The sequence below is a fragment of the Manis javanica genome, chromosome 14 (assembly GCF_040802235.1).
Source record: "Manis javanica isolate MJ-LG chromosome 14, MJ_LKY, whole genome shotgun sequence".
NCBI lineage: Eukaryota > Metazoa > Chordata > Mammalia > Pholidota > Manidae > Manis > Manis javanica.
In genome coordinates, this window is record NC_133169.1 from 82192630 (window position 1) to 82444563 (window position 251934).

Here is a 251934-nt window from a genome sequence, read left to right on the forward strand (position 1 = left end):
CTTTAGCATCAGATCAAAGTGATTTCCATGAAAGGAAGATCTTGGCCATTGGACCATCTGACATACTCAGTGCCCAGCACTCACCACAGAGACAGCAATAACCAGTGTCCCTAAAGGATGCAGCTTACTGAGCAGCCCATTGTCCTGCCCATCCCGCCAATCCTACTCCGTAAATACATCCATCTCATCTCTTCCTCCACTGCCTTCTCCTTTTTGTCCTTCTGCTCTCATTTTCCCAGATGTACCCTCTTCTTATCATTCTCTCCTACGCCTCCACTTGTGCAGCCTGCTGGGGTGACCCACAGGCATGGTCTGGCTCCCTGTTGCATGCAGGACCAACCCGTTCCCTGAGCTACACCTTCCCACATTACCTTTTTGGGGAATGATTTCCTTCCCAACTCACAGGCTGAGTCCAGGTGGCCTAGGTAGCAATGAGAAGAAAAAAAAGACAATTTTAAAAATGAATTGCTGTGCTCTCTCCGCACGTCAGGGAAGATCAGGGTTGTCTTCGTGTGAGTGAAGTTAACACCACCATGTGGACAGCACCCTCCTCTCCAGGAACCAGCTATAGTGTAAGGAAAGGAGACCTGGACTCATCCCCACTTCTGCCCCCAGCAGTCCATATGACTGAGCACAGCCTTTCCTGTCAGTTTCCCCATCCAACAATGTATAGATTGGACTATACTGGGGAGTTCTCAAATTATGATTAATGGCTGGATTCAGGGGGATCCATTAACTCCCAAAGGACAATGTATAGGAATTTTTTTATTATTGAAATTTTTATTGAAATAATTGTAGATTCACATGAAGTTTTAAGAAATAATACAGAAGAGATCCCAGTTTCCTAGTGCTAATATCTTGTGGTACTATATAGTACAATATCACAACTGTGATATTGATATGAATGCATTCCACCTATCTTATTCAGATTTCCACAGTTTTATATGCACTCCCTTGTGAATGTGTTGGGTGTGTGTGTGTGTATTTACTGCTATATAACTGGGAATTTTCTTTTGCATGTACCTTTTTCTGGGAAAAGGTTCTTGGCTTCATCAGATTCTCTCAAATATCAGAGGTACAAAAAGGGATTTGATTCCCAGCTCTGGGAATTCTAGAAGACCACACCCCAAACTTCTATAGCAAGCTGTTCCAATAGCAAATTTAATTAGCACTTACCACATGGAAGGCATAGGGATGCATGTAGGGGACAGGTGATGGGAAGATGTGCAGGAAAGCAGAGAAAACCCAAATGGACATCAAACACAGTCCACTGAGTGTATGCTCCAGCAGGAAAAGACAGGAAGTCCAACAGGTGAATAAATCATTTATTAAACATGTACAGAAGAGGGATGACTTTGTTTCCTGCTTGAGGCAGCTTGGGAAGTTATTTCCATAGAAGCTGATGCCTGAACTACATCTTGAAGGATAATCCAGAATTCTTCAGCTGAAAAGAAAAGAACTTTTAAAATCATTCCTTCTTAAATCATATCTAGTCTAGATATTTTGAAGAAAACATAGGAAACCATGCCTACATTTGTTTATTCTACAATGTTAAGGTGTCAAATTCTTCAACTCCCATGTGCATATGTTAAGCGCAGGGGATTTTTTTCCCCCCTGACTATTTTCCATTGTCTTGTCCAAACTGGATACAAGATCCTGCCTGCTTAGCTTGAGAAAGGCATTTTATCTCTGGTGCCTTGATCACATCAGAGCTTATATTTAAAGCATGAGTGATGAGAAGAGACTGTAGCCAAGTCCCTGGCTCCGCCTCATCCGTACAGCACCCGCTCCTATCCACTGAACACTGGACGCCAATCCTACAGTGTCTGGTGGGAGTCAGAGCTGGCCAGAGCCATGACATCTGTGCTCTCCAATCAATTTTTCAGTCACTGGCATCTCCTCTTCCATGGGGCTCATCAGAAACCCTTAATGGCTGGGTGTGCCTCCACTTGTACAGCCTGCTGGGGTGACCCACAGGCATGGTCTGGCTCCCCGCTGCATGCAGGACCAACCCGTTCCCTGAGCTACACCTTCCCATGCTACCTTTTTTGGGAATGATTTCCTTCCCAACTCACAGGCTGAGCCCAGGTGGCCTAGGTAGCAATGAGAAGAAAAAAAAGACAATTTTAAAAATGAATTGCTGTGCTCTCTCCTCATGTCAGGGAAGATCAGGGTTGTGAGTGAAGTAAACACCACCATGTGGACAGCACCCTCCTCTCCAGGAACCAGCTATAGTGTAAGGAAAGGAGACCTGGACTCATCCCCACTTCTGCCCCCAGCAGTCCATATGACTGAGCACAGCCTTTCCTGTCCGTTTGTCCTCCCCACGTTTGTAGTTGGCTGCCTTGTGCTGGCTCTGGCTCAGACACCCCTTGGGGGCCTCTTTTTCTGTGTGGGTTGCAGATTCCACAGCAAGCTATTCAGTGCCCAGTACTGTTCTCAGGTACTGAGACAGTACAGGTACTGAGACAGGTACAGATGGACAGTAGTGTCCATCTCAGGGAGCGCCTTCTCTGTGAGGCAGCCATCACTGCATCAGGGAGACCGGGACCCCGCCATTAGGCCCACCCTTTAAAGGTCCACTTAGAAACACAATTCAAGGCACCATTTCTTATGACCTCTGTGTGCTTATGCAAGTTACTCAACCTCCCCTAAACCTCAGTATCCTCATCTATAAGATGAGGATCATAATAGTACCATCTTCATGGGTTACTTTAAGCATTAAATAAATTAACCTGTGTAGAGTTCTTAGCATGTAGCAAGTACTCCATCTACATTAGCTATTATTATCTTTATAATACAGTTACTTTTGATTGTAAAAAAATTAAAGATCACTATAAGAATTGTGACCTACCGATAAGTTTAAGGAAGAAACAATCATAACATCCAGAGATAAATCCTATAATCATTTTCATATATAATCTCCCCAGCCTTCTGTGTGTGTATGTATGTACATATTAGAAATAAAAAACTGGGTTCATATTGTGTATGTTCTGTAACCTGTTTTATTCAACTGATATACATCATGGTTATTTTCCCACATACTTAAATGCTCTTAGAAAATAATATTTTTTAAAAACTACCTAGTTTTCAGGCCTATCAGTGTAGCTCAATTTATATAACTAATTCCTTATCTTGGTATTTAGATTGTTTCCTTTTTTATATTTATAAATTAGATAAATATCTTTGTTCATAAATTTGTATGCACCTTTTGTTTATTACTTAAGATAAGTGCTTAGAAATGGAATGACTGTACCAAAAGCTATCATACTCTTTTTTTTTTTGAATGTCAGGTATACAGAATTAGAGAAAAATCATAATCGTTGGTTTATGACACTCTCATAATTTGTACTGGATGATCCAATTTAGTTAATTTAGTGGGTAAATTCATTAATTTTAATGATGTAAGCAGTTGCTGTGAATACCCAACCCTAAAATAAAAGCTAGGACCTCAATAATAACCGTATTTAACCATAAGGCCTTCCACCCCATTTCCCTGTGCTCCCCACCCAAGAGAACCACCCTGAATCATATGCTCGCTTCCCTGATCGTTTTATATGGTTTTCCTACATCAGTATATATTCTTAAGAAGTAGTTTTTAAAAGTTGTCAGCAGAACAAAAAGGCATCCTACAGTATGGTAGAATATATTTCTAAACGACATACTGACAAGGAGTTAACATCTTAAATATACAAAGAACTCACATGCAAATAATTCAATTAAAAAATGGGCAAAGGATATGAACAGACAATTCTTCAAAGAAGAAATTCAGATGGCCAACAGACACATGAAAAGATGCTCCACATCACTAATTATCAGGAAAATGCAAATAAAAACCACAATGAGATATCACCTCACACCAGTTAGGATAGCCAACAACGAAAAGACTAAGAACAAAAAATGCTGGTGAGGATCTGGAGAAAAGGGAACCCTCCTACACTGTTGGTGGGAATGTAAATTAGTTCAACCATTGTGGAAAGCAGTATGGAGGTTCCTCAAAAAACTAGAAATAGAAATACCATTTGACCCAGGAATTCTACTACTAGGAATTTATCCAAAGAATACAAGTTCTCAGATTCAAAAAGACATATGCACCCCTATGTTTATCACAGCACTATTTACATACAATAGCCAAGGTATGGAAGCAACCTAAGTGTCCATCAGTAGATGAATGGATAAAGAAGATGTGGTACATATACCCAATGGAATACTATTCAGCCATAAAAAAGAAACAAATCCTACCATTTGCAACAACATAGATGGAGCTGGAGGATATTATGCTCAGTGAAATAAGCCAGGCAGAGAAGAACAAGTATGAAATGATTTCCCTCATTTGTGGATTGTAAAAATGAAGCAAAACTGAAGGAACAAAGTAGCAGCAAACTCACAGACTCCAAGAAGGGACTAGCCGTTACCAAAGGGGAGGGGTGGGGGAGGGCAGATTGAGGGCATTATGATTGGCATGCATGGTGTGTAGGGGGTCACTGGGAAGACAGTGTAGCACAGAGAAGACAACTAGTGACTTTGTGGCATCTTACTACACTGATGGACAGTGACTGCAATGGGGTGTGGGGGTAGACTCGATAATATGGGTGAATGTAGTAAGCACAATGTTTTTCATGTGAAACCTTCATAAGAGTGTATATCAGTAATACCTTAATAAAAAAAAAGTTGTCCTTGAAGGATATCTTGCTGTATGTGATATTTCAGGTTTTTACACGTTCACGTTTTCAATATTTCAGTGTTTTACTCATTATTACTTTACTAAAATTCATCCATATCATTACATTTCATTATGTAATCACTTTGACTGGAGTGAAATACCCCAATGTGCAAATACTCCATTGTTTAGCCAGTGATGGACAAGTGCATTGTTTCTAGGATTTAGTTAGCTCTTGTTCACACTGCTGCTATGACCATTATGTGAATGTTCTTGTTGCACATATGCAAGAGTTTGTCGTGGGAGCCAGTTTGCACTCTCAGCAGCTGTAGATGAGAGCGCCTCTGGCCCCACATCCTCTGCTATACCATGCATCCATGTTGTCATGTTGCCCTCCAGGTGGTTGGAACCTCCAGCAATGTGACAGTACCAATTTTCCCCAACTCCTCCCAACCCTAGGGATCATTTAAAATTTTTGACCACTTGATGGGAAAAGATATATCTACCTGCTGCTTAACTTTATGCTAAGGTACTGACTTCTATAAAATCTTAGAGAGAAGGGGTTTGGCTCAGAGAACGACTTCAGTGGCATTTCTGGGCCTGATTCCCCAGTGGCTCAGCTGCTTTCCCATGTCCTAAAAGAGGTGGCATGTTGGAAGGAGGGAATGAGGGGGACTAGGATGGGAAATGAGCCCAGCTGACCACAGTGTAGGCTTGTCTCCTGGTCCCAGGCCATGCCAGTGCAGAGATTCCCTGATGAAGCAGGCATTATCTCTCCCCAAAACCCCTCCCAAGAAAAGCCACTACAATGCTACCCTTTGTTACTTGAATTGATAAATTTAAACCTTTTTCCTTGTTCTGCAGTAGAAGAACTTTCTATTTTGGGCTTAGTGATATAGCCAAAAACCAAGCAGAGAGCAGCAGGCTGTAGAATGAGTTAATAGTTTTTCTTCAAGGGAGAGAAGCCACAAGCAAACAGAAGGACCTTCCAAAATATGTCAGCTGCATAGCAACATGCAGCCTATTTGCCTGTCTGTCTGCTGACAGATATATTTCAAGGTTCAAAATTGAACACTACCTAACCGTTAGCATAAGCTGATGAATCAATCCTGAACAATCACGTTTCATAATTCAAATTAATTCGCCAGGGATTTATGGATGCCCCCTGTGTACCTAGTGTTGGACCAGGTAATGTCAGGGAAGAGAATTCTGTCTTCAAGAGGAATTCTAGCCACCAAAAACTATACTGATTTGAAGAGTACCTAAAACTTTTGCCAAATAATATGCTTTTCTCAGCTAGTCTGTTTCTCTTCCTGAAATCCTCACACTGAGTTAGGGTCCAGGGTCTCAAGAAGATTCCAAGGGTACACAGAGGTCATGTCTCTGTGTACCCTTGGGTGTAAGAGGACCAGTCTACTTAAACCACTGGCACCTGTTAGTGCAGAACCATGGCCTGGAAGAGTAGGACAGAGGACAAGTCAGTCCTCCCAACCCTCTCTTTTGTCACTTTTTCTTACAGGAAGTTTCAAATATGCACTAAAGTAGAGATAATAATATAATAAACCTTCATGTACCTATCACCTGGCTTCAACCATATTCAATCAACATGTGGTAATCTTGTTTATCTATACTCCCCCTCCCCATTGTCTCCATTCTAAAGCCAATTTAAAGCAAATCACAGATATATTCATATTTAAATACTTCTGTATGTAGCTATAAGAACTCTTTTTCCAATAACCAGTACATCATATCTTAAACATTTACAGTAATTCCTTAACATCATGTAGTATTCAGTCAGAAGTCAAATTGCCCTGCTTTTCATAAGTGTCTTTCTGTAATAGTTTATTTTAAGGAGCTAAACAACACCATTTATATTTGTTGATATATCTCTTCTGTCTCTTTTAGTTTATAATTTTTAAAACTTTAGCAATAGCTTCTCCTCCTTTTTTTTATTGATCTACTTCTTGGTGTTGAAGATAATGGGTCTTTTAGTTACTATTCCTGTGCAACAAACCATCCCAAACTTAGTGGCATAAAACAGGCATGAATTTATTGTGTTCATGGATTCCGAGTGTCAGGAGTTCAGAAAGGACACAGTGGGGATGGTTTCTCTCTGTGCTCCAGGCTGGGTGGAGCCTCAGCCGGGAAGATTCAAAGTCTGGTGATGCTTCCCAACTGGGAGCTAGGAACACTGAAGGCTTGTGGACTCATGTCTGCCGTCTGAGCCTAGGGCCCTCAAAACTAGGACTGCCGGTCAGAACGCCCACACACGGCCTCTCCGTGGAGCACGGATGGTGGTCACAGGAGTCAGACTTCTTACGTGGCTGCTCAGGGGTCCAAGTGCAAGTGTTCTGGCCAAAAAGGTGGATGCTGTATGACTCTTTATGAACTAACTTTGAAAAGTACATTGTGACTTTTTTTGTGTTCTGTTGATTGCAAGTCACAAACTCACCTAGACTCCAGGAGAGTAAAATCAGATTCTGCCTTCATAGGAGCAGGGGCAAAGTTCCAGCAAGTGTGTGGGATGGGAGACATTGTTGCTCGACTTAGCAATTAGGATGGTCAAGCAAGCCTGCCTTTCTTCCTACACCAACCAGGAAAGATGTTGCCAACAATGGAAATCTGGTGAAAGAGAGAAAGAGGGAGTTTGTTTGCAGGGCCACATCCTAGAGTTGTGTAAAATGTACCCTGAACAAGGGGGAGAGTGGGGCTGAAACCCAAGCTTTACTTGCCCAGATTTACTGTGACTGACCGTGTGGCTGTGTCGCCAAAGAAGCACCTTTTTTTTTTAATTGAAGTATCACTGATACACAATCTTATATAGGTTTCAAATATACAAGACAGTGGCTCAACAGTTTGCCACATTATTAAATCCTCACCCCACTAGTAGTTACTATCTGTCAACACAGGAAGATATTACAGAATCATTGGCTATATTCTCCATGCTGTGCAACCATCACTGTGATCAACTTAAATTATGATTGAGAATTTTTAAGAGGCACCTTTTCTAATATATGTAAGATACCAAATGGGGAAGAGGTGTCCCTGGATGGCAAAAGGTCATTCAGTGTAACTTATACTTACTGGGTACTTACTGAACACATGCTACTTTGGAGAATATTAGATATTTTTTTGTTTGTTTAAACTGTACACACAGTTGGATAAGAAATATCTCAGAAATGGTGCTGGGTATATTCAAATATATATATTTAAATGGTGCAAGTTTTTTCTACTTTTTGATTAAAGTGCTCTAGAATGTTCTAGACCTGTCTTTGAGGAAGCTGAGACACTGTGTCCCAGTGACTGAGGAACCAGCCTGCCCCATCTGCTTTCAGCCTTGGCTGGATGAAAGAAGTGGATGCAGGACTACAGGGAACCAGGTAAAAAAGAATTGATGTTTTCTTTTCTTTTTTTTCAGTCCCTATTCTTCATTAACAGATTGTATAGCTTGGTTAAGTCTCCAGAGGGGTAAATGCTTTCATTTCTGTGTATAGCTATCAGGAATATAAAATAATATAGCTAAGGCAATGTAATTTCCAAGGATTTTAAGGACTTGATAGCATCAGACATCCTTGAGTTTGATAAGGGCAGGTGTGTTATAAGACAGCTCACACAAGTCCAAATATAAATCTACCAATAAGATTATTCAAAAGCTGTGATCATGCTGATCAAGCCATGCTGACCAAAGAAACTTAATTAATTCATTTGTTTTTACTTATTAGGCCGCAGGTGTACAGCATTAAATTAATCACACTTTTCAATCCATGACACACTATACTACAATTGGTCCACAGAAGGCCGCTTTTCTGCTTCATGTGTGTACGCATGTATTTCCTCCTATTGCCACTCCTCGCTCCTGCCTTTCCCCTGCAAGCAACTAGTCTAATATACTAATTAGATTTTTTGGCTTATATGTGTTGATGTGGAGTGTGTGTTGTTGTCTGGTTGCATGTATTTTAATTTATACCAGTGGCATTGTGTGATTGATCTCTTGCTGTGTCTTACTTTTTCCACTCCATACTTGTAGTAACACCTATCCACGTTGCTATGTGTACATCCAGTCCACCTTTCCTGACAGCTGCAGAGTACCCCACATGTACACCCACTACATTTGGCCTCTCTGCTTGCAGTCATGGGCCTCAAGTGACCCATTTTGGACTCACGTGGCAATCTCTTTAGACAACCTCTCGCCTATATGGTATTTTATGTGCATTAGAAAAGTCACTTTTTCTTCCTGGAAGAAACAGCCCCACGTAAAGTGCAAGGCTTGGTAAGGTGGAGCTCAGGCAGGGTTTCAGCTCCTACTTACCCTTGGAGTCGGAGCCTTGTTCAAGGCATAATCCACACAACTGTAGCAAGAGGCCCTGCCAACAATTCCCACTTCTACCAGGATTCCACTGTTTGCAACATACTTCTGGTTGGTGCAGGAAAGGGGAGAGTGTCAGTGAAACCATAGAAATCTCATCATAGACATGTGTAAACTTAATTTGAGCAAGTAGTGCCACATTACTCAGCCACTTCATACTTGGCCTGATGCATTCTGTGCAAGCGCTGTGGCTTGGCTAGGAACTCCATAGGGACTGGGGAGTTAAGCATGGCTGCAACAGATGGGCAATAGAGCACATCTGCCTGAAGCCAAGGCAAAGAACCTAGGCACTTTGCTTGTTCACTTCGTCTTGGACATGGCAGAGAAACATGGTTTACCTGAACGCTGCTGTCACAGGACACAGGTGAAGGGCTGGGCTCATATCCACAGGGCAGAATAAGATTTGACAGTCCTCACTCAAGGTCACCTGGACAGGCTTGGATTCAAGCATCCAGGATAGCTCCTTTAAACAGGTCGGGTTTGAAATCCATCAGAAATTCTTAGTGATTATTTGGATACATACTAAACCCTCTTAAAATAACTGTGTGTGGAGGTAAATGAAACATCTGAGTTATAAAGAAAATTGTTATTTTTATGGTGAGGTTTTCTCAGTTCTCAAATGAGGGTAATCACAATGAGAACTCCTATGAGGAGGGAGAAGACTTAATTTGTGATTTTTCAGGAAAGACTCAATGGAATTTTCAGAAAATTTCTGGAAGAAAAGTGATCCTAGGAATCAAACTCTTACTATATTTCTGGATTGTGCTACTGAATTTAGAACTATAGTATTTATAATGAGCCTGGATAATAGCCAATCATGCAAGGATGTGACACTGAATACCATACTTATTACGGTCACTGTGTGCAATTGTAAATAAGCTTTGAAACAATGCAGGGGACCAGAAGTACAGATTGGTTATGTGCATTAACAAACATCAGGAAAATATTGACCACTAAGAGGGCCTGTGACATAAAATGCATGTATGTTTGGCATTCATAAAATGACGTAAGCTTGGCATTCAGAAAGAGGATCACAATTTAATACCTGGAGCTGGCTGCACATGATAAAAAAGATCCAGATATTCAAAAACGGCCTGGCTGGTTCACCCAGAACAAGGCATCCACCATCCAGTGGGGCCTGCCTTATCCTTGTCCAGTGGCTCCAACATGGCTTCATCCCCTCCCTTCTGTTCCTCACACCACAAATACATTGCCCCTTCAGCGTTCTGCAGCCTGCCTGTTCCCACAGTGTCTCTTAGTTAGATCCTAGGGTCACTAACTCATGTCATTGGCTTGATATTCCCTTTCAGGAGGTCTGGGGCCCTTCTCCTCCCTGTCAGTCCAGAGGCAGCATCTCTCCCTGCTGTGTCAGTCCAGGCTCCTGCTCTTCCATCAGTATGAATGATGGAGACCCAGAGTAAATTTTAAATGTTCTCATCATGAAAAAATACGGTAATTATGTGATGTGATACAGGTGTTAGCTAATGCTATGGTGGTACTCATTTTGCAATAGGTAAGTTTATCAAATCAAAACATTGTATACCTCAAACAACATTACATCTCAACTGTATCTCAATAAAACTGGTGTTGGGGGTAAATGGAGAATGATGGAGACCAGAACTGGCTCCTGTAGCTCCCTGCAAAGCCTCAGGTTGGTTTCGGTTCCTCAGGCTGCCCCTCCCAACCTCTCTCTTACTTGATTCCAAGTCTTAAGGTATGCTACGTTTGTTTGTTTATGTATTTGTTTATTGAATTTAAAAGTATCTTTCTTCTGTGAGGCCAAAGCTCATAAAAAATTTTCAAAGAGCAGCTAACTACTCAATAATGATCAAGAAGTTTCTGTGTCATTAGATCAAGAAGAAACAGGCCCAAATTAAGGCAAGGGAGATTTGAGCGGGCTCCTGATGAAGTATTTGACAAAAGAGGAAAACACAGGCTAGACTAGGCCATGGGCAGGAGCATGGGACTACATCTCGTAAGAGCTCCCTTCAAGGAACAGACAGACAAGGAGACCTGGCATAGTCTAGACTCGAGGCAGGCCTGCCTACAAGCAGAAAAAGGCCAAGATTCTCTTTAGACCTAGCAGCACTTCAAAAGAGTGGCTAGATGCTCTAGCAAGCTGAATTTATTATTTTTTAACTTTTTTTTAAATTAAGGTATCACTGATATACAATCTTATGAAGGTTTCACATGAACAACATAGTGGTTACTATATTCACGCATATTATCAAGTCCCCCACACACCCCACTGCAGTCACTATCCATCAGTGTATCAAAATGCCAAAGAGTCACTACTTGTCTTCTCTGGGCTACAATGTCTTCCCCATGACACCCCCACACCATGTGTGCCAATCATAATGCCCCTCAATCTCCTCCCTCCCATTCCACTGCCCTTCCCCACCACTCCCCTTTGGTAACCGCTAGTACCTTCTTGGAGTTTATAAATCTGCTTCTGTTTTGTTCCTTCAGTTTTGCTTTGTTGTTATACTCCACAAACGACTGAAATCATTTGGTATGTGTCTTTCTCCGCCTGGCTCATTTCACTGAGCATAATACCCTCTAGCTCCATCCATGTTGTTGTGAATGGTAGGATTTGTTTTCTTCTTATGGCTGAATAGTATTCCATTGTGTATCTGTACCACATTTTCTTTATCCATTCTTCTTTGTATTCCTGTTCTCTAATTTCTGTTTCATTTACCGTCTTCTCTACCTCATCTAATCTGCTTTTAAGTCCCTCCATTGTATGTTGCATTTTAGATACTGTATCTTTCAAAGTTTCAATCTCTTTTTCGAAGTCCTTTTTGAGGTCTTGAATATTTTTCTGTAGCTCCATGAGCATGTTCTTGATTTGTATTTTGAAATCTTTATCAGAAAGGCTGGTGATTTTAGTTTCACTTGGCCCTCTTTCTGGTGTTTTTTTGGATTTTGGTTTGTACCAGGTTCTTTTGCCATTTCATATTTGTAATGAATAATATGGAACAATAACTTTGTGCTGGTGGCGCTCTCTAGTGCCCAGAAGCTCTATTCTCTGGAGCTGCTCAGAACCTGGAGTGATGGGATGGGGGTTGCAGGTGAATGGCTGCCAGGGGGAAAGAGCTTTTCCCTGCTTCCTGGCCACAGTGCCTATCTCCAATTCCAGGGCCAGTGGGCCAGGTGCGCAGGGAGGATCCTCTATGCTAAGCCCCTATAGCTGCTATAGGCAGGGCCACCCTCTGGCTGGCCTGGCACAATGGTGGGGGCAGCAGTTTTGTGAGCCAGTGCCAGCTGGGAGGAAGTAGTGGCAGGCTGTGTATCATGGCGGTGGGGTGGGGCTCAGGTCTGCATCGCCAGCCAGGGGAATGGAGTACCTGAAGCTCCTGAAAGTTCCCAACCTGCCAGGCTGAGTGCTCCCGAATGATTTTGTCCACCTGTCCTTTCTCCTGAGCAGCAAGCTCTATGCAATCCTTGCCCCTTTAGCAGCCCTCTCGCTGTTGGGAAGCCTTTCAAAGTGCCTGCCTTTCTTTTGTCCCAGAGCAGCTGGTTGTGGGTACCTGTGCTCCTCTAGCAGCAGGAATCTCAGTCTCTCTGAGTATTGCACCTGTTTTAAGTTTCCAACCCCACTGATCTCCAGAGCACCAGGTAATGTAGGTTCATGCTGCCAAAGCAGATCTCAGGGCTGGGTGTTCAGCAGTCCTAGGCCTCCACCCTCCCTGTTCTATTTTTCTTCATCCTACTGGTGACCTGGGGTTGAGGGAGGGCTTGGGTCCCACCAGATCACGGTTTTGCTACTTTACCCTTTTCTGTGAGGTCTTCTCTTTTCCCCAGATGTAGGCAGTCAGTTGCAGTCTTCTTTCCTGTCACTCAGGATTAGTTGTATTTCCTGTGTTTTCATAGTATATGTGGTTTTAGGAGGAGGTTTCTGTTTCACTTCTCATGCCATTATATTTATGCCTGAGCTTTTTATTTTTAACTGAAGAAGAACATATTCCTACAGGAAAAAGGAGGCTAAGACCTGTCGTAGATTCCCAATGCTCAGGTGACATGCTATGTCTGCCCTTCTGCACCCAGGAATATGATCCTGTTCACTCTTCATTTTCTTAAACACTTTGAAATGGGCCAAAGGAAGAGGAATTTTAAATGTTAATGTCCAATTAGTGGAAAAAATTTTCGAGGAATCAAATTTTGCCTGTTGTATCAAAGCCATATCTGTCAATTACCCATGCACAACTACTATCAAAGGTTTCTCCAAGAGGTATTGAATACAGCCAAACAGAGAAGAAACAAGATCACTTTAGTGCCTGGTGAGCTCCTCAGAGCACACAGGTGGACAGGTCCATCCCAACATCCAGTAGCTCCCAGACCTTCTCAGCTGGGGCCCAGCATGGGTACTGGTATAAGTTTCCATCTGTTGCCCCAGCCAACAGCTAAGGAATCCTAGCTTGCATACCAGACTTCCTAAGCAATGATGAATCTGCTTCACTTCCTCCTTTATTTCCTAACTGAGAGCGTAGTTCCATTTTCAGCGTGGAGGCCAGAAAGGGCTAACAACATCATCACTTCCCCATAGTGGTTCACTCAGTCATCTTAGCAGGTTGCTTAACAGGTAAGGCCCTCTTCCCTAAACTTGCTTTTGAAAGACCAAATTAGAGATTATAGTTCTTAAATGGGGCACTCACCCTATTCCCTTGATTCCTACCAGTCTGACATTTTCAAAACAACCCTCCAAGGTATACATACCTCTAGGACTTGGGTGGAGGTGGGGAGGTGGCCTGTGGTACTGAGACCTGGCTTCTAGTCTGAGCCCTGCTGCATACCAGTATGACCTGGAGCAAGTCCTTGCATATTCAGGGCCATTGAATAACCTTTAAAATGATGCTCTGACCTTTCCAGCAATAAAATTTTCTAGAACTCTCTGCTTACAGAGGGAAAGGTGCTGCAGTTGCTGCAGAAAACTTCTGGTAGCAATTTCACTACTCAGAAGAATTAGAGCTATGTTGGAGCCACACCAATAAGACCTAGACCGAGGGTTATGGCACAGCCACCTACGAACAAATCCGTGGTCCCCACCACTTGGGAATGAATTCTGGCACAACTACTGGGTCACTGGGGAACATGGCTGCTACTCTCATCCCTGTTTCCCTCCTTTTTGCCTCCTTTTCCTTTCCACCCAGAGACTAGATTATCTGTTTTATGATGTAGCCCTCTAGCTTCAGAGAAAATCACTGTTGGTGACCAAATTGAATTCAGATGTTTCTGAAACATCTTTGCAAGCCTTTTGAAAAATATTGGCTTGTACTGTGTGATCTCCTCTCTTACTTAGACATTTTATCTTATTATTCTTGTGAAATCATAGTACACAGGGTCCTGGAGTGAAGGGCTGCTTACAGGGAAAGTCCTGCCATGAGGAGATTGCTATTCTGATGGCAGAGACAAGCCAGATGTGCAAAAGCTTTAGGAACACAGTTAAAGGGACAGGCAAATGCAGAGGAAACTGATCACAGTTCTACAGAGTTCGGGCCGGCTTGGAGACAGGTGACAGGCTGAATGGTGTACTGTGCCTTAAGAAAAGAAATTACCGGGCATGCACATTTTTTCTAGAAACAATTCATTAGTATTTCCCCTTTTTTACTGCAATACTCAACCCCAAATCTAAACATTGCTAATTCTATCCTCCACCCTAAGAGTGATTACTTTAAAATTATGTATAATTCCAAACGTATACAAATGTAGAACTTTTGTAAAGCTAATGATTACTTACTTATGTATCTAGTGAACAGTATCATGATCCTCTGCACCCATTTCCCAGTTTCAGTGATCATCAACTATTATTATTTTATTTGCAGCACCACTGACTTCCCCCACCCTGTGCTATTTTGAAGCAAATCTTAGGCATCAGATAATTTCTTCTACAATTATTCAACATGTATCTAAAAGATAAAAACTAATTTTAACCAGGATCACTCCTACATTTGAAATTAATAATTCCATAGTATCCAGGTAATCATGTTTCTGGCAGCAAATGAAAAATATTGACTAATGGAGAGATGCAAAGTTCTGCAATTCCCACAGGCTCTGCATTAAACTGGACATGTTTCTAGCTTTGCTGGTTAAGACCTCAGAAAATGTGTGATGAGATATCACAGTCAACCTTATTTTTATTATTTGTTTACTCTGCATTCAGGGTGGGGAATCATAGGATGAAATCCGCCTGAAAGGAGAATCAGAGAGCCTGCCTCTTCATGATCAGTGCCTTTTGGACAAGGGCAGGCTCCATGTAATAGGCCAATATCACGGGGTCACACATTGCCTCAGAGCTACACACATAGCTTAGGAATGTAAGGGAGCCCTGTGAGCAAGGGATTACTTGTAGATCTAGAGCACAGTCCAGAAAAAACAGTCTGAGAGTTTCCCAATGCCTAATTCTGTTGGCTTTTGTTTCTTCAGAAATGTTTTTAGGAAATTATTGGACATGTTATAACATTGAGAGGCATTCAAAAGGGTTAGGGGAGAAAGTAGAGTCATGTTAAAAAAAGGGTTTTCACTTTAAGGGATATTCACATATGCCCTATATTCCTTTGTACTGATTAATTGACCAATGTTCCTTTCAGAATGTTACAAAAACATAGGTTGGTTTATGCAGTTTCCAAAGATTAATGCATAAAAAGTTCTCTAAACCAAATCTTTTTAAAACTTACAAATACAGCACATTTTGTAAAGCTAACAATTATTTACTGATTTATGTTCTTTGTGAGTCTAGATTTTTTAACACGTTTTGTTTTCTTAAAAGTTTCAGGTTTCATTTTCAAACCCAACTAGGCTTATAGCAGAAAATCACATATTCTTGGAGCTATGCGTGCCTCTTCACTCCTGCACCATTACTGCAATAGCCACCTAACTGGTTTTTATGCCTCTCATCCCTCCCCTTCACACTGGGTTCCTTCCTGTAAGTCCGGGGAGAGGAAATCCTGGGGCAAAATACCTCTAAAACCAAAATCAGTCAAAGGGAGAAATAAAGTTTAAAATCAGTCTATTGCTGACAAACTGCAGTCCAGGGCCGTTTCTCTTTCCTGCTCCAGCAGAAGCAAGCAAGGACCTTCCCCCTCACTTCTCAGGTACAGATAAGCCCTCAGTTGCCCAGGTAATTACCCACTGATATGGAGATGAACTTCTCCCCACCCCTGAGGATATAAAAATGCACTAAAGCTATACTTCTCTACACCGCTGAATGCCTACTGATATGCAGATATACCAAAGCCAGGCGAGATATTCTGGAAATATTACAATTTTACCCACACTTCCTAAAGCATATATCTAGTGCTGCCACTTCACTAATAGGCATGTAATGCTTCCAGCACCTTCCAAAAACCCCCAATTCCTTAGTATAGAGTTCCAGATTCTCTGAGATCTGTCCCTGACTTTCTGGAGCAACGTTATTTCCCACTGCTCTCTACTCTCCACGCACTCCGTTCTCCAGCCACATCAACTAGTAAATGTTTTTAGAACATGGTCCGTGTTTTTCCAAACACCGAACCACTGAATTTACCTCCTAAAATAAAGGATAGTATAACCCAGTGCTTAAAAGCCCTTCGTGGTGGACTAAATCAAATCCTGGCTTTGTTTTCTATTTTATTCCTTGGATAAAATCCCTTAATCTGCCTGAGCCACAAGTTTCACCTGTAAAATGGGGATGATGATATACACCTTTCTCAGAGTCACTGGGAGGATTTGGATGGATTAAGCATGTAAAATGTTTAGCACATTCATGGCACATAATAAACATTCGATATATGATAGCTCTTAACTCAATCCATTAAGGTCCATCATCTGTCAGGAGACACCAGCCCTTAAGTCTTTCTAGTTCTCTGCAATGAAAGTCAAGTCTCCCTCCTCTAGGATACTGCACGTCACTCATACTTTTCTCAGCACTAACTGCTTTCTGCCTTGTATTACTATTATTATTTGATATACATCACCTCTCCGTTGAATTGCTGCCATGTATTAAATGCCATGGGGAATAAAAGATGAAGAAAACTTGATTCTTTGTCATACCAGTGCTCAGAATATAGTTAGCAAACAGACATTGGCAACTCAAATACAATTCACCAATGTTTGTTGAATAAACCTGTGGTTCATTTTAATTATTATGATATTCTGTTTCCCTGAAGTACTCTTTTACAGAATAATCTCAAAGGATGAGCTAGATTTTAACCCAGGGACCATTCCCCTACTGTTAGGCAGGAAAATAGATATGAGCAGGGTGGAAAGAGAAAAAGGCCAGGAAAGTTCACTAAAAAGACCCAGAGTTAATCCGTTAAAGCCCAAAAAACCAGGAGCAACTTGCCCTGGATGTTTGAATATTCCCCAGATAAAGGAGGGTACCTCAGCATAGCCCGTGTCTTTATTGTGTTAATCATGCAGGCCCAGCTTATTTTTAACTTTACCTATGTGCTGTTTTTTATTCCTTCTAGCCCTAATCAAGTAGTTTGTAACCTAAGTAACTAATTTAGCATGCAGGCCCAGCCATAAACAACATAGTAAAAGGCAGGAAGGATTCCATCTTAAAGATTGTATTTTAATACCCAGGAAGTTACGAAGTAAGATTCTTAACTTACTCTTTAGCGAACAGACAATAACTCAGCCCACCTTGGGGGCTGGGCAGGCGGTCTTGTTTGATATGCTCCCAGACCAAGCTGCCAGTTATCTCAGGGAGAAATCAGAGCAGTAAATTCCTTGTGTTAAATCTATTTTAAATATTTAGGGACCACTTACTGAGTCTGCACCCCCAGCCCTTTGTTACATTCCTGAAAAATCCTTAAAAGGGGGAACCCCTAATCTTTCAGGGGGCTCCTCTCTCTGAGTTTGCCCACACTTTCTAAGTGTGAAACTTCAACTTTTCTCAACCTTTCAAGGCACTCTCTCTGAATTTGCTCACACTTTCTAAGTGTGTAACCTTTTAATCTTAAACCTTCTCTCTCCATCCTTTCAGGGCATCTCTCCTTGCTGAGGTGGCCTGTACTTTTTCTCTCTTTAAGTAACTTTAAATAAAACTTCTACTCAGCTTCACTACTGTGTCCCTGCCCTTCAATTCTTTGTTGTGGCGGGGACAAGGACTGAGGAAAATACACAACGCTCCCCTAACACTACTACTAAACAGAATTTACCTCTTGAGAACAAATACAGTGATGGACAGTTGAACGTAGCTGACTGTAGGGGACTGCCAAGGGAAAAGTAATATCAGTGATGTCATCAGATTCAAATGATATGATCAAACTATGACTTCCTCTGCTCCCAAAACTTTTGCCAAAATAAATACATAAAATGTTGGACCTAAAATATAGCAAAGGGCTGGAAGCACTTGTAGCCTCCTTTTGCTGATGAGGCAGTAGTGATATGCATTCTTGCTGTATCTGTAATTCAAGGGCAGAACAGATGGTGAAGACTGCACGTCCTTGCTGCATCCTCTAATTCTGCCTGTGTATCTATAGGCCATGAGGTCAGTGACCACCACTGGGTTTCAGCTGCAGAAAGTTGGCAGTCCTAACTGCTGAAGGAGTCCTCTTTCTTGCACTAAACAATGCTTTATGTCAGTGCCAGGTTCTAAATGTCAACAGGACTTCAAGTGAGATTGCTCAGGTTCCTGCCTCACCCAAATACCAAAAAATGACACCTACAAAGCCTACTACAACAGGACACAATGCAGCTGGACAGCATATTTTAACCATGTGAACTGGGCATGTCATCAAGGTGGCTCCTTATGAAATGATTGCCAAAGAAAGAGGAGTAGCTTGTTCTCCTGGGCAGAGCTGACCACTCCCTTTCTTCTGATGCCCTCCACTCCCAGCTGGCTGAGCACTGCAGGTAGGCTGGTTTTCTCTTTCTCCAGAGTGCTAGTTCCAGGGTTAACTAAGGGAGAGGAAGTTTTCAACTGTGGGCAGTTTTGCATTTCTGAAGACGTATTAGAAAGTCAAATGTATGGTCAAACAATAGGCTTATAAGTCTTAAGGATAGTTCATTCCCAGAAAGATAAACACATTATAAAATCCCTAATTACAGCTCACATTTTAATCACACTATCAAACAACATATTTGCAGCATTTGTAGATGTCCCTTTTTTTCTTTTCTTCACAACTGAATATGTCATCTGGCATGTGACTAAGAGTCCAGATAAGGCTGATTCATTGCCCTGAGTACCCCTAAGGTGCTCATCTTTACCTTAATGGTACCACATTGAGAGAACAATGCTTCTAATCGCTAGCACCAGCAGCCTCGCTGTTCCACTTTGAATAAATTCTATGTTTTAAAAAAAGTAATATATTCAAATTGTCACATAAACACCACTGTGCTAACAATGAGAGCACTTTCATGACTGCACCATGGACCTGCCAGAGGATGCCAGACTGCAATAGCCCAAAAGATGGATGAGAGCCCAAATATAAGACAGGTGGACTAAGGAGAAGAGTAAGTAGGGTGTGTATTAAAGTAAAATGTGTGAGAGATGAGGGCTGCTCGTTCTATTAAAATGACCTTTGTGTAGCACCTTAGGGGCTACCATCTGCTTCCATATACCTATCTCCCTTGGTCATCACCTCACTTTTTTGTCTCATCCCACACCCTTCTTTAGGTTCAAGGAAGAGTGAGATGGTTAAGATGACAGAAATCAGTCTTTGCTTAGCATGAAATAAACACATTTATATCTTCCTTGATATGGTAAATACTGAGTAACTGCACAAGCATCTAATGGGGTGTTAAGAAAAATATGTTACAGGAGTACTACATACAAGTTACATAGAAAGGACAAAAAACATCAGAGTCAAATGGTTCTCAGTGGTGTGCAAACCAGCTGTCTGTGGAAATAGCTGCTATTTTCCACAAGCCACCTGAAGAGGCCTCGGTTCTCAGCCCATCGAGGGAGGGAGCAAGCTGCCCTTTACTCAGAGTGAGAGCTTCAGCCCCACACGTGTTCCAAAGAATTCACTCAGTGCCATGCATAGGGTAGTTCCTCAGCAATTAAAGAAATTAAGAAGGAGGCTTGATTCAAATAGAATGCAAAAATATGAGAAACATGGAAATTTGAACCTGATTGGATGTTTGATGATGTTGAGAAACTGTTAACTGTTACAAAGACATATAGCTGTGTCTTTGCAAAAAGAGGCCTTAGCTTTTAGAGATACATATTGAAATGTTTAGGGAAGAAATGTATGATGCCTGGGATTTGCTTCCAAATAGAACAAGAGGGGAGGAACAGATGAAACAAAAAATTGACCATGTGTTGATAACTGTTAAATCTGGGTGATGAGTACCTGGGGGATCATTATGATACTGTCTACTCATTTTTTTAAATTAAAGTATCATTGACATACAATCGTATGCTGGTTTCAAATATACAACACAGTGGTTCAACAGTTACCCATATTATTAAATCCTCACCCCTTCTAGTGCGGTTTCTATCAACATAGTAAAATGTTACAGAATCATTGACTATATTCTCCATGCTGTATTACTGTCCCTATAGATACTGTCTACTCTTGTATGTATTTGAAATTTCCTGTAACAAAATGTTTTATAAATTTTGGAGCATTGGAAATATAAGTTAAAACTGGATACAAAGAATCATTCCATATCAACATAAAAAAAGTCTGGGGAAAAAAGTTGCAAAAGGACATGTACTGAATGGTTCCATTCATATAAAATGCCAGACATGCCGGGCAATACAATATAAACTTTTAAGGGTACATGCATAAATTTAGGAAGATAAGCATGGGAATAACGGATACAAATTTCAGAACTGTGGTGACTGGGGTGCAGGAAGGGGAATGTAATTGGGGGCATTAGACAAGGGGTTTCAACTATTTCTGTAAAGTTTTACATAAGGTTGTGGACACATAGTGGTTATTATATCATTCTCTATACATTTTTTTATATTTCTGAAACACTTCACAATAAAAATACACATACAAATTAAAATTATAAATTAAATGGAAAGGGGATAATCACCTATAGGGATGTTCTGGAAGAGACCTGTACTTCTTGTATTGACTTCCAAGAACAATACCCATTGCCACCCCACCCTCAACTTATAAGAAGTGCCTTTTTTGTTAAAATGTTTCTTACTGTGAAAAAAATCATACTGTTAAAAATATAATTAGCATATGTAAGTAATAATAATAAAACAAACTCCCATGAACCCAAGTGACTCAAGAAACCTAACGTTACTAGTAATAGTACCTGAAGCTCTAGGTATACTCTCTCTGATCCCATCCCAGCTGTCAGAGCTGTTATCCTGAATTTTGTGTTTATTATTCCTTGCCTTTCTTTACAATCTAATTATATATTCTATATTTTAAGATACAGCTTTTCATGTTTTTAACTTATATATGTGGACACATACTGACTTGCTTTTTGATGAAAGATGTTTGTGAGATTTATTAATGTTGTATATAGTTGTCCAGTCATCTTCACTGTGTGTGTGTGTGTGTGTGTGTGTGTGTGTGTGTGTGTGTGTGTGTGTATTAAATAAATCATTAGTTATTTACCCATTCTGTTGTTGATGGACTTTTGGACTGGCTCCAGTTTTTGCAATGGCAAGCAACACTGATGGAAACATCTCTATACTTCACTCCTGAAGTCCATGTGCAAGACTTCCTCTGGGCTAGACACCAAGGAGAGGCAGAGCTGGGCAGAGGGTGTACCCATCTACAACGTTCCTAACCAATGCCATATTTTCCAGAGTAGCTGTTCAATGTAAACTCCCAGTGTATACAAGATCCATTACTCCATATCCTCACCAATACTCAGGGTTGACAATTAGTTTTGCCAATGGGATAAGAGTAAGAACTGGAAATCTGTGGTTTAACTTTCCATTTCCCTGCTTACTAATGAGGCTGAGGCTCTTGCCCTGTTATTGGCTATTCATTTACCTGCTTTTGTGAAATCTGATTTTGTCCTTTGCTCACTTGATAGGGTATGTTGTCTTTTTTCTTACTTATTTTTAAGGAATTCACTATGCATTCTAGATATAATATGTAAGTTATAGAAGTTCCTGGTTGTGACTTACCTTTTCATTTTTTAAAAAGGAGTCTGTGATGTAGAGTAGCCCTATATTTTAATATAGTTAACTTTGTTCATAATTTTTTTTTCTTCTATTTTCGTGTCTTAAGGAAAATGTATCTACCCTAAACTCTTAAAGATATCCTTCCATATTTTCTTCTGAAAGTTTTAAAGTTTTTCAATTTACATTTAAGTCCTAAATACTTCAGGAATTATTTTTTGTTTTGGTATGAGGCAAGAATCCAGTTTCTTTTTTTTCTGTATGGATTCCCAACTGCTCCAGTCCTATTTTTTTAATCCCAGTCTTTCCCCAGTGATCATCAATGCCATATCTATCATATACTGTTTCTATACATGTATGGGTTTCTTTTTAGGTTCTTTATCAGTTTCACTGGTCTGTTTTCCATCCTGACACCAATATATTGGTATCTTAAATACAAATTTATAGGGAGTTTTAATGTCTGGCTATACAAATGTTTCTTTGTTCTTTTTTTAAGATGTCTTAGTTCTCAGCCCTGTGCTATTCCACATGGATTTTAGAATGAATTTATCAATATCCACTTAAAAAAAGCACAAACATCACAGCTGAATTTTATCAGACACTTAAAGAAGAGCTAATACCCATCCTTCTTAAAGTATTCCAAAAACTAGAAAAGGAGGGAATACTCCCAAACTCATTCTGTTGGGCCAGATCACTCCAATACCAAAACCAGAAACCACAAAATAGGAAATTATAGACCAATATCCTTGATGAACAAAGATGCAAATATCCTAAACAAAATATTAGCAAACCAAATTCAAAAATACACAAAAAAGATCATCCATCATGAACAAGGATGGGATTTATTCCAGGGATGCAATGATGGTAAAATATATGTAAATCAATCAATACATTACATCACATGAACAAAAGGGATAAAAATCATGGTTCACCTTAATAGATGCTAAAAAAGCATTTGACAAAATTTAAGATCCATTTATGATGAAAAATCTTTTAACAAAACGGGCATAGAAGGTATGTTCCTCAACATAATAAAGGCCATATATGAAAAGCCCACAGCCAACATTATACTGAAAGCTTTTCATCTAAAATCAGGAAAAAGACAAGGATGCCCACTCTCATCACTTTTATTTAACATAGTACTGGAGCTCCTAGCCATGGCAATCAGACAAAGAGATAAAAGGCATCCAGATTGGTAAGGAAGAAGTTAACTGTCACTGTTTGCAGATGACATGATATTGTACAGAGAAAACCCTAAAGAATCCAGCCCAAAAACTACTAGAACTAATAACTGAATTCAGAAAAGTTGTAGGATACAAAATTAATACACAGAAATATGTTACATTCCTATATACTAACAATGAACTATCAGAAAGAGAAATCAGGAAAACAATTCCATTCACAATGGCATCAAGAACAATAAAATACCTAGGAATAAACCTAACCAAGGAGGTGAAAGATCTTTACTCTGAAAACTATAAGACACTCATAAGAAAAATAAAGACACCAATAAATGGAAATCTATCCTGTGCTCATAGATAGGAATTATTAATATTGTCAAAAGTATTAATACTGCCCAAACCAATTTACAGATTCAATGCAATCCTTATCAAAATATCAACCGCATTCTTCAATGAACTAGAAAAAATAGTTCTAAAATTCATATGGAACCACAAAAGACCTCTTAGAGCTGAAGCAATCCTGAGAAAGAAGAACAAAGCTGGGGGGATTATGCTTCCCAACTTCAAGGTCTACTACAAAGCCACAGTAATCAAAATAATTTGGTACTGGCACAAGAATAGACCCATAGATCAATGGAACAGAATAGAGAGCCCAGATATAAACCCACACATATATAGTCAATTAATATATGATAAAGGAACCATGGATATACAATGGGGAAATGAGAGCCTCTTCAACAACTGGTGTTGGCAGAACTGGACAACTACATGTAAGAGAATGAAACAAGATTATTATCTAACTCCATACACAAAAGTAAACTAGAAATAGATCAAAGACCTGAATGTAAGTCATGAAACCATAAAACTCTTAGAAGAACACATAGGCAAAAATCTCTTGAATATGGACATGAGCTGCTTTTTTCTGAACACATCTCCTTGGTCAAGGGAAACAAAAGCAAAAATGAACAAATGGGACTGTATCAAACTAAAAGCTTCTGTACAGCAAAGGACACCACCAGCAGAAAAAAAGGCATCCTACAGTATGAGAGAACATTCTCATAAATGACATATCCAACAAGGGGCTAATTAACATCCAAAATATATAAAGAACTCACATGCCTCAACACCCAAAAAACAAATAACCCAATTAAAAATGGGTGGAGTATATGAACAGACAATTCTCCAAAGAAGAAATTCAGATGGCTAACAGGCACATGAAAAAATGCTCCATATCACTAATTATCAGGGAAATGCAAATTAAAACCACAATGAGATATCACCTCACACCAGTTAGGATGGCCAACATCAAAAATACAAGGAAAAACAAATGCTGGTGAATATGCGGAGAAAGGGGAACCCTCCTACACTGCTGGTGGGACTATAAATTAGTTTAACTATTGTGGAAAGCAATATGGAGGTTCTTCAAAAAGCCAAAAATAGAAATACCATTTGACCCAGGAATTCCACTCCTAGGAATTTACCCAAAAAAAACAAAGTCCCTGATTCAAAAAGGCATATGTACTCCAATGTCTATCACTGCACTACTTATAATTATCAAGATATGGAAGCAACCTAAGTGTCCCTCAATAGATGAATAAAGATGTGGTACATATGCACAATGGAATATTATTCAGCCATAAAAAAGAAAGCCTGCCATTTGCAAGAACATGAATGGATCTAGAGGGTATTATGCTCAGTGAAATAAGCCAGGCAGAGAAAGACAAGTACCAAATGATTTCACTTATTTGTGGAATATAAAAACAAAACCAAACATAATGAACAAAATAGCAATATATTCCTATACACTGACAATTGACCAGTAGTTACCATGAGGGAAAGGTTGGAGTGGGTTGGTAGGGAGGGTGAGGGGGATAAAAGGGCACAAAAATTCTCAATCATAATAAAAGTTGGTCATGGGGATGGTAGTACAGCATGGAGAATATTGCCAATGATTCTGGAATATCTTCCTATGTTGACAGATACTGGTGCACTAGTGGTGGTGAGGATTTCATAATATGTGTAACTGTTGAACCACCGTGTTGTATACTCGAAACCAATGTAAGATTGTATATCAAGTACATGTCAATGAAAAAAAACAAAATGAAGTATCAACTCACACCCATTTGGATGGATACTATTTAATAAAACAAAACAATGGAAAATAACAACTATTGGTGAGATGTAGAGAAATGAGAACACTTGTGCACTGTTAGAGATTGTAAAGTGGTGTGACTGCTGTGGAAAATAGCATGAAGTTTCTTCATAAAATTAAAAAAAGAGCTACCATATGATCCAGCAATACCCCTTCTGGGCATATGTCTGGAGGATTTGAAAGCAGGATCATAAAGAGATATTTGCACAGCCATGTTCATAGCAGCACTATTCACAATAGCCAAGAGATGGAAGCAACCTCAAGGGCTGAATGAATAAACAAAGTGTGGTATATTCACACATGGAATATTATTAAGCCTTAAAAAGAAAGGACGTCTTGTCACATGCTGTAATAAGTTTGAACCTTGAGGACACTATGCTAAGTGAAGTAAGACAGTCACAAAAAGACAAACCCTATATGACTCCATTTATGTGAGGTATGTAAGTAGTTAATTCACAGAAACAGATAGAATGATGATTACAGGGGCCTAGGGTAGGGGCAGGGGGACTTGTTTAATGGGTATAAAGTTTCAGATTTGCCAGTGGGAAAAGTTCTAGAGATCTGCTTCACAATGTGAATATTCTTAATATTACTGCAGTATAAACTTAAAAATGTTTAAGATAGTAAATCTTATGTGGTTTTTTATTATACAAAAAAACAAAATATGTGTCATTACTTTTACCTTCACTTGAGATACAATGGTGAAAATAACCCAAACTTTGTGCCATTTTCCTACTGGTTTTAGATATCAAGCTAAAAGCCCACCAACCTTTACAACATATTCTTAATTGTTCCATTTATCAAATGCCTCATGTGCTCAGTGCTGTATAGAATACATGTATCATATGTTATCTGGCATTGCCACATAGCTATTTATGTTCTAAAAGACTATAAAGTAAGTTTACAACTAGAAAAAAATAACATCCCATTAAAGACAACTTAGAAATGTTCCAATGTACCCTGTTTTCCTAGTAGCCAGCCTGACTTCATCTGAAATAAGTGAAATAAAGGGGCAAGTTACACTGCTATTAAAAAGAAAAATATTGCCATTTGGAACATGTATGGACTTAATGTGAAATAAGTCAGACAGAGAAAGACAAATGCCATATGATTTCACTTATGTATGGAATCTAAAAATCAAAACAAATGAACAAACAAACAAAACAGAAAAAGACTCCTAAACATAGAGAACAGACTGGAGGTTGCCATAGGAGAGGGTGGGGAGGATGGGTGAAATAGGTGAAGGGAATAAAGAGGAAGAGGTGCAAACTTCCAATTATAAAATAAATGTTACAGGGATGAAAAGTACAGCATAGGGAATATTGTCAATAATAATGTAATAACTTCGTATGGCAAAAGATGGTAACTATACCTATCATGGTGAGCATTTTGCAATGTATGGAACTATTCAGTCACCATGTCATAGATCTGAAACTAATATAATATTGTATGTCAACTATACTTCAATAAAAAATATAAATAAATAAAATATAAAATTACCCTCCCAAAATACCCAAACAATTTCATGAAGTCCAAAAATAGACAAAACTAATTAATATTAGAAATCAGGGTGTTTGCATTAGGGTAAGTAGACAATTCAATGGAAAAGGGACTGAGATAAAGGAAATGTGGTGCTACAGGTGAAATGCAACTGCCAAAACTCTAACTTGTCTAGTTTATTACCATAAAGTTGTTCATATGCTCCTTTCAGTATCTGTAAGATATAAGATTATGTCTCTCATTCTTGATATTGGTAATTTATGGTTACTTATTTCTTAGCCAGTCTAGCAGGTTTATCAATTTTTTCACTCTTTTCAAAGAACCAGCTTTTAGTTGTATTGATTTTTTTGATTTAGTATTTTCTAATTTACTCAATTCTGTTTGTTATTTCCTTCCTGGTATTTACTGTGGGTTTCGTTTGTTCTTTTCTGGCTCCTTAAGGAGTAAAGGGTAGATCATTGATTTTTTTACCTTACTTCTTTTCTAATATAAGCATTTAAAGCTATAAATTTCCCGCTAACCACTGCTTTGGCTGCATTCTACAAATTTTGGTATGTTGTGATTTCATTATCATTCAAGTTAAAAATATTTCCTAGTTTCCATTATGACTTTTTCCTTAATCTATGGATTATTTGGAGTTAATTAATTTCCAAATATTTGGGGATTTTCCAAACATGTTATTGTTATTGAATTCTAATATGCTTGTATTGTGGTCAGAGGACATATTCTCTATGATTTCAATTATTATAAATTTACTGAGACTAACATAAGAGTCTGCTGGGATTGAAAAAAGATGACAGTGTGAGAAGTGAAGCACAAACCTCCTCCCAAAACCATATATATATATATAACTCAAAAAAGAGCAAATACAACTAATCCTGAAAGAGAGACCTGAAAGAAGATTGCAACAGATGGCCTACATTTGGGGAAAAGAGAAGACCTGATGGAAAAGGGTAAAGTAGCAAAGCTGTGATCTGGTGGGACCCAAGCCTTGCCCCACCACAGCTAACTAGTGGGAGGAAGAGAAATGGAGTGGGGAGGGAGTAGAAGCTCAGGACTGCTAATTATCCACCACTGGAGATTTGCCCCAGGAGCATGAACCAACAATACATGGTGCTCTGGAGATTAGTGGGGTTGGAAAGCTAAGGCAGGCAGGATACTTGGAGAGAATGAGATTCCAGCCACTTGTGGAGAACAGGTACCCACAACTGGCTGCTCCAGAACAAAAGAAAGGTGGGCACTTTGAAAGACTTCCCAATAGTGAGAGGGCTGCTAAAGGAGCAAGGATTACACAGAGCTTGCTGCTCAGAAGAAAGGACAGATCATCCAGCACACCCAGTCCAGCAAGCTGGGAACTTTCAGGAGCTTCAGGCACTCCATTCCTCTGGTTGGCAACACAGCACCAAGGCTACCCCACTGCAATTCCCAGTCTGCTGCTCCTTCCTCTCAGCAGGCACTGGTTCACAAACCTGCTGCCCCCACTATTGCACCAAGCCAGCCAAAGGGTGACCTTGGCTACAGCAGCTACAGGGGCATAATGCAGAGGCACCGCCTTGCATGCTCAGCCCACTGCCTCAGCAGTGAGGCAGGCACTGCAGCCGGGAAGCAGGAAATAGCTCTTTCATCCTGGCAGGCATCAGCACCTCTCACCTGCAGCCCTGCCATTGCTCCAGGTTCTGGGCAGCTCCAGAGAGTAGAGTTACTGGGTACTAGAGGGTACTGCCTACACAAGATTATTATTTCATAGTAATCATTAGAAATATGAAATGAAAAAATAACCTGGTACAAACAAAAATTCCTCAAACACCAGAAAGAGGGCTAAGTGAAACTGAAATCACCAATCATCTATGATAACGATTTCAAAAGAAAAATCATAGACATGCTCACTGAGCTACAGAAAAACATTCAAGATCTCAGGGATGACATCAAGAAAGAGATAGAAGCATTGAAAAATACAGTATCCAAAATGAAACATACAATGGAGGGATTTAAAAGCAGATTAGATGAGGTAGAGAAGATGGTAAATGAAACAGAAATTAGAGAATACGAATACAAAGAAGCTGAGGCACAGAGAGAAAAAAGGATCTCTAGGAGTGAAAGAATATTGAGAACAGTGTGACAAATCCAAACAGAACTGTAATGGGGTATGTGGTGGGGACTTGATAATGGGGGGAATCTAGTAACCACAGTGATGCTCATGTATATATTAATGATAACAAAATAAAAAATAATAGTAATAATAAAATAAAAAATAAATGAAAGCTCATCTGTACTACTTGTTACCTACATGACATGAGTGAGTCAGTTAACATCCCACTGAGAAAGCACATTGTAAGCTGCATCAGATCTGACGCAGATATACTGGGATGCTATTATGACTTCAAGAAATGCTTTTAGTACACTGGCCCGTGGATTGCCTGCACTCTTGTTAAAAGGTTGAATTGAGTTCCAAAATAAATATTATCATTTCAAATTCTAGACACTCTGGAAATCCCTATATCAATAAATAATCTGTTTTAATGGCCATGCAAAAGAATTTTTAAACAAATATTTCTTGCATTTTATATATACATGATTTTCTCCCTCTTCCTAAGCCACATGTAAAAAAAAAAGGAAAGAAGGAAGAAAGGAAGAATTCGTTTTGGTACAGGACTTTAGCTAAACTTCATGTTTTCCTCTGATAACAGAAAAATTGGGCTGACACCAAGCCTATTATGAAATCCTGGGGCTTCCTGATACTGGCCGACTCACTGAGATACAGCAGGGGAATACTTCACAACTTCGCATTTGGCATTCCATATTCCATATTCCAGGTCTGTCTGGAACTAGATATTTTTTATGGCTAATGATAAATGTTGATATACTGATTGAGATTAAATTATAGATTAATGGTTTTTGACAGTTTTCACAGTTTATGATACCTCACTGGTTACTGTACATACAATAATGATGGATGGGCAAAACAGAAAGGCTATAAATGCAAACATATGTGGAAAAAAAAAAGGGACTTTTACAGATGAAAGTGCTCCTAAGGCTAAATAGCTGTCACCAGAGAAAATAAAACCAAAGTGATGGAAGTAGACCAATTAATTAATAAGCAAATGCACAATTAAGTCAACTGCACACAAAGTCAGTCAAGGCAGAGGAAGACTTCACTGTCTGGCAGGCAGAGCGAGGCTTTCCAGTTTTCTCAGCCCAAATGGGGAGATGTCTGCAGGAGCCAGCTCCAAGAGCTCCTTCCTCCTTGCAGGTGGCCCAGACAGGGTACCGCACACCCTGCCAATTGCACAACCAAATGCCTCAATGCCATATGCCTGCCCCGACTACCCAGACCACCCTGTTAGCCCAGCAGCACCAACATTGCTGCAGGGCAGGCAAATGATGGACTCACCCACACTGATACCAGCAAAGTGCTTCTGCTCTGTTCACAAAGGTCTGGCTGAGGCAAACTGCCATCTGAGGAGGAATGAGATAGACCTCTGCAGGCAGACAGACAGAAAGGCAGCCCTGCCCACAGCCCACCAACAGCAATCAGGGCTCCACCACAAAGGAGAACCAGACACTGGAAAGTAAAGAGTCTGAGCTTCTGGACACCACAGGACGCCTTCTTCATAAAGCATTACTCTCTAGTCCAGGAAGCACAGCGGATCCATCTAATACAAGGAAGAAACACAGGAACCCTAGCAAAATGAGGAGCAAAGGAATATGTTCCAAACGAAACTACAGGGTAAGACATCAGAAAGAGGGTAAATGAAACAGAGATCTCCACTCTTCTTGATAAAGATTTCAGAGTAACAGTCATAAATATGCTCACTGATCTGTGGAAAAGTATTGATGATCTCAGGGAAGACTTCAACAAACAGAAAAGTTGAAAAAGAGCCACTCACAGATAAACACAGTAACTGAAATTAAATATACAAATGGAGGGAATGATTAATAGATTGCACAGGCAGAGGAGCCAACCAATGAGATGGAAATTAGAGAATAGGAAAACACTGAAGCTGAGGAACAGAGAGAAAAAGAATCTCTAGAAATAAAACGATGCTAAGAGAGCTGTGTGACCAATCAAAATGAAACAATATTTGCATAATAGGGATACCACAAGAAGAAGGGAGAGACAAAAGGTTAGAAAGTCTCTTTGAAGAAATGATTGTTGAAAACTTCCCCAATCTGGGAAAGGAGGAAGAAGGATAAAAAAAAAAAGTACTTTTGGATTGTGTTTGAAACAGAGTGATCATCAAGTTAATATAGCCTGTTATATAGTTAGGAAGCTATCCATGAAGCTTATGATAACTGCAAATCTAAAGCCCAAAGCTTATAATAGATACACAAAAAAATTAAAAAAGAGCAATCCAATCCCAACACTAAAGAAACCCCCCAAATGACAAGAAAAGAGTATAAGAGGAAGAAAGGAACAGAGAGGAACTACCAAACAACCAGGAAACGATTAACAGAATATCAGTAAGTACATACCAACCAATAATCACCCTAAATGTAAATAGACTGAACACACCAATCGAAAGACATAGTTACAGAATGGATAAAGACGCATCTATATGTTGCCTACAAGAAACTCATTTCAGACCCAAAGACATACATAGACTGAAAGTGAAGGGATGGAAAAAGATATTTCATGCAAACAATACTGAAAAAAAAAAAGCAGGAGTAGCAATACTTGTATCAGACAAAATTGATTTCAAAACGAAGTAACAAGAGACAAAGAAGGACATTACATAATGATAAAGGGGTCAGTCCAACAAGAGGATATAATCACTACAAATATATATGTACCCAACTTAGGAGCACCCACCCAAAGGGCAGAGGAAAAGATGGTGGAATAGGAAGGCAAGGTGGAAAAGTCCTCCCAAAAACACATAAAAGAAGAAAATGCAGCAAATACTACTAAACCTGAAGATGACCTGAAGACTGCAGAACAGACCCCCTACGCCTGGAGGTGAAGACCACACAGAAAAGGGTGAGGTGGCAGAGCCACGACTGGGCAGAACCCAAGCACCACCACCCTCCTCAACCACACTCCCGCAGCAAGCCTACAGGAGGAAGAGGAACAGAGCAGGGATGGAGTAGGAGCCCAGGAACACTGCACACCTGGCCCCAGAGATCTGCTCTGGGAGCAGGAGCCCACGGTACACTGGGTTCTGGAGATCAGCCGGGCTGGACACCAGGGGCAGGTGGCACACTCTGTGAGGCAGAGACTCCAGCCAGTGTGGAGGGCAGGCACGCTCCACCAGGCCTGAGACCCAAAGCAGAGGTGGCAGTTGGAAAGACTTGCCAGCAGTGGGAGGGGTACCAGAGGGGCAGTGTTGGATGGAGAAAGGGCAAGTCGAGGACACCTCCCCATCCCTTTCTCAGCCCAACAGATCGGGAACTCTCGGAGCCCCAGACTCCATCCCTCTCTCTGGCAACGCAGCCCGAGGGTGCTCCCTGCCCACACTGCCAGAAGCAAGCCCACCTGGCCCAGTGGCAGCATCAGACTCAGCTGCCTAGCAGGCAGAGGGAGACTCTCCCAGCTTCCATGACTCCATTTGAGCCCAGCCAGGCAGGTGCCTGCAGGAGCCAGCACCAGAGCCCCTTCTGCCCCGCGGGTGTCACAGTATCACAAAGAGAAAATTAAATCCAAAATAGAGGAAAGAAATAAAAAAGGTAAGCATAAATCAATAAAATAGGAAACAATATAACCAGTAAAACCCAAAGATGGCTCTTTAAAGGAGTTAGTAAAACTAATAACTCTCTAGTTAGACTTAGCAAGAAAAAAATGAGAAAACACAAATGACCAATACCAGAAATGATAAAAGGGGACATCACCATAGAGTTTACCAACTTTTAAATATATGAGGGATGATGATAATGTTATACCAATAAAATCGGCAACACTGATGGAATGGATAAATTCCTTAACAGAGGCAAATTACCAAAACTAACAAAGAGAAATAGAAAATCTGGATAACTCTACATTTATTAAATAATTTAAGGAAACTGAATCTGTATATTAAAATCTTTCCACAAAGAAAACTCTAGGCCCTGTTGGCCTCATTGGTAAATTCTAACAAACATTGAAGGAGGAAATAAAATCAATCCTACACAAATTCTTCAAGAAAACAAAGGAAGACAGAACACTTCCCAACTCATTTTATGAAGCAATATAACACTGATAACCAAAACCTGACAAGAACAATATAAGGAAAGGAAAGGACTAAAAATTTCTTACTAATGTAGGTGCCAAAATCCGTAATGAAATATTAACCAATCAGATCCAATACCATACATAAAAAGGAGTGAGTGCAGTTTAATCTAGGAATGTTGGGCTGATTTAACATGCACACATCAATTTTATTAACATGTAATTCATATTAACAGAAAAGAAGAAAATCTTAAGAACATCTTAGTTGATGTAGGAAAAACATTTAACAAAATTTAACACCTGTTTGTGGTAAGGACACTCAGCAGCAGAAACAGAATAAACCTTCCTCAATCTAATAAAAGTTATCTACATAAAGTCTACAACTAATATCATACTTAATGGGGAAGGCTGAATGTTTTCCCTCTTTTATAGGAAAAAAAGGCAAGGAAGCCCACTATTACTACTTCTGTTACTATTTACTACTTCTATTCAACATTATGACACACACAAAATAAGGCAAAATGAAGTAATAAAAGACATAAATATTAGAAATAAGAAAAATTGTATCTGCAGATGTTATAACTGCCTACCTAGGAAATCCTCAGGAATATATATATATAAAAAAAAAGGAAGGAAGGATACTGGAAGTAATAAGTAAATTTAGCAAGGTCTCAGAATATAAAATTATTTAGAAAAGTTAACTGTACCTCTGTATACTAGCAACAAACAACTGGAAGATGGTATTAAAAAATACCATTTATAATGGCGTGAAGAAACTAAACACATAGGAATAAATCTAAGGAATGATACACAAGACTACTATAAAATATTACAGAAAGAAATTAAAGATCTAAATAAATGGAGAGTTTATTCCATGCTTGTGGATTTGAAGACTCAGTATTATTAAGATATTCATTCTCCTCAAATTGATGTATAGATTTAATGCAATCCCAACCAAAATCCCAGCAGGAACTTTTGTAGAAATTGAAAAATAGAAAGACAGTCCTTTGATACTGATGTAAGGATCAGCAAATATATAAATGCAATAGGCAATGAGCAGACTTATGCCTCTTGAACCTACCACAGGAACAACTCTTAGTTTTCCTGGAGGAGATTAGTCACTAAAACTAACAGGGAGTCTGAAAGAAAGGTATATTATGTACAATAATCTCAGCTGTTAATTCTAATCTACCATTTAATGAGATGAAAAGAGATTACAATATTGTAATAAAGAAATTATGTTTTCCTTTGTTATGTCTATTTAGTAAATACAAAATCAGGTAGAGTCCTGGTAAAACACCGGATAATCCCATTTTATTGTTTTTTTGAAGAATAGGACAATCAAGAATTTTGGTAATACACCTCTTCTGGTTTGCACATAATTTTATGAAATAGAAAAGGTGTGCACCACATAAAAGTCACTATCATATAGAACTAGGAAACTGGGAGAGTGCTGATAACTATTTAAAAGGATAAAAGTATTTAACATTTGGATATCGTAATTTTCAGATACTTTACAAATATTATAAATGCTTTTACAGGTGACTAATAAAATATAATTTTAACCATACAATGATAATAAACAGTTTTTAAAACAATGTGTCAGATATTTAATTAAGAGCTCACTTCAGGAAGCCTGAGCATTCTAGGAAATAACTGACACTCTAAGGTTATGTGACTAGCAGAGGGCAGAGATCAGTCTAACTACAGTGTCTATCATATGACAGGATGTGTTACCTACTCAGTAATCATGGTAAACAAAGGACAGGCAGAGAGGAGATGGCTTTATAATTCCAAATTAAAGCATCATATCAACAGAATTCTTAGAAGAAAACAGTGAATGGTTTGTTAACAAAGTTTAAATGATGCTAATATAGACAAATGGCTATCTTAATAACAGCTCATGTCACATTTCTATTGTATATAAAATATAAAGAGAAGACTTGCCAATTTGTATTTTTAAGTTTAAGGAAAAGAACACTACCAGAAAAAATTTGTTCCTCTTCAAATATTTCCCCTTACAATGGCTATCTCCACCATAAAATTAGAAACCATGACAATAAGAACGAAGAATAAGAACATAAATATATGCTGCCAAAACCTTGAGTGTATTCATGTTAAATTATATGTAACATATATTCTACATGAATTACTAAATGATGAACAATACTGGTTTTAAGCCCAAAGATTAGTTTCAATGCTTTGCTCAATTTTCATCCTGAACAACCTTCATGATATGTTTAAATGCTGTTCCAGAATATTCAGTGTGGAACCAATTCCATGCTTCATGCTTATCAAGTGCATTTGTTTGCTCAGAAATGTTTGGTGCTCCCAGACATTGAGATCTCACACTATTACACACTTAGAGACTTTCCCTTTTATAATTTTTATGTTCTGAACCCAAACTAAGAATAACCATTTATTAAACATGACTGAGATGATAGATCATCAAATAAAATTATATGACTTAAAGTAAGCTGCAGTTTTATTAGGATGTACCAGCCAGGCAGTTTTTAGAAATTAATGTTCAGATCAAGAAAGCATGAAAAATTTAAAGACTGGTAAATTTAAAAACAAACTTAGGTGATTATACACACAACTACACAGGATTTATGATGTATCTACAGAATTCTCTAGCCGGCATTTTTGTGTATGCAATATTACATACACAAAATATTACATACACATATTTCTTTTTTTAACCATACAATGATTCTGGGATTCCCTGAATTTTCAGCTGCTGCGTTTTCTACTCTATATCTGGCAGGTTTGCCTTCCTTTCAGTTTGTACATTTCCTGTATTCTAAAAAGTAAATAGAAATGGAGCCTTAACTGAGGAAATGGTGAGTCTTTGGCTAAGGAAATAAAGCCACAAATAAGTACTTGTACTTTGCACCTAGGAGTTGTTTTATAAGGTACGGGAAGAGTGTTTGGCAAAGTATTCCTCATTATCATCACGAAACAGAACTGAAGGTGGCTTTTGTATAGATTCTTTTCCCTCTTGCTTACCTCACTCATGAGCAGTAATTTAGAGTTTCTAAGTCATACAGTCTATTCAGTGCATGTGTACACTATTTCAGTAGATCTTTAAGATGCCTGAAAGAATTTAATGTACAACTGAAAAATGCCTGGATTTAATGAAATAATTTAAACACAAGTCAATGGTGGAGCCAAGAATAGAACAAATAAATTGCTATTCCCTATCTTATGTTTTTAAAAACATGCATGTTCTCTAGTTCTCTAAAATAGAAAAGCTATCAACTCAAAGTTTAGGAAATTTTTAAAATTCTGACATTAATTTATTAATAGCATTTGGATTAGCTTTATATGCAATTTCAGTCCCTTGTCACAACTGCATTTGAATGAACAATACAAATAAACTACAACCATCACTGATGACTTATGGTTGTCTCTGCTAACTATAACTGTTTCAAGGTCACTCTTAAAAAGGTCATCTTTTCAGGAGTTCTACACCGTATGAGGAAGAAGGGATTTTTCCCTTCCTATTTACTTAGGTATTTTTTAAATGACAGAACTTTCTTCCTGCATTGGAATGTAATTTTAGTTCCAGGGGCTCTCACAGGACAGTGAGATAAACACATACAGTACATTACTAGTTTACTCAAACTCAAGAGCCCTAACTCACCCAGTCATTCAAAAAATGTACAGTAGTGTGCTGTTCAATATGCTGTGACAATAGTAAGTCACCAAAACTTAGTTTAAAGCCACCTTATTACTGTTTATGATGAACTAAAAGATGACCTTTAATGATCTTCTTGTTCTTAAAAGAAAAGAACACTACCAGAAAAAAAATCTGTTCCTCTTCAAATTCTATTTAGAAAATACAAAATCAGGTAGAGTCCTGGTAATACACCAGATAATCCCATTTTCTTGTTCTACCTAGAAAAAGCTCTCTTTTCTGCAAAGTGGATTGTGGAATTCTTAAAGTTCTAGGCCAAGAGTAAGGCATAAATGTCACTATGAAAATATTATCTAACAGTGTCAGATAATTTTTTTATCTGAATGCTATACAGATTGAATAGACATAGATGAAATGCCTCCTTATATATTCAGATCAGAGTTTCTCTATTTGTCAAATTTCTTCAAATTTCCTTGATTGGTATGTATTAATTTTATTACTAATAAAAATGTAATCAATTTTATTAAAAAATATAAGAAACTGAGATAGCAAGGTTGATGCCCTCACAAGTGTTCAGAGTAGAAGGCCATCTCTCTGATTTAATTCAGTGGGTGCTCAGCCCAATTCCCTTCCCTTAAAAGAGTACCTTTAGACAGTATTTATTCAGATGTTGAGGGTTTCAATATTTCCAAATAAAATTCAAGACTCTCTGGTGGGGAGAGGCTGGGACATTTCAATAAGCTTATCTGACAGCTAGCTGAGAGCAAATATTTGTGAAAATAGACAATAGGTGGACAGAAGAGATGGAGGAATAAATTGGAGAGAAAACAGTAAGCATGAGGCTAAAGATAAATAAATATGTGGCCAGTATAACCATATGTTTGAATCATTATTCATTTCTTCTCTCATGGTTTACTTACCCAATATTAGATAACACACATAACACACATACATAATCACTCAACATTCAAATGAGGACTGTATTCACTACCCCAAAAATAACTTTAAAAAACTTAGCAATCGGGTCTTCTAGGAAAACATATATCTGTTTCTTGATTTCAAAGATTACAGAATTTTGAATTTTTATATAACTTTCCAGTAGCAATAACTAAATTTACATACCTAATCAAGGGTTCTAAACAGCATTCCTTAGTAAAAGCTATAAACAAAAAAAAGTTTTACCTCTTGTTTTTCTTGATTTTGATCCACATTAAGTAAATTTGGTATTTTAGGTAAATCTGCTTTCTTTGATTCCCTCTTCAGCACTTTTCTCTGTTTAACTTTTGCAAGAATATATAGAATGACAATTTGTTGTTCATACCTTGAAATTTTACTTTCCTTTTCAAGAGTTTCAAATGGGAATTCTGATATCCACTAAAGTCAGTTTCTCAGTTTATTATAAAGGAACTGAACAAATCATGAGTTGTCCTAATAAGATGCTGCCAGTCACAAATTGTTTTATAACTTTACAAATAGCTTACCAGGTATTAAAAGAAGATACTTATTTTAAAATTCTGAGTGTAAACTGCTAAGTGGATCAGATAATTCTCCTGAGCTGTACAAGTACTATATTCTTGCTATTACATTAACTTTTCAGAAGGTGTCACTGTTCTTCAAAGAAACAACAGTTACTCTGCAAAAAGAAAAGTTTCATTTTACGAATTCGGTACATGAGTTTATTTAATCTTAATCACTAAATCCTTGGATGCCTGGAGCACATATATCATTCCTACTACTATATGGGCAAATAATCATGGAGAAACATAGGAAACTGATTCACTCCAGGTCATAGACTGAACCAAAACCATTCCTCAAGTACTGCTCTACCATTTCAATATTGAGCTAATGAAAAATTTACCTTTAAGGTTTTCTTAATCCCTCTTTAAAATTATCTCCTTTAAATCTGACCCCTTATTTAACTATAGCAAAATCAAAATTCTCACCAGCTGAAAATATTTTCATAGCAAATTACTATTTTTTACCTAAATCACATTATAAAATGTAAGTTTTATTACCAAAAAAAGGGTCTTGTAAAAGATAACCTCTAGATATTTGTAAAGCTATATAACAAATAAATACCTTCCATTCCTTTCACCTCCTTTGACTGTACTGTGAAAGGCAGTTCTGGGAAATGGAATTCCTTCCTGTCAGATCTGGAAAAATTCATCTTCCTTTTGTTTCCATTTGCCATTTGGTCACTTTGACCTGTTCGCTCATTAAATACACTCTTCTCCATTTGGCTCTGAACAAACAAATAAACAAGAGTTAATTTAAAGAATGGTGTGTAACTATTTATTGATTGATAAGCCTAGAATTGCTAGCCATTTGTTTAAGATAGGCATTGTTATACCTATATTTGCAAGGTTGTTTTAATAATTAAGAAGTATAATAGAATATCATTAAATATATAAACAGATCAAACTCCAATAAAAGTTTCATAAAGTGAACTTTTTTTCAGCATATTGAATATTCTGAGAATAATAGTCTTGATCATGAGAACCACAATCTTAACTTTTAATTATCAATCCTATTCACTGCACTTTGACTTTGGACAAATTGCTTCAGTTCATCTTATAAATAATTTATCTTTCTGTTTACAAAATGATGTGCTCTGGACACTAGGAAAACCTAAAGGAAAAAATTCCTTGTGAACACAGCATGCTGAAAAACTTTTGTTATCTGTTTTGGCTCATTGGACAACAGATGATAAAAATTTTCCCAAGGTTAATGATCACTCCTCCACAATGTAGTATATTAAGCATCCTACTGTGTGGATATATCCTAAGGCACACAACCAGTTACATGCTCAGACATATTTGTGTTCTCTTCAATATTTTATTATTATAAATAATAGTGCTTCAATTTTGAATAAGCGACTTTTCTACGTAAAAAGATGAGGGAATGAAATATACTGATTTTTTCCCTAGTGAAAAGTAAGATATGTCTCTTTGTCAATTCCTTCCAAACTGTAAAGATGTTCAAAGTACTTTGTAGAAGTGAAAAACCAAAATGTCTTGTGACTTTTAAAGGTGAAAATCGAAACTTTTTTTGTCCAACTCACACATTAAATACACTAAATTAAGTTACAAGAAATTAAAGTTAGAAAGCACATAGGAAATGATGGCCTCTTTTCATCTCAGACAAAAAAAGGGAAATTAAAAGCCCATTAAAAAATATATATTAGTACAAAAGCAAAGTACAAGGAAGGGGATAATGTTGAAAGAGGCTTTATTTTAATAACTAGTTTCTTGCCTTACTTGAGTGGGATCTGTATCCTCTTGCCTGCTATTAGACATAACTTGTCCAATAGATTGTGAAGAAGTACGTCTCTTTTTTGCTCTTTCAGTTAACCTATTATTTTAAAATGAATGCAAAGTTAGTAGAACTTCCCAGAAGTGCTTCTGCTTTAGCTTCAATAATGAATAAGCTTTACCGTGGAAGTCTACTATCTGAACACTGAGTGCTAAAATGCAATTGTCAGTCCTTAAGTGTCAATTACTCTAAGTAGAGAAGTGAAAACAGCGGAGCATAACTCACTCATGGTTAACATCAGTGTAAAAGCCATGCTGTGCAGTTACTCCAGCTGGTCTACTTGGTCCCTTTTATCTGTTGTGAACCTGGATCTCTTAAATACTAAGCTTTTGCATTTCTGAACTTGCTGTCCAAGGCGGATTTACAACCATGATTATTGCAACTATGGTTTTAGGAACGTAGGAACATTTCAAAGACAACTGGGCTCTTGCTATCTGAAGACCGCTATACCTTTTGAATTCTTGTTCACCTCTGCGGACCTCCAAGCTTCAGAACTTATAGCCCAACCAGTCTGCTAACATTGACTTGGGATACTGAATCATCTCCTTTCCTTCCTCACCTAGATTCATATAGTTTCCCTATATTTAGTACTGGCCCTGATGGCCTTGTTAGACCTTTGCTCTCCATCACTGTTCTGGATGAACTAGACTTATGGAACCAGCCTCTCAATCTGTATCAGTAGCAAAGTCTAAAACTGACCTAATATGTTGTTTTCCTCACAAAGTATTTTAACTTGAAAGGCTGATTATAAAAGATTATTTTCAGCTATCCTTTCTCTGTTCCTAGAATTTGCCGTGATACAGAAATAAAGCTTACTGTTATACCAAAGCGCGTCAATACCAGAACTTAGATCATATCACCCTTTTTTCTTCAAGCGGGAAGAAATTTTTCTGAAGGCCTTTTTAAAATATGAGGTTTTTCTAAAAGGCATTAGTAAAAACTGAATAACTATACAGCCAAGGAAGGTTAATTTCTTCTTTAAAATTCATAAGCATAATGACTCTATAACATCTTACTATGCGGATAGACAGTGACTGCAATAGAGGGGCTGAGGACTTGATAATATGGGTGAATGTTGAAATTACTGTGTTATGTGAAGCCATCATAAGATTGTATATCAATGATACTTTAATAAAAAGTATATATATAACACCAAAAAAATTCATAAGCAGCACTCAGTAATTACTATTATGATTATAATTTCAATAAATCTTCAAATCCAGTTTATATACAGACACCATGAGCGTAATTCTCTGAAATGTTACTATACAGGAATTACTATACAGGAACATTGTATTATTTAAGTCCATTTCCATCTGTCTCTTTTCTATTGCAACTCACCTTGAATTGGGGTGGAAGAGATTTGAATTGGGATTTGAAGCCATCGAATTACTGCTAGTCAGTTTAATGGGTGGCATCATTGTACTACCTCTAGCACGTGGATCATCTTTCATGCCATTAGAATCAGTGCTGGCATTGACAGAATTTGGGGGTTCATTGATTGTAGGTTTCATATCTTGAGATATAGTATGAGCATTTTCAGTTTTATCCTGTCGACAATGTGCACCTTCACAGTCTATCTTTTTTGGTTCTACAACATCTCCTTTTCCCCCTTTGACCTTAATAACTCTGACTTTGATCTTCTTGGGCTTTTTCTCTTTTCCCATTTCCTGGAACACATACACCCAAAAATATGAGTCAGGAAAACAGTTATTTTTATCATTAGAGTGCTAACTATAATACAGTTATACTAGCGAGAAAGAAAACCAGTTTTTACCTTTCCCAGAACTGATGTACTTAGGACTGTATTGGTATAAATTGTTTTTCTTTCACCTTTCATAAGTTCATTTTCTTTAGAATTCTCTTTTGGCTTTACAAATGAATTGACCTTTGCTTCTTGTAGTAATTTAGCCCTTAGTTCTGGTAAGAATCTGACAAAACAAGCAATATCAACCAACTATCTTTCTATTTATGTAGATAATCTTTAATTGAACATTTAATCAACTAATTTACATTTCAGCTATAGCATAAATAAGTCATCACTAATGCATGCCAAGAGATGGTACAATACTTAATATTAATTGCTTTCTGGTAAAGATACATCTTTCAAAAATTTTACCATTGGAATTTACTATATAAAATTTTTTTAAATAGTTCTATATGAATTAGATTACTCTTGTAATGCCAACTTTACTCAATAAAAATATTGCTTTTAATTTTGATAAATATACTATTTTTTCCAAAGAAGACTCAGGCCACTTTGTTCTTTCTGTGGTTCATTAATAACTTAAAAGATTAACTAGCTTCTGAAATCCTACTCTAGAGAAATATTTTCAGTACAAAAATGTAACAAAGTATATTAATATTGAAGGGAAGTTGTTCTAGTTTCAGTTTGACTTTCTATTTTTTTTAAATTTATTTTTGAATAGGAAATCCACTGACATGGCTAAAAAATCAAAAAGCTACACTGAGAGTTCCCCTTCCTGTCTCTGTCCCTGGTTACACAGTTCTATCCTCAAAGCAGCCATTGCTATCAGTTTGGGATATTTTAAAATACCAGTCCATGAATGAATTCCTACCTAGTTCAGCCCAGTGTTGCCAGTGCCAGGGCACATGTCTAGTAAAAGGTAGTGTGAGAAGAGGGAAGAAAATGGCCAGCGAGATTAGTTTGGCTCAGTGAGAAAATGTCACCCTCTGTCAAAACTCCCTTGCATTGCAAGTCTGCAAAAAGAAAAGTCCTCTTATCAAAGGAAGAGATCTTCCCCAAACATTTTCTGAGGGCTTGATAATTGGAATTCAAGAACTTTCACCTCATAATAGTAAAATCCTAGTACCTAAATGCCCAAGGGAAATCAATTAAGCCTGCATAGAACTGATACAAAGTAACTATTTTATTCAATAACTGGCACTTTTTATCAATGGCTCTTTCAATATATATTCTTCTCATTTTTTGTTGTAGATTAAAATTCTTGAAATACCTGAAGTTCTAGTTACTACCAAGGATGATTTTTTTCTTAGCCTTATTAAAATTTTTGTCTATCTTCAATGGCAGTTCTTGGACTTTTCCATGCCTGACCTTAATTCCATCACATTTTCAATTGTCATTCATGTTTCTGACCTCACAGTCAAAGGCCAACTGAATGATTTTGCGGTTAATGAGAAAATTTCCTGTTTCTTTCAAAGCCCAAATAGAAAACAGTGGAGTTTTTTTAAACATCTTTTATTTATGAATCCTTATTGTGATTACATATTACATATACCGTGTGGGACACAAAAGGTCCGCAAGAGGCATGGTCCCTCTCTTTAGGCAACTTCCAATTGGTAGAGAAAATAAAACATCAGGTACTGCAACAGAGAAAAAGTAAAGCAGAGAAAAAAATCATTTGGTAAATGAATGCTAATTATATAGATCAGAGATGCTATCCGAAGAGGAAAAACCAGAGCATTATGAGATAGATATCCAAATGGCAATCAAGCTAAGAAGTACTGATTGCTCAGTTAATGTTACCTCTCGCCTATCATGACCATTGAAAATATCTATAAAGCACTTAGCACATTGCCTAGAACATAGTAACTATGTAATGAATGTTAAATGCAATTATTTTTATTATTAGAATTTTCATTATGACACCTCTAAGTCTACAATATACCTAGTCAATACAGAAACTCAGTAAGTTTCTGCTAAATTGAATTTTTCTATTGTGTAATGTTAACCTATGACCAATCTGCATGCTAGTAACATTTCCTAATACAAACCCTAAAAAAGTCCACACTCACTCAAAATGCTTACTTTTCAATAAATCCATCTCTAGTAAAGTACTCATGGTGCAAAAGATCAGTAGACGATATCCTCTCAGTAGGTTCAATTTGTAAACAAGCCTAGAAAATGAAAAAAAATTCTAATGTTAAGTAAGCTCTTAACAGGGAGCCATAAAGTAAAAATTAAATTTATTTGACAAATGTAGAAGTAATATAATCTGAGCTAAAAGGATTCTTGAAAAGATGGAATTTCTGGCAGTAAGTCCTGACCATTTATTTCCCTAAGAAATTAGTATACGTAAAACATTATTACAGGTTAAATGTCCTATAATTCTAGCCAAAACGGAAGTCAGTATGTTTCTGCTGGAATTAGCAGAAATTACCTCATTTTGATCCTCTTATCAGCCTTACAAAGTGGAAAGTTCATGAATTATCATTTCCATTTTACTGAGAGAGAAGAATGATTAGCAATTTACTCAGCTAGAATTTTAAGTCTTTTGTCTGATTTCTAAACCAGTGCTTTATGGCATAATACTATTTCACAAATATTTAAGTCCCTAAACCTTTCAATAATACATTACGCGAACAGCTCTTTTCTGTTCCCCTACCTTCTGTTTAGTAGAGAAACAACAACAGCCCACAAAACAAAACAAATGTTGGAAGGAGGCGTTTTGGATGACTTGTGCATGATAAATATATATACAATAACTGATTATAAAGAGAATACATTTCTTTAATGAAAATATTAAAGATAGAACTTAAATAAAAGCCATCTGTTTTATAATTTTCATTCTTCCTCTAAAAGGCAAAACATAAGAATAATAGTTGACTTTCATGGATGCTCACAGTGTGTCACACAACACTGTCTATAGCCTTTTCCTGTTACCTGCTCCCAACACCACCCGACAAGTAGGTATTATTATTATTATCCTCATCATACAGATGAGGAGACCAAGGCCCAAGAGAGATCAAGTAATTTGTCTAAGATCTCACAAATAGAAGAGCTGGAATTAAAATCCAGACAATCCAAGGTAATTACATATAATATTGTACTTTATTTCAAAATGTATATGTTTAAATGGATTCACAGGAAAAGCTATAGAGATCTGCTATACAACAGTATGAATATAGTTAACGAACTATACTGCACATTTTAAGACTTGGTAAGAGGGTAATTTTATGTTATGTGATATTTTGCCACAATTTAAAAAATGTAGTCACAAGTGAAATTCAGTCTATTATCTACTTTATGATGTGGGAATACCCAGATCCTTAAGGCCAACATAACTAAAACATGTGCTTATTTTAGAACATGATAATAATCCATCAACAAAACTTAAGAAAAGTGCTAAAAAGTCTGCCCCAGTCATAGTCTATTAGAAACAGACAATTTAGTCCTTCTGTGAATAATAAAATTCAAAAATTTAAATATATGCTCTAGTTTGGAAACTGTAAAATATGATACTTTAGAAACATATCGGAAGTTTCTTTAAAAATTAGACATATTAAAATATGTGGTATTTTTAAACCCACCATTCCATTTGTAAGCATTTACCTGAGAAATAAAAATACACATCTACACAAAGACTTATACATGAATGTTGATACTAATATTATTTGTAATAGCCAAAAACAGGGAACAACATAAAACAGTGTAAAAACAAAAAATTGTGATGGAATTTTTGTTCAATGGACAAAATGTTTTGTACAATGGAATACTACTCAATAATAAAATGGGAAAAATTACTGATACACATAAAAACATGAAGGAAGCTCTAAACCATAATGCTGAACTAAAAAAGTCAGACATAAGAGAGTACATACTATGTGATTCCACTTATAGACTATTCTAGAAAATGTAAACTAACCTAGTAATGAAGGCAAATCAGTGGTTGTCTGAGGACAAGAATGGAGGGGAAGACAGATTGCAAAAGCACATGAGGACATTTTGTGGGGTGATGAAAATGTTGGTATCTTGATTGTGGTGGTGGAGGTTTCATAAGTATATACATCTATCAAAACTCATCAAATTGCATAAGCATGCGTGATTTACTATACATAAATTATACCAAGTTTAGAAAATTTAAATGTTGGAAAAAAATACATGTTCTACCCCAGAGATTAAGATGTATTTCAATAATCAATCAAAAGTACTTACACTAGAATAAAGAGAGAAATCAATGAAATAGAAACAGACTGAAGCATGTATAAGCATTTTGTCTATGATAAATATGGCATTCCAAATCAGTGGAATATTTACATTGAAAAAAGTATTCACAACATATATGACAAAAGGCTAATTTTATAAATCAGTGTGCAAATAGATATTCTAGTTGACAAATTGGTTAAGGATTCTTAAAATAAGAATAAAAATGACCAATCAATATCAGTAAAATATTCAACCTTTTCTGTAATGGTATAAGTGCAATTAAGAAAAGATAATATTTATAGCTTTGTAAATTGACAAATACTTTTTAAATTATAATACTCAACGCTAGATTGAGAGTGGGGATTTATACTAAATGCAACTTACAAGTACTTAAGTATAAGTCAGTGGAACCTTTCTGGAGGAAAAAATAGCAAAATATATTAAACATTCTAAAAAGTATAAACCCTTTGGCCCACTAATCACACTTCTAGGAAATTATCCTAAGCAAATAATAAAGCAAGTTCATAAAGACATATATAAAAGACATTCACTGTAGCTTCTTTGCCAATAGTGAAGGGAAAAACGTGAAAACAAATGTCCAAAATTGCAAGACCAATTAAATAAACTATAGTATAGTCATACAATGAAATACTACACAATTGAAAATTATGTAGTTCCATATTTATTGACACAATAGTAATGTTATACTGCTAAGTGAAAACAAATATATTACGTAACAGTGTGTAAAGTATGACACCTTTAAAAAAGCATACACTTCTATGAATATATTTGGTTGGGAAAAGTCTAGAAGTATATAAATTAAAATGTTAATAGTAATTTTTTCTGTATTTTGGGAGTTGGAAAAATCTTAACTTCTCCTTTTTGCTTATCATGTATTTTCCACTTTTTCTATAGTCACTTTGAATTCTTTGTATAATTAAAATAAATTAAACTCAAAACATAGTAAACAAATCTGATTCCTAATAAACTCTAGTTTTCTCTAGGTAGCAGTGAAATAATATTTTCCTTCAAGAATAGTATTTGGATGTTACATATCAGCCCAAAGCAATATACAGATTCGATGCAATTCCTATCAAATTACCAACAGCATTCTTCAACGAACTAAAACAAATAGTTCTAAAATTCATATGGAACCACCAAAGACCCTGAATAGCCAAAGCAATCCTGAGAAGGAAGAATAAAGTGGGGGGGATCTCGCTCCCCAACTTCAAGCTCTACTACAAAGCCACAGTAATCAAGACAATTTGGTACTGGCACAAGAACAGAGCCATAGACCAGTGGAACAGAATAGAGACTCCAAACATTAACCCAAACATATATGGCCAATTAATATACAATAAAGGAGCCATGGACACAGAATGGGGAAATGACAGTCTCTTCAACAGATGGTGCTGGCAAAACTGGACAGCTACATGTAAGAGAATGAAACTGGATCACTGTCTAACCCCATACAAAAAAGTAAACTCCAAATGGATCAAAGATCTGAATGTAAGTCATAAAACCATAAAACTCTTAGAAAAAAACATAGCCAAAAATCTCTTGGACATAAACATGAGCGACTTCTTCATGAACATATCTCCCTGGGCAAGGGAAACAAAATCAAAAATGAACAAGTGGGACTATATCAAACTGAAAAGCTTCTGTACAGCAAAGGACACCATCAATAGAACAAAAAGTTATCCTACAGTATGGGAGAATATATTCATAAATGACAGATCCAATAAAGGGCTGACATCCAAAATATATAAAGAGTTCATGTACCTCAACAAACAAAAAGCAAATAATCCAATTAAAAAGTGGGCAGAGGAGCTGAACAGACAGTTCTCCAAAAAAGAAATTCAAATGGCCAACAGACACATGAAAAGATGCTCCACATTGCTAATCATCAGAGAAATGCAAATTAAAACCACAATGAGATATCACCTCACACCAGTAAGGATGGCCAACATCCAAAAGACAAACAACAACAAATGTTGGCGAGGCTGTGGAGAAAGGGGAACACTCCTACACTGCTGGTGGGAATGTAAATTAGTTCAACCATTGTGGAAAGCAGTATGGAGATTCCTCAAAATGCTCAAAATAGAAATACCATTTGACCCAGGAATTCCACTTCTAGGAATTTACCCTAAGAATGCAGCAGCCCAGATTGAAAAAGACAGATGCACCCCTATGTTTATTGCAGCACTATTTACAATAGCCAAGAAATAGAAGCAACCTAAATGTCCATCAGCAGATGAATGGATAAAGAAGATGTGGTACATATACACAATGGAATATTATTCAGCCATAAGAAAACAAATCCTACCATTTGCAACAACATGGATGGACCTAGAGGGTATTATGCTCAGTGAAATAAGCCAGGCAGAGAAAGACAACTACCAAATGATTTCACTCATATGTGGAGTATAAGAACAAAGAAAAACTGAAGGAACAAAACAGCAGCACAATCACAGAACCCAAAAACGGACTAACACTTACCAAAGGGAAATGGATGTTACATATCATATATTTAGCCTTATCTAAGTAACAGTAACAACAACAATTAACATTTACATTTTTTGACATCTTATTCAAGGCCTGTGTTCAGAACATTTCTACCATTACCTCATTTAATCCTCTAGCCTCAGAAGATATATCCTGGGAATGTTGTTTTATAGCCCAGTAAACTGAGGCATAGAGACTGAGTTGTCCAAGGTTACAGAACTAATTAGTGATAAACTGGGTTTTAGTCTATGTGTTCCAGAGCCCTTCCTTATAAACACTACACTTGCTTTGAAATTTAGGTAACCACTTGTTTTAAGTGCTCAACATTAGAAGTAAGATATCTTAGTTGACATGGGAAAGTGACTGACTGGATAAAGAAAATAAATAGAAGCAGAATTATTTTTCACAGTAAACTCTCTTACTTTTTGATTGTGTACTAAGTATGTTGATACATTTATTAACTAGTTTAAAATGAAATTTAAATTTTAAAATAATTAAAAAGCACTATATAATGTTTTTGTTTTCTCCAATTCAAGGTGAATTTTGACACTGGTGTGTCTTCAAACAACATGCAGCTGCCAATACCTTGTAGATATCTTAGGATACCACTGCACAAGGAACATATCCCTAACTTGGGGAGACTAGCTGTTAGAAGGAGGTGATAAAACATGGTAAGTCCTTATAATTTTTCCAGTTATCCCTAATTATCATTAAAATTGGGATAAACTAAGATAATGGACTGGATTATCCTAGGGGGCTTTTAGTTCTAACATCTATGAATTTTAATTTTTCTGAATCAAAGACATAAAGACAGAGAAATATAGTTAGTAACTTTTAACAGATGGCATTACTTTATGAATCCTTTTCAAATTTCATTAAGGTAACATCCTAAAACCATATTACAATTTATGCAAATCTTCCAGAAGCAAGTTCTTAATTTCTTAACATACATGAACTATATCTGCCAATAATCCGTTTAGCTGTGGGTATTTTTTTCTTGCATTTTTGGGGTGCTGAACTTGAGGAAGAACCACCCCAGCAAAAATGGGACTCTTGGAAAAGATATTCTGCAAATGAGGTGTCAAATTGCCTGAAAAGAAAAGAAATGTGTACATAAGAAAACAGGAAAATTAGTCTACAATCAGAATAATCAAATTGCTATGTGGTGTGCATTAAATTACTAATAAGGAAGAATAACAATTATGTTCCCTTAATTTATTAAAGTTTAACAAGGAAGTATTTGAGTATAGTATAAAAAATTGAAGTTTTCCCAGTAATCTGTTGAGAGCACATAGGCAGTAGAGAATGTAAAACCACCAGGTTGATTTTCGTTCCCCAAAATATAAGACATAATATGTAATGCTAGCAGGAAAAGCACATTCAAACTTTTACATGTTTCCACATGAGTAGCTAAATGGTTTAATTAGCAAGTACTCATCAGCAAAACCTTATTTGGAACAGCTAAAATATCTATACTATTTAGAAACAGAAATATTGCAAAGAAGAAACAGGCTATAGAGTAGTAGCAGAATGATAGAACTATAAATAGGAGTGGAGAGAGCTGTTCTAGCACGTTTTGCTTAACTAGTTGTGTGACCTTAGACAAATCTCTTCCCTTTCTGTATCTCAGTTTCTTCTTGTGTAAAATGGCAGAACTAATCCCATCATCTCTAAGGTTCCTTCTAACATTAATCTCATAACCACACCTTCAAAGATGACACAAAAAAATGCTTAAAGGATACTTTAAGGCTCTGATTTATATCTTTAATTAATATTTATCCAGATTTTATGATTTTCATATATACCTTTTATCTATACCTTACTCATGCTACTGTAAATACATGTTTATTATAGATTCCCCACCACAAAAGAGCTACTTGAGCTCCTCATCCAGAAATAATTAAAAAAGAAATCACTGAAACTCTGTGAACAAGACTAACCGTCAAAATGTTGGTATAGTCAAAGCAGATCATCAAATAATTCAGGTGTCATCAAATACACTTTTCCTAAGTTACTTAGCTATCTGGTTATCTACTACAGTTAACAAAGTTTCTCAGACAATAATTGATTTTCTACTTCCAAATGCTTTAAAAAAGCATCTAAATCAACTCTATTGCTTAAAAGTTCTCTTTGAGAGATACAAATATTTGTAGAAGCCAAAATTTTAAAACATCTTTCAGACAAATTGAAGTAGGTCCCTATTGTACTGTTTTTCTTAGTATCAAACATCAACATATGGCTGAGCTATTTGCATGATGGCAATGAAAATATAATTTGCAAAAACAGATAATTTTCTACCGTCTTTATCAGGCCAAGGCATCCATCTGTTGCCATCTATCAAAACAATATGCTTCCCTGTTCTTATAAAGAAAAAACTAAATTTGAAAATCAAGCTGAATTGATCAGCCAATATTTATTCTAGGCATTTAACAGTATATTTTACTAATACCTACCTACTTTTAAAATGATTTTATGAAGTAAATCCAAATCAGAGCTGCCAGGAAGATAGGGATTTCCAGTGGCCATCTCAATTATCATACAGCCCAAAGCCCATATATCTACAGGTCTGAAACAGACAAGAATAAATCACTTCTTCATGGAGAAATATATAAAATACATTATCTAAAAAAACTTTTAAAATGAAGTTAAGGCCAAAGAAAAAAAATACTTAAGTGATATCATTTATAAATTTTCACTGTAATATCATATGCCAACTTTAGGACATATATTAAATATTATCACATTTTATTAATAATATTAAATAGCTTATATTTAATTTTGTTATCATTAATCTACAATTACATGAAGAACATTATGTTTACCAGGCTCCCCCCTTCACCAAGTCCCCCCCACAATCCCTATTACAGTCACTCTCCATCAGCATAGTAAGATGCTGTGGAATCACTACTTGTTTTCTCTGTGTTGTACAGCTCTCCCCATGCCCCCACCCCACATTATACATGCTAATTGTAATGCCCCCTTTCTTTTCCCCTGCCCTTATCCCTCCCTTCCCACCCAACCTCCCTAGTCCCTTTCCCTTTGGTAACTGTTAGTCCATTATCGGGTTCTGTGATTGTGCTGCTGTTTTGTTCCTTCAGTTTTTCTTTGTTCTTATACTCCACATATGAGTGACATCATTTGGTACTTGTCTTTCTCCGCCTGGCTTATTTCACTGAGCATAATACCCTCTAGGTCCATCCATGTTGTTGCAAATGGTAGGATTTGTTTTCTTCTTAAGGATGAATAATATTCCATGGTGTATATGTACCACATCTTCTTTATGCATTCATCTACAGAGGGACACTTAGGTTGCTTCCATTTCTTGGCTATTGTAAATAGTGCTGCAATAAACATAGGGGTGCATATATCTTTTTCAAACTGGGCTGTTGCATTCTTAGGGTAAATTCCTAGAAGTGGAATTCCTGGGTCAAATGGTATTTCTATTTTGAGCATTTTGAGGAATCTCCATACTGCTTTTCACAATGGTTGAACTAATTTACATCCCTACCAGCAGTGTAGGAGGGTTCTCCTTTCTCCACAACCTTGCCAACACTTGTTGTTGTTTGTCTTTTGGATGGTGGCAATCCTTACTGGTGTGAGGTGATATCTCATTGTGGTTTTAATTTGCATTTCTCTGATGACTAGCAATGTGGAGCATCTTTCCATGTGTCTGTTGGCCATCTGAATTTCTTCTTTGGAGAACTGTCTGTTCAGCTCCTCTGCCCACTTTTTAATTGGATTATTTGCTTTTTACTTGTTGAGGTGTGTGAGCTCATTATTTATTTTGGATGTCAATCCTTTATTGGATCTGTCATTTATGAATATATTCTCCCATACTGTAGGGTACCTTTTTATTCTATTGATGGTGTCCTTTGCTGTACAGAAGCTTTTCAGCTTGATATAGTCCCACTTTTTCATTTTTGCTTTTTTTTCCCTTGCCCAGGGAGATATGTTCATGAAGAAGTCGCTCATGTTTATGTCCAAGAGATTTTTGCCTATGTTTTTTTCTAAGAGTTTTATGGTTTTATGACTTACATTCAGGTCTTTGATCCATTTTGAATTTACTTTTGTGTATGGGGTTAGACAGTGATCCAGTTTCATTCTCTTACATGTAGCTGTCCAGTTTTGCCAGCACCATCTGTTGAAGAGACTGTCATTGCCCCATTCTATGTCCATGGCTCCTTTATTGTATATTAATTGACCATATATGTTTGGGTTATTTAATGTCTGGAGTCTCTATTCTGTTCCACTGGTCTGTGGCTCTGTTCTTGTGCCAGTACCAAATTGTCTTGATTACCGTGGCTTTGTAGTAGAGCTTGAAGTTGGGGAGTGAGATCCCCCCCACTTTATTCTTCCTTCTCAGGATTGCTTTGGCTATTCGGGGTCTTTGGTGTTTAAAATAGCTTACTTTTAATTGCATGAGAAGTCACAATGTAGTCCAGATAAAAAATAACTGTAATTCTAAAATTGATTCACATACTTATATAAGGATATTATGATAAATGGCTTATAAATTAGAATAACTGAATGCTAAAATCATCTTGTATTTAAATCTTAAATATTTTACCACTTACATTTCATTTGTTTATTTTAACATGCTATGAATCATCCATAATTCAACCTTTTTTCCACATAATCATTTTTTTTCTTCAATTCTAGATTTTATGTGAAACATAATCAGTTTTTTGAAAGATAGTCTATATTCCTGGATCTTTTAATGGATAAAATATGCCCTACCTCACATTCAGAAGAAATATAAATACATTACACTGAGATGTATTTTTTCACTAATTGCTATACTGATGAGGCTATAGAAAATGAATATTCCATGTACTGTTCTGGGAATATAAACTTACACTTCTTCAGAGGAAAAGTTGGTAAAAACTATAAAAATTTAAAATTCACATAGTTTTAACCAAACGACTTTATTCCTAGGAATTTATCCTAAGATCTACTCACACATGTGCACAAAGAGAAATTATATGAGAATTTCACTACAGAGCTGTTTATGGTAGAAAAACATTGAAAACAACTTAGACATTCATCACATAGGAATAGCTATGTAGATTTTTGTACAACCACATAATGAAATATTAATCAGCTGTTAAAGAAGATGAGGTAGGTCTTCTTATATGTGCTGGTATAAAGTGATCTCTAAGATAAACTCTCAAGTGAAAAATGGAAAATTCATTAAAGAAATCAAAGAAGATCTAAATAAATGGGGAGATATTTCATGTTCATAAATAGGAAGACTCAATATTGTCAAAATATCATTTATTCTCAACTTGATCTATAAATTCAACACAACCCCAATCAAAATCCATTTTGGATATCAACAAATTGATTCTAAAGTTTATAGTGTTAAAAAAGAGACAAGAGACCCAAAGTAGAGTTGCTTGTGCTAAGCCCACATCACGAAACTGAGACTTAATACCTAACTTAAATTACAGTTTCAACCTTTCCCAGGAATGGAATCTTAAACTAGCCAATCAAGAATTACCTGGTCAGCACTACTGAGGTAATCTGCCTGAAGGAACCCTGCTTTCCCTAAAGGAATATAAACACTCTACTCTTCACTAGTAACTTCCTTGTCCTACACACTTCCATCTACAAAAGTCTTTCATTTTGTACAGCTCTTCAGAGCTCCCTTCTATCTCCTGGATAAGATGCTTCCCAATTCATGAATCATTGAATAAAGCCAGTAAGATTCTTTAAATTTTATTCAGTTGAATTTTGTTTTTTAAAAATATGGAAAGGCAATAGACCCAGAATGGCCAACAGAATGTTGAGGAAGAACAAAGTTAGAGGAAAGACACTACCTGACTTCATGATGTACTATAAAGTTAAAGTAATGAAGACAGTAATCAAAACAAACAGATCAAGAATAGACTAGAGTCAAGAAACAGACTCACAGTAATGTACTCAACTGATCTCTGACAAAAAAGCAAAGGCAATTCAGTGGAGAGAGGAAAGTCTTTTCAACAAGTGATACTGGAACAACAGAATATACATATGCAAAAAAAAAACAACCAAGACATAGACCTTATGCATTTCACATATAGTTGATTGTCACTGCTACATGAATCTTAAAGGGCTCCCCACTATCTGTTATATAAGCAACTCCCGGTCTAATAGGCAGGGGTGAGAAGAGGATTACCCATTCAGTGACTCTATGTCTTTTGATTGGTGCATTCAGACCATTTATATTAAGGATGATTATTGATAGTTATGTACTTACAGCCATTGCAGGCTTTAGATTTGTGGTTACCAAAGGTTCAAGCGCAACCTCCTTACTATCTAAGAGTCTAAAATAACTTAGTATGCTATTATAAACACAATATAAAGGTTCTTTTTATTTTCTCCTCCTTTTTCCTCCTACTCCATTTGTTATTTATTAGGTGTCATATTCTGTACTCTTTGTCTATCCCTTGACTGACTTTGGGGGTAGTTGATTTAATTTTGCATTTGCTTAGTAATTAATTGTTCTACTTTCGTTACTGTGATTTTATTACCTCTGATGACAGCTACTTAGCCTTAGAAACATTTCCATCTATAGCAGTCCTTCCAAAATACACTGTAGAAGACAGTTTGTCAGAGGTAAATTCTCTCAGCTTTTGCTTATCTGGAAATTATTTAATTCCCCCTTCAAATTTAAATGATAACCTTGCCGGGTGGAGTATTCTTGGTTCGAGGCCCTTCCGCTTCATTGCACTAAATATATCATGCCACTCCTTTCTGGCCTGTAACGTTTCTGTTGAGAAGTCTGATGACAGCCTGATGGGTTTTCCTTTGTATGTGATCATTTTTCTCTCTCTGGCTGCTTTTAATAGTCTGTCCTTATCCTTGATCTTTGCCATTTTGATTATTATATATCTTGGTGTTGTCTTCCTTGGGTCCCTTGTGTTGGAAGATCTGTGCATTTCCATGGCATGAGAGACTATCTCCTTCCCCAAATTGGGAAAGTTTTCAGCAATACCTCCTCAAAGACACTTTCTATGCCTTTTTCTCTCCCTTCTACTTCTGGTACCCCTATAATGCAAATATTGTTCCATTTGGATTGGTCGCACAGTTCTCTCAATATTCTTTCATTTCTAGAGATCCTTTTTTCTCTCTGTGCCTCAGCTTCTTTGTATTCCTCTTCTCTAATTTCTATTTCATATATTGTGTTCTTCACTGTATCTAATCTGCTTTTAAACCCTCCATTGGGAGGAGCCAAGATGGCGGTGTGAGTAGGGCACCGAAAATCTCCTCCCAAAACCATATATATTTTTGAAAATACAACAAATACAACTATTCCTAAAAGAGAGGCCAGTGGATACAGTACAATAGCCAGGCTACATCTACATCTATGAGAACTCCGCACCTCACAAAGGGGGTAAGATACAAGCCACAGCCCGGCGGGACACAAGCGCTCCCCCGACCCCAGCTCCCCAGTGGGAGGAAAGGAGTCAGAGCAGGGAGGGTGTGAAAGTTGAGGACTGCTAAACAACCAGCTATAGTAATTCGCACCAGAAGCACAGACACACAGTGCACAGTGTGCTGGATATTAGAGAAATGGAAAAGCAATATCTGGGAGCGGGTCCCCGCAACCGGCTCCCCTGACACAAAAGAAAAGCGAGTGCTTTTTGAAAGTCTTAAAGGGACAGGGACCTCACAGCTGGATGGAATCGTCCCGGCACACTATGCCCAGCAGCTGGGAATCCTGGGGAGCTCCAGGCACCTTAACCCCCTGGGCAGCAGCACAGCTCTGAAGCCCCTCACAGTGATAAGCAGCCTGCCAGTCATTCCCCCGGCCGGCATGGCCCCCAACACAGTGGCCCAGTAGCCTGAGAGAGGCAGTGGTGGAGCGGCCTGGGAGCAGCCATGCCCCCAGCAGCCGCCCAGAATCTCCTCCCGGTGCACAGCCACCCAGGCCAGACCAAAAGACCACCGCCAGGGTGCAGCTGCCTGACACAGGCAGAAGAAACTGGGGCAAGGCAAGAAGGGGCGCCACTCTCACAGGAGAGCACACCTGGCATGCCTGCCACTCCCCACAGGGCTCTGGGCTACCCTGACAGCGACCCCGCCCACAGCAGCTTAGGGGATTAACCCAGAGGCTGCTCCAGGAGTGTGGGGAAACTGACACAGGCAGTGGAGAAGGGCAAGGCGACCAGCAAGCAGGAAAGAACTTTGCTTTCCCAGCTGACACACGTGCTACCTGCCTACAGCTACCTCTATTGCCATGAAAAGGCAGAAGAATTTGGTCCAGTCCAGAATCACCCAGACAACCTCTGAGAGAGGGCCTTAGGAGATAGATTTAACCAATCTTCCTGAAAAATAATCCAAAATAAAGGTCATAACCATGCTGATGGACCTGCAGAGAAATATGCAAGAGCTAAAGGAGCAAGTAGGGAGGGAGAACACAGAAATAAAACAATCTCTGGAAGGACTTAAGAGAAGACTGAATGAGGTGCAAGAGGCCATTAATGGAATAGAAATCAGACAACAGGAATACAGAGAAGCTGAGACAGAGAGAGACAAAAGGATCTCCAGGAATGAAAGAATATTAAGAGAACTCTGTGACCAATGCAAACGGAACAATATCCGCATTATAGGAGTACCAGAAGAAGAGAGAGAAAAAGGGATAGAACGTGTCTTTAAAGAAATAGTTGCTGAAAATTTCCCCAAACTGGGGAAGGAGATAGTCTCTCAGACCATGGAGGCCCAAAGAACTCCCAACACAAGGGACCCAAGGAGGACAACACCAAGACATATAATAATTAAAATGGCAAAGATTAAAGATAAGGACAAAGTATTAAAGGCAGCCAGAGAGAGAAAAAAGGTCACCTACAAAGGAAAACCCATCAGGCTATCATCAGACTTCTCAACAGAAACCTTACAGGCCAGAAGAGAATGTCATGATATATTTAATGCAATGAAACAGAAGGGCCTTGAACCAAGAATACTGTATCCAGCACAATTATAATTTAAATATGAAGGATGGATTAAACAATTCCCAGGCAAACAAAAGTTAAGGGAATTTGCCTCCCACAAACCACCTCTACAGGATATGTTAAAGGGACTGCTCTAGATGGAAGCACTCCTAAGGCTAAATAGATGTCACCAGAGAAAATAAAATCACACCAAAGAAAGCAGACCAACCAAATACTAACTAAAGGCAAAAAATAAAATCAACTACTCACAAAAGCAGTCAAAGGAAACACAAAAGAGTACAGAATAAAACACCCAACATATAAAGAATGGAGGAGCAGGAATAAGAAGGGAGAGAAATAAAGAATCATCAGATTGTGTTTATAATAGCTTAATAAGAGAGTTAAGTTAGATGCCTAGATAGTAAAGAAGCTACGCTTGAACCTTTGGTAACCACAAATCTAAAGCCTGCAACAGCAATAAGTACATAGCTTTCAATAATCACCCTAAACGTAAATGGACTGAATTCACCAATCAAAAGACACAGAGTAATAGAATGGATAAAAAAGCAGGACCCATCTATATGATGCTTACAAGAGACTCACCTCAAACCCAAAGACATACACAGACTAAAAGTCAGGGGATGGAAAAAGATATTTCATGCAAATAACAGGAAGAAAAAAGCAGGGGTTGCAGGACTTGTATCAGACAAAATAGACTTCAAAACAAAGAAAGTAACAAGAGATAAAGGACATTACATAATGATAAAAGGCTCAGTCCAACAAGAGGATATAACCATTACAAATATATATGCACCCAATACAGGAGCACCAGCATATGTGAAACAAATACTAACAGAATTAAAGGAGAGAACAGAATGCAATGCATTTGTTCTAGGAGACTTCAACACACCACTCACTCCAAAGGACAGATCCACCAGACAGAAAATAAGGACACAGAGGCACTGAACAACACACTAGAACAGATGGACTTAATAGACATCAACAGAACTCTACACCCAAAAGCAGCAGGATGCACATTCTTCTCAAGTGCACATGGAACATTTTCCAGAATAGACCACATACTAGGCCACAAAAAGAGCCTCAGTAAATTAAAAAAGACTGAAATTCTACCAAACAACTTCTCAGACCACAAAGGCATAAAACTAGAAAAAAATTGTACATAGAAAACAAAAAGGCTCACAAACACATAGAGGCTTAACAACATGCTTCTAAATAATCAATGGATCAATGACCAAATTAAAACAGAGATCAAGCAATATGTGGAGACAAATGACAATGGCAGCATAAAGCCCCAACTTCTGTGGGACGCAGCAAAGTCAGTTCTAAGAAGAAAGTATATAGCAATCCAGACCTACTTAAAGAAGGAAGAACAATCCCAAATAAGTAGTCTAAAGTCACAATTATTGAAACTGGAAAAAGAAGAACAAATGAGGCCCAAAGTCAGCAGAAGGAGGGATATAATAAAGATTAGAGAGGAAATAAATAAAATTGAGATGGATAAAACAATAGAAAAATATCAATGAAACCAAGAGCTGGTTCTTTGAAAAAATAAACAAAATATATAAGCCCCTAGCCAGACTTATTAAGAGAAAAAGGGAATCTACACACATCACCAGAATCAGAAAGGAGAAAGGACAATTCACAACAGACCCCACAGAAATACAAAAATTTATTAGAGAATACTATGAAAATCTATATGCTAACAAGCTGGAAAACCTAGAAGAAATGGACAACTTCCTAGAAAAATACAACCTTCCAAGACTGACCCAGAAAGAAACAGAAAATCTAAACAGACCAATTACCAGCAAAGAAATTGAATTGGTAATCAAAAAACTACCCAAGAACAAAATCCCTGGGCCAGATGAATTCACTGCTGAATTTTATCAGACATACAGAGAAGACATAATACCCATTCTCCTTAAAGTTTTCCAAAAAATAGAAGAGGAAGGAATACTTCCAAACTCATCCTATGAAGCCAGCATCACTCTAATACCAAAACTAGGCAAAGACCCCACCCAAAAAGAAAATTACAGACCAATATCCCTGATGAACATAGATGCAAAAATACTCAACAAAATATTAGCAAACCAAATTCAAAAATACATCAAGAGGATCACACATCATGATCAAGTGGGATTCATCTCAGAGATGCAAGGATGTTACAACATTTGAAAATCCATCAACATCATCCACCACATCAATAAAAAAAAGGACAGAAACCACATGATCATTTCCATAGATGCTGAAAAAGCATTCAACAAAATTCAACATCCATTCATGATAAAAACTCTCAACAAAATGGGTATACAGGGCAAGAACCTCAACATAATAAAGGCCATATATGACAAACCCACAGCTCACATCATACTGAACAGCGAGAAGCAGAAAGTTTTTTCTCTAAGATCGGGAACAAGACCAGGATTCCCACTCTCCCCACTGTTATTCAACATAGTACTGGAGGTCCTAGCCATGGCAATCAGGCAAAACAAAGAAATACAAGGCATCCAGATTGGTAAAGAAGTCAACTGTCACTATTTTCAGGTGACATAATATGGTACATAAAAAACCCTAAAGACTCCACTGCAAAACTACTAGAACTAATATCGGAATTCAGCAAAGTTGCAGGATACAAAATTAATATACAGAAATCTATTGCTTTCCTATACATTAATAATGAACTAACAGAAAGAGAAATCAAGAAAACGATTCCATTCACAATAGCATCAAAAAGAATAAAATACCTAGGAATAAACCTAACCAAGGAAGTGAAAGACCTATACCCTGAAAACTACAAGACACTCTTAAGAGAAATTAAAGAGGACACTAACAAATGGAAACTAATCCCATGCTCTTGGCTAGGAAGAATTAATATTGTCAAAATGGCCATCCTGCCTAAAGCAATCTACAGATTCAATGCAATGTTTATCAAAATACAGACAACATTCTTCAATGAACTGGAACAAATAGTTTTAAACTTCACATGGAACCACAAAAGACACCGAATAGCCAAAGCAATCCTGAGAAAGAAGAATAAAGTAGGGGGAATCTCACTCCCCAACTTCAAGCTCTACTACAAAGCCACGGTAATCAAGACAATTTGGTACTGACAGAAGAACAGAGCCACAGACCAGTGGAAAAGAATAGAGTGTCCAGATATTAACCCAAATATATATGGTCAATTAATATATGATAAAGGAGTCATGGACATACAATGGGGAAATTACAGTCTCTTCAACAGATGGTATTAGCAAAACTGGACAGCTACATGTACTGGATCACTGTCTAACCCCATACACAAAAGTAAATTCAAAATGGATCAAAGACCTGAATGTAAGTCATAAAACCATAAAACTCTTAGAAAAAACCATAGGCAAAAATCTCATGGACATAAATATGAGCGACTTCTTCATGAACATATCTCCCTGGGCAACAGAAACAAAAGCAAAAATGAACATGTGGGACTATATCAAGCTGTAAAGCTTCTGTACAGCAAAGGACACCACCAAGAGAACAAAAAGGCATCCTACAGTATGGGAGAATATATTCACAAATGACAGATCCAATAAAGGGTTGATATCCAAAAAATATAAAGAGCTCATGCACCTCAACAAACAAAAAGCAAATAATCCAATTAAAAAGTGGGCAGAGGAGCTGAACAGACAGTTCTCCAAAGAAGAAATTCAGATGGCCAACAGACACATGAAAAGATGCTCCACATCGCTAGTCATTAGAGAAATGCAAATTAAAACCACAATGAGATATCACCTCACACCAGTAAGGATCGCCACCATCCAAAAGACAAACAACAACAAATGTTGACAAGGTTGTGGAGAAAGGGGAACCCTCCTACACTGCTGGTGGGAATGTAAATTAGTTCAACCATTGTGGAAAGCAGTATGGAGGTTTCTCAAAAAGCTCAAAATAGAAATACCATTTGACCCAGGAATTCCACTTCGAGGAATTTACCCTATGAATGCAGCAGCCCAGTTTGAAAAAGATATATGCACCCCTATGTTTATCACAGCACTATTTGCAATAGCCAAGAAATGGAAGCAACCTAAGTGTCCATCAGTAGATGAATGCATAAAGAAGATGTGGTACATATACACAATGGAATATTATTCAGCCATAAGAAGAAAACAAATTCTACTATTTGCAAGAACATGGATGGAGCTAGAGGATATTATGCTCAGTGAAATAAGCCAGGCGGAGAAAGACAAGTACCAAATGATTTCACTGATATGTGAAGTATAAGAACAAAGAAAAAACTGAAGAAACAAAACAGCAGCAGACTCACAAAACCCAAGAAGGGACTAACAGTTATGAAAGGGAAAGGAACTGGGGAGGGTGAGGGGGAAGGGTGGGATAAGGGGATTAAGGGGCATTATGATTAGCACAGATAATGTGGGGGGTGCACGGGGAAGGAAGTACAGCACAGAGAAGACAAGTAGTGACTCTGTAGCATCTTACTATGCTGATGGACAGTGACTGTAATGGGGTGTGGGGGCAAACTTGATAATGGGGTGAGTCTAGTAACCACAGTGTTGCTCATGTGACTGTATATTAATGATACAATAATATAAATAAATAAATATATAAATAAATAAATAAACAGAGAGGAGTTAGAGTATAATTAGGACATATTCAGTTATTAACTGGCACAAAATTTACAGATAATATACAAAAGAGTTAAGAAAGGGATATGAATAGGGCTGAATGTAGTAACCACAATGTTGCTCATGTGCAACCTTTATAAGATTGTATATCAATGATACCTTAATAAAAAAAAAAAGAAAGGGATATGATTTGGAGTCAATGGGATAGGAATTAGTGCATCAGAAAAAGAATTTAAGCTACATCATGAAGAGAGGATAAAACTGCAGCACAGAGTGACCTTATGGAGGCTACATTTATTGAGCATTTAGTATGTTTTAATCTTTTTCATTCACTAAATCATTTAATCCTCACAACAAACCTATGAACAAACCTCAGGTCCTTTTATTGGTTCTATGATACAAAGAAACTAAGGCACAGAAATGGACTGTGTAGGGCATCAGTGGTAAGTACAGTTGAAAAGGTACTCTAGAGTGACATCGGTCAAATTAGTTTACCTTTCTGTCCCTGAGTGTCCTCTTATTTAAAGTGGGGATGATAACAGTTGTACCTTCATAACAGACTGTTGTGAAAATTAAATGATGTAATCAGTATAAAGCATTTAGAAGTTTCTGGCATAAAGTAAGTACTCTTTAATATATTATTACAAAAGCAGAATAATAGTTTCTAGGAAAAGCATGTGAGGATTTTCCAACCCCACCCACCCACCCACCCATTTCTTGTATTAAGCTGTACAACTTGGTTCCTTTGTGTTCTTCGAGATGCATTATTTGTATATCAGTTTTCTGTTTCATATGTTGTTTGCATTGTTTCATAATATACTTAGACCATGCTACTTTTTGAGGCATCTAAAACAGTACAATTTGAAAGTGATTATTTGCCAGTCTTCACAAAGAGAGTGCCATCTACCAGGATATAGGATACTTGATAGTTTCTGTGGTAACACTGGCACAATTTAAAATATTTGCAGAATGTAGACCCTAAACATAAGCACAGGAGGCAACTGGCAAAGGATGAGCCACAACTTAAAGCAAGCATAGATGCAGCCTGAAAGATGCCTGCATTGGCCACTTAGCCCCAGAGGGCAAGCATGCCAACATAAATAGCAAGCAGGGCCGGTGCCTATAGGGTCTCTGTCCTGTTTTAAAGTGTCCCTTTCTTAGCCCCAACCCAGACACAGAATTCAGAGGGCTTCAGTAGTAGGGGTGACAGATACACAAGAGAAAAAGACATGACCAAGAAAGGCCAGACAGGATCCCAAAATATACATACTTTCCGTAAGAGGTATCTTTTAGTACTAATTCTGGAGCTCTGTACCAGCGTGTAGCCACGTAGTCTGTATAAATGTCCCCAGGAGCTGCTAGTGTCCGTGCAAAACCAAAATCACAGAGCTTAATAATACCTGACTGGGAAACTAAAATATTTTCAGGTTTTATATCTCGATGAATGATCTAAAAAACAAACAGAAGATACATTAAAATGAGCCTTCATTATCAATAGAATCTCTAAAAACAATACAAAGAAAACCTAGCTAATTAAGACAGTAAAGCTATTTTCTTACCACAAGCAAACCATTAACTACATAATGGTTAATATTCTGTAGCTAAATAATTACGTATTTTCAGTCCTTGCTCCACCCATCATCTCTAAAAGAAATGAAGCCAAGAAAACAAATATAATAGTAAAGAGGTAATCGTATTTCTGAAAGTGAAAAGAATCAAAGGAACTTAATAAAATGAGGTAACTTTCCTTTAACCCTACGTCACACTCCAGTACTGCCCTTTCTCTCATCTCCTTCACAGCTGAACCTCTTGAAGACAGTATCCTTACTCAGACTCACTTTCTGATCATTCATTCACTCCTCAAGGTAATGTAATCTCTTCTGCTCCCAATTCTACTAAACTTCCCAAGCCAAAGTCAACAACTTCACTGTTGCTAAATCCAAGACACACCTTAATACATATCTTACTTGATATCTTAACATAAAAATGTTGCCAACCACCCCTCCATTTCTGAGTTTTGGGACCTAATATTCCCCCAATCTCCTTTTATGTCTGCAGAAGTCCCTCTTTCTCTATCTGTCCCTTAAATGTAGGGTTCTGGTCTTAGGCTTTCTCTTTTCCTACACCATGTTTTCTAGGTCATCTCACCCACACTTTTTGTTGTTGAAACTTTCTTCACTTAGTTATGAGAAAAACATACTCTCTTGGGCTTTTCCCACCTATTGGCTGCTCTATCTCAATCTCATCTATTCTTACAGTGTTACTAACTATCCATATACTAGTGATTTCCAATTTTCTATCTCTGACCAAGATCTCTCCTGTTTTCCACAAGGAATGGAATCCACAAGATGTCCCACAAGGCTAATCCACAAGCCACTAAAACTCAGAAATTCCAAACTAAATGCATCATCTTCTCCCCCAAGCCTATTTGTTCCCGACAGTCCTTTAGCTCAGAGAATGGAACCCACACTGACCCCATGGCTCAAGCCAGAAATAAAGGCATTTTTCTCCTTCATCTCCTATACAGTCCTTAGCTGTTCTCTACTCTCCTTAGTTCAAGTTCCCTGAGTTCTCTCACCAAAATTGCTACATAACCAACCGGTCTTCCTGAATACTGTCTAATTTCCTCCAATCCACTGTCCACAATGAAGTCACAGTACTATTTTAAGATCGCATGTGTGATCATGCTACTTCTCTGCTTAACATCCTTCAAGAATTCCCCCTCCTAAAGGACAAATTTAAAATTCCTTAAAATGGCTGAAGGGTTTCCTTGTCTTTGTTGTTCAAGCTATATCCCCAATGCCCAGTACAGTGTCAAAAACAAAGATGGCATTTAAAAACTTTATCAAATGAATGAAGCATATTCTCATCACTGACAAAGTATCATAGCACAGGTGAAAATATCTCAGTGACAGAAATTTGGGGATCTTTCTTTGTTTCTACAGTTTACTGCCATAAGTCTTTGGGATTGGCTTTTGTTCTATCTCAGTGTCTCCCTACATAAATGGCCAAAAAATTAACTTAGGATAACAATCCAACTTAAAAGTACCACCTATAAAACTATATTTACTGTTTCTTTTATTTCCATGACACTTATTTAGTGACTACTATATGCCAGGCACTATACCAAGATCTGAGGATATAATCTGAGCAAAAATAGACATGGAAAAGCACAATGAACGAACCACTTCAGACATTCTGCCCACCACACGTCCTTTGCCCTCCTCCTCCGTACCCTCAGCATAGGGCAGAAAGGTCCACCCAGTTGATATCCTAACATTTTCAGTCTTTTCAACAACTAACAACATGAGCACATTCATAATTTTGTTATCCTTGAGAACCAAACACTCTCTGAATCCCAACTTCTAAAATTCTATATTTTGATGACATCCTCCTTGGTCTACTACAACATTGAGGCCTCTATAAACACAGTATTTATTCCTATTTGTTTAGGTTTTCTTTAATATCTCTCATCAATGTTTCGTAGTTTTAAGTGTACAGTTCTTTTACATCTTTTGTAAGATTTCCATAAGTATTTGATGTTTTTAGACTATTTTGGTGGCTTTTAAAATTTTAATTTCTGCTTGTTTGTTGCTGATACATAGAAATACAATTTGTTTTGGCATATTGATCTTCTATCCCACAATCTTGATAAACTTATAAATTAGTTGTTAACTTTGTTGTAGATTCCATAGGATTTTCTACATATGATCATGTCATCTGTGAATACAGTTTTGCTTCTCAAAAAAAATATATATATATGTATATATATGTATACACACACACACACACACACACACACACACACACACCACTTCACACCCAATAGAAAAGCTATCAAAAGGTTAAAAAATATTGGGGAGGATGTGGAAAAACTGGTATACATTGTTGATAGGGATGTAAAATTGTAGTCACTTTGAAAAACAGTTGAGCTTTTTTTTTAAGTCAAAGCATAAACTAAGCATATGACCCAGTGGTACTCTTAACTTTCCCTGTATTTATTCCCCTCTTCCTTCTCCTGGTAGCTTTGTAAACCAGCAGCTCCCAAATTCATGGTGAAAACCAGCAGCCTAGAAGCTACCACTGGGAGTTGAACAGGGTTATATCTCCTCCAAAGGTCTTCGAAAGTTATGCAAAGTTATGCAAAGAAATAAATATGGCCTGTGCCCAAGAAATAAAAGTGAATAAGAAACTTTCCCTGAGGAGTCCCTGACATTGAATTTGCTAGGCAAAGACTATAATCAACTGTTTTAAATAAGGTCAAAACTAAAGGAAATCATGTCTAAGGAACTAAAGAAAAGTATGAACATATCTCACTAAATAAAGGATATCAATAAAGAGAAATTATAAAAAGTAACTAATAGAAAAGAACTCTGTCAAGAAAGCAAAGACAATCCACAGAAAGGGAGTAAATATTTGCAAATCATATATCTGATAAGCATCTAGTATCCAAAATACATAAACTTCAACTCAACAATAAAAACACAAATAACCCAATTTAAAAATGGGCAAAGGACTTGAACAGAAAGCCCCATTCTCAGGAACTATCATTATTTGACCTGCCCAGCAGGTCACTGGAAAATCTCACTAAAAGGCTTGTTTATATTTGACCTAACTCAGAGCTTACCCAATGCAAACAGCCTTTCTTCTGAGACTTTTGCCAGAAATAACTAGCAGCTACTATATAACATTATAGCCACCAGAGGCAGTTACAACAGAGGAAACAACAAGCTAACCAAAATATTTAAAAAGAAAGGCTGGAGTGAGATGTCCATAAAGGGTTTGAAAAGCTCCAACATATTCCTAAGAATCAAGAAGGCTACATGCAGAGCTGTGCACATGCTCAGGAAAGATCTGAATTGGCCTTAAGTTCTCACCTCTGGCTGACTTTGAGGCTCTGCACAAGCATGAAGGTAAGGCTAACGCAGAGTTATAAATTGCCTGCCTGAACATTGAAGGCATGTCTCAACACACAGAGCCCCTTGGTAAATAAGCCTGAGAGATTTATTGGCTTCAGGCACTTGAGGAAATCTCTGTCCAATCATTAGCTAACCATTAAGCTAAGTGAGCAGAGATTTCAGTAGTCACACATGATGAAGAATATAGACTTCACAGAATTATTTTAGGAAACTAAGTAAGTAAACAAACAGCCACAAAAAATTCTGAGAGATGGAAAACTTGAATTCCAGGGTTGCTCCATAATGTTATTTTAAATGTCCAGTTTTGAAACAAAAATCAAATTTCAAAAAAACCCAGAAAGTTATGCAAAGAAATAAATATGGCCTGTGCCCAAGAAATAAAAGTGAATAAGAAACTTTCCCTGAGGAGTCCCTGACATTGAATTTGCTAGGCAAAGACTATAATCAACTGTTTTAAATAGGGTCAAAACTAAAGGAAATCATGTCTAAGGAACTAAAGTATGAACATATCTCACCAAATAAAGGATATCAATAAAGAGAAATTATAATAGAAAAGAACTCTGTCAAGAAAGCAAAGACAACCCACAGAATGGAAGTAAATATTTGCAAGTCATATATCTGATAAGCATCTAGTATCCAAAATACATAAACTTCAACTCAACAATAATAACACAAATGACCCAATTTAAAAATGGGCAAAGGACTTGAACAGACATTTCTTCAAAGAAGATATACAAATATAAATTTTCTTGTTTTAGACTTCTAAATTTTTTCTATGTAGACTTTGCATGTTTTTTTCATTTAAAATAATGTTTTCAACATTCCTTCATGTTGTAGCATGAATCAGTATTTCATTCTAAATACATTTCATTGTATGAATTTTCCTCACTTTGTTTATCCATTTATCTGATATACATTGAGTTATTTCCACTTTTTGTCTATTATGAATATGCTGCTTTGAACATTCCTGTGCACGTTCTGATGTGAACAAATTTTTTCAGTTCTCTTGGGTGGATACCTAGAGTAGAATTGCTGGGTCATGTGGTAATTCTATATTTAACTTTTTGAGAAACTGCCAAACTGTTTTCCATACCAGGTGCATCATTTTACATTACCACGAGTGTATGTTACTTCCTCCTCAACATTCATTATTGTCTTTTTAAAATTACATCCAGCCTAGTGGGTGTGAAGTGATCTCATTGCCATTTTTATTTGTATTTCCATAATGACTAATATCATCGAGCATCATTTCATGTACCATTTGTGTATGTTCTTTGGAGAAATGTCTACTCAAGTCCTTTGCTCATTTTTAAATTGGATTGTCTTATTGTTGAGTTGTATTTTACATATCCTATATACTAGATGCTTATCAGCTATATGATTTGCAAATATTTTCTCCCATCCTGTGATCCTGTGAATTATTTTTACCTTCTTGATGATGTCCTTTTGACGCACAAGTTATTCATTTTGATGAAATCCAGTTTTTTCTTTGATTGCTTCTGCATTTGTTATCACATCTAAAGAACTATTGCCATGGTCATGTGGACTTTTACCTGTGTTTTCTTCTAAGAGTTTTATAGTTTTAGCTCTTACATTTAAGTCTTTCATCTATTTTGAGTTAATTTTTATATAAAGTGTGAACTATCAGACTGTGGATTCAAATGATGAGTGTGATTCTTCACTTTCAGTGGAATGCTCCAGTCTACATAAAACTCTGTACTACAATCTGATTTAAAATGCCTCTGTTCTACGTAGCCGTATGTGCTTGAAAATTTAAATACCCATCTAAGAAGAGAGTTCAAACTTCTATATCCTTTAAGAGCCTCAGAGGGCCTGGTACTAAATCAACTAGCTCTTCAATTTAATAAACTTTCCAATCAGATGCTATACAATTAAGTGTTAATGTGTGCATGAAAAAATATGCCAATAATTTCCGGAAAGAGGCTGAATAAGGATATCTGAAGTAGACTGCAAGACTGGAAATTCCCTGTATGGCCTAAATACCAAATGGAAACTGCAGTCCTTGATGGGTTCCTGATTTTAATAAACAAGCTGCAAAAGATATTTTAGGAACAAGTGAGTAAATTTTAATATAAATTCAGTACTACAATTCTGGGAAAAAGACAGCAGTGTAGGAAGGCAAGGCAAATATCTCCTCCCAAAATCACATAAGACGAAAATACAGCAAATACAACGAATCCTGAAAATGACCTAAAGACTGCAGAACAGACTACCTACACCTGGGAAAGAAGAGAAGACCCTATAAAAAAAGGTAAAGTGGCAAAGCCATGATCTGGTGGGACCCAAACCCTCCCCCCATCCCAGCCCACAGGCAGGAAGAAGAGGAACGGAGTGGGAAGGGAGTACAAGCCCAGGACCACTGAACAACTGGCCCTGGAGATCTGCTCTGGGAACACTAACTCACATTACATAGTGCCCTGGTGATTGGTGGGGCTGGACAACAGAGACAGGTGGAGCACTCGGGGAGGCTGAGATCCCAGCTGCTTGTAGAGAACAGGCATGCTCTACTGGCCCCCCCCTGAGAAAAAAGCAGAGCAGGCAATTTGAAAGACTTCCCAGAAGTGAGAGTGGTGCCAGAGGGGCAAGGATTGCACCGGGCTCTCTGCTTAGGAGAAAAGTCAGATGGAGAATACTTCCCCAATCATCTCTCATGCCAACAGGTTGGGAGCCCTCAGGAGCTCAGATGCTCCATCCCCTCCACTGGCATCATAGCCTGAGGCTCCCCACTGGAGTGTGCAGCCTACTGGCTGGCAGTGAAATCAGACTTTGTTCCCAGGTAGGCAGAGGGAGAAACCCCAGCTTTCTCTGCCTTACTTTGGGCCAGCCAGGGAGCTGTGTGCAGAGCCAGTTCTGGGAGCTCTTTCTTCCCAGCAGGCACCAGTCCTGCTTGCCATCAGCCCTAGCTATCAGAGCAGGTCAGATGGAAGGTGGCTCTGCCAACAGCAGCTCCAGCAGCGCAGCACCAAAGCTCCACCCTGCATATGGCCCACTTGACCCGGCAGTGGACGCAGGAGTAGCAACCAGGAAAGCAGAAGGAGACCCTTCTAGCTTTCTTGGCCCTATTTTGGCCCAGCCACACAAGTACTGTGGGAACCAGTCCTGGGAGTTCCTTCCTCATGGCAGGAACCTGTCCTATTTGCCTGTGGTACCCACAACTGCTGAAGGCCGGGGGTAGGGGCAGCTCTGTCCACAGCAACTTCAGCAGCACAGCTCTGAGTACTCTGCCTGCTTGCCTGATGGGCCAAAAGCCCACATAGCTCACTGGAAACCAGATCACTACAAGCCAGATGGAAAGGTGCCCTGCCCACTGCATGTCAGCAGCTGGGGCTCCTGCACAGGAAACTGAGCTTCCGGGTACTAGCGGGTGCCTCCTTCATAAAGCGATTATTCCATAAGAAACAGTGAGAAAATGAAGAGGCAGAAGAATTTTGTCCAAACAAAACTATAAGACAAAACAGCAGAACAAGGGCTGAGTGAAACTGAAATCACCAACCTTCTTGATAAAGACTTCAAAGTCATAAACATGATCACATACCTACAGAAAAATATTCAAGATGTCAGGAAGAACCTAAACAAAAAGATAGAAAACCTCTAAAAAGTCATGTAGCAGTATCTGAAATGAAAAATACAATGAAGGGAATTAATAGCAGCTTACACAGGTTAAAGAAGTTGTAGGTGATTAGAAAATAAGGGAGCAAGAAAACAATGAAGCCAAAAAATAGAGAGAAAAAAGGCACTCTAAGAATGAAAGAATGATAAGGGAGCCATGTGATCAATCCAAATGGAACAATATGGGCACCAGAAGAAGAAGAGAGAGACAAAGGGATAGAAAGTCTCTTTGAGGAAATAATTGTTGAAAAATTCCCCAATCTGGGGAAGGAAATAGACATTCAGGTCATGGAAGCACACCAATCCCCCAACAAAAGGAACCCAAGGAAGACAATACCAAGACACATAATAATTAAAATGACAAAGATCAAGGACAAGGAGAGAGCACTGAAAGCAGCCAAAAAGAGAAAAGATCAATTACAAAGGAAACCCTATCAGGTTACCGGCAAACTCCTCAGCAGAAACTTTACAGGCCAGAAGGGAGTGGCGTGTAATGTAATGAAACAGAAGGGCCTCGAACCAAGAATACTCTACCTAGCAAGATTATCATTTAAATTTGAAGCAGGGATTAAACAATTTTCAGATAAACAAAAGTTGAAGGATATCACCACCACTAAACCAGTCCTGCAGGATATATTAAAAGGACTTCTGTAGATGGAAATATTCCTAAGGCTAAACAGCAGTCACCAGAGAAAATAAACTCACAGTAAAGGTAGTAGACCAATTAATTACCCAGCAAGTACAATATTAAATCAACCATACAAAAACAGTCAAGGGACACACAAAAAGTGCAGAATATGACACCCAATATATAAAGTGTGGAGGAGGAAGAAGAAGAAGAAGTGGGGGAAGTATCTTTAGATAGAAAGAGTAATCAGTGATATAAGGCAGGCAGACTGTTAGATAACAAAGAAGCTATCCTTGAATCTTTGGTAACAGCAAATCTAAAGCCTACAATGGCACTAAGTACATATCTATAATAAGCACCTTAAATGTAAATGGACTGAATACAACAATCAAAACACATAGAGTGGGAGAATGGATAAGGAAACCAGACCCATCTATACACTGCCTACAAGAAACTCATTTCAGACCCAAAGACACACACAGACTAAAAGTGAAGGGATGGAAAAAGATATTCCAAGCAAATAGTAGGGAGAAAAAAGCAGGAGTAGTAGTAATTATATCAGACAAAATGGATTTTAAAACAAAGTAACAAGAGACAAAGAAGGACATTACATAATGATGAAGGGGTTAGTCCAACAAAGGATATAACCATTACAAATATCTATGCACCCAATATAGGAGCACCTAAATATGTAAAATAAATACTAATAGAATTAAAGGGGAAAATAGAGTGCAACACATTCATTTTAGACTATTAAGACACCACTCACAGCAATAGACAGATCAACCAGACAGAAAATAAGGAGACAGAGACACTGAACAATACACTAGATCAGGTGGACTTAACAGATACCTACAGAACATTCCACCCAAAAGCAGTAGGATACACATTTCCTCACATGTACGTGAATCGTTTTACAGATAGATCACACACTAGGCCACAAAAAGAGACTCAGTAAATTAAAAAACATTGAAATTGTATCAAGCAGCTTCTCAGACCACAATGGTATGAAACTAGAAATAAATTACACAAAGAAAACAAAAAGCCTACAAACAAGTGCAGGCTAAACTACATGCTTCTAAATATTAGTGGATCAGAAATCAAGCAAGACATGGAGACAAATGAAAACAAAAACTCAACAGCCCAAAACCTGTGGGACGCAGCAAAGGCAGTTCTAAGAGGAAAGTATAGAGCAATACAGACTTACCTCAAAAAACAAAACCAATCCCAAATAAACAGTGTAAACACACAATAAAAGAAACTAGAAAAAGAAGAACAAATGAAGCCCAAAGTCAGCAGAAGGAGGGACATAATAAAGATCAGAGCACAAATAAATATAATTGAGAAGAATAAAACAACAGAAAGAATCAATGAAACCAGGAGCTGGTTCTTTGAGAAAATATATGAAATAGATAAACCCCTAGCCAGACTTATCAAGAAAAAAAGAGTGTACACACACAAACAGGATCAGAAAGAAAAAAGGAACAATCACAATGAATACCACAGAAATACAAAGAATTATTACAAAATACTATGATAAATTATATGGCAATAAATTGGACAACCTAGAAGAAATGGACAACTTCCTAGAAAAATACAACCTTCCATGACTGACCCAGAAAGAAACAGAAAATTTGAACAGACCAATTAGCAGCAACGAAATTGAACTGGTAATCAAAAAACTACCTAAGAACAAAATTCCTGGACCAGATGGCTTCACTGCTGAATTTTATCAAACATTTAAAAAAGAGCTAATACCCATCCTCCTTAAAGTTTTCCAAAAGTAGAAGAGAATGGAATACTCCCAAACTCATTCTATGAGGCCAGCATCACTCTAATACCAATAAAGACACCACAAAAAAGAAAATCATAGACCATTATCTCTGATGAACATAAATACAAAAATCCTCTATAAAATATTAGCAAACCAAACCCAAAAATACATCAAAAATACCACCCATCATGACCAACTGGGATTTATTCCAGGGATGCAAGGATGGTACAATATTTATAAACCAATCAATACCACAGATCACATCAACAAAAAGAAGGACAAAATCACATGATCATCTCAATAGATGATGAAAAAGCATTTGATAAAATTCAACATCCATGCATGATGAAAACTCTTAACAAAATGGGTATAGAGGGTATGTACCTCAACATAATAAAGGCCATATATGACAAACCCAGAGCCAACATCATGCTTAATAGTGAAAATCACAAAACTTTTCCTCTAAGATTGGGAACAAGACAAGGATGCCCCACTCTCACCACTTTTATTCAATATAGTACTGGAAGTCCTAGCTACAGCAATCAGAAATCACAAACAGATAAAAGGCATCCAAATTGGTAAGGAAGAAGTTAAACTCTCACCATTTGCAGATGACATGATATTATACATAGAAAATCCTAAAGACTCCACCAAAGAACTATTAGAACTAATAACTGAATTCAGCAAGGTTGCAGGATACAAAATTAATACACAGAAATTTGTCACATTCTTATATACTAACAATGAACTAGCAGAAAGAGAAATCAGGAAAACAACTCCATTTACAATTGCATCAAAAAGAGTAAAATACCTAGGAATAAACCTAACCAAGAAGGTGAAAGGCCTTTACTCTGAAAACTCCAAGACACTCATGAGAGCAATTAAAGACACCAAAAATGGAAATCTACCCTTTGCTCATGGATAGGAAGAATCAATATTGTCAAAATGGCCATCCTCCCTATAGCAATCCACAGATTCAATGCAATCCCCATCAAAATACCAATAGCATTGTTCAATGAACTAGAACAAATAGTTCTAAAATTTATATGGAACCACAAAAGACTCCAAATAGCCAAAACAATCCCAATAAAAAAAGAATAAAGCTGGGGGCATTACACTCCCTGACTTCAAGCTCTACTACAAAGCCACAGCAATTAAAACAATAAAACAATTTGCTACTGGCACAAGAAAAGAGGCATAGATCAATGGAACAGAATAGAGAGCCCAGATACAAACTCACACATCTATGGTCAGTTCATACATGATAAAGGAGCCATGAATATATAATGGGTAAAAGACAGCCTATTTAACAACTGGTGTTGGGAAGACTGGACAACTACATGTAAGAGAATGAAACTGGATTATTGTCTAACTCTGTACACATAAATAAACTTGAAATGGATCAAAGACCTGAATGTAAGTCATCAAACCATAAAACTCTTAGAAGAAAACATAGGCAAAAAAACTCTTGAATATAAACATGAGCAACTTTTCCTGAACACATCTCCTTGGGCAAGGGAAACAAAAGTAAAAATGAACAAGTGGGACTACATCAAACTAAAAGGCTCTGTACAGGAAAGGACATCATCAGCAGAACAAAAATGGATCCTACAGTATAGGAGAATATATTCATAAATGACACATCCAATAAGGGAGTTAACATGCACAATATATAAAGAACTCATACTCCTCAACACCCAAAAAGCAAATAACCCATTTAAAAAATGGGTTGAGGGGAACCCTCCTACACTGCTGGTGGGAATGTAAATTAGTTCAGCCATTGTGGAAATCAGTATGGAGGTTCCTCAAAAAGCTCAACATAGAAATACCATTTGACCCAGGAATTGCACTCCTAGGAATTTACCCTAAGAATGCAGGATCCCAGTTTCAAAAAGACATATGCACCCCTATGTTTTTTTGCAGCACTATTTACAATAACCAAGAAATGGAAGCAACCCAAGTGTTCCTCTGTAGATGAATGGATAAAGAAGATGCGGTACACATACACAATAGAATATTATTCAGCCATAAGAAGAAAACAAATCCTACCATTTGCAACAACATGGATGGACCTAGAGGGTATTATGCTCAGTGAAATAAGCCAGGTGGAGAAAGACAAGTATCACATGATTTCACTCACCTGTGGAGTATAAGAACAAAGAAAAAACTGAAGGAACAAAACAGCAGCAGACTCACAGAACCCAAGAATGGACTAACAGTTACCAAAGGGAAAGGGACTGGGGAAGATGGGTGGGGAGGGATAAGGGGGAAAAAGGGGTATTATGATTAGCACACATAATGTAGCGGGGTGGGGGGACATGAGGAAGGCAGTATAACACAAAGAAGATAAGTAATGATTCTACAGCATCTTACTACACTGATGGACAGTGACTGTAATGGGGTATGTGGTGGGGACTTGATAATAGGAGGAGTCTAGTAACCACAATGTTGCACATGTAATTGTACATTAACAATACCAAAATAAAAAATAAATTTAAAAAATGGGTTGAGGACCTCAACAGACACTTCTCCAAAGAAAAAATATGAATGGCCAACAGGCACATGAAAAGATGCTTCACATCGTTAATCATCAGGGAAATGCAAATAACCACAATGAGGTATCACCTCACACCAGTTAGGATGGCCACTTTCCAAAAGACAAGAAACAACAAATGCTGGAGAGGATGCAGATAAAGAGGAGCCCTCCTATGCTGTTGGTAGGAATGTAAATTAGTTCAGCCACTGCAGAAAGCAATATGGAGGTTCCTCAAAAAACTAAGAACAGAAATACCATTTGACCCAGTAATTCCATTCCTAGGAATTTACCGCTCAAAAAAAAAACAAAATCCCTGAATTGAAAAGACATACACCCCTATGTTTATTGCTTCACTATTTACAATAGCCAAGATATGGAAGCAACCTAAATATCCATCAACAGATGAATGGATAAAGAAGAAGTAATACATGTATGGAATGGAATATCATTCAGCCATAAAAAGTAAAGAAATCCTGCTATTTACAACATGAATGGATCTAGAGGGTATTATGCTCAGTAAAATAAGCCAGGCAGAGAAAGACAAATACCAAGTGATTTCACTAATTTGTGGAGTATAAAAACAAAGTGAAACATACAATATAGATAGGTCACAGGGAAGGCAGTATAGCACAGGGAAGACAAATAATAACTCTATAGCATCTTACTACACTGATGGACAGTGATTGTAATGGAGTGGGGAGGCCTGATAATATGGGTGAATGTTGAAACCACAAAGTTGCTCATGTGAAACCTTCATAAGATTGCATATCAATACCTTAATTTAAAAAAATAAGGAAGAGGGGAATTAAAAAAAACCAAAGTCAAACAGAAGGAATAAAAAAAGTAGTGGACTCATAGATGAGAAGGAACTAGTCGTTACCAAAGGGGAGACGTTAGGAAGGTAGGTGGGGAGGGAGAACGGGATTAAGGGGCAGTATAATTTGCAATCACAACATAGGTAGGTCACTGGTACTGTAGTATGGCGCAGAGAATACAATTAATGACTCTATAACATCTTACTACATTGATAGATAAGTGACAGCAATGGAGGGGGTGAGGTCTTGATAGTATGGGTGTATGTTGAACCACTGTTTTGTCTATGTGAAACCATAAGATTGTATAACAATGATACTTTCATAACAAAAAAAGGTCAGAAGGGAAACATAGGGCAAACAGATTTGATTTAAACATGGCTTACAGATGGGAAAGTTGGTAGCACTGTGGGCAGATTTCAACTTCTAAGTGGAACTTATATATTTAGGATCTCTGACTCAGAATGTTTCCCATCAATAAAATTTTGTTGATTATGGCCTTAAAAAAATAAAAATAAATAAATTCACTACTAAATGATATTAAGGAACTATTACTTGTGCAGATGTAATAATGATTCTGCAGTTATAGAGGAAAATGTGTTTTTAAAAAATACATATAGTAAAGTATTAGGGATAAAATGTCAGGTTGACTATAATTTACTTAAAAATACTTCAGGGAACAAAACAGATGAAGGACATGTAACAAAATATTTGCAATATATTAAAACATATTAAGTAATATTAAAACATTAACAGTAATAGTGTTCAAATAATAATAATTACTTGTTTGGAAGACTATGATTTTAAAATCCAAAAGCAGAGTTAAAATATGCAAAGTGGCCTAAATTTAGGGAAGAAGGGCTTTGTGGAGTAGGGGGTGGGGTTAGGGCTAAGAAAGATTGACAGCCCTTAGGTATTATCAGAACTACCCATAATTCATAACATTTACTGAAAAATTCAATAAAGTTTAAGAAGCTCCATAAGGGTAGGAACCAAGTCTGTTACCCAAGGTGGCATCTTCCACACCTAGTTTCTTACTGGAACAATATTAATGTCTGTTACCAGAAGATCTCGATAAATATTTGTTGAATAAATGAATGAAGGAATAACCATTTCTCCTCAATGTGGTCAATATTTACATTTGCACTCAGACTGCTTCCAAATGGTTTTAAGGAGGCTTATATCTATCCAGTTTAAATTTTTTAATTATAAAAAGACAACCAGGACTTGCCATAGGAATGAGGAGGGAGATGTCTAGGCTGGCATGTGCATACAGTGAGACAACGAATTTGACCGGATCTGTACTGTTGGAACTCAACCAGGAGTTGGGAGGGGTGCAAGTTGTAGCACTCCAAAATCTCATGACTATAGACTATCTACGGTTAAAAGAACATATGGGATGTGAACAGATCCCAGAAATGGGCTGCTTTAATTTGTCTGATTTCTCTCAGACTGTTCAAGTACAGTTGGACAATATCCATCATATCATAGACAAATTTTCACAAATGCCTAGAGTGCCTAAATGGTTTTCTTGGCTTCACTGGAGATGGATGGTAATTATAGATTTGCTTTGTTTATGTCACCGTATTCCTATTATGTAAATATGTGAGCGCAAGTTAGTTGGTAGTTTAAAACCTATACATGCTTAAGGTACTCTACAAGAAGATATGTCAAAGAAATAATCAATCCTGCCATGTTTTCTTCCATATGCTACCTCTATAGCTTTTCTTCTTCCTTCCTAATTACAACCCTTAAATAGAATTCGTGCCTCATATCGAAGTTACCGAGTATCATAATTCCTCCAGGTGGTAAAGATACCTCGAGACAAGTGCTGGGCATAGAAGCCACAGGGCATAAATCTGCAAAGAAGTAAAAAGCTAACCTTTTCAAACAATATGGCTTCTCTCTCACTTACCAACTTTACATCTCCCTGTATGGCCCCGGAAGATGACTGGTTAGCCAGAGACGGGTAAGATTCCTCAAGGGAGGAACAACCTAAGACAGGCACAGTCGCAGGGGGGCCATCAGGTGAGAAATTGGGGATCAACAGAGGTGAGGCTCAGAACCTCACCCCCCCTGTTTTGAGAGAAATCTTCTGCATCCGTGGATGTTTTGCTGCCCTTGTCTAGCTTGGATTAATACTTAGTCCATAGGCACACACCTGATCATCTACATTTGCCCTCTTACAGCACTAAACTATGTTTTCTACCTTTATCTTGCATCTACCTAACACTTCAGCATTTTATTAAAAATAAAAATAATAATAATAATAAAGGGAGAAATGTGGGATCCACATATAAATCAAGTATAAAAATCAAACGAATATTCATATTTGACCTGAATGTTTATAGTTCATAATGCGTGATCAAAACCGAAAGTTTCTGTGATGAATGCCCTTGTACTGTTCACCATGTAAGAATTTATTCACTATGTAAGAATTGTTCACCATGTAAGAACTTGTTCGTTATGCTTCAGAAGATTGGAGACTGACGAGAATTAGGCTTGAGATGGATTAATGATTGTGCATTGAGCATTGACCCCCCTATACAGAATTTTATTGCTGTTAACAACCATTTGATCAATAAATATGAGAGATGCCCTCTCAAAAAAAAAAAAAAGACAACCAAAATGAAAAAATGAAAAGGATAAACTAGATTCCTATAATTACTAGTTACTGCAATTAAACATCAAATTTTTATTTGAGCTGCCTCGAAGCCAATATACAAAATAAAAAGGTAAGCAAATATTTCTGGAGATAAAAAGCTTTTTCTGGTACTGAACTGTATTTGAGTTCATGCATTCTCATTAAAAGGAACACGGGGTAGTGTGGGGGGTCACGGGGAAAACAGTGTAGCACAGAGAGGACAAATGGTGAATCTGTGGCATCTTAATACACTGATGGACAGTGACTGCAGTGGGGTATGGGTGGGGACTTGATAATATGGGTAAATGTAGTAACCACATTGTTTTTTCATGTGAAACCTTCATAAGAGTGTATATCAATAATACCTTAGTAAAAAAATTTTTAAAAAATAAAAGGAACGTGGGGTATCATGGTAGATAGGCTCTCCTATTTCAGTTATATAAAAACCCAATTATCTGAAATTTGGAGAAATGAGGAAAATAAAGTTTTCTTTCTTAACTTTTGACAACTTGAAGATGACCTTAAATCATTAAGGCCAGAACCCAGATATACAGAAAATAAGTCTAATAATATGTACTGTAATGAGCCACTTCATGGCTGCCTTAATTCTCAAAGGAATTAACTTTTCAACATTCAGTGAGGTGAGGGATAGGGATAATTTTACTCTAGATCTTAGATAAGCCTGAGAGAATAAAAGTGTGAGTGCTCCTGTCGGGGCCTCTTTCTCTGGTGTTCCCCACACCTCCAGACAGTCCTCTGTATTCGGTGCTGAGGACTCTTACTGCCTGTCCCTTGGAGAGGGGGCCATCCTTACCTCTTCAGCCAGTCTTGAGGAGGAAGTTTCCCGAATCTGTATGTCCAGTTCTGACAGCCCTCTAAAGCCATGTTATACAATTGGTTAGCCACTGTTTTTACTTGGAAATTCTCACTGTCCCTTAAAATATATATATATAAACAATTCTTCCTTTTAAAATCAGTTACTGCTAATGATACCGTACTTCTGATCTCAAATTTTAAATCTTGTATTTGTCACTGATTTCTCCCATTGTTCCCATTTCTCTCATATCTAGCTAGTTCTCAAATCCTGTCCTTTCTCTTGTGAAGTCTCTCCATCCTCCTGTACTGCCGTCTTTCCTTTCCTCTCCTGTGCCACTCTCCTAGTCCAAGCCCTCACTGCTCCCTAGCTGGACTGTCACAAGAGCCGCCCAACTGATTTCTCTGCCTCTTATACAGACTTACCCTTTACTCTTGCCAAAATAAGTTGAGGTTTTGTTTTCATCCTGTTACAGCAATGCTCAAAAACCTCCCATGGTCTTCCAAGATCCTCAGAAAAAAGTCCAAACTCCTCAACATGAATTTCAAGGCTCTGGAAAACCTCTCCCCAGGTCACCTGTGCAATCTTACCTCCCTTTTCCTGATCTCTAAACTGATTTAGCATCACTCTTTCAAGTCCCCTCCTCAGGTTACCTCTATTCTCCCAGTGGTACGCCTTCTGAATGTAGTTCCTCTTCTAGCAAAAGCTACAGTTCAAATACTTACTTTAGTTTTACCTCCTCTTTGAAGTCTTCCACTCTCAGTCTAGCATATACTGGTATCTCTCTTCATTTAAGAAATATTTTTAAAGTCTACTACAAACAAGGCACTATTACAGATAACACACCTATTCCTGATTCCTTACCAGAACTATTCATTGACCTCTTAAAATATGCCTGACCCAGTGCTAAATACTTTATACCTACTACCTAGTTTGATCTTTATAAAAAATCTGTGAGGTTCTATAGCATCATTTTACAGATAAGGAAAATAAGGCTCAGAGAGTTTATATAACCTTCCTGGGGCCACAGAGTAACGTGACTGCCATGTTCCTTGTGCAAGTTGTGAACTGTACAAGTTCTGTGGTTATCCATAGATAAGCTGGCAGGTGAAAAGCCAGGATAGTCTGATTCCAAAAACTGTGTGCTCTTAACAATCACATTATACTAACTCCGCATGGATCCACCCTGGAAAGAAAATTACAATCTAGATCCAAGTTGCTATTATGTTTTTTAAAAATATACACAAAATGAGATGCACTATTAGCAACACTGAAAATTAGTGATTACGATATCTGAGAAACACTGGGATATACAGATATTATGCATATACTATTTACTAATGAAACTATTTTTGAGACTTTTGTTGTTTCCTGAATATATAGCTAACATTCCAGAAAATAGAGCTCATATTAGGAACCAAATACCTCCCTCAAAATCTGCTGAGCTACACATTTACTGGGCAATGCTAAAGGCAACATTGAAAATCAGAACAGCTGATATTCTTTCCTTCCTTGATTTTTCGTAAGTTAAACAAGGCTCTACCCTCTCAGCGATTTTATTTCTCCTTTCTTTCCTTAAGGACATCCACATTGATTTGACATTCCTCTGTCCTAGTTTCCAGTTAATACCTCCAAACCTCCCTCCATTTGTGCTGGCCTGAGCTGCAATGCTTACAGTACTTTCTCTAATAAAAAAGTACAGCAGTTGGCTGTTGATTCCCCCATACCAAACTAGCGATACCTTCTTTAGCATCCCACACTAGGTCTGCCCTATAGTAAAAATATTGTGTGCTCGGTATGTTTTTTGGTTCTACAACTAAATTATAAGGTTTGACCTCATTTTCAGGATATCAATTAATATTGTACAGAAAAGTGATTTCAACCATTTTCACAAAAACAACAACTTTTAAAGGAACTTTACAATTCATATATATCTTATAGTCTGACTTACTCTGAAGCACTTACATTATTATTGTGAAGATACTCAATTGCTCGAAGGATCTGGAAGAGATATCTTCTAAGTCGTTTACTCTCTAGTCCATGACAATAATGTTGTAACTCATCTAATACTGTGTGGTCAATAAATTCAAACACCAAATGAATTTTCTTTTTCTGTCTAAAAACTTCAATCAGATTGACCAGGTTTTCATGATGAAATTGCTAGTGACAAAAGAAATGGATTTTTAATAAAATACTCCATGCACAATAATTTGTACATGTAACACATATATAATTTTTAAAAGCAGCAGAACTAGTCCCAGCTTTTCCTCCAGGTATTTTAACAGAAATTTCTCAACTGATATGCTTACATTCCCATTTTAAGAAAATGTTTATCTATTTCATAGTTAATGTTTCTAGATAAGGAGATGTACTGCTGTACTTAAGTTGGCATCTGATTGCTTATAAAAATAATTTAGAATGAATGCAACTTGGCATGTTGCTAAGAGATATATTTTCTATCATTTAACTTGGACTGTGGTTAAATTGAACAGCTGAAATTTAAAAGGTTCTTATGTTTAAAAAAGAGCTTGGATTTCAACACTACTGAGTATGTGATCTGAATTTAAAGAAATTAATTATTCTCTGAGTTCTCTGAGTTTGGTCCTAAACTCTCCAGAGTAAAGCATAAGTTCCAAGTGGACATTATAAATTCATCACACTGTCAAAAAGGAGTATCAAAATATCTAGAAACTTTTCAGATATGTGAAATAACCAATGCATAGCTGTAGAACTTGACATAACTATATAATTTTGTTCACTGTAATATTCTATTAAGCAATAAAACACCTTTATAGACTAGTAATAATCATTAAAATCACTTCAGAAATATCAGCTTAGAAAACAAATGAGGTTTAATATTTTATACTGCTTATTCTGTTAACACACTGACAATTAAAATCAATTCTCAAATATTTTATTTTTCAAATTACCAAAAATATTTATGCATTTGGCTAAAAATTAAGGATATATTTTCAATGTTGGATCCATTAGAAAACTATACTTGTATGAAAAAGATGTGCCTTTATCCCAATGGCACAATATCCATTTTTCCAATTACCTGTCCCAAATCATAGACCAAAGTTCTTTAAACATGACTAATAGAAAAACATGCCAAAATACAATGCCAGATTCCTTTCCTATTTTTGCTCCCAATTTCCCTGGTTGGCAAGACATCAGAGTGCTACAGTGACATGCTGGCAGTAATAAAAAGGACTGACTCCTCTTTGGACCCTACAATATTAATCCTTCAACTAAGGAAAATTACTGGTTTCCTGTCCAGTCTTTATTTTCAAAGCAACAGCAGTGAAGGGTTTACGTGAAATAATAAGCACTAGGGAAGATCCACCCAGGGTAAGGAAATCAAGTATTTTCTCAGATAAACCACGAAACCCCCTAGAAATCCTCCATTACCTCTTTTAGATTGTTTACTTTTTTCATTACTGGAGAACTTTACTACAGATATGCTAATTACTCTAGCTGTAATTTATTTAATGAAATTCTGGCAGATAAAAATATAACTCAAATTAAGTCATGGCAATCTCTTTAGACTAAGAATTTTAACTATTCTAAGAAATCTCTCTTGTGGAATTAGATTAGATCAAACTTAAAACTCTGTAAGAAATAAATCAATGAGAATAAATAGTTAAGTTTGTCTCAAAATAGTTTATATAATAACTGTAATAATAAGGTACATTTTAAAATTTATGTGTTCTTGCCACATATTAGTTATTTTTATGAAATGATTTAAGAAGAGAAAAATAATCAGCTTAAATGCAACAGAGTTGAAGAAAGAACAAAAGATACTGCCTGAGAAAAGATCTTTTTCTAATCAGATTTTAACTTACAGCATACAACAATTGCTTTGTTATAATAATTGCAATTATTATGTTTTAGGTCATCAGGATAAGGACTGGTATCTTTCACAAAATGATAGTATCTTTACTGACTTCAACTTTCCTTTTCATTGTCTAGAAATAGAGCAGTTCTAACAATCCACAGATGCCTAATATATTTCTTCTATTTAGAAAGCAAACAGATCCATCATATCTAATATAGACTTACAACAGAGATGATTACTTTTTTATTAAATAAAAATGAAACAGTATCTGTTTTCTTCACCACATAGAACACTTAGACCATGTTGTCAAAGTCATAAACCTTAAAGCATCTACATAAGTTTCAATAATAATTTAAAAATCCCTAATTTTCTACTCAATCCCCAAGGAATGTTAATGCTCTTTTCTTCATAATCCTGAGTTCTTTTCCCTGGGTGACCTGTCATACATACACAAAATTCTATCTTCTGCCCCAATCTGCCCTGACATTGTTTCCCATCTCTAAAAGCCTACTGGTCATCTTTACTTAAATGTATTCCTGTCACTTCAAGTTCAACGCTTCTAAAACTAAACTAACCATGTGTCTTTTAAATCTTTCACATTTCCACCAATGAACCTCAAATATATGTTTAACTCCTCCCCTTCTATTTCCTTCTACATTCTTTCATGTCTTCATTTGCAACACATCACTTTCTGACTTTACTTCCAAATTGCTGCATTCTAGCAAGCGCCCTCATGACATTTACCAAGTTTCCTGAATTAAACTCATAACAGACTTCTGTATTTTTACTCTCGCAGTCTCCCTATCTATTCTAAAAAATAGTGTTAGATTAAGACTGCTTTACTCTTAATTCAAAACCTTCCACCTTTTACAGAATCAAGTTTTGATTCCTTAGCCTAAAAGACAAGACTTTAAAACCTCCCTCCAGTTTATTTCTTTCATCTTAACTCTTTCTACTTCTGGATAGGACACAACAAGCAAATGTCTCTGCTCTTTGTCCTTAGTCCTGCTGTAGCCTCTCTGAGCTTATACTTGTTCTCCTAAACTGAAATACAACAGTTTCTTCTTCTGACCCAAATTCCACACATCCTTTAAGGCCAAATTCATGTCCCATTTCCTGCAAGAAACTTCCCCTACCCAACAGGATTCTGTGTTAATCACTTGGCATTTCTTTTGAGCCATTTTTATTATTTTTATATGCCTTCCTGTCTTTCTGATTAAATAATAAACGTCTAATAAGCAGGTACTGTCCCTTACCTCATTCCAGTCTCAGCACCTGGCCCAATGCCTTGCACAAAGCAAACATTTTTATTATCATACCTGGATATTTCTGAGAAAACAGTTCATAGTATTTGGCATAGCTTTTGCTACACTGTACATAAGCATATTTATCTTGAATCACTATAAAATTACAAAATGTATTAAAGAAGGTAGATTATTACACCTGCTTTTCCATTATGTCTTAATACATTTGTTAACTGAAATATTCCTTATACAGTCTTTATTGCATAACAATTTCTTTTGACTTACAAAGACCAATTAAGGCAAAAGAAGCAAACCTTTAGAAACATTATTTCTCTCGCTGCAATTTTGTTGACAGATTTTTCTGGTTTCTCATAAAATATCTTGATGGCCACTATCTGCCCAGTATCCTTATGTTTACCCTTCATGACTGCTCCGTAACTTCCCTCTCCCACTTTTCCAAGAGTTTCATACATCTCCATTTTCAAGCCCGGCTTCTTCAAAGAAATTAAAAGAGAGTTAAACATGCATACTTTCATTTTTTCCAGCTGGATAACGTATTTCCACACTAACCCGTGCTTTGAAAATAGATACATGGGAAAAGTAGGCATGTCTTCCACAGACCCTCCTTGTCTTTGGGCACTCCGCCGGCTCGGCGGCAGGATGTGGGGCTGCAGCCCTCTCCAGAACTTTGAAAAGCCCCCTGATGTCTTGGGCACTCCCATCAACAATAAGACTTAAGGTTCCTTCACTACGTGTCACCTATCCATCACAGGTTGGGTCCCCACACATGCTGCCTCCAAATGTGAGGTTCCCGCAACACCGCAGTAGCCCATAAATCAGGTCCTGGGACCCAAGAACACGTCGGTCCCGCTCGCTCCCCAAACCAGACGTCTTAGGGTCCCGGGCCAGCGTCTCGCGCCTCTCCCCACAGTCGACCTCCTCCGGCAGCCGCAGCCGCCGCCGTAGCCGCCTCAGCACATACTGTAGTCCCGCCGGCCTGGCTCTACGAAGTCCCAGTCAGGCAACCGGACACCGACCGACCCTGTTAGCGGGCTAGACCAGCTAACTCCCGGCGGCTCGCTACCATGGCAACGGTGCCGCGGCGCTCGCGTTCCGGGCCTAGCGCGCAAGACCGGAACATCGGCAGGACCGACCCGGAAGGGAAAATGACAAGCGGTGAAAAGGAGATCCTGCGGGGCATCGGAGGGCGGGTTGCCCTCGAGCGAATTCGGACTACCTCGTCAGGTTGGTTTTGAGCGTTATTGTGGGAGGATCCTTATTTTGACTGCAGCTCGAGTGACTGTAGGCTAAGGGAACCGAGGCAGCTCGTCCGACCTGCTTCGTAGATTCCCCAAGGCCAGAGGAAACCTGCGGGTTGTTCTGGATCCTAAAAGGATGGCTAATGTCATTAAGCAGACACCTTTCAAAACGACACCTCCAAGGACGTCTCGTGTAATTATGGTTTTCTACATTACCTAGTTACGTTAATATTCCATAGACTTGAGTTTGACCTCAGCTGTCGATATTCGTCCTTAAAACGGGGATAAGACGGTTCTTAAATCAAGAACATTTCTTGGTTACACGCTTTAAAATTTTTTCGAATTTGAAGTAATCGTTTTTAAAAACTCCCTTACTCCATGTCAAAACTCTCAAACTCCCTCTTCGGGAAAGCGGATAATTCAGAGGGTTCTACCATTCGCAGATTGATATACAAGGACATAGAGGGAAAAAGGAGGCTCTTATCTAATTGCTTAAGAACTAGACAAGGGGTTGGCTGACATGACGCCCTCCAGTAAATAAGGATAACACTGAAGGAAGTGCCCCGGGCCTGCCGTGTTTCTTAAGACTTTTATTTAGTTTTCTGTAAAATGTAAAAGACCAAATCTCACTACGCTTTCCCTAAATAAGAGAAATCATTATTATCTAATAAATTCTAGTTCATTCGGTGCCACCTTACTACCATGCACATTAAAATCACAACAGGAGAGCTTTTAAAAAGCCTCCTCACCCCAGATCCTAATCTAAATGAGAGAAAGTGGGTTATTTTTAAAGCTTCCCAAGAGTTTCTGTGATGCTAAAGTTTGTATTAGTAGTGGGAAAGGAAGGAGAGGTGGTGCTGGTTTTTGTTTACCACCACCAAAATATTCAGAATTGTCTTTTTGAAAAGTTGCTCAACCATGTTACAAAATACTTCATATGAATAAGAATGTCTTAATAAATCTTAGAGTAGGCTCAGACTTGCATATGCATATTTATTATTTGTTGTGGGCTGAAAATCTGCACGGGGAAAAAGCATGTCACTGCCCTCAGTGAACTCACAGTCCACAGAGAATCACTTTAACATAAAATCATAGCTTTAAAATTATTCTTTCTACAAATAGGTTGTGGCAGGCCTGGTAACCAGGACAGCCAATGATTCTTGCCTATATATTGCTCTAAGACTAATGAAACACCTTCACTGATTTTGTTGAAACTCTTAATTCATTTTGGGAAACAATTATGGGTTTCCAAAACAATTATAAATTGCTGGATAAATGATGTGACAAGGATATTTTTTTAAAGTTTGTCTTTAGCATTCCACTGCATCTAACCTTACCCGTGTGTGTCTTCCTTAGCGATGAGGAGGATTAGAATTGCTATGGCAGTAGGGCAAAAAAATAAAACTAAGAATATTCAGCTTTTAACTTACAGAATCACATATATGAATGTATAGCAGGACCCATCTAGAGTTAGCCCTGGCTAACTTGGTCACCAAGGCAGTTACTAGAAGCAAGAGAGAATTCTGGGTTTGAAGAAAGGGAGGTCAGGAAAGTGGAGAAAATTAACCCCTGATTCCATGGAACTATGGGCATCTCAGAGCAATATTAAAGTCCCCATTCCATCCTCCCATCTGCCTTGGGCTGAAAAATTACCCAAAAGTATATAAAAGTGCTCAGAGTCCTCCAGACCAGTGAAATCTTGAGGTCAGGAATTGGAGTCAATAGAGAGAGGGAACTGATGACTAAAGGAATGTCAGAATCCCCAAGGGTCAACACCTCTGAGACCCCTACTGGGAGGCATTTCAAACCAATTTGCACCTTATTTGCTAGTATAGAAAACCTGAAATGAGTTATCCAAGTTAGGAATATACTCCCACTCATGTCTGCATGATTTCTCTCCCATATATGAATAATTTTAGGTTTGACAACCAAGTACACATCTATATACTCTCTTGAGATCTCCCCACATTTCTTGTGTAAGTCTGAGGAAAGGAAATCCTGGGGCAAAATATGTCTAAAAACCGACATCAGTCAAAGGGAGAAATAAAGTTTAAAACCCGTTTATTGCCTACAAACTGCAGTCCTTCTCTCTTTCCTGCTCCAGCAGAAGCAAAACCGGCACTCCCTGTCACCTCTCAGGTACAGATAAAGCCCTCTGTTGCCCAGGTAATTACCCCCTGATACTGAGATGAACTCTCCACCCCTGAGGAATGATGCAAATGCACTAAAGCCACACTTCTTTCCACCTCTGAACGCCTATTGATATGCAGATATACTAAAGCCAGGCGAGATATTCTGTAAATATTACAATCTTACTCACACTTGACACACACAATGGTACTACATCCTAGCCAAAACCATGAGCTTTGATACAAATCCTCAAATGAGAGCTGACTTAGAAAGGAAAAATAAAGTACGTAATTACACAGGGATTGTGAACAAACCTTGGACAGCCATACACCGTTATTCCTTCTTTGCCCAGAATTTCCAACCCTGCGAACCCCACTGCAATGCACTATAGGCTATTTAGCGACCTTGAGGAAGCATTTCAGGGTATTTCTGTGGGCCTCAACATTCAAGCTGCACTTACTAGAAAAAATGGAGGTCCCTCAACTGTACCTTCCCTATATACCAGACTTGTTAAGCCATTGAACCAACCAGAGGGGGTTTTTTAATCCAAATTATTTTTGGCTCCGTTTGCTTCCACCAGGACTTCTTAGATTGCCGTCCCGGCTCAGCAGGAAAAACTAGGGTACATCCCCGCCCTCGGCCACGTAAATTTAACTACCTGCTTCACGGACCTGGCTGAGACTCAGACCCCGTGAGGCACTTTAAAGGTCCATTCTAAACGCGTCTGACGGACACGGGACACGTGGTTCTAGATAGTTCGCCCCCTCTCCCGCAGGGGTGGATTGTTGACAACGCCGCCGGCAGCCACGTGACCTTACGTCATTCCCACCTCCTTTCCCTGAAATCTCTGTTCCCGGATGCGTCCCTCTCTCCCCACCCCGCCGAGTCTAAACTGGTGAAAGGGGGAGAGGCAGGGTGGTGTTTAGGTTTCGGAGTCTCTTAATCCACAATATCCCTTCTGAGCACAGAGAACACTAATCTATCGATTAGTGCAAGAAGACAAGAGAGACAGAATCCTGCTGAAAGGCTCCCATAAGGAGCTCCCGGGTGTCCTGTCCCCTACCACGCCACCCCTCCCTTTGTGGTACCGGCGGAGGGCGGAGGGATCTGGAGGCGGCGGAGGGAGACGTCATTGCAGGGTTGTTTGTGAAGCCTCGGCGGCGGCGGTGACCCATAGTGATTCGACCGCCGCGGCGGGGGGTGGGGGGGCTGCGTGGGACTCATTTTTCCAGACTGACCGCGGGGCAGCTGGGGAGTATGTCGACTCCGGCCCGGAGGAGGCTCATGCGGGATTTCAAGCGGTAAGGGCCTTCACGTTCGCCTGGATGACGGCTCCTCTCCGAAGCTGCGGGGCTGCAGGGCGGGGATCCGGGATACCTTCCTCTTGTGACCCTAAGAAGGCTGGCTGTGGGCCCAGCCGGAGCCCAGTCCTAGCCCCAGATCGCACTCGTTCTTGCTTGTTTTCTCTAACGGCATCAGAAATTTCGATACCCCCTCCCCCACAAAAAGGTGAAGAGATGGTATAGGCTGTCCTAGGATCCCCCGCTGCCTCCCTGGCCCCACTACCCAACATCTCGCCCTAGCGCCGAAACCTCACCTCCCCCGCCGCTGAACCCTGGGATGCCCCCTCCCCCGCGGCTTTCTGCACCAGTCAGCTTTGTTCGGTGGCCCTGCGGTCTCCTGAGGGACAGGGTTGGGACGAAAAGCGCACCCCCGTCCTCCCCCATTCTTTCTGCAGTGAGGGTGGGATCTGCAGCGCGAGATCCGGAGGTTGTTAACCCATCTTCCGAAACCTGACTCTCCCCCGCCTGTCTGAAAAGACCTTGAGAACTGGCTTAGAGATTCGGAGCTGCGCTGGCAACCCTGGTTGCCAGTGACTTCTGGAACTCAGCTTGTGGCCTGGTGGATAAAGCCCTATCTATAACCTCCGAAGTCTGGAAAAATGCCTTCCTTGAGGCTGGCGTTAACCTGATACTCTCTGAGCCCCCTTTTGTAAAATTGGATTTGTTGGGAGGTGTTGGGGTTGGTGTGGAGGAAGTGACTTTTTTGGGTTACCTTTAATTCAGTACTTGGAGGTACGGGGGAAGAAATGAAAGAACTTAGCGTTTTCGATCCTCTGTACATTTTTAAGTGTTTTTTCCCTTTGTGGAGATCTGCCTTGTTGGAGACTTAAGTATGTAGTGTAAAAACTTAACATTATTAGTCTCTCGGGCAGTAACCTTTCAACTTCGCCATTATAAAGCCGTAGGTGAGGCATTTGGAAGCCATTGTTTTGGGTTTTGTCCAATTTGTCATCGAATATATTTATAAATTATTTTAGTAGTTTACCTTTGGTGGGTGGCAAGCAGCCTAATTCCTCTAAGGCTTCTGTTCATCGTGGCCTAATCTAATTGAGGATGAATAGAAAACCATTTTAATGTGGACTTATTTCGAAGTTTCATCTAGCCTTTATTTTTTACTGAGATAATACAAGTGAATGCTCTTATCAAATGCAGAAATCGTCTTATAAAGGTTGAAATCAGTACATAATCAGATAAGAAACTTCAGTTTGTGTCCAGTGTTATCCTGGTTTCTTACTGTTTAAGAACTTAAAATTACTTTCAATTTAATTCTGAGTTGAATAAATGGCCCCTTTGGTAGTTGCACAGGGGTCTGCAGATTACAAGAATTTGACGATGACAGATGTCGGAAGGTAGCTTTGCATTGAGTCTCCTGATCTGAGAGGTAGATTTAGCATTAGTGCAGCGCCTTTAAAATAGGGACTGATGGAAAACCCAACTGCAGCTTTGCTTTCTTTAAAAGCCATTGCTAATAGAAGCAAATGGTATAAAGTAATTCTCCTGCCTAAAACTAGTTTTCTAATTGTTTTCACTCGTTTAGTGTTCACACTGAGGGTTTTTTGTTGGGATGGCCATGTTGCACAAGTAGGTGTGGCTAGGACTCAGTCTTTACACATTTGTAGCAGCAAAATTGATGGTTCTATATAATTTTTTTTTTTTTTTTTGCACCTGAGTCTTTGAATTTTTGTTGTTGAGGAGAGTCTGTACATCAGCCCTTAAAGAGGTATCTTAACATTGATATTTGAATAGAAGTGACTCCCAGACCCTTGGGAATTGTAGAAAATTTGTAGAGGTTGTTTAATATGTATATACCTGGTCGATTTTTTTTTTTAAGTCATATGGTTTATTCTGGCTCAGCACAAGAACAATGGAAATGCATCTAGTTTGTGTCTCAAAATAGGTTGTAACTGAGTCCATAGGTGTTCTCTTTGGCTTTCTTAACGGCCTTAAGGTCAACTTTTTAAATCTAATACTATGGATTTCTAGGTTGCAAGAGGACCCACCTGTGGGTGTCAGCGGTGCACCATCTGAAAACAACATTATGCAGTGGAATGCAGTTATATTTGGGTAAGTTGAAAAATAAAACAAAAGATAGCTGTGGTGGTTCTTCAAGAAAAATGAATGTATAAACTAAGAAAAGAGGATGAGGTGGAATCAGGGGTCTTGCAGAAACTGCAAGGTGTAATAGAAAAACATTCTGAAAAGAATTTTGGCAGTTACATAAAATTTGTATTTTGGTGATATTACATATGAGTTTATAATCACTTTGGGTTTTACTTGGTAAAAATACCACTTGAAAGATGAAAAGACCAATTATTTTGTACAATATGTACCAAGCAATTGTCTAATGCTTGAATTCTACTGGAACTGAAAAGGTTAGGAACCAAATATAATGAGAATTTCCACTGTGGCAAGAATTTAAATGAAAAGTATTTCACAGTCCAGTGTGAAGTAACCAAATGGAGCCTTTTGAGACACACATGATCTTAGGTTTTACATATTTACATATATTGCATATGTGCTTTTTATTTAAAATTTCCTTATGCCTTTTCTTTAGTTTTCCTGGACTTGATCTTCTTTTCTTCCACTCTTCCTAAAGTAGGGTTTGGCACTAAAACTTCAAAGGAATACTTCCATAAACAGAATTCTGAGTTGCCACTGAATCAGTTATGAGTCCACATTAAAGACTGGTGGAAAAATGAGCCTAGTTCAGTCTTCTAAAGTAAAGTGATTATACCAAATCCATGATGTTAACTTGTTTCTTTGAGACTGTGAAGGTGCCTTACAAGTAATAGTTAAACTTCATGCTTCTTAAGAAAGATGAAATTGGGATATGGAAGCAAGGGAAAAAGTTGAACAAAAGAAACTGGCTTTCTTTGTGGTATCATTTGTGTCCAGTCATTTTGAACAAGAGCTGTTGCTTTTTGAAAAGTGGGACAGTTTGGTGGCATAGTTTTCTTAAACTACAGGGTATTGATTTCTATCTTGTTGATGTAAATTGAAATGTGACTTTTTTTCTCTTAAGAATAAAGACATACATACAAAATGATTGGTTATTTATGAACTGAATTCTTTTTGTTTTAAAATCATGACAAGTTCTTTTGGTTTTGTTTTTTTATAAAACAACCCAAAAAATGAAAAGTCAGAAAGTAAAAGTTAACCTTTATGCCTACATTTATAAAAATCCAGGGCTAAGATGATATTAAATGAACAATAGCTTTTAAATGCCACACATAATCATAATGAGCCCCTCTTTCTCAGTTGAGCTTATCTTGAAAATCAGGAAAAAGCAGAATGAAAATCTTCTTTTAATCAGAAATCTTCTTGTTTTCAGACCAGAAGGGACACCCTTTGAAGATGGTAAGTCATTCTCGTTATGTTTTCTATAGTTTTAAGAGGCTATTTTAAAGTAGGAAATTGTAACACTAATGTATCTACTTAAAACTGTTCTGTATTGTTAATAGGTCAGCTTAAAACTAAATAATGCTACTGAGAGTGTATAGTTAACAAAGGACTTTATTCCCACATCACCTTGGTCACTTCCATTGCCTATTCCTCTGTCACTTTGATACTTGGCTGTAAAACTGTTAGCCTAGATGGTATGGGTCTATGTCAAGAATAGTTTAAATTTAGATGTCCTTGCAACATGCATCTTATAGCATGCTAAAGGAGGGTAATTGTGCTTTTTTAACTTTGTTATCTGTATTGATAGGGTGTTAGGCTGAAATCGTACATAAACATAGCTGCCAATATTCCACATATAGGTAGTGTTTAACACTCATAAATAGTTAGCATTCTGCTTAATCTTACGCATCTTAAATTTCATATTTTCACCAAGAGCTAGGAAAATGGAAAACTAGTTCTAATATATTTGTAATTGAGCTTCTCAAATTGATTTTAACCAGGTATTTAGATTTTTCCTAAGTCATAACATGGAATTGTTAAACAGGTTTGTTATAATTATCAAAGTGGCTTCAGAATTAACCCATCAGGGGTATTGGTGCAAAGATATTAAGTGAAGCACTGTTTTTAAGGAAGTAACTTGAATGAATGTAGGGAAAGTGGTTAATTAAATTATGATATATCTAGACTGCAGTATTATGTACCTGTTAAAGAATGAGGTAGATCTGGACGTAAGTCTGAGGAGACAAAGTTGCAGAATAACGTATGGCATGGTATCACATTCTTACATGCAAAAGTGTATATGTGTTAAAGATTTAGTACCATGCTATTTTCGGTGGTTACCTCCAGTTGGGGGGGATAAGGCCTTGAGAGAGAGAACTTTAAGGAATTAAGCTTTTTATCCTATATACCAAGAGGTTCTCAGGGGTGGTCTATAAACCCCTGAGATTCCTGAGACACTGTAAGGGTTTCCACGTGATTAAAACTGTCTCCATAACATTATTTGCTTTTTTCACTGTATTTGCTCTGATAGTACATTTGCTCTGATGGTACAAAAGCATTACTGGTTAAAACAACCTAAGCAGTTTAGCAGCTTGACACAAATCAAAATGGGCACCAGACTGTATTAATAGTCATCAGATTCTATGCATTTTAAAAGAGGTAGAAATTACTAATATTATAAATTCTGATCCTTGAATACATCTTTTTAATATTGTGTGGTGAACTGGGAAGTATGTGTAAAGCACTTCTCCCACATTGAAAGTATGATGGTTGTCTGGAGGAAAAGCATTTCTGCAGTTGTTTGAATTGCAGCTTTACTGCTTTATTCATGAACACTTTACTTGAAAGAATGACTGACAAATGGTGGTATGTAGCAGACATATTCTCAAAAGTATCCAAAGTGAACTATTAGGTCAAAGAAAGTGACTGACAATATTTGTTGCTGCTAATAAAATGATGGTTTCCCTAGTACTTTAAGACTTCTCTGATAAGATTGGCAGGTGGTATTTACTTGTGATTTTTTTTATGATGGTATATAATGAATATGACAATGTTTGGAAGATTTGTATAAGTCAGTGAACCAATATTTTCCAAATGACCAATATATAATATTAGAAAATTATGGATAGAAAAAAGGTTTATGCATTGTGCAAAAAATTTTAATATAACTGATGCAAAAAGTTGATACGATTTCAGATTCTACATTGCAACTACCTTTAAAAACCTACTTTTTTTTTAGTGTAATAATAATAAAAACCTAAAATTACCTGAAAAGGCTATGAAAATACTCCTTCCTTTTTCATTTACATATGTGTGTGATGCCTGATTTTATGTACCTCAACCAAAGCAGGTCTTTGCAACCGATTGCAAAAGCAGCTAAGAAAATTTAGTTACATTAAGTCTGTCATTAAAGAGATTTACAAAAATCTAAAACAGTGCTACACTTCTCTCTTAACTTGGGGGGGAATACTTATTTTTCATAAAATGTTACATTGATGTGTAATATTTTAAGGTTTTTCTGAGTTACTTCTGATGTACATATCAAATAGTTACAGTCATTGCTGTGCTGGAAGCTGTTTGTACCAGTTTGTGAAAATAGATTGTTAAAATTTGGGGGAATTTTTGCAGGCAAGTTATTAGAGAGCCAATATTTTAAAATGAAAATGTTTTTCATTTGGTGAAAATACCATAAAATGCTATGTTATTTTGTGCATCTCTTCCCAGCTTCACGTTCAGTTGGCTTCATATTAGAAGCTTGGCAGTGGTTAGGATTAAGAAGATAAAGGGGTCCTGAAACCCCATAGTATGAAAAAAAAACTTAAAAATAGCTTTTCATATTTGTGTTTGCCTTAAATTTTTATAGTGTAGATTTTTGTTGCAGACTTTAAAAATATATAGGTATAAGGTCATCTTCACTAATTGTACATTTCATAGTGCCTCTATTAATATATCAAAATATGAAATAGATAGCACCTTTGGTTTTCCTTGTTTCTTTGGCTTCCCTAATTCCAACTTTCCAAACAACAAAAAAATGTAGAGGTAGAGGTTGTATATCATATATATGACCATTGAAGATAAAATGTAAAATATTTTACTAATATCTTACTCTAATGTTGGTTATCTGAAGCCAGCAGCTTAGAATTATGTTGAGAAAGGATTATTTTTTTTAACTGCATTGATGAAATAAGGAAAACCTTGTAGAGACATATAGAATAGCTCAAATTTTGACTTTGTTAGGAATAAGTCCCAACTTACTGAGTTTGTACAAAGGGTTGAAGTTAGAGGACCTCTCCAACCTTTAGGTAGGTTTCCTCAAAATAAAAGAAGTCTAGATAGTGCACAAACACAGACGAAGTCTAGAAGACCAACACAAAACCATTAATAATGGTTACTTCTGCGAGAAATAGTTTCGGAATTGGAGTAGAGAGTTAACTTCTTTGTACACTATAAACAGATTGACTTTATTACAAGTGCATAATTTTTTAAAATACCTATGTCTCTTGACCATAAAATACCGACTTAAAACTGACCAAAATGTACCATGTTGTTCCATATCCAACAATAGGCAGTTACACTAATTCTTACTGATTATTGGCATATTTAAGCAGAGAGATTGGTAAGGGGCTAGAATGGAATTCTTCAGATTAGCTTCCATGCCTCCAATCTGAGTCCTTTGTCATGTGGTAGTCACCCCTCCCAAAATCCTTTGGCACCCCCTTCTAAGCTATAATAAATTATCTGTTGTTCCCCAAATGTGCATTTTAAGTTTTGGTAGCTAGGACTGAATTGCCTTCCAAAAATATGACATTTAACATTCCCACCAATTGCACAAGCACTTGTTTCCAAGGGCTTGCCAATGCTGAATGTTATCAGGCTAACATAAATAGAAGTATATTTAGTGTGTTTTATGTGCTAAACCAAAATTGACATAATGATTTTTTTGTGGTGGTTCAAACACCAGCATGGGGTTGGGAATTCATTGAGGAAGAGATTAAACAGTTATGACTGTCTTTACTATAATTACTTTGGTTTGTTTTCTATCTAGGTACTTTTAAACTAGTAATAGAGTTTTCTGAAGAATATCCAAATAAACCACCAACTGTTAGGTTTTTGTCCAAAATGTTTCATCCAAATGGTAAGTAGCAATTTATTAGATTTTGTAAATGATGGGACAAAAAGCTCTTTGCTTCCTATTAGGCCTTGCCCTATTCTTCTCACCATTAGGACCCACTTACAGATGTTACTTCATGTCAATTTAAGCCATATTTTTGTAGTGTGAAATCTTACCAAGGTTCCAAATTTGAGATAAAGTTGTTTTAATGACTTCTCATTTTAAAATAATATCTGTAGAAATGTGAAAGATACAAAAAAAAATTGTTGCTTAAAATTTAGCCTTTAAAAAATACAAATAAATGCTTGTATAAAATTGAGATCATGTTCTATAAAAGGTTAAGTGATTTTTTATGGACTGTGGACATTCCCCATATTAAATATTCTTTTGCATCATTCTTAATGGATGCAAAATGTTCTATGAGGTTACCATAATTTATTTCACCAGTGTCCAATTGTAGGTGATTTTTAACTGTTTACAATTCTAAATGGTACCTTGAATATTCTTGAAAATAAATTTCCTCAAATACCCATGAATATTTCTTTAGAATAAGTATTTAGAAGTAGGATTATTAGGTCAAAGGTTTGTATGTCTTTAAAGCTTTTTTAAATACAGTTTTCCATTTTTTTCTCTCTTGTTCCTATTTCACTTCTAGAAGTTTATTTTACTCTTTTCTGTAAATGATTGCTGAATGGCTCCTCTTAGAATTACATTTGCACTTCCCTGACTTCCTGCTGCTTACTTCTAATACATTTATAGTCCTGTATTATAAATTACTATATCAAAGGCTTATTTTCCAAAATATTTAAGCTCTCTTCCTTTTTGCAGCCTTTGCTCATTTAATGTTGTCTTCCCCATCAATCCACCTGCCTTACAGAAGAACATTTTCAGAGGTCCTCCTGACTGTGCATGTAGTCCAGTACTTCAGCCTGCATGAGTTGGCTAAGATGGTTAGGCTCCCTACTCTGAGGATAGGTGTGTTTGTGGGTTGGAATCAAGGTGACTTGCCAAACGTAGACTTAACTTTTGTGCTTTATTGCTGTGAAGTTGCTTTTTCCTTCTAGCTGCCTTTTTTTATTTGTTTTGATTTTTTTTTTTTAAGCCAAGAAGGTTTACTTTTATTTGCGTTTTTCTTTGGGGAATTCCCAAGTCATTTACCATTTACCATTTATGCCACTGTAGCTTTTTCTAGCTTAGACTTAGTATTAAGTCAACCCAAATTGTAGCAAGGGGGCTCTATACATCATGGTAGGAAAAGGGTAGAATCTCCAGGGGTGTATGTGTACAGATGCAGGATTTTCAATCTTAATGAATTATTAGGGAAACATTGTGTTACATTGTTTTTCATCCCTTCATATTAATAGCATTGTTTCCTTTTTTTCTGCTATCCGTACTTTTTTATTAGTTAACTTTCTGGTTTACTTTTTTAAAAACATCTGTTAACATATAATTCATCCTCTTATACAATTCAGTGGCTTTTAGTAAATTCATGGAGTTGTGCAACCATCACCAAAATCAGTTTTAGAATAGTTCTATCACCCTCCCCCAAAAATCCCATGACTATTAGCAGTTATTCCCCATTTCTCCCAACCCTCCCAGCTCTAAACAACACTGGTTTTCTCTCTCTAGATTTGCCTATTTTGGACATTTCATATCAATGTATTCATATTATCTGGTCCTTTCTGACTGACTGCTTTTAGCTAGCATAGTTTTCAGGGTTCATCTCTTGTAACCATATCTGTACTTCCTTTTATTGCTGAATGGTATTCCATTGCATGGATATACTGTATTTTGGTTATCCATCAGTCGATGGATATTTGGTTTTTAGTTTACTTTTGGATTACCTCTCAGAAAGACTGAGTAGTTCAAAATTAATCATGCTATGCTTTTAAGGGTTTTACAGAGGTGGTGATTGTTCTTTGGGCCTGCTAAGTTTGATGTTTATCTCTAGGGTAGACAGCAGTTGACTATACTGCTTTAAAAATGAAAGTCTAATCTGGTCTAAAGTCAGCAGGGGGAAGTACCTAGCACATGGCTGGTAACTGAGGCCACGGGAGTGTATAACGTAGCCCAGAGAGGGTGTAAAGGATAAGAAGGAAGAGGATGGAGCCCAGAGGAATGAATCCTTACTGGTAATTTGCCACCTCTCCCCAAAAAAAGCCTCACTTATTCCTGTTTTTATGTAGAGTGATCTGTCTTGCTCCATGAAGCTTTTCACAATGTGGCAGTATCTATAATACATAAATGCATTTACCCTTTGTCAGCACAGCAGTTCCGGAAATTACACAGACATGCCATCACAGTGGATAAAAATATGTGTTGTTTGTACTTTCACATAATCAGTTCAAGAGGAGGGAAAAGCCTCCCACGTGTTAAAAGATTTCTAAAACATGTTAATCACTTGATTTTTATTTTTGATTATGAAAGGATTGTATGCTCATTGCAAAAATCATAAAATAGAAGAAAAGGTAAAGAAAATAAGATGCTTCATAATTCTATCTACAGATACCCACTACTTACATTTGGCATTTACTCTGAACGATTTACATATAATTCTTTACCAACAATGCAATTACCCTATGTAAATAATTGGAACATTATTAAGGTAATATATTGTTGTCTTTCTATGTCAGTTAACCAAGTAAATATCTATCATTGCTGGTGGCTACATTGCTGGTGTTATATGAACATAACCATTATTTAGCTGTTCCCTCTTTATGGGACCACAAGGTAGCTTCCAATTTTTCACATAGTGGTCATCCTGTAAATAAAACTTCATATGTCCATGATTATTTCTTTTAGAATAATTTCTGGGAGTGGAGTATTTTTTTTTCCCCAAGAGGTTTATTTAAGAATATTAACAGGGAATTCAAACAAATTTGCTACATGGTATGTCTTAAAAATTTAACTCTCAAATGTTAAATGATGAAAAGATACAAAATAAGTTTTAGTACTGATTTTTCTGTGAGACAGGAGGGTTTAGTGTGGCTAACATTCATAACTTCTGCCTGGGCCAAGCATTCTGTTTGCTTTAAGATTTCTCTGTGAGATATGAAATAGTATGTAATCAATTTCAGTGTTGTCTTTGCAGTGTATGCTGATGGTAGCATATGTTTAGATATCCTTCAGAATCGATGGAGTCCAACATATGATGTATCTTCTATCTTAACATCAATTCAGGTAAGTGCATGTTGGGATGCATCATAACTTGTAAAGATTCTGTGGGATACAGTCAGCTCCATTAGCAGTCTAAAGGTCCAAGTCAGCAAACTGACCTTCCCAGCACCCAGGTAACCAATGGCAGAGCTTGGACAAAAAACCATGATTTTCAGGTGACTGATCTGCTTTTTCTTCTGTGACCGCACTGGATCAGATCCACAGTCATTTTTCTGATTGTGTGTATGTAAGTACAGTGTTCTTACAGGTCAAGCATTATTGGTGCCCATGAAGCAAAGCTAGCGGTAGTGGAGAAGAATGAAAAACTTGAGAGACAAAGATGATTGCTTAGAAAAACATAAGCACCTCAAGAAATGGCCAAGTGCAGAGAAGCCTTCAGTATGTTGCCCTATCCTGTAAATTTTATTAAAAAAAAGAAAGTAGTGTAACTACCCAAGTGCTCTTGGGCAGACTATTGCAGAGTTGACCTTGAATAACAGTTTTGGGGAGGAGTAGAGTTGAGGGATGTTTTAGTTCTGTGGATTTGAGAGGAACGGAAGTAACATTTTGGTTTGTAACCTTTTTAAAGCTTTTTCTATCACACTTCTTTAATTCAGATTATTTTATAAACATTGCTTTCAGCATTCCAATCTTGTTCCCGTACTGCTAGATGGATATGTTTTGTTGACCAAAGGAAACAATACTGACTGCCTAGTTTACTTTCAGACATTTGCAGAGTAGCCACAACAGTAGTTTAACTTGGGAAAATGTTAATTGCAAAGTTATGTATGATATTTTGTATTAACCAAATAGCTGTTTTATTTCCTGCTAATTTCTCAGGATGCTGAAGAATAATTATTCTTTTCCAATTTCCTTGAAATGAGAGGTGTAGGTCTTAAGGCATTTAAGAAATATATGTTCTGTAGGCTAAAGTTCTCTAGCCCCAGGAAATGTATTTATCAAGCCATTTCTGAAAATATTTGGAACTAAAAACTTATGGCATACCATTTCTTTACAGAATAATTTGTTGTCTTGTATAACTTCTGTGCTTCATATCTGATCCATGTTAATGTAAAGAATAACCCTGAAAATCTGTTTTTTTCTCTCTCTCTTTTCTTCCAGTCTCTGCTGGATGAGCCAAATCCAAACAGTCCAGCCAATAGCCAGGCAGCACAGCTTTATCAGGAAAACAAACGAGAATATGAGAAAAGAGTTTCCGCCATTGTTGAACAAAGCTGGAATGATTCATAATAGACAACTGGTCTGTTAATCTTTTTCATCATTGTTGTGTATAATTTACCTCTCAGTAGAAAGGCTAACAAATTTTAAGTGCCACAGGTTTTAAGGATTCTGCAGAAAAAAAAAGTCCTTCAGTTTAGAACCTACAAAAGCTTGTGTATCTTGATTAATGTACTTTTTATTGCATGGTGTTAACTAAGTTATTGCTTACATAAATTTGTAATATATCCTGTTTGTATTTTTTTCCAAGTGTATAATGTTGGTGTGGAGTTTTCATGACAGAATAATACACATTTTGTAAATCTGTACTTTTTTCAAATATTGAATGCCTTATTTTTGAATTCTTTAGATTTTTAAATTGGAGAAAAGCACTTAAAAGTTTTTTATATATGAATATTACATGTAAAGCTGTTAAAATACATAACTTCAGTGCAAGAGACTTTGTCACTTATTTCCTTACTGTGCAGGAGGGGTTAACAAGTCTCTAGCTCTCCATCAATTGATAGTTTCATTTCCAATTTCAAAAGAGACAGATTTATATTTCAAGAAATTCTTCAGATTTGATCTAAACACCAATTATAATCTCAGGCTTTATTTTGAATGTACCTGTATCAGCTTCAAATGAGCAATTAAGAAACATAACTGTCTGATTCTATCCAGCTCCGTATTTAGGCCACTTGTGACTGTTCACGCACTACTTACTGTTACACTGTACCCTTTACAGTTTCACAGTTTGTACCTCTGCCATGAGAAATTGGCAGTCTGCCATGAGCAGAGAGCTGATGCAGCTTTGCTCCTTGATAGCACTTTAAACATTTTTTATAACAAAGAAAGTAAAACCACAAACATTTACCAAAAATCCATGCCCCACTATTGACAGTGGGTAAGAATTAGTTACATTGGTTTGAGCAAGGCAGATATTTGGAAGGAATCTTGTGATTTAAATATTTGAAACTGCCTTTTAATGCAGTTGCCTGTCTGTCTATTCTGGGAAAATGTTTTAATATCAGGGCCTGCTGAGTTGCTTTTTCTCTTGTGGAGATTTTTTTTTTAATCTCCTAAGTTGTATTAAAGTTGTGCTGCATCTTAGTTTACTGGATAAATTTAAAACACATATTGTAGAAAGCTAATAACAAAGCTATCCTATGCCTTCAAGTAGTATAGAAAATGGAAAATATACACGTAAATCCTGTTGAACCACCTGTGTAGTCTTTGTAGTAGTTAAAACAGCCATTTCAGTAACCCCAAGAGTTTCTTGCGATATTCACACCAGCTCTGGCAAGCTAACAGCTTCCTCTCTGTTGGAAGACTATAGAACAGCAGTATCTACAGCTTCTATTTATTAAGCAAAGTTTAGCACTAGAAGGGTAAGTGCTGATGTTTCCCTTTAAGTTTTTACTTGGCAAACTTTGGGCTAAGTGTATGATCTTAGGGAACTTATGATACAAGTGAAAATTCACTCACTGGAATTATGCCCCCCCCCAAAAAAAATGCTTTATTTAAGGGTACTTTTTGATCGTGTTAAACATGTGATCATATTAAATATATTCTATAAAAGAAATTAGTTTCTTTAGACATTTACTCCAGTGACTGACTTTGAGACTAAATATTCAGTAGCTACGAGAGTGTCCCCTCTTATTAAAATGCCTTTTGGATACTGCTTCAAAATCTACTTTTATTCTTAACCTCTTTTCCTTTCTATATTTAAAACTGAAACACTTCAAGGATTGATAGATAATTGTAAGGAAATTACATCTTACTTTGCAGGGAGTCAGCTCAAACTCCTAAGTTCATCACACATAAAACTCATACTCCATTTTCTCGTTGGAGAAAATCCTTAGGGACATTGCATCTCTCAGTTACTCCAGTTTCTTTCTTCAGCCTTGGGACAGACTGCTCTCTTTGAGTACCATATGTAAACCTTCAGTTTACAAGGTTATGTCACACAAAAAATATTTACTTTTAAAATCCAGGTAAAGTTTATAAATGTATGCTATAGCAAGAGGTTAAAACTAATTTGAATATTTATTTTGGTAGGAAGCTGAATTCATGCTAAAGTGTAAATGCATCTGTGATGCAGTTCCTCTGTAACAATACTTCTAATAATACTCTTGTGCAAGGCACTGTTCTAAGCACTTTAACATATTTTATTGCATTTCAAACTCATAGTACTCCTACAAAGTAGGAACTGTTATATTACAGATGCAGAAACTACATACAGAGGTATTAAGGGACTTGCCAGCTAGCAAGGGACAGAGCTGGGAGTGGAACCCAGTCTGGCTTTTCAGTCAGGAGCCGTACTAGCCCTTAAGAGATTTATTAAAGGATTGAGTTCAGTTTTAGAAATTCTACTGAACTTACCCAGTGTGAAAATACTTCAGTTGATTGAAAGTTACGTACATTTGTACCTATCCAATGAAGAGGTTTCTTGAGCACCATTCTCCCTTTTTATTTTAAATGCAGACAGTGTAGATAGACGAACTTCCTGGTCTCTGATGTAAAGGACTGTGACCACTCTACAGACCAAATTTTTTCCACTTCCTGGAGAGTAATCTGAGTCTGTGTACCCCACCCACCAAAAATTGAAAAGTTTCTATGAGTATAACTTCTGGAACTGATGTAAAAATTTTTACTCATGGAAGTGGAAGGTAGTGAAGAAATCTATTAAAGCCTTATTTAGTAAATAGTCTGTTTTGTGCTCTGTAAACAAGTACCTGTTACTTAGTTTATTATTTAGTACTCTTAAAAGAAACCCTAGGACTCATATGGCACAATTTAGACTTATGTGTCTAAGGTGTTTTGATCTCCCAATTTACCAAGGTTTTAAGGGATAGGGATCAAATTTTTAGATCTTAGTGTTTATTACAATTCCTTTCTGTTGCATTCAGCAATGCAAAGTTCCAAAGGAATCTGTTATGTGGGGAATATTTATATAATTAAAAAGTCAATAATTGGAAAGCTATTAAAGGTAAATGAAATTTGCCTGTTGGACCATGTGCCAAGATGGTACTTCAGTTTCTAGTTAGGAAAAAACTGCTACTTCCCTTTCACTTCAGTTTCCATCTAGTTAGGAAAAACTGACCTGTTATAAGGGGAAAGATTAGTTTTTATTTTCAGTTATTCTAACATATGACATAGAGCAGAGATACTAGAAACAAAATTTTATTGTTGAATTTTTTTCCTGTGTCCTTTGAAAAAGAATACACAAATATGTGTGCTATTCTTTTTCAGTGATTTCTCCCCATCATCACTATAGCCTTTTTTTTATTATTAAGGTATCATTGAAACACACTCTTAGGAAGGTTTCACAAGAAAAACAATGTGGTTATTACATTCACCCTTATTATCGAGCTCCCCCTATACTCCACTGCAGTCCTGTCCATCAGTGTAGTAAGATGCCAGAGTCTCTGTCTTCTCTGAGCTACACGGTCTTCCCCGTGACCCCACACACACCATGTGAACCAATCATGATACCCCACAATCCCCCACCCCTCCCCTTTGGTAACCACTAGTCCCTTCTTGGCATCTGTGAGTCTGCTGCTGTTTTGTTCCTTCAGTTTTGCTCCACAAATAAGGGAAATCATTCGGTATTTACCTTTCTCTGCCTGACTCATTTCATTGAACATAATACCCTCTAGCTCCATCCATGTTGTTACAAATGGTAAGATTTGTTTTTTTCTTATGGCTGAATAGTATTTCACTGTGTATATGCACATCTTTGTTCATCTACTGACGGACACTTAGGTTGCTTCCGTATCTTGGCTATTGTAAATAGTGCTGTGATAAACAGGGGTGCATCTGTCTTTTTGAATCTGAGAAGTTGTTTTCTTTGTGTAAATTCCTAGGAGTGGAATTCCCAGGTCATCACTAGCTTTTTTTTTTATCACTAGCTTTTTAAAACAATTTTGTTAGTGATGCCTTGATTTTTACACTTCCTGCTCATAGTATGGGCTAGGACTTTTTTTTTCAGTTGTACCAAAAAGGTAAATGAGATGTCTTACCTGGAAAACTGAGATCCTTAAAGTGCAGCTGAGTTGGGAACTTGTCTATAGGACCAGAACCTGTCCCTGAAAGGATCCCCTCAGGCTTTATCTACCTGAAATATTTGTCACTCTTTCAGGAATGCAGGAGGGGTTCTGTGGTGTCTTGAAGGCTACCAACATGCAAGCATAAGAGCACTTATGACAAAGCTTTTAATGCTGCTTCCTAATGGAAGCCCAAAGGATAAGGCTGCCCTTTTCCCTCCCCCTTGTGCAAAGCCTTTTGCCAAGAATACCACAGCCCCCAGCTGAGTTGGACTAGCAGCACTCCTGAACAGGAGACTGTCATATGCAGAGAGTCTTGGGGCTCTTTGGCTGGCTGTTGTAGGAAGTCATTTTATAAAACTGAGTTGGGGGGGTTTCCGGTTTTGTGTTGGCGGGGAACAGGAAGCTTCTTGGCCTGATAACCAGCCTGAGCCGAGAAGAGGAAAGAATCCAGACTCCAGCCCGTATCATCAGCTTTGGCTGAAGGCTTGAAAATCTAATTAGGAACTCTGCTGTGTTGTGGGCTTTGTTAAAGAACTGTACCTGTATGAGCACCTAATGCTGTGGTTTCAGGTAGAGACTCCCTGAAGTTCAGCTAGAAGGTTGCCTTTAGAGTGAAGACACTGTCAATCCCAGGAGTGGGTATCTGGGATCTGCCACAAGCCAGAAAGATCAGTGAGGGCAGTATGGGGCCTGGTGGTGGGAAGGTTAATGAAACCCCTCTTTTGTTAGGCTTAACCATTGGTTCTTTGAACCGGGGCTGGGTATTTTACGGCAAGCAGCTTGAGAACAGAGCACAGTCACCATGAAACCCTCTCAATACCACGTCTGAGGAGTCAGGCTGTAAGAGCTACAGTGCAAGTACAGTAGCAAAGATTGTAACTTAAGCCTAACACTGGGAATTGCTTTCCAGACAGCCTCTTGCAGTACATGTACAGACTGGGGCAGGAGGCCCGTAGGACAGCAGAGGACCTCCAGGGTCCAAGCTCTCCATCCTTGGGGACACGTTACTGAGCAGTTTTCTAGTTTTTGTTAAAAAGTAGAACACAGTCATAAAAGTTAATGGTACCTTGTGTACCTTGGTACACAAAGGCAGAAGGAAGCAATCAGTAATTGTCTCACCACCTGAGAAACTGAAAACAGCTGGTTTAAGAGGAAGTGGGAATGGTAGGTTATGGTCCAAGTCCAATCTTCCCAGTCACCTGAGGCCCACAATTCATTCTCGGAGTGATAAGGAATCTAGTCCCTTTACAGGGTGGGGCTCCAGGGCAGGCTTCTGCGATGCCACCTGTGCTGGAACAAAGGCCAGGCTCACAGGAGGAAACGCCTACAGCCTGGTAAGCCCCTGACTCCTACACCCAGGTGGAACGAGTTCCAAGCTGGCCGAGGCATACGTGTGCTGACTCCTGTCCCCCACCCTGGAGGTTTTGCTTCTGCCTCCCTCTCCAGACCAGCCTGGCATTTGATGGGTGCTGCACTCAGCCTGCTGCAGTTCATTTTGTGGTCATAGCTCCTGAGCACCTTACGGGTGCCGAATCAGGTACCTATTAGGCCCTGCTCCACAACTGGTACCGAAAAGGTCTGTCTTTTTGCAGCCCTAGGGTTGAAGCCTGGTGAGGTAGGATGATTGTGGGTGCTCATTTTCCTTCTGTGTAAATTTAAGTTAGTTGAAATATTTTGTATCTTCCTAGCTTGGCCTTAAAGGGAAAGGGCTGGAGTGAGCATTGAGAACTCACTAAATACTAGGTACTTAAAGACATTAGTTTTTCTACTGAGTCCTCCAACAAAGGTTAAAGTAGGAATCATCCCCTTTGCAGATCCCTGTGCTGAGGTGAATTAACTCAGAAGGAATTGCCAGTTCACATCTACTAGGTATGGAAAAACGTCAAAAGGAAAGAAAATGCAACCCTAACAGGGTTAGATTTTGGTGCTAGCATTCACAGTAAAGCAAGGGCTTTAGTCACCAGGCCCACACAGTTCAAGGTTAATGACCTTACTGCTGATGGCTCTTTCACTAAACTAGGGGACCTGCCTCGAGCCCCTAACAGCATCTTTCTCCCAGGCAAAGAGATTAGAGGGCTGTATTCAAGCCTATTTTTAGTTCATTAGCCTACTTTTCCTAAAGGAGGGTGGGACTTGGGCTGGGACCACTTGAGTTATGTACTAAAGAGACATCCTTGTCCGACAGTACTATCAAGGAAAAAAGCTCTGGTTCACATGCTAGAGTAGGTCTAGAATAGATAAAAATGAGCTCTATCTATTGGGAACTTGTCTCAATTATTTTCTATTTGATTCCCAAGGCAGTCTGTTCAGGTGATGTAGTTCGGTTACTTCACCACCTCGGCTGGTTCTTTTATCCATGGGCAAGGCTTTAGGCCCAGCTCATCTCTCATAGAAGCACAGATGCAAAGGACTCTGCCCTTACTGCTGACATTGTGAGAAAACCTTCCAAACCAAAATGAGGACAGCCAACACACTCTGACCTCTAGCCCTGGGCGTCATGACTGAAGAGAGTCAACTTTGGAGAAGAAATAACCTCACCTGGCTTGCTTTTCACTTGAAGCACTCTTGCTTGCTTTATTTCTTATTTAAATGAAAAGCCAGCCAAGTGGGATTGTTTCTTTCACAAAGTTTATGTATGTATATATGTATATATCCCATTCCATGAGGGCAGATTTTCTTAGTGTGCACTCAGTATTAAAGCAATTTCCACATGACCAAAAATCTAAGTTCTAAAACTTTTGCCGCAACATTGTGTTTACTCATTCCCACAGAACCAAAACGGGTGTCTGAACTAGTCAAGACTGAGAGCCTTGCCTAGATGCCATGATAATGAGATGATGGGCCTTAGACCCCAGAAGTTGACAGTCTCTTTCCAGACAAGGATACCCAGAGACTAAAGCGGACAGCTGGGAAACACCAAGTTAAGCACCACTGAGGGTAATACATATCCCATTTCAGAGCAACAGTGTATTTTCACAGCCGTTTAACTACAGATGGCAAAGCCTCAAATGATGGGTAGTGACCGAATGTGATTCCTCCCACTGCCCATGGAATAGGTGAGCCACAGGTCCAAATGGATCCTGGAAAAGTTCAGAGAGAATTCTTTCTCTGAGACTTTAGGGAGGCCACAGACTCTAAGGAGTATTTGAAAAAGCAATTTTCGACAACACAAAAAGGTATCACTGTTAGCTGAGCATGCTAAACTCTATGCTTGCTTCTCACAAGACCTTGAGATTTAGGTCTTTAACAGAAAAGATCCTCTCCCACCTTATTAATTGAAGGTAATACTTTACCATGTCCCTTCCTGTGATCTTACTTGATCCTCACCCTGTTTTGGACAGGACTTTATGTATGAAAAAGCCAGTATTTTGCAGGTGATACCTGGTGTGAGCTGTTTCAAAGCTAAGAGTGGGCCATTTCTCCTATCCACAAGGAGTGCTGCAACACAAAAATGGAGATTTCCATGCCATTTTCTATTCCAGAACAAAGGATGAGATCTCAAATACTGGTTAACTTTATAGGTGAGACAGCCCACAGAGGTTAGAAAGGTAAGGGGGGAAAGGCAGCTTAAGCTGAAGACGTGAGAACCCATTAGAAAACGGTATCCGAAAATCTGATTTTGACTAACTAGAGAAATCTTCAAAAATAAACTGAAGTTACTTTGGAATGGAGAGGGGATCGGTCCACAATTTAAGCTTTGCAATGGGTATATTCCTGACAGGACATTACTATTTCATTAGGTCATTATATCTTACAAAGAAAACAATCCATGAGAAACGTTTGGAAATGCATTTAAAAGTGAATACCCACACAGATTTTTTCTACTTTGTAATTTGTATTTTTTAAGCCTCACAGATTTGTAGAGCTAATCGGAATGAAAAGAGGCTAGGGTATATCTGTGGAAAAGAAGAGGGTAAGGCTCACTGAGCATTTAACACTGAGTACCTGGCCCTCTAACATCTTGATCTTTGCCATAGCGCTTTGTGGTAGGTATTTCTGTGATTTTCATCTTCCAGGGAAGGCTGGAGGTGAAAAGTTACAGACCAGACATCCTGACTTCTTCACTTGGTCCGCCCTTTGTGGTCACTATAGATCAGAGCCAGAGGCTGCACAGAGATGTGGCCATTCTAAGGTGTGCTGCCTGGCCGTGAGCCATGGGTAAGAGTCATCCCACTTCTCTGCCTCCAGACACCACACTTCCACAGTCAGTCCTCCTGTTCCACACTTCTGGTTGTTAAGTTACCTGAGTTGGCCATTAGATTAAGCTACAACAGGATCCACCGTGGTTCCCACTATTCCCAGCACCAAGCACAGGGGTGAGTTAATCTTGCTGGTTAACTGTTACACTGTTGCCCCCCTCAGTGCTGATGCCTTGAGATAAGTATCTAACAGTGGGCACTAAATAAAGAAGAGGAACAGGGAGGGGGTAAAGAACAGAAACATTAAAAATGGGGAAATTACCAGAATTTCAGAGCAAAGCAGCACTGAGCAAAAAACCAGTATTTCTCAAGGGGTATGTGCAAGGTAACTAACTACAAAATCTAGACGACCAAAGCCTCAGGTTTCCTCCAGAAAAACAGAAGGTGGGCTTTACTCAACAGAATAAGGGACCCTCTAGGGCATCTAAAAATCAGCTGGCTGCCTACAAAGCAGAAGAATCTTGTGTCAAGTTTTAAAATAAGGCGAGATGTTTTTTTGTATGTTTCATCTTTACATGAGCTGCTGGGTACCTGAGGCCTACAATTTGATTCTCACTCATCTGAAGATGAGTGTGTGTGGCAGTGGGGTACGTGGATGGGATAAACTTCAGATAGAAAAATCTGGTTTCCCTGGTGGGGATGGGTGAAGGAGGATCCAGAAAACAAAATCACACTTAGAAGATACATTGTTACAAAATCCAGATTGTAAGATTCATTACCTGCCATTTACATCAACGTAAAAAAAACAGGTATTTTAAACAAAAAGTTTGACATTCAAAAACAAAAAGCATGATTTATAAAGATATAAATATCCATGAATTTAGATAGCTACTGGAAGAATGAGACTTTTAAAAATGCCAGTGTTCACAAGACTCCCTTTCATTCTAACTGCCTCTTTCCTACGTGTTGGTAATACCAGGAGTCTTAAGAGAGCTGCTGTGGTCAATGTCACATTCACCTAAGCCTCTTTTCTAAGCCTGTATCTGATGAGGAAAATGTGATGAATCTTCTGCCTCAGCTTTGATGCTAGGGAAAAAAAAAAAAGGTTATGTAGCCATGTAGCCAGTGAATCAAATCCAAAAATTAAAATACAGCAGTGATGGAATATTTATAAACTACCCAGAGGCTCAGAAATTATTTTACTACATAGAGAAAATTCATCAAAACACTGACCATAACATCCATTTGGAAGCCAGAACTTAATTTCTTACCACCTGTGTTTTATATAAATGTTCACAATTTAAAGTGATAACAAATATTTAAAAGGTTTTAAAAACAGAATCATACAGACATTTTTATTGTTCTAAATTAAAAATAGTTGAATACAGGTAGTAATTTGTAACATTTCACCAAGTAAGGATATTTAGGAGATGTGATGATTGTATATTTTTGGATTTCACACTATTGCAAACTGTAAATGTAGGTCTTCAAATGGTAGCAAACTGAAGCAGACACATTCTTTCTGGGTACTTGAGCACTTTGGTAAATTTAAACTTGGCTTTAGACAACTTTTAAGGAGGGTGTGAAGAAATCGTTTTGGCTGTCACCTTGTGTTTTAATGGATTTCCTTAACATTTAGCAGTAGAAAATCAATCTGAGTCTTTTTAGTACTCAGTTTTCAAGGTAAGATCTATTTCCTGGCTAAGCCTGTTACTTCAGTCTTCATGAGAAATAAAAATGCAAAATTCCTCAGCAAAAGTGAAGTATAAGAAGTCTTACTCCTTTTAGAAGAATGTCGTATCACCTGAAGAAACTATCTTTAGTCCAAAGGGAAAAAGAGTCCACTAGGCCATCACAAATTTCTCCTAGGATAGACCAAGACTACAGCAGCACACAGCTGCCACTGGCTTTGCTACAGGCATGCTCTTTGACACAAGGTGTTGGCAGGTGAGTCACTCAGCAACAGACTGGCTGGTGGAGTGAGACAGCTTTTCTGGCCTCTATTTCGAAGGGATAAATGGGAAAAGAAAGGAAGCTCCGCTAATCTTATGGACTGATAATGCAAATACTTGCCACCTTAGAATCACACCTTCCAAGAGAGTAGTAGCTCCTCTCTTACCTTAGAGCTTGCCAAGACTGGGGCATAACACACAAAAAAGAACCTCATGAAATGCAACCACACTGGTTTTGTTAACTTCTCTTTGACATTTCATATATAGTCACTTTCCATACTGCCATTTTCCCTCTTGGACAAAAATGGGCCAAGCAAAATAAGTTGGCAAATTCTTTCTCTGATCCAATAATTACAGCTTCCTAGTCAGTCAATCCCCTCTCCTTAAGACAAGGCCTTGGAAATACTAACTTGGACAGTCACAGTAAAGACACCTTTCCTGAATGAGCTGTTGCTCTTTGTTAGTTATTGCTCATTAAACAATAAAGCTGCTAATAGGTGCCTAGGGATGGCTGTTAAATAATTGAGATTGTTTGCTCAATATATTTGTGTTTGAATCAAAAGAAAAATCATACACTGCTACTGTTTGACAAATACCACCTGTCAAAAACCAAAGCTCATTTCTTAGACAAAAAAAAAAAGTTGGACAGATCACAGAGATCTATTTGCCTCAAAAGTACAGAACAGAACAAATATTTTTTGTATCTTAACTTTAAAGAGCTTTGTCCCTAAGTCATCTTCACTGTCCAATCTGGAAATACTAGGTGATTCATTCCCACTTGCTGGCTATCTTTAAAACCCAACTAAACTCTCTTAATTTTAGAGCTAAGAATCAATTATGGGCAGAACTACAACAGATGTTTTCAGGTGCATGGCTCAACAGCAAGTTATTTTCTTGTCTCTGGGCTGGCAATGTTGCTTAATGTTTGCCACTATTACATGCAAACACTTCAGGCAAAAGACAAAGAACTGTGGTGAAGTCTCCAGGGCTCTACAGTAAGCTATCAGGGTGGCCTTCAATGGGGAAGGGACAGCCTTCAACACTAGACAGGTCTGTCACAGCACGAGACCAATGACTCATTCTCAGGACGGCCTGATCTAGAGGAGTCTCAGTAACTGGCAAAACTCCATACAACTTCTAAGTAACTCACTTCTCAAGATCAACGGAGTTTCACTTCCACTGGCACCCACAGTCTAAAATTAAACTTGGTTACTAAGAAAATCAGTTGTGTTTGAAGCAAGTTGAAACACGTAATCCAAAAGTGCTACAGACATACAGGCTCCCTGAAGGCTTCTTCCAGGTAGCTGGGTGCTAAGGATTACTCTGGTGGCGGAGCTGATTTCACGGGCCTCTTCTCCAGACGCTTACACTGTGCAATGACGGTGTCAAAAATAATGCCCACATTCTTGGGATTTAAGATCCCTTTACAATGTTTAACCATTTAGAGACATTCTTCCGTGCCAACACACACACTTCTTCACACTGGTGAACAATAAGGGTTAATGTTGGATGCTGCTAGGGACATGCATTCCGATTATAAAATCTTGGTCTTCCCTAGGGTTAGCAGCCTAAATACCATCAAGTGTTCTCTAATAGTCCAGCATGATTGGAGAGTACAGCTACGTACAAGACAGAAGTATAATAGAAAACTGATGTGATAAACCAGACCTTAGGGAGGACAGGATAAAAAGAAAGGAAGCTCCACTAATCTTATGGGCTGATTATTTTTTTAATGCAAATACTTGCCACTCAGGAGTGAAAAGCAAGGAAAGAAATCTTCCACAAGCAGGAAGTAAAGGCTCACGCATGAGGGGGCACTCAGGCAACCAGCACTGTCTAGGGGCCCTTTGGGCCCCAGCAACCTGAACACTCGGGAACACGGAATGTCATCAGCTCAAAGATGTTTAAAAGTTACATGAGAGCATCCAGAAAGTCACATATTCCCAATTCACATGGCTCCCTGGTTAATAGATGATTTCAAACACAAAATAGGCCCTTGAATATCAACCTGAAGCTTTTGATTTCAGGTTCAGGTTAAAAAAGGAAAACTGAAATCAAGGAGGGTGAGTGCTATTGGATTGGGGCTGAAGTACTTTCTAGTAGCTGAGGATTTGATTAGTTCCTTGATACCCTATGCAGAAGGGAATCTTCTTTTTAGACCCAACTGTGGTGATGCAAGTAAGGGCTTAACATGTTTCTGAGAGTAGAACCAAAAAAACAGGCCGGCAGCTCTGGGTGATTCTCTAGGTATGCCTATTCTAGTTAGAAGTACTAAAACTTTAGGCAGCATCTCTTCCCTCAAGAAGCTTACGATCCGCTCTAAAGAGGCCCAGGTAAAGTGCCAAAGAAGCAAAGAAACTTTGGGAGATAAAGGAGCTATTAATTCTGCTGCCTGAGGAGACCCATGCAAATGCAAAAAAAAAAGTCAGGGATTCTGAACAGCAGCTGGGATGCCACCTCCATCCTCTGAGCTTTTTTCTGACACACCCTCCATGGCCACAGCCCCAGGATGCACACGTAAGACTCTACAGGCAACAGATCACTGTGTAAAGTCCAAAGACTAAACCCTGAAGAACAGGGAAGAGCTATGATGTGGGGACATTACCCCCACCTACATGCCCATCAACAAGACAAAGGGGCCAAACAAGCCCGGTCTGGCCCTCATCCATTGGAGTAGAGAAGAGTTCGTGTTTCCAACAAGATTTTTTAATAAGTGGGAAACTTACTCTCTACCCCAGCGTTTTAAAAAGCAAGCAAAAACCTCAAAATATAATGTTCCCAGAGGAACTGTAAAGGTTGATTTTATGCATCATTTATCTTACTGTGTTGTTCTTACCTAGTTATGAAAAGGTTTCTACCAATTACAGAGAAATAGTGTTGGTGGTACAGTGGTGAGCATAGCTGCCTTCCAATTACAGAGAAATAAAAAAAGGCACTTAAATGTCCACTTATAGATGAATAGTTAAAGATGTGTATACACACACTGGAATATCAGCCATAAAAAGAATGAAATCTTGAGTTTTGTGATAACATGGACAGACCTACAGGGTATTATGTTAAGTGAACTAAATCATAGAAAGACAAATACTGTATGATTTCACTTATATGTGGGATCTAAAAAACAAAATAAATCAGCAAAACAGAAACACTCATAGATAACAGGTAAACTAAATTATCAGTGGGGTCACGTCAGAGAATGAAAAGTACAGTCTAGAGAATAGAGTCAACAAGACAACAACTATGTATGCTGGCAGACAGTAACTACACTTATTGTGGGTATCATTTTGTAATGTGTAAAATTACTGAATCACTAGGATGTACAACTGAAACTACCAGGATATTATACATCAATTATACTTCAATAACTAATTTTTAAAAAGAAAAGGCTTAGATATTTGGGATAATAAGAGCATTCAGAAAATAATATACTCTAATACAACATCATAAAGACAGGAGCCATTAACTCTATACCATTTCAAATGCACTTTTTACCTTTTTCATTAATTCACTTCTGGAAGTAAACTGTGGCAGGTCTTCTACTTCAATCCCGTCAGCCATTTCCATCACCTTGTCTAAAAGGTCTTTGTTGTAACTGCATAAAAAGTAGTTAAGATATAAACCTTGGAAGAATTACTTGTCACTGTGGGCTAACAAGAAAATGCAAGGAGCTGGACTTGTGAACTCAACTCTCAGAAGACTGATTTGATACTACAGGGTAAACTGATAAATGTGCAGCAGCAGGTAAGCTCTGGCTTTCAGATACAGAAGTGGCTCTGGGAATGCCAAAAGAACAGGTGTTTCAAGATTTGCAAAACAAAAAGATTTACAAAAAGAGAGGCACCGTACATCATGGATATGCTGTGAGGGCCAAATTCATTTTTTAAATATGTGGAATGCTGCTCTAATGAAAATATCATCTGTTCATTTGTCCAATTTTCTGATATTTGCCTAATACTGGATCCTGTGAACCAGGATTTCCCAGGGGTACCTGGAAGGCAGAAAAGATGGATGGATGCATCTGGCACTGCTTCCCCAAATGCTGTTCTAAAACTTCCAACATCTAAAAGCAAAACCAAGTGGCTTAGGACCGGAGGGTCCACGTGACCAATAAGACAGCCATAAAGGCACAGACACGGGAACAAAACCAGGTCATCTTATTATCCCAGCACAATTTCAGGTGGGGTAGAGGGGATGCCTTATCAGACACTTCAAAAACAGTCCCTTGAAAGCATCTGTTATTTTCATATGAGGAAAGGATGAAAGGAAAAAAGGCTGGTTCGTGCTAAGGGTCCAGCAGATTGGGGAGTAGGGAGAAAAAGCTAAAGGCCACACAAATTACATCCTGCATTAATGGTAAAACCCACTACTCTTGCCAGAAGCTGCGTGGCCCCATATATCCTTCCCCCATCTCAATTTCTTCAGTGTCAGTTGGGGATCTCATTTTATGTCTCTGCTCGTTTGCCACGTGGGTGAAAGGAGCTAATGGACTAAAAGTACACTCTACAAAAGTGACGGTTTGAGCTAATAATAATACAAACAACAATGGCAACTTTAGTGCCCACCGTGTATTGAGCTCTTGATGGCAACCGGTGCCACGTGTTTTCACCCTTTAATATTTCAGTCACCACAAAAACTCGTTTTACAAACATGGACACTGGGGCTCAAGGAGCTTAAGTATCATCTCTCCAGGGGGCTCGCTAGGAAATCAGCCGTAGGCCTGGCCAGGGCCGGTGGAGGTTGCGGGCGGGCTCAGCCCCGGTCGGGAGGCAGCCTAGGGGAGGGCTGTGGGTCGAAGGCAGGGACGGGGTCAGCCAGCCGGCAGGGGTCCGCACCTGCAGCCCAGGAAGAGGTGATTGGCCCAGACCATGGAAAGAGACAGCAGCTGGTCCAGGCGGCCGCCGCCGTCGGGCGGGTCGCGGTAGTCGGGCAGGTGGCGCCGGATGAACTCCATGCGGGCCTTCCACTGCTTCTCGCTCTCCGAGTAGGCGCGGAACTGCTCCGCGAAGTCGGTGGCCTGCCGCACTCCAGAGACCAGCTCCTCCACGGCCGCCGCCGCCTCGCCACCCACCATGGCGCCTTCCGCTGCTGAGGACGGGACCCGCCCGCCGCCTTCCCGACTCGCAGTGCGCCACTTGCCAGCGGCTAGAGGGGCCCCGGCGTCCGGCGTCTGCACGCAAAGACGGGCCTAGAGCGCCCTCGCGGGGCGTGGCGGCCTGGCCAGACCTGGTCCCTCTGACCTCCCACCGCCCGAGGCGCCAGGCGAGGGTCCGCTGAGACACTGCAGGGGTGGTTCTCGGTCGACCCTGCCGGGTACCGGTAGGGAAACGGGGGCCTCCAAGCACAGAGTCGCCTCCCCGCAATTAGGCAGCTGAATGCCGGCCGGAGCTGTGATGTGTCCTTGCCGAGGGGGTTCCCCAGGCTTCCGGCCCGCAGACCGACCCCCTCACTAATGAGGACTTAACATGTGTGGCTGCTGCGCCGCATCAGTGGTTGATTCCCAGAGGTCTAAACACCCTGCCCAGGTGGTGGCCCACCTTCCTAGAGCGAGTCATCAATCCAATTAAATACCTGCCAGGCCCTTTGCTAAGTGCGTGCTAAGGATGCAGTAGAGCATGCCGCCCTGCTCTAATGAACTTCACCATCTACTAGAGGAGGCACACATTAGAGAAATAACTACTCAAGTGAAAATATTCAACGCTGAAAATTTTTAATAAGGAGAGTCAGACACCATGAATAAGCAAGGGACCTGATACAGACTTGGGGTACACGGAAATGACGCCCGGGAGCTGAGGGTTGCTTAACTTAACTCTTAGAGAATTTACTTACAGAGACAAGATCAGCTTTCCTCCCTCATCCTTTTTTTTAAAACATCTTTATTTAGATACAATTCACATACCATAAATTTCTCCCATTTAATGTATATAATTCAATGGTTTTAATGTATTCGCAGATATGTGCAACCATCAACACAATACAGAACGTTTTCATCACCCCCTAAGCAAACCCCATATCCATTAGCAATTTTTTCTTATTGCCTCCAGCCTCTGGCAACAACTTTTTTTTTTTTTTTTGCATATGGTTGTCTAATTTTGCCTGTTTTGTCTCTATGGATTTCCTTCTCTGGACATTTAACATAAATGGAATAATACAATAATACAATAGGGAACCTATTAGATCAATGATTTCTCAAGGCCAATGAGGCTGAAGTGATTTCTCAGTTACTGTACTTGAGTGCTTCCAAGGATTGGAAACTCACCACTCACAAAGAAGCTCTTCCGTCTCAGTTGGGTTTTGCTACCTGACCCTAGAACAGACAGCAGAGTGACGCCAGCTCACCTGCTCATTTCCTATGCATACAACCATTCTGGCTCCTTCCAACATCTTTTGTGACTAGTCTTATGTGACTAGCTCTTTCACTTGTTTTCACTTGAAAACAACAATGTTTTCAAAGTTTATCCATGTTGTAGCATGAATCACTACTTCCTTTTTATGGTCAAATAACATTACATTGTATGGATATACCTCACTCTGTTTTAACCATTCATCAGTTGCTGAATAGTTGGATTGTTTCTGCATTTTGGCTATTAAGAATAATGTTGATATGAACATTCATGTAAAGTTTCGGTGCGGACATGTTTTCAGTTTATTTGACTATATAGTGAATTACTGGATCTAAATGTTCAACTTTTTGAGAAACAGACATTGTTTTCCATAGCATCTGCACCATTCTGCATTCCCACTAGCAATTTATGAGGGCTCCAATTTCTCTACATCTTTGCCAACACTTACTATTTTCCCTTTTTTGATTACAGCTATATTAGTGGGTACAAAGTTGTACCTCATTGTGGTTTTGTTTTGTATTTCCCTAAAGACTAATGATGTTGAGCATCTTCCACGTGTTCATTAGTGTTTATATGCTTTCTTTGGAGAAATATATATTCAGATCTCATGCCCTTTTTTAAAAGAAAGTATGTTTTAAAGCAATTTTAGTGTCAGCAAACTGAGCAGTAAATACAGAGAGTTTCCATATATCTCTTCTTCCTCCTCCCCCCACATACACATAGCCTCTGAATTATCAGTATCTCCCACCAGGGTGGTACATTTTTTACACTGACACATCCTTATCATCCAAAGTCCATAGCTGACAGTAGGGTTCACTCTTGGCGTTGTATATTCTATGGATTTTGAAAATGTATAATGACATGTACCCACCATTATAGGATCATACAGAATAGTTATACTGCCCTAGACATCTTAACAGTGTCTTTTGAAAAGTAAAAGTTTTACATTTTGATGAGATCCAATTTATTTTTTCTTTTATAAGTGATGCTTTTTGGTCCTATCTAAGAAATCTTTGTCTAACCCAATGACATAAGATTTTCTGTATTTTTTCTGGACGTTTACAGTTTTAGGTTTTACATGTAGGTCTAGGATTCATTTCAAGTTAATTTTTGTATGTGATGCAAGATAATGGGCTGTCAAGAGTGATAAAGGATATAATATCTTACCCTACTTGCAGACTAACAAGTTACCGTGCCACAGTTTCGATGGCTGCTGGCAAAAGACATAAGACTCTTAAGGCAGAGAGAAAGGACTTTATGACTCACAGCAGAGCAAGCAGGATGAGTTTCATGTTTGCATTTGTTCCCCTTGTCCCCTAAGTGCCACAGGGGCTATGCCGAAGGTCCCAGGTGGATGAAGTACAGACAGGTACAGTGGGTTTGTATCACAGCTGAGGAACCCCAAGCTTAAGGAGCATCAATCTTTTATAAAGGACTGCAAGCAAACCTGCCCAACCTTTGCCCCAGAGCGTTACATTATCTTTTTTATCTGGACAGTAAACAAACTTACCCTTTGCTCTGAAAGTAGACACTATCTCTAGGCTGTCTCAAGGGCAAACATCCTTGAAAAAGCAGTCTGAAACAAAAAGGCAGTGAGTGTCTAACTCTTAAGAAGTGCAGATACATTAGAGACCCATGGAGAATTGTCTCCCAAAATAGGTTGAAATTATTATTATTTTGCATATGGTTGTCTAACTGATCCAGTACAATTTGTTGAAAAGGCTATTCTTTTTCCATTCAATTACCTTGATACCTCTGTCAAAAATCGATGAACTATGTATGTGTGAGTCTGTTTCTGGACATTCTCTTCTGTTCCATTGATTTATGTGTCTGTCTTTCTACCAATACCATACTATGTTGATTACTGTAGCTCAGGAGTTAGCAAGCTTTTTCTATAAAGGATGAGCTGTATATCATTCCTGTGTCATACTTTTCTTTCTTTCTTCAACCATTTAAAAATGTAGAAAGCATTTTTAGCTTGTGGGCAATACAAAACAGACTGCAGCTAGATTTGGCCCATGGGACATGATTTGCCAACCTCTGCTATAGTTTTATAATAAGTCTCCAGATCATTTGAGTCCTATGACTATGTTCTTTTACAAGGTGTATTGACTGTTTTAGTCTATTGCTTTTCAGTACAGACTTCAGCATTAGTGTATCAGTTTCTAGAACCATTTGGGAAAAATTAACATCTTAACAATAATGAAACTTCCAATCCATAAACACAGTATATCTCTCCATTTATTTAGGTCTTCCTGTTGTGATACATTTTTAAATCTATTGAAACATTAGATTTATACACATATTTACCATTTTATTTATTCTTCATTCCTTTTCTATCTCTTACTTTCCATCTGGTTTCATTTTTCTTCTACCTGAAAATTTTGTTAGCATGCCCTTTAATACAGATGTACTGGTGGAAAACTCACTTTTTAAAAAAATTAAACTATCATTGATATAAAATCTTATGATGTTTTCACATACATAAAACAGTGGTTCAACATTCACCCATGTTATCAAGCCCTCACCCCCTCCATTGCAGTCACTGTCTGTCAACATAGTATGATGTTATGGAGTCATTAATTGCATCCTCCATTCTGTACAGCCGTCCCAGTGACCTACCTATGTTGTGACTGCCATGTACAGTCTGCGATGTGTAGTGCCCCTTAATCCTCTTCTCCCTCCCCACCCACCCTCCAGAACCCTTCCCCTTTGGTAACCACTAGTCCCTTCTCGGTGTTTATGAGTCTACTGATCATTTTGCTCTTTCTGTTTTGCTTTGTTGTTATACACCACAAATGAGGGAAATCATTTAGTACTTGTCTTTCTCTGCCTGGCTTATTTCACTGAGCATAATGCCCTCTAGCTCCATCCATGTTGTTGCAAATGGTAGGATTTCTTTTCTTTTTATGGCTGAATGATATTCCATTGTGTATATGTACCACCTCTGCTTTATCCATTCATCTACTGATGGACACTTAGGTTGCTTCCATATCTTGGCTATTGTAAATAGTGCAGCAGTAAACATAGGGGTGTATATGCCTTTTTGAATTAAGGATTTTGTTCTCTTCAGGTAAATTCCTAGGAGTGGAATGACTAGGTCAAATGGTATTTCTATTTTTAATTTTGAGGAACCTCCATATTGCTTTCCACAGCAGTTGAACCAATTTACATTCTTACAAACAGTGTAGAAGTGTTCCCTTTTCTCCACATCCTCACCAGCATTTGTTGTTTCTTGTCTTTTGGAAAGCAGCCATCCTAACTCGTGTGAGACATCTCATTGTAGTTTTTATATTTGCATTTCCCTGATGATTAGCGATGTGGAGCAAGCTCACTTTTTGTTAACCTGAAAATGACTTTATTTTGCCTTCTGTATGAGTTAAACAGTTGCATAATAAATTTCTCCAAAAGCTAGTGACTTAAAACTGTAAACATTTATTGTCTCAGACTATTGTGAGTTAGGAATTCAGGAGTGGTTTAGCTGGATGGTTCTGGCTCAGGGTCTCTATGAGGCTTCAATACATTTGCTGACAGTTGCTTCATTTATGTGAAGGCTTGTTCAGGGCTAGCAGAGCCACCTTTAAGACAGCTCATTCACATGGCTGTTTGCCACAGTCTGTTTCTCACTACGTGGGCCTCTCCACAGGGTTAGTTCAATGCCCTCGCATGGCAAAGGTCTTCCTTCAGAATAAGCAAACCAAGAGAGAGCAAGGCAGAAGCCACAATATCTTTTATGACCTGGACTTTTAGGTCACATACCATCACTTCTAACTTATTCTGTTCATTAGAATACATCAGTAAGTCCAGACACATTCAAGGGCAAGAGAATGAGGCTCCATCTTTTGGGTGGAGTGTCAAAGAATTTATGAGACTATTTTAAGCCACCAAACTTTCCTTTCTTTTCATTTCCTTTTCTCTTCTCTTCTTTTTCCTCTTCTTCCTTCTCTTTCTTCCTCTTCTTCCACTTTCTGCTCCTTCTCTTTTCTCCTCTTAAGATTATCTTCTAGAGCATTCCTCACCAATTCTTTTGATCATGGAGCTAGAAATCTCAAAATAATTCTAGAAGATAGTCTTGAAAAGAATCTAGAATGTTTCTCTTCAATTCTTTTAGCATTAATTTATTTCTTATGTCTACATGACATTGGTTACTAAGTTTAACATACCCTGTATATTAGTGTCTCTATTATTTCCCTGTTAAGTAAACTGTTCTTTTCTATCGAAAAAAACATACTTTTCCATTCTGAGGAAGTATCCATTGGTTCTCATTTTACTGAATTTTTAAATCAAGAATAAGTATATGATTTTATCACATGCATTTTCACTATTTATAATTTATAAGATTTTTTTAATTTAGAACTATTAATATGATGATTTATATTAGTAGATTTTCTAATATTGGAACTTATATCCATTCCTAGAATAAACTCCATTTGGTCACAATATATTATTCTTTCAGTATGCTTTTGGATTCTGTTTGCTAAGATTTTAATTAGGATTTTTGCATATTTATAAATGAGGTGGCCTATTTTTTTCTTTATTCTTGCAGTCATTATACATTGTGGTATCAATGTACTTATATTTGCTTTATGAAAAGAACTTGTAAGTTTTTTATTTTTTTCTAGGCTATGGAGCATGTTAAAAGTCACTGTAACCATCTGTTCTTTAAAGGTTACTAATTTGTAGAATGACGCTGTAAAACAATGGTCCTAGTGTTTCGTCATTTCTTTTGTGGTAAGAAGGGTAACTATTTGACAAATTACTTTGACAAAGGCATTAAATTTATTTTATTATTATTTATCATAATTCATATATCTGTATATTACATTTATGCATGGTATTATTTATTTTATTAAAGTTATTTGGAAAACTGTTTTATGCAAACTGGTCTATTTTGGTTTTCTATCTTTAGTTTTCTGATAAACTTGTATGTTTATGTAGGTTTTTTATATTATTTTTCTAGCTTTTTGACTACCTATTTATTTATCTTTCTTTCATTTGTGTTGATATCATTATTTAAGGCTATGCATTTTCCTTTGAGTACTACTTTAACTGTATTTATATATCCTTCCAAATGTTCATTTTTATTGTTTTCTAGAAATTTTTCAATTTTAAATTTGTATTTTCTCTTTTATCATGAGTTATTTAATATAGACTCCCTCTGCCACACACACACACACACAAATAGGAAGGCACTTTTTGTTTGTTTTCTGAATGTTATAAGTGTAATTTATTATTTATTCTATAATACATTATTAATTACAATTATCAATATATAGTTAATAATAAAACATTCTATAATAATATCATTTATTCTATAAATAATATAGAATGCCATCTGTATTATTTTTACTGTGAGAATTTAATGAGATCTGGCTTGTAGCCTAACATATAATCTTGTGTGTGTGTGTGTGTGTGTGTGTGTGTGTATGTATACAAATATTCCAGAGCACTTGAAAAGAAAGTATATTCTCTATTCTCAGGACATAATGTTTGATGAATATCAATATCATCTACCTTTTTTATTTTGTTGTTTGGACTTCTACATCCTCATTTAATTTTGACTACTTGATCTGTTTTGAACTGGGAAAGGTGAATCAAAGTCTTCTAAGATTAGTGTGTTTGTCTAAATCTCCTTGCATTTCTGTAGTTTCAATTACATGCAAGTTCCTGTTGTATTATTTGGTGCAGAGATATTCATAAATTTTCATGGTGAATTGTAGCCCTCAGGATTAAGAAGTACTTCCCTTTATCTTGTTTACGGCTTTTTTTGTCCTGAATTCTATGTTGTCAGATATTAAGCCTTTTAATGTTTGTATTTTTCTGGTGTGCCATTGTGTGTGTGTGTGTGTATCCTTTCATTATTAACCTTTCTGAATCATTTGGTCTTAGATGTATACAGCCTAGAGTTGGATTGGGCTTTGTTATCTATTTTGAAAACAATTTTAAAAATAGATGAGTTAAACCCATTTATATTTATTGAGATGACAGAAATATTTGGTCTCCATTATGTCATATTGTTTCATGTTATATTTTCATTATGTACCTTTTATTTGCCCATTTTCTTAATGTAGTTTTCATATTTAGGAAGGTTTGTATTTTGTTCTAGAAGTTACCTTTGTAAAATACCCTTTATCCACTCTATTTTGGGACTGTATTTTAATGAGCCGTAATAAAATTATCTTGTGATCTTATCCTCTTTCCCTCACCCCTCTTTCATTATCCAGTCAATAGAATTATCAATCCTAGTGTTTATGTTAAATATGCTTAAGCTTCTACTTAATCTGAAAACATAAAACACTATCACTGAGCTCCTTCTTATTCCCAACTTCTCTTTCTCTTCTGCAGTTTTTTGTTAGTAATAAGAAATTTCTAAGTATTAAACTATTTCTAAGTATTAACATCTACATTCTGATCTGTCACCCTAATTTCTATTTGCTTTATTCTTATTTCTGCAGTTAAATACAGTGAGTACTCAAGGAAGGACCCTTTATCCTGATTCCTCAGGCTTGCTCACAGATGTTGACATTGCTGTCCTAGGCTTCTAGGGGGCGGTTCCTCAGCAAGGGCTCATGGGACTAACATTCTCTGATTTCTTAGAGGTTTTTCAATGTTTGTCTATCAACTTCATACTTGAAGATCAGTTGGGTTAGAGAGAAGTCTTGGCCTCTACTTTCCTTCTTTTAAGTGTCTTGTAGGTGTTTCTGCACTGTTTGTGATAGTACCTGTTGCCCTGGAGCAGTGGTGGAGGGGTGGAGAAGTGGGGCCCAGGGAGCTTTCTCTGTTGCGACAGTGACTGACCCTTAATCATGGCCCCTATGAGAAGTCACCTCTTCTCTGGATTTTAGAGCTTGGTTGAAGAGAGCTTCTCTGTCCATCTCCTTCCCCGATTTCTTTATAACTTTTGTTTCTAAGAGAAGTTGAAAAGTTTTTATATTTAAAAGTTTGAGTTAAGAGTTTTAAAAGCTTTATTTTTCCCAGTGCTTTCCAAGATTTTCCATCAACCCCAGCAATCTTTGTTCAATTTAGTCCCTGTTCTCAGTTCTCTTTCACAGCAGGGTCCTCCCCTTCTGGAAGGGAAAACTGCTGGGGATTTCTGAGCTCTCTGAGGCTCCACATTCTCTCCTCACTCAATTTTTCACCAGGTGCCCTGCTCTTTTTCACCATGGCAGCTCTTAACAACACTTGGGAGGTTGCAGTTTTCTCCAGGCTTCACCAAATACATAGTTGGCAGGTTTATTGTCCTTGTTGAGTGTGCGGCGATTCAGAACTAAATCTCTATCATGTTCTTTCTGAATTAGAACATTCTCCCATTTTTAAATTATACTAAAAATTTTAATAACTGTGACTGTGATTTATCCTTTCATCTAAACTTCTATGAACATCCAGTTCTTTTTTTTCCTTCTAATAAATTCCTAGAAATAGAATTCCTCATTCAAAAGAGCATGCACACTTTAAAGTTTTCACTATGTTTTACCCAAGTACCCTCTACCTAAGTTTCCACACCTACCAGCCACAGGCTTCCTCTTTAAAGCCAGTGAATAGTTACTGCAATTACTGCTCTCACAGTCCTTAATTTCTGGATTCTTTTAAGCAAAACTTTCCTTCTCTTTGTGCAACCCTCACTTTGTGGCTCGTGCTCTACAGAAAGAAGACCCCAGCCCAGATGCCCTGGCATAGAGACATGGGCTGGAAAAGCACCTAGTCCTTATTCATCCTCCAGCACTCTTAGCTCTTCTGGTCTGATTTTGGTCTTGAAAAGGGGGTCTACTCCTTCCAGGTGAAAACATCCCTGGAAATGGCTCAAGGAGCCTCCTAGTGGGCCATTAGGTGAAAGCACTGACCATGGATCCCAGGGTTTCTCTTCTCTTCTACATAACAAAAACATAAACTTTTAAATAATTTTTTTAATTGCATAAATTTAAAGATCTAATCGGCTTTATTAATCAATTCATGAATCAGGCAGCACCCCATCTAGCAAGTAGGAGGGAGATCCACTGAATTGAAAAGAAGAAAAGGTTTTTAAAAGTAGGGAGTGGAAAAAAAGAAATTATTAGTAGAGAATCCATTGTTTTAGGCAACGTCACCCTCCTAAGGGGAAGGGAAGGGGTGTATCAGTAAATTTCCTAGTGCTGACTAGGAAATTCCATGTTGACTGGGTAAAGGTTACATTCCTGGTGGGTCTGGAACTGCAATCAGGTTAGGTATTAAGTCTTGGTTTGCTGATGGAGGACTATTAACATGAGTGACTCCATCTTTGGGCTGTGGTTTCTTTCTAACACTTCCCACCACAGGAGCAAGCTGAGCAAGTAACCTAAATTCATAGTGGTCCTGGAAGCTCAAGGGGGAAAAAAGTACCTATTTTCCTTCCATATATGACAAAATGTTCTAAAATAGCCAAATAGACAGGATAAAAGGCATTGTTCTCGCCCATCCTGCCTTGGAAAAGCTGAAAATGCAGGTGCATTAAGAAATATCAAATGGGAAGACCTCCAGGAGATCTTTGAGCTGGCTTCCTCACATCTGCAGAGAAAGATTTTCCTAGCCAAAGGCTAAGAAACATTAAAAGCTCGGAAACCTTGGGATCCACAGCTCTTAAAGAAGTATCTAAATTCTGAACATTCCTCTCTTAGGGTTTCTCCTGTGTCCTGACTCATCAACAGCATAGGGCTCTCACAAGGACAAATAATATGCAAAACTTTTTTTAGTCTACTTGTGATAATTACCTCAATTTAACATCACAATGCAGTGGAATTACATTCCCCAAAAGCCTCCTACTGCAGGAAAGTTACCCTGATTAAAGGTAGTACTGATGGAAATCAGGTTAGCTTCTGTTCTGCAGAAGTTTGTCTGTTAATCCATTATTTCTATCAATATGAGATGGCATTTCTGTATCAAGATCCATGAATGTTTTAACCTGTTGTAAAGGAAAGCTTAAGATTTTTTTTCTATTGAATTGGACAAGTCTTCTCTCTGCCAGAAACCTTTAAAATTGATGTTCTTTTAACAGTAGTCAAGTGGCTGCTTTTACCTAACTGAATGGATGTTCAGCATTCAGATCACAGAAAGTTACAGTTCTTCGTTATTTTGTTTGCCTCGTGCTATCCCAGGAGTTCGGTCTGAGTGCCTTATTTAAAGCACAGCATCGATGAAACTAAAGTGCTCACAAAGAAGGCGATGGAGAAGGGGAGCTGGAAACGAGGTTACGTAGGAGCAGAGGACACGCTGGAGAGGCCCTAGGACTGTCTTCAGATCGTTGAAGGGCGTTTTGTAGAAGACGGCTCATTCTTCATCACTTTTCAAGGCAGACATAAGGCCAAAGAGTAAAAGTTATACCAAGTCAGATTTCTTCTTTAAATAGAATAACTTTAAACAATTAAAGCTGTCTGAAAAATACAAAATATTTCCTTGGGTTGAACTAAGCTCCCAGTCATCTCACACCTACAATAAATTCATGATTGAATTGGATACATAATTAAATATTTCCTAACTTAAAAAAAAATGTTTTTAGAAAGCCTTGAAAATGTTTAAGCAAAGCAAACTCTTTTGTTATTCTGACCACTAGTTTTATAGAATAGGCTAATTATTTTAATCCCAATTGGATTTCTGAAATATGTTGCCTGCCCGGCTGCAGTTGACATCTGCTAACATAAGGAATAGCTAAACAACACGAATACTTTATATTTGTGTTCTTCCTCATTTTTAAATATATAAATTTTAGCTTTTTATTTCTCTTTATACATTTATGTATATGTATTTCCCAATTATATATATATGTGTGTGTATGTATGTGTGCATAAAAAATAATGAAATATGTATATGTATAAAATCATCTCTATATATTCCAAAGATGATTTGAGCTTTCTGGACTTGATACCAGGGTTCTTGTTTGTGGAGCCAAAGAATGAGCTTCACAAACAGTCAAGGTAGGAGAGCAAGGTACAGGCTTTTATTTAGAGATAAAGTGAAAGGACAGAGCTCCCGGGTCACGCCAGGAGGGGACAAAGAGTCTGTAGTGGTGCGTTGTCTAGGGGGTTTTATAGGCAGTGGAGGATTTTTCAAGAACATGAAGAAACTTAGGGGTGGGGACTTGTTAAGTGGTCCCTGAATATTAAAAATTAACTTAACATAAGGAATTTCCTGCCTTGATTTTTCTCTGGGACACCGGTGCCTGGGTCAGGAGCATATCAAAAGGCCGCCTGCTCAGCCCCCAAGGTGGGCTGAGGTATTGTCTACTTGCTAAAGAGTCCTGCCTCTTGAACTTCCTGGGTGTTAAAATGCAATCTTATCTTTAAGATGGAATTCTTCCTACCTTTTACCCTGCCGTCTACAGCTGGGTCTGCAGCTAAGTTAGTTATTCAGTTGGCAGAATTACCTCGTCAGATCTGAAGGAGGAAAGACAGCACACAGGCCTGGGCCTTTTAGTATGCTAAAGTGAATCTTACACATGGTTACAAATGATTAGCATAATAAAACATGTGCTACCCTTCTTTATCTGGGGAACATTAACTGATCTCACTGAAGAATGATTCTAGAGCTCAATGTTTAACATAGAGTTTTAGCAGGGGGGGTTTCCTTGCGTGTAGTTACATTGCTCAGACTGCAGATATCCCGCCCTGCCCCCTCCGGAGGCCCTCACCCTACTCTGACTACATCTATGGTCCCTGTCTCAGACTCACATATCTTTAGTATTCTGTTAACCTCAAAAAAGTTTCCCTAGTGCAAAAGGGAGAAAATGATGACATTCCTACCATTCATTTGTTAGTGGTGGTAGAGGATCTCCCACAGCTTAAGAACAAAATCCTCTTTTGTAAATGAAACTCTTAAGTACATTGTAGACAAGATTAGGCATCTGTATAAGATCTTTGCTTAAGGAAATAGTTTTCCAATGAAAAGCAAAGAGGATGACATGGGTGTGGTCCTACTCCTGAACTTAACTACACTGAAATCTGTCTCATCCTACTTGTTCTCCACTCAGAAGAAAAAAATGCAGCCGAGGGATGGCGAGACCGGCAGAAGCCCTGGGCTGGACAGATAGAGGGTGGAGGCTCAGGTGTTTGGCTCTCAAGTGGATCCTGATGCCAGTCAAAGGGCAAGACTGGACTCTTAATATTTCTGGGCTCACAGAGACTGGCCAGGGACTGGTTGGCACTGTGACATACACATCTTGACTAGATGCCAAATCACTGCTCAGCATCTGCCTAGGAAGTTCGTCAATTTCTATGTATATCTCCCACATTGAGAATATTAATTGCAGGTGAACTTTCTGGTTCCTCTCTCTTTAGCCACAGGCCTCGCCTGTGGGACTCCTGAAAGGAGAACCCCCATCGTAGGGCACCAGACTTAGCAAATCAAAAGACTGGCCACCCAGTTAAATTTCAATTTCAAATGAACAACAAATAAATGTTTAATATAAGTATATCTCAGATGTGTTTTCTCCAGCGACCCTACCACACTTCTAATCGATATTTAAGACTTTGAAAGAAATGAATGGAGAGGACAATAAACAGGACAGGAACAAATCACGGAGATACAATTAACGAATATCTAACATTTTTTAATGTTTTGGTTTTGTGAAAATATTTTCTATAAGTTTTTCTTTTTAAAATTATTTCTAATTTTTATGAAAATAATGTATACTCACACAAAAATTATAAAGGCAAATAGTACTAAAAAGCATATGGTGAAAAATGGCAGAACCCTATCCCACCCAACCCCAACCCCCAGTCTGTTACCCAGAGGTACCTAATTAAACTCATTCAGCTGTTTCTTCCGGTTTTAACTTTCGCCTCCATTTTTCTGAATAATGTGCTTATAGTGCTATTTTGTCAATCTGTCAATTTCACACAAACTGACAAAAGAACATTTACCCATTTTCTTGCATATGGGAGATGAGGATGTGTTTCTTTTACCCACTGCCACCTGCATCCTCCCCTTTCTCCTAGCTTCCCAACACTGTTTTTTACAGTTTTTGGTTAAATCAATAATCTGTGTTTACATTATTATAGCTATGTACTTCTTTTTGGTATTACATTTATTTTCTTTTATAGTTTTTGTGTTGGAGGGGTTTTGTAGGTAGTAGTTGCCTTGGAGGTTTTATTTATTCTGTTTTTGAGAAACTTTTTATTAATTCCCACAACCACCTAATGACCCCTCAACATATCTCTATTCTCTGGCTCAGAGGGGGATTCTCCTGCCTGGGCCTGCGGTCATCCAGGTTCCTGAGCACGTTTTCCTCATTCTATTATTCTCTTGTTTGGGTGGAGAGCTTCTTGAGAAAGGGAGTCTGAGAGAGACAAATTATTTGTGATCTCCCATGTCTGAAAGCATCTTTTATTCTACTATTTCTCTTAATTAATGGTTTGGGTTTAGACTCCTACATTATAAATCATTTTCACTCAGAATTCTGAATGCCTCACTCCATTATCCTCCAGCTTCCAGTGTTGCTGCTGAGAAGTCTGGTGCCATTCTGATCCCTGGTACTTTCAACTGACCTGTTTCTCTTTTCTGGATGCTTTTGGGGTCTTTTGGTGTTCTGATATTTCATGATAATGAACCATAAGATATAAATCTTATTTTCACTCCCTGAGGATTTTGTAGCATCTTAAAAGCTTTCTTCTCCTTAAGCTTAGGCTTTCTTTGCTGTCCACTCCCCTGTCCCCTCCCCCACACCTGTCTCTCATATTCTCTTTCCTTAAGTGTCTGGGGACCCTGGCTATATGATCATATTTAAGAATTACACATTGAAGAGATGCTTGGGTGGAGCCTGTCTAACAGTGACTTCCTGTGGACGGTGGTTGCTCAGGAGCCGGGCCTTCCGCTGGAGGTCCTTATCTGTGTCATGCATGTATCTGCAGGTCTCTCCCTTGAGTCGGCTCGGTTTCTGCAGAAAAGGCTTCTTTTGTCTCCAGCCTTGGGGGAAGGGCCATGCCTGGCCACCAGCTTTTCTAGAAGTAGGATGGAGAAATGGGGCTGGGAGTTTCCCTTTAATATCTAAATTTATGTTATTACCCATGTTTTCAGGTCTGTACCCCGTGCCTACTCTCCACAGACTCTAATGTGCTAATGTGGATTCCCCAGTGAGCATCCCAGTCTCCTGCAGGCCCAGGGGTGTGGCGCCCCACTGCCCCCTTCCAGGCAGCCTCCACCAGTGCTCCGGTTTGCAGCCCTACCCTCCTGTTCCCAGCAGTGGGCCTGCTTCTCACCCCGAACCTCTCTACAGGCAGCAGGCCTTCAGCCTTCCCACACTGCACTGTGACCCACCAGTGCTTCCTCTGCCTCCACCTTCCAAACCTGTACCGCCGTCCTTCATTGGCCGCCGTCTGCTCCCCTACTCCCACGGGCCTTGTGGATTCGTAACTCTTTTTGCTCCTGTAGAGTTCTTTTCAGTAGGGTTTTGGGAGGGAGCAGATGGAGATCCCTAAGAGGCTCTGCGCACATGTAACCAGAAGTTCTTTAGGGTCCATTTTCACTCTGAAGCACTTGAGGGGAGCAATTTCCAGGCTCCATTCTGAAATGACTCCTGCTGTCAATCAGCACAATCACTTTTTATTTTATTTGGGGGTAGGTGTTTCTTTATGGGAAATAAAACAAAGTCTACACACGCACAATGTTCAGTCATATTAGCAAAATATCCTTGACCTTTTGAGCAAGATTCAAACGTGTTTCTCTGCTTTAGTCTAAGAATGGAGGACAAAAAGCCTGAGACGCATTTTGAAACACAGCCTTTGCTCCAGTGCTTACCAGACCTGCTCTGTCCTCTGGGCAGAATAAAAGCAAGGAGAATGCCAAAATGCCATCTTCTTTGAATTAATCATGAGCCCCACCTCTCCTGCTACCCTGTGTTTACACATTACTGTTATTATGTTGTATCTGCTGGCAGATCTCCTTTCATCCTCAGGCCGCACAAAACCCTCTTCATTTAAAGCTGCACATGTGGCTCTTGAAGTAAGAGGGGCATTTTAGCAATAATTCCTCATTTCTCTTATGGAAGGACTCAGAGTCTCAGGTAAGGACTGCGGCTGTTTCAGTGTGCTCTCCTGTGCCAGCTGATGTCTAAAGTCCAGACAAGCTGAAGAGAGGAAGCAGGGTCAGGAGGCTGTCCCAGGGAAAAGTGGCTCTAGCGGAAGAATGAGCGAACCAGGATGGAAATTGCCTTGCACACTACGGGCTTTGCCCTTTCCTGCAGGTGGTAGGGAGCGGCTCGAGGATTTTGAGCGGGAGAATAATAGGAGATAAACTGCACTTTAAGAAAATTAAAAGCAGATTGCTGTGGGTAGGAGGGTTCAGAGCAGGGAGAGGCTGGAATATAGGTGGCTGGATGGACAAAGTGGTCCTTAGCCCCGGTTGCATCGATCACTGGGACAGTTTTTTAAAAATCCAGCCTCTGGCCTGTACCCTGAAAGATTTTTATTTCAGGTGCTCTGGGGAGGGAACCAAGATCTGTGCTCTTAAACATTCCCCGGGTGCAGCACTGAGCCGGAGGGCTGTTGTGACAAACCAATAAAGGGGACCAGACCCCGAACATGGGGCTATGACTCTGGGAGGCAGAGGAGGAAACGGATTGGAGGGAGGCTGCCCCCAGGGGCGAGGGGATGAGGGAGGAAGAAGGAGCTCCACCCTACCCCTGCCTGCTTTAGGGCCCAGGCGGAGAGAGACAAAAGAAAGCACATCAAGTTGGGCCTAGAAAGCCAAGGTGGCTGCCCTCCCTACAGGAGAACCTAGAAAAAGATCATCAACTTTGGGAGAAGATGGTGATGGGACACTCAGGGTGCCAGCGGAGCCTGGGACGGGAGCATCTGGCTCTTACAGTCGTGGAGCTGTGGGGCTGGGAAAAGGAGTCTAATGGTCCATCTCTGTCCAGTCACTCTTGCAAATGGATATATGTAGACACACAAACTGTCCTCTTCTGCAGGAGGCAGAAAGTGTGGTGGTTCAGAGACTGGGTTCCAGAACCCAGCAGCCCTGTCCCTGTGACGCTGGGACCCACAGCCTCCTCGCCTATAGAAAGCCAACGATGTTAGCTGTCAACTCAATATGGCTGCTGTGGTGACTTGATGAGATTCTTCATGGGAAGACTTGGCACAGATCCTGGACACAGGGAGCACTCCATAAATGGTAGCTATGAGTAATACTAAAAAACCCAATCTCACAGCTGCAGCCAGGGAGCCATAAAGTATTTCATTCAGTTAATCTCACTTCTGAAGCCAGAGAGCCATGAAGTATTTCACTTGGTTTTAGGAGATGAGTCCACAGAAAGGCATGAAACCTTTCATTTGTTACTACCCGCTCTGGGTGGCTTTCTCTGGGTGTGTGCTTGGTGAGTCCTTTGCCTTTTATTTCTAGGACTAGAGAAATGACAGTCCCTTGCTGCTGCATTTAATAGGAGAGGAGCTCAGAGACCCGAGATCATAATTACGACGCCTTAAATGTCGAGCTCTTCAAAAGTCTGCCATTGCCCTCTCTGTCACCCTGAACAGTTCCGGGAACCGAAACCCTGCCGTGTCCCCCCAACAGCCTCCCCCGGCATGGGTCTCCCAGCCAGGCCTCACCTGGGAAACCTGAGGGACTGTGACGTGCAGGCAGCAGGAAGATGCACACACACAGTAAATTGAGGAGCCTGTGATGAGCTCAGAAGAGGCGAGTTGATGATCTGCTATTTATAGCCACGCTGAGAGGCTCGGGCCGCCAGCTCCATGTGAGGCTGGGTGGAAATGATGCCTTTGCATAGCTGAGAGCAGAGAATGAAGCTGGTGATTCATGGGGCAGCCACTTGAAATACAAATGCTCTTGTGCCACCAGCCTTTCAGACACCCACTCTGGAAGCTTGCTCAACAGAGTTGCTGGCCAGCTGCCTCCTCACCTGCGTGCATTTGGACAGGATGTGAGGACAGAGAGGTTCTGCTCCACAACGAGCCTGTGAAGGGCAGTGGCACTCTTTGGAAAACACCAAGAGCCTGAGCCTGCCCCTCCTAGAGGCCTCAGCCAGAGCCCAGGTCAGGGCTGAGCAAGAGGCCAGCCCCAGGCTGGGGAGGCCACCTTCAGAGGGCCTGTGGGTCTGACAGAAGACAGTTCCTGCTCGGGCCCTCTGTCTCCAGGGGCAACGCTGGCCACAGAGCAGCTTCCTGATGGCCACTGTTCTGCTGAACATGCAAGAACATGCAATGAGGAAATCCTGGTAGCTTTTAATTCTACCCCCACCCACCACCCCAAATCCATAGCCCAGCATGTGTCACCTGAAAAAGTTGTTGTTTGCTTCCCTTGGTAACATCTCAGCTTCCAGGCCAGAGTCTATTTGGAGGCACCAATTTAACTTACTCTGTGTGAGAAATGTGCTGGGGTCTCTTAGCTCCCTGCAACCAAGACTGGGCTGAAAGAGTCAGAAAAAGAATAACAGGACATAAGCCACCTAAGCTCTGGAGCCAGAGCATCTGGCCTCAAATTCCAGCTCCATACTTTCCAGCTGTGAGGTCTCCATCAAATTCCCCTCTGAGACTCAGTTTCCTCACCGGTAAAAGGGGCATGATAACAGAAGCTCCCTCACTGGACTGTGGTGAAGGTGAGAAGAAGGACCTAGGTAAAAGCACTCAGACAGTGTGGGCACATGGCACGGCCCACTAGGTGAAGCTGCTGCTGTGTGTGTGACTGCTTTTGCATCCGTGTCCTGGCCCTGCACTGACACCACTTCTCTGCCCATGGCCTATGGCACTGAGGTTCCTCATGGAGGTGGCACCCGAGGGCCTCCATAGACACGCTGTGCCCATCATGAGGATACCCAACATCAGGCTGCCCAGCAGGAGAGACTTCACCCTGGGCAGCTCGGCCCTCTGTGTTGCCTGCCCCTACCCCTGCCTGTCCCTCAGGGTTGGGCCTTAGCTGGGCTTGACCACTCTGCCCTACTGCTCCTCTGGGTCCTGGGGTGGCCCTTGGAGGCATTAACTGTCACTGTGCAGGACTTCATCTGAGGGTCTCAGGTGCTAACTTGAGGTCTGTAGCCAACAGGTTGCCCACCAAGGGAGGGCCTGGACAACTGGCAGGATGGGCTTCCTCACACACAGCACAAACTGCTGATTCATGAAGGCTCATGAGGCCTTGGCTACTTGTGCATTTCTCTCATCTCCAGCTGTGGGCTGGCCAAAACATAATTGTAGTTGTCAGTTTGGCAGCGAGATGCTGTGATGTGTCCTAATACAACTGTCTTTGCTCCATGGCAATGAGCTTTTGGGAGGTAGGAGGAATCTGCAGCTGCTCCCATGGAAAGAGCCATTCTGGAAAGTACACCCAGGTGCAGCCACGGGGGTGGTGTGAGCACTGGGGTCTAAGGCTCTACATTAAGACAGGCCCTAGCATGCCCGTGTCTGCATCTATAGTAATGCAATTCTGATGACATCAACTAATAAGAGAGAGACTGCCATTGAAAGGCATTTTGGGCAGCTGTGAGAACTTGGAAAACAGCCTTTGGACTTGAGTGCAAGTTGGACTCCAGCATGCATGGGGTGAATGGGTGGTTAGACAGTGTGGTATGTGGTACAGGGAGATGGTGCCAGAGATATAGCTGGGGCCAGATTGGGAAGTAAGGGACTTGAAGGCCAAGCCATGGAGCTTGGACTTGATCCTGCTGGCAATAGGGAGCCACTGAAGAACTTCAGGGAGAGAAAAATGTAGTCAAATGACATTGGGAGTCTGGGTTCAACCAGCCCTGTGTAGCAGTACTAGGCCACAGCATGATATGCAGCTTGGGAGGGTGTTCTGGAGTACCAGCCCCCGAAAGCAGGATTGACTGTGTCTCTGTGCTTAATGGGTAAATGTGGGAAAGCCTGGCCTTAGTCAAGCCATCTGAGAATGTGCAGTAAGTGAGGGCGGGCACGTGGCTCATCCATGCCTTATTCTTCAGTCGTCCTGGGCAAGAGTTCATTAATGAAGCACCTGCGTGCAACTATGCCAAGTGCAAGGGGACTGCACACACTTAGCCAAAGGCCAGGGGAAGCTTCTGGGGCTGAGAGGTGGTTCCACTGCCTGTGGGTGTTGCCTCCCCCACCACATACACACGCACTAAGAAAACAGCAGAGAAAACTTACAAGCTTGGTGACAGAGGAATTCCTAGAAGGAAGGTTCTATCATCACGTACGGAAATAGACTGGTTTATAGGTTGGTGTAAGACCGGGGAGAGGAAATCCCGGGGCAAAATACCTCTAAAAACTGAAATCAGTCAAAGGGAGAAATAAAGTTTAAAACCTGTTCATTGCTTACAAACTACAGTCCAGGACCGGCTCTCTCCTCTGCTCCTGAAGAAGCAAGCCAGCCAGCCAGCCAGCCAGCCCCTCCCTTTAAATGCTCAGGTTCAAACACACCCTGGGTTGCCCAGGTAAATTACCCACTGACATGGAAATGAACTTCTCTCCAGCCCTGAGGAGATGCAAACACACTAAAGCCAGGTGAGATACTCTGGAAATGTTACAATTTTACCCACAGTTGGTTAATGGAGACAAAGAATTCGAAGTTTTAAGATTAGTTACCAGTGGGTGAGCCACCCATGAGCATGAAAGCCAGAGCATATCTGGACCATCATGTAAGTCAGGAGGGAGACAGGATTCAGTTGACAGAAACCGTGTGAAGCCTTCTCAGAAGTGCGTTGTTGTGCAAGCGTGGTTTGGCAGTGATTGTCCCCTTTCAGCAGCAAGCCAGGGAGAGCAGGATGCCTGTCCGGTTGTCAGAGTAAGAAGGCCAGGAGGAAGGAATGTCCCCCCTCTGGAAGGAGCTTCTATCACGTCCCCTGAGTTGAGCTGACAGGGAGGCAGGAGGGAGGTGATAAAACAGTGAGGAAGACCTGTCATCTGGGCAGCAGACACAGGGTAGGTGTGGCCTGTGCTTGGAACCCTTCGGCCTGTGGGTGAAGCCTGAACCTTATCCTCTTCCCTGAGGGCAGGCCCCAGTCATAACCACCTCCAGCTACCCATGCCTGCCTGGAGCAATATGCCAAGATGTAGTTTTACCTATTTAGTTTCCTTTTTCCTTTAAAATTTAACACGTATCAGGCTTAAAAAAATATTTTTTGGTAAAATAAAACAGAAAAGTCCGAATAGCCATACATACAGCTTAATAATTACATGCTATTTTTCTCTATAGAGAAAAGTATCAAAAAAGAAAACAAATCATTCTTAAGCCTTTACCTAGGAGCCACTGAAATTACTTTAGCATAGTTTAAAAATCAAAATAGTACAAAAAAATGTAAAATGTATATTTACCTGTCTTTTCTTTCCCTATTCCCTTCCCTCCTGTCCTGCCACAGTAACCACTAAGTTCCTGGTGTATTGTGGGTAAAATAGTAGTATTTCCAGAATATCTCTCCTGGACTTAGTGCATCTGCATCCTCAGGGATGGGGAGAAGGCTGGCTTTAGTATATTTGCATATCAATAGGCATTCCTCAGGGGTGGAGAGCAGTTCCTCTCCATATCAATGGGTAATTACTGGGCGATGGAGGGCTTATCTGAACCTGAGAGGTGAGGGGTAGTGCTGACTTACTTCAGCCAGAGCAGGAAAGAAAGATGGCCCTGGACTGTCTTGTAACAATAACAGGTTTTCAACTTTATTTCTCCTTTTGACTGACTTTGGTCTTAGAGGTATTTTGCCCCGGGATTTCTTCTCCCCAGACTTACATGTATCTTATATTTTTTCCTCTGCATCTGTAATGTTTCTAAACTGAGTTTGTGATCATACAGGCTTTGACTATATTTAACAATAAATTTTAAAAGGAGTTGTAACCATGCCTCCCCTTAGATAAGTAAGCATGTGTCAGAGATTCAATTTATCTCATTAATTAATGAGAGAACCAGTAAAATATTACAACCAATTCAAAGGAGAACTCAAGAGTATTACACATGAGAGTTGGATAAGGAATGCTAAAATATTTTTAGAAAGGGATGCAAAACTGGTCAATATCCACAAGGCAAGTCAGTTGTATTCTGCCAGATATAATTTGCATTTATCTGAACAGGACTTATTTACATTACTATCAGTGTTTTACAATTTAACTTCCATCTTTAGAGCTGAGAAATGTCTGGTCAAAGACAGCAAAAGGCAGAACCTAGGTGGATACACTATTCAGTTTGCCCACTAACACTCAACATCTTTCACAGTTTTTCCTGCACTTGTAATGGGCTTTCTATCCACATCCCTCCTAGGACTTCCCCTGCCCACAGCCCCCACTGCCTTGTTAGTACCAAGTGACCCAAACCCTCTCCCATGGGCCAGGTGCTGGACCAGGGCTGAAAGCCGAGCCTGGGAGAACAGACAGTCGCTTAGGCTGAGCTGGCAAAGCGCCCCCAAGGCTCTGACAATCTGCTCCTGTGGCCGGAGGCCCTGCAGTTGTGAGTCAGGCTGACTCAGGATTAGCAGTCATGTTGGGCCTTGCAAAAGATGATTCAGGGTTTTGTGAAAAGGGGACCAGATTAGAAATGCAAAGAGAAAAGACCTGTAGTCCAGCAAAAAAGAGAAAATGCCTGTCTAATGAGCATTGCTAGTCCTAGAGATGGCTTCGTGCATTTGGATTCTGTGAGTCTTCCTTTATATGCTCAAGCCAGTGTGGGTGGGTGTCTGTTCCAGTAATCCCCTGCCCAAGATAATGGCTGACACACAAGATGCATCATGACCTAGGGGGCTAGGGCAGTGTATCAGTTCTCCCTGTCTGAGGCTGTTTCCCACAGAGCCCAGGGTCTGTGTTGGCATAAGAGGCGTTATGTCAGCCCTGGGGAGCAGGGGGCAGAGTGGTCTATGATAAAGTGAAAAAGAACAAATATCTGATTCACTCTGCACCCTTCGACAATCATCTCATCTCCTATGAACAAGTTTTCTTAGAAATAGGACAATGCTCCTTTCTGGCTTGCCCCTCAGGGCCACTGTGGGGGTCCATGAGAGGCAGGGGTGTGAGTCTACTACAAAGGCTAGTCATGTGGTGAAATTGGACCCACAGCTCTGGCAGGAGCTCAGCCCTTCTACACAAAGTGCTTTGGGAGAAGAGGTTTTGCGCAAATGGCTAGTCATGATTAATTGATGGGGAGGCTCTTAGGCAAAGGATCAGATTTCACAGATAAAAATATATATACTTTGGCTTTCTCGAGCAGGAAATGTTCATTCACCCTAAGGCAAGCAAGTGTATCTAAATCAAGATTTTCATTACCTTCAATGGGTACTTTCTCATCATCTTCATTCATTCGCTGAGCATGTACTGAGCACCCACTGTATGATAAGCGGTGCCCCAGGCACCGAGATACTGAGCTGAAGGGTTCCTGCCCTGTGGTGTTGGGAGGCAGACAGAAAAGGAGCCTTACCAAGGAGTGTGATGAGCACAGACAGAGGAAAACAAAGGATGTTCTAGCTTCACCAAGGAGGGGTAACCCCCCGTAACCCCCATAATTCCATTGTGGCGTTAAGGATCCTCAGGGCAAGCACCAAGGAAAGTCTGGTGTTGCTGGAATGTCAGGGGAAGTGAGAGGCTGGCTGAAGTGGGCAGTGGGGTCTTGGGGGCCTCAGAGGGAAGTCCATGCTCAGATTTGTACCATAGAGCAGTCACCCTGGCTACCTGTGGAGGGCAGGTTGGAGGAGAGCCAACGAGAGGCATAAAAAATGTTAGGAGGTGGTTACGGGCATAAGAGCAAGAAACGGTGACCTGAACTAAAGAAAGGAGTAGAGGGAACTGATTCAAGAAATGTTTTGGCCAGGATTTAACCTGAGAAACGAGAAAAAGAGCTCCTCGGGTTTTCAGTGAGGATGACCATGGGGTTAAGGTATTGCCATCATAGGAGGGGAAAAACCACAGGAGGAGGAGCAAGTTTGGTGAGGGGGCGGGGCTGGGTGATGAGCTCAGTTGGAGACTGGTGAGTTGGAGAGAGCTATGCACGTCCAGGTGGAAGCATCCAGGGGACAGGTGGATGCACAGGTCTGAAACCTAGGGAGCAGTTTGGGCTGTGAAGCTGGAGTGAATTGGGACACAAACAAGTTTATATTAGTGAGTGGGGTGGGGTGGGAGGAGAAAGCAGGATAAGAAGTGGAGGGGCATCATGTCCTTTGACCCTAAAATCCTCACTCATTGAGAATGGGGGTTGGTGTGGGCACTAAGTGCAGGGAGCCCTTGATATGGGAAACCCTTAGTATTGGAACCCTTGTTATGGCAAACGGGAGAGAATATGAGCCGGTCCTAGCAGTACAGCGGCCCTGCTGGCTTTGGTGGTCATAAATCTGCATTGGCACTAATCTGCTCCCTCGGGGTTTTCTTCAGAATTTAGAAGCCAGGAAGGCTTGTCGGCCTGTAGTGTCTGGGCCGGTCTTGCTAAGAGGTTGTGGCAGAAGGAAATGAAGGTTGTATAACAGAGAGAGATAACTATTCACCAGAAAGAAATTGTCATTCCCTGCTCTTCCATAGAATAAAATCGAGGCTAGGATGGGCTTCCTATCAGAGACTACATTTCCCAGCATTACCCTCCCTTCACATGTTACATCTGAGAGGAGTCAAGTGACGCGTTCTTGCCAATGGAATATTGATCAGGGATGACATGCGTCATTTCCAGCCCAACATGGTTAAGAAGCACATGTGCCTTCACCCTTTCTCCTTCGTCTGGCTTGAAGCCCCCTTGGAAACCACATGTTGGAGAATGGCAGGACCAAAAGGTAGAAGGATCCTAGTCCCTGAGTCATCCATCACTGGGTGGAGAGACACCACTGATCAGAAACACCAATTTGGGTTTTTTGTGAGCAAGAAATTAACTGTATTGTCTTAGGCAATATACATTTTTGGGATTTGTTCATCATAGCATCTAGGATTACCCTAACAAATACGGGATTTATGAAAATTGTTGGTTATTCAGATGATTCTCATGGGACCAGGCTGAGGAAACAGTTGAGGCCTCTAGGGACAGAAGGTCTTTGTTGAAGTGCAAGAGTAGGAGTGGAAAGAGGACTGGAAATATCTAGAAAGCAGGAGTCAAGGTCCCTGGTAGAATTCAGAAGGCTAAGATTTCAGAGAGAAGCTCTCTCACTTGGTGTGTCAGATGAGGAACATTAAGGGATTGTGATGCCGGAGGTCAGGAATTGTGTTGTCTGATTAGTTCACTGGGATTCTGTAGTCTAAGATAAAGCAGGATGGGGGATGGAGAGGTGGCCTCAGAGGGTTGGCTGTCGTTGTCTAGCAAGTGGGACACCAAGGAGGAGTGCTTCAGTGAAAAGAATAGACTAACAGGACTGACTGATGTCAGTCCTGTTAGCTGCCATGGCTGAATGGATCTGAGCAGGGCATCCCCTCACTGCTAAGGATTACTCGGTAGGCCACATGAGATGCACACTCGAGAGCTGGTCTGTGAAAGGAACAACTGTACATGCTGAGGCTAACTCCACCCAGAAACAGCAAGAGTGCCATCTTAAGCTGGTAGAGCAGCTTGACACTCTCCAAAATGCTTATTTACAAATCTGTTTGAACCTCATGGACATTGTAGGGAGACACATATGAAGAGGGTGTGTCTCTCTGTGCCAAATGAGGTCACCAAAGTGTTAAGTAAGATTGAGGTCCCTCAGGAGGGAGAGAAGCCAGGGTCTACTGACCCTTGTCTTGCAGTTCTTATTATAAAATGATTTTTACAGACATTTTTAGACATTAACTGCCCATCACCTTGGGAAGATTTAGGCTTCAACCTGCCATTGGCAGCAGGAATGATGGCACTTCCAGCTACCGATTCTGAGAAGAGTTTCTGAATGAATGGTGCCAAACAGGAATAAGAATTGGAGTGACAGAAAACTCATAATAATAATTGTGAAAATAAGAGAATTTATCTTTAAAAAAGAAAAGTCTGAGATAGATGTCAACAGTCACTATGGCCCACCACAATTCCAGAGCATCAAGCCTCCTCTTCTGTGCTGTCTTCAACTGTGTAACAGATTGCCTCAAAACTCAGTGGCTTAAGACAAAAATAAACATTTATTATCTCTCATTTTCTGTATGTCAGGAATGTGGGAGTGACTCAGCTGGGTGGTTCTGGCTTGAGCTCTCTCCTGAGGCTGCAGTCAGGATGTCAGACAGAGCTGTGGTCACTCGAAGGGCTGCCAGGGGCTGCAACACGGCCAGCAAGTTGGTTCTGGCTATTAGCAGGAAGCCCCAGTCCCTTACCACCTGTGATGCTCCACAGGGCTACTTGGGTGTGCTTACAACATGGCAGTTGGCTTGCACTAGCCTAGAGTAAGTCATCCAAAAGAGAGGAAGGCAGAAGCTGCAATGTCTTTTATGATATAGTCCCAGAAGTCACACTGTCGGTTCAGATTCATAGGTCAGCCCTGTTTAGTGTGGGAGGAACTAAACAAGAACACAAATCCTAGAAGTTGAGAATCACTGGAGGCTACCTTGGAAGCTGGGCTACCCCATCTGCTGTACCCAAAATGTTATGTCATCCTCATGCTCCATAATGACTACTCTGACCCAGCTATCACAGAAGGTGCTAGCTAGCAAGAAGAAGGAAGAAAGGAGAATGGTCATGCTTTGCCTCTTTAAGAATACTTTCTGGAAGTTGGATACACCAACCTATTTATATAGCTCATTGATCGGAACTTAGTCACTTAGCTGAAAAGGAGGCTGGGAAGTTTAGTACTTATTTTTGATGGCCATGTGCTCAGCTAGACCAGATATTGGTAGGCAGTTGACAATCTCTGCCACATCAGCAACATTCCTGTGTATATTTCAAAGGATTGGGGTGGGGAAGGGAAGCATAGAAAACATCACTTACCGGGGTTACTGACCTGGCTAAGGACTTAGGACCCGTCTTGTCTGGGAAATAACTGTGTGTGTGTGTGTGTGTGTGTGTGTGTGTGTGTGTGTGTGTGTGCGCGCGCGCGCGCGCACTGCAAGGATGAGGGGAGGAGTACAGATTAATGCTTTACCCTGTAATTAGTGAACCTCAGTGTAAAGAGAAGATAGTCCTTCGGAAAGCTCAGGAGACAAATGAGCAATAAAAACAGATCTACTCCTAGAAGCCCAAGCACAGGTAGTCCCAAGAATTAAGATGGTCCAGAAAATGAGAAGATCATCACAGGAGGCACTGTGAGGACAGCCTAATTCTAAGCCCAGACCTGTGGGTTTAAATAAATTTTGGCAGCCTGATTTACTGATCCAAATGCAGAAGCACAGATGGGCAACTTACCAGCTGTGTTTTTAAAAGATCATATGATTCCTGATCAATGAACCGAAGAGACCAGATGCACAAATGTTTAGAGCTGAGCTGCAGATTTGCCCAGAGACCTCTTACCAGAGCCAGGGCTTGAGCAGCCAGCTGGGTGTGGACTCCAGCTGGGGGCAAGAAAGTAGGGAGGGTGGTGTCAGCATCAGAGTCTTGCTGAGCAGAAGCTGAGCCATCAGCCAGCCAGATAATCCCACAGCTTTAGAAGTCCACAGAAAAGCTGCTCTGGCAGAAGGAGGGCAAGGCTCTGACGTGGCCAAATGGCCAGTAATTCCAGAGGAATGCAAAGTGTGCTGTAAGGAGTCCGAGCCTGGGGCACCCAAGGGAGCAGTTGGTACTGCCAAAGCCCTGTGGCAGGGCCTGACTTTCTCCCCATGCCACAGCCTGCCGGGACAGTGGATCCTTATCTTGATGGTGGAAGAGGTGGACTGAAGACTCAGAGGTACTTACTTCATGGAAGGGAGCTAGGGGCCTCTCACATGCCTTGCCCACGGTCCCAGCTGGAGTGGCCCCCGGCCACCTCCAGACGGGGTTGGTCCGGACACCCTGGGCAGGCAGCATGCTCATTTGCTGGGGCCACAACCCATGCTCCTTATTGCATGTGGTTGTCAATCATCACCACGTTGCTGCTGCACATGGATCCATTTCCAGAGCAGTGAGGAGCTCACCCAAGCTCCCAGCCTTTCGGCTCTGCTTTGGCCTAAGTCCCAAATGCACCAAGAACTTAGAGGACCTCTACCCTTTCAAGAGACACACTTTCAAGTGTGGTTGACATCGGGCCCCAACCTTGTGCAAAGAGGAGGTCCCTGAAGGCTAAGCGTGGGCTGGTAAGGAATGGCGAGGAAGGGTAAAGTATCCTGAAATGGCATGGGATTGACTCGAAACCTGGCGTTGTGCTTTGCGGCTCTGTTGCAGCAATGCTGCGTGAGCATCTGCTCAATGGGACAGACATTAGGTACCCCCAGGGACGCAGAGCAGAGGAAGGCTCATATGACGTCACCCTGGACACATAAAGAAGCAGAACAGCAGAGGGCGCACGTGCAGTGACGGGTTAAGTACCAGAAACAGAAATAACGGAGAAGCGGGGGTGCTGGTAGTGTGAGTGGAAAAGGAAAGCTCCCCAGAAAAGGTGACACCCGCAAGAAAGAACAGCGGTTCCTCAGCCAAGAGGGGGGCCAGGTGAGAGGGAACAGGAGGCCTGGAGCTCTGGGCCACGACACTGCCTGGGGTGCCAGAGGAGAACTCCCTTGCCTGGTGTGTTTACTATACTCTGAAGTTACTGGGCCCTATCAGGGTGCAGTGTGGCCTTTAGCTCCTTCCACCAAGAATTCAGAGGAGTCAGGAGAGAAGATGCTCTCTTTCTGCAGGGTTCATTGGGTTTTCTTTCCTCTCTGAGTCCTTGGTACCTGGTCATGATAGTGGAGGTACCACTGTTAGGGAGGGGAGAGTGGTTTTCTGATTTAGGAAAACATGCCTGAGGTCTAGTCCTTCTCCACGTAGGTCCTCGAATGACACCGTAGGCATGACTGTCCCCAGCAGCCTCTGATGGGGCTGGAGGCAGAGCTGGGAGCTGCAGGGGGTAGGGCACTCTAACCTCCCCTCCCTGCTGTCAAACCCAATCCCCTAAGTTGTCGGGTCTCTCTCTGGAACCCTTGGGACCCTTAGCATTGCCAAAGCACCCATCTTGCTTCTTGCAGGTGTGAGAAGTGTCATCTGGCTCCTTCTGGCACATCTGAGTCACTTTTTGTGGTGTGCAAGGTTGCTTTTCCTCCAAGACCCAGGAAAATGTGATATGCAAATGAATCACCAGGTGAGCCAAACCCAGCAGCCGCTCTGGAGTTGTTCTATGGAAGCGGAATGAGCTGGAGGCCCCAAGAGGTCCGGGGGAGGGGGGGCACTTCCTCTCTGGAGCAAGGTGGCAAATGGGATAGAACCAGTCATGCTGGGATGTCACCCTGTCTCCAGCTGCAGGCAGACCAAGATCCCTAGGCACAGAGCTGCCTGTGCCCAGCAAGGCTGTGGGGAGATTTGTGAGGCAGGTGGAAGGGGGTCCCTGGGCCCTGCCCTCAGTGCCCATGTCCTGGCCCCCCCCCAGCTTATTCCTCCAGGAGCCCCTTTCCCCTCACTGTTGCTCTTCTCCCTGGAATGTGCAAACGGCCTCCTGGCAGTCTGGCCTGCCTCATCCTCGCCAGCTCCGACCCCACGGCCTAGGTCTGGTCCCATCCCTCTGGCTCAGAAATCCTTACTTACCGACTCCTCAGTCTGGCATTCAAGGCTCTGCCCACTATGGTACTAACTCACCTCTCACCAGTCTTCCATATAATCTTCCAGTTAGGTGTGTGCCCATCTTTTTCATCCTCTGCCCATAAATCTCTCCCGTCTTTGGGCCCTGGACCTTACCTTTTGCTGGTCCAGATGTCCTCTTGTCACTGCCACCTTCCTGACCAGGTCTGGCTCCCGTGCTGTCTTCCCTATCAAGTGTCCCTTGTCACCCTCTGCCATCTGAACAAGGCCTAAGGGATGGAGCTTTAGTTACAGGAGGGATACATGCTTTTAAAACATTCCCACATACAGAAGCATCCACAGTAAAATGAGTATGTGTCAGCCCACCTCTCCTCTCCCTAGAACTCACCCCAATGACTAGTCAGGCATGCACCTGGGCACCCATTTTGCCCTTTCCTGCTGGGTATGGGGAACTTCTGGGACCACCTGACATGCTGGCAACTGGTGGGGCTGTGGGCAAACAGAGTTGGTGGGAGGTTTCAGAGAGTGATGTCTTGGGTTGATGTTGACAGAAAATCCTCAAGTCAGTCTGTGGGACCGCTTGTTTCTTTCAAAGAGCAGAGACCCAGGCAGGCATTTCCAGTTCATATGGGAATATTCATTCTATTCACCCCAGAGCCAGATACTCAAGTTCAAAAGGCAACCAGCCCTCTAGAGAATCCTGGTGGCCTAGCACAACCCCCAACACAAGCTGAGCTGAACAGGAAGCCTGGAAGCCTTAAGGCGTGCTGGTCACTCAGTCAGATGGACAGAGGCGAACCCTGGTCTTTCCTTCTCTGACTGGGCCCTTGTGAGCCCTGGTAGCCTAATATTAGCCTGGAGCTCTGGCCCACTGCGTGCACGCAGTGATTCTCTTTACAGCATGGCTCAACAGAAGAGCCCACCCTAGGGACTCAACGGACTCGCACTCCCTAGAATAGGGACTGGGAGAGGAAGCAGTGCGCTGCTGGCATTTCCTTCTCCAACAACTCCAGCCTATGGTAGTGGGTAGATGTGCTCTCCAAATAACCCAAGGGACCACATCTCTCCCCCACACTCCAATTCAAATAAATATTTAAATAAGGAGACAGGACTGGGTTTCACTAAGTTGGGAATACCTAACTCCAGCTTGGAGATACGGCGAAAGGCTCCAAATTATTGGCATCTACACTGACCCTTGAAAAATACAGAGGAGATGGTCAGATGAAGGTGAGAACAGCATTCCTTGCGGAGCAGGCACTGTGGACAAGGCATGACAGCGATAAGGAACATGACTTTGGAGAAACTGAAAATTCTCTGCAGCTGAGCCTCGTATATGAGGGAGATTTACGGCAGTGTTGTTGGAGAGGTCAGCTGCCTGGGTGTGCAAACCCCAGGATTTTGTCCTGATGGCCAAGGGGAGTCAAGGAAGGATTTTAAGAAGAGGAATGACAATTTAGGCAGGTGACTCTGGCTGCCACATGAGCTGATGGGCATAAGTTTGGAGAAAGCGAATGCCTTTGGGCGAGCAATGATGGTGGCCTGCACTACGGCAGACACAGTGAAATATGAGAAGAAGTAGAATTCAACATAGCATGGGGAGGCGAGGAGCAGGAAGGAGACCCTGGCTGAGGTGTGGAGGATATAGGTTTCAGATGGACAGTTGCATTTAGCAAATGGTTGTTAACTGGATTAAGGTAAAGGGAACTGAGGGTAAGAAATCAAGTCCAGCAACAAGTGATGAGTCCCAGTCAGGCCCTTAGCCTGCTGACAACAGTGCAGACATGACTGAGCACCCAAATCTTGATTCGAGCATGTCACTTACACACAGAGTCTGCTAAACACTGTCATCCTGAAGCAGATGCCCAGGTACCTAGATGACCATTTGCAGCTAGCCCGCTGCTCACCTGACCTATAAGCCAGATATCCCCAGACAGTCAGCAATGCTCAGAAACTTTGCTTTTTGAAAAAGAACAGAAATAGTTCATGACCAACCTCACTTTTCCCCCTTCCCCAACCTTGAGAGCCTAGACTCTGTGCTGGAATAATTTCTCTGTTTGGCAGTCAGACTTCTCTATTCAGCTCTCAATCTTTGGTCTCTAGTCTTAACCCAAGCCAGAGGCTCTCACCAGTCACGGGGGGCCTGCAGGGGCTTCAACAAGGTTGGACACACCCTATATGTTCTTCACACAATTCTGATATTCTGCATACTGTTTGCTCCACAAGGACCCTGCAAAGGGCAGTGGCACTCTTTGGAAAACACCAAGAGCCATTGCCCTCTCCGTCACCCTGAACAGTTCTGGGAACCAAAACCCTGCCGTGTCCCCCCAAAAACCTCCCCTGGAATGGGTCTCCCCATGTTGTTGAAGAGGGGGGATTATGCTTCCCAGCTTCAAGCTCTACTACTAAGCCACAGTAATCAAGGCAATTTGGTACTGGCACAAGAACAGATCCATAGACCAGTGGAACAGACTAGAGAGTCCAGATATTAACTCAAGCATATATGGTCAATTAATATATAATAAAGGAGCCATGGACATACAATGGGGAAATGACAGTCTCTTTAACAGCTGGTGTTGGCAGAACTGGGCAGCTACATGCAAGAGAATGAAACTGGATCACTGTCTAACTCCATACACAAAAGTAAACTCAAAATGGATCAAAGACCTGAATGTAAGTCATGAAACCATAAAACTCTTAGAAGAAAACATAGGCAAAAATCTCTTGAATATAAACATGAGCAACTTTTTTCATAAACACATCTTCTTGGGCAAGAGAAACAAAAGCAAAAATGAACAAATGAGACTGTATCAAACTAAAAAGCTCTGTACAACAAAGGAAACCATCAGTAGAACAAAAAGGATCCTACAGTATGGGAGAATATATCCATAAAGACATATCTGACAAGGGGTTAACATCCAAAATATATGAAGAACTCACATGCTTTAACACCCAAAAAACAAATAACCCAATTAAAATATGGGCAAAGGATATGAACAGACACTTCTCCAAAGAAGAAATCCAGATGGCCAACAGGCACATGAAAAGATGCTCCACATCACTAATTATCAGGGAAATGCAAATTATAACCACAATAAGATATCACCTCACATCAATTAGGATGGCCAACATCCAATAGACAAGAAAAAAGAAATGCTGGCAAGGTTGTGGAGAAAGGGGAACCCTCCTACACTGCTGGTGGGAACGTAAATTAGCTCAACCATTGTGGAAAGCAATATGGAGGTTCCTCAAAATGCTCAAAATAGAAATACCGTGTGACCCAGGAATTCCACTCCTAGGAATTTACCCCAAGAAACAAGATCTCAGATTCAAAAAAGACATATGCACCCCTATGTTTATCACAGCACTATTTACAATAGCCAAGATATGGGAGCAACCTAAGTGTCCCTCAGTAGATGAATGGATAAAGCAGAGGTGGTATATATACACAATGGGATATTATTCAGCCATAAGAAGAAAACAAATCCTACCATTTGCAAAAACATGGATGGAGCTGGAGGATATTATGCTCAGTGAAATAAGCCAGGTGAAGAAAGACAAGAACCAAATGATTTCCCTCACTTGTGGAGTATAACAACAAAGCAAAACTGAAGGAACAAAACAGCAGCAGACTCGCAAACTCCAAGAAGGGACTCGTGGTTACCAAAGGGAAGGTGGGTGGGGAGTGAGGGAGAAGGAGATAGAGGGGTATTGTGATTGGCACACATGATGTGGTGGAGGAGTCACGGGGAAGACAGTGTAGCACAGAGAAGACAAGTAGTGACTCTGTGGCATCTTACTATGCTGATGGACAGTGACTGCAGTGGGTTGTGGGGATACTTGATGATATGGGTGAATGTAGTAACCACAATGTTTTTCATGTAAAACCTTAATAAAAAAATCAAATCAAATAAAAAGTAAACATGGGCAAAACACTTCGTGCAGTAGCTGGCACCCAATGAATTCTTTGTGTTTGCTTATGTCTAATCTCATATTCAAGCAAAAAAAAAAAGTAAACATAGAATTGCTATATGATCCAGCGTTCCACTTCTGGGTATACACCTCAAAGACTCGGAACTGGGTACTTGAACAATGGTTGTATAATCATGTTCATAGCAGCGTTATTCACAATAGCCAGAAAGTGGTAACACATTGAGTGTCCATCAATGGATGAATGAATAAGCAAAATGAGGTATATCTACAATAGAATATTATTTAGCCTTAAAAAGGAAGGAAATTCTACATATGCTACAACATGGGTCAACTGAGAAGACATTATGCTAGTTGAAATAAGCCAGATACGCAAAAGAGCAAATGCTGTCTGATTCCACTTGTATGAGGTGCCTAGAATAGTCAAATTCATAGAGACGGGAAGTAGGAGGGTGGTTGTGGGCTAGGGGGAGGAAGGGATGGGAAGTTGATTGCTTAATGGTACAGAGTTCACATTTGAAATGATGAAAAAGTTCTGGAGATGGATGGTGGTGACGGCGGAACCACAGTGCGCGTGTACTGAATGCCACTTAAATTGTACATTAAGAATAGTATGGTATATATATTCATACATATATTTTACCACAATAAAAAAGAAAAAGTTGCATGGGGGTAAGGCCCTTAAATCTCTTATATTTCCTCCTCTGGGGGCTCACTCAAGGCCCTGGGAGATCGTGGGGGGCTGAGGTGCAGAAAAAGGAGGCTGTGCAGTCCCGTCCTCACCACCAGCCTCCCCTTAGTTCTACCTTTCTTACTCCTGCTCATCCTTCAAAGCCCACCTCTGGTCTTTTCCCACTTTCTCCGGTAGGGCCTCCAGGCCTCACTGCTCCTCCCCAGGGCAGCACTGAGTGTCCCCTCCTTCCTGCTCTCCTTGCCCTGGGCACTTCCCTCAGAGGACTGCAGCCTCTATGGGGCTGGGCCCGCTCCCCGACCCCCTGGGCTGGGGAGGCCTGCAATAGGGGCCCAGGGTCCTTGTCAGCAAAGCAAGGTTCTTGGTATCCACCTCTCAAGGTTCTGGGCTTCCAAGAAGATAAAAAATATACAGCTCTCAAGCCCAGTGAAACGCTCAATATATTATTACTGTTATGATTATTCTTCATACTGGCCTGGAAGGCTTCCCCTGGGCCCACCCACCAGTCACTCCTCATTCCCCGAGCCCCAGCCCCTCTCCTACTTCCTCCACAACTCCGCCTTGTTCACTTCAAGCCCCGCTGACCCCCTTCGGGGCATCCTGGAATTTAAGAAAAGTCTGATCTCATAGGATTTTCATGGAGATTAAATGATTTAATCCATGTAAAATTCTTATAATAGTGCCAAGTACATAAAATGTGCTCAGTAAAATTCAGCAGTGATGACAATGACGATGGCTTGTGGTAGTGTTACCTGTCTTTTCAATGCGTGTTGCCTTGATTGTGAGCTTCATTCTAAGTAGGTAAACTTAAGGATAAAGAAATATGACAATAAGTAATAGATGTTGGAAAGATGGATTCAGGGTCAGCAGGGATTCTCAAAGGGCTGTGGTCAAGGTAGCAGGAGATGGGGCAGGACTTTTATCCAAGAGGGTCACAGCTCTCTGGAAAGATTTCTGCAGGAGAGAGACCCATTTGATTTAAGGTTTGAGAAGCTTGCTCTGGCTGTTGGGTGGAGGATGGGCAGTGGGGGTAGGAGCAGGCAGACAGTGAGAGGGTGCTGCAGGCATTCAGAAGAGAGGTGGTTGTGGCTTGGCCTGGGCGGTGGTAGTGGACGGAGAGGGCTATGGGCAGATTCTGCAGATGTTTTGGAGGAAGAGATACTAAGGTCTGAGGCTGGACTGGCCATGGGCTAAGGGACTCACTGCCCAGGGGGATTCAGGGGATAGGTGGGTGGTAAACTCCATTTTTGAAGATCTGACAGGTGGAAGAACAGGCTGAAGGGTCAAGTTTAGCACCTGGTCGCTGAGTGTTGAATGAGCAATTCAGTTTCTCTCACCTTTGCCAGTTATACAAGATAGCTCTTATATTCAGTGAGATCCTTGCGTCTAACTAATCCTGACCTTCCAGCTGTAACTTGAGCTCAAGCCATTCCACAAGCCCTGGTTGAGTCTGCTTGATGCTGAGAGGCAGTGCAGCTGAGGCATGGGCTGGGGGCCAAGGGCTTGGGTAGCAGGCATGCCTCTTGCATGACCACTATCAAGCATGCCAATCTCTGGTGCCCATCAGACTCAGACCCAGTGAGCCAGTGCCAGGGTGCGTGGGCTGGAGGACCTGGTGGAGGAGCCTCCTGCCTCAAGTGCTTCAGGTCCACACATGCTCCTCATCTGCCGCTGGAGCCCTCTCTCAGCTCACAAGGATCCCCCAGGGCCCTCAAGAAGGGCTCTTCATGATTCTTCAGAGGTTGGAGGTAGAGAGCAAAACCTCTGATCTCAATGCCAGACACAAACTGCAAGAAATTACTCACCAAAGAGCAAAGCTTGGGAAACCCAGGCCAGGGGCCCTGCCCCACAGTCTGATTAGCATGGCTGCTCAGCAGGGGCTGTGCACTGGGGGGCTGCCATGGTGCTGCCCAGACACAGCTCCTTCTAGGGCTGGGCTGCCCCCACACCTTGTTACCAAACTGCACGTGGGGACAGGGGAACCATGAGCTCAGTGCCCCTTGGACCTGCCCCTCTACCTGACCAGTTGAGACCTTCAAAGCCCCAAGACCCTCAAGGTTGACTTGTCCTGTGTTTGGTGTCCCATCAGTGGCTTCCTCATCCCTAATCTCCATCATGCCTTTCTGGAATGTGTCAGTCAGATGCTGTAGTGGCCCTCATTCTGGAAGCCTGCTCCATGACACCCTCAGGAAAGTGTCCCAGTCTAGGCCTCTCATGAGCTCCTCACCCCCAGGAGCCAGGATCTAATGCCCAGCCTGCTCAAGTTTCCTTCTCCTGTGCCCCTGCCTGCCACTCAGCCTACATCCTTGTCTGGTGCAGTCACAGGCCTGCAGGAGGGTAAAGAGATGAAAGGAGTTCCAGCTGGCTAGGACAGAGCCAGGGAGTTGTCCCAGCAGGGCTGGCATTTTGAGAGTCATTAAGTCTGAAGGGCCAGGGTGGATTCACGAGGGAGGTAGCGTCTCCTCTCTCCTAAGCAGAAACAAGAAGAACTGTGCTTTCGCAGCTTGAGTGGCAAGGTGCCTTCCTAATTGGAGCAGGGTCTCCGGGATCCTCAGCCCTGGGCCTGGATCCCCCCTAAAGTCACAGAGAAACTCCTGCTCCTAATCCCCCTCCCCACAACACTGTGAGTTTCCCCGAATCACCCATCTTGGCTGGGCTTCTGGATTTGCTCCAGAGGGCAGGGTGGGGTGAAAGGACCCCAGTCATGTCCAGGGTCTGCTCCAGGCAGAGGTCAGCCCTGGCCTTGCGCAGAAATGGGAGCTGCTGGACTGGTCAAGGCAGGCAGTAGGGATGTGGTCTGCCAGGGGTCAGCAGGAGTGCTCAGAGAGGGGCTGACGGCTACCTGGTTGGGCCATCAGGGGGACAGTCAACCAGTGTGCTTCCCCAGCTGCCGCCTCTGTCCCAGCCACAGGGACATCCCCAAGATGGCTCTGAGGGCTTCCCCAAACCCCACAGTTACCTTCATCTCCAAATCAGCCATCACCAGGAACAAGAGACTCCAGGGTGAGCCAGCAGGTGAACTGGAAAAGTTGGGATTGTTCCCTCCCTCCTGCCATCCTTCTGCCCCATGTTCTGGGCATGGGACAGACATCCCCATCTTGCCACCCTACTCTGGTGGCAAACAAGGCAGCCACGTGCCAGGCTCCTCGGGCCCCGGAGATGTGTCCTATGGCTCTCTGGGGGTGTAGTGCTCCCCAACTTCCTTGTCCAGATAAGACTCTGGACAGTGTGAGACCCACCCCCCCCAAAGCTCCTCAGGGCTTCCCAGGGGACATGCCACGCTCCTGGAACTTAACCCGCATTCCCTGGGGCTGGAAGTCAGGCAGTCAGGGAGAGATGGGCACACTTAAAGAAAGAAAGAGCACGGACCCCTGTTCACCCCGCCGTACCCCTTGCTCACCACCCCTCTCTGGCCGGGTGGTCATCCCACCTGGCACCACAGCAGGGACCTCTGGGAAGAAAGAGGCTACACGTCTCCAGGCGCTCTTGTTACTGGGCAGATGGGGTCAGGCATGGGGAGATCGCTACAAGCAACCTCAAAGGAAGAGGCGTCCTCGCAGGCCTGCCGGCCTGCTCTACAACTGGGTGGTGGGCAGCCTCCCTTGGGGCCTGAGCGACCCCTAGCCACCCAAAGGAGCATGACCTTTGCTGGACCCTGCAGGTCAGGCTAGCAGGAGCCTGGTGCAGCCTCCCACACTGCGGTTAGGAGAGCCCTCAGGCAGCTGCATATCTGGACCTCAGTGTCACTTGGGCTTCATGAGTTTTGCCCCTCTCTGCCCCCTCAGTTTTGACATCTGTAAAATGGGTATCATCATTCCAAAGGCTCAAAAGAAGTCTGTGTTATTCCCAAATATCTCCCTTCTCTGCCTGTCATTCATTCCAAATGCCCACTCTCCTTAGCAAGTTTTCGCTAAGCATTGCCCTAGTCAGATACTCTTTAAAAGTGATGAGGGACACAGGGAGCTTCTCATCTTTCTGGGCAGAGTGGAGTTTTCTAATACCATCTTGCCCTCCAGACCCTTTCCCCAGGACTGGCCATGCCCCCACAAACTGAGACTTCTGGGCAGCAACCTTGCCTTCTGCCTGCTGTGCTGTGCCCAGAGGATTCCAATCTGATGGACTGAAGCCCGGACAAAGATGTCAACACAACATTCCTTTGCTAATGGAGCCTAGCTGTCATTGGCTCAAGCAGGACTCTGACACTCAGCCACACCACCCTCTGTTTGAATCAACACCTGTTGGCCGAGCCTTTATTTTGTACCAGGCACCTTGACAGGCTAGGTGGGAGGAAGTGGGCAGAGAAGATTAGCCATGCCACTATCCCCATGGGTCCCCACCAACCAGTGGCATCTTTAGAGATGTAGCACTGAGGTTTCACCCTAGCAAAATCCTCAAGGAGGGGACTTGCCCTGGCTCCCAGGTAAGGAGGGCAGGGAAGGTTCAGTCAGGTCTCAGGGCCCCCTCATCCTCTTAAGGAGACGACAGTGCCATCAGATGTCTGGTCCAGTAAGCTGATCTGAGAGTGCAGCCCTCTCATGTGTAAGGGGAAATAGGATGTGGGGTTTGCTATCAGGCTCAAGAGCAGAGAGCTGGCAATAAATCACGAGCTGAAAAGCAATGTCAGTGCTTCAAACTATATTTCCAAGCCTGAGAAACAATCGTGCATTAAAATCCATCGGAGTAAAAAAATCTATTAAAATTTCAGGAGCAATGCTTTGCTATAAATTAGATTTTTCTGCCAACCAGGATAATTCAGTAATTTCCCCTTGACATTCTTGAGATTGCTTTTTGGGGGGAATTATGATGCTTTAAAGTTGGGAGCATTTGTTTCCAAGGAAAGACGGAGTATAGATGGGGCCTGGAGGTGAGAGGGCAAGGAGGAGCCCTTCTCTGGGAGCTCAGTGCCACCAGACAGAGGTTTTACATAATGGCCAGGAAGGCTGCAATGCAGGGCTGTGATTGGGGGATGCCCCAGACCAGACCACACTGACAGGAGAAAGAGGCGGGCAGCGGGTGGGCAGCAGGGGTCTTCCAGTGTCCCTTTATGTTAAGACAGCCTCAGCCTCACAGCTTCCCTGAGTAACTGTCTGAAGCCTTCCCAGCTCTCACAGAGGCAAACTGGCTCGGGCAACAAGGTGCCTGGGGTGCAGGGTGGGTGGGGGTAGCGCCTGCCTCTCAGTCTTCCTTTGTTCCTTTGCTGTGGGAGATTCTGCACCAGTCAAGACCATTCCCCCACGTCCTATCGATCTCCTGTAATTGGGGGCTATGTCCAAGCCCCTGTCAGCCCTAGTCTCTCTGTACAAAGTCCAGCACAGCAATGACACCAGACTGTTTCTGGTGGGCCAAAGCTGCTCTGGCAGGACATGGCAGCTGGCAGCAGGAGTGTGCCAAGGAAGGGTGGGGGTCTTGGAGGACTGGGCACAATCTGCTGGAGACCAGATTCCAAGACAGCTGCAGGGCAGGGGCAAGGGATCTGAGTCAGGACTTGGGTAGGACAACATTCCAAAGTCAGCCTGCCTGGCTATGAGTCCTGGCTCCCATGCTGGCAAGTCAACCTTCTGAGCCTTGATTTTGCTACCTGTAAAGTGGGGGTAATAATAGTACTTGCCTTGTAGGTAGAACTAAATGTGACAATGTGTGGGAAGCACCTGTCACACAGAGGCAGTACTTAATAGTATCTTTGGGACACAGGTCCCCTAACCCCAAACCATAGCCCTTCCTACTATAGGAGACCCAACCTCTGCAGCCCTGCTCAGGCCCCTTTCTCTCCCCCTCCTCTCCCACCCAAGCTTGCCTGTCTTTGGGGACTTACCCCCTCAGACAGAACCACAAAGAATGGCGTCTGCCCATAGAGCTGGGCTGCCCACTGGGCATCGTCACACGACTGTGTTTGGGAAGACCTTCCAACGGTCACCTGTAGCTACCAACAACCCTCACCAGAAGGGTGATTAAGAGTTCTCTTATTTTGCAGGGTCCTGGGAGGTAAAGTGACACTGCTCAAGGTCACATATCTGGGAGAACAGGTTGGACATGAAGCCCAGGTCAAACCAACTCAACCACAAAGGCATCTCCAGATTTCTTCCACCCTTCCTTCCTTCCTTCTTTCTTTCCTCCCTTCCATCCCATGAATCAGAACCCCCAGACCCCCCCACAATAGCCACTGAGACAGTGACAAACTGAGGCACGGACACATGGGGGGTGATCTTCCCAATATTCTCAGAGTCTCCAGGAGCAAGATCACTGGGCCCGGGAGAAAGAAGTCAAACGGGAAGGAAGTGGGAGAGTCTGGGAAAGTTTCCATTTAAGCAGCTGTTAGAACAAGCTATTCACTTGGACACTGTCTGACTCATAGAACACAGGAATGTGAAGTTTTAAAGGTTATCTCATCTCACCCTCTTTTTGAATCATTTCTTCTGCAGGTGCTCCCTCACCCCAGGTAACAGGGAGCTCATTGCCTCCCAGGGCAACCCAAGGATGCAGATTGCACTTTGCTCCTCAGTGCCTTCTGGGGCTCAGTCTTGGCTCTCTGCAGCACTGTCCTGGCCCTGACCCCACATGGGCAGGGGCCAGCCGGCAGCAGCGGGGTGGTGTGTGGTGTGTGCCTGCTGCTTCCCTCTTGGCGCCGCAAGTCTTAGGGGCTAATCTGTGAACAAGTCAGGGGCTTTCTGGAGGCTGCACCTCTCCAGAGGGCAGGGTTGGGCGCTGGTGAGGCAGTGTTTCCTGGGGGCCCAGCCCTGTGCCCAGGAGTTTCCCTCTAAGAGTGGAGGTCAAGGGGAAACTCAGGCCTGGGGAACTTGGCCAGCACCTGAAACCAGGCTGGGAGTTCAGCAGACACTTCTTTCAATACCAATGGATTTGCCTCACAATGGTAAATATTTGTATTGAGATAGCCCCCAGGCCAGGGGATGTCGGGGGTCCTGGTTTCGCCTAGAAAGCCACCACCAGGGCAACTGCTAGCCCCCAGAAGGGGAGGACTTGAGAGCTGGGAAGGGGCAGGAGGGGTCTAGGGGTTTGGAAACTGGGCCTCCTGCTACTCAGTAGCTGTGTGACCTTGAGCAAATAGTTTGGCCTCTCTGAGCATCAGTGTTTTTTGTCTTTGAATGGAGGTGATAGTGGTGCCTGCTTCAGTCTTGGAGGTAACTAAAGACACGATGCCTGCGAAGTGCCTAGCACACAGCGAGCGCTCCGAAACTGCCACATTTTGTTACTATTTGCAGCAGACGGGGAAACCCGTGGGAAATCCGGGCTCCTCTGGGAAGTTGGGGGTGGTGGGCTGGCCTTCCCGGAGCCAGGCGGCGGGGATGGGGGCGGGGTGGGGACAGGGCGGGGCGGCCCCACGTCGCGCTGCACCTCCCCCTGCCCGGCCCCTGGGCCCCCGGAGCTTGCCTGCAGGTGGCCGCAGCTGAGTCACCGCGGCCCGGCCGGCCGTTTGCCTTATCTGCAGACGTCGCTGCCCTCGGAAGCCCCCAGAAGGCCCCAGCCTGACCGCCGGGCCACACCTCATTTGCGCCAAGTCCCTCCTAGGCGCCCATGGGTTTGGGGTGCCGAGGAAAGAGTGAGCCTTCTTCCAGGCTGACTGGAGATACCCAGAAAAACCTCCCTGCGCCTGCCGGCACAGTGCCTGCCCTTCCACCATTAACCAAGCTTTCCTGGGGAGCAAGCACGCCTCCTGCAACTGCGCTTTTAAAATGCGCTCCCCCTACCCCCCACCCCCAGTGCTTTGACGGGGAAGCAGAAGACGGGAGGGCAGGGATGGCCCGAGAGCCGAGGGGGAGGAGGGCCGGAGGGCGGGCCGGGGGTCCGGCTGCCTCCTCGGCTCGGCCCGCCTGTCCCTCTCCCAGCCTCCAGGGCTCTGGGGGAAGTGGCGGCTGGGGGAGGGGGGACGGGGCTGACAGATTCTGTAAACAGAGCCGGTCTGGGCCTCAGCCAAGGACGGGGTGTCCTGGCCCAGCCTGGGTGTGAGGCCCATCCGCGGCTCTCTAGGACACCCCGCCCCGCCCGGCTGCCCCAGGGCTGCCCGGCCCATGGCCAGCTCCAGCCAGGACGTGTCTTGAGTTTGGGAAGCGGCCAAGTCCCTCCTGCGGAATGTGTCCCGGACAGGGGGGTCTGGGGGGTGGGGGCTTTTCTCTAAGCGCTGTCACTGATCATCCATTCACCAAGTGCCAGGCTCAGGCGCGGCCACCGCCTCTGGTTCCTGCCCCACCCCCGTCTCCCCCTCTGATCCTGCCCCCTGCTCTTTGCTGCCTGAGCCTGCGTCCTTCGGGTCGAGGCGTGGAGAGAGGTGGCTCGGATTCTGAGAACCCTTCAGGGTTCAGTCCTGCCCCCTTGACTTGCTGCCGAGTGCGGCGTCCCATGTCCATGGCCGCACAAAGGCAACTCAGAGGGCAGCAAGGAGTGACGTGGAAGGGAGGATGGGAAGGAGACAGGCATCCTGGGATACTTAAGAATATTCGGTGTTGGACGCAATGGCCAGCTGTGGGTATGAAGTGGAGAGAAGAGTCTTTGGATGTTTGAGGGAACAGGTGGCTCAGAGATCCTGGCCCCCCAGCATGTGGAGACAGCTGTGCACTATGACTTGGAGGAGGAAAACATGTAAGATACGGAGAGGAGTCCTGGTGGCAGGAGAGGAGAGAGTTTGGCCAGTGAGACTTGTAGGCTGGGCCCCTAGTGCCCATGGCAGGTTCTGGACTTTATTGTTGGGGCAGTGTGTGCCTGGATGCTGGTACGTGGGGTAGACAAGAGGTCCCATGGATAAATATGCTTGGCAAACACTGTTCAGAAAAGCTAAGTACCACCTAATGAGGGTTTTATCAGAACCTTTATTTCATATGCTAATTAACAAACATCTTTGTTCTCCAAGACTGGGTAAGATATGCAGATGCCCCCTCCAACCTTAAACCCAACCTCATGGGACTCGTGCTCTTCTAAAAACACTGGGGCCCAAGGATTAATAAGTTTGTCTTACTTACCGGCTCTGGCTCAGATGGAAGGGTGGGCACAGGTAGACACCAAGGAAAACATGGCTTTCCTAGAAACCTAGATTCAGTGACCATTCTCCCAAGGGAGGCCAGCCTGTAGAAGCCCAGGCAAGGTGAGGGGATGGCCGGAAGAGAATACTTTGAGAAAGTGTGTGGCAGATTCAGAGTTCTGGGTTCCAGACTCCAGTCAGTCTCCCCAAATCAGATCCCCAGCTCAGTATCAATGACTCTGGTCATGGTTAGGGAGTCCCTTGGGCTATGCAGAGAACATACTGATTAGAGGTGATAGATTGTGGCAAGGGTCGAGGCTTGAGGCTGTGTCATTCTTCCACTAGGACATATCCTGAGCTGAGCTTCACGTCTGACTCCACAGAAAGCACAGAAACAAAACTCTCCTAAAAAAACAGGCTTTCTCACTGCTTTGGTAAAGCAGTTGTATCCAAGTGTGCTGCTCAGGGAGCCTTCTGACAAAGGTGTAACCAAAAGCAGCAAGCCTTGCATCCTTGCTGAGAGGCAGCAAGTGAGCAGAAGAGCAGAAGAGGAAAGAGCCTGCAGACCGGCATGGGCCCTTCCTGGACTGCTTCAGAGAATTCCCTGGGTCTCCCAGAAATCCCTGCGCACCAAGCATGGACTGCAGAGGTCCTGCTTGAGGAGGCGGGAGTTAGAGTTAGGGATATATAGGCTGGAACCCTGCCTAGGTCCCCTTGTCCTCAATGGCTGGGGAAGCAGTTTGTGTGTGCCTGCATCGTCCCCGTACTAGCAAGCTGTTCTCATAAACTGTAGGATACAATATGGTGATGACAATCTTGTGTGCAGTGTGAATGCAGAGAAGAGGGAGGTCAGTGGCAACTGGCACCTCCAGGGAAGGGCTCCAAGATGAGACAGGGTGTGGTAAGCCTGTCTAGGTGGCTACGTTTCAGTGGTATAGAGAATAAAGGACTGGACTGGCCGGTCTGGCCAGCATCTGGAGAGAAGGCTGGAGGGGCCCACAGAGTCAGCCTCACCAACTTGTTTTAGGAAACGGATCTCAGGCTGAGGAGGAATATAATGTAGCATATGGGTGCCTGCAGAATAAATACCCTAAGCCCCAAACAAAACTTCCATCAAGGTTCATGTCTGACTCCACAGAAAGCACAGGAACAAAACTGGCCTCAAAAAATGAGCTTTACACAACTGCTTTATACAGCTGCTTCCATCAAGCCTCTCCCACCCCTGCCTTCATGGCCAGATGAGCCTGTCGAATCTTCTCCATGTATTTTCCCTTTTTTCCTTACTTGAATCACTCTCCAGCCTGCCACTTTCCAACACCCCAATACGACCCTGAAATGGCTTTGGCTAGGGTTCACCAGAGTCCTCCTGACTGTCAGAGCCATTGAATTTGTTTAAATAAATAGTTTGATTGAGATATAATTCATATACCATACAATTCACCTATTTAAAATACACAATTCAATGTTTTTTAGTATCTTCAGAGAGCTGTGCAACAATGATTACGATCAATTTTAGAACATTTCATCACCCTCTGCTGAAAAAAATTAGGAGGTATTTCACTTTTCCCTGTTATGCCCCACCTCTAGTCCTAGATAATGGCTAATCTACTCTCTGTCTTTATGGATCTGCCTATTCTGGGTATTTCATTTAAATGGAATCACACAATACAGTATGGTAATATAATATATTGTGGTCCTTTGGCTTCTGTCACTTACACAATGTTTTCAAGTCTTACCCCTGTTATAGCATGTATTAGAGTTTCAGTCCTTTTGATGGCTGGGTAATATTCCATTGTTCAGCTATACTTCATTTGGTTTATCCATCATTTCACGGACATTTGGGTTGTTTGTACTTTTTGGATATTATGAGTAATGCTGTTATGGATATTTATGTACAAGTTTTTGTATGGACATATGTTTTTATTTCACTTGAGTATGTCCCTAGGAATAACTGCTGGGTCATATGGTAACTCTATGGGTAACCTTTTGGGGAACTGTCAGATTGTTTTCTAAAACAGATGCACTATTTTACATTCGTACCAGCAGTGTATGAGGGTTCCAATTTCACCATAGCCTTGCCAATATTTGTTATTATCTGTCCTTTTGGTTATAGCTGTCCCAGTGGTGTGACATAGTATCACATTATGGTTTGATTTGCTTTTCCATGATGGCTAATGATGTTGAATATTTTTTCATATGTTTATTGGCCATTTGTATATATTCTTTGGAGAAATTATATTCATATCCTTTGCCCATTTTTTAAACTGGGTACTTGTCTTTCTAGTGTTGAGTTGTAACAATCTTTTATATATTCTAAATACAAATTCCTTATCAGATATACAATTTGTAAAAATTTTCTAAAATCCTCTGGGTTGTCTTTATATTTTCTTGATGTTCTCCACAGCACAAAATTTTTAATTTTGATGAAGTCTAATTTATCTTTTTCTTCTTTGGCTGCTTGTGCTTTTGGTTTCATAGCTAAGAAACCACTGCCTAGTTCAAATTCAAGTAACACATATTTATACCTAAGTTTTCTTTTAAGAATTTTAGAGTTTTACTTTTTACATTCAGGTCTTCAATCTGTTCTGAGTTAATTTTTGCATATGGTGTGGGATAGGGGGATCCAACTTCATTCTTCTTTGAGTATTCTGTTGTCCCAGTAACACTAGTTGAAGACAATTCTTTCCCCAACTGAATTGTCTTAATATCCTTGTTAAAAATCAGCTGACCTTAAATGTAAGGGTTTATTTCTGAATTTTCAGCTCTCTCCTATGATCTGTATTTCTGTTCCTCATGGCAGCATCACACAGTCTTGATTATCTGTAGCTTTGTAGTAAGTTTTGAAAGTGGACATGTGTGTCCTCCAACTTTTTTTTCTCCAGGTTGTTTTGGTTGTTCTGGGTGCCTTGCATTTCCACATGAACTTTAAGATCAACTTGTCAGTTTCTGCAAAGAGGCCCTTTGGTGTTTGATGAGGATTTCATTGAATCCATACATGACCATCTGAACAACGGTGTCTTCCCATCCATGAGCATGATCTCTTTCCATTTAGGGATGTCTTCTTTAACTTCTTTCAAAAATGCTTTGTAGTTTTCAGTGTATACTTGTACTTCCTTGGATAAATTTATTCCTAAGTATTTTATTCTTTGTGAATTGTTCTCTTTATTTGTTTTTGGATTATATTGCCATAAGGTAGAAATATAATTGATTTTTGTACATTGATCTTGTATCCTGCAAACTTGCTGAACTTATTTATCAGTTCTAATAGCTATTTAATGGATTCCTTAGGATTTTCTATATACAGGATCATGTCACCTGTGAATAAAGATAGTTTTACTTTTTTCCTTTCTGGTCTAGATGGCTTTTATTGCTTTTTCTTGCCTAATTGCCCTTAGTAGAGCTTCCATTACAGTATTGAATAACAGTGATGAGAGTGGACATTCTTGTCTTGTTTCTGATCTTAGAAGGAAAGTATTCAGTCTCTCATCATTTAATATGTTAGGGTTTTTTGTAGATGCCCTTTATCAGGCTGAGGAAGTTCCTTTCTATTCCTAGTTTGTTGAGTGTTTTTATCATGAAGAGCTGTTGAATTTTGTCAAAGGCTATTGAGATGATCATGTGGTTTTTGTCCTTTATTGTACTGCTGTGTGGTGTATTGCATAATTGACTTTCAGATGTTACACCAACTTTGTGTTCCAGAATAGATAGCACTTGGTCATGGTATATAAACTTTTTTATATGTTGTTAGATTTGGTTTTCTAGTATTTTGTTGAGGATTTTTATATCTATATTCATAAGATATGTTGGTCTGTAGTTTTCTTTTCTTGTGATATCTTTGCCTGGTATTGATACTGGGATAATACTTACCTCATAGAATGAGTTAGTAAGTGTTTCCTCCTATTTATCTTTTTAAATGATGTATTTTTCATGTTGTAAAAATAAGAAAATATAGGAAAGTATAACTAAAATTAAAAGTTTTCATAATCCCTTTATGTAGAGGTAATGTTTAGGTATATTTCCTTCCTATTTTTCTTATGCTTATACATGTTAAAATTAAAAATTGGCATCATGCTTTATATGGATTTTGGTATGCTGTTCTGATTTTTTTATGTTAACATTGCATTTGTTAACTATAATGGAATGTTACTCAGCCATAAAAAGGGACGAAGTAGTGATACATTCTACAGTATGGATGAACCTCAAAAATATCATGCTAAGTAAAAAATCTAAACCCTAAATGTCAGATGTTATATAATTCCATTTATATATAGTATACATAATAAGTAAATCCATACACACAGAATGCAGATTGGTGATTGCCAAGGTCTGGACATTGTGTGTGTTTGGGGCTGGGAAGGTGTGGAATGCTTAATGGGTATAGGGTTTCTTTTTGGGAGACTCATAATACTTGGAACTAGGCAGAGGTGGTGGCTTCACAACATTGTGAATATACTATATGCCACTGAATTGTTCATTTTTAAATTGTTATCTTTATGTTATGTGAATTTCACCTCAATTTAAAAAATTATATTTGTGAGAATTAGTACATGTGATTTAAAACTCTTTAAAAGGGTGATTTAAAATGTTTTATTATATTTTAAAAATTATAATATGTACATATTTGTTTGTGATGAAGTGGAGTAATAGTTAAGGTTTATGTGCAAGTCTCAGAATCCCATAATGATTTCTCAATAGCTACAAAATATTTCAATAGAAGATGCCAAAAAATGGAAATCTATCCCATGCTCATGGATAGGAAGAATTAATATTGTCAAAATGGCCATCCTGCCCAAAGCAATTTACAGATTCAATGCAATCCCTATCAAAATACCAACAGCATTCTTCAACAAACTAGAGCAAACAGTTCTAAAATTCATATGGAACCACAAAAGACCCCAAAGAGCCAAAACAATCCTGAGAAAGAACAAACCTGGGGAGATTATGCTCCCTGACTTCAAGCTCTACTACAAATCCACAGAAATCAAGACAATTTGGTACTGGCACAAGAACAGATCATAGATCAATAGAACAGAATAGAGAGCCCACATATAAATCCATACATCTGTGGTCAATTAATATATGATAAAGAAGCCATGAATATACAGTAGGGAAAAGATAGCCTCTTCAACAACTGGTGCTGGCAAAACTGGACATGTACATGTAAGAGAATGAAACTGGATTATTGTCTAACTCCACACACAAAAGTAAACTCAAAATGGATCAAAGACCTGAACGTAAGTCATGTAACCATAAAACTCTTAGAAGAAAACATAGGCAAAAATCTCTTGGATATAAACATGAGCAACTTTTCCTGAACACATCTCCTTGGTCAAGAGAAACAAAAGTAAAAATGAACAAATGAGACTACATCAAATAAGAAGCCTCTGTACAGCAAAGGACACCATCAGCAGAACAAAAAGGCATCCTACAGTATGGGAGAATATATTTGTAAATGACTCATCTGATAAGGGGTTAACATAGAAAATATATAAAGAACTCACACATCTCAACACCCAAAAAACAAATAACCCTATCAAAAAATGGGCAGAGGACCTGAACAGACGTTTCTCCAAAGAAGAAATACAAATGACCAACAGGCACAGGAAAAGATGCTCCACATCGCTAATCATCAGGGAAATGCAAATTAAAACCACAAGATATCACCTCACACCAGTTAGAATGACCACTATCCAAAAGACAAGAAATAAATGCTGGAAAGGGTGCAGAGAAATAGGAACCCTCCTACACTTTTGGTAGGACTGAAAATTGGTGCGTCCTCTGTAGGAAGCAGTATGGAGATTCCTCAAAAAACTAAAAAAATAGAAATACCATATGACTCAGTCATTCTACTCCTAGGAATTATCTGAAGAAAACAAAATCCCTGATTCAAAAAGACATATGTACCACTATGTTTATCGCCACACTGTTTGCAATAGCCAAGACATGGAAGCAAACTAAGTGTCCATCAGTAAATGAATGGATAAAGAAGAGGTGGTTCATATACACAGTGGAATATTATCCAGCCATCAAAAGAGAAGAAATCCTACCATTTGCAACAACATGGATGGATCTAGAGGGCATTTTGCTCAGTGAAAATAAGCCAGGTGGAGAAAGACAAATACCATATGATTTCACTTATTTGTGGAATATAAAAACAAAGCAAAACAGAAAGAACAAAATAGCATTAGACTCACAAACAATGAGAAGGGACTAGTGGTTACCAAGGGGGAGGGAGTGGGTGAGGGTGGTGGAGAGGGGGACTGCTGAACCACTGTGACATACATTTGATAAAACAAAAAAATTAAATTAAAAATATTTCATTAGAGATATGCCTTATTTTGTTTTATATATGACTCATCTAAAAATTTTTATTACTACATATTATGCTACAATGAACATCCTTAGGCTTGGTTTTCAGATGTGAGTAATTATTTCCTGAGAATCATTTCCTTAGGACTGATTCTTAAAAATTAATGACTGGGTCAAAAGTGAGGGATCAACATATGTAAGATTAAAGAACACTGCTAATATTTTTCCTACAACCTCAACAACATTATGAATTAATGTTTTAAATAAATTTTTTGCAGGACAAGGAAAAATATAAAGCTTTAAAAGATACTATAGGGGAATATCTTCATTATTTCAAAATAGAGAAAAATTTATTAAGCTAGACACTCAAAAAACCATAAAATAAATTGAACTATACTCAAATTAAAATTTCCTATTTATCAAAGTATGATTATAAGAGTGATATGGCAAGATACAGAGTAAGCAAACATATCTGCAAAATACATAATTAGTAGATGGCTTGTATCCAGAATATATAAAAAACTCTTATGAATTCATAAGAACTGAATAATAGTGAAAACATTATATATAAAATTTTGTGAGTGCAGCTTAGGTAGTATTTGTATAGCAGGAAAATCTATATCACTAAATGTACATATTTTAAAAGAAGAATTGTTGAAAATATGAGCCAAGGATGCATTTCAGGAAATTATATTCAAAGAAATTAGAAGAATGAAATAATAAATATAAGAAAATTAATTAATGAAATAAAAACCAAACATATGAAAGAAAGGATCTTTTTTTAATAGTATGTTTTGTTCTTCAAAAAAGAATAATGAAAACTGATGAGCCTAGTAAAGGCAAAAAGAATGAACAAATAATAAATAATAAGAATGAGGAAGGGGACATTACTAGAGATCTCATATACATCTAAAGGATACTAAGAAGATATCATGAACAGCTTAATACAATATATGTAAAAAGCTTAGGTGAAATGGAAAAATCCCTAAAAATAATAATTTACCAAAAGTGACTCATGAAGAAAAAGAAAACCTGAATAGTGCCATAACTATTAAAGAGATTGAATCAGTAATTTATAATCTTCCCATAGAGAAAATTGTGATTCTCTCAATGAATGCAGAAAAAGTGTTTGATAAAATTCAACATCCACTGAATTAAATGAATAAAAATTTAAAAAAAAACTGTGACCAAACAGGAACTGGAAAGAAACTTTCCTAATTTTACATAGGCTGTCTTTTAAAAGCTATCTAATACAAACATCATACTTTCTGGTGAAACAATTTTTCCTTTGAAAATTGGAACAAAACAAAGATATCCCTAATTACCACTTTTCTTCAACATTATACTGGAGGTACTGGCCAGTACAGTGAAGAAAGAGAAGGAATAAGAATTGGAAAAGGAAGAAACAAAACTGCCATTATTTATAGATGATATGATTGTATACAAAAGAAAAAAATTAATATTCAGATATTTAGAGTTATTGAGAGAGTTCAGCAAGTTTTCTGGACTTAAAAAAAGTCAAATGTAAAAATCAATGTATTTAACAGTAACAAAGAGAAAAACGTATTTTAAAAGGATAGCATTTGTAACATCAGTTTTAAATGCCAAATCACTAGGAATAAATCTAATACAAGTTGAGGAAGTCTTCAATGCAGAAAAATTGAAATTGTTATTGACAGAAATTAAAGATCTTAATTAATGGAGATATGATATTATGGATTGGAAAACTCAATATTACAAGGATGGTAAGTTCTTCCCAAAGTGATCTATATATTCAATTTCATTTCTAATGTAAATTCATCAGCATTTTTGTGAACCTTGACAAGATGACTCATATTTATGTGAATATGCAAAGGCCAAGAATAGCTAAGTCATCCTAGAGGAGGAATGAGGTTAGAGGAATTGCTGTACCAGTTGCCATAAAGCTATAGTAATTGAGACTGTGGCATTGATTTGGGGATGGACAGTTCAGTGGAATGCAGAGGAGATTGCAGAAACTGACTTGCACACGTCTAGAAGATTGCAGAAACAGACTTGCACATGTCTAGATGCTTGGTTTGTGACAGAGATGTCACTGTATAGCAATGGCAAAAAGACCCTCAATAAACTTGGCTGAACAATTGGGTATCTAGGTGGGAAAGGAATGAGATTGGATCCCTATCTCACACCACACACTAAAATAAGGTCTAGGGGTATATGGATCTAAATAGAAAAGGCAAAATTATAAAGTTTTAAAATAAAAATGTGGAAGAATATCTTCATTATCTCGAGTAAGGAAAATTGTCTTAAAGCACAGAGCCAATATCATACAGGAAAGATGAATAAAATGAAAAATTTCTATTTATCACAAGATAACATTAAAAGAGCAAAAAAGCAAGCTACAGAGTAGCAGAGGATAATTGCAATAGATAAAACTAACCAAGGACATATCCAAAATACACACAGAACTCACAAGAATTACTAAAAGACAGCCCAAAAGAAAAACAGGCAGTCCAAACTCATCAAGTTGTATGTGTTAAATATGTGCATCTTTTTGTGGTCATGCTGTCAATATGTCAGTCAAGCTGCAATAAAGTGGTTTTAAAATAAATAAATGAAAATAAAACAACCTGGTCAAAAGAAAAAAAAATGGGCAAAGAGGTAGGCACTTCGGAAAAAGAAGAAACCCAGAGGCCAATCACATAAAACAATGCTCAACTTCTTCTCAAATAATTAACCAATTGTCCCTGGTGGGGGCGGCAGGAAAGGAGGGAGCTTTTTATCTCTACTCTTTTGAAGGCCAAGTTTTTCATATATAGATTTATTATGCCAAATATGAGTATGTTTTTGGGCAGTTCTCTTTCACTGATAGGTCAGTTCTATAAAGTTCTGTGCAGAGTGTTTGACTAATACTCCTACCTGGCAGTAAAGGGGAGCCCAGAGCTCCACCTGCTCTGGGAAGACTGCCCCTCCTCAGACCCCCAGACTCCTGACAAGGACTCTGTCCTCCCACCTCCCATAAGCCCAGCCTGGCCTTCACCCTCTGCCTTGGGTGCCTCAGGACTGCTCCCAGCAGGCGCTCTCTCTGTGTTCCTATCAGTCCCCACAAGAGGCCCCAGATTCTCTGGGTGTCCCTCAGCCCCTGCATTTCCCTTTTCTGACCTCCCCCTCTGGGCAGCATCTCCCCAGCCCCATGTCCAGAAATCCTTTCACTGGACTTTCTGATGTCACAATCTGGCATCAGTAAACCCCTCTGTCCTCAACCGCAGTTCAGACTGTCCCCATTGTTTTCCTGTTCTAGGAAAACTGCCCCTCCTGCAAGGACTCCCCTCACTTCCCCTGCCACCTCTCAAGTGGTGGTGGTTTACTTTCTTCTGGTCCCTGTGTCCCTGGGGCTAGGGTTTGGAGGTGCTGTTTTGCTCCTCAGTGCCACTCAACAGACTGTCCACCTCCTTGGAAATGCCCACATTTGAACACTTTGTTGTCAAGCGAGACCACCCATTTCTCCTCCTCATTCCAGCCCTTTATAGACCTCTGGTTACTCCCCCTCGGTCCTTGAAGATTTTAGTACCTGGCCCGCAGTCGCCCTTTCCAAGGCCACTCTTGCCTTAGCTTTTTATTTCAGCCTTAAAGTGGGTGAACAGGCCTCTCAGAACCTTGGCCTCCTTGTCACATTTTGGCTTCTGCAGTACCTCAGCCTCTCCCTCCCACGGCCGACTTAGAACTAGCTGGTGTCTGCAAAATGCAATCCCTTCGTCACCTCAGTGTCATGCACCCCCCTCTCTGATCAACACTGCCTATTCTCTTAGCTCACTCCTAGTACCCTGACTCCAACAGCTCTTCCTGGAACCTACTGACCCTAGCAAACGTCCCTTGCCCCCTCATGTCCCACTCCCCTCCTTACCCAGCCCAGAGCCCATGGTCAATGCTACATGCCCTCCCTCACCCTCCCTGCAATAGAGTCACCTGGCAAAACCACAACCACAGTTAAATTCAACCCTCTCCCCACTCAACACCTGCACTGGACACCAACACCACACAGGCTGCCCAGGACTGAAGAACAACCCACGGTGGGCTGACTTGTCTTGCTTTAAATTAATGATCGCTACCCTCCCTAAGTGAGACCTCACGGCTGCCCAGCAATAATACCCCACCTCGAGTGTGCCCCCACCCTCTCACGCAGCAGACTGCTTCACACCTCCTCCTCCAGCCCACTCTCAGCTGACAACTTTTTCCTAGTAGCTAAGAAAATAGAAGCCCTCAAAGAGAAGTTCCATGGGCTTCGCCACTACTTCCCCCACCCACCGGCATCTGTGCGCATCAACTCTGCCCTCCATGTGGCTTCTGTGGGTGAATTGTCCATGCACCTCGGTAAGGACAGCCCACTTTTTGTGCACCAGATGCCATTCCCACCAGTCTAGTGGATATAAGGATAGTGTATATAAGGACTTCACTCCAACATTTACTCCCTTTCTCACCTACATTATCCAAATTCCCCTCCCTCCAGCGTTATTCCCATACCATACAAAAATACACCTCCCACCACTAGACCCAGGGACACAAGGACCACAAGAGAGAAAACCATTTATTATATGGCATAATAAATCTATATATGAAAAACATGGCCCTCAAAACAGTAGAGATAAAGAGCTCCTTTCTTTTCTGCTGCCCCCACCAGGGACAATTGGTTAACAATTTGAGAAGAAATAAATACAGATCTTTACCTTAAATCTTGTACTAAATGAATTCGGGTGAACTAAAAATATATTCGTGTAAAGATAGAAATAGACCTTCACATGATCATCTAAAAGAAAACCCCCCCTCTTGGCCTTATATCCCCCCAAACTCTCATCCAATTTCTCTGCTTCTCTTCATGGCACAATCCCTAGAAGGAGCCCACTCTTCCTGCTACCTGCCAGCCCTCTCCTCCCCACCCTTCTCCCCCCTCCCCCGTTACTCCCATCAGGCTGTAGCTCCCCCACCACTACGGCAAAGCTATGATTGTTGAGGACTTTCAGTGTTGTCACATCTCAGGCCTCACCTTCCTTGCCCCTCCATATCGTATAGTTCATCTCTCCCTCCTCGGTGCCCAGGTCACTGCCACCTCTCCTGATTGCCCTTTTACCTGTCCGGTTGCTCCTTCTCTGTCCCTTGGCTGGCACCTCTCTCTCCTAAGCTCAATCCTCAGACCTCTTTTTTATCTCTCATCTTCACTCACTCCCTTGATAATTTCCTCCAGTGTCCTGGCTTTAAATACCTTTCACTTGCTGATGATTTCCCCATTTATACCCCTGGCCTGAGCCTTTTTCTCCATTCCAACTCGTAATGTCTGTAGGCAGTGTCCTGGAGCCGAATCAGTCAAGCCCCAGCTTGCCAATTCTCCCCAGTCCATAGCTGACACTTGAGTCATGAACCCCAATCTAAGCAATGAAAATTAAGACTTCCCCTTTGTACAGGCCTAGGGAACAAGGAGAGTTAGAATGGGGTCCAGTGGCTCAGTGAACACTGCGGGCTGTTTGCGTCACTCTCCACTTTGGGCTGGCTGACCAGCTCTGTGGGAACCACTCCTGGGAGACGCGTGCCCTTCAACACCTATATGCTTTGCCTGCTCTGTGTCTCCTTCCTGCCTTCCTTCCCAGGTGCAGGGACCCAGGGACCTTCCAGCATGCCCGATCATGAGGACATGACCCCATCCCTCTTGTGGCCTCCAGTGCAAGCTTGGGTTGTCTCTCCTCTGGACTTCATTGCTTTCCAGGACCCCACGGGAACCAGGCCCAGTGGGAGCTCTGTAAGCCCCCCTTGGCTCCTTTCTCACCTGTCTGGGTTCACTTCTCCCAAGCCATACCTGACCTCAGAAACCCTCCTGACCTTTCAAGGTGGGTTACATACCCACAGCCCAGTACCCAAAAATGAGAGGCCAGGAGAGCTATTCACTGCAGCAGAAGTCTGACCTCCAAGAAGCCTCCTAAGTGGGCTTCTCAGAGTAGTAGATGGGAGATAGGGCATCTTCCCCTCCCCAGACCACTCAAGGCTTCAATTTTGCAAACCAAAAATTAAAGGCCAGAATACTCAACACCATGTGGTCTCTCAAAGTGGAGGATCTAAAGGAGGATCAGCTTCACTTAGAATCCAGGCACACTGGCAGTAGGTACCCAGCTAAACAAGCAATCTTGGGGCAATGCTAATCTGCTTTTTCCTCTTCTTCAGAGTGCCTGGCTGATTTTAAATTGAATTATTAATCTAATGCTATGTGCCCCTGTCACTTTTCTAGACAACCAGTTTATTCATGACTTGCCCACTATCAATTTCGACATGCAATTTGTAATGAAATTTGACTGATCGGCAATACCATAATTAGTTGCAAATATCTGTATGTGGATTTGTTTGGTGCAGGGGCTTTTTCATTAAAGTGATGGAACCCAATAAATGCCATGACTTTGCTCTGGGACATAGTTGTATCTTGGGCCAGGGACAGGCTGGCTGGTAAAGAAATCATGGGGACTTGAAGCTGCAGCACCAGTGGTTGTGTTTACACCTTAACACCTTTGTGTTCACAAAGAGTAATCTGAGCTGGGCAGGTGATAACATGTATGATCCATGAGAATGAAGGGACCTGGAATTGCCTTGCTTGGCTTCTCCCTTAAATCTCCCCACGTCTGCTTGACACCTCCAGCAACAGGGCCTTCCTACCAAGGAAGCCCTGCTTGGGAGAAAGTGCTTGCTTGCCTGGGCTCGTCCCTGTCAGTTGTAGGTCTGTCCCACCTAGTCCAGGGCTCTGGTCTCAGCTTAGAAACTGTCACATTGCCTGAGCTTGGGCCAGTCTCAAAGTCTCAATTTATCCATCTAAAAAAAGGGAATTATGTAGTTGTCTTGTCTCAAGGATTATAACAGAGTTTCTGGCTGCAAGCAACAGAAATTAACTTTTCGCTTAAGCAGATCGACTTAATTGACTTCAGCTAAATTGATTTAAGCAGAAAAATAATGAGTCTGAGCAGCTCAGAGACTCTCTGGGCAGAGTAGAGTAGCCCCAGAGACTACACAACCACAAACAAGGCCCCAGATCATACTGCAGAACTGGCTCAGTCAGGACCTTGCTACCACGCTGTCACCATACCATCATACACTGGGTTCCATAAACTGGGCTGCAGCACCCTGCCCGTGCCCTCTCATGTCACCATCTCCACCGCCCTGGGAATGCTGGCCTGCTGCACCCACAATCACCACAAAGGAGAACTCCCTGTGGTCCCTGTGCCTTTGGTCCCTTAGCTTCCAGGTCATAGTTTGGAACTCATGTGTCTGTTCGTCAGAGCCTTGGTCACTGGCCCTTGCCCAGCCACAGGGAGGCTGGGGAAAGTGTGCACATGACACTTGCAGCCTCTATGATGGGCAGTGGGCTCTGCCTCGGAATGAGGGGAATTCCCCATCACAGGAAGAGGGTTCAGATCCTGCGTAACCAAAAAGAAGAACAAAGGATCAAATAAGATACTGGATGTTAAAGAGGTTTGAAAAAGTATCAAGCTCAACTGCCAAAGGTATTATTTTCATTCATTCTATTAATTTTTAATTATTATTCATTCTATTAATATTTCTACAGATATAGAGGTGAGAAAGTTGTGGCCCCTGCCCTGAAAGAGAGCACAGTTCAATCAGGGAGTAAGGAGGCATGGGCCAGATGACCCCTGCAACAGGCAGGGGCTGGGGACTCCTGGGGATTTCAGGATGCCCAGATTATACCCTGATTAACTGTGAAGCACCAAGTCCCAGCGGGGTGGGCAATACCTGGGGCTTCTAAGGCAACCCAACATTTCCTTGGAGGTGGGTGGCATCTCCTTGTCTCGCTGGATCCTAAGGCTGTGTATCAGTCTGCTGATGTCTTATACAGACCCAGGCCCAAGGAATACCGTCCATACACGTCTGCTCCCTATTGAGAACTGTTATAGTTTCTCCATTTAGTATCCATCCCTCTACTTCTGGTCATAATACCCCAGTTTTCATTTGAGGAACTAATCTTGTCAGTTTCAGTTCATGTACTTCAGGCAGTTAATTCCCTGGCTTGAGAGTCACGTATGAACCAGGCCAAGCAGTGTTGGATAATGGTTGGCTTAGAGAGGAGCATATAACCCAAGCCAAGCCATGAGGCCCAATCAGAGTCAACGCTGGGTATTTGAGCAGCCTAGAAAAGATGTTAGCCTTTCACCTGGATTAGGATATGTGAAGGTGCAGCCTGTTGCTGATGGCAGCTGTCTTACCACCACAGTCTAAGAACAGGGCCAAACCTAGAGAAAGCAGAAATGAAGAATGGCCTGGTCCTGATAACATGTTTGAGCCCCTGGAGTAAGCTATGCCTGATGCCCTTGAACTTTTCCATTATACAAACCAAACAAACAAATAGATCCTTATGGCTTAAGCAAGTTTGGGTGTTTCATATCACCTGGAGCTAAAAGAGTTCTAATTGGTTCTCGCACACCCTGCCGGAGAACCAGCCTGGAGCCATCTCCCTGGGAATGTCCACAGTGAAATCAACAGAGGGGCTTCCCTTGGGTACAACAGTTCAGAGCTCCATGATAATACAAGTCCCTCACAATCATCCCATTTTATAGATGGGAATACAGAGGGACAATTAACCAACAGGCTGAGCTACTTAACATAATTTAGAGGTCAAGTCTGTGGATGAAGGAACTCTGGTACCAGCCCCCAATCTCTCCAAATCTCACCAGTAAGTTCACAGAAGTCAGTCTAGGGATGTATGGCCTGGAAACAAGCCGATCATGTGGCTGAGGCAATGGTTGGTAGGATATTCAGCTGAGCACATACAGCGTTTATGTAGGGTTCAAGAAACTAAACTAGGTCTAATATAAAATTCTTTCTAACATCAGGGTAATGATCAGACTGGGGATGTCCCGTCATGCCTCACCCAGGTCTCCTCAAAGATGTCTCTAGGGCTCTCTTGCACTCTCTCACAAGGCCCACCCTCCCAAGGAAGTCCTGAGTGTGGGATGACCTTCATTGCTTGCAGCAGTGAGCAGCGAGTGTTTGCTCTTAATGAACAGCCCTTCAAAGTGATGGAAAGCATGACTCAAACCTGAAGGGAGCCACCCTCTCTCACATGTCAGACACTGACCGGGGGTTCTTCCAGAGATGCAGTTAGCTTTGCCCATTCTAGGACAGAAAACCCGAGCCAGCGGGAGCAGCATCAAGGCAGGAATCACCTTTGAGAAACCGTGCTTGACAGTGGTAAGGACTCAGGGTCCCTGAAGGAGCTGCTCAGAAAGGGACCCGATGGGGACCTTCCGCACTAAGCCGTGGGAATAGCCTGCCAGCACCCTAGCAGTCCTGAGGGGCTCATCAGTTACACAGGTGGAACGGCCTGGTGCATGTGGAGAGACCTGTTCAGTGGAGGGCCCCCGCTGTATTTATGGTACCATGTGACAATGTTGGGATGCCCCACCCTACATGGAACCTCACTGTTCTTAACTTCTCAGAAAAATGGGTTACCCAAGATGGCCCCAGCTTCAAATATACTGTCCAGCTGTTGGGCTTGATGTGCTGATTTGGGGCTTTGAATTGCAGGCCCCATGGATACGTGAGCAGGTCTCTGTTGCCTCTAGGGCTGAGGGTCTCCTACTGCAGGTATTTTGAAGGCCTTAATACCCCCCACAAGCCCAAGCTCAGCAGAACTACTAGTAGGCGGCTGAGGATAGGGCCTTTGCATGTGTGAGTGTCATTTCTGAACCACTTTTGGAATTGTAAATCCTGGCAACTATTTGCAGCCTGAGAAATGGGTTGAGACATTATTTTTCCCCACCAATATAAGTAATTCTAAAAATATCATCTGAAGTTTCAGCCTATGCTTTGAAAAAATATTAACCCCCAGATAAAATCATTTGCAAACTGTTCAACATTATCTTCTAAAGCTAAACACAGGCTTATCCTATGGCCCACAGTTCGTCTCCTAAGTGAAATCCTCTCCAGCAGAAAGGATACATATGTGTCCCAAAGGCATTCGCTATTTACATAGGCAAGGCTGGAAGCAACCCAAACTTCCATCAACAGTGGAAGAAATAAATCAGTGGCGGTATATTCATAAAGTAGAGTACAGCAATAAGACTGAGCAAAGTATTTTATACTCAGTAACATGGGGATCTCATTGAGTGGGAGAAGCCAGACATAAAAATAGTATGTGCTATATGAATCCATTTATATAGAGTTCCAAAATAGGCAAAACTGATCTTTGATAACAGAGGCCACCAGGATGGTTACCCCTGGGGACAGTAACTTGCAGAGGGCACACAGGGGCTTTGGGGACTGGTGATGCTCTGCTTCTGGTCACATGGGTGACAGTTACACAGATGTGTTCACAGGAGCTGCACACTTATGATTTGTGTACTTCTCTCCAAGTAAAAAAAAATTTAACAAGATAAATAACACCTCTAACCCAACCAGGAATTCCAGAGAAAGCCTGGAAATTGAGCCTCCACTTCTGTGGTCTCTCCTGCCAATCCTTAGTCATTTGGGTTGTCAGGAGTCCTAATACCTGAGGCCAGCCACCAGAGCTGTGGGGATACAGGCAAATAGGGAGCGGACTAGGGAGGTGACTGTGTCCAGGAGGGAGCTGAGGGCCCCGGAGGGCACGCAGGAGGCCTCCAGATGGCTTGCTCTAGCCTGCATGAGCAGACCAGGTAGACCACTGCAGGTGCTGAGCTCCGAGCTCATGAAGGCCCACCCCAAGGTCAGTTGCTTGCAAGCTTCCAAGAACCTGGTCCTGCTCAGAGCCCTTCCCCAGCCCTCTGGAAATAAATGGGGAGTGCACCCTGCCGAGTGGCTAGGGTAGAGGAGAGGCCAAGGGGCTGAGCTGGATCCCATTTTAGACTTGGCCCTGGGTCCAAATTTCACGGGAATCTTTCTCCATTGTTCAAGCTCTCCCAGGCTGTCAGCCGTCTGCTGGCTCAGCGAAACAGCTTGTAGAACATAGCCTGGCACGTAAGAGGTTTCTAGTGATGTTCATCTAAGGAGGGAGGGTCCTGGAGCTAATGGCCCCATTGCACCTTCCCTCATGGAGGAGAGATCCCTACCTCAAATGTCCAGATGAAAGGGAAAGAGGGGTTCATTGGACTGTTCCAATGTTAGGAGGCCCTAAGAATGCCTTGCACAAAGTAGGTGCTTCCTAACCTCACTGAAAGGCTGGATAGAATAGAGTTTCCAATCCTGGGATCAGGATCTGAATCTGCCTTAAAGCCAAGTAAGTATAAGCTCTGGGCACTGGAGAAGCCTCAGGGGGTGGGCCCAGAGGGAACGCAGAAGTCCCTGGAGTGGCCGAGATATTGGAGAGAACAATATTAATTTGGAAAACGAGGTGCTGAAGTCAGAGAGAAGCAGTGACCGCCTTCTTTGCAGATGGGCAAGCCTTCACCCTACTTTACAAACGGGCAAACTGAGTCTTAGAGAAACTCGGTGCCTTGGCCCCCATCTTGCAGTAAATGTGCTAAATCCTGGTCTAGGTCAGACACCCCCACCTTTTGCCTGCCTCTAGAAAGAGGGGTCAGAAAACTGTGTAATAATAAAGATTTTAGACTTTGCAGTCCACAGATCCACATATATGGTCTGCTGCAACTACTCCACTCTGCCTTGTGATGGGAAAACTGCCACAGACAATGTGTAAATGAACGGGCATGGCTGTGTTCCTTTGTTTATGAACACAGAAATTTGAATTTCATATAATTTGTGTCATGAAATACTATTATTTTTTAAAAATTTTTTAGTAAGGTATTATTGATATGCACTCTTATGAAGGTTTCACATGAAAAAACAATGTGGTTACTACATTTACCCATATTATCAAGTCCCCACCCATACCCCAGTGCAGTGACTGTCCATCAGTGTAGTAAGATGCCACAGGAAATACTATTGTTCTTTAGTTTTGTTTTCAACCATTAAAAAAATATAAAACTATTCTTAGCTCATGTGCTGCACAAAAATAGACAGAGGTCCAGATCAGGTCCTTAGGCCACAGTTTGCCAATTCCCTGTTCTAGAATGTGCTGTCCTGGGGCCCAGACTCCCAGAGTCACTGAGGTGGTAAGTCATGTCCTACTGAAATATGGGTGCTAATAGAATGACTAACCACTGTGGTTTGCCCAGGACTGAGGGGTTTCCCCAGATGTGGGATTTTGGTGCTAAAACCAGGACAGTGCCAGGCAAACCCTAGGTGGTAATCATTAACCCAAAAAGGAGATGGGCTTCAAGAGGAAGACAGCAAGGGCTCTGAGGTGGTCCCTAGGGGCCTGCCCCATGCACTGCCTAGACTTTGCGGTTTGTGGTGGGGCCTTATCCTGCCTCTGCCTAGCCCTGGGCAGGGAGATGCCCCCTCCTCCAACCCAGAAAACCTCTGTGGTCTGGGTGCTCTCAAAAGGCAGGAAGTTGAATCATCAGCTCCGGTAACGTCTCCACGGGCCTGTGGGTCAGCCTGGGGAGCTCAGGGCTCCAGGCCCGGGCGCTGGCTCCAGACATCATTTGCTGCTTTCTCTGAACAGGAGAGCTTCAGAGTGAGGTTTCCAGTGAGGTTACTGAAGAAATGAGAACTGTTGAGTCAGGTGGGGAGGGATGTTGGGTGGCAAGGCCACTAGGGCTCTCACCCAGCTCTGGCCTGAGCTTGCTGTGTAGCCTCCAGTGACTCACTCACCCTCTCTGTTTCTTAGCTTTGTCTTCTATCACAGAAATGATGATTCCTGAAATCCCTTTGCATTAAGAATGTGGATGATGGCCAGAGTGCAAGCACCGTCGGCCTGCGGAGGGCTCCTTCCAGCCTGACAGCCGGGGAAGCAGGTGCTCACACCCACATCCCACATCCCACATCCCTGCGCCCACTCACCTGGGAGCAAGAGCTCACCAGTCCCCTCCGTCCAGACTGTGGAGGCTTTAGGGAAGTGACAGGTGTGGATTTAGGAGACTGGAGGAGAGGGGCAGAAGAGAAGCAGGCAGGAGAGGGATACCCACAGATACTAACTATGGAATTTGTAGCATCTGCTGTTTATGAAGCGCTCACAATGTGCCAGACCCTGGATGATCTCATCCGACCCTCCCAGTGACCTTTTAGGGCTGTCATTATTTCCATTTCATGGGAGGCAAATGAAGCCCAGGGAGGCTGAGTACCTTGCTCCTGGTCAAACAGCCACCAAGTAATGGAGAAGGCATTGACCACGCGTTAGGCTGTAGCTTTGAGGCTCAGGGGCTGTGGGCTGTGGCTCAAGAAAGAAGTCCGCAGGCGGCAGGTGGGAGGATGGTCCCTCCAAAGAAGCCAAGGATAGGGTTGGGGGAGAAAGCGTCTTTCCTTCCTGGCACTGCACGGGGTCTCCAAAAAGTACTTAGAAGGCTGGTGTTTGCTGGCCTTTGGAGATCATGCCCCCAGATAAGGCAGATCACGCTCACTCCCCACCCCCACCCTGCCCTGGCCAAGTCCTCAGTCTCCACAGGCCTGTTGAAGAAACTGGACACACAGCAGGATTTTGCTGTTCCGAAAGAATTGAGTGTTTACTTTCTGAGCAGAGGCAGCCAGGCCTACTCCACAGCTGCCCCCTGGTGTCTCTGCATGCCCCTCCCCACCCCAGCACGGGTGCCGCACTCAGGGTGCAGACCGTGGGCCGAAAGGCCCACGCCACGCCACACCCTGCTTGGCCTCTCTCTTCCTCTGTGAAGGCGGGATACTGAGAACTCGGCGGGTCTAACCCAGATCAGCAGAGGACCAAGCCCAGAAGGGGCCAGTAGAGCCACTGACAGGGAGTGCTTTTGGGGTGGAGCAGCCCCAGTTTAGTTGTCCTCAGTAACCCAGCAGGCAAATGATCCTGGGGAAAGAGGCCAACCCGGCTGCATAGGCTCAGGCCAGGCCTCAGGGTGCCTTCTCTCCTGTGAGCAACAGGTTCAAGGCCAGGCTTAGCCAAACCCCTGAGCATCCCTTACCCTCTCTGAGACACCATGAAATTCTCCATAAAGCCCTTAATCTAAATAGGGTTTTCTTAATGTCTGCCATGTGGACACTGACTGGATTGGTAAAAGTGGGATTTTAGAGGCTTCATTAGCCTAATGACCTACTAGGGGCCAGGCCTGGGCTGTCGCCTTGAGGTGGAGGCAGGGAGCCTGGGGTCTGGGTGCAGGGGCTGAGGCTACCCTCCTGACTGCCACCTGGGCCTGCATTTAACCCCCAGGCCCTGGGAGCCAAACTCTCCTGGCAGACATTTGGCTCCCGTTACTTGGCTATTTTAGGCAGCCCCGAGCTAGACTTGATTACGGCAAAACGGAAATAGTTGCTTTTTAGACGTGGCTAGCTCCCCCTTCCAGATGAACCTTTTAGGGACCCTTGGGGTTTTATGGTGAGCTACTCCCCCATCTTCCCTCCATTCCCTCTGGTTGGAGAGGGGGAGCAACCCAGGCAACCCTGGGCCTCCGTGCAGAGTCAGAGGCCCATGGGCACACCTGGGCTGAGGGCCAGTGGCAGCACAATGCCTCTGGCCAGGCCTGGGCCCTGCCCTCTTCCCTTCCCCCGGCTCCTCCTCCTAGGAGAAAGGGCAGAACAGGACTGGCCGGTTGACAGACACCAGGACTGTGCCTAGGGAGTGACAGTTCAGGGCCTCTCCCTGCTCCCTGTGAGTGCCAGCCTGGGTAGGAGTTCCCAGGAGGCCCCAGTCCAAAGGCCACTAACAGCCCAGTGTCTGGGAGTATATGGAGCAGGCTGTTCCTCCAGGGAGATGCAGGACAGAGGAAGGCAGGCAGGAGAGGAGGAAGAGGCTGAGCTCCGTGCATCTCCCAGGGCCTGAGTGTATCGCTGCCTGGGCAGGGCTGAGCTGCCAGGGCTGCCCTCAGCTTCCCCTGACCCCGCAGCCACCACATCTGGACAAACCTCTGCGGAACAGCCTGTCTCCTGCAGCCTCTCCTGCTCCTGGGTGGCAAACCTCCTGTAGGACCTGAGTGAGATATCGTCAGGCTGCCAAGCATCAGAGGCAAGTCCCTGCACAGCTACTCCTGGCAGAGTCTCCCCTCTGGGGCATTTGCCCTTCTCAGGGGCAGATGCATCAGACTTGTTAATAGTGGAATTTCTGGCCGGGGGCAGGTAGGCAAGGGAGGGTTGGGTCAGGGAACCCTTGGCAAGCCCCCCAAATCGCCTCAGGTGGGTAATGCTCCGCCGCAGCCCTGGTTACTGGTGGGGCCAGTGGGCTCAATGGGGCTCCCGTGGTGGGAGCTGGGGCACCTCAGAACTTCCAGGGAGCCCCTGAGAGTTGCAGTGTGGGCCAACCAAGGGAGGCCCTCCCACAGGGCCACTGGTGCACTATGGCTTTGCCTTCCCCATTCTGGGCACACGTGGGCACAGTGAGAAGCCTGCGCAGCAATGGTGCAATGGCTGGAGGGCTGGACTCACGGCCTCGGGCTCCCTGATCCTGGGCTCGACATGGAGCAGGCAGGAGGCTGAAGGGGACGGATAAAAAGATGCCTACCCGGACACAGTGCTGCAGTCTGAAGAAGGCTGCAGACTGTGAGAGTCTCAGAAAGTCAGAGAAAAGCCAGGTCAGTGTCAGGAGTGCTTCCGAAGAGGTGGGCCTGCCTACTGAGAAAGAAAAGCTGCAACAGGGGAACTGTGGGAGCGGGAGTCTGGAGGTGGAAACATGCCAGGCAGGTGTATCTACCAGTGAGCCACCTGGGGGAAAGGTGTGCAAAGGTGGTGGGTCATGAGGTGGCAAGTGACAGAGAGTTCTGCCCCTGAGCTCCATGCCCTTCCAAGCCTTTGCCCACTGTTGTGGGTTGAATTGTGTTCCCACAAGGAAATCCTAATCCCCAGTACCTGTGAATGTGACCGTGTTTGGAAATACAGTCTTTGCAGATTTGATCAAGCTAAGATGAGGTCATTGGGGTAGGCCCTAATCCAAAATGACTGGAGTCCCTGTAAGAAGAGGGACATCTGGAAACAGGCACAGGCACACATGAAGACAGGGACACACAGACACAGAGGGAAGACAGCTGTGTGAAGATGAAGGCGGAGACCGGAGTGCTGCAGCCGCAAACCAAGGAACGCCAGGGGGTACCAGCAGCTGGAAGAGGTACGGAAGGCCCCCTCCCTTGGGCCTCTGCAGGCAGCATGGCGCTGCCCGCCAACACCTTCATTTCAAACTTCTAGCCTCCAAAGCTGGGAGAGAACAAATCTCTGATGTTTCAAGCCGCAGTTGGTGGTGCTTTGTTAGGCAGCCCTCAGACACTAACACAGCTGGCTGGTTCTGCTGCCTGGCATGCTAATCCACCCTGTCCCCTCCAGCTACCCTCTCCGTGCCTGCAAGTCCCATCGCCCACTCGTGTGGGCAAGGGCAAGCTCAGCTTTTCAGCGTGCTGTGGCTCTGAGCCTTCATCCAGGAGATCTGTGAGGTTGGTTAGCCAGCCTGCCTTCCCTCCCTGTCTAGACTGTAAGTCCCTTCAGGGAGGGCCTGTAGTAGGGCAGCTTGGTGCCTGGCGCATAGTCAGTGCTCAGTCAGTCCGAGGTGAATGAAGGAGTAGTTGAGGGCCAAGGAGCCCCTCTCAGACTGGGACACGCCATCTGCTCCTCCACACCTGGCTCAGCTCCGGTGGGCCAGGGCATCCTCATCCACACAGGCCTCTCCCAGCTCCTCCGCCCTCCAGTACTCTCCTGGCCCTACGTGACTCTGATGAACGTTGGGGGAGTTCCTAACCTTCCCTTTCAGTCAGCCCACTGGCCCTAGGAGTTTGCCACAACATAACTGCTCACAGTTCCTCCAACAGGGGAATGTGTCTGTGGCTCAATGACTCATACACACTGCTCTCTCCCATAGCAGGACCAGGGCTGGGGACAGTGCCAGCCAGCCAGCTAGGAGCTTGGACATCTCATTGCCCCAACCCAGGCCCCAGGAACGGAGTGTACTCACAGTTTCAGGACAAAAATCTGGAAGCAGGGAGGCAACAGTCATCTGAACTGAGATCTGAGTGATGAAAAGGAATAGACAGAGGAAATGGTGAGTTCAAAGGCCCTGAGGTAGGAATGAACTTGTCATGAGCCAGAACTGAAAAGAAGGCAGGGGGAGCTGGGGCAAGGTGAAAGGGAGGTCAGAGACAGGACACGTGATTAGACTGAGCCCACCTGGATAATCGAGGATGACCTCTCCATCTGAAGGTCCTTAATTTAATCATACCTGCAAAGTCCCTTTTGCCATGTCAAGTAACATATTCCAGGTTCTGGGAAGCACAATATAGACATCTTAGGAGGAGGCTTTACTTTGCCTACCACAGTATCTCTCTCATCCTCTTATTTGTCTCTCTTACTCTATCACTATCTATCTATTTACCTATCTATCTATCTATTTGGATCTGAACATGGATCTATTGGCCTGGCACCTGGCCACAATTTATCTCCCTTCCCACCCCTTTATCAAGTATCAACAGATTATTTATCAATTTATCAGTCCTCCATGGATTTAATCTTTCAATCTGATCATTGTACCACCCCTCAGCCATCGATCTAATAAACTGATATTTAAACTCACTCTATCATTGAGCTGTCCTCTGTCCATGAATTATCAATCATCTAGCTCCATATTTGCACATGTGTCACATATGTGGACATTCTCTCAGTATCTACGAATAAATTCAATAAATATCCATTGAGTGCTTGCCATGCGCCCAATTCTACATCATGTGTGCGTGAGATAAAGAGCTGATGACACCCCCAGTAGCCACATGGGGTCTTTTGTCATCACTGTCATTGTCATCGGTGCCAGTCCAAGAACACTGTCCAATTTTGTTATCCACATAGTGGCCACTTTCCAGCCAAATCCAGCTGTTCTTGTCTTGCCTTTTGCTCACTAGCCATCCTGTGTTTGCACAGTCAGTCCAGACTCATTTTAACTGGATCTTAGATAACGTGTGGGTAGAAAAGTGTATCTGATGGGCAAGCATCTTATGCATCAAATAACAAATCCTAAAGTCAAATGGAAATTGTTTTTAGGTTGTCTGGGTAAATAACAGATAAGATGGGGGCTCCAGAGATGTGACATCAGGCATATGTGGGTACATGCTGCACAAAGTGTACACACATATGCACGCAGGTGCACACAAATGTACTCATGTACCTGAAAGCACGTGCACACCCTTCTCTTCTCTCTGCCCTCACATAGTGGATCCTTCCTGGCTTCCCACCTCAACACACACACACACACACACACACACACACACACACTCTCTCTCTCTCTCTCTCTCTCTCTCTCTCTCTCTCTCTCTCTCACTCACGCAGGGCCAAAGCAGACACACTTCGGTACTGACTCACATCTTACCTCTCCTTATTTCCAGTCTAGGAATCTCATCTCCCCACCTGGGCTGTGAGATCTCCCAGGGCAAGGATGGTGCCCGCTCTTCCTTGGGCATACCCTCCCCAGCTTGGCCAGCCAGAGGACTGGACATCTAAGAGCTGCTTGCCTTTCCTTAAATTTGAGAGCAGCTGAGGGTCAGGGAGATAAGGAGCTAGTTGCCCAACGGCAGAGGCTCTCCAGGGAAGCCGCCACTGCCTAGCACCATCTCCCTTCCCTCTCCCCACCCCACTGCCAGGATTCTGACTCGCTTGCCCAGCTGGATGCCAGGGTAATTTCCTTCTTCTGAGAACTCCTTTAGAGGAGCTGTATTAGGTGGACAATCTGCCTGGAGCTGGTCTGGCTGGGGATCGGCTCCACGAGAGCCGCCTTGTTTCCAAGCGTCTCCCTCACACAGGCATCCGGCGCCAGTTCCTGTCCAAGTCTCTCCCCAGGGCACTGGCTGGAGAGCCAGCATATTTGGAAGCAGCTTGCCACCCACCAGAGCTGCAGGTCATGGATGTCTGGCAGCTACAGCCCAAGGCCACCCAAGGCTCACTAGACACTTTGTCCATAGCCCTGAGGGAGGCTCAGCTTGCTCACTAGTGCCTGCAGGAGGCTCCCAAGGCAACTACCTAGCGCCCAAGAACACTTCTCCGCAGTGGGAGGCTGGTCAAGAGCAGGACACCATCAATGAACCCGTGACTGGGGCGAGGCATCTCGGGGCCCCCTGGTCTTCTGCTTCTGGTTCCACACTAAGCCTTGATCCTATCCACATACTTGCCCCCGTCCAAATCCAATGGATACCCTTCCCTCATCCTGCGGTCCCCTCAGGGCAGGCACCTCATCTAACATACTCTGCAGCCTGAAGCCAGCCCAGAGCAACCATAGGAATAGTATACAGAATAGATCTACGCCTGTGCACAGCTCACATGACATCCTGCAGGCCCAGAGCCCAGGCCCTGCCTCGAACAGCCTCCACTGTTCTCACCCAGCCAGGAGTCCTCACACAATGGACTTTTTTAACTATTCAGAGCCCATCAGGTAATGAATTTTCCCCACAACTGCTCCCTAAGAAGCTGTGCTGGGCCACATATCCTTAAGCCAAATGTATTGAGAAGAGATGGTACCCCACCTGCCAGAGGAAGGGGCGCCTCCAGGGGCCATGCTTACTCAGAAACTTCTCTTTTCCTGCACTACTTCCCAGTCCCAGCCTGGCCTGTGCCCAAGTCCCACCAGGCCAAAAGCCAAGTGAGGCTTTTCAACCTCCATGGGAAGGTTCTGGAATGGGCTTAGAATCTCAGGCTGGGCCAGCGGAAGAAGCCCAGAGAGACCCTAATGGTAGGGCCTAGAGAGGGTCAAACAGGAGTCAGAACTGGGGCTAGAGCAGAGGGGTTTCTTGCCCCTGCTGCCAGGGCTGCACTCCAGCCCATCACTGGGCCGAGGGACTACATCTGTCCACCCCAGTGATGCGTCTGCCCTGGAGAATCCTAAGTACCTGTGGGGCAACCAGCACTGCTCAAATGCAAAGGGCTTCGTGGGGCTCCCCCAACAACCATAGGGTTGACTTCCTCTCCATCGGCACGGGCCCCACCCCAACCCCTCACCACTTCCCAGCCTCACTCCATACACTCCAACACCAACAACTGGTCATCAGTTTGATGAGTATCTTTCCACATGCTTTGTTTTTTCTATGGAATTGCATATACCTGTGTGTCTGTGTTCAGATAAAACTAAAGACTTTTGTAGGTATTTTTTAATGCAAATGAGATCATATTGTCCACATTACATGCTTTTTTTTCCAGGTGTACAATATAGTGATATTTATATATCCTGAAACTTGTTTTTCACTTAACACTTTTATGAGGGCTCTTTCTACACCAGACACACAAAAACCACACAGTTCTTCTTTTTTGTTGCCTTCTTTTTGCACCGTGTTTATTTAGCCAGTACACTAGTGACAGACATTCAAGCTATTTCCAGTTTTTCACTGTTACCAACACTGTAATGATGCTTTGAACAATCTCTCTGAGGGGCTCCTTGGGGTAGATCCTGCAATTAGACTAGATGCTCTCATCTACTCCTTCCAACATGGTTCACCCTCAGACAGCTAATCAGTTTATTTTCCTGTACAAAGGGGATTTCCCTCTTCAGGAAGAACCCAAGGACTTCTTGAAGTTAGTGTCTGTATACAGTCATTAGTGTCATGTTCAGACCCCACCCATGTCTCTGGAACCTCCTCCACCCTCCCATCTCATCTGAACTGCCTAATTTAAATGCAGGTCCATCTCCAGGTCCTCCTCAAGAAACTCTCTTGACCATTCTACCCAATAGTCTCCCAAGAGGGCTTGTTTTACCTTGACTATCCTGTATATGCTAAGGAGTTGTCTTCCTAAATGGTGAAGACCTGGACCTCACTGTCCTGAGATGGAGCTTTGTTTCTATAGGGGCTTGCTAAATGCATGCTATTTCTAATAAAACCACATTACCTCCAGCATGGCTATAAACCCATCAGTAAATGAATGGGAAAGGTCTTTATAAGACTGCTAGGTGGGGGAAAATTTGCTTAGATTTATGAGAAACTGTGGGAAAAGGTGAAAGGTTTTACTTACACTGTTCAACTTGACTTAGAGCCAGTGCCTTTGGTTCTTGGTGGTTCCTGGACTGGGCCAAGCCCCTCAGCTCTAAGTGGGGCGTCTCACACTTTGATGCTGGTCAAGCTGGCTCCTGACTTGGCTGGAGTTACCGCCTGCTAACAGTTTCTGGGGAGGTGTTTGGAGGCCCCAGGGTTCTTCTTTGCCTTCTGCCATCTGTGGCCACTGGGATGGGTCTGAGAGTCTAAGAAGGGACAGGTGGCCTGGCTGGCACATCACCCAGACGTCTCTGGGGCTGGTCAGTACCATCTCCAAGCCAGCTAGCAAAGACTCCAGCGGGCTGCCTCTCCCAGGCATGCATTTGTAGCGCATCCCAAAAAGAGGCAAGGCTGGATTTTGCTAGGTCAGTGTCTTCAGGCATAGACACAGCCCTGAGGTGCTTTTCTCTCCCCCAAATCCCGCCTGCAGGCCCTGCCTGGAGCCTACAAGACAGAAGCTGCTGGAATCACCCTCTCTTGAGGGCCAAATAATGTGCTTTGCCCAGAGTTTGGCACAGAGTAGGCAGCCAGGAAATATTTACTGAGTGAACAACAGAATGAATGTCTACCCTCCCTTAGATGAGGCCACCTAACATCACTGACTATATGCAGAAGGGTAAGAATTGGATTCCAGACACAGAGGAGGCAGATAAAGTGTGAGCAAACCTCACCTGTATCTGTGCAATCTTTCCAGATTTCATTTTTCCATTTAGGATTCCCAGGAATTCTCCAGGAATTTTAATGTTAGGGTAAGTGTTCTGATCCAATTTTCCTAAACCTCTAAACCCGTGCTCCTTTAAGTGTGATCTGTGGACCAGTAGCATCAGTATACTGTGGGACCTTGTTAGAAATGCAGACTCTCAGGCCCCACCCCAGACTTAATGACTCCAAATATGCCCTTGGACAAGATCCCAAGTGATTCATATGCATGTTAACATTGGACAACTACTGCCTTAAGCAGTTAGGGAATGAACATAGGACTTCTTACCTGGCACAGAGGTTGGCTGTTAGAGAACATGGCTAACTACCACTGGGGTTTCTGCCTACCTTGATGACTCAGAGAAATTATTGAGTCAGATAGTATCTGTGTCTCCAGCCCTTGAATACTATCTAGGACATAGTAGGCATTCAATAAATATTTGATGAATAAATATTGAATGATTCTCATGCCATTTTCTCAATTTAGGGTGCTTAGGGTATGCTGGATCTCTGCTTCTGGATGTAGATTTTGAGTTATTAGAAAGAATTTGTGTTCCCAATAAGGACCTCTGGAAGAAAAGCTGTTGTCTAATGAGCAATCACTGAGTGCCAGGCCAGTGCTTTGTACCACGTGGATAAACACACAGTGTTTCACAAAGTGTGGTTCAAGGCCAAGGGCATCAAGACCCACCCATTTAGAACCTTTGGGGGATGTGCCCCAGAAATCTGCATTTTTAACAAGCATAGAGGCACATTAAAGTTTGGAAATTTACAGAGGAGGAAACTGAGGCACAGAGAGATTAACTGACTCATACAAAGTCACAGAGCTGGTGAACGGTGGAGACAGGACTCAGACCCAAGACTGCCTGAATCTGGAACCCAGTTTTAACCATATTGCATATTACACAGGAAAAATTGATGCCCAGGCTGACCGTGTGTATTTAGCCATATGTATCACTTTGTGTATATTTTGTGTGTCCACAAAGTTTGCCAGATTATGAACTCTTGGGAAATCTTGTAAGGCAATGAATGTGCTTCATTTCTCTCAGTATCTGTAGCATCCTTTATCACACCTGGCACCTGGAAGATCCTCAGTAATAGTCATTTGAATTGAATTTTACGGATACATGATTGTCCATCTCTACTAACATACGTAGACAGAGGACTTCTCATTTTCAGGTAGAATCTTGGAACAAGCTGTAACAGCTATAAACTTTCCCACTCTCTTTTGAACCCGCTCAAACTTCTGCTCCTGCCACTCCACTGCCACGGCCCTTGCCAAGATCACCAGTGACCTCGAAATGGCTGAACCTGATGATCAGTTGTCAGTCCTTATGTCACCTGATCCCTTGGCAGCTTTGGACATTGGGCTTTCCTCTCTCATGAAACTCTTCATTTGACTTCTGGGACATTCCTTCTCTCTCTGGATACCGCTGCTTCTTTTTCACATTTTTTTCCCAATTTTTTAAAATTGTGGTACAATACACAAAATATACATTTTACTGTCTTAACCATTTTAAGTACATAGTTCAGTGATATTAACTACATTCACATTGTTGTGCAACTGCCAACACCATCCATCTCTAGAACTCTGTCAACTTGCAAAACTGAAACTGTAGCCATTAAACAGTAACTCCCTATTCCCCTGCCAGCCCCTGGCAACCACCTTTCTATTTTCTGTCTCTATGAATTCCACCGCTCTAGATATCTCATGCAAGAGGAATCACACAGTATTTGTCTTTTTGTAACTGGCTTATCTCACTGAGCATAAGGACCTCAAGATTCATCGATGTTGTAGCATATTGCAGAATTTCCTTCCTTTTTAAAGATGAATAATATTCCATTCTATGTATATACCACATTTGGGTTGCTTTCACATTTTGGCTATTGTGAATAATGCTGCTGTGAACATGAGTGCACAAATATCTCTTTAAGATCCTGTTTTCAATTCTTTTGTGTATATGCCCAAAAATGGAATAGCTGGATCATATGGTAATTCTATTTTTAATTTTTTGAGGAATGGCTATACTGTTTTCCACGTGGTTGCACCATTTTACATTCCCACCAAAAGAGCAAAAGATTCTAATTTCCCCATATCCTTGCCAACATTTGCTATTTTCTGTTTTTTTAATAGTAGCCATCCTAATGGGCATGAGGTGGGACCCAATGTAGTTCTGATTTGCATTTCCCCTTAGTGATCTCAAATAGCACTATAGCTTTAAATACCATTCACTTGCTGACCACTCTTAAGTGATGTCTTCAGCCCAGACCTTGTCCCTGAGCTGAATCTGCCATTTCTAGCTGCCTGCAGGATGGCTGCACTTGGACGTCTAAAGGGCATCCAAGCTTGACAGGTCTAAACTGAGCTCCTTATCCTCCCCCAAAACCTACTCCTTCCGCAGTTTCCCCATCTTGGTTAATGGCAATTCCATCTTTCCATTGATTCTAGGCAAAATTCTTGCCGTCATCCTTGATCTCTTGTTTTCTCACACCCAATCAACAAATCCTGTTAGAACTATCCTTAACATATATACAGAATTTGACCACTTCCACTACTAGTGCTCTAGTCTTAGTTAAAATCATCTCTCACCTGTTTATAACAGTGACCTCCTAACTGATCTTGCTTTCGCCTGTCCCCTTTGTCTGCCCTACATCTGACAGCAGAGTAACTTGTAAAATCCAGGGTCAGATCATGTCACTTTTTTGCTCAAAACCTTCCATATTACTCCTAGCACAAGCCAAATTCCTCACAATGCCCTGTACTCTTCCTCGTACATGAACATATTAAACACATTCCTGCCTCAGAGCCTTTGCATTTGCTGGTCTCTCTATAGAGATGGTAGTTCTTAACCTTTTGTGTGTGATGCCTGTGGACTCCTGAGTATAATATCTTTAAATCCATATAATAAGTTTCATAAATGATAAAGAAAACCAATTATATTGAAATACAACTCTCAAAATATTTTAAAATGTGAAATATATAGTAATATGTATATTTCTTATTAATTCATTAAATTACAAGAGCTCACAGCATAATTTTGAAGTGGTGTTGAGTGTAATATTTTAAGATATTTGCAACAACTGTAATGCGATAGGAAAATATCTGATTTCTAGTAGCAACAATGTCACAGGTGCTGCTAATATCACTATGTTTTGCTGTCTGCATTCATAATTGAGGAACATGCTAAATTGTAATTAGTGAAAATAAAGATAGAATTTTTTCCCCACATAAGATCAAGATCCCCTAAATTCTATCCACAGACCTCTGGAGGGGATGCCTAACCCAAGGCTTAGAAAGCTCTTCTCCCGTAGAGCCTTACAGCCCATTCCTTTGCATCCTATGATACAAAGCCACCTTCTCAGGGAGCTTTTCCCTGAGGACTCTATTTAAATTGCATCTCCACAGTCCCTATCCCCCTTTCCTACTTAATTTCTTTCCATAGCACTGACTCACCTTCACATATCCTTTTTTAGTTTAAAAAAAAAATTGTGTATCCCCTTCCATCAGAAAGTGAGTTCCATGAGAGTAGGCATTTTTGTCTGTCATGTCTGTGCTGTGTCCCCAGCACCTAGAATACCACAGGAGGCACTCAATAAAATATTCGTGGGAAAAAAAGGAATGATTACATCTCCAAGAATTCTGCTTCTCATTTTTTTTTCTGCAAAAAAAGTTAATGAGTGATTTGCGAGACTTTTAATATGGTTAAGTAGTTACAATTGGCTTTATTGCTTTCATTCTGGAAACATTTTCAAGGTTAACCCTAGACAGTGGCAGAGAGCTGTGGGAACCCAAGGATTATGATGGAGCTTCCACTCCTGAACAGGAAGTATCTTGTAAGGACTCTTGAGGGTACTTAGGTCTCACCCAAACTCAAGGAACCACCTCGGAGGCAAACTGGTGCTCATAAAATTTTTTCTTCGCAGTATAGCAATCAGGCCCCCATCTCCAATCAAATCAGTAATACTAATAGATTGCTGGCAGTGTGGTAAAATGGAAAACATAAAGCCAATCAGGGTCTGTGGGACTAGGTACCAGTTCTCTCACCACTTGCTACCTGTGTGACTGTTGGTAAATTACTAAACCTTTCTGAATAGGTAAGATGGGTTTTTGTGAGGATAAAATGAGACGGCTCACATAGTGCACAACACAGAGCAGGTACTCTATAAATGGTCACCCCTCTCTCTTCCATCTCTCTAGGTCATTTATAACTGCTTGCCAAGGTTTATGGAATCCTGATGGCTAAGAGGAAGAGACTGCGCACTCCCCTTCCGCATTTAAATCTTCTGAAATTAGATCCAACCAGAATATACCATTGTAAACTGGTGCCTCCACTCCCACCTCAGATGTGTGACTGACATTGCCATCTGGACCTTGACCATGAAATCCACCATCTATCACAGGTTTTTCCATTTTGCCCACACTGGAAAATCTTGTATATGTCCTCAAGAGGATAAGACAGAAATCATTGTCTCCTAGTTTTTAAGTGTTACCAGGTTTCATGCACCTTTCCAAAATGCAGGCACCAGGGAAGGTGGTAATGTGCACTGTGCACTCTGAGCCAGGCCCTGCTTTACACATACAGCATGTAAATGTACACATATACATATATGTGCGTGTAAACACGTGATCTCAGAAACCCTCCAACCATCCCATTCTACAGAAGAGGGAAAAAAAGACACAAAGAAGTTAATTCACTTGTCCATATATCAAGCAGCTTCTGAATGGCAGAGCCAGGATAAGAATCCAGGCATGTAACCATTTTGTTACGTGCTCACAGCTTCGGACATATTTTCAGGCACTGAGTTTGGGCTTGGACAAATCATACCAACTGACCAAAGAGCTACAGCCAGATACAACTGAGAGTTTATACGTAGCCCTCCAATCTTACCAGACAAGCCTCCCCAGACTTTGTGAATGAAGGCCAAGGAAGAGAAATGTTGTAGTGACTCCCTTTGAGCTCATATTTCTTTCTGGTTGCAAAATGTGCTTATTTCAGCATTCATCATCTCCCTCTTTGTTGTGTCGACAATCCGCCCTGTTGGAGGATTTTTGCTTATTATTAGTTTGTTTACTATTAGATTTATTTCTCCTATAAGCAAGTGTGTTCACAACATTCCATTGGGGAATCTTAATTGTCACATAAATGTCATCTTATGTAAACTGATATTTATTTTTCCACGGAAGGAGGTGGAGGGGGAAAAAAAAGAATAAACAACCTTCAGTCTTGGAGAAGGCGGTTCCTGTCCCAGTTCACAACTCACCCACGTGCCTTCAAAGCCAAAGGTGAGCTGAAAAAAATTACTGGATCATCCTTTGGAGGGGCAGCCAAAAGGGAGGAGGCAGAAAAAGTTGCCAATGATGTTTTGGGGATGTTGGTCCAGGCTCTCAGTTCTCCCCCTCCAAACCCCGCCTGAGACCAGACCATCATCACCATCACCACCACCACCGCCCCCCGCCCAGCTGGGAGCATCCAGAGAAGTCTGCAGCTCCCCCCCTCTCAACTCCTCCCCATCCAGGAGGCCAGCCCTGCTCCTTCCTCGAGAGAAGGTGAGCGCGGCGGGCGCCGCGGGTTGGGTGGGTGTGGCCCGCGGCTCCGGGAACGGACCCAAGGCCCCGCCACCGCCCGCGAGCCGCCCAACAGCCCGCCCGCCTGGCGAGCGCAAGCTTTTCTTCCAGAAACTGCGAGGATCCGAGCGCACTGTTTGTGCACCACAAGGTCAAGTCGGGAAGTGGAGCCGGAGGAGGAGGGGCGAGGCGGCGAAGGGTGGGGAGAGGGGCGCCCGCTTCCTCGCCAAGTGCCAGCCTTTCGAAGTTGCCCCCTCGTCTTTTAACCCTTTAGCGGAAGTGGGGAGGACGAACGAGGGGGAAGGGAACACCACGGGGCAAACTCCTAGTGGGGCCAGGACGCGCAGCCCCCACCCACCCATCACTGCGTTCCCCACCGCCCGGAAATGCGGGGCTGAGCGGGGCGTCTGGAGGAACCCAGGCTGGGGGAGGGGGCGACGAGCCCCGGAGGGACCCTCTCTACGGACCGCCCCTCATTTCTTGAGGTCGCCCACAATTTCAAGTTTCCCCCGCCCGGGATATGACTTTCCATCTGCTGTGGTGGGGGAGGAGGGCCGCGCCCCCTCCCCCAGACTCGCCCGTGCCCCTCCCCTCCGCTCCTGCCAGCACTTTCTGCTTACTTCTGGCGCTGCAAAACGCCACGCGATTTATTTGATTCGCATTTTTAAGCCAGCGATTCAGAAGCAGGGCCTAGGGCGAGGGTCTTCTAGCGCTGAAGCCCCGGGAGGCGGGGTGCTCGGTGCAAACCTCGTTCCCTCCGTGAATGTCGCCTTCAGGCTGTTATTTGCAAAGAAACGTCTTTTTGACGCAGGGAGAAATGGCAAATTTTAAGTACGTCATTAATATGGCGCCAAAAGATTTTTTTAAGTATAAGCTTGCTTTTTTTTTTCTAAAGGTTGCGGGGGGCGCTGCCCGGGTCTGGGGAGCGAAGGGGGCGGGGTGTGAGCAGAAAGTGTGAGAGAGTGGAGGGGCGGGGTATGTGTGTGAGTGTGTGAAGTGTGTGCAGACCTGATGGGACTTGCACGGACGCAGCCGCCGCTCGGGCCCGGCCCTAGGGACAGGGCGGGCTGGGGGCGCCCCAGAGCCCATGGGGAGCCCAGGCCCGAGGTGCAGGCAGGCGGGCAGCCCGGCGGGGCACCCTCCCCCACTGGAGGCCTGCGACGTTACCTGGACCCGCTGCTGAAGCCAAACAACTGGGCAGGGGGTGGGGCGGGCGACGGGGGGTGTCAGGAGTGGAGATCCGAGTGAATAAGAAAAAAGTGGCTACTCCCCCTCCCTCTCTCCTCCCGCCCCCACCCCACCCCACCCCCACCCCACCACATTTTTTTTTCAAAAGAGATCACAAGGAAGTCTTGGTTTAAAAAGAAACAGAAACATACACAGGGGTTTGGTGAATGGTGTCGACCGCGGCCATCGCAGTTGGAGGCTATATTTTTTGGGGGGGGTGAGCAGCGTCCATGGAGTTACTTTGCGCCCACTCCTAGCGGCAAGGACTTGGGTCCCGCGGGCTGACCGTCCCCGGCAGGGGTGCGGGGCCGAGGACGCCGCTGGCCCGGCCGCCTCCCTCGCCGCGACCCCGGATGGATGCGCGCCCCCCGCCCGCCTGCACCGGCCCCAGGAGCTCCGGGTTTCGGGAGCATCCTTCCCGCGCTGGCCCTTGCCGCGGCGCGTAGCCGAGGGCAGCGCCCCTCGTAAAGGCACCGCAGAGGAAGGTAAGATCCAGCCCCCGGTGATGGGCCCTGCGCATCTCCACGGCGTTATTTTGTATTTTTGCAACAGATCTGCCAGCGCTTCTCGCTCCCTCGCTGGCTCTCTTGCTCGCTCCCTCTCTCTCCTGCTGGCTGCCTGTTCTAGGAAGCCAGCGCGGGGGGGTGGGGGTGGATGCACAGCACAGGGGAGAGAGATTGCGCATGTTGGTCAGTCCTGTTTTAAAGAGTACATTGCGGGGAAGCTGAGAGGGACGCATGCCACAACAACTTTTGGAAGGGTGAGCTTGGCGACCTTCTTTATTAATGACTGCGGCAAAGCGCCCCCGGGCCGGCGATGGGGGCGCGGGCGGGCGGGGGCGCGCCGGGGCTGCAACTTGCCCGGCGAGCTCCGGCCGAGCGGAGGGGCTGCGGCGAGACCGGTGCGGACAGGTAGCGTGGCCGGGGACAGGGGTTCGGAGGACTCGGAGCAGCTATCTGCTTTTCTGTCGCCCCGAGTTTCATTTTGTTGATACGCAGCACGTCCGGGCGCCGAACCGGGCTGAGCTGGTGCACATGACCCCGCGATGGGCTCACGTGCAGCCGGTCCGGTCCCAGACACCTTCCGGGGGCCACGGTCTCCGCCCTGTCGCCCCCTCTCCGGCTTGGGTGCACGCGGGCGCTGCACGCGGGGGCAGCATGTTCGGCTCTCGTGCGCGAAGGTTCTGCACAAATTAAACTGTTTTGGACGGGCGGGGGACACTCTTTCCAGGTGAGTATGCAGGGTGTGCAACCCCAGTGCGGGGAGCGCGGGCTGGGGTCGCGGGCAGCCCTCACCCCCACCCCCGCTCCGGGCTGTGCAGGAGTCCGGCAGGGGAGAAGGGCCGGGAGAGTGGAAATGTACTGGCGGCGGCCGGAGCGGCGGGTGCGCGCCTGCGGGGCGACGGTAGGGGGCGTGGCCCTTGTTTACCTTCTCCCAAGTCTGCCGGTTCGCGTCCCGCTCCGGGTACGGTTCTGCAGTCCCCTGCCCTCCGTCTCCGCCCCTACGCCCTGAGTGGTACAGGGAAGATGTAGGCAAGTGGCGGCCCCAGCCTGGGACCTGCACACCTGACCGCCAAATGAGTGAGATTGCGGCCCCCGCCCCCACCAAGCACCGCGGCAGGCCCTCTCTCGATCCCCGGCCTCGCCCCGCCCCCGGCAGTGGCATCTTCCTGGCCTCACCTCCTTCCTCCCTCCCTCCCTCTCCCTCCCTCCTTCCCACCCACTCGCCTGCGCCTGCGGAGCGGCTCCCGGCCGCTTCCTTCCCTCCTGAGTGCAGACTTGTGGCTTCCCCCAGTCCCTTCCCGCCTATCCCTGGGCTCTGAGACACCCTCTTCTCCAGGCCAAGATTCATAGCTGTTATATCAAAAGATGGGGATGCCTGAGAGACAGGCGGGAGGGCTTCCCTGTAGCTTCTAGAGGCCCAGGACAGCCCCCCTCCCACCCAGTTCCCCACCACACACGGCTGCCCACCTCTCAAAGGGCTCGGCTACCCTAACCCGCAGCACCTTAACGCCTCCCCACACCCCCGCCCCCGGCGTCTAGTCCACCTGGCACCGCCCCCTGCCTGAACCGCCTCCTGCGCTTCCTTCGCTGGGGTCGAAGCCCGCGGCAGCCACCTCCGGCTCCTCCTCCCGGCTCCCGCGGTCGGAATCACGCCGGCGCGCCTCCTGCCTGCCGTCCCGCGGACTGCCTCCAGGGGCAGTCTGGAGGCGTGCGCAGCCCTCCTTGCAATCCCTTCAGCCTCTGCTGCGGCCCGGGACAGTTTTTTTTTTCAACCACCTTGGTCGCCGGTCTCCTGCCCCGGGCTGGTGGGGGTGCGAAAAGCTGTGTTTCCCTTTGCCGCGTGCCGAGGCGAACTGCACCCGGAGACTCTGGTCTCTGCAGATTCAAAATATGCCCCTGTGCTTTGCACCCCACGCTCATCCACTGCGGGATTCCGAGGCACAAAGTTTTATCCGGGGGCTGAGTTGACAGGGGTCATCAGGAAGCATCATGATTGCGTTCAGAGCAGTGCCCCAGGTGACGGCGGAGAGGCTGAGCGGGCCCGACTGGCCTGCGGCCTTGCCTTTGTTGGAAGGGGGAGGAGCCCTCAGGTTTGAGCCCAGTCTGTCAGGACGTCCTCTTAACGTTTATCTTTGCAAACAGAGTCCTGGCCAGGTGGTGGTAGTGCCGTCCAGCTCCTCCTCCCGCGGTAGCATTAACTTCCTCCCTTAACTGGTAAGATTCCCAGTAGGACATTTGGCAAAAGGGCCTGGCAGGGAGCTGCTAACAGGACCTGGCCCTGTTTCCTGGGTTCCCAGGGTGCTGGCTTCTTCCCACCCTCCTCTCTCACCTGAAGGCCACAAGTGAATGCACCATCCCTCCTGTCCCTTCTTCCTCAGGCGGGCTGGGACTCGCAGAGCCTCTAACAGGAGGAGGAAAATAACAACAGAATAACTGTAAAGGGAAGGAATGAGTAATAAAGTCGACCCAGGCAGGAAGGAGATCTTTCATGTTTAAGAGATGCTATTTGCTTTTTAGGTCAGAGGCTGCAAAACAAGCTTTGATCTGAAGTGGGCGAATAATTTATTGAGAAAGTTTGCATGGTAGTGGGGGAGGGGCGGGGAAGGGATGTTTGTTTGATCTGGAGCAGTCTCAGTGTCCCAAGTGCTGTTGGCTGTTGTTTAGAGTGAAAAAGCATTTGGTTCCACAGCAAATGCCTCACAGAGGGAAGTCCTTGCTCCAGGCAGTAGGTCTTGTAGCGAGTAAATGTTGGTTTTGAAACTGTTTGGCCAAGGGTCTCCGCAGCACTTTGGAGATGAAGTGTTTTAAGGATAGAGTTGTTTGGGCTTGGGATGCAGCAGATGTTTCCAAAACATTTCCCATCCAAATGCTTTTCCTTTCCCTAAATTGCCTGGCTAAACAGTCACTAACATGGATCCAAGAGCTTGTCAGAAATCTCCAGTTAACTTTCACTGACGAGTGAGGTGGGACTGCTGGTCCCCAGCCCCTAGGTGCACCCCAAGTCTTGAGGTTAGACCTTTGATACTGCCTTCTACATCCTTGAGGTTTGGAGCAAGGTGTTCTGGTTAACCGGTGTTCAGGTTAACAGGAAGGTAAGTTGTCTTATACCCAAGACCCAGGTCACAATTGCAGTCCAAATTCTTCACAACTCATCCAGCAGGTGTGCTGCGGGCCTGACAGTTGTCCCTTCAAGTTCTCTTAGGGGAGGCCAGGTCACATTTGGAAGGGTGCCACTGGCTTGGCCTGTCCTCCACATAGGCCCCTACCCATGTGGCTCAAAGCTTAGGAACCCAGAAAGGTTCTCAGACAACCCCTAGGGAAACTGGAGTACCGCAGACATGTTGTGGGGTTACAGGCCTGTGCACTATAGCCAGTGGGTGGGTAACACTGCCTGGAGTCAGATACCTTAGATTTGCAAGCTGGCTTGTGCAGTCACTAGCTGTGACAGCTCCTCTGTGCCTTAGTTTCTTCATCTGCAAGTGGGGTTAGTAGTAACTACTGCATGGTGGGTGTATGGATTAAGCAATCTATTGCATGAAAAAGACTAAGCCCAACACCAGGCATGTGGTAAGCAGTTGATTAGGATTAGGTATCTTATTAATGACCTGAAGAGGGCCTACATGCATCTTTGGCCTTTGATCTCTTCCCTTTAGGCTAGACCAGAGAGCCAACTCCCTTCTCTGAAGAAGGAATCAGAAAGACCTTACAGTTGCCAATGGGTAGACATCTGGGAGCAAGCGGACTGAGCTTTGCCCTCTCTGAGGTGGAGAGTACGGTGAGGTGCTGAAGGACAAAGTAGACAAAGCCCCTTTCATTCTCCCTCAAGAACTGGGTCTGGAGGGTGGGTGTGGGCAACATGTTCTAGGGGAGCCGGGTGCCCTCTGGGGCACTGGGAATTGCAAGTGTGGGCAATAATGGGTATCAGGAGAGTCTGGGCTTCTCTATGCTTGGAGAAGCACGTTTGAGAATCTGTGTATACAAAATCATTTTGGTAATGGTGATGACTGTTCCTGAGAAAGTATTAAAGTTAATGAGAGATAGGAAAGAGTAGGGCTCTGACCCCGGTTTAAAACGGTTTAAAAGTGTGCAGCCCTTATTTTCTGAATGTCTGGCCTTCCTGACACAAGGAGGCTCTGAGGACAGGTTTTCCAGCCGAAATATCATTAAATTGTATTAGCATCTTATTACACACACGTCTTAGCGGTCTGCCTCAGACAGGGAGAGTTTTTGTTTCTCTTTGAAAGATTGTGTCTGGAATGGTAAATTGCCTGCTTGAAAGCCTTTAAAAACCCCGTTTTTAAGGAGGAAGACGAGATCCTGCTGTGTGTGGTGGCAGACAGGGCAGGCCTGGTGGCCCCCAGAGGAGAGGCCAGAGGCCAGGTTGGGGTGTTTTAACTGCCCAGGGAGGGCTGCAGTAGCTGACCTGAAAGGCCCACTGTTCCCAGGGTCAGATGGAAGGGCGTTAATGGAGGCCCAGGGTGTTTATTTGAGTTTATTTGCCAAGAGGTCTTTAAAGGGGGGCTGGCATTGGGCATTGGTATTTCAAGACCAGACCTGAGGCCCCCGCTAAGACCAGTGGCTAGTGGTGCCAAGAAAACGTCTGCCACCAAATTGCTGCCCTATTACTGAGTTGACATTGATCATTAGCCAGGAGCCCAACCAAATAAAGCCTCCTGGAAAATGTGTGAGGTTAAGACAGGGAAGGCGGGCTGTGAAAACAGGACAGAATCTTGGGCTCGGGTGTTTGTTGCTGCAGGCCGCAGGCGGGCCAGCTGGACTGTGTGGTCTCTACGCTTCTAGAGGGAGGAGATAGGAGCACACTTGGCCCTCCATGTATACCAGGCCCCTGTTTTGTGCTGGGTACAATGTGAGGGGGCCATTGGGCTCTCTGGTAGGGATCCAGACAGGTGTGCTCCTTACTATCATGAAATGTACATTCCCCAGGAGAAGGACATTCAGCAAGTGGACCAACAGACACACATTGTGATGGATGCTCTGAAAATGTTGAATAATGGGGTGGTGGGCTTTTTGAAGCTAAAGTGCCTGGCATAGCCCTCTGTGACATTTAAGCTGAAATCTGGATGAGAAGTCAGGCATGCATAGACCGTTAGAGGCAGAGCGCACAGCCTGTGCACAGGCAGGCCTTGGAGCGTGGAATATTTGGTATGTTTTTCAGGAAACGAAGGGCTGGTGAGGCTGGAGAGTGGGAGGGGAGAGGAGAGGATGGTGGTCGGTATGAACATGGTGAGGTAGGCAGGGTCCAGATCTTGTAGGAGCTGGTGGTCAGGAACTTGAGGTTCATCCTTTGATCAGCAGGAAGCCTTTGAAAGATTTTAAATAGGGGCATGACACGATCTGATTTGTGCTTTTTGAAGATCATTCTGGCCTCTGTGTGGATTCGGGATTCTGGGGGAGCAAGAATGGAAGCTAGGAGAGGAATAAAGAGTTCAGGCAAGAGATGAGCCTGTCTTGGACCACTGTCGTAGCAGTAGAGATGGGGAGGACAGTGGGTGGGTTCTGAAAGGAGAGCCCCCTGGAACTGCCAAGGGTTGGCTGTGGGGTGAAGGCCTGCCAGAGAGGCTGTGGGCTGCTGCAGCATCGAGAGGAGTTTAAGACAACCACACACTCTGAAAGACAGCCTCCTATCTGTGTCTTGGTGCTGGGGATGCTGGGGGTGGTGGTGCAAATGGGTTGGTGCCAATGGAAGGAACAGGGCACTGTTTCTTTCCCAGGGTCTCCTTTGTAAGTAGGGTTTCAGGAATGCTTGCTTTCCCCAAAGTCAAGTGCCTGATGACACTGAGGTACTCATCTAGGGTGGACCTGGCTTTGGGTGACATTGGGAAGGAGTGGAAAAGGAAACCAGAGGGTAAGATCAAGTCTTAGCACCCCAGCCCTTCCCTGCACTTGCAGCCCTGGATTTCCACGTTGGTGAAGGAGTGCTCCCTGCCCCTCTAGCTAGGTTGGAGAGGTAGGTTCAAGGGATCAAGGGCTGTGCCCACAGGGGAGCCCAGGCCCTACTCAGAGCTTCGTTATCCACTGACATGGAGGCTCACCTTAGGCAAGGAGGCCCTTGGGCAGACTTGGTTCAAAGGAAAGAAGCTTCACTCACAAAACAGTGGCTTCACTCTGAAGCCTAGTTATTATTCCAGTTAAGCCACCACAAAATGTCCCTTAATAACAACCTGCCCGGTAGAACTTTGGCGTGTTTCAAGGGCGGCAGGTTACCCGGGGAACTGGCTGCAGGTGGGACACAGGTCTGCACGCTGATAGGGCACCTGTTGGTCTCCGGGCAGCGGGGAGCAGCATTATGAGATGGGTGTTGGCCGTGAAAGGGTCCTGTTATAGGAGCCTTCCTTACTCCACAGGGCCACTGCCCCGCTGAGGAGCCCCTCCGGTGGGCACGAGCAGAAGGACTCTCCACCTGGCTCAAGCAAGGCTGCCATGGCGTTAATAACTAGCACCTGTACGGAGAGCCGTCCGCTGCACTAGGAGTTTTATGCTGCGCTCATTTATTCTCCCCAGCTTATTCTGGCCCACAGATGTATTTAGTTTGGCCTTTTCAAAGCGTCTTAAAACTTCTGAGTCAGTTGCCAACATTGTAAGTTCAGGAGATTTATATAAAAATCCAGACCCAGTCTGTGTCCTCGGGGAGGCAATCTTTCCCAAGGTCCCTGGTCTATTAGGGGCTGGAGCTAGGATTTGAACTCAGTGCCCCTGAATTCAGAGCTTCTGCTTCTGTGCTATGGGAGACCCTGGCTTGAAAGTGCCCTCCTTGCTGGAAGTGAAGAGAAATGATGGTGTGCATGTACAGGATGGCAGGAGAAAACAGGTGGGTGCATTTATAGCACCTCAGCCCCTGCTCCTTTCTTGCCCACCCATGACAGGGCTGGGCTGGCAAGATGTAGGCTAGAGTCAGGGCTCTGTCAAAGTCACCTTTGTCACGTTCAGACCTCAGAGGACAGCGAGGATGGCAGCTGTGGGTGGTGGAGCATTATTGCCTCTTCTAGTCCGTGACCTGGGCCCGTGAGCTGCTTGTACTCTGCTGTGCAGAGTCAGAGAAGTCTAGAGGTCAAGAGTGTGGTCTTCTGAGTCAGATTTCTTACAAGCACTGAGATCTTGGGCAAGTCACTTCACCTTTGAGCTCTGCAGAAAGGAAAGCAGCTCATGCCCACTGGCACCAAAGGGCCTTTCGGAGAGCTTAGTAAGGTGTGCCGAGGCATCCCATTTCTCTACCATGGTGCTTGGCCTTGTAGCCATCACTCTTCGTCCGTCTCCCGGGCACTCGTGCTGCTTGCGCCACCAGGCTTCCCCTGCACACCTACACCCTCTGGAGAGCTCTTTGCCTGCACCCGTGGAGCTGGTGGCAGGCAGCCCCGATGAACCTTCCTGGCATCCTGATGCTGCTGTTGGGTGACACTGGGGTGGAAAGAAGCTCCTGCTGAGGTCATAGTGGATACAGGAGGGTCCCGGTCAGCTCAGGGCTCTGTGTAGTCGCACCCCACTTCGGAAAGCTAATGCTCCTTTTCTGTGCGGAGCTGCAGTAAGATAAAGGGAACCCCAGGGTTCAGCATGAGCAGACTTGGGTGCAGCAGCACGGCATGTGGCAGATGGCATCCCAGCTTTACAGGAACATGCTGGAGAGAGCTGGCCCCGAGCCGCAGATCTGTTCTTACGTTAGGACTTGGCCATTGACTAGCTGTTCATCCAGGACAAGTTAACAAGCCCTTTGTGTTCCCCCGAAGAGGGGCAAGGTTAGGCTGCCACAGGACTTTGCAGGATTAGAGGAAGTGGTGGGAATAGATGCAGCTCCCAGGGGAGTGCATCCAATAGGAACAGGTGTGTGCCCAGGCATCAGACCTTGTGGATTTAAATCCCAGTTCAGCCAGTTACTAGCAGGGCACGGCCCTGAGCCACCCCAGTAAATGAAGCTAGTAGCTCACAGCTTGCCAACCTGTTGGGAACATGAGGTGGCCAGGAGAGCAGGGGTAGAGGAATGAGCTCAGTGTGGGAGAGTTGTCCTTACCTCAGAGTTAAATGTTGGGGTCTAGATAAAGTTGGTTTGTGCTTTTATCTGCAGAAGGACATTGGGGGGACGAGGGCAACCCAGCTCCGTTACCACAGCCCTGGACCACCATTCTCACGACATGCCCTCGGGGCTATCTGGCCTGGCTTGTCTACCTAAACTCCTATAGCATGGGTCCCCAGAAAGAATCAGTCTTGTTCCCTGTGCCCTCCCCTCAGCACCCTCTAGGGCACCAGTTGAAACCTGCAGGTGGGGGTGGATTCTCTGGTGGGCCTGAGTTTCCTTGAGTGGAAGCTGGGGCGGGCCAGGACCTGGTCACTGTTTGGTCTGGGGCTCTGACCCCCTTTCCCTCCCTCTGTATGGCCCCTGACTAGACTCTTACTCATGTGAGGCTCTGGGCTCAGGAGGTGAGAGGTGTGGACCCTGGAATCCCTGACGGTTGGGAAGAGGGCGAGGCTGGCTGAGGGGAAGGCCAGGGCAGAGCCGCTGTAGTGGGGCGAGTGTGGGGAGGTAGGTTATGGGCAGTTTTCTGAGAGACTGAGGATTTCCCAAGCCTCCTGCAAGTATAATGGGGCCTGCCTTTCGTTGCAGATGGAAGAGAAGAGGCGGAAATACTCCATCAGCAGTGACAACTCTGACACCACTGACAGTAAGGCCTTGCATGCGGGGCTCCTACAGGGAAAGCATTTGAATAATTGTCAGGGGCCCACTGGGCCCCGCCTGGGGGAGGCTGCCCCACGCTCCCAGTGCTGATGTAAGCATGACTCAGGCCAGGTCCCTTTGCTCCTGAGGAAGTCTCTGTAGCCCCATGGCCTCCACGACTCTGCAGTCCCCTTCACTGTGCTCCCCTTTACCCTCTAGGTCTCAGCCCCAGATGTTTTGCTCTGGTCGGAACTGATCAACTCCCCTCTAGGCCTTTGCATATGCCACTCCTGGCTTCTAGGAAAGCGTCCCTCTCTCTGGCCCTCTTGTTGAATCAGGGCCCTAGGAGGACTCTGTACAACAAATTTGTCATTACCTGATAAGTATCGTTTCCTAACCAGTGGTTAAGCTCCTTGGTAAGACGGGTCTTGGCTTGCTCACTGCTGTTTCAGGCACATAATAGGTGTTCAGTAAATGTTTGCTAAAGAAGTTAGTGAAGGAGTCTGACCTTCATGGGATCTTGGCAGTCGAATCTCAGAGGAAGACTTGCATATGGGCTGGGTGTGTCAGTTGGATGTCTGTGGGGTGGGGCATGTCAAAGAGAGAATGGGGCTTAGGGAGCCTCCTCTGAAACTTGAGGGAGAGAAAGGAGGCCAGCATAAGCTGAGTGCTTTTCTCTGGTACTAGAAGGCAGCTCGTGTGAGATGCTTCAGGACCCTGGGCCTGCATGAGCTGGTCAGAGCAAGGAGTTCCTTCTGCCCTATGCAGGAAAGGCCCACTGCCAGGAGGGTCCCACGTGGTGCACCCTGGCGGAGGCCCGGCTGTAAAAGAGACTTGCCGGGGAGACCCTGTGAACTCTAGACCTCAGTTTCTTCACAATGTGGGCAGCTGGGATTAGGGAGCCCTCCAAGGCCTTCTAGAGGTCCCCGAGTTTCACAGCCCCCAAGAGCCCGAGGACTGATGGAGTGGGAGGGCCGGTCAGGCCCCAGCCCCTCGCCTACGTCCAGGTCTCGTTTACTTGGCCCTTAGGGTCTGTTTGCTCAGGGAGGCTCTGGCGGCCGGCTCTCCCTTGCCGTGGCAGGAGAGCACAGCAGCCGGCTTCTGGTTACAACCGCACTGCCTGTGGCTTGTCTCAGTAGAGCCAAGAAGAACTGCATCTTCTGCTCCGAACTTTATTGCCGGCAGAGGAACCCTTGAGGGCCAGGCACCTGCGAGGGTGGTCAGCTGGGCCTGTAGCTGCATCAGAGTTGCGCCAGGCTGAGGCAAACTCCCTTCCCATCAGGCCCCGCCACTGTACCCACCCGTGGCTGCTGCTGCTCTGACCCTTTGCAGTAGAGGCCACAGCCCTGAAGTCCAGCAAGGGCCTTAGACCCTGGTAATAATAGTTCATGTTGCCGTCTGACAGAGGAACTGTGCTAAGACTTCGTAGTCATAGCATTTAATTCTCACAACAACTCTTTGAAGACAGTTAATCTCTTGTCCCCACTTTATAGAAATGCAAACTGAGGCTCAGAGTGATTAAGTCATCTGCCCAGGGTGACACTTCCCTTCTGGTTGGTGAGTGGAGGAAGCATTGTGTCCCCATTCACCATCCAGGAGGCCCCGAGCAGAGACAGGTGCTCCCAGAGGTCTCCACCTCCAGAACATTTGAGCCAGAGTTTCTCCTACAGGCTTCCTGTCCTTGGACGTGGGTGGCTGGTGTTCCTGGCCTTCCAGGGGCCCCTAACAGGCTGTGTCTTTTCTGCAGGTCACGCCACATCCGCGTCAAGATGCTCCAAACTGCCCAGCAGCACCAAGTCGGGCTGGTCCCGGCAAAACGAAAAGAAGCCCTCGGAGGTGGGTAGAACAGGTGTCCTGGAAAAAGATGAGCAGAGGTAGAAGGTGACAGGAGCAGAGGCCTGTGGGAAGCGAGGGAGTGAGCTGTGCTGCTGTGCGTGGGAAGAGCTTTCTGGGCCAAGACACAGGCATTTCGAGGAGAGGCCAGTGTGGCTACATGGAATGAATTGGGGTTTGGGGAGACACCAGGTCTCACAGCCTGTAGGCATTGGAAGGATGTTTCTAGAGATCTGAGCAAGACGAGAAGTTGTTCAAGGATCTTACTCAGGGTAATGACATGGTCTGATGCTTTAATAAAAGGTCCCACTGGCTGCTGTGAGAAGGGAATGTGGGCACCAAGAGTAGAGGCAGGGAGGGTTCTCCTGCAGTTGTCCAGCGTGGAAATGATAGTGGCTGAGTGGCAGCAGTGGAGTGAGAAGCAGTAGGATTTGGGACATTTTGGAAGCCGCCAAGGGTGACAGGATTTGGACATAAAGATGAAGGATGGAGTCCTCAGACCCATCCAGCCCAGTCATCTGCTCATTATGCCTGTTTACATGCATCTGCATGTAAGCTTTCCTTAACTTTGACCTGGGATGTTTCTTGAGGCAGGTAGCGGTGTTTGTGGCTTCTGGAGTTGTGGAGAAGAGCGTGGGGATGGGTAGACAGCAGACCTTGGGAGCTTGCTTCCTGCATCCCCTGAAAAATCACATCCCGGGGCCTCATCACCCCCTCTTACTAGACCTTCAGTGCATTGCAGTGGGCACAGGTGGGGCTGGCTGCAAGAGCATTGAGTGCCGAGCAGGGGGTGGTTTGAATCTGGCCCTTTAGATAGTCATTGTTCTACAGCCTACAGGGGAGCCAGATGCTGGGCTGGGCACTTTAATTTTTTAATCTTTAAAGCTAGTCCAGGGTTCTTGGTCCTGTTAGAATAGAGAAGCTGAGGATCCCGAGGTTATATAGCAAGACCTGCTGTTCTTGGGGCCGGCAGTGCCAGAGTGCTGCGGCAGAGCCCTGGGCATGGGGCTGGGGGAGGGTTTTTTCCTGTGCCTGGCGCCCGCCTCTCCCTGTCCCCACCACAGGGGAAATCCCGGTGAAACAGTCAGTAGCCAACCCAGGACTGCCCTGTCTCCTCCTCACGCTGGCCTGCCCTACCTCTCCCTTCAGAGGGTGGGCGGGTGGGGAGGGCCTTTGAGATCTGATGCTTTCCACCCCCATCCCCCAACCTAGTGTCCTCCCTGGGCTCCGTGGGGGTGCGTGGAGATCAAGGCGGTATCTCCAAGAATGCAGTAGAGACCTGAATGAATGAGGCGGTGAGGTGGGCATGGGAGGATGCTGTGTTGAGGCTCTTAGTGCCTTCCTGGACTAGCCCTGCTGAGTGGGGATGGAATGTACTGGAAAGTAGAGTACACTAGGGCCCTGGGAGCCTCTAGGGCCACCCCCCAACTCCCCTCCCATGTCTTGAGACCCACAGGGCTCTCCAGTTGATGTAGTTGAATTAGTAAAATATTAGCCACCTTTTGTGCCTTCCTGGTCTGAGGAGACAGGAATTGTCCTGTCCATTTTGCAGATGAGGAAGCTACCCCCTGCTTTCAGTGGCTGGTCATGTTGGAGAAGGGTGGGGAAGTTCTGGGGGGCTCCTTTCCCAGACTCCCCCTGCCCTGCTCTCTCTAAACACTTGCAGGAGAAAGGGGCCGCCTCTCGGCAGAGATCCCAAGGGCCAGGTTGTCATCTTCACCCAGGATGGGCCAGCTGCTGGGAGGAAACAGGTGTCAGTGAAGGCCTGGGGCAAAGAGTGATTTGCATGGGGCTGAAAAGTCCCCTGCCTTGGGTTTTCCAGCACAGAGCCTTTGAACCTTTCCCCACCTAAAAATAGAGTCAAACTATTAAAAGGGTATTGATGCCCGGCTCTGCTAGGGACGGGCTACGCGTGGCCCTGGGAGCCCAGGAATCTCTGCAGAGGGCTTTGAGGCCTGACTAGAGACACGTACCCTTAAGGCTTGGACTCCAAGGGCTGAAGAAGTTCCCCACCTCGAACTGTCACCAGAGAAAAGCTTTTCCTCCTTCCCACAAGCAGGCTGGAGAGCAGCCTGGGAGATTTCCCTGTCCCCTAAGTGAGGAGTCGTAGCCAGCATAAATTCCAAGTTTTCATGGGGCAGAGAGGAAACCATCAATGAAAGCTTCCAAATTATTTGGCTCACAAAAAGGCAGAGATGAAAGCGAGGATTTGGCGGCAGATAATGTTTGCACTAAATCTCTTCACTGGCCTGTTGCCTTCGCTTTCTGTGAACAGGCTGGGGAGGAGGGCCTTTGTAGTCTGCCGGGTCTGGGGGCTGAAGGCTTTGGACACCCAGGTGAGAAGGGACCTGGGGGCCCCGCCCACCCCTTGCCCTGGGGTGAGAAGCCGGTGGAGTGGTTGTTAGGCTGCTCAAGTGGTCTGCCCCTAATCTGGCGCAAATTCCCAGGCAGAATGTTTGCAGATTGATGTGTGTAGGAGCTCCCCTCCTGGTGGCTGCAGGGCCATGGGACCCAGGGTTCCCTTTGTCTCCTCATCTGGAAGTGGTGGGGGGAGGCGGGGTTGAGGACCAGGAATACTTAGTGTAGCAGCAGCTCTGGCACACAGTGAAGCCAATGGCTGTGGAAGGGGCTGGGCTGAGATTTGGACGAGGCTGGTGGGGCTGCCCTGGGGTGACCTGCCAGGAGCTGCTCTTCTCGGTGCACCCTGACCTTACAAATCAAGGGGTGTGCACTACACCAGAGTGAGATAAATGTGCTCTGACCAGAAGTCAGGACCCTGGACAGGGCCACGGCCTTGCTGCTTAGCTTCTCTTCTGGCCCTTAACTGGTCGGTGCCTCTCAAAGCCAGAGTGAAGGAGGAGTGCAGGCCTCAGTACTGGGGGCTGGCGGACAGGCCCTGGGATTCTTGGGAGACTAGGTTAGGACTTTTGGTGAAAGTGCACCAAATCTGAAGTTTGCCCCAGGATCCCATCGGGCAGTGGAAGGTAAAGGTGGGAGTGACCCCAAACACAGAGGCTGCTGCCTTCATTTGCTCTGGCTGCCTGGGGATCCCCACAAAGCTGAGATCTGTCCCTCGGGCTTAAGTCAACCAGATCTGTCCTGAAGGAGTGGAAGGACTTAGCCTGGCCTAGGGAGGTGGTATTGATGTATGAACTGTGCTGGGGCCCTGGGTTTCTGGCCTGGCTCTCTCACCAAGTGGCATAACCATGAGTGGTGCTTAACACTTGTGGGGCACGTCTCTGAGAGTCTGATAGAGGTCACAGCCAGTGATTATTTTTTTCAATACCAATATGAGACCCCCAACCTACCTCACCCCCAGCAATTCTGGCTTAAATGGTCTCTCCCAGGTACCTATAACTGTAAAGTCCCTCCTGCTGGAAGCCAGCATGAAGAACTACTGCTGTAGACCTTTTCCCTATTTTGCTAAGATGAGGGCTCCTGGCTTGGTCCTCCCTGGAAGAACCTGAGGTTGAAGGAGAAAGGAAAGGCCTTCCAGACGGGTTCAGTGACCTAAGCAAAGGCAGGGAGTGGGCGTTAGGGCAGTTCCCCAGCTCATCTCCCCCTCCCGCAGCGGCCAGGGGGCCAAGCCCTCGGCCTGGCAGGAATGTGAAGGGCAGCTCAGGAAGAGACCTGGAGGCCAGCCCTGTGGTTTGGAAGCTGCTGTTTGAGGCTGTGTTCTCCCCAGGCTTGGGGCAGAAAGGCAAATGGGAGGTCAGGCTGAGCAGTGGGGGTTTCCCCAGGGCAGGCCATCTTTAGGTAGAAAGCTATGTTTTCAGGAAGTTGGAGTCCCCAGAAGTCAGCCAGTGGGCAGCAACATGGGTCTTTAGGACCCAAGACCTGCTGATGTGGATTAAACCCGGCAAGCATTCGACAGCACCCACAAAGGCCCAGCCTAGTGCTGAGACGCAGAGAAATGCAGGCCCTGTGCCCGGGGAGCGCGTCCTCTACTGTCGGCAGGGTGCAGGTGCCATACAGGGAAGTGTCCATTACGAGAGGCGCAGCCGGCTTTGCCACTGAGGAGCTCTGTGACCTCAGGCAAGTGACCGTTTCTTTCCAAGCCTCAGTACCATTTGCAGAGCTGCCCACACCCTGCCCTAGAGTTTCTGTTCAGTTGATGTGACTGCCTTTCCTGAGGCCTGTGGGGCCTGGAGGGCCCGGAGGTGGGGGAGATCCCAGAAGTGAGAGCAGGTGAAGCTGGCTTCCCTGGGGTAGAAGTCTGGATGGTCCCAGAACAGGGTGGGTCTGAGTTTTGCATCCTTTGTGGGCTGATGACAGATGATAGTGTATCTCTAGGTGAGAGAACGGGGCCTATCTCCTGGTTCCACAGGAGCCCCTCACCGGTGTTCAGCATTTCCTCCCTGGGGTCGGGGCTGGGAGAGAAAGAGGTGGTCCTCGTGAACAGCCTCTGCCGCCGGTGGGGTGTCCCCCAGACCCAGTGTCTGTGAGAGTTCCCGTATAAGCATGGCTTTCCCCCCAGGAAAGGCAGCAAGTGAAGAGTGAATGCAGCTTATTGTCTTGACCCCAGTGCTTTTAAAAATGGGACCTTTCTACCCTGGGTGAAGGCAGGGGCGGCCAGACTGTGTTGGGGTGCAAAACCACAGGGTGAATAAGATACCTTCCTGGAGGAGCAGAGGTGTTATCCAGATGTTTAAAGTAATTTATTCTCTGTTAGAACAGTGATGGCATACGTTGCAGTAAAATGCAAAATGCCCACAAACTTGAGAGGTAAAAAGGAGAATCCAAAAAAAGGTTTTAATGCTTGCCATGTGGTTTCAAGCCATGTTTCTAGCCAACAGTTCCTCTGCCACCCTGTGAGGCCGGCAGGGGCAGGGGGGTTGAGGGGAGAGCCCTTCCACTGGGCTGAGTGCCTGATTTCTGAGACTCCCGCTGCCTTCCTCTGGGGAAGGGGACAGAATCCATTTCTAGGATAGTCGGAAACATTGCTGCTCCCACCAGCTGGAGAGGCCTCCTGGCCTCTGGGACTTGTCTCACAAAAGAAATGTGTGTAATAAATTATCTTTAAGACCAGGAAGTGCTGTTATCCTTGTGAAAGGGAAGGAGATGGAGTGGGTGTGCGTGTGTGCCCCCACGTGTTCCTGCACGCATGCATATTTTAAGTGTCTGACCAAATTAGTGTAGTGGTAGCTTGAATGGGACTGGGCAGAGGGTGGCTATTCCCAGAGCCCTTCTTTGGTATTTTGTGCCTGATTTTAAGTATCTTTGCTGTTGGCTGAGATACACTTTATCAGGTTCCAGCCCAGGAGAGTCTTTTAAAAAGAAATATCTGGCTGGGTTCCAGGCAATGCTGCAGTGGTGAGAGGACAGTGCGACCTCAAACAGTGGTTTAACCACTCTAAGTCTCAGTCTCCACATCTGTAAAATGGATTGTGATATGAATTAGGTGAGATTATATGTAAAGCATTTAGCCCAGCACTGGGCATAATAGGTCAGTTACTTTTCACTATTAGCTATTGTTTGTAATGAGATAAGGTGCTCAGAAAAAAACTGATTTAAAATGAGGTATCTGATGGTAATTTCCACTTTGCTCTCTGAGGACAGACCCTCAAACGTCCTTTGGGGGATTAGGGGGAGGATGCCACCCCTAGCTTTGCAATGGGACAGTGATGAAGACCAGTTCCTCAAGTCCACCTGGAGGAATCTTACTGGTTAGCCCTCTGCCTCCTCTCCCCCTGTTATGCAGAACAGGAAGTTTCAGAGTTTAGTCATACATCAGACAAATCTTGGGTTATTCATTCATTCACTCTCTCACTCCACAGGCATTTCTAGAGCACCTGCTATGTGCCAGGCGGGCACTGTGCCATGAGCAGGCAAAATGGTAAACAGGACACATGCAGTCTCTAACTCTCTCAGCTTGATTATTAAATGAGCATTAAACAGATAATTACATAAATAATCATATTTTGGAGTTGTGATTAAGTGCTGCAGCCTTTCCTAAGTAACTGAACTTCCCCTTGGTGCCTCTTGGTCTGAAATACACTATGATACAATAATCCACCCTTGAGAAAAGGAAGCAGAGGCCAAGGTCCAGGACGAATTGTTCAAATAACATCCACAAATCTTGAGGTCATGTACGAGAACTCTTAGCAGAGCACAGTGAGGTCGCCTGTTGTCACTGTTTTTATTTGCTTTTGAGATCACATCGGACTCCACTGATACTTTCTGGCAAAACTCGTTTTTGGTTTTTCCTGGGGAAGTAGGTACTGAAAGCTAATAGATTTTTCAGTGTTTGTGGTCATCAGTCTTGGAGAAGGGAGCTGTCGGACAGGGCCGTGTGCAGTGCCCCTTTGTCTGGTCAGAGCAAGGTGTTCGGCTCCCTCCAGAGTTGCACTGGCACCCCTGGTCCTCAGAGTTTTGGACCTTTAAATATTCTTCATACTGTTTGAAGAAGCTACAATTAACATCTCCCAAGCAGCTCAGCAGAACTTGGTTGCTAGGCAGCGGACCTTTAAAGCCAGTTTGTCAGTTTCTGCCAAAAGAGAGAAAAAGTAGTAAACATTCACATTCTTGGAAAATTGCTTGTTTTCCAGCTTCCAGCTTTCTTGCCACAGCAAGGCCTCCAGTTCATCAGTGTCCATTTCATTCTTTATTTACTTGTCATAAATAATTCAAAGGCATTTCGGTGAAGAATTGGACCTATTTTCAAGCCTAACCTCTGGCAATTCATAGCAGAAAGGGGTTTTGGGTTACAGTTGAGTTGCCGTATTTGTGGACAGGTTTTATATAAAGGCACAGAGTACCCAGCTGCTCAGCTGTGGCCTCGCACAGCAACTCAGGAGGGCTCTTGAGTCATTCAGCCTTTGTTAGCACCTAAGTGCCAGGTCCTGTGTGCACTGCTGGCCCCCAACTGGTGGCCCAGCCAGACCTCACAGAGCTCACCTTGTAGTGGAGGGCATGGCAAGAAACCAGGAGACTCCCAATACTGAACCTGTGGGAGTTCAGAGGAAGCCCAGATCCTGCCTGGGACTACTGGGGAAGGCTTCCCAGAGCAGCTGTGGGCTGGACTGAAACCTTAAAGGATGAAGCAGGCCCTCCCCACTCTGGTGAGGGAAAGGAGGATCCCTGTGGAGACAGTGTGTCCTGCGTGCCCCAGGTAAAAGGGTTCAGGACACTGCAAGTGCATCTGCGGCCACAGGGCATGGGAGGCCCTGCAGCTTAACCTGCGGGCAGTGGGAAGAGAGCGGAAAGCCACCAGAGGACCTGGAATTTGCAGAGGCCATCATCTGACTGCATATCCTAGCCCTTGGGAAACTACCAGATTGGTGGCGGTTACCCCTAGGGCCTTGGCAATGAGCACAGGCCCAAAGGGCCGGGGGACTGTGGGACAGTGCTGGATGGCTCCAGGGTAGTCACAGCCTGGGGTCCTTTGCCACTGCCTACATGTAGTACCTTGTGTAAGTTAGTTAACTAACCTGAGTCCCAGAATAGGGATGTTAGTGGCAGCTATCTCACAGTTGGTGTGGGGACTGATCATGAATTAATTCAAGGATAGCCCTTAGACTGGTACTCGGTACTTGGTGCTCCGGAGTGTTGGCTGTACCGTCATGATAATCTGCCCTTCCTGAGCTCCCATCAGTCCTCTGCCAGAAAGGGCTGCTCGAGTCGGGTCTGCCACCTGCTCCCTGAGTGACCCAGGATGAAACTCCTTTGAGACCAGACTCCTGTCTGTCTCTTGACTCTCCCTGAAGGAGTTGGGATCCCTTCCTGCTCTGAGTTCACAGTGCCAAGCCTGTTCCCAGGCCAGGGGCATCTCTCTGCCACCAGTGTGGCTTATACCCTGGGTTCCCCAACTCCAGCACGGGCCTTAGGCTTCAAGCCTTGGAGAGCAGAGGCAGCATGTTGCTCTGTTCAGGCCCAGGTGCTTCGGGGTTTGCATGCTGGGTATATCCGTGAAGTGTCTCACCTTGTTAATAGGGGCATTTGAAAAGCACTGCTGAGGAATCAGCTGGGAGTCTCAGACTCATCAGATAATCCCCAGAGAGGCCCATTCATTCATTCAGGCGGGCAGTCACTGATTACTGAGAACCTACCGTATGCCAGTCACCATGCCAGGCACTGAAAAGGTAGCAGAGAACAAGAGAGGTGCAGCAGGGGAGATAACCGAGACAAGCAATGTCATGCGTCACACCAGTTAGCTTTCAGGGGTGCGAGTGCAGGGGAGTGAGGCAGGGGGATGGGGTGGGAAGTGGCTCTGTCAGGCAGTAGGTGCTCCCTGAGTCAGGCTGATCAGGAAAGTGGCTGACCTGAGAAGCTGGTGGCATTTAAACTATAGTCAGGATAAGGAACGGCGGAGGTTTCAGGCCCACTCATGCCTCATTGGAGGGGCACATAGTGTGACCCTGGGCTCATAAAGGGTTGATCTCTGGAGCAAGATGATAGGGCTGTCCCATGGCATCAGAGCAGCAGGCTTGCCCAGATGAGGGGAACTCTGGGGTGTTGATGAGTCCACCGTGGGTTCAGTTCACCCCGCCAGGTTCTGCACTGGCTTGGCAGAGGCCTTGGCCAGGCAAGGCCCAGGCCAGCAAAGAGAGACTGCTGAAGGGCTTCGCAGAAGCACCTGGTGCCTGAGTTTGTGTTCTTCTATCAGCCATCCTACTGCTTACTAATAAGATATGCAAATTATCAGGGCTATGAAATCTTCACCACATTCCATCTTCTGTTTAATTAGCATTTAATCGTAATCTCATTTTAGTTTTTTCATACTGGCACCCTAATTAAATGTTAGGGTGTTAGTCTTACCAATTAAATTATATTGGCAAATAGAGTCTTCAAGAAACATGACCTTTTTCAAGCCAGGGCCCTTTCTAGCTCGATGCAGATGTTAATTAGATTTCTGCAAGATGCTGCCCTGAGCCCCCTCGGTGCACTCACTTCAGCTGTTTCCTTGTTGTTCTGGCCCTAGACCCCAGTAGGACACACACAGCCACTGAGTTGGGCTCCCAGCAGGCAGAGGTTACCACCGAATGGGTTTGCTCGAAGCCTGTGACCGATGCTGATGCTGATTTTTCTTGGGGGGTTGGCAGGGGTTGGGGAAGCAGGTTGGAGCTTGATCTGAAACCTGGCGTTCTCCTGGGAGTGGCTTCTCTCCTCTCAGTGATGTGAATGCTTCTCATGTGATGATTACCAGGAAAGTTGGTACCTAAGCAAGTCACACAGTGTCTGCAGCTGCCACCAAATCCCACAGCGGCCTTTTATGGGAGGCCACAGTGAGGTCACACAGCTGGGGCCAGAGCGGCATTGCCAGTGCCAGTGGGGGCTGGGCTTGGAGATTGTTCTGGGGTGGAAATGGGGCAACAGACAGAACTAGGAAGAGCAATTTCCCCAAGTGAGCAGACGCCCAGAAGAAAACCGAAGCCTGAGGCACGGTCCCTTCGGCCTGGCTCAGGGCGGGATTGAGAAGGAGCGTAGCGCCGTCCTCCTCCGCCTACCCCATCGCACACGGAGGATGGTCCTGGGAGACCCTGACCCGGGAGAAGCCATTCTCTAGGCCGCCCTGAACCCTGGGCTCTCCCTCAGCCATTTGCAGAGGGCCTGGCATTTTGTAGGCCTGGGTTGATACCCTGCACACTTCTGACAGCTCCACTTGTGCCCGTCGTTGCACATGCAAACATAATTTTAAACCTTCAACAGAAATTACCTGAACAGTCACTTGATGGTAGTATTGCATTCACAGAAGCCTGTATGCCCTCTGATTTTTTCCCTTTTGTTTTTTGGCCTTTCTTAGCGAGACTTTCCTCCTCCCTCTGAGGTCCACTGCCTATCAGAACCCATGTGAATCCCACTGGACACATGTACTGAACATCTAGTGTGTGCAGAGCACTTTGCTGGATTCAAAGACGCACTATTGTATTTTCTGCTTTCATGTTGTCTTCTCACTTTGAAGCGATTGAGCAGGAAGCGCATCGGAGCTGCGTCTGCCCGCTCCGCCCCTGGTCTGTGAGCAGAGCGCCCGGAGGCAGTCCAAAGCTATTCCCTCCTGTCTTGCTCCCGACAGGTTTTCCGGACAGACTTGATCACAGCCATGAAGATCCCAGATTCATACCAGCTCAGCCCAGAGGACTACTACATCCTGGCAGACCCGTGGCGACAGGAATGGGAGAAAGGTGTGCAGGTGCCTGCTGGGGCAGAGGCCATCCCAGAGCCTGTGGTGAGGTGAGCCAGGTGGCCCAGACTAGAGGGCGACAGGTAGGGGAGGAAGGGAAGGTGAGGACTAGGCCAGGGGACCTAGCAGTCCTGGGAGTCCTTTCTAGCCTGCCCCTCTTGTGTCTTAGATTCTTTTGCCCCAAAAAACTACTGAAATGATCCAGAAATATTGGCAGTTTACCTTTGAGGCTAAGGGCTTGGGCTTGGGCCTGGGTTCAAGTTTCCATTTTTATTAATTGTGACTTTAGACCAGAAATGTAATCTGGGGCCTCTGTTTCCTTGTCTGTGAAATAAGGATGATAGCAATAACACCTACCTGATGGGCGGTCGGGATGATACAGAGGAACAGTGTGTGGAAAGCACTTGGCGCAGGACCTGACGCAGACAAGCCCTCAGTAAAAACTAGCCATGGGTTAGTTTGCTGTCCGTCCCAACTGGGCCCCACAGGCAGATCTTAGGGAAATGTCCAGGCTTCTAACTAGTCCTGAGGACAGGAATATGCCATACTCTTGACTTCTTAGATCTTTTTAAGGAGTTCCTAGTGCAAGGGAGTCAAGTGATTGGCACACAGCAAATGCTCCAGAAGTAGTTGCTATGCCCAGCCTCTGAGGAGGCCCCCCTGCCAGGTCTGGGTCAGAGTTGGGTCAGGGACGAGTCCTGCCTGGGCTTCATAGCCTTCTGGCCTTGTGGGCTGGGGAGACCGCTGGTGCTCTTGTCAGGAGGAGCCCTCATGGGTGGCCAGGGGCCTTGCTTCCAGCCACAGAGTTCAGCCAAGTGCTTTCTGCACCCTGCGAAATTCTCCAAGGCATGTGTCAGGGTACAGGGGCCTGTTGTCCTGGCTTTCCCCATCCACCAGCCTACCCTGGGCAGAGCCCTTGTGTTGGCAGCCCTCTCCTGGCCTTGGCAGACCCATGGCTCTCAGGCCCATTTTGACCAACCCTGGTGCAAAGATGGCAGCTGTCACCTCCTTTGACATTGGCACTGTTGCTTCCTCGCAGCCATGCCTGTGACTGGCTCACAGATACCCAGTCCCTGCTTGGTGCCAGGCTTACACTGGGCATGGGATAACAGAGGCAAGGCAGATCCTAAGCTTCACTTGGGGGCTTATTGAGGATTGGATGCTGGGCAGAGCTCATTGTATTGTGGCTCCGGAGGGCTGAATGCTTAGCAGTGCCCTCTGAGAATCGGGGAGCCCCCAGGCCTCTCTGGAAGGAAGTATATTTGAGATTTGGAGAAAGAGTTTACTCCCAACATCCCCTGCCAGGGCCAGAAATGTGGGTCAAACTCCTAGCCATTTTCCCACCCTTACCTGTGCAGATTGAGGAGCTACTACTGACCTCTTTGAGACTTATAATGGGGCTAAAAACAGCATCTGCCTGATGGTGTGGCAGTGAGGATTAAATGAGAGTACACACACCAGGGCCAGGGCAGTGATGGGGAGGGGCAGGCCCCCAGCTGGGCGGAGAGAGGTGAGTCCTGACTAGGCAAAGCCCTGCAGTCTGTCCTTTCTCCTTGATATCCACGTCAGGTGGTTCTGGAAATATCCTCCTGCCTGGGTAATTAATTGCAGATGCTTCCACACCAGTAGCTTGGCTTCAGTCTGCCCTCATGGTGCTTTGTCTAAGAGTTCAGACAGGCCTGGCTCTTCTAGGTGTGTTCCTCCCGTACGCATGGCTGCTCTGAGCTGACAGGAGCCAGGCACTCCTGGCCTACCCCTGCTCTCTGCAGAAGACCGACTGGACAGGCAGGGATCGGTGAGAGAGGTGCTCCCTCGGGGAGATGGCCACACCCCTGCTTCCTGCCTCCCTCCAGCCTCGTCCCTCCACTCTGCTGCCCTCATCGGAAGCCAGCGCACAGCCGCTGCAGCCACTGTCATCACAGGAATTCTGTTCCTGAGGAGCTGAGCCTGTTAGGTTCATCTTCTCATTTAACTATCATACCAGCCCTATAAAGCAGATATTACTACCCCATTTTATAGATGAGGAAGTCGGGAAATTAGGGGGAACTCCCCGCATGACAGCCACAGGCTGTTGGGCTGGGTCAGGAAGTCACAGGCCATGGAAACAAGCCCTGGGTTGCCCCTGTGGGGCCCAGAGGGAGTTCTGTGCCCCGATCACCCTGGTATGCTGGCTCTGGCTCCCCCCGCCCACGGCCACTGGCTCGGCCTCTTTGTCTCTTTGTGTCTCTATCCTGGCCCAGTCCTTTCCACGACCTCATGGTCTGAAATTTACCTGGATAATGAGAGCCTGCCTCACCCCAGTCATGGATTGAGTGAGGGCCTGGGCTGCCCCCTCAGTGTGGCCAGAACCTCAGTCTGGGGCAGAGCTGACTTCTGGGGTGGAGACCTCTCCCATCCCCCGGATCCCAGCCCCAGCCATCCACCTTCTCCCAGTTGACCTCACGTGTGCCGGTTGCAGCTGAGATGCGGCCTTGACCTAGGGTCAGGTCATGCCTGGTAGAGGAGCCTCCTCCATAGCCACAGCCAGAAGAGTACTTGCAGGTGAAGGTGAGAGGCCCGGAAAGCACCTGAGATGCATTTTTCTGGTGTGAGCCCCTTAACCCCAGCTTCCTAGAGAAAGGAACATGGTCTTGGCCTCCAGACGTCTGTCCAGGTGGCAGCTCTTTGAGCACATGCGTGTGGGTAGTTATGCCAGCAGTAAGTTGTGGGCATGGGAATAAAGGTCATCCAAAATTCCAACTAAGCCTGGACTGGGGTGACAGACACAACAGGGTCATGACAAAATTAGTCTGTTTTTAAAAGAACATGTTAATTCAAATAAGAGCCTCATGAATCATGAAGAAAGGCATTTTGTAGGACTAAGAATTATTAGTATTGCTTCTATCTGGAATGGCCTATTTTTTGGCAGGGGCAGGAGGCTGGGGGGAGTCACACCACTGTCACTGCCTAAGGCCTCCTTTAATCTGGGCCTCTTGTGGAGAGAAGTGGCACCAAGCTATTTCCCTTTCTCCTTGCCTCCCCCAACTTCCTCTGAACCTCCCCTTCCTGGTCTGGAGGCCGTTCTGTCTCCCTGGCTCCTTCACCCTTTCTGCCCCTCTTGCTGACACCTGAGGCATTTCCTGAAGCCCAGGAGCATTCTCCACAGCTCAGCCATGTCTCTGTGCCATCCAGGGCCCTGCCCGCCCCTCCTCAGCCTGTGTTGACTCACACCCACTGGCAGCCCTGCCTCCGACCCCAGGAGGCCTCTCAGGCAAGTGAGGGGCCTCTCAGCCCTGGCAGGGCTGGCCAGATGGAGGCCAGGCTCTGCAGCGATAACCATGGCAACCAGTGGGGGGTAGGGAGGGCTGGCATTTCAAACTGGCATCAGGAACTGAGGGGCAGCACACAGCTGAGCCAAGAGGGGAAACCGTGCCTTTCCAAGGCAAAAAGCACTCATACACCTTTTCAGAAGGAGCAGAGTGATAGCAGGAGGTCTTAAAATACACACGACACACATACAGGGCATACTGTGTGCTAGGCACTGTCCTAAGAACTTTCCATGTATTCATTCATTTAGTCTCAGACCAACCATAGAAGGTAAGAACTGTTGTTATTAGCCCACTTTCTAGGTAAGATCACTGGGGCACAGAGAAGTTAAAGTGGCTAACCCAGAGTTACACGTTAACTGGTGGGGCAGAGCTTTGAGTCCATGCTGTGTAGCCAGGACCTGTCTTAAGCTGCCCCAAGAGGCAGGGCCATGGCCCGAGGGAGGGCTGACCTGGAGTGTGGTTCTGGGACACAGTAGGCACATCTTTGTGTCCAGGGGTGAAGGCCTCTATCTTGGGTGGAACCACTGTAGCCAAGAGACTCACAGCTCAGGTAATATTGTATCTGAGGTAAGGACACTGTGTGTGGGCCACACTGTGTCCTCTGGGGTAGCCGACCTTTTATGTGGAAAGGGCCACCCAGGGCTGCAGCAGTCTACCAGGGCAGGGCTTCCCCTTGCCCAGGAGGAGACCTGGCCTCTCCCCGGTCCTGAGGGGTAATGTCAAGGACCTGGAGCCCAGCTGGTTCTGTCCCACTTGTCCCAAAGCGGGGACATTAGGACTTGTCCCAAGTAGGGGGCATTGCCCAGGACAGCACTTAAAATGCCTTCCTACAGGCCCAGGCAGGGCAGATCCAGGTCGTGGGGCTTTAGCTAAGGGCCAGGTGCCCAGTGGAAAGACCACTAGGCATGTGCGCTGAGCAAGATGGACGTTTATGAGATGTGCAAGGGCTGTGGGTCAGCCCTCCTCCACTCTGTCCCCAGCCCACTGGACTTCTGTCCTGCCTGCTTGGAGTCTTGGAGCCTCTGCAGGGCAGGCAGGTGAGAGGAGGAAGTGTAAGGATAGAATGGAAGGATGTGGCCCCTCTTGGTGTCCAAGTCTCACACCTCACTTGACCTCAGTTGGACTGGCCAACTCACTGGAGGCCTCAGACCCAGTGAGGGTGGCAGGCTGAGGGACCCGCCCTTATGACTCCCTCTGGATTTCATAGGATCCTCCCGCCACTGGAAGGCCCCCCTGCCCCAGTGTCCCCTAGCAGCTCCGAACTTGGCGAGGGCCCCCAGCCTGATTGGCCAGGGGGCAGCCGCTATGACCTGGACGAGATTGACGCCTACTGGCTGGAGCTCATCAACTCGGAGCTCAAGGAGATGGGTAAGTGACCAGCCTGGCTGAGAATGTGCTTGCAGGTGGGAAGAAAATCTGGCTGCGTTAATGATTGGAGAAGTGATTTGGTGTCTTTGTGCCTTAGTTTCTGTAGTTGTCAGGTGAGGGTGATAATAGCATACAATTTACAAAGTTCTTGGAAATACCGTTAGTAAGCATTACCTTTATGAAGAGTGAGTGAGCGTGCAAGTGAGTCTAGACGGTAAATGGGGCTGGGGTCGCTGGGGTCGGTTGGTACGGGCCTCCTGCTGGGGCCAGCTAGCATGTCCCAGGAAGAGCCAGCTCTGCCATTGAGCCACCTTCAGAAGTTCCCCCAGAGATAACAGCTCAAGCAGTGGATTCCCCATGGAGCCAACCACATCCCAGAGAACTTCCATGTTATCTGCATGTACGTGTGTGTGTGGTCCCAGGGGCCTTTGAGGTTGAATGGCCCAGCCCATTCGGTCTTTGGACGATGGAGCTGAGGCTCATGACAGTGGATACGTCTTCCCAGGTCACACAGGGATGAATGGCAGCCCTCCCATATCGGCTCTGAAGGGCTGGGCTCCTCACACACACCCCTGCTGTCCTCACAGAGAGGCCAGAGCTAGACGAGCTGACGCTGGAGCGTGTGCTGGAGGAGCTGGAGACACTGTGCCACCAGAACATGGTGCGGGCCATCGAGACACAGGAGGGACTGGGCATCGAGTACGATGAGGATGTCGTCTGCGATGTGTGCCGCTCTCCTGAGGGTGAAGACGGCAATGAGATGGTCTTCTGCGACAAGTGTAATGTCTGTGTGCACCAGGTGAGCAGCCCTGACTACCCCTCACGCTCACTGTGAGCTCACCCGCTGCCCGGGTGGGCCCCTGTGTGGGCCTGCTCATCCTGACTGCAGGGACACGGGGAGGAATGGTGGGAGTGCCTCATGGTGCCAGGGCCCTTGGCGCAGCCTCTCAGCCAGACTTGGGTAAATGCCCATTGGATGGTCTTTCTGTTCCATCAGCCTCACCCAGACTCCCTGCTGAACGCCGTGCCCTCACCATCCTGAACTTACCAAGAGGCAGCAGCACAATGTAGTGACTGAGAGTAGAGCGCAGAGCCAGGCTTCCTGGTTTCAGATCACAGCTCTGCCCTTTACAAGCTGCGTGGCTTTGGGCATGTTTCTTTAACCTCTTTGGGCCTCTTTTTCCTCAACTATAAATAAAAGTAAGTTGTTGTGAGGATTGAGTTACTCACTGTGAGCTTCTGCTTAGAACGGTACAGTTCTATAGTTCTATAAATATTTGTTACTATTATTGATATAAACAAGGTATGGCTTGAGCAGGCCTCCCTCTCTTGATCTTGGGCCCCAAGCCTCTAGGTCTTGGACATCTCTGGGCCTTTTTTGCAGACCTGATTGAAACCCAGTGGACCCACAGTGGCTCTGATTTTGAACCCCCCAACCCCTTACCCACTGCTGCTGGCATAGCTCCTGGGGAGCTCAGAGGGCTTCACCTGGTTGGCAGGTGGGTAGGTAGTATATACCCCATTTATCCACATCCCTTACACCCAACAGCTCTTAGGCCCATGAACCCTAGGTGTGACCAGGAAGAGCCCCCTTCACAGATCCCTATGAGAAGAGATTAAACCTATGGGCCGTGTCCTCAGGCAGTATACATGCCCGAATTTGTATTCCAATTAAGGGAATTTATGGACACTTCAGGGAGTCATCACCTCTCCTATGGTGACTGTTCTCCCGGCAGAGGGCAGACCTGAGCTCTTCCACTGAAATGGTGACGTTTCAGGAGCTTCCAGGAGCCCTTGCCTTAGAATCCCTCAGGGTCTCCCTGCCTGTTTCTGGTGGCAGAGTAGCCCTGTAGCCCCTGGCTCAGGTTGGGATGTGGGATTGACAGCTGACTGCTGGCCTGACGCAGAGTTAGCCAGTGCCTCTAACTCATGGCCACCCTGTTCTTTCCCCAGGCGTGCTACGGGATCCTCAAGGTGCCCACAGGCAGCTGGCTGTGCCGGACATGCGCCCTAGGTGTCCAGCCAAAGTGCCTGCTCTGCCCCAAGCGAGGAGGAGCCTTGAAACCCACGAGAAGTGGGACCAAGTGGGTGCATGTCAGCTGCGCTCTGTGGACTCCTGAGGTGAGCAGACGTGGGGGTCAGTGGCCCTGGGAACCAGCCACGGGCAGGTGGGTCTGCATGAAGCTCAACCCAAGTAGCAGAGCCCTGGGAAGAGAAGTCATTGGTCACCTAAAAGGGGGGTATCTCAGGGGTCGAGCGTGGGCAGCAGCCCACAGAGAACTTTGCCTGCAGTCATGGGCCGAACCTGGTGCTGGTTTCAGTGGGAAACGGGACCCTGGGTCATCAGGGAATCAGGGTAGGGGGTCTGAGAGCCGGAGAGAAGTCAGGCCGCTGACCAGAGGGGAAAGCAGCTGGTGAGTCAGTCCAGATAAAGGCAGTGGTTGCTACCAAAGCCAGGCCGCTGGTTCAAAACAAAAATAAGCCAGGTGACCCAAAAAGAAATCAGACAGCCAACTAATTAAAAGTTGGGTGGAGAGCCTGCTGCTAGGGCCGTGGCAGGATGGAGGCATGGGCTTGGGTCTGAATCTAGGGAGGGAGGCACCACGGGTGACAAGCTGGGCCTACAGTGAGTTAGCCAAGGCCCTGGGCTCTCAGCAGGCCACAGGCCGTCCTGCTTTATTTGAAACGTTGACATTTGCCAGAGTTTGAGCCCCAGCCCTGTGTGTGCCTTGGCCCAGAATGAGGCCCCACTCCAGTGCCACCTGTGACTGGAAGCAAGCAGGTGGCCTGTCAGCAGGCTTCCCTCCACTCTCCAGTCTGAAGCACTCGCTGGGACCCACTTTGTAGGGTAGTGTGACAATGGTGACTCTGTTGGCACTAGTGCTTGGCTCCCAGATCAGCATGTTAAAGCTGGGACTACCTCTGAATGTCCCCTGGGCTGGGCACAGCAGGGACAGAGAGAACCAGCCAGGACCCCACTGTGGGGCCCTTTGATTCAGGACCTCTGGTCAGGGGCCCCTCTTCGGTCTCTCAGACATGGGCAGTGGGGAGGCAAATATACCTGCCTCTGGGTCTACGGATGGACTGTGCCCAGGAGACCTGAGCGTGATTGTTGGCCTGTCCCTATAGGCGGGATAGGACAGGCTAAACAAAGGACATCCCTGTTGGTCAGGAAAGCCCTAGAGGTCCCCCAAGAAGAGATGCTGCCTTGGGGCCTTTCCTTGCTGCCCAGAAAAATAAAATAAATGCAAGTTACAAGAATAACTCTGATGATGCTATTAACAAAGGCCAGAGGTACAGAAGAGAAGAGGACCTTGCATATACTCATCTGTAAATGGATGCATGTGCATGCGCACACACTCTGAAGTCTCTCTTAAGGCCCACACAACACACGGTCGTAAGTGCACACACACACACATTCAGTTACACTGATGTGCACTCTCACACAAACAATTGAAAATAAGAAGTGAGCAAACACTAACAGCCTCACTCAGTGGTCAGCTTCAGATAGGGCGGATTGGGATTCAGAGTCTTGCCCACTGCCCTGTGTACCACCTGGTTTCCACAGACAGCCCCCCATTCGGGGATCCCCAGAGGCAGGCTGGTGACGAGAGGGCTGATGCAGCTCCCTATGCCCTGCCCAGGTCAGCATCGGGTGCCCGGAGAAGATGGAGCCCATCACCAAGATCTCGCACATCCCAGCCAGCCGCTGGGCTCTGTCCTGCAGCCTCTGCAAGGAGTGCACGGGCACCTGCATCCAGGTACATGGCCACTTCATCCCGCTGCTGCAGGGTGTCCATCTGGGATACCCTGGAAACGGGCAGGTGCCACCACCTTCCACCTGCCGCCATGGTGCTATAGACAGAGCCACTGATGGGCCAGGGAGGCCTGGGGCTGGGATCAGAGTCGCAGTCCCACCTTGGGGGCACTGCTCCATCCCTACTTCCTCTAGGCATGGGTACAGGCGCAGGGAGCCCCGGCTCATCACCCCACTCAATGCTGAGGTGTCTGGCTTTCTCTCAGAGGAAGTCTCTCTGGGGTTAACAAACACATTGATCTCACTTCTGATGTCCATCTTAACGTGGGAGGGGTAGGAATCAAACTTTCCCTCCAGCTAAGCTAATGGGCTGGGCCACACTAGTCTGCTGGTTCCCAAATTCTGTTGCGCATCAGTATCACCCAGAGAACTTGCTGAAACAGAGATTGCTTGGTGAACTCCAGAGGTCCTGGTGCCATAGATCTGGAATGAGGCTAAAAATTGCATTTCCAGCAGGTTCCCAGGTCGTACTGATGCTCCTGGTCTATAGGTTGGGAGGTGGGGGCCATCCTTTGCCTCATCTCTCCAGGAGGAGGTATTGTTGCAAACACTAGATGTGCCTTCACCCATTCTTAAGACTCAAGGGCTGGTGAGTGCAGCATAAGTGGTCATGAATAGTTGGGGGCCTATTGCTGAAACAGCTGCCCACGGCCATCGTCCAAAGTTGGGAGGGAGGGGCAGGCCCTGAGTTGGTCCGAGCTGCCTGGACACAAAGAGGAGGAAGGGGTCCAGGCCCTTCCCCGCTGCCCAGAGGACAAAGGAGGAGTGCGACCACCTGCCACAGATAGTGCTGCAGGAGCGGAGGGGGCAGTGACCTGTCACCAGCCTCTCTGTTTTGATGCCTCTGCTTCCAAAGTCATTCCGCCCCACAGAAGTGCAGCTTGGCCCCTGAGGGCTTAGTCCAGTCATCTGATTGTTGACTTGTACGGAGTATGTGGTGCTGACCCCCATTTCCTTTCCAGCTCCCCAGAGCTCCCCTTTCCACCTGCCATAGCTCCCTGCACACCCTGCTAGCTGTTGAGAACCCATGCCATTTTATGTAGGGCCTCCCAGCGCTCTGTGCTCTCAGTGGAACCCTGAGGGATGCCCCATGTCCTTCTTCCCTCCAGGGCTCCCTTCCTGCCTTATGCTGCCCTTCCTTCCCTCCAGTGTTCCATGCCCTCCTGCGTCACGGCGTTCCACGTCACATGCGCCTTTGACCATGGCCTGGAAATGCGGACTATATTAGCAGACAATGATGAAGTCAAGTTCAAGTCATTCTGCCAGGAGCACAGTGATGGAGGCCCACGGGGTGAGCCCACGTCTGAGCCGGTGGACCCCAGCTCAGCCGGTGAGGACCTGGAGAAGGTGACTTTACGCAAGCAGCGGCTGCAGCAACTGGAAGAAGACTTCTACGAGCTGGTGGAACCGGCCGAGGTGGCCGAGCGGCTGGACCTGGCTGAAGCGCTGGTTGACTTCATCTACCAGTACTGGAAGCTGAAGAGGAAAGCCAATGCCAACCAGCCACTGCTGACCCCCAAGACTGACGAGGTGGACAACCTGGCCCAGCAAGAGCAGGATGTCCTCTACCGCCGCCTGAAGCTCTTCACACACCTGCGGCAGGACTTGGAGAGGGTGAGTACGCCTTCCGCCACCTGTCCGCCTGCCCAACGCGCATCCCAGGAGGCCTGTCCACTCCACACTCACTGCCCTGAAGCAGCTGTGGCTCACCAGGACTCAAACTGTGAGCTCTGGCCAAGGGGCTGAGGGTTTCTAGGTCTTGGACAGGGTGGAGGCAACTGCTACTTTGCAGAACAGGGACGAATCCAGCTCTTGTCCTTCATGCCCTAGGCCTTTGCAGGACCTGGTGAAGGATGGGGGCCCTGCCAGGATCATGAGGCTGGAGGGCATCAAACCTGTGGCAAGGACCCAAGCTTCCAGCTCCTAGTGGCCTCCGGCCCCACTGGTGGCCTTTGTGGGCCCTGCCTGGTCCTGGCATAGGAGCTTCTTCTTAGACTCAGAGGCCAAGAGGAATTGGGAATCAAGAGTGAGTTGAATCATCCCAGCAAGCATGTGGTGAGCTAGGGCAGGGAAGACAGGTGTGGACATGGCTCCCAGGAACACTAGACAGGGAACAGTGTGAGCAGAGGCACAGGATATGAAGGTAGTCTAGAGACATAGCAGCCTGTGGAATGGAAAGATGGAGCCTGGCGGGTGGACCAAAGTGTGTCTGGAAGCTGCAGAAGCATTTTAATCGGACTGTCCTGCTGCGCCTGCTGCAGTCACCAGGCCCCGAGTGGGTGGGTTGGCCAAAATCCACCAGGTGTGTGCAAGGAGACAGGTGATCTTGGCTTGATCCAGGGTGGTAGTCTTGGGGGCTGAGATAAGTGGGCACAGATGCCATGGTTTGGGGCTGGGCTGTGAAGTCTGAGGGACAGTGAGAGTTGGCTTCCTGAAGCGTGGAAGCCCCCAGAGCATCCAATCCCTTATATTCCCCCCCAGAAAGAAGGTGAAGGGTCCCACCTTTTGTGGGGTATGGTCTTGAACTTGACTTTTCTGCCCCACTGCCGCCTCTGACTAATAAAGTACCACCCAAGGATGAAGTGGGATTTGGATGTTTTAGGTCCTTGATTCAGCCTTCTGAACCCCAAGTGCCGTTTTGGCCTCTCCTGTCCGGGATGTTCAGTTCTAGGGTTCCAGAGCCCTGGGTGGAGGCACCGAGGGAACTCTGTATGACCTGGGGCAACCACTCTGCTTGTGTGCAGCTCAGCTGTCACGTCTGTAAAGTAGGTAGAACAGCTTGACAGGTGTCATACTGGGATGGGGAACGTGAGGTGGAGGCTCCAGCTTCCCTGCTCTCATCTGCCCCAGGGCCTGTGAGGGAGCTCACTGTTTGGTGGCCAGGCTGCCACCAAAGCAGAAGGGAGAAGTAGGGGATGGGGGTACCAAATGTCCCCGGCTCCATCCAGGGCAGAGGGCAAGGTGACTTACATTGCAGCCGCTACCTCCTAGGCAGCCCAGCCTCTTGACTCACACGGCAGGGGGGTCGGGTACAAACCCTTCTGAGACCAGAGCCGCTTCCAAGTTGTCCTCAGGCCACCCCAAGGTCTCTAGGGCAGACATGCTGCTTTTAAAAAACTTATGCTGTTTCGCAGATGACCCTTCAGCTCTCACCTCCCTGGCCATGCTGTCAGCCCAGTGTCTGGCCCGATTGGGCCATGTGGCAAGGCTCACTTATGTAATCATCATTCTAGGAAAAGACAGAAGCCGATCCTCCCAGCCTAATGAGCAGATGAGGAGAATAGGGCTCAGGGAGAGAAGGCGACAGGAAGTGTTGGAAGGTTTGAGTTGAATTTGGACCTGAAGCCGGGAAAGGGTTTGTCAGGCTGGTTGGCTTACTCTCTGTTCTGTCCATTTCCTGGGCAAAAGTGTCCCTTATCAGTCCCCCAACCTCTCAACCTATTGTCAGCTGGTACAGATGGCGGTGTGGGGCCGTGGGCCATGCTTGTCAAGGGCTAGGATGCCAGTGAGCCTGCTTGGGGCAGGCTCTGGGGCTCCTGGGCAGCTAGAGCTGCCGCACAAACCCTCTCGTCAGGGGGCAGAGCGCCCCAGTCAGGTGTGAGCCAGCCCGCTCTTTCCCAGGAAGAACCTCTGCACCTCAGGGCTCAGTGGGGCCTGTCAGAATGCTGCTTCTTGCACAGCCCTGGCAGGAGGAGGAGAGGGGCAGGAGGGCTGGGTGCCCTCCAGGTCCGGCCTCGGGACCGTGCATGACCACGCACTGGTGACCTGAGTGAGGGAACAGGGCTGAGAACTGTGCCACAGGGGGGGCTTTCTTCAAAGACCCGTGGCTGTTGATGGCCTGACCAGCAGTCCTGGGTCCCGCCATGGCCTGGAGCCGAGGGCCGAGCGTCTCCAGCTCTGACCGGCCTTGGCCAGCGTAGGCTGGATCTGTGGGGAAGGCAGGGCAGAGGGTCAGGCTGAGGTCTTCAGGAGCCTGCGTCTGCAACGACTTCAAGCACTTCCCAGCTCTGTGCCTTCCCAGTTTCAGTTTCCTTGTCTGTAAAATGAGAGTAAGGATCAAGCCGACTTTGGGGTCACAGTGAAGGCGGGAGCACAGCGCCCCCTGTTGTTAGTCATGGTTACTGTTGCTGCTCTGGCTCTTAGAAGGGTAGGCTGCCCAGAAGGTGGGCTTCACGGAAGACTGAGAGGGCAGGCCCAGTGGTTGGGCCTGGGACTCACAGGGTGTCCTCCCTGATTGCTTTGTCAACCTCCGCCAGCAGGGGCTTTGCCGAGAAGAGCGGGAGCCAGGACATGCTACCACCACCAGCGTGAAATCCCATTTTATGGTCAGCCCAGAGAGGTGCTTTCCTACAGTTCCAGTCGTAGGCCTCGGCCCTGGCAGGCGGCCCAAGCAGGCATGGCCGCTGCAGTCCCCAGAGTTCTTCCCAGCTGACAACGGTCACGGCCCAGCTGGTCTGCACCCCCCGCCACCATGCAGGGTCGCTGCTGAGAGCCTGATGTGGCCTGAGAGGGCCTGAGGGCAGGGGCAGCTCTCACACCCCCTCCTGGGGATGGGCATGCCGGAACTGCCCAAGGAGAGGCAGGTTCTGTCCTCCTCCACGCTGGCCACCAACTGGCTTCCTTGTCCCTGGTCACACCCCATTTTCTCTGTCCTCAGTCCCTAGATTGATCTCCCACCAAAGCCTATCTTGTACTCAGCAGCCTTGGCTTCCAGAACTCTGGTTTCTTAACCCCCGTGACTCCCATTTCAGGGCATTTCTGACCCATTCATGTCCCCACCCTACTCAAACCCAGTTGCCCCCTTAAACTGCTCCCTGGTCAGTGACCCCAAATCCTCCTTCCTAACCACCACCTCCTGTTCTCCTGCCTGATTCCTTCCCAGGCTCCCTGTCCCTTGCTGGTCCCTGTATTCTTCACTCACACCCTGTGTGGCATTAGCTCATTGCCCCTGTGCAGAGGCCACACCCCTGGCAGAGCCCGCCCAGTGGGAGCCACTGTCTGCCCACCAGGCACGGTCCCTGAGCCGGGGAGCCCGAGCAGGGAGCTTGCCAGCCAGCCTTGGTGGGATACACGCCAGCATAGTCTGGCCTCCCCAGCCCTCCCTCTGTCTCTGCTCTAGCCACACCTGCCTCGGGGACCCCTCCTCTTAGCAGACAACCTCACCTCCTGTTCCTTGTACCACAACCCTCCAACTGCTTGCCAGCAGAGCCATCCCTGCCCCCTGTCTCCTCCCCTGCCCACCAGGGACCTCCTTCCAACCCACACCCTGCAGCGTGGGAGTCTCTATCTTCTCTTCATCGCCCGGATTCCACCAGCATGTGAATCTGTTTTGCCTCCATCTCCAAAAGCAAATCCTCCCTCACCATGTCCTGGTCAGGGGTTTCTCTACCCCTCCCCATCTCTCCTTTCCTGTCACCCCTCACTGCATTTACTTTGCTTCTGGCCAGGCTTCTGCCACCACCATATTCCAGAACCTTCCACTAGGGCCACTGGCAGCCTCCATTTCCCTGTGTCTGGTATCCACTTCTCCATTCTCATCCCCTAGCCCTCTCAACAGTAGTTGCCACAGTCAGACATGCCCTTGGTCTTGAAATACTTTTCCTGTGCACTCTCTGACCAGATCCCCTCCTTAGCCCCCCAGTTCTGCTCCTCTGAGTGCTCCTTGGTCTCAGTGATCACGCACCACACTTGGCCTGACCTCTCCATGTTGCATCTGTCCACAGCTTCACTCCCCATCAGAGGCCCGGCTCCGGCCCACACTTCTCGGTTCCAGCATCTCATGCCCATCATGTGCACAGGTCCCATCCTGCCCCTCCCACAACCTCCCCAGTCTCCACAAATGTCCCCGCACTGGTCCATTCTAGCCCAAGAGAACTGACTGGCAGTTATCCCTCCCCTCCCCTCCCCTCCCCTTCCTCAGCCCACATTCTCATGGTCTCTGTGCAGAACTTGCTGGTATCAAAACAACTTCATCAAAACATAAAACCTTCTTGGATTACCAATACCTGCCCTAGTTTCAGGGGACTTTTCTACTTGACTCATTTTTATACTCTTGACTTTTTTTTTTAGAGAATGTTTTATCTTTTTGTTCAAAAACACCAATAATGACAGTGTAAGAAGACTGATAGCCTGGGTGAGCTTCTAATACAGCATCAAAACTTTGTCCAAAACCATCACAGAAGAGGAATTCTACAGCATTTGGTAACGTGCAGCTGTGTTGCCAAGTGTCTTGGGAGATAGCAGAGAACTAGCTGATGATTCTAGGGTAAAGTGGAAATAAGGGTATGGTGTGACCAATGTATCAGCCAATGGCTTCATCAGGATTTTCACAGAAGGAAGCATTTCTGTCTTCCATAGCAGGAGTTTCCAGATATTACTAATTGTAGAGTATATACCCTTATCAGGGAAAAAACTGAGCATTTATCTGGAATATATTGTATTTTTAATGTCCCTCTCATATGGTAATAGGGTCAAAAAACCTACCATTTAGAAGTTCTGATACTTTATTCGTATATGTGATGAACTAGCAAACTCAGTAGCCTCTGTAGCTCACTCTGGCTGCCCCAGGCCTAGGGCAGTAATTCCCAGCTATATGAGGGCCCTGCCTCCAGGGAGTCTAATATTCCCCAAGCCTGGGAATCTCTGTCTTCAACCAGCTATCCCAGGGATCTGGGTACCCATAATTCTTTTGGGCTGGCCTTGAGAAACTTTGCTCTAGTTTCAGATGGAAAACCAAAAAAAACCCTACAGCTATATTTTAATAGGAAGTCATTTGGTAGGACTCTTGGTTCTTTGGGGGAGAAAATTTGCCATTCTGCGCCTCACCCCATCACTAGAGGTTAACTTTAAGGGTGGAGTAAACTCCAGGATGGCATATTTGGGACATTTTTTAAAAGCTAGACCTTGATGGATCTGTTTGTAGTTTGGACATATTGACTGGTTTGTTTTGAGGCCTCCAGAGTAGACACAACATATCCACGCCTCCTCGTCACCCCTGACCCCATGCACACTAGGCCGTGTGACAGCCAGCAAGGAAACAGGCCAGGACACTGGGAGAATCATGCTGGGTGGCTTAGGAGCGGTGGCCAGGGAAGGTCTTTTGGAGGTGACATTTGAGCCAAGACTTGAGGGACAAGGTCCAGCCTTGGGAAGAGAGGGATGAGGAACATTCTGAGCTAAGAGTTGAATGTATACCAAGGCCCCAAGGCAGAAGTGGGCTGAACACAAGGGGACTGGAGGCCAGCGCAGCTGGAGTCTGGAGGACTATGGGACACAGGCAGTGAGGTGACAGTGGAACTGGGGCTCTGATGTTGTGAGTGTGACAGGAAGGAAGCTGTATTTGTGTCCTAGGACTACTGTAACAAAGTACCACGAACTCAGTGTCCTTAAACAAACAGAAGTTAGTTTTCTCCTAGTACTCGAGGCCTAAAGTCTGAGATCAAGGTGTCCGCAAGGTTCATGCCTCTGTCCTAGTTGCTGGTGGTCGCCGCATCCCTGGCATTCCTCGACTTGTAGACCCGTGACTCCAATCTCTGTCTCTGTCGCCACATGGCATTCTCTCTGTATGTGCCTTCAATGACCTTTTATAAGGATACTAATCGTTGGATTTAGGGCTGATTCATATCCAATGTGGCCTCATCTTAACTAATTACATCTGAGGTTATGCTACTCAGTATGGAAGCCATATGGAAGCTGTTTTAAGGGAGGAGACTTCACATATTAAAAAGATTAATGTTTACATTTCTAGAAGATAGCTGTGAGATAGAAGGGTCAGAATGGCTGGTTGTCAGGTGAAGATGACAGGTGTTGTGACTAGAGGTGGAGGGAGCCGTTGGGAAGGGGTCCCACTTACCAGGAAGGACAGTGGGGCATACTAATGGATCAGTTCTGCGGGCAGATGAGGAGGAGCTGGGTCCTTAGGGCTGGCTCTGGGGTCTCAGCACTTACACGTCGCCCTACCACCACCAAAATCCCTCCACAGCTCCCCGTGACCTAGTTCGGTCAGGCCTCAGAGCCCGACTCTCCAGCCACAGAGGCTTCAGTCTGCTTTTCCCCTGCCTGGCCTTACTCTGCATTCTTGTCCCCAGGTTCCGTCCCTCTGTGTGATCAGTTCCCACTCAGCCAAACTGCCCCTTTCTCCGGCCTTCTCACCAGCCCCCAACTCTGGATTGCCTAGTCCTATAAGCACTTGGCTGACAGAAGGGCAGTTAGCCCTCAGAAGAAAGGGACTCTGATGGCATTGCCCATGGCCGAGTCCAGGGCCCAACACAACATGAATTCCCAGAGCCACAGCCTGTCCCAGGATGCTGTTGGGAAGGTGGGCCTGAGGAAGCCCAGGATTTGAGAGGGAGTCAGACACTGCCATTACGCCGGAGCAGGGGCTCTTCAGCTCGGCCAGGCAGCTGCCCTTCGGGGAACTGCTGGCTTCAAGCATGGCCTAGTGGCGACGGTCTGGGCTGGGATGCACAGGCCATCCTGGAGTGCTGCTGAGAGAGCCTGTCCGCAGAGGTCAGGGACTGCAGCTGGCGTTGTGGGCTCCCCTCCATGACTAGGCTCAGGAAGGACAGCAGAATGCCCATGCTGGTGGAGGCCAGAAGAAATGGGGTCATGGCAGCCGTGGGGACTCTGGAACCACAGCTCACCCCAAGCAGCTCAAGGACATGAAGGCTGAATGCAGCCATGAAGGCGGCGTCCACTGGAAAGACCCTGGGGGGGACCCAGAATTCAGTTCAGCCTCTCCTGGCCAGCCGCGCCTGCTCTAGAGGCCCCAGCCTGTCCTGAAAACAATTTTAGAGCAAGGAATGTCTTGGGTGCGGGGGGCTGCACTTGCCCCCAGAAGTGTGGTGTACCCTGAGAGCAGCTGGTAAAGGATGGCCCACTGTGGAAAGGTGCAGTGTGGACAAGGAACAACCTGTGGCCTTTACTTCAGGTGCTTCGAGACCAGCTGCAGGCTGTGTCTGTGGCCGGTGGGCTGAGCAAACTGGGTCCCCCAGGCACTGACAGGGTGCTCCTAGCTGTCCCAAGGGAATTAGAGGGTCACCTGCCCTTCTTCCTGAGGACTTCCGTCTCCAAGTGAACATGGCCATGTGGGGTGGAGGCCTTTGCCAGAGCAGGCATGGGTCCCGGGGTAGCAGGTGCACACAGCTCAGCCACAGGCTGGACCCAGGCAGGTCAGACACAGCCCCTGTGCCCAGGGCTGTCCGCTGGAGCGCCCTGCTCCATGTACCATGGCCATTTATGTCTCAGGATAGAAGGTAGTTTTTGCCGCGGTGCTTGTGGCTGAAGAGTGTCTCGGATGGGAGAAAGAGTGTCTTGGACAGGAGGCAGAATGAGGGGCTTGGTGACCTTGCAAGGCCTCAGTGAGCCATGGGCGCTGTGTCTCTAGGGGACAACAGCCACGCTTGGAGGGCCGTGAGGGACAGTGTGGCCAGGAAGTTACAGCCGGGAGGAAGAAGGTAGAGTCAGCAGCCTGAGCTAAGCAGCCGTCACTCCTGCCCGCTCGGGCTCAGCCAGGGCCTCAAGGCCAAGTTGTGGATCAGAGTGTTGCGGCTCAGGGCTGAGGGTGCCCGCAGGGTCCGGGAATTGATTCCCAGATGTGCTGGGCAGAACAGGCAGTTGGTGGCCCCCTAGAGCTGGGAGGTCAGAGGTGGTTGCCTGTGAGTGAAGAGGAAAATGTCTCTTGTATTCCCTCAGGTTAGAAATCTGTGCTACATGGTGACAAGGCGTGAGAGAACCAAACACGCCATCTGCAAACTCCAGGAGCAGATATTCCACCTGCAGATGAAACTTATTGAACAGGATCTGTGTCGAGGTAGGCACCTTTCCTGCCCATTGCTGCCAGTACCTCTCAGTGTGTATACTGTCAACGTGGTGGGTCCCAGGATGGGTGTATGTCTTTGGGGCCTGGTAGGGCCATGTGTGTCGGGCCAGGGGCCACTGCCTCCCACCCATACTCTCCATATCCAGTTAGTACGCCAACATGGGCCGTCCCAGGGTTTCAGTTTTGTGTTGGTAGACAAAGAGACAGAGTTTGGAACGTGGTATCAGGCCTGCCCTCAGGGAGTTTTTCTGGTTCACAGGGGGACATCCATGTAGTGCCATAATAGTTTAGCAGTAAATTGCATATGAACAGGTGCAAACCAAGTCTTAGCGGCTCTATGCTGGTACTGGAGCAGGAAGGGCCCAAAGCCAGCTAGCTTCCCTCAACCCCCATGTGCCTGCAGGTTGATCCAGAAGAAGGCAGCTGCCCCAGAGATGGGAGAGGACCTGTGTGTTCTTCCTCTCTGACCTCATCTGGTAGGATTCAGGCCCTGCCCTAGCCAGTTTTTTTCTGTTTTCTTTTTACTCTCTTGCCATCCCATGCATTTAACAGACATGGAAATCAAAGACCAAGCGGCTTTGACATTGCTCTTTCTGTTAGTCGTGTGGATTTGCCAGACACAGCCCTTCCTGAAATGTTTATATGCTAAAGAGGGCAATGCTTAACTCAAGAAGTGGAGTTCTAATGTTAGATTACAAGCAGCAGAAATAGCTGGATGGAGAAAGATTGTGAACAGAAGCTGCCACAACCAGCTGGGTCAGGCTGCACCTGGAGAGGGAGGGGAAGCTGGCCCAACACCTGAACGAATGGCCGAGGGCCTGCCACTGCCCCACCCCTGCCTGAGCCGAGCCACCTCCCTGGCACTTTGGGATCACCAACCACTCACTCTGGCCCCAGAGACCAGCACTGCCTAGTGCAGCTGCTGGGTCGGGCCAGGTCACAGCCATGCAGAGGTCAGAGCTCACCATGCACCCTCCACTGGCAGCTTCCTAGCTGCCAGTTTTCCAGGCTCCTTCCCATCTGTCGATTCATTCAGCAAGGCTGACTGAGCACAGGCAGGCTGCTGGGTGCTGCAGGGCACTGCACACTGCTGTGGACTGAATGAATAGGATTCCTGCCCTTGGGGAGCTCACCATCTGGGAAGGTAAAGGGAAGTGGTGGCCTAGGGCTGCAGTCATGGCAGCGCAGGGACAGAGGCATCAGAGATGGCTTTAGTGCACTCAAGCATGGGATTCTAGAAACAAAGCCCCACCTGGTGGCTCCACATCCCACATGGAGCCTGGGGACATTTGTGACTCCTAAACCTGAGTAGCAATGACAAGTGGCCCTTTGTTCAAGGAAGGGGATTAGAGAGAGACCGCCCCACCTCTGCCCGAAGCCCATGGCCTCGGTGCTGTTGCGTCTGACCCCCTGTGTTGGGACGTGGGCCCCAAGCACATTGCCAAGGCCTCTCTGGCCAGACAGCCGGAGAAGGCGTCCCAGGGGCAGTGATTTTAGGCTGTTAGCTGAACCAGGCGAAGGACAGGACAAGGAAAGGACATATTTGGAGGCCTGGAGGCCAAAGTTTGTTTTAGAGAAACTGGAAAGGGGCTGGAAAGCTGCAACTGGGGCAGGAGGGGGATTGCCAGGGGTCACGAGGGTCAGGAGTGCAAGGTCTCATGGCCCGGAACCCAAGCCTGTAGGCCACTCAGGTAGTGCTCTGTCACCCTTCATACGCAGCTTCTTGGCCTGGCATTCAAGGCCCTGCCCGGTCACTCACCTCCGGCTGGCCTTCCCATCCACCAGGACTCTGTCCCAGGATCTGTGGGCCAGATCAGACTGTAATCCCTGCCCTTCAAGGTGCTTCTCCACCCTCTTCATGGCCCTGTGCTCTGCCCATGCCCCTCAAGGGCAGCAGCAGACAGTTACCCCTCTCTTCCACACCGCCATCTCTGAGCAGCCCCCGTGGCCCCACAGAGGCAGGGTGAGCTGCCCTGGAAGGCAAGGTGCAGGGGATGGAGGGCCCCTGGGTGAAATGCGGTGATTTGGGTTCTGGCTGGGGTTACTTGGGGTAACCTGCTCTCTCTTTGCTGGTGCAGAGGGGTCTGGGAGGAGAGCAAAGGGCAAGAAGAGCGACTCGCAAAGGAAAGGCCACGAGGGCCCGAAGGGCAGCCCTGAGAAGAAAGAGAAAGTGAAGGCGGGGCCCGACTCAGTCCTGGGGCAGCTGGGTGAGTGCGCGGCCACACTGACCGAGCGGACGTGGCCAGGCTCACAGCATCGCTCCCTTCCAAGCCCCAAGCTTCAGGCCAGCAAGGCCCACCAACACCCCTGCTGCACAGAGTAGGAGGCCCAGAGGGGTTAGCCAGGCCCTTCCTCACCCATCGCTCACACCTTTCAGCTGTCCAGAAGCCGAGGGTCTCAGAGCCTGCTCTGGCATCCCAGGAAATTCCCCTTCTGTAGACCTGGAGGCTGGACCCAGGAGCTTGAGAACTGCCTGCTCATTCCCCTGGCCAGGGTCCTGGATGCTAGATTTTCCTGGACTAGGCCATCTGGGCCCTTCTAGGGTCCCAGCCCCATCCCAGGAGATGAGGGTCTTCCAGAATTCTCCATCCTTACCCATTCTGCTGGCGTCCTCTTAGTGGGTCCTCCAACCAGCACCAGTGAACCTTCCTGGAACCGCCCTTGAGGGGCCGCCAGCCTAGGCTCTGTGTCTGCATGTCACGTGCTTCCTAGAGCACTTCTCAGGAGACCTCAGTGAAACCCCCTCCCACACCTCAGCACCAAAGCCTCCGGTCAACTTTTTTTCCCCTAAGTCTCAGGAAGGGAACATCTTGGGTGTCTAGTAGGAGGCACAGTGTCACCAGCTACCCCTCCCAAGACTTCAGTGGAAGGGCCCATAGCTAGAGTTGGCCCTTCTACCCATACGTTATGTTGCCTGACACTCTTACCCATGTTCCCTGCCTTGGAAGCTGTGGGAGGCTCCACTCATAAAAACCCAGCGCCCCCTGGTGCCCTGAGGGCACTTGGCCTCCGTTCCCATCTGCTGTGCCCCAGGATGCGGGTGGTAGGCAGGGCCCTCATGGGTGTGCACCTGCAGGCTCGGGGCCCTCACTTGGTTTAATGCTCTCCTGCTCCCACCTTGAAATTCTTAGTGAGCTTTGAACAGGGAGCCCACATTTTCGCTTTGTACTCCACCCCACAGATTAGGAAGCCAGTTCTGGGAGTAGGACATGTTGGGAGAGGGGTATATAGTATGGAACCTAAGATTTTGGTGGTGGTGGCAATAGGGATGGACAAAGCAAGTTAGCTGCACTGGGTCTAGCACAGCCGGAAGGAGGGAGGAAGGTACACAGTGGTGTGCGGGGAAGGGTCAGAAGGGGCTTCCTAAAGGTGGGTGGGACACACAGTGCTGGCATCTCACCTGCCCCCTCTCTCCCCTTGGCCAGGCCTGTCCACCTCTTTCCCCATCGACGGCACCTTCTTCAACAGCTGGCTGGCACAGTCTGTGCAGATCACAGCAGAGAACATGGCCATGAGCGAGTGGTCACTGAACAGCGGGCACCGTGAGGATCCCACTCCCGGGCTGCTGTCGGAGGAGCTGCTGCAGGATGAGGAGACGCTGCTGAGCTTCATGCGGGACCCCTCGCTGCGCCCTGGCGACCCTGCCCGGAAGGCCCGTGGCCGCACCCGCCTGCCTGTCAAGAAGAAACCACCCCAGGATGGGCCCAGCCCACGGACAACTCCAGACAAACCCCCCAAGAAGCCTTGGGGCCAGGATGCCAGCAGTGGCAAAGGGATTCAGGGGCCACCTGCCAGGAAGCCTCCACGGCGAACGCCTTCTCACCTGCCGTCCAGCCCTACAACTGGGGACTGCCCCATCCCAGCAGCCCCTGAGAGCCCCCCACTGCTGGCCCCTGAGACCCCAGGTGAGGCAGCCCCAACGGCTGCTGACTCGAATGTCCAAGTGCCTGGCCCAACAGCGAGCCCCAAGCCCTCGGGCCGGCTTCAGCCGCCCCGAGAGAGCAAGGGAACCCGGAGATCGCCGGGTGCCAGGCCTGATGCTGGGACAGGACCGCCTTCTGCTGTGGCTGAGAGGCCAAAGGTCAGCCTGCACTTTGACACTGAGACCGATGGCTACTTCTCTGATGGGGAGATGAGTGACTCAGACGTGGAAGCTGAGGGCAGTGGGGTGCAGCGGGGTCCCCGGGAAGCAGGGGCTGAGGAAGTGGTCCGCATGGGGGTGCTGGCCTCCTAAGGCACCCCTACCCCTGTCCCAGGCCCTGCCCTGTTCCCCCATGAGGCCTCAGCCCAGTCACAACTGCCATTTCCAATCTCTGCCAGAGTGTGTCAGACCCTTGAGGCTGCCACTCTGTTGTGGTTTTATTTTTAATATAGAGAGAGTTTTGAATTCCACACTGTTGTCTTTCCTCTGTGCTGGCCTAGGACATTAGGTTTCCCTCCACGGCTCTGGCGAAGGACCACACGGGTCCTGAGTGCCATCCCTGCCGCGGCAGCATCCCCACCCTGGCCCATGCAACACGCTGGGCTCCTGGCTAAATGTAGGCGAGGTGAAGGAGAGCACAGGACTTCTGAGCCCGCTGCCACTGGGTGGCACAGGCTATTGTTTGGGCATTATTTCCTGGCAGATGGGCCAGCCCAGGGCCTACCCCGCCTTGCCCCCAGGTCCCACTGGGTTCCACCTGGGGGGTCCTGCTGCACTCCACTGATCCCCAAGGAAGTATAACAAGTGATACCCAGCCAGAGTCTACTCACTGTCACAAAGCACAACGAGCTCATGTGAGAAAGCACTGAGGGGGCGCAGAGGGCCCACTGGTTCCAGGGAACCACAGCCGTTCCTGATCAACCCACGCCATCTGAGGCCCACCCGCGACCCTCCACTCCCCTGCTGCTCCACCCCTGCCAGCGCCCAGCCCGGCGGCTCTGGGAAGGGGTTACTGGAATCCTTCCCAAGCTGTGCCATCTACTCAGGGGACTCCCAAACAGCCAGCTGCCAGTGCCAGCGGAGGGCTGCAAGGGAGGGCCAGTGCCCAGACGGGGGCGGGGGGCTCAGACTCGCCCGCTGCAGAGAATCGCTCTGTGGCGCCAACTTCCTTCCTTCCTTCGGGGCCAATCTCGGCCAAAGTCTGGTCACTCTGAGACAACTGACCGGACCAGACCGTTTGCCTTTTCAAATTTCCCAGTCCTGCTAAGAGATGAGCTGCTTTCCTCGTTTCCTTTTGGAAACTTCTCCTTCCAACTGGCGGTGGGATCCCGGGGCCGGGCCAGGCCAGTGTTGGCCTGCTAGGGCTGCGTCGAGCCTCGCTGGGTGTTCCTGGTTCCTCTGTCCCTCCAAGCCTTAACCCCTGTTCCAGCCGTGCCCGCCCTCCCCCCACCATAACCCAGCTTCCCACCCCACCCTCCAGGTCCCAGGTAGTTGCCCTGAAGAGTTTCAGTGGAGTGGCCCCAGGGTGATAGCTCAGGGAACAAACTAAAAGGAATTCAGTGAAAATGCGGTTTTTTTCTGTTATGAATTACTCCTGGGTCACTTCCACCACCGGTAAAGCCAGAACTTCTCCAACAAGAACCTTGCAAAAGCCCAGCCAATCAGTCGAATCATTCTGTGGATGCCAAAGAATATTTTGACCATATTACAGCACAGCCTGGACCTGACAACTTGTCATGTGGACTTGTTTTTAATGGAGTTCTTTAGCAACAAAGCATAGAAACATGTTCATTGCACACATCCAAGCTGATGAGCCCAAGCTCTCGGACGCTTGCTGTTTGGCTGCTGAACTGTTGGAACCAGGAACCAGGTGTTGGATTTCAGGTCCTGGGCTGGACTCGCTGTGAGCAGTCCTAAACTCAGACTCATGATGGGAGGAATCCTGATGGCGGAACCAGCCCGGCCAAAGTCTTTACCATTTGGTTCCCCCCATGCAAATGCACAAAGCGCAAATCAGTGGGATGGGGAGCAGCTTGACCCCCCCCCAACTCTCGACTCTAAAACTATCTTAAAGGTACGACAGTGGCATCATCGACACCAGTTTCATGTGAATTTAGCAAAACAGGAAACCGATGCGAGTCAGTTCAGAGGGGGCAGGATGAGTATGTCCAGTTGGAGTGGACCTAGGGTAGGCTTCAAGGGCTCCGGGCTTTGGGACAGTGTGAGCTGCCATGTAGAGTTGAGCCTCCCTGCCCACCTTGGTAGCAGGGGCCACATCGGCCTCCCTCCCCGTTGTCTGTTTACTGCCTTTGAACAGACCCTCCCCAAGCATCAGATCACCATGGGTCACAGCTTCCTGCTGGACTGCCCCGCCCGACCCCACAGGAAGCAGAGGTGAGCTTAACAACCGAACTCTGCCTGGGGCAGGGACACAGTGCTGCGAACAGCTCAGAACTTGCCCCCTTCCCCTTCAACCACTCCACACAGAGACTGGGCTCCCTGGGCGTGGAGGTCGGGGTGAGGAGTACCAGGGAGCAGTACCGAGGGCCTGGCCAGGGTCTGGACCAGCTGGGCCAGGCAGGGCAGCCAGAACCCTTTGGGCGGGCCTCTGGATTCTGGCCCTCTTCTCAGTTGGCTCTTGGACTGAGTGGACTGTCCCTGGGGCCCATGTGTCTGTCAGCCTGGCTGGCAGTGTCCCCTTCTCTCTCCTGCCAGGCAGCTGTCCACCTCTAGGATGTCCACCAGGCTGCAAGGAGGATAAGGTATCCCTCCCCAGTGTGCTATCTGCTGTTAGCCACAGTCCCTTCACACTTTTTCCGGCCCACTATCCACACTGTAGACAATTTTGCTGCCCTTGAGGTTAAGGCAGGAAGCAGGGAAGAAGGCAGAGGATCTTTTCAAGGCCAGAGGCTGAGGCAGGTCTTTCACTTAACCACATCTGTCCACATCTTGGCCACCCTCACGGGCACTCCTCGGGTGTGGAGGATAGAAGCTGCTCTGACTTATTCTGGCTGTCATCCCCATTCTCCCAGTCCTGGCGGCCCACACTACCATGTCCCCCTTCATCACAATGAGAAAGAATAAGGTGCAAGGAAAGTATTTTTATGGATCGTAAGTGTATTTTAAACAAATGAGAAGGTAGAAGGGTTTATTTTAATAAATGAGCTCTGACTTTGTGACAGTGTGTGAGCATTTGCAATGGAAGGGTCTCCTTTACCTTAGAGAAGCCACTGAGGTTTCCAGACGTGTGTTACAGACTGTGGGTGTGTGAATGTGTTCCAGGGCATGTGTCTTTTGTCCTTGCACATGTGGGTTGGGGGGCATGGTGTGGGCACACTGCAGGACTGTCAGGGTACTGATCAACTGCCCAATTCAAATATACATTGGCAGTAGCTGGACTTGGCATTTCCTCGCTTACTGCCAGATGTGGCCAGCCTCTGCCCATGCCCACAGCAGAATGGTCTGGATGCCTGGAGCAAGGCCCTGGAGGAAGCCACTTCTCATGCGCTGGCCCAGCTGGCCACTTTGGCCAAAGAGCCAGGGCTGGAGTCTGGGACTTCAGGTTGTTCTTAACGCGCTTCCTGCCACCTTGCCCCTCAGATGCACAATGCTCTGCTCCAGTCGGCTCGGGGTGGGGGAATGATATGAATGTCACAGGAGGAGACACCTTCTGTCTTTGTTTCAAAGAAAGTGATGTGCCATTTGTTAATATACAAGAGAAATATTGAAAATATATTGAAAAGAGCAATTTTAAATTATTTTTGGCTTATGTTGCAATATTTATTTTCTTGTATTAGAAAAGATTCCTTTGTAGAGAAAAAAATGTATTTTTCATTAACGCAAAGACCTATTTCTCCTTTTTGTACATCGTCCATGTTTGCTACCCTACCGAGCAATAGAATGTATGGCCGCCTTGGTGTGGCTGGTGCCCGCCACGCCCTGCATGGTTCTGTGTTGCCACTGCTGCGTAGCTCCCAGTCTTACCCTGTCCTGCTCACTCATGCGGGTTTCCAGACCCCGGCCCCCTCAAGGGCCTGTGTCTTAAGGCACCCTTTGCACTCCTCGTGTGTTGGCAAACGCAGTTAATAAAGCAATGTTTTCTGTGCTGGCTGGTGTGAGGCTCTGTTGCATTGGGGGTAGGGAGTCCACACCTGACAGTGGGCTCATGAAGTGGCACATGTCTCCAGGTGTCCCGAGGATGGTCACAGTGACGGCTCAATAGGCAATGGGCTGTGCTTTATGGCAGTGTTTCATGTGCTCCTCACTATTGTCACACCCTGGGATTCAGAGTGGATGAGGGGTATACCCAAAGCCACACCCCCTGGGAAGAGGTGAACTTCGGTGCCATGAGAAGGCTTGCGAGGGAACTTCATTTGTCCCTGCATCAGGGAAGATTTCTGCCCAGGTTTGTTCTTCACGCGTTATTCCCGAGCGCCTACTCTGTTCTAGCCTTTGTAAAGTGTGAGGAGTGCAGCCACCACCCCTGCCCTGGGGCAGCTCACAGGTGCAGGGGGACACAGGGAGTAGGAAGTCAGGGAGGCCTGGGCTGCCCTGTCCATGGGGGGCCTTTAGGAGGGGTTTCTCTGAAGAAGTGATACCATCCATGCACTCATTCAACAATGAATCTATTGGCCGTCCGCCTTGTTCTGCTGGTGTGGCGAGTTGTGTTCCTTGCACGTCACCAGGACCCTGCCCCCCTAGAGTTTCCCGGCAATGGAATAAGTGAAGAGTATAACCAGTTGCTTGCCTGAGGGGAGCTGGGTAGAAGGGAGGGGCAGTGAGGCAGAGGACAAAGCCTGAACACGGATGAGTCAAGCTGTGCATGGAGGGGTCTTGAATTTCCTCGGAGAGCCCAAGGGGAGGCTGTGTGACTCAAGGAATCTAGCTTCTGGAGCTGCTGACTTACCACAGAGAATGGCTGCATTCTCTCACTCACCGATAGGACAAGGGGATATCCAAGGTTCTGGGGCTGCAGAATGTAAAAGGCTCTGGAAATAAAAAAGGTTTTGCGGAGGTAGCCCACCTGGCTGTGCGCTGGGACTGCTCTCTGCCAGCACCGCAGCCTCTCCCTCCTCCCACTGCTCAACGCCAGCCCGCCTGGCCACACCGGCCCAGGAGAGTGATGCAGAGGCCCTACGGCAGGCCCCACACCTAACACCTGCCCCCGCTGATAAAGGGGCAAGAAAGGTCAAGGCACCTGTGGGTTGGAAGCAACAGTGTTCAGTAGAAATACAGCGCAAGCCACATAGGAAATTCTTGTAGCCATGCTTTTCAAAAGTAAAAAGAAACAAGAAAAACAACTTACAATTTTATTTAACAGCATATCCAAAATGTGATTAAAGATATAATGAACATGAAATAATTATTGAGATATTTTACATTCTTTTCATGTACTAAGTCTTTGCAATCCAGTGTGTGTTTATACTGACAGCACATCTCAGTTCCAACTAGCCATAAATTCAGCTCAACATCCCTGTGGCTGGCTACCCACCCTTGGAGACCATCAGCTGGGCCCTGGTTGCCTTGGATTGACCCAGGTTGTGCGGAGTGAGAGACAGCCACAACGAACCGCTAGCCCCCCCTCCTCGGGAGAAGGCAGGGCTGAGGATCAAGCCTGGCCCCACGTGCCCAGCACCGTTCCCTCTGGGACCCTCTCTGCACCACTGAAGTCCACATGACTGCTTTAGGGCAGGGGTCTCACATCTGACGGTTTCCCCGGCGGCCCGCCCGTGAGGACTGGACGTGGGCCGACCAGGCGGCAGCTCCCCCTGCAGGGCCAGCACTCTCCCAGCGCCTCCCAGGAGGGGCGTGTCCACTGGTTCACCTGCGGTCAGGCCTGCGCTGACTCAGCAACTGCTGTGGGTTCCTCAGGATGCTCGGATGACCATGTAACCTTGCCAGGCTGGTGTGGGAGACCCACTAGCCAGACAATCCCACAACAATGTGCAATTCCTCACTTGGGCTGCACTGCAGGGAGTGTGAAGTTGGCGGCGAGAGGGTCGCGGGGAGGGCTCCTCACCCTCAGCTTCTCTTGCTCTCTGAGCTCCTGCAAGGTAGGGCCTGGGGTGCCATCTGCTGCCGGCAGGGGCCCAGCCCAGATGCCTCCAGCTCCAGGTCCTCAGGCCTACAGGACCAGGGCCAACCCTGCATGCCCCAGTCGCAGAATTCCAGACCCTTGTCCCCTCCCCACCAGCACCTTCCTCCCCATGGCCCTTTTCCAGTGCCTCAGAGAAAGATCAGCCTTCAGGAACAGGGAGGCAGTCAAGGCACAAACTGGACTCCTGGGAGCATAAGACATTGGTGGAAGCTGGTGCACGCCCACCCTGGGTGCAGTGTGTAAGCCAGGGAGGCCCACCAGGCCCTTTCCTAAAGACACCAAAGAAAGGAAGTCAGCTGTGGTTTGGAGAGGGAGCACACTACGCTCCCAGAGCTGGCCTTAGTCCCTCTGCTGCACCTCTGTCCGTGCCCAGAGCTGCCACAGGAAGTAGCAAAGACACCCTCTCTTGTGATGGTTTCAAGACTCAGAGGCACTGTCAGCCCTGCCAGGAACTGCAGGTCACTCAAAGTGGTCTCACAGCTACCCTCCCCCTCAAAAGAGAGCCCCACACTTCAGCCTCATGTGGCCAGGCTCCTGAGGGCACCCGTTGGGGCCAGCTCCTTCACGCTGTGAGGGCCGAACCTACAGCTGTCCCTGTGTGTATCTGCCCCAGCCACCCCCTCTTAACCCCCCTGATGAGATACTCAGGCAGAGGAACGTGAGGGACATGATCACAATTTGGGGGTTACCTGATAAAAGAAGAGATCATGAAATAAGGATTTTAAGGCACCTTTTGGGGCTCAGGCAGTCTAGGTAAAATTGTAAGATATCCAGAATATAGCACCTGGCTTTAGTATATTTGCATATCAACAGGCTTTCCTTAGGGGTGGATAAAGATAGCTCATCTCCATATCAATGGGCAATTACCTGGGCAAGGGAGGGCTTATCTGAACCTGAGAGGTTAGGGGGGCGTCTTTTTTTTTTGCTCTGCCTAAGTAGGAGAGAAACACGGCCGGGACTGCAGTTTGTAAGCAATAAATGGGTTTTAAACTTTATTTCTCACTTTGACTGATTTCGGTTTTAGAGGTATTTTGCCCTGGGATTTCCTCTCCCCAGAGTTACATCTGGCGTTAGTCGGCAGGACCTCTGAACCCGAAATCTGTCTAAATGGGTGCGACCTATGGGAGGGCTGCCCTTAGAGATGGTGGGGAAATGCCTGGAACCTCCCCTGTGGATGGAGGGGAGGCCCCAGTGGCTGCAGTGGCAGAGGGTGCAGCTTCACCAGTTATTATCCCCCCAGTTGTGGGGCTTCCAATTTGGGAGCCCCTAGTGGGGAACTGGTCTAGGGTAAAGTACCTCCTAGGAGGGTGGGGTCTTCCCCAGAAGTGGGGAAGGGTGGAAACACCAGAAGCTGCAGAACTAGTCCTCTGTGAGTTGGAAGACTGCTTGGACACCCTAGGGGGCCGTGTGGCAGCTGGCATTGTAGGGTTTCTTTTCATCGAGATAGTGGGAAATGTTATACAGGAGAAAGAGAAAGAGCGAATTATCAAGAGGGTCAAGGAAGAGAGTTACTGAAAAGGCAGGTCACGCCCCTAGAGGACTCCTTGGCAGCCGTGAGGAGGGGGGCAGCAGGAAAAGCCACATTGCAGGAGGTCGTGGGGTCGGGGGAGGAAAGAGTGGTACCTTCATCCCCAGAGATGGAGGAGGAGCTGGCAGGGAGAAGAGGAGAGGGTGGGGTCATGGGCCGATCTACTACCGAGACCACCACCGGAGGTACCATCCTCTCCTGATTTAAAGGCCCACCCGGCTGAAATTAAGAAAATAAAAACAAAATAACTGCAGGCTCCTCAGCGGGAGGAGCTGCCCCCTCCCCAGGTTGTGGAGCACTCCATGCTCCGTCCCTATAACCAGGATGAGCTGGTGGATATGAGCATCCAGTATAGGCAGAAGCCATCGGAATCTCTGCCTACATGGCTTTTACTTCTCTGGGATATGGGGGTGGAAAACATTGTTATGTCGGGTACTAAGATGAGTAGAATGGCTTCCCTGACGACTCACCCTTCCCTCTGGCAGCAGTTGCAGAATGCCTGTCACACCCCAGGGAAGCAGACACTCCTGGAATGGCTGACAGCTGCCACCAGGGTAGTTTGGCCTAATCAGGCTGATGTACCATATTTACCCAGTAGTTTGCAAAAGTATGCAGAGCTCCAACAGGTACTGTTGGAATTGGGTATGAAAAATATCATCTGTAATATGGACTCCCAGGGCCCTGATGAGGAGGTGTTCACTGTAGGAATGAGAAATCTGGTGCTGCATACAGCTCCCACATCTCTTTGGGTCCCTAGTGACTACTCTTGCCCCCAACATAGGGCAACCCATAAATGAGGCTACTTGTACTTTAGCAGATCTGGGGGAGGTTGAAACAATAAGGGCACAGAGGGAAGTACAGGCCATGACTGAAAGGAGAGGTGCAAAAGGCCCTGCCCATGAAGGTCTCGAGGACCCAGATGTGGGCTGATTTGATAAATGCTGGGTAGTAAAAGAAAAACTTGATGGGCAGCCTAATAGAGTCTTGGTAGAACTGTGGCACCAATTAAAGCCAGAGCAGCAGTTCTAGCCACTGAGGTCCAGGACATGGAAACCAGAGTCAAGGCGTCATGTCTGGCCTATGTCCTTGCAAAACTTCCTGGGAAACAGTACTCAGGATTCGCCTGAAGCCTCACCCCCACAGGAGGATGATTGGGCATCGCGGTTTGACTGAGGGGGGAGCAAATTCCCCACCTTGGGAGACATGGTGGGGACCAGAGGCCACATGTAGAATTAGCAATTCATTGGTCCCCTGTGAATGTACGTGTCCTGGTGCTGGTGGACACAGGAGCTGAGTGGGTCTCTGATTCATGGCACCCTGAGCGTTTTCCCGGGACCCCTGCTGTGATAGACGGCTATGGGGGTAAGGCAGTTAGAGTAAAGAAAGCCAAAGTTTCATTGGGGATAGGGTGTTTCCCCCAGAAGGAGTACACCATGTATATTTCTCCCATCCCTGAATATATTTTGGGGGTAGATACCCTGCAGGGCCTGTGGTTACAGACCACTGCAGGTTAGTTAAGACAAAGGGTATGTGTGGTAAAGGCAGTTCTGAGGGGACCTGCTAACAACCCACCTGTAGCTCTGCCTGTACCTCGGTCAGTGACAAATACCAAGCACTATAAATTGCCTGGGAGGCACAAGGAAATTGGAGAAATTCTACAGGGGTTGGAGAGGGTGGGCAGCATAAAGCCCACTCATAGTCCTTTTAATTCCCAGTGTGGCCAGTGAGAAAGCCAGATGGCTCCTGGCATATGACTGTGGACTACAGGGGATTGAATAAAGTCACACCCCCTTTGCATGCTGCCATCCCCTCTATAGCAGACATTCTGGACACCCTCAGCCATGAACTGGGAATGTATCAGTATGTAGTAGACCTTGCTACTGCTTTCTTCTCTATTGACATGGCACAGGAAAGCCAGGAACAGTTTGCCTTCATACGGGAAGGCCAGCAGTGGACATTCACTGTCCTTCCACAGGTTTATCTCCACAGTCCCACCATCTGTCACAGACTTAAAGCCCAGAACTTGGCCACATGGAAGAAACCGCAAATGGTGTGGTTGTACCACTCCATTGATGACATGCTCACATCTGATTCTCTTGCAGATTTAGAAGGAGCAGTTCCTAGACTGCTGCAACATCTACAGGAGAAAGGATGGGCTGTGAACAGCACTAAGGTTCAGGGACCTGGTTTGTCTGTAAATTTCTTGGGGTTTGTCTGGTCAGGTAAAACTAAAGTTGTTCCTGAAGCAGCCATAGAGAAGGTCCAGGCTTTCCCCACTCCTACCACTGTGGCAGTATTACAAGAGATTTTGTGTCTTTTGGTCTACTGGAGAGTGTTTATCCCTCACTTGGCAAATTCTGAAGCCCTTATACTGGTTGGTACAAAAGGGCATCCGGTGGGACTGGGATGAGATATGTGCAGCTGCTTTTACTGATGCCAAGCGGGCAGTCAAGTCCGTACAGGCCTTGAGTGTAATGGACTCATCAAGGCGCTGTGAACTAGATGTTCATGTAACCGAAGATGGTTATGGATGGGGTCTTTGGCAGCGGCTTGAACGGACACGCCAACCTATTGGATTCTGGTTACAACTATGGAAAGGAGCAGAGGTCCGGTACACCTTGATAGGGAAGCAACTGGCTGCTGTGTACCACGCCTTGCTGGCTACAGAGCCCATTGCCAAAACAGCTCCCACCAAGAACCACCTATACCATTGTAGGGTGGATGCAAGACTGGACCCAAAGGCCACGGAGTGGTGTGGCACAGACACCTACACTGGCCAAAGAGTAAGACTGTTACTGTATATCATGTGATTGGCCATTTGCCTTTGGCATCCCCAGGAAATGATGAAGCAGATACACTGGCCCAGGTGCGCTGGCTAGAAGGAAAGCCTGCCTCTGATGTGGCTCAATAGCTACACCAGTGTTTGTTGCATGTGGGGTTAAAAGATAATGTGGGCTATAGCCCATTGGTGGGGCTTGCCATTGACCTTTGAAGAAGTGAGCAGAGCCCGGAAGGAGTGCCTTGTGTGCTCTAAGAGGGACTTACACCGAGTCCTGCAGCAACATGGGACAATAGTAAGGGGGCCAATACTCCTTGTCAGGTGGCAAATAGACTATATTGGGCCTCTTTCCGTATCAGAAGGATATCGGTATGCCATGAGTTGTGTGGACACGGCTACTGGACTGTTGGTTGCTTTTCCTGCACATCATGTAGATCAGCAAACCCCCAAGAGGGGTCTGGAGCGTCTCTCTGCAGCCTATGACTGGCTGCAGGTAATTGAGAGAGATCAAGGCACCCACTTTACTGGACATGCATTACAAGAATGGGTGCAGCAATTCAATTAGGAATAAAGTGGAAATTGCATGTACCATATAATCCTACTGGGGCAGGCATGATAGAGAGGTACAACCATTTGTTGAAATCTGGCCTGAAGTCTTACACCAATAGTCTATGGGGTTGGTCAGTTCGCCTATGGACAGTGCTGTGGCATTTGAATGACAAGCCACATAAAGAGCTTTGAGCCCTGTGGATATGCTTGGACACCTCGCCGCCTCTCCTGTACAATTGTACGTCCAAACCAAAGAAGAGCTATTGAAGCCAAGATATGGCCAGCAGAGCAACATCCTGCTGCCAGCCTCAACAGCATTAAGCCCTGGAGACACTGTTGAATGGACCTGGCCCTGGACATTTTGACACATGGACCAGCAATGGCTGGCCCTTCTGTACCTTGGGGAGAAGGCCTGGAAGCTGGCTTCCTGTGTATTCCTGGAGTAACAACAAAGTGGCTCCCAAAGATCACAGTTATTTGCTTCTACAGTCCTTGTGGCCTGAATGTGGCCTCTCACTGCATCTGCCACGTGATGGCTGAAATGGACGAGCTTTGAACTTAATCTGGATGGGACTTTGAACCTAGCTGAATCCTCTGGCTTGAGAATTATGATTGTATTGATGTTGTCAAGAAAAAATGCTTAAAAAGAGGCCTGAGTTTGTCTAATGTTCAGTAAAAGTTTTGTGAGTAATCTAGCATGGTTGCTCGGAATGAGTAAACAAGTATAATAAGTAATAATAATAGTGTGTTAGTGTATTGAACATATTTTGTGCTTAGTGAGAGATTGTGTTGTAAAGTACATTTACTTAATCTGCATAGGCTGAATCCTCTGGCTTGAGGATTATCGTGATTTTATTGCTGTTGCTACTGTATATCATTAGTTTGGTCAGAAAAGGGGGAATGAGTAGATTGTAAGGCAAGATTTCTGGAGGTGTGGCCTGTGGGTATAATTGTGATATTTCCTGAGTATCTCGCCTGGCTTTAGTACATCTGCATATCAATAGGCACTGAGAGGTGGAAAGAAGTGTGGGTTTAGTGCATTTGCATCATTCCTCAGGGGTGGAGAGAAGTTCATCTCCATATCAATGGGTATTACCTGGGCAAGGAGGGTTTACCTGTCTCTGAGAGGTGAGGGGGAGGGCCAGTTTTGCTTCTGCTGGAGCAGGAAAGAGAGACGGACCCAGACTGAAGTTTGTAAGTGATAAATGGATTTTAAACTTTATTTCTCCCTTTGACTGATTTCAGTTTTAGAGGTATTTTGCCCCGGCATTTCCTCTCTCCGGATTTACACCCACCCATCCCCTTTTACAAAGAAGGAATGTTCCATGGCTAGTGACTGAATGTTGTGAGCCATAGGAAACTCAGAGGAGCAGCCAAGGTCTGCAGGAGAAGCCAAGGGAGAAAGGTGACTCAGCAAAGCAAACCTTCCCATGTGGATACTCTGAAATGCTATTTTAGGGCTCTGGGCAGCAAGTTCTGGTAACAGGTTGACATTCCCACTTGTCCAACAACAAATGCAATGGTGTATTTTTTCCCTACATATAGGTATAATAATAACAATATTAGACACGGCAGTAATAGTAGTATAACTTCATTCAGGTACCAGGACCCAACTCCAATGTGTGTAAGTGTGTGGGAGGGAGTCTTCCCACACATGCTTCACCAGGCAATTCTCCAACACCAGCAGGGGTCCGAGAACTCAATTCTGATGCTATCTGCCTGGACACAGCACCAGCTTCCCAGGGTAAGGGCTCCATCCTGTTGGGGGAGCATTGTGTATTTTCCTCCGTCCTTGCCGCTGCTTGCCGCTGCAGCAACAAAGAACTGAAGGGCAGAGACATAGTAGCGAAGCAGAATATAAGTTTTTTTAAAGTTACTTAGAGAAAAAGTACAGGCCACCTCAGGAAGGAGAGGCACCCTGCAAGTTTGGAGAGAGAAAGTTGAAGATTAAAAGGTTACATACTTAGTGTGGGCGACCTCAGAGAGAAGAGCGTCCTGAAAGGTTCAGGGTTCCCCCTTTCAAGGATTCCTCAGGAATGTGACAAGGGCTCGGGGTGCAGACTTGTTAAATGATCTTTGAATACTTAGAATTAACTTATCACAGGAACTTCCTGCTCTGATTTCTCCCTGGGACACTGGCATCTTGGTCTGGGAGCATATCAAACAAGCCCACCTGCCCAGCCCCCAAGGTGGGCTGAGTTATTGTCTGTTTGCTAAAGAGTAAATTAAGAATCTTCTTAACTTCCTGGGTATTAAAATGCAATCTTATTTGTAAGATGGAATCCTTCCTGCCTTTTACTATGTTGTTTACAGCTGGGCTTGCTTGCCTTTATTAATTGCCCAGATTGAAAACTACTTGATTAGGGCTGAAGGAGAAAAAAAAACAGCATATAGGTAAAGTTAAAAAAATAAGCTGGGCCTGCATGATTAACACAATAAAGACATGGGCGATGCTGAGGTGCCCTCCTTTATCTGGGGAATATTCAAACATTCCAAGCCAAGTTGCTCCTGGCTTTTTGAGCTTTGATTAACTCTGGGTCTTTTTAGTGGACTTTCCTGGCTTCTTTCTTTCCACCTGCTCGTATCTATTTTCCTGCCTAACAGTCCTACAAGACTGCACTCCCCACCAACCCAGACACTGGTCGCAAGCCCCAGGCAGTTACCTGTGCTTCTGACCTACTGGCTCCAGTTTGGAGGTTCCCACGACCTCCCCTCTAGGTTCAATTAATTTGCTAGAGTGGCTCACAGAACTCAGGAAAACACTTAGGTGTACAAATTTAATAAAAGATACAAGTTAACAGCCAGATGAAGAGAGACATAGGGCAAGGTCCCAAGTAAAGCAGCTTCTGTCCTTGTGGAGCTTGGGGCCTGACTCAGTGGCACGTGGAGGCGCTCTGGTTCCCCAAGCACAGACACTCCAACCAGGAAGGAGGATCCAAGCCAGCAGAGCAGAGCCCAGAAAGAGAGCCAGCGAAGAGCTCTTCTCAGGGGTTTTTGTGAGGGCTTCGTTGCATAGTCATGATTGACTAAATCACTGGCCATTGGCTGATTCAGCCTCCAACCTCTGCCAAAAGTCTCTCATTAACATGAAAAAACACCTGTTTCACCTTTAAGACTGCAGTGTTTTCAGGAACTGTGGATGAAGATCAAGTCATATGAATGACCAAATGTATTTCTTATGACTCATTATATGCACAGGTGCTTGGTATTCAAAGCCTGGCTTCCCATATGTCAGCTGTAATACTCACACCCATTAGCCTAGAGAATGACAACCAGGAGGCTTGGCAAGGTCTGGTGGGCAGGCCCGATTGTTGCCTCATCCAATATAAGACTCACAAATGCCTTAATATCAAAGAGGGAGCAGTGTGCCCTGGAGAGGCATCAGGAATCAGAGGGGATGAGAAAATGAAGGAAGGGTTTGGGACTGGCACCAACCTGCACCATTAATCCTGGTTCCTGATCGGCCTCCTCTGAGGAACTGCATCTAGGACAGGACCTCAGTGTTGGGGGTGCAGATGATGCCAGGGTTCTTGTTTGCAAAGTGGAAGAATGAACTTAGCAAACACCCAACGCAGGAAAGCCAGGAAGAGGCTCTTATTTAGACATACAGTGAGAGGACAGAGCTCCCGGCTCACGCCAGGAGGGGAGCCCGTAGTGATGCGTTGTCTAGGGGTTTTATAGGCAGTTGAGGATTTGGGAGAACATGAAAAACATCTTAGGGGTGTGGATTTAATAAGTGATCCCTGAATACTTAGAATTAACATAAGGAATTTCCTGCTTTGATTTCTCCCTGGGATACTGGCATCTTAGTCAGGGAGCATATCAAACAAGGCCTCCAAGGTGGGCTGAGTTATTATCTGTTTGCTAAAGAGTAAGTTAAGAATCTTACTTCTTAAACTTCCTGGGTGTTAAAATGCAATCTTATCTTTAAGGTGGAATCCTTCCTGCCTGTTACTATGTTGTTTACAGCTGGGTTGGCATGCTGAATTAGTTGCCCAGTTTGCAACATCACCTCACCAGGTCTGAAGGAGGGAAGACAGCACATAGGCCTGGGCCTTTTAGCAAGCTAAAGTGTGAATCTTACGCATGATTACAAATGATTAGCATAATAAAAACATCTGCTACTCTTCTTTATCTGGGGAATATTAACTGATCTCACTGAAGAATGACTCTATAGCTGAATGTTTAACACAGAGTTTTGGTAGAGGGTTTCCTTGCATGTAGTTAAATTGCCGTGACTGCAAATATCCTGCCTTGCTTTTTCCAGAGGCCCTCACCCTACTCTGACTACACCCACGATCCCTGGGCACATAAGAGCTTGTCTTGCCCTGCCATCTTCTCTGGGACAGCCTCTGAATTCTAGGGACAGAGAGCCTGTCATTTTAAAAGCCACCCAGTGCTAAGCCATCCTTATTAAAAACATCTGCCTTAAATTGAACTGTAATTGTCTCTTTGAAACCTGTTCATAG

At 44.3% G+C, this 251934-nt stretch overlaps 5 protein-coding genes and 2 long non-coding RNA genes across 28 annotated transcripts; 3 read left to right on the top strand and 4 right to left on the bottom strand.

The window, feature by feature from the left end:
- Positions 1 to 1221: 1221 nt before the first annotated feature.
- CDKL3 (cyclin dependent kinase like 3) lies at positions 1222 to 89162 on the bottom strand. Of its 7 annotated transcripts, none has more exons than XR_012125040.1 (12): positions 85093 to 89162; positions 81662 to 81856; positions 63210 to 63388; positions 50844 to 50956; positions 49341 to 49480; positions 43768 to 43856; positions 41755 to 41908; positions 41319 to 41647; positions 39923 to 40016; positions 38745 to 38907; positions 38147 to 38298; positions 1293 to 1444 (listed from the first exon to the last, which is right to left on the bottom strand). XR_012125040.1 is itself a non-coding variant. In XM_073221602.1 (12 exons), the coding sequence occupies exons 1-12, from the start codon at positions 85498 to 85500 to the stop codon at positions 35775 to 35777; spliced, it is 2016 nt and encodes a 671-aa protein (XP_073077703.1). In that variant the 5' UTR covers positions 85501 to 89162; the 3' UTR covers positions 35549 to 35774. The 7 variants fall into 7 exon arrangements, 3 of the variants coding, with proteins under 3 accessions (XP_036871966.2, XP_073077703.1, XP_073077702.1); XM_073221602.1 differs by lacking the exons at positions 1293 to 1444; positions 38147 to 38298 and adding exons at positions 35549 to 35828; positions 37848 to 37945; XM_073221601.1 differs by lacking the exons at positions 1293 to 1444; positions 38147 to 38298 and adding an exon at positions 36901 to 37945 and having other exon boundaries at positions 85093 to 85272; positions 85761 to 89162.
- Positions 89163 to 89311: 149 nt separating this feature from the next.
- On the top strand, positions 89312 to 101354 carry UBE2B (ubiquitin conjugating enzyme E2 B). Of its 2 annotated transcripts, none has more exons than XM_037016068.2 (6): positions 89312 to 89468; positions 91494 to 91574; positions 92842 to 92867; positions 96457 to 96546; positions 99641 to 99702; positions 100801 to 101354. In XM_037016068.2, exons 1-6 carry the CDS (start codon positions 89425 to 89427, stop codon positions 100927 to 100929), a joined length of 432 nt encoding a protein of 143 aa, XP_036871963.1. In that variant the 5' UTR covers positions 89312 to 89424; the 3' UTR covers positions 100930 to 101354. The 2 variants fall into 2 exon arrangements, with proteins under 2 accessions (XP_036871963.1, XP_017497437.1); XM_017641948.3 differs by having other exon boundaries at positions 89313 to 89468; positions 99614 to 99702.
- Positions 101355 to 109828: 8474 nt separating this feature from the next.
- On the bottom strand, positions 109829 to 116163 carry CDKN2AIPNL (CDKN2A interacting protein N-terminal like). The gene is made up of 3 exons (XM_017641949.3): positions 115869 to 116163; positions 114529 to 114628; positions 109829 to 110170 (listed from the first exon to the last, which is right to left on the bottom strand). The coding sequence occupies exons 1-3, from the start codon at positions 116105 to 116107 to the stop codon at positions 110159 to 110161; spliced, it is 351 nt and encodes a 116-aa protein (XP_017497438.1). The 5' UTR covers positions 116108 to 116163; the 3' UTR covers positions 109829 to 110158.
- A 3931-nt stretch (positions 116164 to 120094) lies between these two features.
- On the bottom strand, positions 120095 to 158728 carry LOC118972031 (uncharacterized). Of its 4 annotated transcripts, none has more exons than XR_012125048.1 (5): positions 156835 to 158728; positions 144987 to 145099; positions 133610 to 133743; positions 132926 to 133516; positions 120095 to 126669 (listed from the first exon to the last, which is right to left on the bottom strand). It is a non-coding gene; the product is annotated as an uncharacterized lncRNA (long non-coding RNA). The 4 variants fall into 4 exon arrangements; XR_012125047.1 differs by lacking the exon at positions 120095 to 126669 and adding an exon at positions 138551 to 138664 and having other exon boundaries at positions 130906 to 133516; XR_012125049.1 differs by lacking the exon at positions 120095 to 126669 and having other exon boundaries at positions 130906 to 133104.
- On the top strand, positions 141478 to 190696 carry LOC108384771 (uncharacterized). The gene is made up of 5 exons (XR_012125050.1): positions 141478 to 143028; positions 144284 to 144396; positions 177399 to 177525; positions 179504 to 181706; positions 190562 to 190696. It is a non-coding gene; the product is annotated as an uncharacterized lncRNA (long non-coding RNA).
- A 1100-nt stretch (positions 190697 to 191796) lies between these two features.
- JADE2 (jade family PHD finger 2) lies at positions 191797 to 240617 on the top strand. 12 transcript variants are annotated; one of them, XM_017647314.3, is made up of 14 exons: positions 195203 to 195675; positions 195802 to 195873; positions 197313 to 197434; positions 202274 to 202331; positions 204072 to 204160; positions 214170 to 214327; positions 218793 to 218953; positions 219541 to 219752; positions 220907 to 221074; positions 222598 to 222714; positions 223920 to 224384; positions 232464 to 232581; positions 234669 to 234797; positions 236016 to 240617. In XM_017647314.3, exons 3-14 carry the CDS (start codon positions 197375 to 197377, stop codon positions 236822 to 236824), a joined length of 2544 nt encoding a protein of 847 aa, XP_017502803.3. In that variant the 5' UTR covers positions 195203 to 195675; positions 195802 to 195873; positions 197313 to 197374; the 3' UTR covers positions 236825 to 240617. The 12 variants fall into 12 exon arrangements, with proteins under 12 accessions (XP_036872491.2, XP_036872490.2, XP_017502836.3 ...); XM_017647331.3 differs by lacking the exons at positions 195203 to 195675; positions 195802 to 195873 and adding an exon at positions 193504 to 193641; XM_017647322.3 differs by lacking the exons at positions 195203 to 195675; positions 195802 to 195873 and adding an exon at positions 193656 to 193916.
- Positions 193918 to 196014, bottom strand: LOC118972043 (uncharacterized). Its single transcript, XM_073222035.1, has 4 exons — positions 195989 to 196014; positions 195204 to 195342; positions 194585 to 194664; positions 193918 to 194353 (listed from the first exon to the last, which is right to left on the bottom strand). The coding sequence occupies exons 1-4, from the start codon at positions 196012 to 196014 to the stop codon at positions 193939 to 193941; spliced, it is 660 nt and encodes a 219-aa protein (XP_073078136.1). The 3' UTR covers positions 193918 to 193938.
- Positions 240618 to 251934: the final 11317 nt, after the last annotated feature.

Excerpts from the sequence above, each read along its gene's own strand:
- CDKL3 (XM_073221602.1), bottom strand. The coding sequence starts at position 85,500 with ATGGGAGTGCCCAAGACATCAGGGGGCTTTTCAAAGTTCTGGAGAGGG. Across the intron at positions 43,857-49,340 it reads TATTGGCAGATATAGTTCAT|GCTTGTTTACAAATTGAACC; the intron begins GTATGTTAAGAA and ends TTCATTTTCTAG. Across the intron at positions 37,946-38,744 it reads GGAGGTGAAAGGAATGGAAG|TTAAACAGAGAAAAGTGCTG; the intron begins GTATTTATTTGT and ends TTCTTGCAAAAG.
- UBE2B (XM_017641948.3), top strand. The coding sequence starts at position 89,425 with ATGTCGACTCCGGCCCGGAGGAGGCTCATGCGGGATTTCAAGCG. Across the intron at positions 92,868-96,456 it reads AGGGACACCCTTTGAAGATG|GTACTTTTAAACTAGTAATA; the intron begins GTAAGTCATTCT and ends TTTTCTATCTAG. Across the intron at positions 99,703-100,800 it reads CTATCTTAACATCAATTCAG|TCTCTGCTGGATGAGCCAAA; the intron begins GTAAGTGCATGT and ends CTTTTCTTCCAG.
- CDKN2AIPNL (XM_017641949.3), bottom strand. The coding sequence starts at position 116,107 with ATGGTGGGTGGCGAGGCGGCGGCGGCCGTGGAGGAGCTGGTCTCTGGA. Across the intron at positions 114,629-115,868 it reads CACCTCTTCCTGGGCTGCAG|TTACAACAAAGACCTTTTAG; the intron begins GTGCGGACCCCT and ends CTTTTTATGCAG.
- JADE2 (XM_017647355.3), top strand. The coding sequence starts at position 193,662 with ATGGGCCCTGCGCATCTCCACGGCGTTATTTTGTATTTTTGCAACAGA. Across the intron at positions 193,917-202,273 it reads CCACAACAACTTTTGGAAGG|ATGGAAGAGAAGAGGCGGAA; the intron begins GTGAGCTTGGCG and ends CTTTCGTTGCAG. Across the intron at positions 218,954-219,540 it reads CTCGGAGCTCAAGGAGATGG|AGAGGCCAGAGCTAGACGAG; the intron begins GTAAGTGACCAG and ends CTGTCCTCACAG.
- LOC118972043 (XM_073222035.1), bottom strand. The coding sequence starts at position 196,014 with ATGGTGCATTCACTTGTGGCCTTCAG. Across the intron at positions 194,665-195,203 it reads CAGGCAGGGGGCGGTGCCAG|GGCGTAGGGGCGGAGACGGA; the intron begins GTGGACTAGACG and ends TGTACCACTCAG. Across the intron at positions 194,354-194,584 it reads ACCGGCAGACTTGGGAGAAG|TTTAATTTGTGCAGAACCTT; the intron begins GTAAACAAGGGC and ends CGTCCAAAACAG.